Raw genomic sequence first — 286712 nt, forward strand, 5'->3', positions numbered from 1 at the left:
CCTTCTCCTCCTCCTCCTTCTTTTCTAAAGACAGGATCTTAATCTGTAGCTTGAGCTGGTGTGGCAGCCTGAAATTTATAATCCTCCCACCTCTTCTTTTGGTGCAGTTGGATTACAGACTTGAGTCATCATGCTCTATAACCCTACTGGCTGTAACTTTCTTGTGGTGTCCCTGGTTTGATACCAAAGACTCATAGTAAGTTGTGAAGTTATCTATCTGTTTATCTATTTATCTATCTATCTATCTATCTATCTATCTATCTATCTATCTATCTATCTATCTACTGGTATTTGTTTTTTTTTGTTTTTTGAGAGAGTTGGTAAAGAGACAGCATTTAATTCTTTTAAAAAAGTATTATGTATGTATTTATTTATTTATTTATTGGTTTTTTTCGAGACAGAGTTTCTCTGTGTATCTTTGGCTGTCCTGGAACTCACTCAGTAGCCCAGGAGGATGGCCTCAGACTCACAGAGATCTGCTTGCTTCTGCCTCCAGAGTGCTGGAATTAAAAGTGTGTACCACCACGGCCCAGCAATTCTTAATTCATTAATTAAATTTTAATGTATGAATACTCTGTCTGCTTGTACATATGCCACAAGAGGGCATCAGATTCCTTTAAAGATGGTAATGAGCCACCAGGTGGTTGCTGAGAATCGAACTCAGGACCTCCGGAAGAACAGCCAGTGCTCTTAACTGCTGAGCCATCTCTCCAGTCCAGGCATTTGATTCTTTGTGTAGAATGTTTCAATCCAACAATATGGGGCTGGGCTTTTCTTTTGGGGTAGGGCTTTGTTTTCTAAATCAACCTATTGTAAGTCTTCAGAATATTTATTTATTTATTTATTTATTTATTTATTTATTTATTTTTGGGAGTTTTGCCTGCATATATGTATGTGTACCACGTGCATGCCTGGAACTGTTGGAGGTACTGGGATTGGAGTTCCAGATGGTTGTGAACTGCCAATAGAGGGCTGAAAATTGAACCCAGGTCATCCAAAAGAGCAGCTAGTGGTCTTAACTGCTGAGGCACATCTCCAGCCTCCTGAGTCTTCCTTAGTCTGTTTCTATCATTTCTAAATATTTTTCTGTTTCATTTGAATTGCCATTTCTTAGTTCTATATGCCATTTCTTACGATTCTTTTTATTTCTGTAAGGTTGGCAGTAATGCCTCTGTTCTTCCCACGTCTGCCTTTCTCCCTGTTAAGTTCTAGCCAGGCATTGATGGCATACACCACGAATCCCAGCACTCCAGAGGCAGAAGCAGGTTAGTGTGATCTACAGAGAGAGTTCCAGGTCAGCCATGGCTACACAGAAAAGTACTGTCTTGAAAAAACAAAACAAATAGAAAGTTCTCCATGGGGCTGGTGAGATGGCTCAGCAGGTAAGAGCACCCGACTGCTCTTCCGAAGGTCCGGAGTTCAAATCCCAGCAACCACATGGTGGCTCACAACCATCCCTAACGAGATCTGACTCCCTCTTCTGAAGTGTCTGAAGACAGCTACAGTGTACTTACATATAATAAGTAATAAATAAATCTTAAAAAAAAAAAGAGTGTATTTGTTTAAAAAAAAAAAAAAAGAAAGTTCTCCATGTGGGAACATGGCCTAGAACTCATATTCCTGTAGCAAAGGCTGATTTTGAACCTGTGATCCTGGTTAGATTCCTGGTAGCTGGGCTTACAGATAGTGTGCCACCTGATCTGGTGGGCTTTTTTAAAAATATAGGTACAGGAATATGAGCTTATCAGTACTATTTTAATAATAATTTATACTATACATATATCTTTTTTTAATAATATAAAGGTTATATTTCACAAGTTTTTTGAAGGCTACAGAGAATTTGTTGAGATTTTTTATTTATTTATTTTTATTAGGTATTTTCCTCATTTACATTTTCAATGCTATCCCAAAGGTCCCCCATATCCACCCCCCTAATCCCCTACCCACCCACTCCCCCCTTTTTGGCCCTGGCGTTTCCCTGTACTGGGGCATCTAAAGTTGGCAAGTCCAATGGGCCTCTCTTTGCAGTGATGGCCGACTAGGCCATCTTTTGATGCATATGCAGCTAGAGACAAGAGCTCCGGGGTACTGGTTAGTTCATATTGTTGTTCCACCTATAGGGTTGCAGTTCCCTTTAGCTCCTTGGGTAATATCTCTAGCTCCTGCATTGAGGGCCATGTGACCCATCCAATAGCTGACTGTGATCATCCACTTCTGTATTTGCTAGGCCCTGGCATAGCAAATATGAGCTTATCAGTACTATTTTAGTAATAATTTATACTATACATATATCTTATTTTTTATTCAGCGTAAGTATTTTGCTATATTTCTGATAATTTCTTTTATTTATCAGTTATTTAAGGGTACATGATATCTGATTTCTACATACTTGTGACTTTTCCATATTTTTATCTTCTCGTTTCTATATACATGCATTTGGGGATGTTTCTGAGCCCAAGCTTGGTGGTGGGACAGGGACAGTGGTCTACTTCTCTGTTAAGAGCTGAGTGGTAAGTAGATATGAATAGGGACACTAGTCACAGGTCTTGAGACTGCCTACTTATGTTGTCATGGAACCCCACTTCATAGCTATGACAAGGTCACCCATGACAAGGTCACAGTAATCTTAGTTGGTAACATACCCAGAGTAGAGCCCCCTTTCATGATATGGCCCGAGTAGAAGATGGGAGTCCACACTTACATAAAGTGTATTAATCTGCAATTTAGTCTTGGAAACAGGCAGCAGGAGTTAATAGCTGATCCCTCCTGGGAAATAGCCCCCTGCCTTGCAGTTGTGCATTTCTGGCTTCAGTAGACCAGAGTATAATTTTGTCTCTTGGGACCAGGCACACAGAAAGTGGATATTCTTGGTCACATACCATAAAACATGAGAATTCTAAGTTTTTGTAAATTTTCTTAAAGAAAGAAAGGAAGAAAGGAAGAAAGAAAGAAAGAGGGAGAGAGAGAAAGAAGAAAAGAAAGAAAGGAAGGAAGAAAGAGAAAGAAGAAAAGAAAGAAAGAAAGAAAGAAAGAAAGAAAGAAAGAAAGAAAGAAAGAAAGAAAGAAAGAGAGAGAGAGAAAGGAAGGAAGGAAGGAAGGAGGGCTGGAGAGATGGCTCAGAGATTAAGAACACTGACTGGACCTGAGTTCACATGGGCCTCACAACCACCTAGAATGGGACCTGATGCCATCTTCTGACATGTAGGCATACATGCAGACCAACCACTCATACATGCAAATAAGTAAATAAATAAATAGGTAAATAACAAATAAATGAACAACCAAATGAGCTGGAGAGATGGCTCAGTGGTTAAAAGTATTGCTGTTTTTTCCAAAGGACTTGGGTTCCAGTCCCAGCACCTACATGGTAGCCTACAACTGTCTGTAACTCCAGTTCCAGGGGGAACCAACATCCTCATACACATACATGCAGGCAAAACACCAATGCACATAAAATAAAAATGAACAATTTTTAAAAAAGGAAATACTTTTAAAAATACACCAGTGTGTGTGTGTGTGTGTGTGTGTGTGCACGTGTGTGCACGCACATGTGGCACTTGAGTATAGGTCAAAGGTTTGTGAGATTTGGTTCTCTCCTTCACCATGAGGGGCTCTGGGTTCAAACTTGAGTTGTCAGACTTGGCAGCAAGTGCCTATACCCACTGAACTATCTTGCCTGTCCACTTTTGTATATTTTCATGAAAAAAAATTTCTCCATCCTCTTTTTCTAAAATGTTTATTTAGTTTATTCCAAGTATATATACTGTTTTGCCTACACGGGTATCTATGTACCATGTGCATGCCTGGTGCCCACTGAGGTCAGAAGAGAGGATCAGATCCTGTGGAAATGGAGCTGTCATGTGGGTGCCAAAACCTGTTTTGTTTTAAAGATTTATTTCATTTATCGTATATGCATGCATATTCTATCTGCATGTACACCTGTGACTTGCATGCCAGAAGAGGGCATTAGATACCATTATAGATGATCATAAGCTACCATGTGGTGCCTGGGAATTGAACTCAGGACCTCTGGAAGAGTATCCAGCGCTCTCAATGACTGAGCCATCTCTCCAGCCATCCCCCACCCCCTTTATAAGAGCAATAGTGCACGTAACTGTTGATCCATTTAGCCTGTGGTGTAAGTGTCTCTTTGCTGTATGCCTCTATGATATTCTCAAAGACTCACTGGAGAACGGTGGAGCCCCTTAGATCCTGTGTCACAGAGGAACTCTGGGCCAAGTCTTAGATCTTTGAAGAGAAACTTACCCTCATCAATTATTTCCTTAACCTAAGTACAGTTTGATTAGAAGAATGCATCAAACATGGTCTCAAAACAGACCGAGGGAGAAAGCCAAATTTACCACCTCCCATTCTTTCCTTCAACACTGCATGATGTCACCATGTTACTAGCTTGTGCTATATTTAGCTGAACTTTCACAGCAGAAGAAATCAAAGAGCTCTTATGTGGGCTGTTTTCCTGAAAATAGCTAGTTCTTGAGTGAATGCTGTAGAATGTTTTCTTTGTGGGCTGAATTTTATTACTGTTTCCACTTTTTAGCCTACCTCAAGACTTGTCGCCAGGCACAACCCAATTTCCCAGGGTGGGGAGTCGGGGTGGGGTAGAGTGGTGCCCATTTTTACTTAATTTTACTTAATTTCATACTCAGAATAGAAGGCCTAATATTTGTGGGGTCTTGTTTGGTTTTTGTTTTGTTCTTCAAGACCCAAATACTTGGTGAAACAACTCTCAGAAACTACAGTAGTCTTTATAGTCTAAAAAATTGTGTGTGCACACTTTGTGTGTGTGTGTGTGTGCGGACACTGTGGAAATCTGGAGGTCAGAGGACAATCTGTGCGAGTTGATTCTTGCCTTAAACCTTGTCGAGTTGAGGTTTCTCTTCTTTCTGCCACTCCGGAGAACTTCTGCCGAGCTCGCCCTTGAGATTCAGACTCTCCTCTCTCCCCCTCCCTCACAGTGAGAATGCCCATACGACAGATGCATACACCTCGTGTGCCTTTTATATGAGTTCTGGGGAATGGACTCAGATCATTAAGCTTGTGTGACAAGCACTTTTTATCTGCTGAGCCACCTCCTGGCCCCTCAGTCCTCCCGATGAGTGCAAAGTTTCCTTTTGCATCACGACATCTTGAGTAGGAAGATGCTTGTCATCAGCACTGTTTTCAAAGGTGTAAAACCTGTTTCCAGTCTGGAGCCCATTCCATTCCTTTCATATCCAGTCCTCAAATGAGGAGAACCACAGAGAGAATCTGGGATTACGTGAGGAGGATTACGTGAGGTATGCAAGCCATGTAGCATGCTTGCCTTAATGATGGGTGAACAACCCACATACTATTTCGGGTGGTTCCTTGGCCAATCCTATGGATAGATGTGTGTTGTCTTCATTTTACAGAGAAGGCTCAGAATACAGGGCTGACGTGAAGTAGATGAAGGGAGTTACTCAAGATCGAAGGCCGAGAAGAACAGAAGAACCAGGTTCAGCGCCGAACGATGCTTGCTTGTCCTCTGTATCTGGGTCCTTCTCTGACTCCCTCTTTACATTTTTTTTTTGGTAAAAGAGTTATTTTAATATTATGTATGGATGTTTGCCTGCATGTACATATGTATATTATAGACATCCCTGGTACCCATGGAAGCCAGAGAGGGCATCAGATTTCCTGGAACTGTGAATCACCACGTGGGTGCTGTGAACTGAGCAGCAAGTGTTCTTAACCATTGAGACACCTCTCCAGCTCTGGACTCCCCTCACCTTGTTTTTTTTTTTTTTTTTTTTTTTTTCCAAAAACTGACATCATATTTGTATATAACACACTGTGACAAACTGGTCTCCTTCCCACTTCCTCTCTGATCCTGGGTAGTGGAACTTCGGACTGTGCCTGAGATATCTTTGAAGAAATACTTTTCCTCTTCAATTATTTTGTTATCCTACATATACTTTAATTGGAAGGGCAGATTAAACATGGTCTCAAAACAGACCAAAGGAGAAAGCCAAATCTGCCGTCTCCCATTCTTTTCTTCAACACTGCATGACATCACTTGTGCCCCATGCAGGCATCACAGCTGCCCTGTGCTCATGATCGAAACGGCCACATCTTGTCAGGAGGGCAGTGGCCCCTCTTCTCTATCCTTTGGTCTTCACAGTCCATCTACTCCCTTTTGGATGACGTCCCTGGGACTTGGAGCAAGTGTCATAGATGTCCCATCTGGGACCAAGCACTCAGCGTCTGTTCCCAGTACGGTGACTAGTTATGAGCCCACACTTTGACCATCACCCATAGCGGAGAAAGGCTTCTTTGACCAAGGTTGAGAACTTCACTCGTCTAAGAGTATACAAGCGCATATGCAGAAGGCAACGAACTCTACTCCATTCTGCAAAAAAATGTCAGCAGTTGATTGCCCCACAGTGCCTGTGAGTGCTCTCTGGCTCTTTAAAGTAAACTGAGATGGGGCACCCTAAAGCAGAAAGGAAGGAGAAAGCAATATAAACAAGAAATGACAAAGGGGGTAGCATCCTGTTAGAGCCCCTGCCTCAGCCTCGCAGTGTTCTGACCAAGGAGGGTCCAGGTAACTGCTGCTAACTGACACTTCCTGTCACCCGGGGCTTTGGGAAGCTGAAGTAAGACTCTGAGCTTGGAGATTAGCTTTGATAATTTGACAGGGGAACTTGAAGTCGAGTCTCCTGAAACATGGTCGTGAGAGGCTAATATTTCCAAGAAAGTAGTCACCAGTCCTCTACCTCTGCCATGTGCCACTCTCTGGCCCCTGCTTGAAGGAGGCCACTTGGTTTAGTTCGCTTTGGTTTTGGATGGTGCTTCCTGGTGACACATAGCCTGGTGACACATAGCCCAGGCTTATCTGTGTGTGCGGTCATTGTATACACCTGTAGCCTAGGTCCACACTGTCTCTTGGAGCCAGAGTCCAGCTTGGGTGTTGTCCTAGCCACAGGGGCCACAGAGTCTGTTTTTCATTTTTGAATTATAGAAGATGCACTGAGTTTGGTGGGGAGGGGTCAGGGTTTCACCAGTGACCCTTAAAAAAATCAGTTTAATTCAAATATGCCTAAAAGAATTTCTTGCTAGATTAGGGACAGAAATATCCCCGGCCTTTAGATGGAAATGATTAGAGGCCCTTTGGAGCCAAAGGGAATCTGAAAGAATTTTTTTCTTTTTGTTGCCATGAAGTACCAGATTATGAAACTACTGTGTTCTTCTGTTATGCATTAACAAATGTTTATTTAATACCAGAGTACTGTTATGCGTTACAGCATCGGTGGTTCTCAACCTGTGGTCACGACCCCTTTGGAGGTTGAATGACCCTGGAACAAGGGTCGTATATTAGATATCCTATCGACCAGATATTTACATTATGATTTCTAATAATAACAAAGTGATAATTATGACGTAGCAGTGAAATAATGTTATGGTTGGGGTCACCACAACATGAGGAGCTGTATTAAAGAGTCTCGGCATTAGGAAGGTTGAGAACCCATGTTAGAGAGGAAACTAACTCTTCATTTACCTTTTGTTGTTGGTTTGAAGCAGGGGCTCTCTCTGCAGCCCTGCATTGCTTCAAAATCATGGCGTCCCTCCTGCCTCAGTCTCTTAAGGGCTGGGATTACAGACACTTGCAGGTAACTGTCCATCACTGACTAGACAGGAATCTGGAGGCAGGAATTGAGGCAGAGGCTGTGGGGAAGGGCTGTTTTCTGGCTTGTTCCTCCTGGCTTGCTCAGCCAGCTTTCTTATACAACTCCTCTGAACCTGTGAGCCGGCCCCAATCAAATGCTGTCCTTTATAAGAGTTGCCAAAGTCATGGTGTATCTTAACAACACTGAAACCCTAACTAAGACACAAGGACCACCTGTCCAAGGCTGTCAAGACCCACAGAGGGCTGGGCTGAACCCTCCAACATCAATCAGTAATTAAGAGAATGCCCTATGGGCTAGCCTACCAGCAATCTGGTGGAAGTGTTTTCTCAATTGAGACTCCTCTTTCCAAATAACTCTAGTTTATGTCAAGTTGATGAAAATTAACCAACACAACTGACCCAGTTTTCTTATTACCTTGAAAAAGAAGAAGGGTTCAAGTGGTAGAAAGTTACTTCCTGGAAATAGAGCTCTGCAGAGGAAATCTCCTGAGCACTCTGTCTTGACAGTTGCAACCACTAGGTGGTGGTATTACGTCATGAAAACAACACCTTTTGCGGCCAGTGTCTGTACAACAAAGACATTTTCAGTTACTAAATGGAGAAGATACGTTTTCTAATTTGTATACAGAGTCCAATTTAAATGCTTGAGGGGACTGGTAGCTCCTTGATGCTGAGCCTGTTGTCATGGTTACAACACCAGGTTACAAATGACAAATAGGAGGCTGACGAATGAATGGACTATCTCAATAGTTTAGATTATTACTGAAAGCACCCTTTCAAGAATATGTGGAATTCTGTAGTCCAGAGGCTTTGAATTGGGGAAGTTGAAAGCTATTGATGACCTGACATCATTAGGACAGACTCAGGGAGGTGAAAATACCAAAGGCAGCCTAAGGCACTAATACTGTTTTTCATTCTCTCTCTCTCTCTCTCTCTCTCTCTCTCTCTCTGTCTCTCTCTCTCCCACCCTCCCTCCCTCCGAATCTCTCCTCTCTCTGTTTGAATCTGTCTGTCTCTCCCTCCCTTCCTCCCTCTGACTCTCTCTGTCTCTCTGTGTCTCTCTGTCTGTCTCTGTCTGTCTCTCTCCGTGTGAGTAATGTTGCTTGGCCGGGGTTTAAGTCCTAGCACCAAAAGGAAGAAAGGAAAACAAAGAACCAAGTCTATGTGTACTTGCAAAACATTTGAAACAGTCTTACATATAGCCTAGCCCAGCCTCTAGTTTGAGATTGTCTTTGCCTCTGCTTCTCAAGGGCTTGAATCGTAGGTGTGTGATACTATCAGGGAGCCTGTGTGTATCTTGACTAAGTCACACATGCTTTTAAAAAACAGGAAATGGGCTGGTGGGACGGCTCAGTGGGTAAAGGCATTTATTACCAAGCTTGATAACTTAGGTTCAGTCTCCAGGACCCACATGATGGAAGCAGAGAATTGATCTTTGTGGATTACCGTAGTCTGACCTACACACACACACACACACACACACACACACACACACACACACACACACACACAGTGGCAAATGTGTACCTACACAGAGACAGAAAACGAACTACATAGAAAGGGGGCTGGAGAGATGGCACAGCAGTGAAGAGCTTTTTGCTCTTCCAGAGGACTGGCACCTACATGCTCCTCATGACTGTCTGTCAGTCCATTTGTAGGGGATCTGACGGCCTCTTCTGGATGCCATGCGCTGCATGCACAGACACGTGCAGGCAAAGCACTTACAGATATAAAATATATCTAAAATAGCAGTAGAGTGTAGTTTGGTGGAGTACACCTATAATTCCAGCACTCAGAAGTTGGAGACAGAATTTCTAGTTTGAAGCCAGGCTGGGCTACATAGCAAGATCCTGTCTCAAACCATTCTTGACTTCTTTCTTGAGTCTGTACAGTGTATAAAGGTATTTCTGCCTTGGAAGGGATTACGAAAAGTTATCTGTTAATTTTCTCTGCCTCTCATTCACTGGTTCGTTGTAAAGTCATTTATGGTATAAATATCGTTGTAAAGATTGTGTGTGTGTGTGTGTGTGTGTGTGTGTGTGTGTGTGCATGTGTCTGGTTGGATGAGTATGTGCGCATGTGAGTGCACTGGAGCACTTGCGGATGCCAGAAGAGGGCATTAAATCCTTCGGAGCTGGAGTTACAGGCATCTGCGAGAAGTCTGGCTTGTCCTGTGGGTGGTGAGATCCTCACAAGTGCACAGCACACACGTTCAGCCACGGAGCCTTCTTACCCACCAGCCTCCACTGCACAGTGATCAGCTGAGCGACTGCTGTGGGAAAAGCACTGGTCCAGGTTATGTGAGCATCTCTGGTCTCATCATCTCGCCTTGTCTTAGCACCTCCGAGATCAGTACCAAATCACATTAGCCATATCGTCCACACCCTCCCTCCCACTCTACTCTGATGCCTCGGCTATTTCCCTGATCTGAGTCTAGCCTTGTTCTCCACACAGACTGCCTCCTCCCCTTCACTCACCTTCCAACATGAAAGTATTACATCTTTCCCTAAAGCCGTCCCTTGCCCGGAGATCAGCACAGCCTCTTTCATTGGGTTTATGAGCGTCGCAGGGCACAGCCACCTGGACTGGCTTTATCCCATTTGCCTGCTCCCTCTTTACTCCGTATGCTCCCACCATGGCTGCTTTTATTTTGACTTCTTCTAATGAGCCGTGTCCTGTGCTATTTTCAGACTTAAAATTTTTTCGGGACTTTCCATTCAACCTGGAACATTCTTTTTTTCCTTCCTGTTTGGCTATTTTCTGTTCATTCTTAGGTCTCGGCTTACATGTTCCCCAACTTGGAAATAAGCCTTTCCCCAGCTGGACCTGTAAGAGTGAGTCCCCCCTTTCATTCTCTTCTCGTGGCCTCTATGGGGCAGGTGGGCCACAGCTTGCTCTTGCTACCCTCTACTGCCAGACTGTGAGCTCTGAGTGTGTCACAGCGTGTCTCCACACTTGGGGGGAGTGCCTGGCATTGTGAGGGCCCAGGAATGCAGGGTGAAGAGTGAATTAGTGAAATGCACATCTAACATGTCTTCTTTCTTTTGTTCACTTGTTCTTCCTTCCTTTATTTCTATATTCCTATTATTATTTTAAAGATTTATTTGTATTTATTTCATGTATGTGTGTATATTGTAGCTGTCTTCAGACACTCCAGAAGAGGGCATCAATCAGATCCCATTACAGATGGTTGTGAGCCACCATGTGGCTTCTGGGAATTGAACTCAGGACTTTTGGAAGAGCAGTCATTGCTTTTAACCACTGAGCCATCTCTCTAGCCCTGTGATTTTTTTTTTTTTTTTAATTTTGATCCAGTGGCCATGTGAAGCTGTGGAGGGACCAGGGAGCCTGAGCATGAGGCTTTCCTCGAAGTTAGGAAACTATGTAGCTCTGGTTGTTCTGGGACTCCTTGTGTTGACCAGGCTGGTTTCAAACTCACAGATATCTGCCCACCTTTGTTTTCCTAGTGCTGGATTAAAGGCATACGTCACCATGTTCAGCAATTCTCTTCCTTTTTTTTTTTAATTAAAAAATTAATGTATTTGAGTATTTTCGTGCATGTATATCTGTGCCACATGTGCATTCCTGGTGCCCAAAAAGGGCAGAATTGGCGCTGGAACTGGAGTGACAGACAGTTGTGAGCCACCATGTGGGTGCTGGGACTCTGGAAGAGCAGCCAGTGCTCCTAACTGCTGAGCCATCTCGCCAGCCCCCAGTTCTTTTCGGGAGCTAGCAGGGTAAGATACAACACACAAAAGTGGAGCTGTGCTGGTGAGAAAGGTCAGCCAGGATGTCATCGTTTGAAACTGTGTTTCCATTTTCACTGTGGGTGGCATTTGAGGTGGAAAGGGATGACCGGATAGATTTGGACAATAGGCAAGGAGTAGAATTCTTCTGGGAAAGAGTACGAGGTAGGGTGGAAGAATGCTTGGGTCTAGCTTGTACAGGCCCTAGATGCTAGTGGATAGCCAATGGATAACCAGTGACTGCTCTTGATAAGACTGAATTACTGTTTCAGAAAATCTTGATCCAGTGGCCATGTGAAGCTGTGGAGGGACCAGGGAGACTGAGCAGGAGGCTTTCCTGGAAGTTAGGGTGGGAGGTGCTTGGGGCCTGGACTAGTGGGTGTCACTTGACTTGTAGGGAGTCTGAGAAGACACGGACTGAACAGTGAAGATGGGAAGGAATGGAGGAGAGGGAAGAGCCAGTGCTTTCAGCCAGATTCCACCAGGTGCTGTCTCTGGCAGAGTCAAAGTCAAGTGGAGGAGGAGCCAGTCGGAGGAAGGAAGAATTCATCCATCAAGCCTTTATGTGGTCCAGTGAAGGCTGCATTTCCCTGTGGAAACTCAGTGTGTGGGGCTAAAAACAAAAAACGAAAAACAAACAAAAAAAGCACAAACGTAAAGAGAAGACACGCAGAGCTGACAGGACAATTGCAGCTAATAGAAGCTGTCCCAGTTCCCCTGCTCCAAGTGCCTCCAAAGGGAGGCCAAGATGGGGGGAGGGAAATTCACCAGTCCCCTTTCCATTTGTAATGCCATGTGATTTTATGAGTGACATAGGGATTATTTTAGGGCAATTGTGGCTATTCACAATCTATGTCTTGAATGCTGGTTGTAGAATTGAAATTCCTGGCAAGATTTAGCCACCCACCCGCTCGCCCTGCCCTCACCCCAGTTTGTGGCAGGTGCTAATCGGGCAGTCGGCAGCTATGAAGACTTCTGCTGCTACTGTGCTGGAGTAGTTCACTCTCTGAGTGGAAAGATGGAGTGCTGGCTACATTTATGTCAACTTGACACACTGTAGTCTTCTGAGAAGAGAAACCTTGATTGAGAAAACACCTTCATAAGATCCGGCTGTGGGCCAGCATATAGAGCATTTCTTAATTAGTGATTGATGGGGAGGTCCCAGCCCCTTGTGGGCAATGGTAGCCCTGGACTGGTGGTCCTGGGTTCTATAAGAAAGAAGGCTGAGGAAGCCATATGGATTAAGCCAGTAAGCAACGCCCCTCCATGGCCTCTGCCTCCAGGTTTCTCCCTGTTTGCGTTCCTGTCCTTGGCTTCCCTTCAGTGATGAACTACAATGTAGAAGTGTAAGCCCAATAAACCCTTTCCTCCCTAACTTCGTGTTTGGTCATGGTGTTTTGTCACAGCTAAGTCAGAAGAGGAAGCAGACAGTTAGGGCTCCAGAGTAGGTGAACAGTCAGAAAGGTGGGCACACGGAGGAAGGCAGGTGTGTCATGGTCATGGTGGCCTGGGTGCTTGGATTGGAGAGTGACCTTGGAGTCATCAGAACAGTCAAGGACAGCAGTAGGCATGTGTGACACATCAAAGGGCGGGAAACAGGGGAAAGGACAGGACTCGGGCAGAGCCAACAGCACATTTTTCCCTGGAAAGGTAGGAAGAGTCAGTCATACCAGAAAGCAATGGTTAGAGGAGTGGGAGGACCCAGGCAAGGTGGAGGACAGCCAAGAACAGAAATGCAGCTTCCATAAGGGGATCCATGGTGACCGCCAAGCCAATGAACATCTTTGCTTGAGAGGTGGTGGCAGGAAGCGTGAGTGATGATAATCCACACCACTTCTCTGTCACAGCTCCAGTAAAACCAGCTTCCCCGAAGAATGGACTCCATGCGGACCATGGCCTTTTCCCTTTGTAATCTGCTGCCAGCCGTGGAACTGCACTTTGACATCTTACACTGATGCAGAAGAAGACTCAGCTCTACCTCAGCCTTAAGGTCCAGCTTGCCGGGTCCAGCTGAGCCGCAGATGTAAGCAGTAGTGGTTGTGTTTCCTACAAATCAAATCAACCCTGCAGCATTCCTGCCCATACCAGGAGAGCCAGACTCCCACATGGCTGTAAACACTCACTTGTGAAGGGTTTCCCTGGAGTTTGCCTCTTGTGGTGACCTCATAAGAATCTAGATAAGGCAGCCTTCAGCAGTTTGTTCCTGGATGCAGGGGGCCCTGGGTATTTTCAGCTAATGGTTCCTTATCCTGGTTACATTGTTCTTTTAAAAACCATTTAAATAACATGAAAACCCTATTTTACACAGACTTGCTTAGCACTTCCAGTTTTTTTTTTTTTTTCTTTCCCCCTAGTCTTTTGAGCAGATGCAGATTGCAGTACATCATTTTCTCTTGGCCTGAAAGACCCTTAATATTCTCCTAGTGTGTATGTAGAAGTTGCATTCATTCGGCTTTGCAAATCTGAGAAAATACTTACTATTCATTTCTTTGAAAGGTATTTTTGTTGAGTGGAGAACTCTTGTTGACATTTTGTTTCTTTTCCTAGCATTTGGGAGGCACAGGTAGGTAGGTAGGTAGTTAGGTAGGTGTCTGTGAGTTCAAGGTCAGCTTAGTCTATATAGTGAGTTCCAGCTGAGCCAGGGGCTATATACTGATACCCTGTATCAAAACAGAAAGCAAAACAAAACACACACCCCCTACACTCCCCCTCCCAAGAACAATAACAACAAAACCCGAGGTTCCCTCTTGTCTTCTGCACTTATTTCTGATGAGGAGTCTGAGGACTTGTGATGAGGAGTCTGACATCACTCTCATTGCTGCTCATCTACACATGGACTTTGTTTACTGAGGGGTCTGCTTCTGAGACTCCCCCACCAGCCTCAGGCATCTTATGCAGCTCTGGCAGAGGCCTCTTCACAGTTCTTTGTTTAGGACCCATTGAGATTTTTGGATTTGAGAGTGTATAGTTTCTTCAAATTTGGAAAAATACAGCCCACTGCCTCCTGCTTCCTTTAGGGTGCAGTGCGCATGTACACACAGGGCGGCACATTTGTGTGCCTTCCTGGGGGTCAACCTCCAGGGCAGTTTCTCCAGTGCTGACATGTTGATTTTGAGGCAGGGTCTCTTGGTTGGCCTGGGATGACCCAGTAGGCTATACTGGCTGGCCCAGGAGCTCCGGCATTCACCATTCTCCATGACCCACAGCATGATTACACGCACACGGTACCATGCCCAGTTCCATATGGACTTCTGGGATGGAGCCCAGTTCTCATGCAAACTTGGCAAGCACAGTACTGATGGCCACTTGAGTGGATTTTTTGGTCTCCAAGTTCACTAATCTGCAGTGCACTACTAATCTCATCCTGTGCAATTTTCTCTCGTCTCAGACCTTGTGTTTCCCCTTCAGATAGCCAATATTTCACTCGACTGTTTCTTGATGAAACAAAATGACTTCTAAGGAACAAAGGTTTACTTGACTCATAAGTTCAGAGTTTCTGTCTGTGGTTACCTGGTCTGTGTTTCTGGGCCTGGGTGGTAAGGGGATGTGCATCGTGGAGGAAGCCGGTGAGAGAGAAAAGATGGTCACTTCACAGCAGTCAGAGAGAGAGAGAGAGAGAGAGAGAGAGACAGATAGACAGAGACAGACAGAGACAGACAGAGATAGAGACAGAGACAGACAGAGAGACAGAGAGGGACAGAGACAGTGACAGAGACAGATAGAGACAAAGATAGAGACAGAGACAAGGATAGAGACAGAGACTAATAGAGAGAGACAGAGAGACAGAGACAGAGAGATAGAGACTGATAGAGAATGAGGGAGAGAGAGAGAGAGAAAGAGAGAGAGAGAGAGAGAGAGAGAGAGAGGAGGTAGCTAAAATCAAGACATGACCTTCAAAGGAACGCACTGGTAGCCTACTTCCTCCAACTAGGCCCCACCTCCCAATAGCTCATTCAGAAAGCATGTATCAATGGGTCAACCCTCTAAGGGAGTTAGAGCCTTCCTGACTGAGCCTCCTCACTATTAGCTGGGCATCATGCCTTCAGCATATAAGCCCTTGGGGCCATTTTATATCCCAACAATAACACTGTTAAAGTGCTTCTCGGGCATATAAAATATAGTTATGCTGACTATTTTAATGTCTTTGTCTATAAAGTCTACCAGTTATGTTCTTCCTTGAGTTCATTTCTATTGATTGATGTTCTTTCTTGCCATGGGTCATATTTCCTGCTTCTTTGCATGCCTGGTGGCTTTTCATTGGACTTCAGACATGACTAGTACCTGGCTGGATGCTAGATATTTTTGTATTCCTATAAATAATCTTGAGCTTGTTCTGGGATGCTGTTACATTACAAAGAAACAGTTTGATCTTTTTTGGGTCTCGCTGTTAAGGTTTTTTTAGATGGGGCCAGAATTGCACTGAATCTAGAGCACAAATGCAGCAAGACCCTCTGGGTAAGCTTCAAAAACTGTTCTCTCTAACTCATCTAGGCATTTCTTTGTCATCCTTGGGTACTTTCCTCATATCCAGGAGTCATTGGTATTAGCAGAAAGTTGGGGTAGGACCCTTGACAGGTCTCTGGAGTGCTTTCTCTCTTTGTGTGGCCACCTCCTTTCTCTTACCCATGAACTCTAGCTATCTTGGCCTCCCAAATGCTAATTCAGGAGTTGGAGTTGCCTTTAGCTATCTGTCCCTTTTGGAAAACCTCCTCTAGCAGTAGGCTGATCTGGTCTCATAGCTCATACTTTTTCTTTATTTCTTTGTTTTTCTCTTTGCTTCTTTCCTTCTCTCTCTCTTTCTCATCATTCTCTTCCTTTCTCTCTTTTTTTCTTTCTTTCTTTTCTTTTCTTTCTTTTTTTTTTTTTTTCTGAGACAGGGTTTCTCTGTATAGCCCTGGCTGTCCTGGAACTCACTTTGTAGACCAGGCTGGCCTTGAACTCAGAAATCTGCCTGCCTCTGCCTCCCAAGTGCTGGGATTAAAGGCGTGCGCCACCACCGCCTGGCGCCCTCCTTCCTTTCTTTTTCCTGCTCACTTCAGATAAAAGGGAAAATCTAGTCCCTAGTATTTCACTTTGGCTAGAAGCAGAAATCTACAGAGCTCTTTCGGTTTGGAACTCTCTGGAATGCAAGCCTATGGCAAGTCAAGGGCTCTTTATCAGACCAGGAAAAGGGGTGCTTCTCCAAGGGCTGAAAGGGCTTCCAACTCAAGTACAAGGATAGAGCAGTTTGAGGGCAGTATCTTTTTTTCCTGGATCTTATCAAAACTTTGGCCTCAAGTTAGCTGTTTCACTGCCCCTTGGTGGTGCAGCCTTGGTGCTTTTTATGGCAAAGCTGTACCTCTCAGCTCACATGTGATGTCATCATTTTTTTGGTGGGTGGGTGGGTGGGTGGGGTGGCTCGATTTCTCCTTAGATGCTGTTTTGTGTATTCAGGTCACCAAAAACTTCTCCACTGGAGGCAAATGGAAGTTCCTCCCGTGCATTTACAGCCCCCAGCACTTGCAGCTGTAGACAGCACTACTCCTAAGACACTGTGTTCCGCTTTGAAGATGAAGTGCAGACACACTCTTAAAAAGCAGGTCCTCCATTTCAAGGGTGAGCAAAACACCACTTAGCCAAGCATTCCGTCTGGTTAAATTTAGAACAAGAGAGGGAGAAAAGAAAGAGTTCAGAATATTCTCTGACACTGAGCCCAGGGTATTTTTCCTTTTAGAGTGACTTGGGCACATTTTCATTCATGTGGACCCGGTTGCTGCTCAGTATTATACTCTGGGATGGAAGGTCAACAACGACTGCCTTGTTGCCGAATCCAGCGAGCCCTTCTCAGTTATTAACCTACTTGACCTCTCAACAGCATTTGATGTGGACCGTTCTCTTCAGCACGTTCCCTGGTTTTTCTTCTCCCTCCCCTCGTCTTTCTGTTCCTGTCCCTCAGCCGGTGCCTTGCATGGTTAGACCCTGAACCTTCTTCTCACCTGGAACATTATCTTCAGAATTTTTAAAATCCACGCCTATGGCTTTCCTGGGAATTCCTAAACTGGTGTTTCTAGCCTAAGCATTTCTTCTGGGCGCCAGCCCAGAAAGCTCAGTTGCTCACCTGCTACCTTCATGTCGACCCTACAGAGCTAACCCACCCTTAGCTGTCTCCTCCTGGCTAGTTTTATGTCACCTTGGCATAAACTAGACTCATGTGAAAGGAGGGAACCTCCAAACTGAGCGAATGCTTCCATAAGCTCCTGTAAGGCAGTTTCTTAATTACTGATTCATGAGCCATGACTGAGCCCACTCTGGGTGGAGCCACCCCTAGATTGATTTGATGGTCCTGGGTTCTGTGAGAAAGCAGGCTGAGCAAGCCACGAGGAGCAGGCAGGTAAGCAGCACCCCTCCGTGGCCTCCATATCAGCTCCTGGCTCTATCCTGCCCTGACTTCCGTCAACGATGGACTATGATGTGGAAGCATAAGCCAAATTAACCCTTTCCTCCCCAAATTGCTTTGGTCATGGCATGAATCACACAGCAAGATTAACCCTGACTAGGACAATCTCATAGAAGGCCGTTCTCCTTGGTTCAGGTCTCCTTGGCAGGCACTACATTTCTGTAAAGGATACCCCTGCACATTTTGTTTCTGAAGCCAGAATTCCTTGCATTCAATCTTCCTTTCGGTCAGCAAGTTCTGCCAATGATACCCCTGCCCTTCTTTTGGGAGCACTGTTGTCTGTGTTAGCCTGGTGAAGACCTCCTTAGAGCACGCTCTGTTTCCATCCCCCATGCCATCTCCTCTCATGGCTCCCTTCTGCCACCTCTAGCCACAAAGGCCTGTGTAAAGGGGGATGAAAGCCGCGTTCTGCTCAAGTCTTTCTGTGACCACCCTGTCACGGGGCTAAAACTCATACCTGCTCCCCTTTGTTCTGTTTCATGGATCTGGAGATCAAACTAGGGCTGTATGTATGCTAGGCAAGTACTCTGCCACTGTGCTATACCCCAGGTCTCTGTGTTCCTTACAGTCAAGTGTGAGGTTCCCTAAGCTCTGTTTAACCTGCGGTATGTCGCCCCTTCCTCCCACTCTAAACTCCTTCCCTTTCTCAGTTTGTGATACATCTGCTACCTTATGGCCTTTATACACTTTGTTCCTTTTGCCTGTAACTCCTCCCCCCACCCCAACTCCAATCACCGCCATCGCTCTACTCCATCACCCTCCATGTCACTTCCTTTGGGAATTCTTTTCTCATTGTTTTTATCAACTCGGCCTGCCAAGAATAAATGAGGTATTATTCTCTGTTCCCAAATGTCACTCTTGTTTCCTCTGTGGTAACACTCATCTGATATCCTATAATCTCTATATTCCCAGTGTCCAGTCTAAGGTTCAATCCTATAGATGAGCTGCAAACACTGGTTGTTTTAAATAATTGTTTGCTTGTTTTGTTGTTGTTTAGGGGTTTTGTTTGTTTTGTTTGTTTTGTTTTGTTTTTTGAGACAAGGTTTCTCTGTGTGGCTCTGACTGCTCTGGAACTCGATCTGTAGACCATGCAGGTCTTGAACTCAAAGATCTACCCGCCTCTCCCTCCCTCCCAATGCTGGGATTAGAGGCATGTGCCACCATGCCTTGCTTATTTTCATTATGTAGGCCAGGCTGCCCTCAAACTTGCAATCTTCCTGCTTTAGCCTCCATAGTGCTTGGATTACAGGTATGTGGTACCACACCAAGCTGCTGCATTGAAAACTGTTTGTTTGTTGAGACAGCCTTCTATACCCCAGGCTGGCCTTGAACTCACTATGTAGCTGAGGATAACGTTGAATTCCTAATTTTTCTGCTTCTATCTCCTTGAATCGAATTTTACTGTGTTAGCAGTCATGGAGGTCACAGACCTACCAGTCTATTCTGGTTGAGCAACAGAAGTTGATGTGAAAGATGACTTTTTTAAAAAAAAGATTTATTTATTTATTTTATGTGTATGAGCACACTGTAGCTTTCTTCAGACACACCAGAAGAGGGCAATGGATCCCATTACAGATGGTTGTGAGCCACCATGTGGTTGCTGGGAATTGAACTCAGGACCTCAGGAAGAACAGCTGGTGCTCTTAACGGCTGACCCTCTCTCCAGCCTGAAAGATAGCTTTTTAAAGTGGAACTTTTGCTGGAAGCTGGCTCCTTATTTTTCTACTGTTCATTTAGTGGCTTAGCAACCTGATTCAGGTGACAACTCTGCACCTTAGTTGCTTCAAATATCAATATAGGTTTCCTGAAAGCAAATAGGGTTTTTTTGAATCTAATATTTTATGTATTAGTTATATTTCTTTGATGCTTTTGTCTCATTTCTCTTTATTGGTTTGTAAGTTTTTTTGTTGTTAATATTTGCCGTATATTTCACAAATATTTTTTTCTCTTTTCCTTTTTCCTTTTTATTCAGGATTGAACCTGGGGCTACATATGTTAGGCAAGTGCTCTGCCGCTGAGCTGTATCGCTAGACCTTAACTTGTTTTTCAGTTAGACATATTTGTAACTTTTTCAGTGGCAATAGAAAAATATTTACTTGCTTGAGAGAGCCTGTTGTACTATGTAGTCCCAGGCTGGCCTCGAACTTGTAGTTCTCCTTCCTCAGTCGCTTGAGTGCTGGTGATGCCAGGCGTGTTCCATGCCCAGAAAAGCTACTCATTTGCCTTTATTCTTATCAAACCATTTGCAAATATACAATCCATTCTTAGTTCACCTGTTGCATGCAAACTGGCCAACAGCCAGGTCTGGCTTCTTAGGAAGTAGTTTGCTAAGCCCTGAGTAATACACTCATTAAATTCAAACTACCTTTGCTTTCCTGGAAGAAATACCACTTGACCATGAACAAATCGTTGGCTTTGGCTTGTGTATATTTAGGATTTTTGCATTTACATATTTGTAAGACAGGGTGGTTTTTGCAGAGACTGCAAACTAGTAGTGTGGCACAGATGTATTATTTTACTTAGCCTATTGTTGGGAGCCGCGCCCACATTCGCCGTTACAAGATGGCGCTGACAGCTGTGTTCTAAGTGGTAAACAAATAATCTGCGCATGTGCCAAGGGTATCTTATGACTACTTGTGCTCTGCCTTCCCCGTGACGTCAACTCGGCCGATGGGCTGCAGCCAATCAGGGAGTGACACGTCCGAGGCGAAGGAGAATGCTCCTTAAGAGGGACGGGGTTTCGTTCTCTCTCTCTCTTGCTTTTTCGCTCTCTTGCTTCCCGCTCTCTCTTGCTTTTCTCTCTCTCTTGCTTTTCTCTCTCTCTTGCTTCTTGCTCTTGCTTCTTGCACTCTGTTCCTGAAGATGTAAGAATAAAGCTTTGCCGCAGAAGATTCTGGTCTGTGGTGTTCTTCCTGGCCGGTCGTGAGAACGCGTCTAATAACAATTGGTGCCGAATTCCGGGACGAGAAAAAAACTCGGGACTGGCGCAAGGAGGATCCCTCATTCCGGAACCAGAACTGCGGATCACGTTTATAAAGGTTCCCGTAACACAGACTGTTGAGAAGGATTCAACTGCCGAATTCAGAACTCATCAGCTGGGGAACGACGGTGATAAAGGTTCCCGTAAAGCAGACTGTTGAGAAGGATTCAACTGCCGAATTCAGAACTCATCAGCTGGGGAACGACGGTGATAAAGGTTCCCGTAAAGCAGACTGTTAAGAAGGATTCAACTGTATGAATTCAGAACTTTTCAGCTGGGGAACGAGGTAAGTCTGATCTTGAACTTTCTAACGAAATTCAAGACAGTCTATCAGAAGTAAAGTGGAATATGTTTGGCCTTGAATTTTTTCTGGTGTTAGGAGCCCTTTTGTTCCTTTTCACATGTTATCAAGTGGTTAAGATAGGGCTGAAAATTCTAGAGGAAATTCAGGACAAGCTATCAGAAGTAAAGCGGGGAGAGAGAGTAGGAACAAAAAGGAAATATGGTACACAAAATAAGTATACAGGCCTTTCCAAGGGTCTTGAACCCGAGGAAAAGTTTAGGTCAGGTAAGAATACCTGGAGAGAGATTAGAAGAAAAAGAGGAAAAAGGGAAAAGAAGAAAGATCAATTAGCGGAGGTCTCTAGGAAAAGGAGCCTGTGCTCATCGCTGGATGGGCTCGGGGAGCCAGCTCTTAGTAGCTCTGAAGCAGGTGAAGAATCCTCCTCTGAGGAAACAGACTGGGAGGAAGAAGCAGCCCATTACCAGCCAGCTAATTGGTCAAGAAAAAAGCCAAAAGCGGCTGGCGAAGGCCAGTTTGCTAATTGGCCTCAGGGCAATCGGCTACCAGGTGCACTCCCGCCCTATGCGGAGTCCCCGCCCTGCGTAGTGCGTCAGCCCGTAGTGCGTCAGCAATGCGCAGAGAGGCAGTGCGCAGAGAGGCAGTGCGCAGACTCATTCATTCCCCGAGAGGAACAAAGGAAAATACAACAGGCATTTCCAGTCTTTGAAGGAGCCGAGGGTGGGCGTGTCCACGCTCCGGTAGAATACTTACAAATTAAAGAAATTGCTGAGTCGGTTCGTAAATACGGAACCAATGCTAATTTTACCTTGGTGCAGTTAGACAGGCTCGCTGGCATGGCACTAACTCCTGCCGACTGGCAAATGATTGCAAAAGCCGCTCTCCCTAATATGGGCAAATATTTGGAATGGAGATCTCTGTGGCGAGAGGCTGCACAGGCGCAGGACCGAGCAAACGCTGCTGCTTTAACTCCAGAGCAGAGAGATTGGACTTTTGACTTGTTAACGGGTCAGAGAGCTTATTCTGCTAAACCTGATAAGAGGTATCAATGGAAGGTCTTACCACAGGGAATGTCCAATAGTCCTACTATGTGTCAACTTTATGTACAAGAAGCTCTTTTGCCAGTGAGGGAACAATTCCCCTCTTTAATTTTGCTCCTTTACATGGATGACATCCTCCTGTGCCATAAAGACCTTACCATGCTACAAAAGGCATATCCTTTTCTACTTAAAACTTTAAGTCAGTGGGGTTTACAGATAGCCACAGAAAAGGTCCAAATTTCTGATACAGGACAATTCTTGGGCTCTGTGGTGTCCCCAGATAAGATTGTGCCCCAAAAGGTAGAGATAAGAAGAGATCACCTCCATACCTTAAATGATTTTCAAAAGCTGTTGGGAGATATTAATTGGCTCAGACCTTTTTTAAAGATTCCTTCCGCTGAGTTAAGGCCTTTGTTTAGTATTTTAGAAGGAGATCCTCATATCTCCTCCCCTAGGACTCTTACTCTAGCTGCTAACCAGGCCTTACAAAAAGTGGAAAAGGCCTTACAGAATGCACAATTACAACGTATTGAGGATTCGCAGCCTTTCAGTTTGTGTGTCTTTAAGACAGCACAATTGCCAACTGCAGTTTTGTGGCAGAATGGGCCATTGTTGTGGATCCATCCAAACGTATCCCCAGCTAAAATAATAGATTGGTATCCTGATGCAATTGCACAGCTTGCCCTTAAAGGTCTAAAAGCAGCAATCACCCACTTTGGGCAAAGTCCATATCTTTTAATTGTACCTTATACCGCTGCACAGGTTCAAACCTTGGCAGCCACATCTAATGATTGGGCAGTTTTAGTTACCTCCTTTTCAGGAAAAATAGATAACCATTATCCAAAACATCCAATCTTACAGTTTGCCCAAAATCAATCTGTTGTGTTTCCACAAATAACAGTAAGAAACCCACTTAAAAATGGGATTGTGGTATATACTGATGGATCAAAAACTGGCATAGGTGCCTATGTGGCTAATGGTAAAGTGGTATCCAAACAGTATAATGAAAATTCACCTCAAGTGGTAGAATGTTTAGTGGTCTTAGAAGTTTTAAAAACCTTTTTAAAACCCCTTAATATTGTGTCAGATTCCTGTTATGTGGTTAATGCAGTAAATCTTTTAGAAGTGGCTGGAGTGATTAAGCCTTCCAGTAGAGTTGCCAATATTTTTCAGCAGATACAATTAGTTTTGTTATCTAGAAGATCTCCTGTTTATATTACTCATGTTAGAGCCCACTCAGGCCTACCTGGCCCCATGGCTCTGGGAAATGATTTGGCAGATAAGGCCACTAAAGTGGTGGCTGCTGCCCTATCATCCCCGGTAGAGGCTGCAAGAAATTTTCATAACAATTTTCATGTGACGGCTGAAACATTACGCAGTCGTTTCTCCTTGACAAGAAAAGAAGCCCGTGACATTGTTACTCAATGTCAAAGCTGCTGTGAGTTCTTGCCAGTTCCTCATGTGGGAATTAACCCACGCGGTATTCGACCTCTACAGGTCTGGCAAATGGATGTTACACATGTTTCTTCCTTTGGAAAACTTCAATATCTCCATGTGTCCATTGACACATGTTCTGGCATCATGTTTGCTTCTCCGTTAACCGGAGAAAAAGCCTCACATGTGATTCAACATTGCCTTGAGGCATGGAGTGCTTGGGGGAAACCCAGACTCCTTAAGACTGATAATGGACCAGCTTATACGTCTCAAAAATTCCAACAGTTCTGCCGTCAGATGGACGTGACCCACCTGACTGGACTTCCATACAACCCTCAAGGACAGGGTATTGTTGAGCGTGCGCATCGCACCCTCAAAGCCTATCTTATAAAACAGAAGAGGGGAACTTTTGAGGAGACTGTACCCCGAGCACCAAGAGTGTCTGTGTCTTTGGCACTCTTTACACTCAATTTTTTAAATATTGATGTTCATGGCCATACTGCGGCTGAACGTCATTGTACAGAGCCAGATAGGCCCAATGAGATGGTTAAATGGAAAAATGTCCTTGATAATAAATGGTATGGCCCGGATCCTATTTTGATAAGATCCAGGGGAGCTATCTGTGTTTTCCCACAGAATGAAGATAACCCATTTTGGGTACCAGAAAGACTCACCCGAAAAATCCAGACTGACCAAGGGAATACTAATGTCCCTCGTCTTGGTGATGTCCAGGGCGTCAATAATAAAGAGAGAGCAGCGTTGGGGGATAATGTCGACATTTCCACTCCCAATGACGGTGATGTATAATGCTCAAGTATTCTCCTGCTTTTTTACCACTAACTAGGAACTGGGTTTGGCCTTAATTCAGACAGCCTTGGCTCTGTCTGGACAGGTCCAGACGACTGACACCATTAACACTTTGTCAGCCTCAGTGACTACAGTCATAGATGAACAGGCCTCAGCTAATGTCAAGATACAGAGAGGTCTCATGCTGGTTAATCAACTCATAGATCTTGTCCAGATACAACTAGATGTATTATGACAAATAACTCAGCTGGGATGTGAACAAAAGTTTCCGGGATTGTGTGTTATTTCCATTCAGTATGTTAAATTTACTAGGGCAGCTAATTTGTCAAAAAGTCTTTTTCAGTATATGTTACAGAATTGGATGGCTGAATTTGAACAGATCCTTCGGGAATTGAGACTTCAGGTCAACTCCACGCGCTTGGACCTGTCGCTGACCAAAGGATTACCCAATTGGATCTCCTCAGCATTTTCTTTCTTTAAAAAATGGGTGGGATTAATATTATTTGGAGATACACTTTGCTGTGGATTAGTGTTGCTTCTTTGATTGGTCTGTAAGCTTAAGGCCTAAACTAGGAGAGACAAGGTGGTTATTGCCCAGGCGCTTGCAGGACTAGAACATGGAGCTCCCCCTGATATATGGTTATCTATGCTTAGGCAATAGGTCGCTGGCCACTCAGCTCTTATATCCCACGAGGCTAGTCTCATTGCACGGGATAGAGTGAGTGTGCTTCAGCAGCCCGAGAGAGTTGCAAGGCTAAGCACTGCAATGGAAAGGCTCTGCGGCATATATGAGCCTATTCTAGGGAGACATGTCATCTTTCATGAAGGTTCAGTGTCCTAGTTCCCTTCCCCCAGGCAAAACGACACGGGAACAGGTCAGGGTTGCTCTGGGTAAAAGCCTGTAAGCCTAAGAGCTAATCCTGTACATGGCTCCTTTACCTACACACTGGGGATTTGACCTCTATCTCCACTCTCATTAATATGGGTGGCCTATTTGCTCTTATTAAAAGGATAGGGGGAGATGTTGGGAGCCGCGCCCACATTCGCCGTTACAAGATGGCGCTGACAGCTGTGTTCTAAGTGGTAAACAAATAATCTGCGCATGTGCCAAGGGTATCTTATGACTACTTGTGCTCTGCCTTCCCCGTGACGTCAACTCGGCCGATGGGCTGCAGCCAATCAGGGAGTGACACGTCCGAGGCGAAGGAGAATGCTCCTTAAGAGGGACGGGGTTTCGTTCTCTCTCTCTCTTGCTTTTTCGCTCTCTTGCTTCCCGCTCTCTCTTGCTTTTCTCTCTCTCTTGCTTTTCTCTCTCTCTTGCTTCTTGCTCTTGCTTCTTGCACTCTGTTCCTGAAGATGTAAGAATAAAGCTTTGCCGCAGAAGATTCTGGTCTGTGGTGTTCTTCCTGGCCGGTCGTGAGAACGCGTCTAATAACAGCCTATAGCCTATTTTAACAAGCTGTAAATATTTAAAAAAATGGGAAATAGTACCATAAAAATGGACTTACTTTCTAAGGAATGTATTAAAACTGGGAGCATTTGGCCCAGTTTTATCGCCTTATATAGATTTTCTGTATGGTGTGCTTTCTATTTCATTAATTTCTGTCCTTATTTTATTGTTTAGATTTATTTTATGTGTATAGGTGCTTTTACTGCATGTATGTTAAGTGTACCGTGAATTTGTCTTGTGCATATAGAAGTCAGAAGAGAACATCAGATCCCTTGAGACTGGAGTTACAGCCAGTTAGGAGTCACTATGTGGGTCCCCGGTGCCTTTGGACCAGCTCTTAACCACTGAGCCAGCTCTCTGAGGCGCCTGCCCTTATTTTAACTTTACCTTTGGTTGGTTGGCAGTTTTCTCCTGCTAAGATTATTTGGCTTTTGCTTATCTCTTAGCACTGACAATGTTCTAGTTCTCTCATTCTCTCTCTCTCTCCCTCCCCCCATGTGAGCTCTTGAGCTCCTCCTCCTCCTCCTCCTCCCCTCCTTCTTCTTCCCTCCTCTTCCTCCTCCTCCTCCTCCTCCTCCTCCTTTTTTTGGTTCTGAAACAGTTTAAAATACATTGGAATCTTCTGTTTCTTGAAGGTTTCTTTAGAATGGGCCTTTAAAACTATTTATGCTTTCTAGAATTTTGCAAGTAGAAGTTTGCTTTTGTTTCTTCTAGTCTTTCTGGCTGATGACCTAGTAAATATTACTGACCTGTATGTGAGCAGGAACTTCTGTCAGATCTGTAGGTAGACACCTGGACGTTTCCCAGTTTTCTGTCCTAAATGTCGCCTACTTCCCCCAGATGTTTGAACTTATAAATTGATACAAAAAGGCTGGGCTTATGCTGGGGGCTAGAGAGATGGCTCTCTAGTTTGCTGCTGTTACAGAGGACCTGGGTTCCATGAACCACAACCATTAGTAACTCTAGGTCTAGGGCAACAGTTCTCAACCTGTGGATTGAGATCCCTTTGGGAGGGAGGTCAATGGACCCTTTAACAGGGGTCACCTAAGACACCCACTATTGGAAAACACAGATATTTACATTATGATTCATAGCAGTAGCAAAAGTACACTTATGAAGTAGCAATGTAATGATTTTGTGGTCGGGGTCACCATAACATGGGGAACTGTATAAAAGGGTTGCAGCATTAGGAAGGTTGGGAACCACTGCTCTGTGGGCTCCAATGCCTTCTTCTAGCTTCCGTGGGCATGAGGCATACAAATGGTACACACACACACACACACACACACACACACAGAGGCAGAAACTCATCCACATAAAGTAAATGAATCTTTTAAAAACGGTTTCACTGGTTTTTTTGTTTTTAAAGAGGGTAGTGTCTCATGCCCAGGCTGGCTTTGAAATGGCTGTGCAGCTAGGGATAACCTCAAACTTCTTGTCTTGCTTTCATCTTCTAGATGATCAATACAGTACCCAGTTTCTATGGTGCTGAGGACTGAGTCCAGCGGTCTGTGCATGCCAAGACAACAGTCCACTAACTGAGCCACAGCACCCCTAGGCCATGTTTATACTAGGCAAACAGGCCACTAACTAACCTACATCCCTAGACCATATATATATGTTAATAATTAAGAAGTTACCCTCATATCGTAGCTGTCTTTTTCTTTCTTTCCTTGTTTATTTGTAGTTTTGCAGGGGTTTCTGTGTATTGGTCTTCTCAAAAACCAGACAATGATTTTATTGTTTGAGTCTGTTTTTTTTCCTTTGAACTTTATCTGTTATCTCCTTTGCATGTGATTCAGACTTACCAGGGTACTTCTACATTTTTTTTTTTGAATGAATCTACTTTGTTGTTTTATAAATAAAGTATTTTTCTTAGGATGTTGGTTATAATCCGTTGTCCTGTTCCTGGCATGGCATTATTGAAATATTATTTAACATTTGGTAGTCTGTCCTAGCTTCCTTTTTATCACTGTGATTAAAGTATCCTGACAAAGTCATGTTAGGGGAGAAAGGGTTTCTCTCTCACACAGTTCTGGTCACAGTCCATCACTGCGGGGAGCAGGGGAGGGGGACATCACAGTGGCTGGAGATCGTGGATCACATGGCTTTCACAGTCTAGAAGCAGAGAACAAGGGTCATTGGTGCTTGGTCTTTCTCCTTTTCACTCACTCCAGGCCTGGCCAACAAAACAGTGTGGCCCACTTTCAGGGTGGGTGTCCTCACCTTTGTTATCCCAACCAAGAAAACCCCTCTACAGAGTTTTTCACCGAGACTCCTGACCCAGGAGGTTCCAAAACTGGCCAAGTTTACAACTAAAACGAGCCATTATGGTAGTCCAAGCATTATATTATTATTTATTTTAAATATTTTGGTTACTGGGCAAGAAGATAAGTTACTCTGTCAGTGAGAGAATGTTCCCAAATTAATATTTTTAGCTTCTCTTTTCTAAACTGAAACCTTTCTGATACCTACAAAGCCAGGCAATAATCAATCTGTTCTTATTAATATGCCATAGTGGTATATTGAAGTGAGTTTTGTATACACATGTATGGTATATATATGTGTGCGCTTGTGCATCAGGAGCATGTGTAGTATGTGTGTATGTGTGTGTGCACACACGTGTGTCACACATATGGAGTGTGCATATTTATATGAGGTATATGGTGAATTTTGTATAGCTCTCACTGGGACTGAACCCTCCTTGCAGGGGACATAGCTAATGTTTGCTCTGCTCCTGCAGGTCTGCAGCCCTTTGGAACTCAGTCCCTTCTTTATATCCTTTGTTTGACGCTAGAGCTGTCCATTTTCTCTGGCTGGATGGAGAGGCCACATCAGGATGCTTCCTTGTCCAAAAAAGATGCCTGCACCCAGACTTACCCACCTAGGAGGAGGATCAGGCATGCCCAAGTGCAGGATGCAGGTAAATCCATCTGCCAGTGGGTTAGGGCTAGGAGGGTGGACTGCTCCTGCTAAGGGTAGTGTTCGTGACTCGGGGGGACATGGTGGAAGTGAAGGGCAAGACAGGGTTTCACAAAATACCAGGATTCAAATAATCCAATGGACTTTATGGTATGTGGCTCATTTGCACTTGACCATGTATAGCTAACCTCAGGAATAGAGTTCTTCAGTTTCTGCTCCACTCTCCCCACCCCACGCCCCTCTCCTGGCTAGTTGAATTTCTGGTACTCAATTTCTTGTCCTCATAAAGGCAGGCCTGCTGCCCATCCCTGCTTTTGGCCATGGGGCATGTGTGGAGGCCGTGGAAGAGCAAAGGGTAATGGGATTTGGGGTCAGATAGGCTTGAGTTTAAATTTCAGCTCTGCCTGTTTCAAGCTCTGCAGATCTTGGGCAAGCTGCCTCCCCTTTCTGCCTGCCGGTCTGATTTCTTCCTGGCAAATAGGAGCTAATAGTTTTTAGGCTTACTGTGAAGTCTAAATGACATGTGTGAATTGCTCAGCCAGGCTCCTGGCACTTTATATGTATTTTTGCACCCCCCTCAACCCCATCTTGTGTGGCTCACAGAACCACAAATATTCATTGGCAACGAAGTCAGGGGACCAGCAATAAACTCTAACACTTCCCATTTTTAGGTTTACATGAGACCAACAGATTTCTTTCCCACGGTGGCAGTAAGATTTGCAGAGCAGATGTCTTGGTGTGAAGCTGCTCCCTCGGAGGTGTCTCATGAATGTTTGCCGACAAATCCATGCAAGGATTGACCTTCCTTCTCTCTGCCTTCCCGTGCCAGGCTGGGAAGATTGAAAGGCCCTACACTGCTCTATGTCTGCAGATGGCGAGGCTTGCTCTTCTGTCTGATGGTGCCAGGCTGCAGATGGGGAGCCCCGAGGCTGCACGGAGCAAGCTGCTCCTCTCTGGATCTGTGCCAGGCTGCTCTCATGCAAAAGAGGGCTCGAGAGAGCAATCCAGGCTGCAGCCTGGTGCTGAGTGGTCTGTCTATGCGCAGTTTCATGTTCCCGGATCTCATACCCTCATGGGCCCACTCCGGAGGGCGGACACTCTTTTGCTCTAGGTTGGTTTGGCGATTACAGGTCTGAGCTTCAAAGCCGGTTACAAACCTTACTAATTGCAGCCTGGGGGAGCTGGTCGAGCAGGCCAAGCTTCCTCAAGTGGGCAAGTCAGGCTGCAGGGCCATAGTGGGGTTGACATTTGCAGTTTTGAGGTGAGGCTGCTGAAGCTAGGGTTCCTGCGGGATCACCAGAGGAAGGAGCCACCTCTGGTGGCTGGTGGCAGTCCTTCCTCCCAGCTCCTGGAGCCCACGCCTCCCCGGATCTGGCCCGCGTCAGCCAAGTCAGGTGGAAATCTCCCCATTCAAACCAGCGCGGGCCAATCAGGGACTGGCGCGCCCGGCTGTTCCAACGCGCGGAGCGGCCGGGCCCCGGATCCCGCCCGCCCGGGAGACGCAGGCGAGGTGCAGAAAGGCTGAGCCTGCTGCCTGGGTTACCTGCACCCACATAACCACCGCCTGGGGACAGGCCCTCCTGTCCTGGCCGCAACAGGGACGCCATGGAGCGCTCTCTGCACCGCGTCTCCCTCGGGAGCCGGCGCGCCCACCCGAACTTGTCCTTCTATCTCACCACCTTTGGTAAGTGCCTCTGGGCCAGGCTGCAGATGGACTGTTTCCTTGGAATCGGAGCCAGAAAGGCAAGCCCCCACTGTAGCAGGGAGGCTGCGAGCAGGTGCTCTTTCCGTTCGGACACCCTCTCTGGCCCCTTCCTCCAGGCTCAGCAAGTCAATGGACACCACCTGCTGCCCGGCCGCTGCTGCCAGCTGCAGTTGGTTCTGCCTCACTTGGCCGGAATAATCATGCCCCAGTTCATCTTTCAAAGAGGCCTGCCTTGTAACCACAGAGCTCCCCATTAGCCAGCGCTCAGGTTAAATCAGGGTCTAGTTTACTCTGTCGAGACAGCTCAGTCACCTGCTTCCTTTGGCTCAGGAAGGGTTAGCTCAGGTCCCCGTTGGAGGCTGTATCTAACTTCTCTGTTGGATATCTAACTCACACTCAGTGTGGATGGGGATAGTCTTCTCCAAGATAGATCTTAGGAGAGTATAAAGGCTGAGGGGAACAGAATGGGTCAGTAGGCCCTATAAGCTCCGAAGTTGCTCTGTTCCTCCAAATCCCAGTCTGCCAGCAGCGTTCCCAAAGGACTGTGCAAACTTGGCCTTCTAAGGAATTATAGTAAGAATCGTACCCCTTCCCCAGAACACAGCTCTGCACAGCTCTTCATTTTCTCCCTGTTAGGAGGGGCTTGTTCCTCTTCTGCCAAGTGAGACTAGGTGAGAGGAGTCTCTCTCTGGCCCGTGGTGAGGGCTTGATACCTGACTGTGAGTCTTCCCACCAATGCTGTTCTAACCCGTATACAATTCCTTTATGAAGTTGGAGTGGTTACCCAGCTTTCAAAGGCAGAGCACACACGAAATGAGACCCTCAAGAAGGGTTCTTGTCTTCCCTGCTCTCCAGGTTATCTCAGCACGGGACATTTGGCTCTTCACAGCTTGAGCCCCAGGAGCAGAGGGAGTAATGGAAACGCAGTGGGTTGATTCCTAGAGACAGGCTGCATCTTGGCAGCCTGGACCTCACCTATCCTGGTGCTGGAAGATCTAAAAGAGAAATTCACTAGCCACCTGTTGGTTGAGGGCTCACTGGTGCATGACCTGTGCCCAGTGTGTCACCTGCATAGTTTCATTTAATGTTCCCAAATCCTGCAAGCCAATCCTTTTAATTCCAGAGGGATACAAGGCTCTCCAAGACAAGGGAGATTTCCAGATGAGAGGGGGTCAGGGGGCATCACCTTTTCCAGGTCCCTGTTCAAGAGTTTAAAAGCCATTTACTTTATGTTCTCAGTGTCCTTGACCACTCCTTCCTAGTCTTAACAAAGTCCACATGGTTCGGCGAGTACAGCTTTGTAAGACAGCCCTCTCACTGCTGGTGCGACGTGAATATTTCTTTGCAGTTACTCCGTGATCTTTTGTTCAACTAAAGTCTTTTTCCAGACTGGAGCAGGGGAGCATTCAGTCCCAGCAGGGCGTGGCTCCTTCAACCTGGTGATGGCTTCCAGTTGGGCATGATGGCTATCAAGTGAATCAGCTATTTGAACCTGTGACTGTCACCTGAGTGTGCAGGAGTCACGCAGGAACTGGGGAGAGGGGGGAGCCACCTGCTCCTTCTGTGCAGCTTGCTCTTGGATATTTTTTTGACACTAATTTGAATGCTTGAAAAATGTTTCCTGCAATAGTTTTGTCTCCTGGGGCGCCATTTGCCAGGGCGACCTTACTGCTGGCTGCTAATTGTCACTGGGCACTGAATGCTCTATGCTCGTGGGTTTATGATGATTCCTGTTAGTGGTTAGCAAGCCAGACACCAAGCATTTTTGGACTTTTAGTTGTGATGGTGGTAATGGAGATTGAACCCAGGGCCCCAATAGTAGGCAAATGTTCTACTCCACTGGGCCCTTGAAAACACACAGGTTCCAGAGAGTGTGATTTAATAACTATGAGTGGATCCTGAGACTCTGACCTTAAAGATGTCCTAGAGATCTTTTGAATATGATCCAGACTTGGAAGCTATGGATTCCAGGTCGGTTTTTGTAGCCAATGTAGGTACCATTTGATGCAGATCTCTTTGCTAACTTTCTCAGTTCCTTGGCCTTTCCCCAACACTCCTTGGCCCCTTCAACAGCGGGCCTTACCTGGTAGTCATGCTGCAGACATTTAAAGGAGGTGGAAACACAAAGAGAAAAAATATTTCCATCAGAATATTCCCTACAGAAAGAGTCTCTGCCTCTCTCTCTCTCTCTCTCTCTCTCTCTCTCTCTCTCTTTCACACACACACACACAGAGTGGGGGTCGTGAGCACACCTACTATTTCCCAAGGAAGGCAGGTCCAAGTAACATTTGCTGGCTGCCTCATTGCCTCTGAGGCCCTTAGCTTCAAGGGAAGGCACAAGCTGCAGCCAGGAACCAGCTAGTCCTTCTTTAGAGTGATTTGATGCCATTTGAAGAAGTGTTACCATGTGTTCGTGGCTGTATCTTCCAGGGTCACACCTCTTATTTTGATTAGGGAATTTGTTAATTCTCTGGTAAATGCTCTACGGAGCTATAATGCATAATGTATACAGTTCACTCACTGGAAATGTACAACTTTGTGGTTTTGAGTAAATTTACAGAGTTATGCAATTATTACTATGACCAGTTTAGAGTATTTTCATCATTCTAGAAAGAAACACTGTACCTTTTAGCTTCTTGTTTTCCATCCCTGACCCTCCGTCCTTCCCAACCCCCACCAATCATTACTGTGTTTTCTGATTCAATGCATATACCTTGTTGAGGGGATTTTATGTAAATGGAAGTGTGTATGTGTATTTCTATGAATGTCTCTTTTTACCGTGTTTTCAAGGAATGCTCATGTTACAGCACATAGCAGTACTTCATTTAAAAATAGGTTTTACGTTTATTTGTGTGTGTGTGTGTGTGTGTGTGTGTGTGTGTGTGTGTATACACATGTGTCATAGCACAAGTGTGGTGGTCTGAGGACAACGTGTAAAGCTGGTTACCTAGTCCCATCATGTGCTTCTTGGGCATGGCACATAAGCCTATAACACTGGGATGGGGGTATGATACAGAGGTAAGAAGATCATTGCTGGCTTTGCTGGCCACCAACTTAGCCAAAAAAGAACCTCAATAAGACTTAACAACACTTGGAGGCAGGGGCAGGGGCAGGGGCAGTGTATATATGAGACACATAGTCACGTTAACAAACAATAAGAGTTGTTGTTGTGTGTATGTGTGTGTGTTTTAAGGACGCAACCATAGAAATGTTTTATTTCCGGACCTTCTGGTTTGCTTTATAGTCTCCTACTTTGTCATCATCACAGACTCGATTACTGACTGTAGCTTTGTAATAGCATTTTGGAATCCCGAAGTACAAATCCTTTGATTTTATTCTTCACTGTTATTTTGGTTGTTCTATGTTCATGGTACTTCTAGATGCATTTTAGGTACAATTATTTTATATTGAAAACTCCCAATTCACAAAAATGTCGGCTCTGTACAGAAAATCTTGAAAGGAAACCAAGGTTTTAGCTTGCCCCATAAGCCATATCAGCGACCTGCCTGGGTTGTCTCTGAACACGTCACTGTTCTCCTTGTGGTCTCTAGCATCCTGGAAACGGCAAACGGTTAGGGGAGAGCACAGGTTGCCTTTTCTACGGGTTATCTGGGCTGGGAGATGATGGACAGCCAGTGCGTGTGCTCTGAAGGCTGAAGGTAGCTGTGGGCATGGCTGAGACCACCCATCTCTCTTTAGAGATGTCACTGCCACTGAACCTGAACCCGGCAGTTGTGGGGAGCAAAGTTTGGATCACTGGCACACATGTGAAAGCCAGGTGAAAAAGAGTTCTTCCCTGTATGTCCTTTCCCAGCCTTTCTTACTATGGTGTGTGGCACACATGCATAAAAACATTCCTAGATGTATATAAAATACCTATATGGATACACACACACACACACACACACACACACACACACACTCTGGAGCTCAGGCAAGCACCTGGCTTTCACATGTGTGCCAGTGATCCAAACTTTGCTCCTCACATATGGCCAGCACATATTTTTAATTAAGATAAGCTATTGCTACATTATATATCTTAGGCAGGCCTCAAATGGACAATCTTCCTGCCTCTGCCTCCTGAATACTGGGATTACAGACAGGGGCCACCGAGCCCAGTTTTGGCAATGTTTTCATTGTTTATTTCATGGTTTGGTCGGAGACCGTATTCTGTGTCCTTCAATTCTTTGCGATTCATTGGATTTGCTTGCTCACCCAAAGGAGCATTGCGTATCAAGAGAACCCTGTGTGTCCTTGATGAGACTCTTGCAGTTGGCGGGTGCAGTACTCTCCCCATGTGTCAGCTCTGGTCAGCCTTGCTCACCATGTTGCCCTGGTGCTCTGAGTCTGTTATTTTCTCTATCTGTTTATTCTACCAGTTACCAAGAGAAGGATGTCAAGTCCTACTGTAGATTAAACTTGCCATCCTCTTGCCATCAACACTGTCAGCCTTTCCTTTATGTATTTTGAAGTTAAGAATATATGGTTGTATAATTCTTCTTTTTCTGCAGAGTAAAAACTTCTATTATAAGGTCTTCAGCTGTTACAAGCCTTCTCTTTATTTCTAGTAGAGGTACAGTCTGCATTTCTTGGCACTGACATAGTTCCCCAGGTCCAGCCTGTGTCTGGCCTGCCTTTTTCTATCCTTTGTCTTTCCAGACTGGGTCTTTGTTCTTCAAGTGCTCAGAGTCCACCACAAAAAGTCAGGCATGGAGTTATTATCTTTTCTTCTCGTTCAGAGCTTACAAAAATGTCTTTTCTTTGGCTGGTCAGGTGCTAGCAGCCCAGGCTAGCCTTTCATCTTATCGACAGTGTCTCACTATGTTGCCCCAGTTGAGCTACACATCCCAGGCTGTGCTTGAACTTATGACAGGTGCGTGCTGCGTGCCTGGCTCTTGGGATCACCTTGAGTCACCGTGAGGGACTGAGGCTATTTGAAACTGAGCCGCCGTTCTGTGAGGATCTGTGTCTGGCTATGGCTCACCTTGTTCCAAAGGAGTAGTAGCCCTTTAGGTTCTCTTTGATCCCCTGAATTTTGGTCTCCTCATCACCAGAGTTCAGAGACATCCCAGGAGAAAATCAGTCTGGGAAAAACATCAGGCTCCCACAGCCTTGCATTTGCCACCGCACACCCCACATTCTGTGTATCTCATTTCAGCTCCATGAGGATGCTTTTAGATATTTTTACCTGGCTTTTCTAGATTCCCTTATTGTGTCCCTTGGTGAGTCTGTCATCCCCCAAACTAAAGTCTCTGGTGGATTTTTTCTCATTTTTCTGACATAATAAAAATCTTCACATTTATTTGTTTGAATGTGTGTGTATGTGCGTCTCTCTGTGTGTGTACATACTATAGCATATATCTGGAGATCAGGGGGTAACTTGTGAGAGTCAGTTCTCTCCTACCATGTGTGTTTCCCATGTCAGACTCAGGCTTCAGTCTTGGCAGCAAATGCTTTATCCACTGAACCATCACTCTAGCCCCAGAGATTTTATTTTATTTTATTTTTTAATTTGTTGTTTATTTTATGTACATGTGTGTGTGCTTGCATGAGTTGATGTGTACCATGTGTATGTATGTGGTTGTGGAGGTCAGAAGAGGGCGTGGGATCCCTTGGAACTGGAGTTACAGGAAGATGTAAGCCCCCTGATGTGGGTGCTGGGACTGAACCTGGGTCCTCTGAAAGAGCAGTAAGCAGTCTGAGTTACTGAGTCACGTCTCCCAGCCTCTCCCTCAGGATGCGTTCTCAGTGTCTCTTGTCTTCTCCCTCCCTCCATTGTCATGTCAGTGGGAGTGCGGGTGTGCACTGGATACTTCACATGAGGATAGGAAGTGTGCTACTCTGACAGTTCCCACTGTCAACTGGAGGAGCCCAGACACTCCAGAGTCCACGCTTTGTTCATGGCTCCATGCTTCTGTCTTGTGTTTTCTGCACTACATTTGTTCTTCTGGAAAGTGTTATCTGATCACTTTTAAAAAATACCTCAGATGTAAAACTTAATGAAAATAAATTATGAATTTCATTGTGTGGTGTGGTGTAAAGCTGTAAGAATGTATGTAAGAGATAACCATCACTATAGAATAACTACAGACAAAGAGTGGTAATGTAGGGGCTGGAGAGATGGCTCAGTGGTTAAGAACACAGGCTGAGCGGGGCGTGGTGGCACACGCCTTTAATCCCAGCACTTGGGAGGCAGAGACAGGTGGATTTCTGAGTTCAAGGCCAGCCTGGTCTACAAAGTGAGTTCCAGGACAACCAGGGCTATACAGAGAAACCCTGTCTTGAAAACCAAACCAAACCAAACCAAACCAAACCAAAACAAAACAAAACACCCACAGGCTGTTCTTCCAGAGGACCCAAGTTCAATTCTCAGCAGCCACATAGCAACTCACAACTGTCTGTAACTCCAGATCCAGAGGATCTGGCACCCTGACCAGACACGCAGGCAGAAAACCAATGCACTTAAAAATAAAATTTCAAAAAAAAAAAAAAAAGATTGTGTGAAACAGTTAAGGATACTGAGTAGTTTATAAAGCGTTGTAGACATTTTTAAACTAAAACTATATGACTTTTATATATGACTTAAATATAATTATAATCTGAATGTAGTAGTGCACACTTTTAATCCCAGCACCTGGGAGGAGAGGCAGGTGGATCTTTGAGTTAGAGACCAGTTTAATCTACAAAAGTGAGTTCCAGGAGAGCCAGAACTACACAGAGAAACCCTGTCTTAAAAGAAAGAAGGAAGGAAGGAAGGAAGGAAGGAAGGAAGGAAGGAAGGAAGAAAGGAAGAAAGGAAGAAAGAAAGAAAGAAAGAAAGAAAGAAAGAAAGAAAGAAAGAAAGAAAGAGAGAAAGAGAGAGAGAAAGAAAGAAAACAAAAGATATTATAGTATGATGAAAGGGAAAAAAAGCCACAAAAGGCAGAATAACATGAATTTTCTACATATAATAGCAGTGTGTACACATGGGCATGGTAGAAAACCATTTGCTGTGAGGAGAAAAAGTTGTCCTGGGGTTAATGTGGACAGTTCTATACTTTGTAGTTTAGTTACAAACAATCAACTTTCTTTTTTTTTGCATGTTCATGTGTATGTGTGTGTGCATATGTGCTTGTGTGTTTGTGTGCATGTGCATGTGTGTAGGCTCAAATTTGACATTGGTTGCCTTCCTCGGTTGCTCTCTACTTAGTTGAGGCAAGGTCTTTAGCTGAACTGAATGCTCACAGAATTTGGCTCCTCTAGCTAGCCAGCCAGGGGAAAGTCTGTCTCTGCCTCCCAAGTGCTGAGATTTCAGGCAGCAGCCATGCCTGCCTGGCTTCTTATGTGGACTCTCATACTTGCTACTCTATCTGCAGAGCCATCTCCTCAGCTCCTCTATGGGCTCTTGAAAAAGGGAAGGGAGAGAAGGGAGGGGCTGAGGGAGGGAGGGGGACTGGGCTGTGATCAGGATGTAAAGTGAATAAAAAAAAAAAAAAGAAAAAGAAAGAAAAACAAAAAGAAACTCAAAGACCTCAAAATACAAAAAGTCTCCCATTCTTAGATATAATAGTATTTCTTAACACTGTGAGTTTTTTTTCTTCTTTCTTTCAGTCTTAAAACTGAAAAATGGCCTCAGAATTGAGATCAGATTTAATTGCCCTAATTGTGGGGACAATTTATCCCAGTGTTTATTAGCTAAACTGAACAACTTCTATCTGGCCACGTCTGGGAGCCGGGAGTTTGGAATGTCTGAGAGGAATGGTTTTTCTCAGGGTTTCTCACAGGGCCGGAAGCCAAGATGTTAGCCAGGGACTCTGTTATCCGAAGGTGCTGGGAGGGCATGTCACGTGACTCTTGGCAGGAGGCCTCTCATTGTCGGGAGGCTTCTGTCTTTCCTCACTTTCCTCTTCATGGGGTCGCTTGAGTTTGCCCAGGCCACAGGCAGGCAGCCGGCCACTTCCTGAGCGAGCCTCGCAGTTGTGACTGTGAGCAAGAACCCCAGAAAAGGACCGAGAGACAATCTAAGACGGACACAGGGTTTTCTGAGAGTTTGAAAAAAAAAATGAACTTTTAATGTTATTATTGTGTGCATGTATGGAGAGAGACAGACAGACAGAGACAAAGAGAGAAAGAGACATAAAGACAGAAAGAGAGACAGAGACAGACAGAGATGGAGAGAGAGGCAGAGAGGGAGAGAGAATCTGTGTATGCCGCAGCACATGTATAGAGGTCAGAGGACGATTTTCAGGAGCTGCTCTCTCCTTTCACTGTGGGTTCTGGGGATCAAACTCAGGTTGTCATTTGCACTTGTCGAGCAGTTTTACCCACGGAGCCACGTTGATGGCCGTCTGGTAGGCATATTGATAATTTATTTACTTATGCGTATGTTTTTTTTTTCTAAGATGTTTTTATTTTTAAAATCATGTGTAAAGTGTTAGGTTCCATTATGACGTTTTAAACATAAATTCTATTTTGTCAATTCTCCAGCCTTCCCTTGCCTTCTTCCGACTGTGTCCCTCCATCCCTAGCCACGTGGATTCTATGACCTGCCTCACCCCTCCTCTTTTGTCCTTTCTTATGGTGCTTGTTCTAGTTTCATGGCCTATAGCCACACACATGCTCACATATATATTCACACATGCACACATGTGCACACACACACACACACACACACACACAGACACGCACATGTACTTGCACACGAGTGCTGAAAGCCAGCTGTGAAGGAGCGCGTCTTTCTGGTTCTTATTTGCAGCACCCCATGGAACGGTTTCCTGATCCACCCATTCCCTTGCAATTTTCATAATTTTATTTTTTTTCTGGCTGAACACAGTTGTACAGTGCACACGTGCCATGTGTTCACTATCTGTGCCTCTCCTGGTGGACAGCTAGGCTGATTTCATCTCCTTGCTATTGTGACTACGATAACACAAGCAGTTCTGCAAGTGTGTCTGCCATAGGAAGTAGGCAGAAGCCTCCGTGCTGGTTTCTATAACTGATGTCCTACCCCACACCCCACTGCAGTGAATAAAAGCCCCTCTTTCCTCACATCTCTGCCTGCGTTTGGCTTCTTTTTTCTTTTTCCTTTTTTTTTTTTTTTGGTTTTTTTGAGACAGGGTTTCTCTGTATAGCCCCAGCTGTCCTGGAACTTACTCTGTAGACCAGGCTGGCCTCGAACTCAGAAATCCACCTGCCTCTGCCTCCCAAGTGCTGGGATTAAAGGCATGCACCACCACTGCCCAGTGGCTTCTTTTTCTTTCTTTTTTTTTTTTAATTTTTTATTAGATATTTTCTTCATTTACATTTCAAATGCTATCCCAAAAGTCCCCTATACCCTCCCCTGGCCCTGCTCCTCTACCTACTCACTCCCACTTCTTGGCCCTGGCGTTCCCCTGTATTGGGGCATATAAAGTTTGCTAGACCAAGGGACCTCTCTTCCCAATGATGGCCAAGTAGTCCATCTTCTGCTACATATGCAGGTAGAGACACGAGCTCTGGGGGTACTGGTTAGTTCATATTGTTATTCCACCTATAGGATTGCAGACCCCTTCAGCTCTTGAGTATTTTCTCTAGCTCCTCCATTGGGGGCCCTGTGTTCCATCCTATAGATGATTGTGAGCATCCACTTCTGTATTTGCCAGGCACTGGCAAAGCCTCACACGAGACAGCTATATCAGGGTCCTTTCAGCAAAATCTTGCTGGCATATACAATAGTGTCTGCGTTTGATGGCTGATTATGGGATGGACCCCGGGTGCTGTAGTCTTTCTCTTTTAGATTGATTCATTTTCTCACGGGCTAGCTTCACGCATACCTGTGTATAATGCATTCTGATTACGTTCTCTTCCTCCCACCCTGTCAGTCTGTCTCTTCCATCCCTGCCTTTCTCCCAGGCTCAGAACTTTCGGTTTGGGGGCTCATCTCACTTAACCAGGATCATCTGTGTGACCTTTGAATTGGAACTGTCCACTGCAGCCTGGGGTGGGGGTGGGGGTCACCAATGGGCACAGTCTAAGGCGACGACTTCCTATATTCCCAAATCTATCAATAACAAGCGGTTCTTCAATGAAGGAGTCCCCTGAACCCCTCTTCCATTCGCGCTTGCCTGCTGTGGGCCCAGGCTGTGTAGCTCTGGTGCCGGCATCCGCTGTGGGCCCAGGCTGTGTAGCTCTGGTGCCCGCATCCGCTGTGGGCCCAGGCTGTGTAGCTCTGGTGCCGGCATCCGCTGTGGGCCCAGGCTGTGTAGCTCTGGTGCCGGCATCCGCTGTGGGCCCAGGCTGTGTAGCTCTGGTGCCCGCATCCGCTGTGGGCCCAGGCTGTGTAGCTCTGGTGCCGGCATCCGCAGCTACTGTGAGGTCAGAATCATAGTGATCGCGTATTGCCCAGAAGGTGGCACCTCACGGACTTCCTCCCTGGCTTCCTGCTCCTGTTTCCTTTCCACCCTCTCTTCTGCAATATTCTGTGAGCCTTAGAAATGACTGCTCAAGGCTGGTTCTTTGTCTTCTTGACGGCGATTGTGTCTGAGGTGAAGTGCAATCTCAAAGTAGTTTTAATTTTCATTTCTCCAATAGCTAGGGTCATTGGACACTTTGAAAAAAATATTTATGGACTATTTGTGTTTCTTCTTTTGAGAACTCTTAGTTTATTCCATTAATCCACTAATTGATTAGCAGGGGTTTTTTTTTTCTATTTAATTTTTGCAGTTCTTCATATATTCTAGATGAATAAACAATTTGAGCAAGCACTTTCGCAAAGACAATATACAAACAGTGAATAGCACTGGAAAAAGAGCCCAACCAGAACTCAGTGAGAGCTGTGCCTGGTGCTACAGTCCGGCTACCTAGGAGGACAGCGAGCTCAAGATCCATCTGAGCTACCCGATGAATCCAGACCTAGCAAGGGTGATTCATTGAGACTTTGTTCCCAAAAGAGGGCTTGGATGTAGCTTAGCAATAAGCACAGCACATGTGAGCCCCAGCCTTTGATCTCTTGTACCAGTTAATACATACATTATTCATTATTTGGGAATAAATTCCTCACACCCTAAGGCCAAGCAAGGCAGAACGAGCAAACAAAAAGCACTAGAACAAAATAAAACAGGGGACAAACAATTGAACAAATCCCTACAACGAGGTGTATTGATTGGGACGTGACTAAAGAGATAAATAATAAATACTGAGATAATGAGGAGAAATTTGAACACTTGTACGTGGTTAGCAGGGATGTAAAAGGCACTGCTGCTTGGGAAGAGAGTTCAGCACTTTTTGTTTTTGGTTTTTATAAGACTGAGTTATCATTTGACCTAATGATTCCTCTCCTAGTTATATATTCGAGAGGAATGAAAACGTGCTTACAAATAAGTGTGGGGCTTATATGTTGGGCACAAAAAACCTAATACATAAATGTTCACAGTAGCAATACTTACAGTAACTTCAAAATGGCAACAGCCCAAATACTTACCACAAAGTGAAAAGATAAAGAAAACCTAGTCTAGCCACATAGTGGAATATTACTGGGCCATAAAAGGACTGGTGTATTGATACGTATATAAATCTTACAACATACATAAATCTTGGAAACATATGGCAAGTACAAAGAAACCAATCATAAAAGCACATATGGTGTCAGAGTTTATGTGTATGAACTACATCACAACAGGCAAATCCACTGAACTAGAGAGAGTAATTGACGATGGACAGGGCCTGGGGAAGAAGGCAATTGAGAGTGATTCCTGATGAGTTTGGGATTTCTTCCAGGAGAGGGAAGAATGATTTAAATAGGTAGTAGTGCTTGGCTGCCCAATTCCATGAAACGTGTTGTAGAATGATGTGTTACATGTAGAGCTTGGCCATACAATTCCATGAAGAAGCAACTTAGCTATTTAAAAAAAAAGGGGGGGGGGGAAAGAAAAAGAAAACAATGGCCTATTATACCCTAGTCACTTCTACTCCATTCAATTAGAAGTAACTAAGTCCGCTCTACAGTGGCAAGATGAACTGGTCTCTACTTTTATAAACGTAGGTGTGTATGTGCGTGGCCGTGTGCATCTAAGAGCAGGTGGCTGTAGATGCCAGAAGAAGGTGGCCAGTGCCCTTGGAGTTGCTTGCAATTGTGAGCTGATTTACGTGGATCCTCTGTAAGAGCCGGACGGGCTTTTCACCACCCAGACATCTCTCCGATTCTAGCTTCCACTTCTCGATGGGAGGGAACATCAAAGACCCTGTAGACAAATGTTGAGCCATCCACCGTGGATGCCCTGGGTCTGATGGCCCCCATGTCAACCACTTACTGATCCTGTAGACTGGATGTTCAACTTTTAGCCTTCATTTAACTTGCCTATTAGTGAGGATTCAACATAGTAACTATTCTATGGCGTTACCATGAGGAATAAAAGCAATTAGAAGCATTTAGTGAAGTTCTGAGTATCCTGTGAATATCCAGCCAGCATTGGCTGCCTTCCTTCCCTCCCCGTGGCTCTGACACTGAGGTGTCTTGTTGTGGTCTCTGGGATGTTGGATCTGAGCCCTGCAGGATGGATGGCTTTGCCAGCAATGTGGCCTAGCCAAGGTTGGATGTTGAGGGTGTTAGTCAGAGATTGTAATTCATCGGCTTTTCAGGAAGAGCCCAGAATCCCTCCCGAATGACCCACAGTCCCTGAACTCATCGAGGAGACCTGACAGTGAGTTTATGAGTTTGTGCTGAGCAGGCTGACAGGACTTCTCTGGCTGGAGCTGTGTTTCTGGAAGGAAAAGCAGCTTGGGGCATCATCACATCAGCACTAGATTTCACAGGAAGCAGAGAGTCACGAAAAGGGAGTGGACCAACCGAGCTTTTATCTCCACTCAGGAACCCTGCAGTTTGTGTCTCAGCTCTCCTGCTGGGCACTATCGACCCCCACTTCTCTCCCTTCCCCCCAGACAGAGGGAGTTGGATGAACCTGAAGGGAATTCAAGATTTTTCCTCTTTTCAATCCCACACTGGAGTTTCCCAAGGTTAAGGACCAAGAACTGTGTAGCTTCCAGGCTTTGATACCTGCCTGTCATTTATCAGAGGACAGAAAGCAGAGCTGGCCAACATCCCTCATCCTCTGAGTCTGGACCGGTGCTCCTGAATGGATCAGGTGGCTGACACAGGCAGGGAGCTAGGAGCTGGCGAGGCTCCTTCCTATCATCCTTTTTTGTACAGACAATCCTCACACCTGGAGGGTGAATCTGTAAATGCCAATAGTTGGCTGATGTGTACAGACATTGTTTTTCCTGTGGCTTTTAACATGCAGTAGTTCCCCCCTCCCTCCATGTATATGTGTGTGTGTGTGTGTGTGTGTGTGTGTGTGTGTGTGTGTGTGTGTCTGTAATATATATGTGTATCTATCTACCTGTGCCTGTACACTTATACAGCATACACATGTAGAGACCAGAAATCCATACCCGGCACCTTTCTCCACTGCTTTTCACGTTATTGCTATTATTATTGCTGTTGTTATTTTGACTCAGGTCTTCCACCAAACCTGAAGCTCAGTGTCTGTCTAGACTGGCCAGCAAGCACCAGGGATTCACCTGTCTGCCTTCCCAGTACTACAGCATGCAGCCATGCCCGCCTGTTAAGTACCCTCAAAATCCTCCCCTCCCAACCCTAGAAGCTGAGGGCCCTCTTGGGTAGACTCTACCATTGAGTTAAATCCCCAGCCGCCTTTTTTTCCTCTTCTCTTCTCTTCTCTTCTCTTCTCTTCTCTTCTCTTCTCTTCTCTTCTCTTCTCTTCTCTTCTCTTCTCTTCTCTTCTCTTCTCTTCTCTTCTTTCTTTCTTCCTTCCTTCCTTCCTTCCTTCCTTCCTTCCTTCCTTCCTTCCTTCCTCTCTCTCTCTTTCCTCCTCCTCCTCCTTCTTCCTTTACTCTCTCCTCCTCCTCTCCTTCCTTCTCCCCTGCTCCTCCTCCCTCTCCTCCCCCTCCTCCTCCATTTCTTCCTCCCCCTCCTCCTCCCTTTCTTCCTCCTCCCTGCTCCCCCTCGTCCCCCCTCCTTCTTTTCTTCTTCTTCTTCAGCATGAGTGCTGGGCATCTGAACTCTGGTCCTCATGCTTGTGTGAGAAGCACTTTACTCCCTGACCCACCTCACCAGCTCTGCAGGACAGTTCTGAGGTGAGCAGTGGTTTCAGAGGAATTGTTGAGGATGCATGACCGCTGCTTCCCAGGAACCTCAGGGATGTGTTCCCGATGTACCAGAGTGCTCAGCATGGGCTCTCTTGAGGACCTGTGTCTGCTGACTGGAATCTAGCAGTGGGGTGCAGCCCGCATCTTGCTATTTTCTGAGTCAGTCTCTGAACTAAATCCTGAGAGAATTTGGCTTCCTGTGGTCCTCTGCCCAGTAATGCCTGCCGGACAGAATTTCCTTGGCTGCTTAGTTTGTGCTGTGTACAGTAAGCTAAGCCTGTAGTCCCCAGTCCCGGGCTTAGCAGAATTGGAGTTTGCTGCCCTCTCTAAACTTTTTAATCTTATGCCTTCAGCACTATCCCTGGCCTATCGTGTCCTGTCTGTTCTTGCTTTGGCTCTGGGCCCTGGGTCCCCGGTACATCCTTACAGACTCTTTGAGCACCCATTGCCAGGACCCTTTGCAGATAGAAGAGATGTCCATGGTAACTGTCCCTTCCAGGTGCCCCCTCCCCCCTCCCTTCATAACTCTGAGGGGATGACTTCAGGCCCTTAGCCTCGACACTCCAAGGTGCTTGGCACTCTCTCAGGCCATGCTCTGAGTGTGAGGGAGAAAGAGGGCTATTGCCAAGGTCAAGAGTGAGGTGGGTGATATCTTGCTTGTTTTCTTTCATATCAGCTGAAGACTCAGGGTTCGTTGCTTTAGACTACATGCCTTTGGAACCCTGCCATCTCAATTCTTAGTTTTAAATCCATTTTGTGTATTATTGTTCTTTTTGTATGGTGTGAATCTGGGTACTTGGGTGCCATGACATGGGCGTGGCCAACTGAGGACAACTGGTGGGAGCTGGTTCTCTCCTGCCACAGGATTTGTGTTTCATACTCCGAGTTGTCAGGTTTATGCAGCAAGTGCCTTTGCCTGCTAATCCATCTAGCCAGACTTCTCTTGTCTGTTTTGTTTTGTTTTGTTTTGTTTTGTTTTGTTTTGTTTTGTTTTTGAGACAGGGTTTCTCTTTGTAGCCCTGGCTGTCCTGGAACTCACTCTGTAGACCAGGCTGGCCTTGAACTCAGATCTATCTGCCTCTGCCTGCCAAAGCACTGGGATTAAAGGCATGTGCTATGAGGCTCGCTTCCCTTCTCTTGGCTTCTGGAGTAAAGGCGTGGCACATCGTTTTGTAATGGTGGATGGGTGCCTGCTGGGGGACTATGGGTTCTAGCAGACTGTTGCATTGGAAACTGTGCTGAGTTGGGCAGGGTTTTGGTCTCCAGTCCTGGCTCTGGGTGTGTGTATGTGTGTGTGTGTGTGTGTGTGTGTGTGTACCCTGAGTCCAAGTCACTGTTTATGCCAGGTGTGACCAGCCACCAATGAGGAGCTTGGGCAACATGGCTTCAGGGTCCCTGAGTATTGGACATTTGATGGAGAAGACTGATAGGGAAGATATCGGGGACGGGTATGGCCCATTCTTGATCTGATCATCATCTATGAGCTGAGGGGTCTTGACTAGGAGCCTGGAGCCTGGCTACTTGGCTTTATCTTGGGTACCACATAGGAAAGGGCCCTTTCAGGCTCTCTTTGAGTAAACCTCCTTGGCAGATCTTGTAGATGTATCATAACTCTGGGTCAGTCTTTGACGTAGACAGTGGTTCTTAACCTGTGGGTCATAACTCTTTTGAAAAGACTCTATCTCCAAAAATATTTACATTATGACTCAGTAGTAAAATTAGTTATGAAGTAGCAATGAAAGTTCTATGGGATTCTATGGTCAGGGGTCACCACTCCACGAGGAACTGTATTAAAGGGCCATAGCATTAAGAAGGTTGAGAACCACTGACCTAGGACATTCTCTCTTCTTAACTCCAGCTTTGACCTGGCCCATACCCCTGTCCAATCTCCCAGGCCGGGAGCCTGTTACAGACAGAAAACTGTGTGTTCAGATCTGCCCTGTCTTGCACATGTTTGCCCAATGTATGGGGATATGTCTCCATTTCTAGGAAGGGCTATTGTTAGTTGCTGCACAGTGTAGCAGTTCTAAGGGCTTTGAAAATTGGAACAAGTTTGGGCCAGACCTGACTTTGCACCTGTACTCGTTTCAGAAACAAATAAGTAACTTTTCATGATAAACCTAAATGTCACTGGGTTAGTAAGATCTGACCCCTGACTGCAGGCCACGCCTGTTTCAAAGCTTCCTTTGCCAGCTCACCATGGAACAGGCATGGGATCTGCATCAGATTTCTAGGCACGATGGAGCCTGGAGATAATTAATCATCCTGTGGGTTCCCATGCAGCCTTTTATCCCAGGACCTCATCACCGTCCAGTATCATCAGATCACAGCCTGGAGTGCAGCAACCCCATCATTAGCCCTGCCTCCCAGTCACAGACATGGAGGTCCTGGGAGAAAAGTGGGCAGTCGGGTCTGGAACTAGAATAAGCCTGAGTCTCCTGGATTTTGAGGCCTTCAACCTGGTCAGGAGAGCAGTAAGATTTCTGATGGGCAGGAGGCTGGAGTCTGAGTGGCTTATGGAGTCCATCAGTGAGAGGTTCCAGGCATTCCAGATTTCTATGGTTGGAGGCCTCATGAAGAATTTCAAGATACAGGCCTCCCTTCTTTTTATTCTCTGAAGGCTGCCTGCTTGTCTTCTAGCCAGTCCCGAAGCCCAAGCCTTAAGAACCAGCCCAGTTTTAGAGGGCACACACAGAGACAAACAGTTGGGACAGTGACAGGATGTCTCACTGTGCCTGAGGAATGGCTGAAGGACTCTGGGCATCAGGTCTAGAGGAGACAGCCCACAGCTGGCAGAACCAAATCAGGTCAGTGAAAGTGACCAACAACCCATTTAGATGGAGCATCAAATAGTTACTCAAAAGAGGAAGTACTCTCATTATGAGAGGTGAATTTCCCTAACTGGAAGTGACAGACCAGGGGTGGAGGGTTCGTAGGCAGGGATCAGATGTGGCTGGCCATGTTCTTCTGGCCTCTCAGTTTATGTTCCTGGGTGGAGGGAGTCCTGTGGTTTCAAGGAGATTGCTGAACTCAAAGACTTTTTGATAAGACTGGAAAGTGATAGGTGTGGCTGTCTGTAAGGATGACTTGAGGGTTTTTGTTTGTTTGTTTTGTTTTTAATCTGTCTATCTCTCTGTCTCTGTCTCTCTGTATGTGTGTATGTGTCACAAGTGTTAGAGCAAATGTGCCAGTATACATGTATAGAGGTTAGAAGACAACCTTGGCTTGAAGCATGATTACTTATTGTGCTGGCTAGTTTTATGTCAACTTGACACAAGCTGTAGTCATCTGCTTTGGGTCATGGCGTTTCACCTCAGCAATGGTAGCCCTAACTGAGACACTTGTCTTCCAATGTGTACACTGAGTTAGTTGTCCTTCAGGCTTCTGGGGATTCTGTCTCTACCTCTTGTCTCCCACAGGAGCACGGGAATTACTGATGCACTACTGTGTCAGGCTTGGTGTGGGTTCTCAGGGTTTGAACTCAAGTTCTCACACTTATACATAAGTGCTCTACCCAGAGAGCCATTTCTCCATCTTAACATGAAGCCTCTTTTTATTTTTCTTTTATTTAAATCAAAATAAAAGAACTCAAAAACAAAGAGCCACTCCACTCAGGTCCCCATTCTTCACCTGTTCCTTAGCCCAGGTCAATCATTGTCTTTCCCTTCTTTGGTTTCCTCCTTCCTTCCATTCATTTTATCTATCCTGTCAGTCTGTCTATCTATCTATCTATCTATCTATCTATCTATCTACCTACCTACCTATCATCTATCTGTTTATCATGTATCTAGGATCTATCTGTCTGTCTATCTATCTATCTATCTATCTATCTATCTATCTATCTATCATCTATCTGCTTATCATGTATCTAGGATCTATCTGTTTATCTATCTATCAATCTATCATCTCTATCTATCTATCCATCTATCTATCTATCATCTATCTATCTTTGTGGTGCTGGGAGTTGAACCCAGGACTGTGTATGTATGCTAGCCCAGCACTGAAGCACTGAGCTACATCCTGGCTCTTTTCTTGTTGACAGAATCTTGCTCTGAAGCCATGGCTAGCCTTGAACTGGAGAGCCTCCTGGCTCTACCTCCTGAGTGTTGTAGTTTTAGTTGTGAAAGTGTTGTTGCTCATGGATGCATTCATATTGTTAAAACAACAAGAGTTGGAAAACAATATAAATTGTAATTCTCAACTATTTCCATCCGTTTACCATTCTCTTCCCCTCAGGCAATTCTGGTTTTAATTTGGGGTGTGTATGTGTGTGTGTGTATTTAACATGTATGCATGTTAAAACCTTTTAAAACCTTGTTGGTGCTGGAGACATGATGATTCATTGGTTAAGAGCACTTGTTGTTCTTTCAGAGGACCTGGGCTCAGTTCCCAGCACCCACATGGTGTCTCACAACCATCCAAACTCCAGTTCTGGGGGATCAGATGCCTTTTTCTGACCTTTAGTGCCACCAGGCATGCACAAGAAGCATAGCCATATATTCAGACAAAATGGGTACACACATAAAATAATCTAAAAATCAAACAAACAACTCATCAATAATAGCCCCACACCAGGCCATATAAAACCAACCCCCCTCCCCCCATCACAGCTGTAGTTGGTTTTATAGGCAGTGCCTCAGGAATTTCCACATTTCCTGTTTATCAGCCGCTCCTGTGCATGTGTGGCTAGTTTGTCTCTGATAGGGATCTGGTAGAAGGCTACTCACATATGAATTCCAGTGGCTATCACCAGGAATGGCCATTAGCCTTCCTTGTGGCATAGTATGACAACGTCTTGTATCTTACTCCTTTGCCAGTGTGGACACTGTCCACTCTTTGTCTGGGCTGCCCCGCACAGGAGTGAGCTCCCCATCACCAGAATGGCATCAGTCCGGCTGGAGCCACTGCAGATGGTGCTCCTGATGGGGAGAAGAGGCAGAACCAGGTGGCTTTGGAAGTCCCCTCCAATCAGAGATTATGCCCATCTTTGGATGGCCTCATGTGAACAGAAGAGCTGCCTATCACTGATCATTGTTCAAAGGGATTTCTTCCATTGTTCCCATAGGTCAACTGAAGCTGTCCATTGATGCCCAGGATCGGGTTCTGCTGCTGCACAGTGAGTCTGGCAATATGCGGGTCCACCAAGAGAGGAAAGGAAGGTCCCCTATGGGCCCGGAGCTGGACAGGCGTGGTGTCGCTATGGCATCTTGTCTTTTCCTATAGCATTCTGCCATTTGTCTACTAACAAACTGGCTGCTTACTTGAGCTGCTTTCTGTAGACCCAGTCTCTGTCATCCTCACGCTGAAACATCTGGAGTTTTGCCTACCAGACCTGTAGTCTCAGCAGGCTGAAGCTATTGCAAGACATCTCAAAGTTACACTTGGGCCAGGCACAGCAGGGGCCGAGGAAAAACCTTCCTGGCTTCCCTGCTGGGTTTTTTCCTCATTATTTTGTTTATTCACACAGTGATGGGCAGCGTAGCGATAGGGTTAAGGTCATAGCTTTTGGAGCCGGGCCACTAGAATCCGAGTCCTGGTTCTGATGCTTTGCTTACTAAGTAAACTTGAGCAAGCTCAGTTTTCTCCTCACACGGTGCTGGTAATAGCAACCATCGCATGGGTTGTTCCAAGGATTAACTGAGCTGTATTGCTAGAGCACCCAGCACATGGTCGAGGTGTAGAGGTGTCTAGTAAGCTGTGATGAGAAGCTGTAAACTGCAGTTAGTGGTTGAGCATTGCCGTTGTGTTAGGGGCTGTGGACACCAAGGAGAAGTCCTTCCCGTGTCTAAGTGGGGTTGCCAGGGAGGACTTGACTTTCCACCTAATCTCTTTGTCCTTCCTTCCACCGAGCATGAGTATTGTCAAGCTTTTGTTGTGGCCCTCCATATCTGGACTCTACAGCTTGGCTTGGAAGGCCCCACATTTCCCTATAGGCTTCCCATTGGCTCTTGCTATGCAAGATAATAATGTCCATCTCCATTCCGTCTACAATACACTGTATTCCTCGGGAATGTGACTAACTAGGACATCACTGAGCCTCAGGAAGGAAGGCTGGTTTTGCTCCTTGACCCCCACCCCCAACCCCAGAGTCATCCCTTGTCTTTAACCCTCCTCCAGGGTTTTTGGGTCCTCATCACAGCCTGACCATACTGTGTCACCCCGAGGTTTGGTCTCTCTACCATGATAGGAGAGGTGTTAGGGTGTGGTCAGGGCTACCTTACTGCCATTGATAATCAGGAAGACACAAGAGGTCACCAGGCCAGACTTCTGCCCAGGAAAGCCACACCCTAGAGGGGAGGGATACATTCTCAGAGAACAGTAGCTAGGATACAGTACAGAGAACAACAGGAGCCCGGGTCCTTTGCTCCTGGCCTTAAGGGGCCCAATGTGAAGTTCCCAAGAACCCAAAGAGGGGTGTTCCGTTCCAGCCAGGGTCTCTCTCCAGCTGTGCAAACAGTTTTTGCAAAATGCATCTTGGCCCCTGCCACACCATTTGTCCTCTGTGGTTTGCTTTGGCTTCCCCCCAGCCTCAGCTCTTCATCCCTTCCAGCCTGGCTTCCCAGGCTTCATGCCTCAGACGGACGGGGCTCTGTGTGAGCCAAGCCCCAGGGTCCAACCAAACAAAACACAAAAGAAAACAAGAGATCGGGGGTTCTGTAAGACCTGCCGGCTGTGGACATCAGGCAAGAGAGCCATTCTTACCTTTATAGCAAGCACTTACCCCATTCCTGTCTGTCTGTCTGTCTGTTGATCTTTATTATTGTTGTTGTTGTTTTCTGTTTTGTTGGTAGGGCTGGGTATCAAATCTTGGGCCTCATGTATGCTAGCCACTTTACTAACTAAGCCACACCCCAGCCCTCATTCTCTTATATAGCAAATATTTTGCAGAACAGTTACTTATTGGCCCAGCAGTCTACTGGGCACTTTAGAGAGGTTCTTTTATTTTAAAAGTACAAGTGTCATGTGAGTGAATACCAATACGAGCTCTTAGGGAAATGAGGCACTCAGTCTGAGCAAACTGGAGTTCCTTGCTCTAGCATACATGGTAAGTGAATGGTGCAGCTGGCTTCACATGCAATCTGCCTGCCTCTGGACTCTGAGCTCGTGACCATTCTGTGGCACTACCCACTGCACAGCACAGTGCCCACACAGCCTGGGTTCCCATCCCTGGAGGCTGTCTTGGAAGGTAGAGAGCTCACCGGACTGGTCAAGAGACACAGGTTCTAAAGGAACTGCCATTTCCCTTGTTCTGTGACTCTACACATGTTTCTTAGAGTTTTGAGCCCTCCTGGCAGCCATGTTTGCTTCAGCTAGTAATGCTTAGATCGAATATGTTGAATATATTGCAAGTTCCCCCTCCAGCTATATAAGACTTGGGGAATGGATTGCGCTCTACTCTATACCTTGGTGAGGGTGCTGCTAGAACACGTTGGTGAAGGAGACGAGGCAGAGATGGGGTCAAAACCATCAGGTCAACTCAAAGACCTGGGGAAGGGTCAGAATCCTACTGCCCACAGCTATGTCTTCTATTTGAGTACAAAATAGAAAATGTCTTTCCATTAGCGAGTGCGTGCTTGTGCTGAAGTGTGTGTACTTCCATTCCCCCACCCTAACCCTTCTGTTCTTTTTCAGTCATAGAAGGCAAAGGCCTGATGAGCAGGGAGCCTGGCATCTGCGATCCCTATGTGAAGGTATCTGATGGGGTGAGAGGCAGGTGTGGGGTACTGAGTTGGACTCTCAAGGTCCAAGGACACCTATGGGTTAGTGACCATTCACCACCTCATTCACTGGGTCTCTGGGCATTCATGAGGCCCCACGCTGGTCTAGACTCTTGTTCTTTTGATTGACTTGTTCCCTAAGGCTTTGGTCAAGAGCTAGAGTCCTTAGGGTGATCTTGGTGATCCACGTGGTGACTGTGCTGGTGACTGAAACACAGGCTTTCTAGTGGACACGGCATCCTCACCCCCTTCCCTACCCAACCAGAGGCAGAGAGAGCAGTCAGACTTGGGCAGGAGAGCAGGAGGGGTTTCCCTGAGGGCTGGGAGATCTTTCTGAGTTAGACCCTGGCAATGAGTCCAGAGGACCACAGGGGTAAAGATACAGGAAGCCAAAGGCCAGGGGCATACCAGACTGTAGCAGCCAAGATGCCAGGTGCAGGCCTGACGCTCTCTTCCCTTTAAGTCCAGAAACCCTTCCTGCCAAGAGCTGGAGAATGGCTTTGTAGGAACAGGCTGGCTGCCTGAGGCCTGGGAGGAAGAGGACTGTAGTGAAAACATGGTCTTGGGGCCGCTTGGGGTGGGACAAGGGCAGAATGCCCAAGAGCACCTGGGGACCTAAGAGGGAGGAGGCCTTTGGCTTAGGGGAAACCTCCCTGGTCTAGGGAAGAATAGAGATGATAAGCTTATACCTTCTCTCTATCTTACTACCACCACCATGACTCCCTGTCCTGGTGTGCGTTCTACTGGCCGCAGGCAGGTTCCTTGTTTGCGATGGGGACTCTACTCTGTGGTCTTCTCAGGCTGGCTTGAGGAACACGGGGAAAGCTTTTACTTTGGAGCCTCGCAGAACTAGCTGTTCCGAGCTAGCTGTGGGGCTTGGGTGACTGTGTCTCTATGATCACCTAATGCTATTACTTTCTCTACTCAACGAAGGTTTCTTTGATCCCAGAAGACAGCCAGCTCCCCTGCCAGACCACACAGATCATTCCAGACTGCCGAGACCCAGCTTTCCACGAGCACTTCTTCTTGTAAGAGTCAGGACCGGCTTGGCCCTTGAGAGGAGAGGCAGGGAGGGGTTTGCCTGGAAAGATCTCAGTTCGCCAGATCTAGACACAGATCTGAGCAGAACAACAGTGACTTCTGAAGGATGCCTTTGTTGTCTCCTCCCCGGTGTCCTTGCATCCCTGGCCGAGGGCCCAGCAGCGGGGCCTACAGGAATAATGTGTCACTTGGCTGTCTCTCCTAACTACAGTAACTAGCTTAGGGCTGGCAGCACTCCCCCTACTCCCCCCCCCCCCAAAAAAAAGAGAAGCCGGTTGGTTTCCCACTGCCTCTGGCCAAGTTCTCACCTTCAATAGAAGGAATTTTCCAAGCTGAAGGGCGGGTATTACCTGTGCATCCCTTTTCATTTAAACTCATTAACCTCCCTGAGCCCCAGCTTCCTCATTTGTAGAATGGAGTTAATAATAGTTTCTTCCTGGGGAGCTTGGGACTCTTTAAGTGGGACGTGGGGCAGCGCCCATTGGCGGGAGAGCTGCTGCTGTTGTTGTTATATTATTTCTGTCCCTCCTCTCTGGATGCTCCAGGGCCAGTGGGAAGGGCATGGGCATTGACCCTTTTCCTGTTAGTGAGAGCGAATCATAATATTTTGGTTTGCTTCTCATTTCACAAGGTAATTCTGGACAATACGGGCGAACAGAAGGAAGAGAATAGAAAACCCTCAGCATCCTCCTCCTACTCACATAAGATAGGAGTTGCTCTGTTTCTTGTCAGATCTCTCTTTCTGTGGACGTGCACCTCTCTGTGTGTTTACAACACAGGACTGTTTTATGACCGTGTGTTCTGGCCTCTCTTTTGTCCCTAACAATGTAGTATGAATGCTATTATGCACGTGAGGACGCAGCTCCCACACGGTGGCACTATATTTAGCAAGTTGTATAGATGCCGGCTCAGCTGTTGTAGTCATGGCCAGCTCCGGGAGCCTGGCCTAGAGCTGGGCCCTCCTAATGCTCTGGTGGTCTGCTTTGCTTCCTAGTCCTGTCCCAGAGGAGGGTGATCAGAAGCGTCTTCTGGTGACAGTGTGGAACCGGGCCAGTGAGACCAGGTGAGGAGAACTGCTGTGCAGGGCTGAGAACCTTCTCTGGGTTAGGGGGTGGCAGCATACTTGAGGTACTTACCTTGTGCCTTCAGGCTAAATAAGTTGCAGAGGCTGGTACCCTGAGTCCCAGTCATATGGAGGTAGTGATGAAGAGGAGGCCAAGACGTTGCCAGTGAACATTTGCAAGCTCTTGGTATCAACAAGGAGGGCTTAACCCACAGATGGCAACTAGCATACACCAAGACTCAGCTCTTAAGGTGCCCACTCTCCAGGAAGGGATACGAGGCACTGTCTGGAGATAAAGGACAGTAACAGCACACACGTAACCCAGTTCCATAGGATACTGTGCACTGTCCCCCTCTGGGCCTACTTTGCACTGAGTCACCACTGTCCCCAGCATATGCATGCCTCATGAATACTAACGAACCTCTCAAACAGAACGGGATGACTGGAGAAGAGTAAGGATGGGAAAGTGACTCGGAGAGCTTCATGGGAAGTGTGGACTTCTGAACCTGGGTAGAGAGTAGAGGTGGAAGGGTTGTTTTAGACCAGGTGTGGCATAAGCAAGCAGGAAGTAATGAGGAAGTCAGGGATAGTTGTGGTGGCCTCAGGCTGCCATGATGAGACCTGGTTCAGGTGTGCAGAGATTGTGTGTGTGTGTGTGTGTGTGTGCGCGCAGAGATTGTGTGTGTGTGTGTGTGTGTGTGTGTGTGTGTGTGTGTGTGTGTGTGTGTGTTTAAAACACACTGATCTTGCAGGCAGTGGGGGACAAAGGAGGCAGTTGTGCTTGTAAAGAATGAGAGGCAGATGTTATAGCATGGGGGAGGGGTGTAGTGGGCAAGCAGCAGGAATGATTGGCTGCTAAGGAAAGCAGGTGAGAGCATCTGCCAGCCAAGCCCAGGGGCAGGAGCATCTCGGGACTCATTTCACAGAGGTAATCTGAGAATCTGGGAGACCCGGTGGCCAGTAGCCCTTGTCCAGCACCTGGAATAGAACTGAATGCATTTCAACGGGTTCCATGTGAACGAACATCAGCTCTGATCTCCAGCCCAGATCTGGAAATGCTTGGGGGATTGAATGTTTTTTGTGTATGCACCATGTTGGAGATTGAATCCAGAGCCTCGAATATGTCAGGCAGATGTTCCAGCACTGACCTACATCCCAACTCCTGAGTTCTTTCTGGAAACCCAAGTCCCACTAGCTATCATGCGTTTTTAGGGGTCCCATTTAACCTTGATAATGAAGAGTTTTTGTTTTGATGGAATCTTCTTTTCATCAGGGAACAATGTTCATGGTATTCCTTGCCCCATCCATCCATCCACCCAGCTGCTACTGCCTGGCAACCAACATTCTAGGTGCTGAGCACTCACACAGGTTTCTGGAACAGCAGTGAAAGAGACTTGAGCCATGGATGGAGCAGAGAGCATCACGCTGATACCAGGCACCTCACTTGCTGGGTGCTGAGCTGAGTCCAGCCAAGAATACATTTGAGTAGTTTACGCTAAGTTTCCAGAAGAGGTGACCAAGGCTCAGGAAGATGGGACCTTGCTCGGGGTCACTCAGTAAAGCTAATAGGAAAAGCCAGGCAGTTGGATCTAAGTTCTGTCCTTATCATTGTGTTGCCTCCTGGCCCAAAAGGACAGAGCAGAGAGGGTGGGTTTGTGAAATGAGGCAGTGTCTGAGGACTCACCAGTCTTTAGGGGGAGTTCAGGTGCAATGTGGTCCTTCAACAGAGTTGAGATGGAGTCGGCATAGGCCCAGCCAGGTAGATCCATAAGTCCTCTGGAGAAAGGTTTTCCTCCAGTGCCAGTGGCCCCGAGTTCTGGCTGGACATTAGAATCTCCCAGGACACCTGATGGATCACAGGTGCCCAGGCAACCCAGGCACCAGATGGCTAAACCCACATTTGCATGAGCAGGCTCTCAAGGTCTACAATTAAACAGGGCCCCGTGGTGAGCTGATGAAGCCAGTTTGGTGTCTGGGATGCTGTTTGGCCACTGGGACTTACGGAGACAATACTGTCAAGAGAGTGACTGACACATTCAAGAAAGTCTTTGGTAGGGCAAGGTGAAAGAGAATGAACAGGAAGGGCATTTGAAAGTAGTACTCAGCTGTGAGAACAGGGGGAGGCATCAGATATACCTGTTGCTGGTGACATCACCAGCTGTCTGCGAAGGGAAGGTGAGATGCTGGTATCCGGAGTATCTGGGTGAGAGTGGTGTGTGCTGCTGATATCCGGATTGAATGGATGAGACAGACCACCTGGGGTGCACTGAGAGGCAGGCCCTGTATTGGAAGGGTCAGTAAACCACTTCATAAGCCCTAAAGGATGTCCAGAGGGGTGTCAGAGAAGCAGAGGGGCAGGGCAAGCTCTCGGTGGAGGTGAGGGCTGGAGATGAACCTTCCATGTGATGCAGGTAGGTAGAGCTACTGGAGGAGCTAGTGATGCAGATCACATATTTGGAAGAGAAAGGGAGGCCGGGGAAAGTGAGTCAGCCTCCAGCGAGGCCGCCTGGTCAGGGCGCTGTCTCCATCAGTTGCCTATTTTGGGAAAGTGAGATTCTTGATTAAATAAAACACAGCCAGACTCATGTTCAGAGTCCCCGCTCTGAGCTCAAGAGGCTTGGGTCGGGGCGGGCTCAGGCAGGCCTGCCTGTGGAGCAGATGGCTCCCCCAAGGCTGTCAGCACCATGCTGGCTGTTTTCAGCCGCCTGGTATTCTCAGCAGACTCCCCTCTATCAATGTCCTGAAAGAGGAGGCCTCCGGCCCCAGGGCTGCTGAGCATTCCCAAATCAAATTGTGTTTCTCTGAAGGACAGCTGTTTGACTTCTCGACGGGAAAGGCCGTTACGGGAGACAAACATTAACTGACCTGTTTTTTTCCCCCGAGTCAAGCATTTTCTATACATTATCTCATTTAATGCGGGTCATGAGGGGTGAGAATTATGATTCCTTCCCTTCAAACGTCATAATGCTTGAGGTTATATAACAGCTGGCACTTAACAAGCATCTATTCTATGTGGACATTAAGCCCATGGCATGCCTTATCTAATTTAATCCCCACTCAGCTCTTTTATGGCCGAGGAAACAGGCACAGAATGGTTATGTAACTCATCCAAAGTAACACAGCTGGAATGTAGGGAAAGGAAAAAAAAAGTTAGCTGCAAATCCAGGCAGTTGGATGTGCTTGTGGTCACATCCCAGTGCACTGGCCTACTTCTTGTACATGACAAATGACTCCAAAACCTTCCTCTTCCCAGTCAGTGACTTGCTCCTCCAACCTTGAGATGTTTCCTCAATACACGTAGTGGAGCTTTATAGGCCACCTAGTCGAATGTGCAGTGGGCACGTTCTGAGACCTGCAGGCACCAAGAAGGAGAGGAGAGGTCCTCCCCGTGGTGGCTGCAGATCCGAGTTTGAATCCCCAGCACACAGGGAAAAAGCCAGCCATTGCAGCACACAAGCCTATAACCCCTAGCACTGTGGGGTTTAGAGACTGATGATGGGGCTTCCCAGCTGCCTGCCTAATTCCAGCTTCAGTGAGAGGCCTTGTCCTGACAGAACATGGTGGAGAGTGGGGGTGAGGGGGCCTGAAGTTATCATCTGTGCCCACACCACCCAACATGGGCACATAGAATCCTGGAAGGGGAGCTGCAGAGCTCAGCTGCGGGTGTCAGCATCTCGGCAGGAGCTAAGGAGAGCCACTTTCACTGGCTGTATGACTGTGGACCTGCCCTTCCCCAGCTCCATGCCTCAGTTTCCTTATCTGTAAAATCCAGCCATCTCCAGGGCTTTCTATTTCAATTTCAGACTTCTGTGAATATTAAGCAGTTACAAACAAACAAACAAACAAACAAACAAAAGTATAGACCTTTTCAAAGATAAGTAAAGATAGAAGGCAGGGGGCTGGTGAGATGGCTCAGTGGGTAAGAGCACCCGACTGCTCTTCCGAAGGTCCGAAGTTCAAATCCCAGCAACCACATGGTGGCTCACAACCATCTGTAACGAGATCTGACTCCCTCTTCTGGAGTGTCTGAAGACAGCTACAGTGTACTTACATATAATAAATAAATAAATCTTAAAAAAAAAAAAAAGATAGAAGGCAGGTATGAACCCCCAGAGATGCATAGCGCCAATCCATCCTTTATCACTATGTAGTTTTCTTCCTCTGGGCCCCACCCATTTCTCCCTCCTCCAGTGTATCACTTTCCTATGTTATCAGTATCTCTCGGTCTGTCTGTCTATCTGTCTGTCTGTCTATATGACAACTCCTAAAGACACAGAACCATGAAGACACAATCACACTCAGAATGATAGTAATCTGTCTAATTCCTCAGTGCTTTGAACATGGAGCTAAGCCATTTGGAAGTCCTCTTGGATGATAAGCGGAAGCTGAACTGGAGCTTCTAATATTGTTTATAGCACTTTCTGAACTTGTACCCAGAGAACAACTTTGGAGAGAGATGTAACTGTTCCCCTGAAAGACAGACATTTGACTCATCAATGTGAAAGACCATTATGGAAGGAAATGAATAAATTTAAGAAAAGCACACACACACACACACACACATATATACATACAATATATACATATGTAATTAAAGAATACAATCTTATTTGATAACCTGTGGCTGCATATATGCAAGGTCTTTTTTGTCCTGTGTCAGATAGCACCCTCAATACTCTGGGGCAGCCTCTCCTTTAACCCTTCTATGGACAGGATCTTTGTCAAGGATAGAGTGACCTGATATCAGAAAGCTTATGACCAGTGATGGATGGGTCATGCACGTAACACAAAGAAAAAAAGTGAATAGAAAACATATGTCCTCAGTTTAAGGCATCAAACTAGAAATAAAAATCATAAAACCCTATGAAACAAAATCGTTTAAGGCTCTTGAATGAGTAGATTAATGTGCTTTCCCCCAGGATGTAATAAGTCTCGTCTTGCGGCAAGCTGAGCAGTTCTGCTGCGCACTCCATAAAGTTGCCTCTGAGCCTCGTATTGGCTCTCTGAGATGCACCTCCTCCTCTTTCTGGCTCTGCTCAGGAGGCGTCCTGTGAGCTCCCATGCCCCAACTACCTCTTGTGCCTCCATAGCTTGTTGCCCTCGCTGTTCATCTGTCAATCTCTCTCTGTCTAGTGCCAGGCCCTGTATTGCTGTCTTGAACTGCTATTTAAATTCCTGCCTATTTGTCATGTTTCCTTAACACTGGGGCTCCATGCCCAGCGCCTGCCAACCATGGGCGTGATGGATTCCCCCATTTGTCAAGCCTTTGCCGAGTGCAGAAGCCTGGAGCTGGAGCCTTGGCAGTAGGCAGGGACCGAGGCATGGTTCCAGAGCCTCTTCACGGAGGGAAATTGCCATCCTCTCCTGTGAGGGCCCAAGTTGGTAAGCCGGCTGGTCGGTGCCTTGCCGTATGCTCAGGCTACTTATATAAGCAGTTCTTCCTCCAAAGGGTTTTCAAAGCAGCCTTTAGAAGTAGCTAATTGAAGAACACTCCGAGAGAGGTCCCTGCTTGTGGACGTTAATTGTGACAGTTTACTCTGCCTGAACGATCATGAAATCACTGGAGGCCCCTTAGCAGGGCTGCAAAGCTCAAGGGAGGCTATTAACCATTTAGCATTCTCTAAGCACCAGGGAATAAAAATTCCACTTACAGCAGAGCAGGGGGAGGCAATGTTTATTACGACGAAAGCCCAAGCCTGGAGACAGGGAAGTCTACAGCGGCAGCCAGCATTGAGTGCAGAGCGTACTTTACCTCACTGGCAGCCAGGACTCTCCCAAATGTGCTGACGAGAAAAACAAACTTGCTAGGAGCACATTGGTAGAGTCTCTAAAGGCTATCCCTGAATGGCAGCTATCTGGATGTCTGCTGCCGTGGCAGTCTAGCCTGCTTCCAAGAGGGAAGAGTGTTCAGAACGGCAGGGTAGGAAGGTGAAGGGGTACTTAGTTAGGGTGACTGCATTACCCTCCTTGAGCAAATCATTAATGGGGCCTTGTATGACGGGGACAAGGAGAAGGAGGTAGCCACGAGTCACTGCTAGAGAAGCAGCCAATGATGCCATGGAGTGAGATAGCCGTGGCTATGGTTCAGAACATGGATTGACAGGCAGGTGGCAGTGCTCCATGCCCCTGCCCCTCACTTGGCTTGGGTGCCTGGGAGAAGCTAGTTTTGTTGTGCTTACAACTATCAGGTGGCAAGCTGCCACCCTTTCCGGAGAATCCAAACAATATGTATTTATGGAAGCTTCTCGACCTCGCCTTGACCATGGGTGGGTACGTGTAGAATCCCTGGAGAGCTTTCCCTGTGCTCCCATGCCCAGACGCTACCTTGAACTAACTGCGTTTGGATCTAGGCACGAACTCTGCAGCTCAAAGTCTCAAGGCAGGTTTTGTAGGCAGCCCTTTGAGGCTGCTGAGAACTGCCTCCTGGGCCTGACCCCTGAAGACTGGCTTCCTGGGAGGTACATCTGCAGGGAGTTTTACCAACTCCCCCTGCCAATCGGGGCAGGCCAGATGCTCTCCGTGGGTCTCTCAGATAGTGAGAACTAGGCTGCCAGGGCTATGCTCCAGTCTAAATACGTATGCTGTTTCTAGATAGTAATTAAACCAGTCTACAAAGAAATCTGAGTTGAGAGCTAGAGAAAGAAAGGAAGGGAAGAAAAACAAAGCAGAATCAAAACTCACAAAAGGCTCAAGTATCAAGCTCAAGTAGAGTGTGGTACAACAGAGGTCCTTAAAAATACCATTGCAAAAGCAGTGGCTGTTCCCCTATGATGATTTGAAAGCAAAAATCGCTAACAATCCCACCTACCAGACACAGCCATTGTTTCTCTTTTGTGGCTCTGTTTTCCATGAAATTTCAGGTTGGCATACGCCAACAAGTGTTGGCATTTCATTGGCATTCATCGATGGCATCGCTATTAAAAGCTGCCAATCAGTTCGTGATGGTTGGACATTCTCTAGGCACTTTGAATTCCTGCTACCCAAGAGGCCCCAGTTCGAACTCTACCCCTCACCAGAGTCTGGCAATGTATGAGGCCTGACCTTGGTTTGTGCCTGCCTGCCCTGTTGACAGTCCGGTCAGATGGTCATTGTGACTTTTGTATGTCAGGTATGTTTGGAACTCGGACTCCAGCCATCTGAGAACTGCTAAGGTCCTGCTTGGCTGTGAGGCAAGGCTGTGTGAGTGGAGGCCCCATAACTTTCTGCTTACTGCATGTCCCCAGCTGAGGTGGTGGCTAAGAATCTCTGATGGGGACAACCCTCTCCACCTAGCCAGCACTAGGACAGCTAACCTCCTCAAGGTAGCCTGAGCTCCCATGGCATCAGAGAGTGCAGCATCTGCTCAGGTTTTCTCGGACCTGACTAATAAATACTAAGTATTCTGTGACCTTGGGAAGGGGACCGAAGTCAATACTAAGTATTCTGTGACCTTGGGAAGGGGACCGAGCAAGCTTGGTGCTTTCCTCTAGAGACTGAGTAGAACTTCTCTGCCCACCTCACAAAGTGGGAAGAAGGAAGGAACTGAAGCAGGCGGAGGTGCTCTTAGGAAGCCACGCGTAGACTGTGGAACCTTTGACTTCCTTGAACAGACCGTGGGAGACTCACTCTCTGCTCTCCTTCCAGGCAGCATACGCTTATTGGCTGCATGAGCTTTGGGGTGAGGTCTCTCTTGACTCCGGACAAGGTGAGTTGCTGGGAAGCTCCTGAAGCAATAGCCCACCAAGGCCCTGGCTGGTATAGTCACGTTGACCCTGGAAATGCTTGGCTTGAGCTGCTCTCTGTGATGTTGTGTCCCACTGAGGTAGATGTTGGTAGTCTAAATTACAGGCTGCTGTTGTCACTGGCCTGGCTGAGGGTTTGGGTTCCCTTACAGAGGGGAGTTTGGCAGCCCCTAGGCTCCCTAGGAAGTGCTGAGTCTGGCAGATGCCAGGATGCCATAAAGGGTCCTCTTGATCTGTCTTCTGGGCTCAGGAGACGCTTGGATGGGGCTAGAAAGCACTGACACTGATTGCAGTCCTCTTAGGCTGGCTGAGGACACAGGCTCAGGATTCTCTTCTTTGCATCACTGTCACTTAGCTGGCCTTACTTGGCTCTGCAGCCCCAAACTAAAAGCTTAGGAGTCGGGAGGGGTACATGGCTTTTGCACATCTTGAAAATGTCCTTGTGGCCCATTTTGAGACCCTACCACGCAGCTTTGTGTCCTGGAATGATGTCAAGAGATGGCTCCTGTGCGGGTTCTCTTGATCTCCCGGCCATAGCTGTGGCTTTGGTCTCCTCAGAAAGGTGCTGCTCATGGAGACTGCACAGGGGTCTTGAGTATCTGCTTTTGTGGCCTCTCCACTGTTCTTCACTCTTTCCCTTTTGTTCTGTAAACAGATATTTAATGAGCACCTACTGTTTACCAGGCTCAATATTAGGTAGGTCAAAGAGTCTGGCTGCAGGCAGGAGGCAGGAGGCAGGAGGCAGGAGGCAGGAGGCAGGAGGCAGGAGGCAGGAGGCAGGAGGCAGGAGGCAGGAGGCAGGAGGCAGGAGGCAGGAGGGAGGCAGGAGGCAAAGCCCGTAACTGTCCAGGCATAAGAGGCTAAGGGAGGATCACTTCCGTCCAGAAAATCAGGGAAGGCTTCCTGAAGGTGTAAATGGCAACCTTGGGGCACGGAGGCTGAACCATCTGCTTTGGGGGAATAATGGCCAGCTGCAGGTGTTTGTTTGTTTGTCTGTTTTTGAAGGGTTAGTGGTAGCTTGACCTGTGCCTTCTGCTTCTCTGGACTGATCATATCTTTCCTTCTCTCACGACAGGAGATCAGTGGCTGGTACTATCTGCTAGGGGAGGACCTGGGTCGGACCAAGCACCTCAAGGTGGCTAGGCGGCGGCTCCAGCCCCTGAGAGGTGTGTACAAGCCCTTCGAAGCTCCCTGACCCTGACTGAGTGAGGCATTAACCTCTGCCTCTCTGGCATTTCTTGCCAGTGCCTATAAGATTGCAGGCTACTCCTGACCATATGATAGACTTTGAGTTTGTGCCACCTCGCTTCACACAGATCAGTCCCCTGCTCCACTCACAGAAGCTTCAGGACTTCCCAAAATTCTCCTTCCCAGACTCTATGTCTCAGAAGCCCCCCATCCCCGTGGCACCTTGCTGACCATTAGAACCCCACCACCATAGGCACGCATGTTTCTAGGGCCTGCCATGGCCCTGAGACTCCGGGCTTGGATTACATGTTCCTTCGGTACTGTTCTTTCCCTCACAGCCCTGGCTCTCAAGCCTCTGTTTGCTCTGAGCCTTGGCATCCTCCTATCCTGGAAGGCAGGAATTGTCCCGACAGTCTCACCCATGGTCGGTTTGTGCTTGGGCCCTCATGCCAGTAGGAGCTTTCTGACTCAGCTCTATTATCTTCTAGACATGCTGTTGAGAATGCCAGGAGAGGGGGACCCTGAGAACGGGGAGAAACTCCAGGTAGGTGGGCACACTCCTGGCTGGGGCTGGTAGAACCTGAGCATGGCTCCAGGGTCTCTGGTGGTTCTCCTCTTTGTCAGCCTCTTGGTTCTGGAAGTGACCGTGAAAGAGGGCAGCTTGGGATTTGGAACACAGCAAGTCATGCCTTGTGAAAGAGAGTTCTTAACTTTCCTAAGGTGTGGCATTGGAAATTGCCCTGTACATAGGTCTTGGTCATTCGTGACCTTTGCAGGGATGGGAGAGAGCCAGGAAATGTAGGTGACTGGATCTTTCTGAGTTTTCTTTTCTTTTCTCTCCTTTTCTCTCCTTCCCTTCCCTTCCCTTCCCCTCCCCTCTCCTCTTCCCTTCACTTTCCTTTCCTTTCCTTTTCTCTTTTTCTTTTTTCTCTTCTCTTCTCTTCTCTTCTCTTCTCTTCTCTTCTCTTCTCTTCTCTTCTCTTCTCTTCTTTTCTTTTCTTTTCTTTCTCTCTCCCTCCCCCCTTTCTTCTTTTTTGCCTCTAGAAATAGAATCCTCCCTTCCCTCAGGTCCCCAGAACTTCTCTGTCTCTGAGAACCATGGCACCTTCACAGGTTAAGCCTGCTGGGGCTAAGAAGCAGCCGTAACTCTGAATCAGAAAGTGACGGGTTTCTGGCTTCCTACCAGCTGTGAATCTGGAGAGGAACGTCATACAGGGATTTGGGTGAATTGTCCAAAGTTAACTCCATCTCTTTGGAGAACCTGTCATGGTGACTCACGGTTTTCTTTAGTAGGAGAAGGAAAATCAAACTCTCTACGATCAATCAGCCCCTGGGGTGAGATTGTGATCTAACTCTCATCACCTCCTGTGAGGTGGCTGTCACCACCCCACCTTACAGATAAGAGGACATATAGATCTTAGGTGTTATGTCACTGTGGCCACTCAGCCAGCAAGAGATTGGCAGAGCCTCTTTATCTCTTCTGGGCACCATGCCACACGGTCTCTGGAGTGTGTCCTCACCAAGGAGACCTGAGATGTCAGTGCTCCTTGACCTCTTGTATTGCAGTTAACCCCTTGGGTGCTATTGTGCACCCGTTCATCCAATCCCTTGGACACTATGGGGTGGTTTACACCTGTGCCGACCCCAGCCTGCTGCTGGGTTCTGGACAGAGCCTTGGCTCACTCCCTTGTGGAACATACAGTTCAACATATCACTGGCCATCACAGTAGCTGCCTGCCGCCTGCAGCTTCTGAGCACCTGGCTGGAGCAAGCAGAGCTGAGGAACAGAGCCACAGCTTCTAGTTCGTGTTAGGTAACGTCAGCGTGTCCTGTGCAAACATCCAGCCTCTCTTATAGTGCTTGGATAATCTGCCAGATGTGTTTTTTATGGCTTCACTAGGAGTCTAGAGGCTTCCTCTAGCTCCAGGGATAGCTCCAAAGATCTCCCCACTCTCTGTGTGGAGAGAGTAACTATGGGCCCACCCTAGGAATATGTGGGAATGACTTGGATACCTGCGTTGCAGGTCTCTAGGTGGCCCATGAAAGACCTGCTTTGTGTTAGATTCCTGTCTACTGTCCCATGTCCCCGAGGACACTGTTCTGAGTTGGATTTGGGGGTTTGTGCACCTGATGATGTCCACAGTGCTCAGCAGAGACAGTGACTGGCAGAGGTGTGGGGAAGTGAGAGGTCACTTATTCAAATCCTCCATTTGAAAGACCTTGAGGTGTAGGTCACCTGCCCAGGGTCACTCAGCAATCAAACCAAGGCACAGCCTCTGTTCTAACTACATGAGTGAGCAGGTGGGCTTTTCTGGGGGTCTCCTAGGAGGGCAGAGGGGCTTGGGTTCATGCTGTGCTACCCACGAGAACTGATCCTGGGATGTCAAGGTACTGACTGCAGGCCTGGGTCCTAACCTGGCATTTGACTGTAACCTCTCTAGGCCTCCCCTTCTTTGTTGTTACGATGTGGAGTCAGGTGCCCCGTGGCTGGGAGCCCATTTGCACATTTGACCATTTGGTCTGCGTGCCATCATTTCCTTCGCATAGCCTGTCTATTGTGAATTCAGAAGCTGACTCTTAAGTAGCTCCTGAGTGTCCATCAGCCTCCAGATGTTTCGAATGCCCTGACTTAAGATGGGTTGTTTATGGGTATAGTGTTCACAGCATCCTGGATTGTCCCCATTGGGCTGGTCTACTGGATTTTGGACCCTGGGACTCACAAGGAGGTGTGCTGTTACAGAACAGGGTGTGTTTTCTGCTTGAGTTTCCCTCCAGCAGGCAGTCAGGGCTGTTTGTGAGAACACTGCTCTCACAGAGCGTCCCAGGGCAGAGAATGCAGCCAGAACAAAGGCGCCCTCTCCCCGCCAGCCAGGCCCGAGGAATACTAACTAGTTGACAGGAATTTTAATATAAAACTCTCCCTCTTCCTTGTCATTCTGAGGTTTCAGGAAGCCTTCGGGCTTATCTGCAGAGGCACACAGCACAGACAGGGCCCGGGGAGGTGAGAGGTGATTTCCTGCCATTCTTCTGAGAGGCGGGCTTCCCAGGGCGGTCATGCCAGGCTGACAGGGTGCAGTGTGGGCTCCCGCTACTGGGGGGGGAGAGCTGGGTTTTCATGGGGAGGCAGCCGAGGCAGGATCCGCAGCCATGAACCGCTTCAATGGGCTCTGCAAAGTGTGTTCAGAACGCCGCTACCGGCAGGTGGGTGCTTGATCCCCTGGGTACTGTGATAGTGGGAATCAGGGATGGGGCTCATCCATATAGAATCTCTCTCTCCACAAGCCCATCTATGCCTCCCCCTGTTCCCTGCAGGCACATTAGAGACAGGGGTTGGTCCCATGGCCCAGCCTGCTACCTACTGCCCCGGGTTATAGGCAGCTGAGGCCAGTTCTGAGTGTTTTCCTATCCACTGCCTGGGATCCTTGATGAGATGAGTTAGCTGTTGCTGCTTGGTTTTTGCTTTTGCTTTTATTATCTAGGAGGAGGTGATTGGAATAAAAAAAGCGCCATGTCAGGTCTGAGATTAGTGGTGCTGGGTTTGGGCTGGGGGGCTAAGGGACTCCCGAAAGCTGCAGTTTTGCTGACTTTCCTGTTTCTGGTGGGCAGCGGTACCCATGATGTCCCTTGTGTGTACTGGTGTGTGCATCTAGGTGAGGTGTGTTGTAAGCGTATGTGTATCTTTTCCTCCCGGCTGCCACCATTGCCTTGAAGTGACTCCGGGATTGCTGTGGCTCTGGAGGCCAACTTCACTGCATCTGTCTCTTAGCTCCTGGGCTGGGAGGCAGGGAAGAGTCAGGAGTGATGGTCACGTTCACCCCAAAGACTCTTCTAGAACTAGCTTTTCTTTCTTTCTTTCTTTCTTTCTTTCTTTCTTTCTTTCTTTCTTTCTTTCTTTCTTTCTTTTTAAGATTTATTTATTTATGTATGTATGTGAGTACACTGTAGCTGTACAGATGGTTGTGAGCCTTCATGTGGTTATTGGAAATTGAATTTTTTAGGATCTCTGCTTGCTCCAGCCAACCCCACTTGCTACGGTCAGCCCCGTTTGCTCCAGCCCAAAGCTTCATTTTTTATTATTATACATAAGTGCACTGTAGCTGACTTCAGACTCATCAGAAGGGGGTGTCAGATCTCATTACGGGTGATTGTGAGCCACCATGTGGTTGCTGGGATTTGAACTCAGGACCTTCTGAAGAGCACTCAGTGCTCTTACCTGCTGAGTCATCTCACCAGCCCACTTTTATTTCTTATACATAGGAATGGGGATCAGGAGTAGGGATGAAGGTAAAATATATCCAGATTTGTGTAGTGTCCAAGATGGAGGGACCACACGAATTGCCCTGACTGTAAAAAATACAGAGAAGACCCTCTTTAGAATCTGGAGCTTAACTCTATAGTGTATAGGTCACAGGCAGAGGCCCATTTCCCCCCCACCCCCACCCCCCCCCCGGCACCTGCCTCCATCACTGGGGACCCAGATGTTCTTTCTAACATTTTCCTGCACCGTTGACCTCAATCTATGCTCCCTACTTTCCTGAAGTTAGTCCCTGTGGCAAGAACATTTAGATGTTTATAAACATAAGACAGGGTGAGCGCCGGATAGGAGGTAATGAAATCCCAGGTGTTCTTGGGACCAGGGGCCAGGGCACAGGAATGTGCTGGTGACCAGAGTGGGACCTGGTACACGCATGGGCTGGACTCAGGGTAAGATGGCTCCCACATCGACGCCGGGGCAGCATTGAACATACTAGACCTTCTGTGGGACCAGAGCTCTAGCCCACTGTGGTCCCCTTTAACTGATCTATTGAGCAGCTTACAGTCGCTTGTCCCTAAAACAGGAGTGGTGACATATGGTCAAGCCCGTGGGAGGAAAAGGTGACCCCTATAAAGTCTTGTGTCTGCTGCTCACCTCCAGGGAGTAGGTAATAAATGCTGGCAGTTAGGGACAGGAGCCCACGTGTGACAGAACGTCAGATACTCTTCAGGTGCTGGCATAGCTGAGACTCGGGAGGGGCGGCAGTGCTTGCCCCTGACAGGCAAGAGAAAGAGCCACCCTGGGAAGGGCACCTGACAGGACCTGCTGAGGTTCCAGAGTCAGGAGAGGGCTGTCCCCTTTCTTGAGCCCAAGGTCAGAGAGGATCGCTGGGGGGAGTATGCCCTCACTTTGGGCCTTGCTTACCTTCTCTGTAAAATGGGCTTGCTGAAGCCGTATTCTTTGGGGTCTAGGACAGACTCTTGTCTTGGAGGACTGACTCTTTGGACACTACTCTGTGTGCTCAGAGGCCTCCATTGCAGCCTGCTCCTCCCACAGACCTGGGCAATGCTCTCATTCCTTTCTAGCCCCTTTCCCGTCACTCCTTTGCTAGCCAATGGGGTAGGATTGTTCTCCGAGGTGGCACTCAGGAGGCGGTGAAGAGCCTCCTGGCCCTGGCCGGACCAGAGTGCCAGAGCGCCACATTTATCTTCAGACCAAGGATCTGGGGCTTACCCTCCAGACAGGAGGGGCCATCCTCAGCGCCCTGTGACATAAGATTGGGGCAGGGCTAGAAGTAGTCCTGTGTGGTGTGGAAGGTAGGTCCCAAGTTCCCTGTGAGCCCCACAGAGTGGCTCCTGCTGTCTTCTCTGGGCCTCTGCTGGATTGGCAACTCGAGATCCCTCCAGCTCTCCACGTTCACTCCCGGCTTTGTTTTGCTTTCTTTCCATATTTTTTTCCTTCTCTTCCTGTCTTAGCTATGTGTTTTCCCAGAATTCTTATGGGAATAGGGTATTTTCCTGCCTCCCTCCCCCTCCCCCGCTTGTCTGTCAGATTTCCTGTTTTACAAACTTGCTTTGAATCCAGGCCCAGGACTGGTGGGAAGCAGAGCCTGGGGACCTTTGGTCACCCTGGGCTCCCGCCTGCTCCCCTTCCTCATGCCTGGCCTTGGGTTACCAGCAGGTGAATACAGTGCCCAGCCCTGAGAGACAGCTCAAGGCTCTGCATGCGGCTGTGCCCTGCCTGACCTGTGCTAGGCTTTCGGAGATGCCTTCCTCCTCTCCCCGTCTCTGTCCAGGACACCTTCTCTTTGTGCCTCATTGGGACTCACCCTGGTCTTTCCCTGCCCTAGGGGTATCTTGGGACTCCCCCTTGAAGCCATTTTTCTGACCTAAGTAATCTGAATGAGCCAGTGGGCCATGCTGCACACAGAATCGCTCTTTTTGTTTTTTGGAAGATTTTGTCTTAAAAAAATTTTTTTTAATTTTATTTTAAACTATGCTTATATGTGTGCCTGGCCATGTGTAGGTCAGAGGTGTTGGATTCCCCCCGAAGCTGGAGTTATAGGCAAATGTGAGCTGACTTGGAGACTGGGAATAGAACCCAAGAGCTAGTATTAGCAAGAGTCAGTGTCTATGCACCTAACTGCTGAGCCAGCGGTTCTTGACCTGTGGGTCTCGACCCTAACCCTTTCTCAGGGGTCAGATCTCAGATATCCTGCATATCAAATATTTACATTACAGTTCCTGACAGTACAAAATTGCAGTTACGAAGCAGCAACAAAAATAATTTTATGGTTGGAGTCACAACCCGAGACTTGTATTAAAGGGTAGTAGCATTAATAGCATTAGGAAGATTGAGAACCACTGCACTAAATCATTTTCAAAGATGGGCGGGCGTGGAGGGGGTCCTTTGATCGGACCTCTGAAAACAGACTGTGGCCTCCCACACCCATACTCCTTTGTAGGCAGAATGAAGCCCGTGGCTAGTACAGGTTTATCCAGGAGGCTGCGGCTCTGCCCGTGCCTGTGAACCCCATCACTCTTCAGCTGACACTTGGCCATGGGCTAAGAGAGAACATGCTACATCTTCCTGCCTGGCCCTCAGGGAGGGCGGCCACCCGCTTGGCTTGATTTCTAAATAAAATAAAGTGTGTGTCCTTAGCCCAAGGCAAACCATGGGCTTAGATCCCAAGACCTCCGTGGGAAAGGAAGCTGGTCTTCAGTGGGGAGAGGAGGTAGAATTCCAGACGGCTCTTGGGTAAAGGGTTGGGGCTGTTAGGACCAAGAGGAAAACGGGTTTCCCTTTTCCTTGATCTCATCCATTCTGCTCTCTGCTTGACTTTGCATAAGTCAGGGTTAAGATGGTGGGTCAGAGATAGGTAGAGGAGGCTGGCTGACTCCTTCTCAGCTCTGACTCCCTGTGGAGAGGAAGGTGGCTCTGGGTGGAGCTTAGAGGCTTCCCAGTTTTGAAACTCTGGAGTAACTGGACAAGGTTATGTCCTAGATCACCATCCGGAGGGGCAAAGACGGCTTTGGCTTCACCATCTGCTGTGACTCTCCGGTCCGAGTCCAGGCTGTGGATTCTGGTAAGTGAATGGCCTAGGATGGCAGCCTCACCCTCCTGCCAGGCAGCTGGACTTTGCTGTTTGGAGCTGGACAGGGCCTCACACTGGATCAGACTCTGGGTTTTCAAAGGAAAAAGAATAATATTTTTAAATGACCTACAGATGAATCTGAGGTTTATGAAAATAGAGCCTTTTTTGGGGGGGGGAGGGTTGTTTTATCAAAATGAAAATAGATTCTGTATTTTGATTCTGCTCGTTTCTGAAGAGGAGCTAAAATCGAATTCCGATGGCTGCAGGGGAGATGTATGAGCTTGCATCCCATCCGCAAGCCCACTTAACACTTAGAAGTGGACATCCCGAGCTGGCTGTGGTGGCTCGTACTTATAACCCTTGAACCTAGGAGGTAGAGGCAAGAGGATTGCTGGATATTCAAAGCTAGCCTGGCCTACACTGTGAGTCTCTCTCTCTCTCTCTCTCTCTCTCTCACACACACACACACACACACATACATAAACAAAAAGCAAGAACATAATAGGCAGAGGCTGGGAATGTGACACAGTAAAGCACTAATACAGTAAGAGGGGGATTCATTTGGTCTCCAGAAACTGTGCAAAAAGGAAAAAGAAAAAAAGAAGCCAACCACTGTGGCTCATGTTTTAATTATATCCTCCTGCGGGTGGGGTCGGAGAAAGGGGAATAGTTGAGACTCATTCATTAGGCAGAGTAGCCTACTTGATGAGAGTCCCAGGCCAGTGAGAAACCCTGAGAGAGAGAGGGAGAGAGGGAGAGAGAAAGAGAGAGAGAGAGAGAGAGAGAGAGAGAGAGAGAGAGAGAGAGAGATGAGTGCCTGGCTTCTATATGCGTGTACACATCTATATGCATTTCCCCTCCCTCTTCCCAACTTCCACCCACAGCACACGCGCACACACACATACACACACACACACCTCCACTGCCAAAAAAGATATCAGTTTCTTACTCTTCTAAGGGACCCTTGGAGAGGGTGGGGGTGTGAGCACGTGGAGAGGCGAAGGCCTTTGATCAACGCCCAGTTCAGCACCTCTGTGTGGAACAATAAAGAGGAAAAGGACAACTCTTGCTCAGTGTCACCAGAGAAGCAAAGGATTCCAGGTTCTCTGAGGAAGTCTTAGGCCTCAGTGGTCTCTGAGTGGCTTTTCTTTGTCTTTGCAGGGGGCCCGGCAGAGAGGGCGGGACTGCAGCAGCTGGACACAGTGCTACAACTGAATGAGAGACCCGTGGAGCACTGGAAATGTGTGGAGCTGGCACATGAGATCCGGTGACAGGGGGCAGTGGGCGGCGGAAACCTCAGCTGATGGCAAATCTTCCCCACCCAGCCCTGGGCTCACTGCCTTGCTCTCCTCCTCTCAGTCTGCTCTCGGCCCAGCTGTGAGCAATTTACATCGCTCCTCAGGGAATCCATTTCTTGGCCTGGAAATGGAAGGTTCAGGCCCAGATGAATTTTGATCCCACAGCAAACAGCAGGAAAGATGCTCTGAACCTACCCCGTGGTCCCTGCTGTGGTTCCAAGGGGCCAGTTCCACTTTAGCCAATTGTCCCTGCTACTGAATGGCTAAACCCTTTGTTTAAGGGACTGCAGACAGTGCAGATGTTTTAATATCACAAGTTAACGTGTATTCGGTAAAATATCTGACTTTGTGGGCTAGCACCCCAACGGTCCGTTTTGGATCCGCTTCATGGAGATCACATTTCGCTTGCTCCTGCCTGGCCTCTTTCTGCTTGCTCTCTGCCCTGCGAGCTTCCTACCCTGACTGGTTCTGATCTCCCCAAGTCTGAACTCCTCTGTGGAATTTCTAGGAGCTGTCCTAGCGAGATCATCCTGCTCGTGTGGCGTGTGGTCCCCCAGATCAAGCCGGGGCCAGATGGCGGAGTCTTGCGGCGGGCCTCCTGCAAGTCCACACATGACCTCCTGTCACCCCCTAACAAGAGGGAGAAGAACTGTACTCATGGGGCCCCAGTTCGTCCTGAGCAGCGCCACAGCTGCCACCTGGTGTGTGACAGCTCTGATGGTCTACTGCTTGGTGGCTGGGAGCGCTACACTGAGGTGGGCAAGCGCAGTGGCCAGCACACCCTGCCTGCACTGTCCCGGACCACCACCCCTACTGACCCCAACTACATCATCCTGGCCCCACTGAATCCTGGAAGCCAGGTATGGACAGCTGAGTGTGGAAGGGTATTGGGTTCCTGTGGTAGGTTAGGATGTCAAAAAACAAAAAACAAAAAACAAAAAACAAAAAACAAAACCAAAAAAAACGGGAAGATTGGATTGTGAGACATCTGTGGTATGGCTGTTAGGGTCCTATCATTCTCAAAGTCCATGGAGCACACTTTGGAACAAGCGGCCATGAAGGAAGCTGTGGTCTCTCGGGGTGCCACCACTTCATGGAGCATGAAGAGCTTCTCTTCCACCCCTTCCCCTTAAGAGAACTGCTATGCTTCTCTCATACCCTGAAACATTATACTTCCTGTCGTCAGACCTGTGTGCAGCCCCCTGCTGGGCTGCTCTGTTCCATTCTTGGGACTGAGCTAGGTTTCTTGTCTTTGCAGTTGCTGCGGCCTGTGTACCAGGAGGATACAATCCCTGAAGGTGAGCTGTCCGAGATGCTAAGCCCTCTCAGCCTGGAGAGATAGTTGAGGTCAGCTGAGGTCTGGCCCAACTTCCCGTTCTGAGTTTAGAGGCCCTTCTGATGGAGCTGGGGTTACCCAGCATCTCGAAACAGATCCCACCCCCTGATCCTCCTGGTATCGCCTCCCCCCATGAGTGTTTTTTTCCTTAAATTTCCTTAAAGTCAGAATTAAGTTGGTGGAGAGGGGAATCTGCAAGAACCACCTAAGAGACAGGTGCTTGGCATTTATCTTGGCTGTTAGCCAGTGTTGCTGAGCAACCGTATCTGTTAGGGGCCCGTGGACACCAATGCTTGAAGCCGCAGGGAGAGCACTCCTGGAACGTTGGGCTTTGGGGTCTTGGGTCCAAATCTTCACTGTGGGACTCGAGCAGATCACTGCCTCCTCCTTTCAAAACAGGATCAGTTGTTCCTGATCAGTGCTCGGGAGCTCATCTGGAGGGTTCTAGGGGAATACGGTTGTATGCTGTTGCCTGCATGCAGAAAGATGGTGCAGGAGAGCTGCCTCTAAGCTTTTTGTAGCTGTCCCTGCTGATTAAACCATTCTTCTCCTTTGGCCTGCACATTCTGGGGCCAGAAGTGGGAGCTGGCAGAAAGCAATCACTCCTCCAGGAACCCTGGGATATGAGACTCTGTGCAAGAGTTGGTGGGACAGACCCTTAGGCCCTCACACACCTGCCACAGAGCTCTGACCCCAAAGTCCAGCTGGTCTAGAAGGTTGAAGCCAGCCTTGCCATGTGGCCTGTGAGGCCTACCTGGAGTGTGACTGAACCTTTCTGTGCCTGTAGACAACACCCTTGGCCTTCTTCCTTGAGAGTGGCCCTTCCCATCTCATCTCAGATTTATTTCTGTGCTCTTCCCCCCTCCATTAGTGATACGATGATGATTCTTAAAGTGGGCACTTGGGCCTTAGGGAAGAGAGGGCTCCTATCAGGCTCAGAATTTCTGATGGAAGGCACCTCCTTCCTCTCCCTGCTGGGGCCTGTGAGCACTTGGGCCCAGCCTGCCGGAAATGAAGCTGTGTTCCTCCCAGGGAGGAGTCTGATAGTGATTCAACAGTAAGTGTCTAAAAGCTTTTAGTGGGCACATTAGGGCAAAGTAAATATGTCACTGCTAAATGGTGATTTTATTAGGGGGCCGGGCCGAGCTCAGCATATTTCTGTAGGCTCAACCTCAGACCCAGGGCCTGTGAGGCAACAGAAACTTGGTGGAACTTGGGCAGAACGGCTGAGGAGAAGGACTCTGGTTGTTGGTATAGTTTTGAAGCCAAGCCACTGAGGAAGGGACCCTGGAAGATGTGTCACCTACTTGGGCATATGCATTCGGTCTGGGAGCTCTTCAATCCTTTCCCACGAAGCTCCAGAGTTGCCTGTATGGTTGGTCCCAAGCCATGTCTGTGTTTTGACTCCTCTCTGAAAATACAGTGCCAAGAAGGGCATGGTCACCCAAGCCTCGGAGGAAAGAACAAGTCAGGAAGAGATGGCGGTGTTAATAACAGTGGGAGTGTTCTGAGTTCCCTCTGTCCAGATCTAACATGGTGTGTATCCACACACATGCACATGTTTGTATGTGTGTGAGTGTGTATGCACATGGAGGCAAAAGGTCAAACCCAGGAGCCATCCACCCTATTTTACTGAGTCTCACTGGGGCCTGAGACTTGCTGATTCAGCTACCCTGGCCAGCCAGTGAGCCCTAGGGATCCACAGGTCTCGGCCTCTGCAGTGTTGGGGTCACAAGCACATGCCACCATGCCTAGCTTTTTCCCTGGGTGTTGGGGAGTAGACTCAGGGCCACATGGCTAGTGCAGCAAGCACTTTACCAACTGAGCCACCCTGTGTCACGATCTCGACTTCACTCATATTTCAGCACAGTGATCCTCTTAGTATCAGAGGATATCTTTCTCATGGATTAATTCTTTGCAGCCCCAAGTCGTGAGTTCAGAGGAAGGAGTGAAGAATTCCGGGCATGTGGTTTCCCCTCACACACCTGGGGTTACCCAGAGGTTAGGGCAGTCACCAGGGTGATGGCCTCTGATTCCTCTGGCCTGCAAGGATGGTGGCCTTTCAGGATGGAGAGCTCAGCCACCCTGCTTTGAATATCAGGAACAGGGACAGCTTAGCCATCTTGCGTTGAACAGGGTCTGAGGCCTTTCCAGAGCCTAGAGTGCCTGTCCGGCTGTAGTTGGCGTATGCCCCAAGGCCGCTGTTCTTTGAAAGTTTACCACCGCCAGAGCCAGAGCCAGAGGGCTGCCAGGGCTCGCCTCAGAAGCTCAGAGCAAAGCCATATAATTACTATGTTTGGTCAGTGAAACAGGCGCTAGAAGAAATGGAGCTGATACAGGTTTAGGCCAGACATCCTCACAAGAGGTGACAGGTGGAAGTTTGCCTTCGTGGGGCTCAGCAGCCGGCCTGCAATCTGGATTGTTCTAAAAAAAAAAAAAAAAAAAAAAAAAAAAGAATAACTTGGAAAAAGAAAATTCAGCTCCGGAGAACCACACCCCTTGCCCCATATCCTCAGAGTGGCTTGTCAGTGCTCCTTTAGGGAGTGGCTACCACCTAGATTGGGCAGGTCCTGGCTTGTGTCCTCTACTAGCTGAATGACCTTGGTCCATTCATACAAGAACGCTATACCTCTGTTTGCTGGAAAATGGGGCTAAGCAGTTCTCTCCTCTCTGGAAGCAGAGAGACGGGTCAGGTGGCTGCTTTGTGACTCTTGAGATCTAGGGTGAAGATTCTTTGACAGTGCTGGGCAGCCGGGCCTAGGGAAGAAATCTCTTGTAAGTCTGAGACTTAGAGCCCCCACACCTGGATTTTTCCACTGTGGATTGCATCCTTCCCTCATTTTGGTCTGGATGACCTCAGCCCCTGCTTGTCAGCCCTGCATGGTTTTACCTTCCCTGATCCAGGCTGTGCTTTGTCCGGCTAGCCTGTCTGTTTCCAGACTGTTCTGTGACCTAACTTACGGCGTGCTTCCAGGCCTTCTCTGCCATGCTACCGCCAATGGCTGGCTTCGTGTTGGAGGTAATCAATCCATCCTGCAATCACACACCAGCCTGGCCTCCAACCCCCGTTTCTCATGGGGCCTTTTTGTTAGTTCCGCACTGACTCAGCTGGACAGAGAGAACTGTCTCAAATAGGGAAGGAGCCTGCTCCGTGCACAGTTGCTCAGCATTCCGGGCTGCACAGTCAGCTTTTGAGTGAGGAGGACATGGCTCACATTCAAGGTGTCTTGTCCAACTCAAGTCTAGGGTAGGTCTTGAAACATAGGTTGTATTTTTACCAGTGGAAGAACAGGCTACTGCACAGACAACCAACCTGTCAACCCCCAGGGCCAGGCCAGAAAGAAAGCTATGGGACACTTCTCCTGCATCTGTGCCTCCTGTCCCCATCTGGGTCCCTGTTCTTTGTATTGTCTCAGCCACCCTTGAAGAGTCAGGAAGTGGTTTGAGTGCTGTGGCCAGGCTGCGATCTGGTCACTTGTGGGGGTGGGGGAGAGTTGATTTGTTTTTCTCACCTCTCAGTGAGAAGGAGCATGGAGGGGGAGGGAGAGGGAGCAAGTGTGAAAACCTTCTGGGCTGTTTCCTCTTCTCAGTGGCCTTTGCGTTGGTGGGGAGCTTCCCCAAGACGGAGTTGGTTCAGGTCACCTGCTCACTGTCTGCAGAAAGCTAGAGGACGCCTGGGCTCTGAGACACAGGCTGGGCTCCTTAGTCAGGGAGAGTCTGGCTGGTTTCCCCTGGCAGCGGGAACCCTAGGAAGGAGATCAGGAGTGTGTGAACCTCATCGCTCAGGCTCGCTCCTACCTTTTCATTCAGAACACACACAGCAAGTGCCGTGTGTTAGTCTATACAAATTGATGGTGGTGGCCAGGTAGCTCCTGCTAACCTTGGCTAGTGGAAGTGTGGACCCTGGAGCACACGGGCAAAGCATGTTGTCTCCATTATCGCAGGGAACAGACTTTTGTGCCTGGCTGGTGATGAGCAGGCGTTCCGAGGTGGGGTGGTAACAGGATGAGCGTGTGTGCCCTGTCCTGTCTCTTGCAAAGCTACCTCTGCTCCAATTCACGTTCCATGTGGGACGGCAGATGCTGTGAGGTCAGCCCTGAGTGTTTAGACGGGAGTTTCTGTTGCATTGTGATTTTGTTGCTGCTGTTGTTTTGAGATGGGATCTTGTTGTGCAGCCCGGGCTGCTCAGGCTTCAAGTTCTTCGATTTCGGGTTTCTGAATTCTGAGATTCTTGGCGTGTGCCAACATGCCTAGACAATTTCTTGATTTTCAAACGCCCAAGGCTGATAAGTGGATAGCTTTGTTTTGGTGTCTGGGTCACTGGGAGGGGTGGGGTGGCAGGGCAACACTCCCTGTCACAGTTGTGGGCTGATGGCTCTATCCTGGCCCTGGAGTTGCTCTTTTTCTTCCCACTCAGGAATCCTCAAGGCCGAGGCTGAGCCTGGTTGGAGTGGGATTCACTAAATGGACATTGTTCCTTGTTCTTACGGGGCGGGGCTGGATCCCTCAAGAGACGATGAAAGTACCTCATTGTCCCCAACCTCTGTTCCACAGAACCGGGGACTACTACTAAAGGGAAATCGTACACCGGCCTGGGCAAGAAGTCTCGGCTCATGAAGACAGTGCAGACCATGAAGGGCCACAGTAACTACCAAGACTGCTCAGCCCTGAGACCGCACATCCCGCATTCCAGTTACGGCACCTATGTCACCCTGGCCCCTAAAGTCCTGGTGTTCCCTGTCTTTGTGCAGGTGAGCCTGTGGCACACCCCAGGGGTCCCCTCAGGAGGAAGTGAGAACAGTAAGGGACCTTGGTTCCAGGAACAAGGGTGTAAACTCATCCAGGATTCAGGGCCCTCTCTGGGGACAGAAAAATAGTTTCCTAGTCTGGAGGTTATAAGGGAAGCAGACGTTTCCAGAAGGCTATGTGGAAAAGTGTGGAGCCATGAGAGGGTCCTTGCCCTCCCTTCCCAGCTCCCTCATCCTCTGGGGCCGGGACAGGTGCACTACAGAGTCTGGCAGTGATGTCGGCTGCCTCACCCAGAGGCACTTATGTGTGAAACTGACTGAGGGAGAGAGACTGTGTGGCTGGTCCCTCTGCTCAGGCAAATGCATCAGGATAGCAGTAGTGGTGCAGGAGCACAGAGCAGAAAGTCACGGGAGTCACACACTTCACCCCCTCCCCCTCCCCCCCCCCCGTAATCTCCCACTTCTTCATGTCTCCCCTTCCTCCTTCCCCTCTTCCTGCCAATGAGTTAATAAGCATCCAGAGTCTTGGGTTCCGGTAGAGCATTTCCAACCATGATTTGCCGTCTTCCCCCTCTTCTCCCACACCCCTGCCCCTGGTACGTCTCTGCTGTCATAACGTCTTTTCCACCCTTGTGTCTTCTGTGTTCTATACCCCTCTTTCCTCAACAACGCTCCTCTCCTCTTGTGGTTCTTTTTCTGGCTCTATGGCTCATACCTACACACACACACACACACACACACACACACACACACACACACAGACATACATACACACACATAAAATAAAAGTATCGAAAGCTAGATTCTGTATATGAGAAAGCATATACTATATGTTTTAGATCTGCCCATTTTATGCAAATGCTATAATTAAATTTTTATGGCTGGATATAAGACCATTGAATGTATATACCTCATTTTCAAGATGAGCTTGTTTTTTTTTAAAAAATAAGTAGATAGTTACCATACGACCCAGTCATGCTACTACTGAGCAAAGGACTTTATATCCTAGACAAAGATCCTCGAATGTCTGTGTTTATTGCTGCTGTGGCCAAAATACTAAGGGACTAACAGCTTAGACAGCCTATTCACATGGTGAATAGGTAGTAAACATGTTCTGTATTTCTTTCCTCTCAGATCTTTATTTATTCTGCCCCTTGGATATCACTTTATGGCCCTTTAGGTCGTTCACACATTTTTTTAAATGTAAGAAGCTCTTATTTCCCCACCATGTTGTTCTCCACCCCCTCCCCACACACACTTTCCCTTTTCTTGCAGTGCTGGGGACCATACCCAAGGCTTTGCTCGTGCTGTCCCCAGACAAGCACTGAGCTATGCCCACAGTCCTTGGCTTTGTAGACAGCCTTTCACTATGTAGCTCAGGATGGCCCAACTCGATCCTCCGTCCTCAGTGACCCAAGGACTAGGGTCATAGGTGCGTGCTACCTGCCTGGTTATTTTTGGTTTTGTCTTTTAATTTTTATTACAAATTAAGTCTGGTGAGCCACCCCAGTAGGGAAAGGTGCATGCCGCTGAACCTGACAACCTGAATTTGATCCCTGGGGCCTGTATGGCAGAAGGACAGAAATGACTTCTGCAAGTTGTCCTCCTACTTTCACACCCATTGCATCCACATGCCTGTTCCACATATACGTCTCTGTGTGTGTGTGTGTGTGTGTGTGTGTGTGTGTATGTGCGCGCACACGCATGCATACATGCCTACTCCCACGTGTATATATGTGTATGTGTACATGCCTGCTCCACATATTATGTATTTTTGCACATACACACCTATAAGAGTAGTACAGTTTTTAAATTTGTAAATTATGTTTTGAGGGTTTGTTGTTTTGTTTTGATTTTTAGTATTTTGGAGAAAGGGTATCTATATAACCCTGGCTTTCCTCAACCTCTCTGTAGACCAGTCTGGCCTCGAATTCACAAAGATCAGTCTGTCTCTGCCTTCTGAGTGTTGGGGTTAAAGGTATGTGTCACCACCATTCCCAGTTTTAATTGGTTTTTAAAATTTTAAAAACTGAAAAAATTTAAACTGTGAAACACTCAAGCCAGAAAGTGGTTGGTGCATGCCTTAGGAGGCAGAGGCCAGCTGCTCTACAGAATGAGTACCAGGACAGCTGGGAAGCTGAGACTACACAGAGAAACCCTGCCAAAAAAGAAAGAGTGGGGAGCAGGGTGGGGTGGGGGAGAAAGACTTAAGATAAGAATGGCTTAAGACTTACATATGCCAAACAGAGAATCAGAGTGAATACCTACCGAATAGCCGGTAGCTGTCCACATAGATGCTGTCCACATCGATGCTGTCCACACAGACGCTGTCCCACCTCTTCCATATTACGGCGCGCTCCCTTCCCACCAGAGACCTCCCCACCTTGCTTGATGACTGACCTCCCTCTGCTTTCTGTCAGATTTCCCCATCTGTTTATGCATAGCCTATGTTTGAAGTTTCATCCGAGCTGTAGTACACAGTTGATGCCTATCTTGTCATCTTTCTACATCCCTTGCTTAAGGTCAGGGACTTGGTGGTGGGGGGGGGGGATGTGTGATAAATGTACACTCCCAAGGACAGGTGTCCCTTTGAGGAGGGTCAGGCAGAGTTTGGGCACGTTCTTTGAATCGGACAGGACAGGGTGGTGGGACTAGAAGTCTGAGTAGGAATCAGTTGCTGAGATGAAGGAGTCAGTTGGCTCAGCCTGGGACCTGAGCAGGGCGGGGATCCGCCTGGCCTTGAAGAGACTTGAGTGGCCATATCTCTTGGCATAGGGCCCTCAAGATGCCTCGTGGGCCTGACAGCAGAGACCTCCCTCTGAGGCACACACAGAATGGAGGCGAGCTGAGTGCTGGAGCCCCAGGGTGGGGGCGGACATCAGGGGAGAACTGCAAGGCCCTGAGCCTGTGGCTGAACTTCCTGTAGAGAGAGCAGCTCTTTTGATCAGGCCTGGCTGGGCCGAGCTAGAGCAGAGTCTTTCTCTTTCCATTGCGGGCGGGCGGGCGGGGGCGTGAGGGTGCGTGGGGTCAGGGGTAGGGAGGAGGAGGGCAGGCAGTCTTGTCTTCTCCTCTGCTCTGGCTTTGGCAAGCTGCCCTTTGCATCCCACTCAGCGTGACTAGTTTTTCAGCCCCTAGATCTCTGTAACCCTGCCCGGACTCTCCTGCTGTCGGAGGAGCTGCTGCTGTATGAGGGGAGGAACAAGACTTCCCAGGTAAGACCTGCACAGCCCTGCTGGAAACCAGCTGTGTTTCCTTCCCTCACTTTCTCTCTTCCTTTGGAGCACTAGACAGCCTCAGGGTGGAGACCTGAAACTCTTCCAAAAGCCTTATGGAGAGGTCACCCAGCTCTTGTTTACCGGCTAGTTACAATCTCTCTCTCTCTCTCTCTCTCTCTCTCTCTCTCTCTCTCTCTCTCTCTCTCTCTCTCTCTCTCTCTCTCAAGGTTGATCATTAGTATGGTCAAAGCATACCTCTAGTCTCTAAAAAGACATCTCATTGTTTATCCCAGGAGGAGAAAAGATAACAGTTTATCCCAGCTGAGATAAGCAACCCTGAAGATTAAAGTCTAGCCAAAGAGAATCCTTAGAGGAATGTTGGAGTCTTTCTATAAAGAACCCAAGCCCAGACCCCCTTCTGAGAGCTCAGTCTATGGCCACCCTCCATTACCCTCCCCCAGCTCTAGCCTTGTCCACAGGGGTCAAGGGATAGGTCATTCTTCCTGGGAACCAGCTTATCTCTAGCTGGGAGGACATCCCTCACCCACACAGTGGAAAGGTCAGAGAGCTTGGACATCGGAAGTCTGTATCCAGCCCCAGCTCTGTCACTGGCTTCTGGTGACTTCTGCCATCCTCATCACCCTTACCATCTGAGCAGTGGGTCTGTGCGTGCTTGGGGCAGAGGGCAGGGTCTGAGGTTAGCTCCTTGTAGCTTTATCCTCCTGGACACTCTGGGCAACTGGAGCTAACACCGGAAGTTGGCTTTGCTTGTGTTTTGTTGTAAGCAAGCAGATCAGGACACCTATGTTCCACACGAGTATTGTCTCTTTAAGGAGGGCTCCCCAGGGAGGCTGTGTGCTTGTCCCTCCCCTGACTGGTGACTTGTCTTGTTGTATAGGACTCAAGGGCATGAGATGGTGGAGGAGTCAGTCATTAAGGATTGGCCTGGGACAGTAGCTCTGCATTTGTTGTCTTAGGCCAAAGAAGGTTAATAATGGATATGGCCGCTTGAAAGTATGGAAAAGCAGGATATAAGCATTATTCAGAAAGATTGGAAAGTAAGCAAAACTGGAAAGAGGAGTGGGGGTCCCCAGGGAAGAAAAATCCCCTGGCTTTCCTTCCTTTAGGTTTTATGAAGCAATGACAGAAACTAGACAGACAGACAGAAGCCAGTGGTCGTCTCTGTTGAGGTCGGTTAATTCTCTGGGCTGTCATGGAACAAGCCCACATGCTCTATGTCTGCCCTCCTAGACTGACCAGGGAGATGGATCACTCGCTGCTCATATGCTGCCCACACAGTGATGGGTGGCTGAAGCCTCGCTCCACTCCTCTCTGACTTTAACTTTGACCTTGACTCTCTGCTAGTTCTTAGTCCCTTGACTCGGCCAGCTACTCACCAGCCTAGTAGGTTTCTCCAGGACCACTCATTGTGCTAAGCCGGCTCTCTCATTTACAGGCTCAGCTTGTGGCTTTACCATGGCAGAGGTAATAGTCCACTCTGTTCCAGCCACCGAGGCATAGTCCTTTCGGTTACCTCGTCTGTGGCGTGGCTTAGAGTGCCTCCTGGGTGAATCTTCTTGTTAGAAGCCACCCTGGCTTACAGTTTAGCCTGTCGCAATCAGCTACATTGGAGTCAAGGATAGATGAAGGAATGAAGGCATCTTAAATTATGCTCTAAGGGGCGGGCCTCTGGAGTCAGTGGCCTGCTGTCATTGGCCCAGAGCCCTGCCCCTCCTTTTATCTGACCAGCTTGGATATCTCATAGCCAACTAAATGTAACTTTTAACTTTCCTTGCATCCCCAGCCTCTGTCCTCACACAGCCTCTGTGAGCACCTCACACACAGCCCTCACCATGGCCCTTTCCTCTCCCTACCCTCGTAGAGCTCAGCTCCCACACCCCTGGGATTGCTGACATCACTCTGGGCCTCTCTGTGGAGAGCTTTCTTAAGGGCCTCAGCCTATCAACCTTCCCACTTGCTTCAGTGGGAGAGAAATTTCACTGGGAGATAGGATGTAGGCTGTAAGAGTGAGAAGTCCCTTGGTGCTGGGTTTGGTGCCTAAGTGCGTGTTTGCAGGGTCAGAGCTGGAGAGGTGTGGCTGCATACTTAATGTGCCCAGAAGAAGCCAGTTAAGGACAAGAGCCACCTGAACTATACTCTTATGTCCGATTTTCTCTCTCTTGTCTTGTTCACCACTACATCTACAAAAATTAGGTATTTACTGCATATCCTCTCTGCTCATGCATGATACGTACATGATCCCTTGCTACACACGTCATCCCAATTAGGCCTGAAACATCCTCACGACAGGAGAGAAGCACAAGGAGACTGGGGCTCAACCAGGACCCAAGAATCTCAAGGCTGGTAGGGAATGGAGCCAGGATAAGTTCTTGGCTCTCTGGCTGGGTAATGCTCTCCATGATCCCTGGCGCTTTTGGTATGTTTGTTAAAACCAAGGGAACACAAGCCAAGCTATAGCCGTAGTAACAGTTCACTCCTCCCTACCCCACCACTCTCCCAGCCCCTACCCCTCATCCTCCCCCCTCCCCCACCTCCAACAAACACACACAACTTCTTGCCCACTGGATCTTTGGAAGTTGAGAACCAAAAGAAACTCTCCCTTTAAGACTGAAGGTAGTCTGTTTTAATTTGAAGACAAGAAAAGTAACTTCATCCCTTCTCCTCAAAGTAGGAGAGCAGCAGCCTCCTAGGAGAGCTTCGACATGTCTCCCGATCCTCAAACTGAAAATGGAAAGCAGCTATCACCAGGCATTGGGTAGCTTCTGAGAACATGTCGGGGTGGGAGGGTAAGGTTCCTAGATTCTAGTTACTCTGTGTCATTCTCCAGGCAATAACTTTTCCCAAAGGGGTTTCTAAATGAATATGGTGGCCTCTCTAGGCAGCAGAGTTGTAAACTGGAAGGTGCTAAGCAGTTGGAAGCTCTGCATGTCTTGAACGTTTTCTCTCTCTGTTTCTTTATCCTGACTCTTCTCTGAGCATGGTGATGTTAGGGAGCTGCTCCCATCCCCACAGCACAGAAGTCACATGGTTTGATCTGGACGCACACCCAGATCAAATCATCATTTAGTGGCGGCCTGTTTGGTTTTTTGTTTCATTTTGTTTTGGTTTTGGTTTTTCAAGACAGGGTTTCTCTGTGTAGTCCTGGCTGTCCTGGAACTCACTTTGTAGACTAGGCTGGCCTCAAACTCAGAAATCCGCCTGCCTCAGCCTCTGGTTTTGTTTTTGAGAGAAGCTTTATCTGTGTAGCCTCAGCTGTCCTAGAACTTGATTTGTAGAGCAGGCTATCCTCGAACCTATAGACCTGCCTGCTTCTGCTGGGATTAAAGGCATGCATCACAAAGTCAGCCTCTTGACAGCCTCTTACACACACATCCTGACCTCAGTTCTGGTCACTGGGGACTCAGCCAGAGCTTTTACTAGGTTCCAGGAATACTATGAAGTCCAAGATGCCACACCCTCAGTTCACACAGACTCATTGGGTTTACCATTAACTGAAGTATCAAGGTGTTGTCTGTAGGTAGGCTCAGCCCCATGGCCGGGTGCCCAGGAGAAGGCTTTGGTCAGGGCCACTTGAGAGAAGTCACCCTCCGAGTTGTAAGGATTCTGTGACTAATCTTGGGATTCTGGAAAATACATGTGTCCTAGGAGCAAGTGTGGGGAAGACTGGCCCAGACCCCAGGGCCAGTGTTGGAAGGCAGCAGGTAACCAGACTGTGGAGAAGGGGGACAGTGTTCCCTGGATTGTGAGGCTTCTGCTTGTAGGCTGTTGGGGAGCAGCAGGGCCCACATGCTTTGCTCTGGCATGCCTGCCATCTGCCTTGCCTCCAGCCCTGTGCCAGCCCTGGCCTTTGCCTGACCGACCTTTGGGGAAAATTTTCTCTCATGCCTTAATCACTTCCTGTCTAGACCATATTCTCAGCTCTGGGAGTAGGCGGGAGACTGGGGGCAGTGGCCTAGTGCTTTTCTCACCTTGTGGCTCCTCCCACAAGTCTTCCATTCAGCCCTAGGCTTTTTTTTTTTTTTTAATTTTAATTTTCTAGTCTCACAGATTATCTCTTCTGACCTTTCTTCTGCCAGCTTCCCTATGGTCTAGAGGTAACAGCCAGACCTCCCCTGAGTGGGGGACATGTTTTGTGGGAAGATGAGGGTTTGCCTACAGAGCAGCCCCTTGACTCTGCAAACCCTCCTCAGACCATCTGTAACCACACGTCTTCTGAGCACTCCATTGTTTTCCTTCCTACACTTACTGAATTTATTGTCTCTTCTGCTATAGGCACATCACCACCTCTCTGTCATTAGATCCCTAGCTGTGTGGTCATGGGAAAGTCACTTAACCTGTCTGAGCTGGAGAGGGCAGTGATACTGTTTAAGTGAGGGCGGAACAGGGCAGGAGCAGGTACTCAGCTGCAGGGATGTTTCTGTCGCACTGTTTTGGGCTGGGCTGGGGCATGCTTCACTGTTAAGACTCCCTTCTGGAGGTCCTGAGTTCAATTCCCAGCAACCACAAGGTGGCTCACCACTATCCATAATGGGCTCCGATGCCCTCTTCTGGTCTGTCTGAAGACAGTGATGGTATACTCACATACATAAAATAAATAAACCTTAAAAACAAACAAACAAACAAAAAACCCTTCTGGCAAAGAGTTCTAGATTTTTTAAAAATGAGTACTCTGTAGCTGTCTTCAGACACACCAGAAGAGGGCATTAGATCCCATTACAGATGGTTGTGAGCCACCATATGGTTGTTGGGACTTGAACTCAGGACCTCTGAAAGAACAGTCAATGTTCTTAACCACAGAGACATCTCTACAGCACCCAAACTCTAGAGCTTTTGTGTTTGGGACCTGTTGGAAGATGGCATGGCCCTGAGATGGCCTGCCTAAGTACATTCCTGAGCTACTTCCAGGTTCCATTTTTGTGTAATGCCCAGAATGTCAGGTAGGGCTTTGGATACGTCTTATATACATATATATGTGTACATATACATATATATGCACATATGTATGTATAACATATATAAATTTAGACACGCTCTCATCACATAGCCCAGATTAGCTTAGAGTGCATTGTATACCCTGGGATAGCCTGTAACTCATAACTCTCTTGCTTGGCCACAGAATGCTGGGATTGTAACTGTATATAACCATGCTCTGCTTTTATTTTTTTCTAATTGCAGAAGTGCCACCGAGAACATCCTTATATGTTCGTATTTATACATTCTTGTATTTCTCTCGGAGAGCCTCAGAGGTGGGACTGCGGGATCATCTTGAGCAGCTCGCTAGCTAAATGTCAGCGTGCCGGCTTTTCAAACATGGTTAACAAATCACAAACTGTGCCCTTCAGGCTGTGCCAAGCTCTTCTGGTGGGGTCTCCCTGCTTCAGAAGACATGGAGGGTCAGCTATGGCCCCTTGAAGAAGAGTCCCATAATTAATAATTTATATTATTATCATCATCATCTGAGATAGGACTTTAAAGCTTTAAGGAAAGAACCGTGTAAACCATAGTGGACATAGAAAACCAAGTGAATTCTTTTCAACATAAAAACATGCTGAGCAGATCTGTCAGGTTACTTATAATGGCTAAAAATGGCCCTTCCTTTGTTTTGGGAGCATAAAGAGGAGTAGCGGTTGTGTGCAAACCTAGATCAGAATGTAAGTAACCACCATTTTTCCTGAACCAAATTTCTCATTGGTACACTACAAAAATAACTGCAAGAAATTTGGTAATACTACCTCATGAATCTTCCCCTCACATTACAGATAGCTTGTAGAAGAAGCTTGAGGGAGCCAGGTATGGGGTATGGTCTGGGGACACCCCAGGGCCTAAGTAAGGCTCCTCCAAGAACAGTGAGCCTGGAGGACTATGGCCATAGAGAGACCGACCGAGCTACCCACCTTGAGGGCAGGAGCCATTGTTAAGTCTGGTTTATTTGTATTTGTTTCTACTTTGAGCAAGGGAAGTACAGAACGCGCAGGGATGAACTGGCTGCTCCCGCTGCAGGGCAAGCCTTCATCATTAGCGTGGTCCCTCAAGGAGCTCCTTCTGGCTCTGCCAACACTGGAGGTCCAGGATGTGTTTCCTGGACCTCTAGTGGACCTCGTGGCTCTCTGCATCCCGGAGGGACAGCAAAGCAGACAGTTGTGTTTGTTCTCTCCCCGAACAGGTGACACTGTTTGCCTACTCGGACCTGCTGCTGTTCACTAAGGAGGAGGAGCCAGGCCGCTGCGACGTCCTGAGAAATCCCCTCTACCTCCAGAGCGTGAAGCTACAGGAGGGTAAGAAGGACATGGGCACCCTAACGTGCTGTTGGGTCTGCCTGGTGTTGCATACAAGGCTGGCAAGCCACCTTCTGCTATACCTGATCTCTGCAGGAGGTTTCTATCCTAGGGAGCTTCCAAGGAGAAGGGCAGGGAGAGCTTTGGACTCCCGGACCTTGTGTTCAATTCCCTCAGTTCTGGTGTGGCCTTGGGAAGTTACTTCACTTCTCTGAGCCCATTTCCTCTCTGTAAAGTAGGATAATTATAGCCCTGTCAGAAGGTGGGGTTAAGTTAGGTCGTTTACAGAAAGTGCCTGGCTCCAAACAGGTTCCCAGTAGAGGCTTCTTGACAATTGTCTATGGACAACTTCTCTTTTTAGCCAGCTGTGTAGGTTAGCTCAGCACCTTGGGAAACTGGAGCAAGCCTGATTGGGGTCGGTGCGCAGAGCAGCAGCAGCAAGCTGGGAATCTCTAACCCACAAACTTTCCATGGAGGTCTGGCCCATGGGGGCGACCAGGGAACGGAAAACCAGCTGGGACTATCTGTCCAACTGCAGGCTTTGGCGCCTGAGGTCTCAGCCGAAAGGGGCTCGGTTTCCTCTCCCAGATTATGCAAACAACAACAGACCTGTGTGAGCTCGGGGCGGCAGGGGAACGGGGAGGAAAATATTAGCCCTGAAAGAATTCTGTTTTGGTGGGGTTTTGCTTCAGGAGAACTTCCTGACTGCTTGCAAAGCCATGCTGTCTGTGTGCTTGGTTCTCCCTCCCACCCCCACCCGCTGCCGCTCTGCCTCCTTGGGAACTGGCCTTCCCGTGGGAAGTTCTTCCCAGTGCTCACTCTCTAGCTCTGTCCTGCCTGCTCAAGGACTAGGGTGTCTCCTGACAGGAGAGCAAGGGAGACAACCAAGGAGAGAACAAGACAAGGCAGTTAGAAGAGCAGGCCTCTCAGCTTCTTGGTTCCTGGCTCTGGTATTCCAGATGGCTCCTCTGTCCTCCAGTGACTCTGCCCTTGGCTTCCCACTACTTTCCCACCTTGCCCTGTGGTCTCACGGATGCTTAGTATAGTCAGCCTGGCTTCCTTGCCACGCCCCCAGCTCAGCTGATCTGGGACCCGGTTAAGATGAATGTGTACCTAGTAGTGTGGTGCTCAGTACCATGTACTAGGTGCACCAGGACCTGAGCCCTGACTGTTATACACACTGAAGGTCCTGGGCCACAAGACCCTCACTGGCTCAGCTCCCTGCTAAATGGAAGGAGGGAAAAGGAGTGGGAAGAGGGTTGTCCCAGCTGGCTGACTTTTGGGTGGATCTGGAGTTGGAGGGTAGAGAGAGCAGTGGCTGCAGGATTGGGGGCCCAGACTTGACTTCATTACTGTAACAATATGCTTGTAAGCACTGTGGGTCCTTTTCTTTTCCCCTCCCCATCATAGTTTCTCTGTGAAGTAAGGATTCAGCTAGCTCGTTGAGTTCCCTCTTCTCTGATACCCCGCCAGAGGGAACCGTCAGGGCTCCTAGGAGAAGTGTTCATAGCCAGTCTTCATATTACCCTGCTTCCAGGTTGGGATATAGAGGCTGAGGGCTGGCTAGGCTGTCCCAGAGCCTGGATTTAACACTCTACTCTCTCTTCTACCAGTTAGTGATATTCAGGTTGGGTGCAGAGGAGCTCCCAAGAGACTAAGCTGTGTGCAGATCTGGCTTCCTGGGGCCGAGACCATGTCTGCCTGTTGATAATGGGACAGTCACATAAGAGCTAAGGGTAGGTGACCCAGGCAGCGCTGCACAGGCAAGGTCGTCATGGACATGAGAGCCTATGAGGTTGGTTGGCATGGAGGATGTGTCCCTGTACTGGATTCCCTTGGTAGACCACAGCCGTAAGTGGGTTTCACAGTGGCCACTGGGAATCCTGGAGCTGCTGAGATGGAAGGAAATGGCTAATTGACAGGAGCCCTCAAGGCACATGGCTCAGGGCTTAGACTTCTTTCCAGGCACCATGGAGTCTTTGTACTGTCCCCCATCCCCACCCCCACCCCGACACCCCTGCTTTCCTGAGATAGGTTCCATATTCTACCAAACTCCAGTGCCCCTTCTGTAGCAGCCAAAGGAGTCAGCTGTGGGACCCAGTGTTTTGAAGCTGGGGCCATTGTTTCCTGGCCTCTCCTATATGCGCACTACTGCAGCAAGTGAGGCTATTAAGAGATGCATTAGGGAGTTAGCTGGAGTGTCTGGTGGCAGAAGGGTCTCTAATTAACCCTGGCATGAGACTCATAGGTTTCTTCTCACTTTCAAGTCAATATGAATGCAGAGATCGATTTAGGGGACCATAAAGGTATTAAACAAAGAAAGCATCCAGACTTCTGGACAGGCTGTGGCTGGCAAGTTATACTCCCTGGCAGGGCACAATCCACCTTCTCCCTGGGACCAAGGACTCCCTTGTGACTTGTTTGCTAGGGTCAACCTCTGTTAGTCACCCATATTCCCAGAACTCTGTAGGGAGCGTGGCATGTATCAGGTGACTGTTAGGTGCTTGTTTTTGCAGACAATGAAGAACTAAAAGGAGACCAGGGTGTTGCCTTAGCCTGGGAGCTGGGGTGTCTCCTCCTCCAGAGCTCAGGCTGGTGGTCACTCCTGTGGTGCCCCCTCCTGCCAGCTTCTCCCAGTGTTCATCGGGACTGAGTGGTGATGTGATGAGAACAGGCAGAGAACTGGTGCTAACAATTGGGACATCTCCGGTCAGCGGGGACCCATTGTGGTCTCTTCCTGTCACGGCTGTCTGCCGCTTCTACTACTCTTTGTGTTTCTGCCTCCCAGGCGGCCAAGCATCACGCCCACAGTGTGTCTTTCTGGCCTTGCCTGTTCTTAGGCATGACCTGGAAATGTCTATCTGACTCATGGGCTCTCCAGGCACATTGGGGGAGCCAGGATCCCAGCTTGGAAACTCAGCTGCTTTGGCCCCAGCTGCTGAAATGCTCGCTTGACATTTCTGAGCTGTCCTCCATGTCTGCCCCAGTGCTGGCCACTGCAGTGAGAACTGTGGAAGAGGCCTGTCCACTCTGGAGCTCCTAGCCAGGTGGAATCACAGAAAGCCCGTGTCAGGGCAGAAGTATCATAATAGAGGATCTGGAAGCCTGACTTCCAGATATGGGGGTAGCGTCCTTCCTGAGTTCAAATCTCAGCCCTGCCTCTTCGTGCTCATGCACTTTGTTGTCCGTCTGCCTTTGTATGTGGAGAACAGAGACAAGAGCTCTTTTGGCCTGCCCCCACTAGTAAAGAAGGCTTGCTGAATCTCAAAGCAGCAGTAAGATGTGCTCTGGGTAAATGATCGGCCGGCAGGCACAGGCCAGGAAGTCTTCTCTGGGCTCCACCTAGCCCATGGTCAGGAAGCCTTCTGCATGGTCTGTGCACTGCATGGTGGGATGCAAAGGCCACCTCTGGATGCGTTCCAAAATGGCAGAGGCAGTTAGCATGGTTCAAGGCAAACCCATAAATGTTCCGCCTCAGTGTCCGTCTCTTCCAGCAGGGCAGAGCTTCTCTCTGCAGTCTTCTCCAGAGCTCCAGGCAGTCCTCCTTGGCTCCCTCAGCTCCAGGCAGTCCTCCCTAGTACCCTCAGCTCCAGGCAGTCCTCCCTAGTACCCTCAGCTCCAGGCAGTCCACCCTGGCTCCCTCAGCTGCCCCAGTTTGTCGTTCTTCTATGAGGCTCCGAATCATGCTGAGCACGACGGCTCCCCTTCCATGATGCTGTCACACTGCTGCCAACACAAGGCTGTGATGGGGAACAGATGCCAGGGAGAGTTTGCAGCAATCCAGCAAGGTTGGAGAGGGGAGGTGTCAAAGCACAGAGAGCTTGTCATTCGTCAATGGCTTCCTGACACAAGGACTGTCTGACAGTGTGTTTCCCCAACCTCAGCTCCTATTTCCCCAAGTCTCCCATCTCAGTCCTGCTCCATACTTTTAGAGCCTCCGCTCTCCTTACTACCTGCTCCCCAAACCCGGGTTTTTTTCTATTACTTTCTTAGGTAGATTGCAGTGACTCTCCCTTAGATGAGGGTCTGCTAGGAAACATTTCAGTATGCTTTCTTTTTCTTTTCTTTAAAAATAATTTATTTTTGTTTTATGTGCCTTGGTATTCTACGTGCATTGGTATGTCTGTGTGAGGGTGTTGGATCCTCTGGAACTGGAGTTACAGACAGTTGCGAGCTGCCATGTGGGTGTTGGGAATTGAACCCAGGTCCTCTGGAAGAGCAGCCAGTGCTATGAAAACTGCTGAGCCATCTCTCCAACCCCTCCATATGTTTTCTTAAGCAAAATAAACTCTTCCCCTCATCTCCATCTCAGCAATACAAGGGATCCTCAGAGATGTTGGCCTCCATTTTCTTAAACCCCACAGACATCTGAGGCAGGGTGCTCTCCCCCATCAGCCCGGTGCCAGGTGGGGAGAAGACTTAGTCCTAGTCCAGAGTGGACTCCCATTTATTATGGAACATATTGTTCTGACTCTGCCTGGTGGCTCCTGCACTTTGGGAAGTGTCCACTCCCTTGCTTGAGGAGACCTGGCTTCCCCTGGTCTCTACTCCCTATGTGTTTAGAGCTCAGCTTGATGTATATAGTCTGTGTTTTTACCTTATAGCTAAAACCTTCTCTTTGGGACAGACCCTGTTTGATTTGATAGCTCCTTTGCCTTAAGTGTGCTTTGAAGGGAGTCCTACTGGAGTGTGGCGTTTAAGAGGCATGCTGTGCAGAGGTGGAGTGTGGGCCGTAGAGCTGGGTTACAGTTCCCTGTTACTGCCTGGCTGAATGGTTTCATCCCTGGGTCCTGCGTTCTCACGTGAGCCAGGAGCCATGGATGCTGGGAGCCCCGCCTCTCTGCCTGTTGTCAAGAGTGAATACAGAAGGAAGTATCTCCCACGGGGCTGCCCTCAAGCCCTTGAGCTGACTGGCTCAAATCACTGTGGTACTCCAGGGTCCCTGACACTTCAAGTGCTTGCTGTCACATGTGTTGAATAGTTGCTTTCCTCAAAAGTGACACCTTGCATGGTAAGGCCTACAACTGGAAGTGCAGGGAATTTCCAACCCTCCCAGGCCTGTGTCCAGATGAGTGCTTCATGGAGAGTGTGGCCAAGTCCTGAGGGGGGGCTGAAGTGAGCAGGGCAGGTGTCCTGGTGCTCCTTAGCGCATCTCCATCTCCATGCCTTTGGCCATGCTGGACCTGCCTCCCAGAGTTGTCTTCCTTCCCATCTGGAGTTCTCTGTCAATAAGACTCTTCCCTCGAAGGCCAGGGAACAGCCCACTGTCCCTCCCTGTCTGTTCCAGTTGTAACTGGTTGAGTATGCAAACCTGGATCAGGGGTGAAACCCTTGTAGAGTGTCACCACGTTGGAAGGATGTCTCTCCCAGGATGCACGGAGATGGGATTGAAGGGCCTCTCTCCTTGACCCGCACTTCCCTTAGTGAGGAACGAGGCCCCCTCAAGAATCAAATGGCTTCCCGTTGAATTTCAAAATGGCAAAGGCAGTAGATTGTTTAAGAGAAAACCCAGAGTGTGCTGCCTCTGTGCCTTCTAATGCAAGGATTCTGGGGGAAGAGGAGGCCTTCTGGGATGCAGACAGCTTCCTGCATTTCATCATTAGCCATCAGAGGGTCTCCTTTCCGGGGATGCCGTTCCAGCATTTCCTGGGTCAGGCTGACCTGTAGGCAAAAGCCTCTCAACTGTATATCACCTGGAGTTAGTGAGCCGCTCCGACGCCTACCCTCTCCTCCCTCTTGTTCCGGGAGGCACCACACACAACCTCCTGGGCAAGAGAGCTAGCTAGCTGTGCCCAGCGATGCTTTGACTCTGTTGCTGATCCTAATGTGAATCTCCTTTTCTGTTCTTATCAAAGGCTCTTCAGAAGACTTGAAATTCTGTGTGCTGTACCTGGCAGAGGTGAGTCACTCTCTCTGGATTGGAGCAGAGTAAAGTGTGACCTGGTACTCAGGATACCAGGCTTAAGGGTTGGCCTCCATATACTCTTACAGTGACCTAAGACAAACGTCAGGGCAGTTTCTTGCTCTGTAGAACACAGCTGACCCTGCTCTTACATCTGTGTGAGAGGACAGCTGAACAGATGGTTTTCGGGATGGCCCCTGAGATACCCTGCCTGGTACCTCCGGTGTCCCTGCACCTGTAAGTGTCCTGAGGGCGTGGCCTGGCAGCTGCACACTACCCTGTTTATTTATTTAGTAGCCTTCCTCCTGGAGATTGTCCAGCTCCCACGCCTGCCTCTTTCATCCTCTTTTTCCAGGAAGTACCACCCACCACCCCCTCCTACTAAGGCTTGTCTGTGTTTCAAAGGCCCAAGGTAATTGTTCCTTCACCTGAGCCAGACAATGCAGGCTAAAGCAAGCACCGTGCATCCGTGTTTGGCTCAGAGTGATGCCCAGGAGAGTGACTGATACACTTGGTGATCTCTGACAAGGCTTAGGCAGGCTGTACCTTTCAGGACCAAAGCCAAGCAAACGGCTTTTTGCTAGATGTGGTTTGGTAGGTAGACCAGGGCTTTTAACGAGAAAGGTCCTCGGTGATGAAGAATTTGAGAGCCTCAGAGTCATCTGAACTCTTTTCAGATTCCAGTGTAGTTTTTTTTTTTTTATCCCCAGCCTTGCTCTGCTGACACATGGCATCTCTCCAAGCAAGGCCCACCCCGCCCTTTGATGTCTTCTGTCTTGCCAGCCGACCTGGGAGCCTGTCTATATGGATGGGGAAATGACCTAAAGGGCTGGCTGAGAGGGATATACCTTTCTGAGAAGGAGTCTGTGTCCTTTGGGATTTAAAAACATTCCTTCAGTTCCTGGCTAAGATAAGAGGTCTATACCTTTGGACACCAAGGACAAGAGGGTGTGCTGAGAACTTCACTGTAGCGGGGGGTACGCTGAGGGTTTGCCAAGAGGCAGTAGAAGATGTCATAACAGAACTGGGGACTCAGGTGCTTGAAAGGAGACCTATGTTAGGAGCAGTGGATGCCCCCCCCACCCCCACCCCAGCCCCGTGTCACCCATAACCCAGCCTGGGCACAGGGAGGCTGGTAAACTCCCTTCAGTATTAGAGTGTGTTTGACTCCACAGAGCCAATGAGTGAAGTATAAAAGGGAGTTGTGGGGACAGGGCTGGGCCCCCGAGCCCCTCTAGCTTCCCATATGCTCCATCAACTTCTAAAATGGGGCTCCAGGCTCTCCAACAGCAAGAGAGCTTTCTGCCAGACTGGTGTTTTGCTTTCCTGGAGAAAAGCCCTTCTGCCCATTGAGCCTGAGACCTTCTTTCTAGTCTTCTAAAGACTGGCAAAGGGCTATTGATCCAAGGCCTTGAATTGCCGGAAAGCACCAGGTGATCCGACCCCGAGAGAGCAGGAGAGTGCAGCTGGGAGCCTCTCATCTTAATGAGCTGCTACTAAGGAAGGGCAAGCCCATGGTTCAGGGAAGACCACACAGCTCACTTGTTCCTAGACCTGAGCCTTCCAGACACCTTGACACAAGTGGTGTTGGGCCCCAAGGAGATTCCAACCAAATCTTTGAATCTCCACTGAGTAGTTTATTCTTCATTGCCTGGTTTGCAAGTGGCAAGAAGAAAGAAGAAATCTGGGGAGGATTTAAGGTTTAGAGAGGGTCCCCCCACCCCCTGCATTCAGAAAGCCACAACTGACCTGGGTTGGTCCTGGGTAGGATCACCCTAAGCAGTCTTTTCTGTTTGTTTTTCAAGAAAGGATTTCTCTGTGTAGCCCTGGCTGTCTTAGAACTTGCTCTGTAGACCAGGATGGTTTCCGCTTAGAGTACTGGGATTAAAGGTGGGAACCACCACAATTTCTGGCCTGCTCTAAAGCAGTCTTAATCCCAAGGACAGGTGTCCCTCAGTCCTTGCAAATCTGGGACCGATGCAGCCCACAGCTGGCTTCAGAGCACGTAGCACATTGTTTGGGAGCCATTCTTTCTCTCTTGTAATGTGGGGCTGACAGCATTCACTGAAGAGGCTGGTTTGGGTAATGAGGAGGACGTAGATTTGCATCTTGGCTCTGCCATTCCTTGAGGGATCAGGGGCCGGTGATATACTCCTGACATAGGCAGTAAGGTCTTACTTGAAGGGTTTGGAGTGAGCTTCAATAAGACAATGCATCTAAAACACTTAGCTCTGAGCCCAGCTCTGAGCATGCTCAGTGAGTGGCAGCTCACTGAGCATGCTCAGTCATTAGATTAGAGCAGGAAGAAGGGCTTTTTCACATTCACTTACCCTCCATTAGAGGTTTCAGCATGATTCACTTGTCTTTTAAAAGGACAGCCAGAGAACACTCTCACTTCCCAAGTGACATAGCTACGTGGTTATACAGACCTGACAAGATCATAGGTTCTGGCCTCAGTCAGGATCTCCTTTAGATCTGACCTCTCAGAGTCTTAGTGATCTCGTAGGAAAAATGGTGGCAGCAAGGTCTTTCCACCTCCCTGTCTCCTCAGTTCATAGGGAGAGAACGAGATGGAATATGCTTGTCACGGCAAATGAACAGGCTCCCGCTATTGCTGAAGCTGTTTGGGTTTTTACAAAGATAAACTTAATCCAGGAGCAAGGAGGTTAGGTTTTAAAGAGGCTAAGAGGAGCTTTGAGTCTGGTTGGATTTGAGGTCACGGTCAAGTATCGGCTCCCTCACCTAGTGCTGTGGGCTCAGGTTTATGCAACCAAGAAGTCTGAGCATGGTTGAGCACTCCACAGTCAGAAGCCAGTGCCTTTGAAGGGACAGCATAAAGGTCCTTTTAGGATGGCTTATAGCCTTGACCCTGGAGTCTGCTATTGATGCCATGTTAGATGCCACGTTAGAACTGGAACTGACTAACTGGGTCATTTGGAGCACACACGGAATTATGACAGATGGTTCACATGTGGGGCCAGCTGGGCAGGCAATGAGGACTCACAGTTTGGACAGATTTGGACAGGTAAGGATTTAGCCTCTCTTCAGGGAGCTGGCGCTCTCTCCCTTGGCTAAGCCAGTCTTGGAAACTCAGGCTCCTTCCAAAAATGTTTGTCCATCTAAGACAGAGCCCCACCCGGGGTTAGGTCCTGGGTGCCGAGGGAGGCTTCTAGGTTCTCAACCATTGTGTGGCCGGTGGTTTTAGTTTCAAGCTGTCAGGTGCAGTCTTGCCCTTTGCCACTGAAACTGACAGTGAGGTCACCCAGCCCTGATCCTGGAACACCACTCTCCAAAGGAGATTCCAAGGTGGGGGGAGGGGCTCTGGGCTCAGTTGCTGGCTGCCGTATGAATTCTATGTAATCATTACAAATGGCCTGGTGGCTCAGGGGAAAGCTTCAGGCCCTTTCTGGGAAGTGGTTTTTGAGAGTATCAGAAAAAATAGAATGACCACGGGAGCTCCCTTATAAGGCTATTGGAAGGAATACCAAGGTATGGCTGGTAACAAGCTTGGTGCTATGGAGGTCAGCTCAGGACTAGGCAGGCATAGGGAGGCTGGCTCTTCCAAGAGGCTTTCTTGCGCCTTTGTAGGGAGAGTATTGCCATGTTGAAGCAGTAAACAGTTATACGAAAAGGTGTTAGTGACCGTCACCACTAGAGAGCCCTCTGACCTACAAACAGTTCCTTCCGATGGCATGGCACTCCTTTGGCCTCCAGGCTGTGAGACAGAGCAAAGGGGTGTAGAAGCCTCACCAGGAGATGACATCTCCCAGAGCTCGGAGATGAAATCGCAGCGGGTAGCTCCTTCTGGCTCAGTGTTTCTTTCTGCGTCATTGGCTGCAGACTCAGAGAAGTACTTGGCCACTCTGAACCTTGCTTTTCCCCTTCCATAAAGGGGAATAACAGTCCACACCCCAACTAGGCATGGAAGTGCATGTCTATAGTCCAGAGGTAGGAGGAAGATCACATGTTCCTGGGCAACCTGGACTGCACAGTGAGTTCCAGGCCAGCCTGAGCTAAAGGATCAAGAGATCCTCCTCCCCCCCCCCCAAAAAAAAGGCTGGGGGAGGGGGGCTGGAGAGATGGCTTAGCGGTTAAGAGCACTGGGTGTTCTTCCAGAGGTCATGAGTTCAATTCCCAGCAACCACTCGGTGGCTCGCAACCATCTGTAATGGGATCTGATGTTCTCTTCTGATGTAGCAGTGATAGCATACTCATACATAAAATCAATCAATCAATCAATCAATCAATCAATCAATCTTCTTTTAACAAATGAAGAGCCGGGAGTAGAGTGCTTGCTTATCACGCACACGAACTTGAGTTTGATTCTCAGCTCCACAGTACTAAGAATGAAGAATCCATGCTCTCATTGCTTCTTTGTGAAGTCTCCTAGATCAAAACGAGCTCACAGATGACAGGATAGATTAAAAGTTGATCAGTTCGGTGGAGGATGTTCAGAAGCCCACACAGTGAGGCAAGAGCAGGGCCAGGAGGCTCGGGCTGGGCTGTGTTTATAAAGCAATGACATTTCCAAGCTGGAAAGGACCTTCTCAGTCTACTCCACCCCCAGGGGAAAACAGAATACAGGAAGCAGAGGGCCCACTGCTCGCTGGGATTACCCCTGGGGAATCTCGAGGCTCTGTTTGCCCAGTAGCAGGTAGGAGTGGAGGGACCTGCCTTTTAAGTGGACATGTGGGCTTGCCACTGCTCATCCTCCCAGCCCCCTCTCCCTCGTGCTTATAGGAAGAAAGCTTCTGTTATTTTGCAGCACGAGAGGAGGGCAAGCACTCTGGGGACATAGCAAGGGAAGTGACTTGCTCTGAAGGGCGGCGGCTCTGAGAGTTAGATGCTGAGAAATAACAGTACTACTGTGTGCTGAGGCTTGTAACAGTACTACTATGTGCTGAGGCCTGTGGCAGTCCTTATTGCTTTATAGCTCCAGGGTGGACACAGTGCCACTCTTTTATAGAAAGCTTCTGGCTTTCTAGGGGTTGGCAGCTAGGAAGTGGCAAAGCTGGCATTCAAACCAGGTCTGCAAAATGGAGAGACGGGGCCGATACACACCCAGCCTATGCTCTTAGCTGAGTATTCTCACCAGCGGGGTGAAGAAGAACTTGCCGTCTTCTGAGTCCAATCCCTGGTGGGGATTGGGGAGGGGGACAACAGGTCTCTGAAGACCTGTGCTCTTGGACCTGCCCCATCCTGCCCCATGAATGTCCTGACTGTTTCAGGGCTGACTGCCTGGTGCAGTATCAAAGCTTCCTTGAGCCTATTGTCATCACAGAGGCCTTCCCAGGCTGCCAGAGCTCACTAAGTCTCCCCACTGTGCTAGGCCCAGATGAAGAGGGCCCTCTACGTGTTTGTCATCAGCAAGATTCAAATGACAACCAGACTAATATTGCACAGCAGCTAATGAGAGACCCAGCTCAGGTGCTGGGTAGTGTTAGGGCTGTAGGGAAGTCGGTGACTGCCCGTACTACACTTTGGCAAGGGACTCTAGGTCCATCTCTATGTCCATCCAACTCAGCTAACCTTGGCCTGTGATCTGAAGAGGAGACTGTGAGAGAGATGGGGGCTTCATGGTCTGGAGGGAGAGTCCTGTATCCACAGGGAGTGCCAGCCCAAGGGCTTGGTCCTTTGGCTTCTTCACATGATCCCCAGCAGCTGCCTGGTGCTGCCTGCTCCAAGGGTGACCTCACCCTCTGTCCTATAGCTCTCCACAGGCTTCTACTGTGTAGAGAGCCACTGCCTCCCTTCCCTACCCAAACGGTGGCCTCGTGGCTCCCAGATGGCCTTACTTCCCTGCTCCTCTGACTACCTTGATGTCACCAGGGACTGGTATGCATTTGTTGTTCTTAGCCGATGCTCTCGTCCCTACTGCAGCCTCGCCCTCTGGAGCCTAGGGGATGGGCTTGGGCCCTGGAGCCCCTTGAGTCAGGGAGCAGCCCTGACCATCCATTCCTTTCTCTATTCTCCCTGACGTCAGAAGGCAGAGTGCTTATTCACTTTGGAGGCACACTCGCAGGAGCAGAAGAAGAGAGTGTGCTGGTGCCTGTCGGAGAACATCGCCAAGCAGCAACAGCTGGCCGCACCACCTACAGAGAGGAAGGTAAGGACTCTGCCAGCGGTTGCTGCCCTGGTTTTCTTTCACCTTTCCCCCTCTGCTAGCCTAGCGTTTAAGCCTTGGATCTGAGCTGGGAGCCATCCCGAGCTTAGCCCCTGGACCTGGGCAGTGGGGCTTGGCCAGAGGTCTGTGTCTGGATGTCTCTTCTCAGGTTTTTCTATGGGTCTGTGGAATGAGTTTGGCATTGCTCGCAGGGGAAGCCGCAGCCAAATTGAGCATGGCTCATCAATTTTCAGCTCCCCTCTTTGGTTTGCCAATGGCAAGGTTTAACTGCCGCCTCTGCTGTTGGATAGTCTGTATCCAGAGGCAGCACGCCCGCTGTTAACACTAGCCCAAAGTAGACATAATCAAGGGGATGTTTGTGGTAGAACACAGTAGTTTGATGCTTGCCAGAGCCAGGTGGAACTGCTTTGGATTGCAGAGGCCTGGGGCTGGCCATCTGGAATATCAGGGAGATTGAATATGGCAAGTAAAGTTGAACTGGGACCAGTACACAACTGGACCAGGGGAGTAGATGAGGTGGGAGCCTGACAAAGGCCTTCTCCTTTGATATTCAGATGCCCGTCACAAGGCACACTTATTTGCCTGTCGTGAATCATTCAGGTGTCCTTTCTTACTGTAAATGTTGGCCATTTGGTATTTAGAGTGGAGGCTGCAAAAGCTGCCAGGTTGGTAGCTCTGCCAGCTCTCGGGGAAGAGGAAACAAGAGGGGCCTTGTAGCTTGCCAACCTGTGGGCCTTGTTGCTGTTTGATATGTTCGAGCTACTGAGACATGTGCCCCTGGCTTGCAGAGGGGGCAGTAACCACGTGGAAGTGGTACTGACGGCCTCTTTCAGAAGAGGACAGCCATTTTCCAGCAAACTGGCAAGGGAGTGAGGGTGGGTGAGAGAACTGCAACAGCCTAGACTTTGCAAGGTGCCTTGTTTTAAGGGGAGAGTCTGAGTCACACACTGCTGCTTATGGCCAGTGTAACTGTGGGTGTGCCCCCTTATTGCCCCGTGCTTTGATGACTCCATCAGTAGTTCCTCCCTTAAGGGTTGCTGTGAGCATTAAATGGGGGAACATATACAGTCATGGTATAGCACCAAGTATGTACCAGGTGCTCATTCAACAAACACTAAGTGGAATACACTGTTCCCCCAACCTTATCCCAGGTGGCACTAGAGCTGGTCCCCATCGTCACAAACCTCCATCACCGTGACTATAGATAGGCTGCTGTAACCCTATTGGTCTTTGCTGGCTGCAGTTAAAATGTAGGCCACTTCCCCTTCATTGGGACAGGTCCCCAGGACACCCACAGCCAGCACCCATGTTACTGTTCCATAGGCTTTGTTCCTCTTCTCTGGGGGGAAGAGTTCTTTGTGATTTGACTCCAGGATGTTCTGGCTCTGAAGAGTGTTAGCCACTCAACACCTGCCTTGGAGACTCTCTGGCTCAGGCTCTTAAAGACATGCTGTATTTCAGAGAGGCTCTGAGCCCTGCACAGCTTAGTTGACTGACCCTGAGTGGTTCCAGTCCCTGACTCACCCCAATGCATGGACATCCTGGGCAGGCAACAGTCTAGACACCTTGTCACACCAGCACTGAGTGTGCTATTAGAGGAGTGGCTGTCGGGGGTGCACGGGCAGGTGGAGGAGGCTCTGGTTGCTAAGGTAGCTTTGGAGGTGTGTTCTGTGGCTGAGACATGGGATCTGCCCAGACTTACATATCTCCACTCTCCTGGGGAGCGGTTACTGAGCCCCTCCAGGTGTGTGTGTGTGTGTGTGTGTGTGTGTGTGTGTGTGTGTGTGTGTCTTGCTTCTCAACCCTACTCAGCCACACCTCCACCATACCCACTTAAGGAATTTTAACAACGAATCTCATGAGTCACTTACAGAATGCTTCTTGAAAGGAGTACTGGTAAATCTGATGCTGTCCAGCTGTCTGGACTGTCTATCAGTCCAGACAGGCTTTGAAAACTTTAATGACTGGGCCCACCTTCTCATCCACCTGTACTCAGCCTCAGGGTGACTACAAATGTCCTTTCTGAGGGATGGCCTTTGGAAAGCCTGGCCACGAAAGGTACTGTCCTCCAGAGGAGGGGCAGGAAAGCCAAGCGGGCCTGGGAAGCTGACTCTTACTTCTTCTAGGCATGAAAGCTATGCTGGGCCCTTGCTGGGATGCCATGCCTTCCTCCTCTCTCTGTGAACACTGCCTCCTGTGGAGCTGAGGACACAGTACTTAGTTAGGCAACTGCCCCATTCCAAGACCTCTCCAGGGACAGAAAGGCACACAGAGCAACAGTCAGATACAGTCTCTCGCTCCTCTCCATCATGAACGCAGACCCTTTACAGTTTGTCCTCAGAAGGGCTGATGATGCCTCCTGGAGGACACAGGGGATGGAGAAGGCGCCCCGTAGAGAACAGCAGTCAGGTGTGTGGCACTGCCTGCAGCACAGCCTATGGCAACCACTCCCAGCCATCACCTGCTTGGTCTCTTCTGCTCTGTGATCCTAAGAGCCCAGGGACTGGGACTAACCACCTCTCTTAGAAAAATACACTCTGGAGAGTTCTGCCCAACTTTCTGTGACATAGGTGGGAAGGGAGGAGCAGGTCTGTGGCTCTTGGCAACATAGAGATCCTATGTTGGTGTGTGTGTTGTTTCATTCAACTGTGGGTGTCTTTGTGTGCAGGTCAGACGTCTATGTTAGGGTGTCTTCTTCGGTTGCTTTTCATCTTAGTTTTAGAGCTAGGGTTTCCCACTGATTACACTAGGCCAGCTAGCCAGTGGGTTCCCAGGATCTGCTTGTCTTGGCCTGTCTAGCACTGGGATTACAGGAATGTGACACTATACTTGGCTTTTTACATGGCTGTTGGGTTCCCAAACTCAGATATCCCTATGTTTGTGCAGCAAGCACATTGCCTACCAAGCCATCTTCTCCAGCCTGCGCCTTCACCCTTCTGAGACAGGGTTGCACGTAGCCTAGGCTGGCTTCAAGCTCCATATGTTGCTGAGGATGACCTTGACCTTTGGGTCACATCTGCCCCAGCCTTCCAAGTGCTAGGATTACAGATGCCAACCACTATACTCAGTTTATACAGTTCTGGGAATTGAACCCAGGGCTTTGTGTGTGCCAAGGAAGTACTCTATCTACCAAGTCCATCCTCAGCTCTCAGTAGGTTCTCTTCTGTGGGAACAAATGATCTGCCTCCTGTTCTATTGCAGCTTCTTTTTCCTGCTCAGCACCCAGGCTTCTTCTTTAGAGCTCTGCCCTTCTCTTGCTTCATTATATGCCCCCGGGGAGCATCGTCCTTTCTTCTGCCTTTGATAATGTGGACTAGGCTCCCTGTGCTACACACCCAGCTTAACTGTGATGCTTCTCATTAGATTTGCTCAGAGCTGGCCCCTGCGGTGGCCAGTGAGGCTCAAAGCTGCCAGGGACTGGCTGATCTATATCGTTTTGATTATTTGATCAAGTACACATGATGGATGTGTCCTCGGTGTCTGACGCTGCTTTAGATTCTTTGGGGTTACAGAGATGAATGACACCCCATCCTGGTCCTTATAGACTTCTAATTGGATGATGGGGGCGCTGAGATGGTGATCCGAGCAATGGGAGCCACACTTGTGGCAGTTGTCCATGGGGGTCCTGACTGTCCATTCAGAGTCAGCACTGACGGATCACTCATGCAGGTGCTTCTGGGCCAGGCTCCAGAACCTTCTGAACAAGAGTAGTTTTGTTTCAGCCCTCAGGGGCCTGAGGACCAACTCCATTCTCAAGTGGATCCTGGGCTCCATGGGCTTTATGGAGAAAGCCATCACAGCCTCTCCTTTGTGAACCAGGGATGGCAACAGATAGTTCAGAATGACCGCACAGACTTGATATTGGGAGAACTTGGGGCTGTGCAGGATGCAGCAGCACACAGGAGGTCCCCAGTGAACTACCTGCTATAACTTTCATCGTTGTCTTTTAGCATGACTGTGTAGGACAATTTACTGGTATCCCTGTTTACTGAGGTCAACACTGGTACCCAAGCGCATCTAACAACTATTTCCAGATATCCTAGTAGCCACATGCCAGATTTCAGGGCCCTGGAAGGGAAACTGAGGCCTCTTCCAGACGTGACACTGCCTTGCGACAGCTAGAGATAAATCTCAGAGATGCCAGGAACTATTTGAGTGTCTTAGAAAGGAGCCCAGTCAGGTTGTGGACTCAGGCAGTCCTGATCAGAGTGGACAGCGAGCTAATTCCAGTTCTGTCTGGTTCCACAGAAACTTCACCCTTACGGCTCTCTCCAGCAGGAGATGGGGCCAGTCACCTCCATCAGTGCCACCCAGGATAGAAGCTTTACCTCATCAGGACAGACCCTGATTGGCTGAGCAAGTCCAAGGGCAGGACTATGCTTCTGGCAACTCTGGGGCTTCCCCTATCACACAGTAACCTCATCTCAACTGGACCCAAAACAGAAGACCAAGATGGTGGGCCTAGGGTCACCTGGAGGGAGTGGTCCCAAGGGTGTGTGTGGACCTGGCAACAGGAGGAACAGTGGTATGAGGGACCCTGTGGGTTTGTGCAGACTGGTACCAGGAAGTCCTGGATGGAGAAGACGCCAAAACAGGAGGCTAAGTGGCACCTGGGCACCTTCCTGGGCACAGCAGGAAAGAGGGAGAGGGCACTCGAACGGAAGATGGTGCCTGTGACCCATTCCTGCTGGAAGACATCTCTCCTTCCCACTCCTATTTCAAATGGACACATTTACTTCCTCAGTCAGTGGGTACTGGGGGACATCTCCTTTGTGCTAGGGTGTGTGCTAGAAGATGCTGTGCTCCCATCAAGATCCCAGCCCTCCCCGTCCCAACAGGGAGAGAACACCAAATAAATCAACACTGATACACACATACACTGCAAGGGTCTGTACAGAAACATCACAGATGTCTTCAGACAGGGCATTATGTCTCCTTGCTACGTGTGGGCTATGAAGGGGAACCATACAGCTTGAGCTGGAGAGGAGCTAGCCAGCCAAGGACTTTGAAGAGAGCGTTCCAGGCAGTGGAAGAAGCTTGAGGAAAGGTGTCACAGACTCCTCCCGGTGCATATCTACAAGATCAGATTGCAGTTAGGAGGGGCCCAAGTGGCTGTGAGACTGGTTAGGGCTCCCCTTCAGGCCTCCAGGGTGAGGGGTGATGGTGGTTTGTTCTAGAGGGCGCTGCGATGGTAGGTATTGGAAGGGTAGGCTCTGGGATAAGGAGTGATGCTAGCTCACCCTTGCCTGCCCTCGTGCTCCGTTGGGTCTTGCTATCTTGGTGGCGTGAGGTTTGAGGCCTCCCTCCTAGGGATTCCTCTACTCAGACCAGAGTTGAGCTTTTGGGAATGCCCATGAGCACCGAAACAGTAAAGCTTAATTTTCCCAAGATGGGAAAGTTCATGTCTCCCCTGCTTCCAGGCTCCGTAGAGATCACCTGTATCTGCTCTACCTGTCATGCTAAGAGAAGGAAGCTAGGGCCTTGCACTCTGAGAACTCCCGTTTTTTGCTTTCTGTAGGGCTTCTAAGGAGCAGCAGCCGGTGGCCAGGACCAAGTGTAGCTCAGCAACCTTTACAGAGACAACATGAAAGGAATCTTGCCCAGGTCCAGTAATGAGAGCTGGGTCCACTCCCATGCTCTGGGCTAGGTAGCTCACCCTTTTCTAACTGTAGAGACCCAGCAGGACAGAATCTCAAGGCTGTGGATTGGAAGGACGAGGGCCATATGCTAGAGAGTATTTGTCGGGTTAGGTACTGAGCACGCAGAGGCAGAAAGCTGCAGTGATGGCTAAGGCCAGAGAAGCCCCAGACCTGAGTCTTAAGTACCTTAAGGACGATTCTTGTGCTCTTTTGAGTTTGCTAAACTACCAGAGCCACCTGAGCCCCTAAATGGTGGCCCAGGAGAGTGCATGTCCCTTATTTTCCTTCCAACTTTGGAAAAATGAGCCATGCTGAGTTATCAGTCTAACAGGGAATGGGGTGACTCTGCAGGAATCAGGCTAACACCCAGCCCAGCAAGGAAAGATTGGCTTGGTTCAAGGGTTGTGTAGCACCACACTGCCAGCCAGTGATCAGCCCACGGGGTAAATCCGAACAGCCGGGTCTGTGCAGACAGCAAACCACACTTTGATTTCACTTGATTCTCTCACCTAATGATTGATCGTGAGGTCATGAAGCCCAGGAGGACCACCTGCGTGGGAAATCAGCTATCTTGTTTCGCTTGCATCTGGGCACAGACCTCTGTCCAACAGATGGGCACAGAAGACAAGAAGAGGATCTGAACATAACACCCACCCCGGGGACGAGCCGTTCTCCCTGATCAGCAACTTCTGAGTGGAACAGATTCTCCCATCAAGCTCCCAGGCCTACTGGCTGATGGGGAAGAGGAAGGTACTCCTGGCAAGTCCTGGGCTAGCTTGCTCCATGACTGTGGTGAGCCACGGCACCATGGCCATCTTGCTTCATAAATCAATGTGACAATTAATTTGGTGTCGTGGGCCCGAGAGGATGAAATATGACCCGGTGGCCTCCGCTCTTCAGTCCATCCCAGCTGTTCAAGAGGAGGAGGAGCTCTCAGCGTGGCCTCTGAGAGTCATAATCACGGGAACCACGCCGGCCCCCTCCCTGCCACATAAATCACGCTAAGAAGCACACAACGACTTCTTTCCTGATGGGCTAATTGTCTTGGGTGGTGTCTCCGGCCCCAGGAGCGGGGAGGTCGGGAGCACAGCCACTTTATTGTTGAAAGGCCATCTGTGAGATTTGAATACAAAGTGCCTCTTTGAGTCTCCTACCCGTTCTGGGATCCCATTTCTGTGTCTCCCACTCTGAGTCCTTTGAAGCTCATCTCTCATAGAAGCCCTCATTGCCTGAGTCCTTTGGCCCTTTGGGAGCTGGAATTATACAGACCTTCTGAGAATGGTGATTCTTATTTGTACATGTCTTATTATTATTACTATTATAATAATAATTATTATTATTAATTTCCCCTCCGACTCCTGTCATCAAGACCCTTACTAATCACAGTCAACTCCAAGGCACCAAGAAGGTTCTCCACAGTACAGGCACGGGCAGCTTTGCCACGTGGATGCATTCCTTCAGTGAGAACCCTGCAGGGAGCATGCGCTTTGGAGAGGGCAGGGGGGTCCCGCCGAGCTTAGACTCCCCTAAACAGACACATCTTACGAACAAAACAGTAAAGGCTTCTGAAGCATTAGGTGACTGAACCTGTGGTGGCTCAGCTGGTGAGAGACCCAGTCCTTTGTCCTGTGTGGATGCAAAGGTGTTTTGAGGGACAGAAGGAAGAAAAGTCACCCATGAGCCTCCAGGAGAGGCAGGAGACAATGATGGCTGTCTCAGACATCTTGGTCTCTTCCACGGAGGAAGCATGCTTTGGAGACAGATTAAGTGAGGAGCGATAGTTTTCCTAAGTGGTGGCCCAGGTTGAAAACAAACAAGCAAACAAACAAAACCAGAAAAACCTATTTCCACAGGATTTGACAAAAGTCTGCCGTGAAAGGCAGAGATGCTCTCCGGCGGCGGCAAGCTCCCTGGAGGACCTTCCCCTTCTCAGTCTGGCTTTCAGCAGGATCATTGGTCACCGTCATGGGGGCACCCTGGCAGTAAAGGAATGATGACAGAGGCAGGGAAGAGTAGCTTAGGCTCGGGCCTGCTAGTCTGAGCATAGGTACAGAATATAGAGACTTAACCCAAATGCAGTGAAGAGGGCTCCCCTCTGCCAGGATCTGAGCCTGGGTTTTGCTAATCCACTGGGTTTAGACCAACAGATCTAAGTAACTGGGAACCGAAGGGATCAGATTTCAGCCCCCCTCCTCCCACTCCCTCTCCGCAGAGCATTCTTTTCCCCAGCTCCACTGCTTTTCTGGCTGCCTCCAGACCTCCTGCCCTCCCTCCCTCCACTGCTGGCCAGGCTGAGGGCAGACTGCTTTATGTTAGGACTCGGCCATCTTTCTTCTCTTTTTTTTAACTCTTAAGGAACAGAGAACAACCTGCCTCTGTGCTCTGTCTTACTTTCCTTTTGCTCCAAGCTAGTCTCTAGAAAGGCTGCCACTCCCCAGCCATTGAGTGTTGGATGATCTGCCAGACACTCCTGTGTGAGCCAGGCATGGCTTCTAACTCCTGCCCTTCGCTTTCTCTTTGACCTTCACTAGAGCCTGATGTGGTATGGTATCCCCTTAAGAATAGACTCCTGCTCTACCTAGTTTGTAGGTACTGGATCTTCAAAAGGTTAAACTTGCTGAGATCACACAGCTAATGTCTGCACACATTAGTGGGTCAACTGTTTCCTTGCAACCACAGACCATTCATTCCAGCTGAGAAGGCCTGACAGGGCTGGGTCATCAGTGCCTTGTTGAAGGGCTCTCCCGAGGTCACAGCTTGACTCTCCATGCTCTTCTGGCTCCATGGGTGGGAGTGTCCCTCCCAAAAGTTCTTGTGACTTCCCATGGGCAGGCTGTTCCTTGACACCATTGTTCACTTTCAATGTCCCTGGCGGCTGCAGTCCCTAGGGAGACCAGGGCTTAGCACCTCTTTGACACACCCTTTCTGAGGTGTGCCTCAGAGATGGCTGTCCCCGCCCACACTGTGCTTGCCAGAGGAGTGTGTTCCATGCCTATTAGCATGGTGAACCAGGCAGTAAGGTCTGCCACACCGGAAAGCCTGCAAGCTCCTTAGGGGCAAGCGGAGGCCATACCTTATTTCATGTTGCATGGCTCATAGGAGATGCTCTGTAGCGGTCAGAGGCCTGAATTCAACTGATGGGCGGGTCCCTCCTTCTATTCTATAATAGAGAAGAAGAAACAGGATCACAAAGAGGAAGTGGCTTTTTTTTGCCCAGGGCCATGAGCCCTGGGACCAGAGCTGAGGTTTGGTTCAGAGGTTTTACTCTTGCTTCAGAGGCTATGCAGATACCAGCAGGCCCACACCCGGCTTAATCTATGATGCAATCTGGCCAGGGTTAAACCCTATCTCCACGCTCATGCAGGCATCCTCAGAGGGAAGAAAACCTGATCATAACACCCTGGTTCTCTAAGTCTGAGGGTACCCCTCTCCACACACACACACACACACACACACACACACACACACACACACACACACACCTGCCTCTGAGAAAACCAGGGTAGGGATTCAGAAGCCCTGGTCTTGAGTAGTGACTTATCTAGTACTTGCTGTGTGACCTTGAACAAATCACTTCACTTTTCTGATCATCTGTTTCCTTACACACACACACACACACACGCACACACACACAAAGTGGGGGGTGGGGGGAGCTGAATACAGGTAGTCTCCAGGGTCAGGGTCACCAGAGTGCAGAATACTAGGAAATGACCATAAAGACTGGCATACAGTAGTTATACCCTTCAAAAAGCAGGAACCAACTCAGGTTCCTTATCACAGTCATTGTGCCTGGAATACCCACACCCAGACTCTTGACACTGGAATTACCGAAGATTGGGCTGGGGTCAGCAGCACCTCGTGACTCAGGGAATTGGTTAAAGGAAGAAAGAAGGCAGATGTCTTAGATTTCACAGACCAGTCCTATTGGCTCATAGCAGAAGGAATCCCAATTACAGACACCTATGTGAGAAACCCTTTCTTACCTTCCTCCCCACTCCAAGGTTCCTCATTCCGGCTGCCCTGGGAAGCAGCTCTGTTGTTTCCCCTTCCCTCTCCAGCCCTCTGCCCTCCACTGCACTGGGCTCAGCGTGCCCTGGTCTGTTGCTTGGCTTCATGCATGTTTGCGCGCAGGTGTATTCTTCAACCAGCCCTCTTGCCCGCCGAGCCTCAGGCTGGCTTTCAAGGAGAGCTGGGTCAGTCGATCTGACTGACCTCTTTCAGTTTCCAGTGTGCTCTGCAGACCCTGTCAGAGGCTGCCGGGTGGTGGCTCTCCATTACTGTTGCTATCTGTCACTCATTGCTCAGACATAGCAACTAAAGATAGATTTTTCTATTGAGGGTTCTTTCACACACTAGCACTTCCCTACTTGGGATCAGTGCCATTATTGCAAGAAAACAGTATTCTAGTGGTCTTTCTGGCTGGAGCATTAAGGGTTGTGTGGGCTAGCCTTGGAGGTGGACCACCACATATGGCAGTCTTAAATGGTAAATGTATTCTGAGACTCACCTTCAACTCCCAGAAGCCTTTAGGAACATAATCCAACATATGTATATCTTAAAGTGGAGAATATAGTGTATAGTATGCTGAGTAAGTGGGGTTTTGGTCAAACCATAGGATCCTTGAATGTAAAACCAAAAGCCCCCTTTGTCCTCCAGGGAGAGCAACAGTTGAACAAGCCGATTTGTAGAGAACAAGACCAGGATAGGTGCTAGAACTTAGGCACATAGTTGGTGGCTTGAAGGTCTGCAGAGGGGATTCAATGGTCTTAGAGCACAGAGCTCTTTTCACTCAGCAATTGCAGGACCATTAGAAAGCCCCCTAACCTGGGCCATAATGGAGAGGGAGCAGCTTGCCCCGTTGGTACTTGGGCTGATGGTGCGGGGGTGGGGGAGGGGGATTATCTAGTCAGCAGGCATGTCTACACATTCCGGGCACGTTCTGGCTGGAAGGGAATGAATGAGCTGCAGTGTTTTACCTGGAGCCTGGCCGCATGCAGTGTGGTGGGGGCTGGTAGAGCCACTCTGCTTCCTGTGGACTGTTCTAAAAATAGCAGCGGGAACATGGCTGAGGGGAAGAGGAGGGGGCTCCTTGGGAGCTGGGTGGGGATGACTCCCCTCTTCCTCTTCCTGTCAGGCCCTCTGTGAGGAAGTCCCACAGAGTCACAGAATTGAGATGTGGGCAGGTCTGGGAGCCCTCTGTCTTCACCTCTCTTCCTTGCCTACACTACCAGGCCTAGAGACCTGGAGTTAAGAAAGGACTGTCCTGTAGCCACCAAGTCTGGGGAGGAGGTTCCAGAAGGTAGGCTCTTTTCCTTCCTGCTCTTTCAGAAGCTTTGCTTCCTTGGGTGCACAGGGCCTGGGAACTCCTGGGACCAGATGTAGTCTGCCTTTGTGAGAGTTGAATGTCAGGTGAGGAGCCCCTAGCTAGTGTATGTGTGTCTAGTGTGTCGCCTGCTCCCTGACATCAGCCAGTTGGTCTTCAGCACCAAACCTTCCCTTTTCTGATGTTCCTTCCTCACTGACTTGCCCTCTGTTCACTTCCTGTACTGTCTGCAGAAAGCCAGCCTGAAGAAGAGAGGGTCTTAATGCTCTGGCACTTTCTCTGCCCTTCCTAGGGACAGGCAGGGGCAGCCGAGGGACTGGCAGGGCTGTAAAATGAGACAAGATGTAGCCTGCATCCTCTCTGCCCTATGAAGATGGAAGCGTGTAGGACCTTTCTCACAGAGCTTAAGGAGAAGTAGGCTGCCTGACAGTCAGGCAGTGGTTTTGGTTGCCTTCATCCCAGCACTTGGGAGGCAGAGGCAGGCAGATCTTGTTAGAGGCCAGCCTGGTCTGCCAAGTGAGTTCCAAGACAGCCAATTCTATACAGAAACCCTGTCTCGGGAAAACAAACAAACTAACAAACAAACAAAAGACCTAAAACCAAAACCAAAACCAAAACCAAAGCAAAAATAGCCAGCGGAGAATTAGGTTCCCAGCAAGGAAAGCAACTGTGGAGAAAATTAGTGACCCAGGACAGACTCTCCATATCGACCACAGAGGCAGAGCGAGGCTACTATTATCTTAGCGCAGTTGATTTTGCTGTTGTTGTGAAGAATTATAATTCTTGTCATTGACATCTGTTATGGAGAAAACATTAAATACAGATGAACCAGGAAAAGACAAGGCTCACCATCTGCAGTGCCCAAGGTTAACTGCTACTAACATTTTGGGGTGTGTACGGTCAGAGATGTGTTTCCCATGAATATTTCTTGTTTGAAAGTTAGGGTTATTTCCAGGTGCAGTTTTTTGGTTTTTGGTTTTGTTTTTTTTATTCTTCTCTCATATATTTCATTCACTGCTGTAGTTTCCTCTCCCTCCCCTAGTCTCCCCACCTCCCCCAACCCTAGACCCAACCCCTTCACCTCCCCTCAGAAAAGAGCAGGGCTTCCAAGGACACCAATCAAATATGGCATCACAAGCTACAATAATAAGACCAGACACGTATTCCCACACCAAGGCTGAACAAGACAACCCAGCAGGAGGAATAGGGTTCCAAAGGCAGGCAGAAGAATCAGAGACAGCCCTGCTCCTACTGTTAGGCTGGGTGAAGTTTTAACATATGCCCTTTCCCATTTAACAGCGGAGTATACCCATACTTCCCACTAACAAATGATATTCTACAGCACCACAGTTAGGGTATTTCATTTAGAGGTGAAACCTGAATAGCCGAGTCCTCTCTGAGCACTAGATGCTCGTCACCTCAAGTCTAGAAACCCCTGAGATACAGAGCCTTCGGGGCGCACTGTGGAAGCCCCCAGAATCTAGTTCATGCCTAGTACGTTGTCTGACTCTCAATAAATATTTATTGACAAAGATTTTGTTGGAATTCATTTGGGGCAGCGGGATGTCTGGGTCAAAGTGTGTGGCCTGTGAAGTGGGTTCTGGCTCTGGTAGCTGCGTCACTCTTCCGAATGGCTGTACCTACTCTAATGCCACCTCATCTTCTTTGCCCCCAGTCTCTCTCTCTCTCTCTGCCACCTAAATGGAACCCTCATCTTCTTTGCCTTCTCTCTCCCTCTCCCCCTTTTCCTCCCTCCCCTCCCCCCTCCCCTCCCCCTCCTGCTAGGGAGCCTGCCTTGTGCATACTAGGAACCCCCAGTGTGAGATTTCCCACTTTTAATTGTTTAAGTCCTACTTCCTAAGAAACAGACATCTTAGAAGAGAACTACTATTTCCCTGCAGCCTCAGTGACCCTGTATATTGTTACATTAAAAAGATTTTTTTTAGATTTATTTATTTTATTTTACATGCGCGCATGCATGTTGCTTGCGTGTATGGACATGTACCTACATGCATGCCTCATGCTTGCAGAGGGCAGAAGAGGGTGTTGGATCTTCTAGAAGTGGGGTTACAGATGGTTATGAACTGCCGTGTGGGTGCTGGGAAACAGAGCCAAGTCTGCTGTGATAGCAACAAGTGTTCTTAACTTCTGAGTCATTCCTCCAGCCCCCATTATATTCCATTAAAAAAAAAAGGCTCTCTTTGATTACTGGAGTTCCTGGACATGTATTTACATGCCCTTTGGTTACTTAATCACCTCTTAGGGCAGTAGTCTCCTCAAGTCCTTTGTCCACTTTCTTTTCCGATGTGTTGTTTATAGTTGAATTGTTTATTCACAAAGAGCCCTTTATATAATATGGATATTTGCACACTGCCCTTTTCTTGGAAGTTCTACACCTTGACTTTAGTTCACTAGCATTTTGCCTCACTGATTTCATTTACATATCTCCGTGTCAGGCACCATATCAATGGTTTGAAATAGTTTGCTCTCCCTTCCTCCAACCCATCCTAAGCCTGTCAGCTGGCCCAGGATTCCCTTTGATTTCCTCTGCAGCCCCGAGACGCTGTTGACATTATTTGCAGCCATTACTCCCTATTGTCACTACCTTGAAAGCACCAGTTCTATTGAGTTTTAAGTCGCCCTTAGCCCTTGGTTATGTCATCAATCAGGAAATCTCTAAACACTTGTGACTTCCTTGCTGGCCCATTTCTGATGGTACTCCATCTTATCCTTGACTTCTGGGCTTTCAGTCACTGTGCAGAGAACTTTCTTGAAGCATTTTCCCAAGTCAGTGGATATTCTACTTTCTTGGTTCTCATAAGGCTGGAAATGTTTGGCCTTATGCTTCAGTCAGAGCAAGCTTGACTAGAGGACGCTAGGTCAACAGTCTTTTCCTCTAAGAACCTCCAGCATACTCTTTGGTCTTGTGGTCTTTACTGTTGTACAAAGGGCACTGTTGACTTGACTCTCTCAAATCCCCTCGTGAAAACAACCAGCATTTCTCTTCCCAATCTTTGGAATTCACAGTGTCCCCAGAATTCAGGCACTTGTTCTCCTTGGCAACAATCCCCCATACTGACTCCCCGAAGCCATTTCAGCCTAGACACCCAACATTTTCATTAAATATCTTTGGAATGGTGTTCTGTGTTCAATTTCTACTTCCTGAAATCTCTACTGCAAGTAATTAATAATAATGATGCTAAGTACACAGCATACCTTCCATCTGCTATAATGTGTAATCTGTCTTGCACTGTTGTTTTTATTCCAACTTTATTACTTTTTTTTTTGAAATTCAAAGAAGTTTTTTTTGGTAGTAAGCCAAACTTGGGACCAGCTCATTTGTGTTTCTCTGGGTGAAAGGTTAGAGTAACTCTGTTGTACCCGTTCCCATCCCACAGAGAGCACTGGGCTAGGATTGCTATTGATGTAAGGAAGGAGAGATTCGTTTTGCTCACAGTTTCAGAGGGTTCAGTCCATCGTGGTGGGGAGGGGAGGGTAGAGAGAAAGTGGGGTGGGGGTGCGGACAAAGAGAGGAAGTGGGCCAGAAGAGAGGGAAGAGGCTGTTTTCTTATTCCTGTTTACAGTTAAGAAATGAAGGGGCAGGGAAGTTACTGTACTCTCCTCCCTGCCTGTTGAATCCCAACCCTCAGAACCGAGACTGACCCAGTGCTGCCTAGTGCTGACTCTGCATCCTATAGGGAAACATTTGGGAGTCTAGATTGACAGGCTGAATTGCTGAGGGATACTGAGGCCTAAAGAAGAGGGATACATCTGTCAAAAGTTCTCCGGTGAATTTAGAGTTGGGAATCATCCATTCTTTCTGTCTCAGGCTCCTTTCTCAGGCATCGTCTCCATTCCTGGGACTCCTACGTGGCCTTCTGTCAAACCTCCCTCATTTCACTCCTGTCCCTGTGGACATCTCTCTAAATGGCAGCCAAGATGACTCTTTCTGATGAAGCAATCTAGTCACTTTCTTGTTCCTGAATGTTTGTTGGGTGACTGAATGAATGAGCAAACACTTTTAGAGTGCCTCGTGTGCTAACTACCAGTGATGTATCAGTCAGGAAAGTGACCCAAACCCACTCCATAAGCTACAGCTTGCAGATGGGATCCCCTGGATGATGGAAGGAAGTTTTGTGTATGGTGGGTTAGACTAAGGACCTTGACCAAACTTCAGTTTTACCCTTTCCCCTGCTTGGTTCTACCTACTTACCTGTTGGCTCACTCCCTCAGTGGTGGCAGTAAAGATTCCAGGAGAGTCAGTTTTTTTGTTTTTTGTTTTGGTTTGGTTTTTTTCGAGACAGGGTTTCTCTGTGTAACTCTGGCTGTCCTGGAACTCACTCTGTAGACCAGGCTGGCCTCGAACTCAGAAATCTGCCTGCCTCTGACTCCCGAGTGCTGGGATTAAAGGCGTGCGCCACCAACGCCCGGCTGAGAGTCAGATTATGACCGTCTGGTTTGACTCCTTGATTTCAACAACAGTGCTAGGCCCAAGTCCCGTTGGCCCATGTGGGATCATGTGCTCATCCCAGTCACTGAAGAATGTAGGTTGGGTGAACAGATTGTCTGAGGCCTGGCTCACAGGCCCATCTCTGGAGTCATGTGGATCACCAGAGTTGAGTATGGATGTGGCAAGTGGAGGCTCTCTGATGCCAAAGAAGGGTGAATGGAAGCTGGTCAGGCAGACCCTCAGCCGGCAGCCAGCACAGTCCTCATCACCATAGAGAACAGTCAGTCTAGTATGGTGGAAGGAAAGTTGGAGGAGAGACAGACACCATCCAAATCTGAATAGTATGCAAGGAATCAGCATTGGTTGGGACAGAGGGCTCCTCAGGAGTATCTGGCTAGCCTGGTCCAGGATGTTAGGAGAGGAGGCAGGCACTTGGGGTGTAAGAGGGTGTTCTGTATAAGGACCTTAAAGCAGGCTATTGTAGATGCAGGAATGAGGAAGATGAAGGGAGCACGAGATAAGGCTGGAGCAGGGTTTGGGGTGAGGCTGTGGTGCCACCCACTCCAGCCCCGTGACAAGGACTTTGAACTTGGTTCCAAGGGCAGTGGAGCTGCTGGGGCTGGGTCCGTGTGGTAGAGAGCTCACAGTGGCCACCTGCGGAAGGACCGGGAGCCTTTTGGAGCTCTTGTCCTTCCACACTGTCAAGGAGAGGCGATGGCAGCTTAGTGCAGAGAGGAGGCACTGTCTCGGATAGGAGGTGAGAGAGACCTACGTGCTTTGGTGACTGATGGATGGATGGAGGGGCTAGGGAGAGGGCTAACGCTGGGGACTGGCGTAGGCCCATGCTGTACACTGAGCCCTGGGCACAGCAGAGAGTGAGGAGTTCTAATGACCGACAAGCTTTCAAGGCCAACTGGAGTGGTAGTGTGGAGCTCAGTTCATGAGTTCTCCCAGAATAAGGCTTGTTTAAACCAGAGCCTCTTAGACCCTATGAGGCAGGGCCTTTCCCTTCTGTAGGATGCTCACTGGATGTGATGTGTCACACCTGGCCTGGCCTGGCCTCCATTCAGTGGGATGTACCCTCGGAGTTCATGCTCAGATATGGCAATGACAGATTGTCGTGGGAGTTTTTCCAAACCCTCCTCAGTTTTACTACTTACCCCATTGCAGGCCAGTGAGAAGTCAGGCCACCATGCCTTTCTGCAGATTAGGTTTTGTGTGGGCTGGCCTAGATCAAGTCCAGGACTCCTCTTGGAGACAGAGCCATTGATGCTCAGAGGAGGGTGTCGCCTTCAATTGGGAAGGCAGCAGTAAAGTTGTCCTGTTATTGTAGCCTCTCCTCTGCTGACCTTGTGTTTGGACAGCCTGAGCACAAACCTGATTGTCCAAGCAGTGGGTAGGCCCCCGGGGGAGTGTGGAAATGAACTACTCCTGGCAGCTAGCTTCAGACGCTCCGGTCTCCTGTTTGCTGAGTCTGCAGCTGAACACTTCCCAGGAACCCAGGCTGTCAGGATACAACCTGCCCCTTAGCTGGCAGAAGCAGAGTGGGTTAAGGATTGCTCCTAAAACTCTGAACTCTCGGGCCCGCCTGTGGACGATTCGGGTGGAGCCAGGGAGGGAGATGGCACAGTGCCTGGCCATGCCGTGCCATGACAGCCACCCAAGGTCAGGCCAGCACTATGCATGTGACAGCAGAGCATGTTCTAGGCAGGATGCAGAAGCTTGCTGGGGCTGGTGGCAGTGCTCCAGGGATGATCCTTGGCCTCCTACTGAAAGCCTATGGGCTGCTTGCTTCTGTGGCTGGGAACACTGTCGTCCTGAGCAGGGCAGAGTCTGGTATGGTGCTCGGGTGCTTGAGGAAGAAGGGATGACAAAGCAGACGTGTAGAAAGCATGAGCTAGAGACAGAACAGGTAATAAGGAGCCTGGGTCTCAGAGCAACTCCCTGGAATGAACACCAAACTGGCTTCTGTGTCAGAGAGGGCTCCAGGGAGTTGATTCTGGAACCAAAAATGAATGACCAGGGTCTGAGAAAACAGATTTAGGTTGCCCCAAATACAGTTTAATGAAGTGGGTTGTTGTTGGGTTTGTTTGTTTGTTTGTTTGTTTGTTTGTTTTGGTCAGTTTTTTTCCTCCAGTAAAAGAACAAAGTCATAAATCAAAGTTCTTTTCAAATTCGTGGTTTAGAACATCAGATAGGTAGGTTACTGCAAAACCTTTAAGATGGTAGGAGCCAGCAATCTGTTATAGGACATTCTGAAAGGCCTCACCTGAAACAAACTTTTAACTGTAGACATGTGGACAATGGATGGCTGTCAAGGGGAGGAACAATAGCCCAAGATAATTCAGCTTCAGGGCTACAGCAGTCTTCACACTTGTGGGAATTCTAGTCAGTCGTCAGCCTTGTAGAGTCTTTAACATGAATAAGGGTGCTCTCTTTCTCTCTCTCTCTCTCTCTCTCTCTCTCTCCCCCCCCCCTTCCTTGGAACTTCAGGTCACACCATGTCACTTTCCTTGGCCCCTCAGAAGTGTAAGATATTCACAGCCTGCTGTCCATGTTGGACAGCTAGCTGTCAGTCCGCTCCGACAACTCTTAGGCCCGTCCATTATCCCTCAACAGATATGATCACCTTGAACTTCTTTTGACACCAGCCCTCCCAAGGAGTAGGCACAGAAACAACCTGTTCCATGTAGGCCGGAGCAGTGGGTGTGACAAATGTAGGCACTGTTGCTACAGGCAGGGGCTGGCCTGTCGTGTGCTTGCCTCTAGGGCCCGAACAGCAGGGCAGGTCACATCCTCTCCTACTGCTTACAAAGCCTTGTACCTGCTCTTCCTGGTAACAGATGCCTTGTTTGGAGGACGCACGCCACAGGCAAAGGGGTGGAAGAAGAGAGAACATGGTGAAGGCTCTGAAACAGAGACTCAGCAGGATTGAAACAACACATTAAAGTTTCTCTGCTGACCCCCATGATAGGGAAGGCCTTTCTGCACAGAGTCAGTAGACACCCGGACTGTGAGCCCCCAGTGAGTTACAGCCCAGAACTCCCTAAGTGGGCCAGCATGCACTGAGCTTGACTCAGTGTGAGCATGTTCAAATGACATTGTCAAGATCTTGCCTCCTCCAGACAGAATCTGTAGGGACAAGGGCTTCTAATGCACATGGCTCTTGAGAGGGTTTTGGGAACACAGACTGTGATAAGCAGAGTGTAACATAGTGACTGGGAGGGAAGATACACAGAGCTTTACTGCAGTGAGTGTTACAGGAGGCAGCCTGGGTCTGTCAGTATGCTAAATATCCTCTGGGCCCTGCTGCACATCCCTAAGGGTTTCCCTGGAGCTTGGGGACCCTGCCTTTCCTAAATGGGAGGTGGGTTCTTGTTGAGTCTCCCTGGTTCTGGCCCTGGGATCTGCTGCTATTGGCTTTTCTCTATGCTCGGGAGTGGGCCTGTTCTTGGGCTCTCAGAGAATTTGCCTGTGGGACACGGTGGAAAAGGGTGTAGGGCTGGGTTGTTGCTCTGCCTCTGCTATTGAACCCCCTTGGCAGACTTCTTAATCTCTGCTCACTCATCTGTGAAATGGGGATATTAGAACTCATATCTGATACGGTCCCGAGGGTTTAGTGAATCATTCAGAAGGGCTCACACCAGTGACGGTGCTGACACTGGACATCAAATGAATATTTAGCACACAAAATATGTAGATCAGCAAATGGAACTGGGCTGGGCCCTGAGTGCCCATGGGCCACCTAGATGTCACTGTTCCCCCCTTCCATGTTAGGCTGATAAGCCCTGGGCTACAGTGGATGGATCACTAGACAGAAACCCCCTCTCCTAGCCTAGCCACAAAGTTGCTCTGTTTCCCTGGGAAAGTCAGCCCTCCCCTCTCTACCTCCCTTTCACTGGCTATACATGGGGAAGAGATGGCAAAGGATCCCCAAGGGCTGGCTCTCCAGCAAAAGTAGCTTGGCCACATTGACTTTCTAGTCCTGTGCTAGGCTGTACTGTGAGGAGGGCATTGGTTCTGCTGTTGGTATCCGGGTAATGGAGAGGCAAGAGGCAGTAGAGGCAGTGGCTTCCCCAGGATCCCTAGGTACTAGATGCTCTCCAGCCTGGTTTGGCTGGCTCCCCGAGGGCTCCACTTCTTCCCCTGTATGCCACAGTTTAGCACATTATTCAATGTGTTCTGGCCCTAGTGTCCTCGGTTGGCAGAGCCGTGTTGCCCCTCATAACACAATGTCTAATTCTGGCCTCCTTCACTTGATGGCTGCCATCCATCTCCCACACTGGATGTCAGCTTTTTTTGAGTGCAGAGCCTCTCACCTGTGTCATCTGCAAGAATGGCCTTGGCTCCTTCTACTCCCCATAAGATGAGCACTGAGTACAGCTTTTAAGTAACCAGTCCCCACAAAGGGTGTTCTGCACCATTGACCTGGCTAAGAGTATCCACATAACCACAAGCTTTCGTGTGCTTGTGGGTGGGAGAGACACAGACAGGCAGGCAGAGGCAGAGAGGGGCTGGGGACAGGCCAGGCCACAGTAAGAGACACCTTTAGGGAGAGGGAGAGGTCAGGACAGCATACTATGCTCTGTACTAGTCAAAGAGAAGACAAGAGGGCAGGGCTCCTTCTGTCCCGTTCTCTCTGAGCTATAGCCCTAGGAGCTTCCTGCTAAGGTGAGAGAAGCATCCCGGGAGTACTGCTCACACAAGACAGCACAGCCAAGCCAAACTCTAGCGTTAGGGCAGAGCCTGCAGTCGTGGGCAAGCACCCTAGGGAAAATTGGGCACCTCAGAGTCTCCAATCCTAGTCCCTATACTCACTGAGCTGATCATCTGTGAGCAACTCCACATCCAGGATTCTTCCTGTGTGAGGGTAGGAGACCCGCCACCATTCAAGATCCAGGCAAAGATGAGATGAACCAAAGCAGGCAAAGCTGCAAGTCCAGGGCCTGGGGGCAGAGTCTGGCTTCAAAAGAGGGGAGCCTAGAGCCAGCTCTTGAAACGGTCTTCGGGAGATGGGCAGCTTTCACCCCCATTCTGCAGATGAGGAAATCGAGGCTCAGAGGGAGGCAAGGACTTACTCAGGGAGACCTGACCCACCTGGGTTGGAGCTAGAATTGGCCAGCTTTGTTACTTTGAGTCCACACACCCCCACACACCTCCCCGCCCACCTTTGGTTGCTGTAATGGGCACTTTTTGGTCCTTTGGGGAGGAAGTTCAAGTCCTCTGTCTAGCTCAGATTCCTGAGAGTTTGGTACACCGGGTGCCAAATAAAGACATGCATTTCCAGCTGTGCTGGACAAAGGCAGAAAGGCCAAAGGTACCACTCCCTGACCTGTTCTCAGTCAGCTGCCCTGCGCGCAAGCCCTGAGTTCAACAGCAGCTACCCACTGAGAGGAGAGCAGCATAGGGTGGGGGTGTGACAGAGGAGCCTTGATGATTGGCTGGGTCTTGCTAGGGAGTGGCAGCCTCAGCTGGGAGCATGTGTATGGGGCTCAGGGTTAGGGGGTCTGCCCAGAAGGATAGACACGCCTTCCTCTAGCTTCCTGTTTTAGGGATCAGCTGGGGACCTGGGAATGGGCAGCAAGGGACCCAGGGATGGCGATTTTAGTTGAGAGTTCAAGCCACGCTCCAACTAGCGCGCACTTTCTGCTAAAGGATTGGCCAGCGGAGGACTCTCTTCCTTGCCACATCCTTGGGGCGGGGGTGGGGAGTGGGGTGGGGTGGGGTGGGGGGAAGTGGTTTGGGAAAATCACAGACTTTTCTATTTGATGGAAGCAAGAGAGCCAAGCCTCTCTTCTGAGTGGCAGCGGCCGGCTGAACGGGGTGTGTGTTGTGTTTGGGAAGGGCGCTCGCAGAAGGAGGAGGAAGAGGAGGAGAAGTAGGAGGAGGAAGAAGAGGAGGGGCGGGTGATGCAAGGATTTTGAAAAAAAAAAAAGAAGAAGAAGAAGAAGAAGAAGAAGAAAACGCTACCTCCATGTGGGAGGTGGAACCTGGTCATTTGGTTCTGCTTTTCCCAGCAGGTACCGCTCCTCTGGGGAACTTGGGTAAGTCCATAAATAGCTCTACTGACACAAAGGAGCTCTCTGTCTGGGGAAGGCAGCCGCTTGACACGGCCGGCCGGCTGCCCGCCCGCCCGCTTGCCCGCCGCCCGCCCTCGGGAGGAGCCGGGTGGAGCCCCGCGGCGGGTGGCCGGCAGGAGCTGCAGCAGCTAGGAGTTGCCTGGGTCCTTGCTGGAGTGTACTGGGTAGGTGCCTTGATGACAAAGGTGTGAGTGTGGTGGTGGTGTTGGGCAGTAGGAAGGTGGTCTTGTTCAAGACATCCCATGTCCCTATTTCTATTGTTCCTTCCCTAGGGCAGCCATTGAGAGACATCTTGCAACCAAACCGGTTCTGTTCCGTGTGTGTGTGTGTGTGTGTGTGTGTGTGTGTGTGTGTGTAAAACTGTCTGTCCGTCTGTCTAAGGGGGATTGGTAGGGGGCAGGGGTAGGGGGCAAGCTTCCACTGTGAGCTGTTCCTCTTGTTTCAGAGCGGCCAGCTAGCTTTTCTTTCTAGGAGAGACTAGGAATGTTTGGTGAATAGTTGGGACACTATGTGGGAACGGAGTGCTTAGCCAGCAGGATTGGCTATTGTGTCAGGGATGCTGGTTACATACCAAGCTCCGGGGATGGCAGTTCTTATGTAGACCCCCTGGCTGGGGAAGAGCTGGGCTCCTAAGCTGGTCTTGGGGTGTTAATGCTAGTCTCCAAGATCTGGAAACGAAAGCAGGCTTGCTGTGTGCCCCATGAGCTCAAAGCCTCCCCCTGCGCCCCCCCCCCCCCCATGCTTGCCAAGGAAAAAGCCTGCACCTGCTGCTTTGGCTTCAGCTGAGACCACTCACTCTCTTATAGCTAACCCCTATAAGGGCAGGTAGAGATCAGTTCTCAACTTGGCAGGGTCCATGTCTTTACTCTGTCCCAAAAGAACTCTAAATCTTGGACTAGAAGGGTACCCTGAGTCCAGAGAGGGGGAAAGCCTTGGCTAAGTTCAAGCAGCAGGTCTATGTCTGAGACAAACCAGGATTGTGGACCTCTGCCTCCCAGAACAGGGAGGAGAAGACAGAGCACATGGGAATTATCTAGCCCCGAGCTACAGGATCCCACTGGGAGTCTGGCATTATTTGTTCAAGCCTCCTGACTTAGTGTGTGGCCACCAGGCCCCTCAGCCACTCTGGAGAACTGTTTCCCATCCTGATGGCCTCTGGCTCTGTGCTATGAGCACTTTCCTCCCTGTTATGGTGGCTGGAATGGTTGCACACCACCAAAGCAAGAACTGCAGTGGCTTGCTCCTCTGACGCTGGCAGGATCTCAGCCAGAGTCAAAGTTTCCACCCAGGCCCTCTGAGTCTTCTGTACCCAGCCAAGGGCCACCTCTCTTCCTCAGCTCTAGCATGTGGCATGGTTTAGCCCAGGGTGGGGAGCCTCCAGGGAGCCAAGTTGCAGGATGGGGCACACTCGGGCCCAACTTGGCCTCTGAGAAACAGGAACACAGTGAAGATGGAGGCCATCGAGACAGCGAGTCGTTGTCAGGAGCTCTCGGCTTTGAGCCAGGATGGTCCATTAGGCTCCTGATCGTAGGTACTAGTTACCAATGAAAGAACCATCCTTTCCAGCTTGCCTGCCTTTCTTCCCAGTTTCCATGCATTGCTGTCTCCTCGGCCCAGAGAGCCAGCCCCTCTTTTCTGTTCTCTCTAGGTCTTAATTGCACCTAACTTTTATACCTGGAGTGAATACATCTGTCTGCTGCTGGTGGCATCTCTGGTGGCTGCTTGTGTCCTATTTATGCAGGATATGGGGATTATTCATCCCTTAGTCACCCACAAGCCCAGCTTTTTCCTAGGGCGTGGTTGGAGAGAGGTGTTGAGATGCCCTCATGAGTTAGGGTAGGTCTTTCCCTGCCCTCCCCCACCCACGGCCATGTTTTGCTGTCCAGGTCAACTCAGGCTGTCCATCCTAGCTCTGTGTCTGGCAAGAGAGTAGGCACTGCCAGGAGAGGACCTGGCCAGCAGTTCCTTAGGTGGATCCCTAGCCTCTACACATCAGTGTGATATTAGGGGGACCAAAGGAGTTGAAGGCTGGGTTTGCTGGGAAGTGAGGCAGGGAGAGTTTTGACTTTAGCCTACCTGAAGCCATAGAAAGAGCCTATTCAGGGGGTCATACTGTGCTGGGTGGTGACCATACCATAGTCTGGCCATCAATGGTAGGAGGTGGAGCCCTGGATGGATCTATTGTAACACTCATGGTCATTTGCACAGACTACCGGGGCTTGCAGCTCAGCTTCTTGGACCCCTTTGGAGCGGTCATTACTTGGGCTAGATCTTGAACACTAAGTCTTCCACCAGAGGGTCTGCCTGGCTCTCTCAGAAGACACAAACGCTGCTTCCTATTAGTTCTCTGAGCATCTGGAGCTGATGGATTCTGATTACCTTCTGGATAGAGAAGGGATTGAGGGAGAAAGGAGACTTTTCACCCGAAGTTACACGGAACCGAGGATTCCGGTTGCTCAGCCCAAGCCTCTCCCTATTGCGTATCTCAGGGTATATGAGCTTCATCTTGGAGCGCCCTCTCTTTCTCTTGCACTCCCAGCGGCACCCCTTTTGGGCCCGCTGACCTCTAGAAAGGCAATGTGCCTGGCAGAGAAAGCCCAAGAGACCCAGTTGCTTCTCATTCCTGATCTGCGAAGCTTGGGCATAGATTCACCTGTGTTTCTAGCTCAGTTTCCCTTTTTGGAGCAAAGGAACTGGATCAGATATTGCTAGGCATGCTCCAGCCACTGGGTTCTCTGGTTCTCTGCAGACTTAGGTCCGAGAGCCGTGGTCAAGGCAAAGCTCAGCTGAGAAGCAGCCTGTAGCCTTTCTGCCTCTTACTCAGGCGCCTCTGGGTTAGAAGCCTTCTCGTGCAAGCACAAGCGGCAGCCCAGGGAGGTTTGTTGTTGTTTGTGGAGTCTGTCCGTTTCCAAGATGTCATTGCTCAGGGAGAACCATCATTCCTCCCAGGGATAAACAAGGCTGCGTAAGGCTCAGCCCCCTAAGCCCAGGGAGGCCGGAGCCACTCACAGCAGGCCAGCTGGGCGCAGTCCCAGGGAGCTGATGCCCTAAACCCTCTCCACCATCCCATCCCCCTCCATAAAACCACTGGTCAGCAAAGTGGGGTGGAGGGGGAATGTACCACTGAGACCTGGGGAGAAAGTCTCCCTGGTGCTCTCTTCTCTCTGATGGTAGCCTGGATCATAACATCAGATGTGTGGAGATCTGCCAACTGTACCCTCTACCCCAGATGGCCCAAGGTTTCTCTCTCCCTTCTGGGCACAATGGCCCAAGCTGAAGTCTTAGAACTTACCCAGGCTCCTAGTTTAGGAAAATGGGCAGAGTGGTGAGTTACAGGGGACTGGGTAGAACATCCGACCATCTGCCCTGTTTTACTTGTCTTGGTCTGAAAGCAGCACCTGGAAAACAGGTGGCAGAGGGGGAGGGGGCATGAAGAAGGACAGAGGAAAAGCTGTGCAGAGCCTCCAGGGGCAAATGGCTGGCAGGAGCCTTGAGACAAGGCTGGAGGAGGTTAGAGAAGGGGCCCTAGAATGGAAGATACCTCACCTCAGATTGAAACTAGTGTCTAGTCAGTTCATGAATGTTTCACTCAAGAGAGTATAGTTTATAGTTGATCCAAATAGCAACTTAGTTCTGTTCTTTTTGCCTGTCTCCTTCCATCCTTCCCTTCTCTCCCTCCCTCCCTCCCTGTCTCTTTCAGTTCTCACTTCCCCTTCTGTCCCTGTCATGCCCACTAAGTACCTTTGTGCAGCATCCCCTTTCTGGGGCCTGGAGGTATCATGGTAAAAGACTCAATCTGTGATCTCAGGCTGGGTAAGTGAGCCGGCTGTGGGGGTAGCCCACTGTTGGTGCCCCTGAGAAGCATCTGGTACAGCCTGGGCCTCTCAGTGACGCTTCCTACAGGAGTGAGGCTGTCTGTCCGTGCACATGTGTACCCGGCCACAGAGCAGGAGTTCATCCTCATGTCTCGACTTCTTTTCTATGTAGATGTGATTTTCACCTGGGCGTGCACATTACCCCCAACCCCAGCCACCTGCTCCACCTTACCTCCAGAGGCTGTAGGGGTGCGGACTTAAGGGCAGAGACCTCACTTCACAGTGTGCGTCTCTCCTGCCTGGGGTTTTCTCTGGCAGTGGTCAACCTCACAGGCCAAATGAGATGCAAACGTGAGACTCTTGGATGAGGAGGATTCAAGCCTGTGGATTCCAGGTCATCTCACAGAGGACCAGATGTCTCATCTCATAGGTGGCTGTTGCTAAATACAGTCCTGTAGGCGAGGTACTTCAGACAGGGGGACTGACACAGAAGGTGACGGGCGCATAGGCAGCAGCTTTTTGAAGGAGCGCAAGTGGGAATGTGTTAGAGAGGTTTATAAAAGGTGGCCAGCTCACAGGGCACAGAGCTGCTGTCTCTGGCAGAGAGGTCACCGTTGAGGACCTTCCTTAGTCTTTAAAGCGAACTTTTAAGTGGAAGCCTGGTGTAGTAGAGAAAGATGACAAGAATGCAGCTCGTGGCTTTTCACCAGATGAACACCCATTCGGGTCCATAAGGAAAGCGTCCCCAACTGTACACTGGGAGTGTTTCAGTGTGCCCTTTAGTCACAGTGGCCCTGACTTTCCTCGCGGATCACTCGCCTACCTTGGACTCTGTATAAATAGGACCCTTGAGTAGCTTTCACGCTGAGTTCTTTCCTTCAGTCTTTCCCTGGTGATTCATCAGCACGTCGTCTCAGGGTTTTTAGTTTGTTCGTCCTGTTACTATTTAGTGTGTGTCTCTATATGTCTGCCTCAGTTTACCCACTATTCCACCTCTGACAAGTGTTTGGGTATTTCTACTTCCAGCCCTCGGTGAATAGTTTTGCGGGGACCTCCTTGAACGCGTCTTTGGAAGTGCATCCGTCTTTCTTAGATATACCTCCAGTTTGCAATAACTGACTCATAGTGCTGTGTATAATTAGCCTGAGTAGACGCCATCACAATTTCCCAAAGTGACATCAGCACATCCGCTTTCAGGCCACGTGTGGCAGTATGTTGCCCCCCTGTGCTCAGCAACACTGTATCAGGTCTCAGATGTGGTGATATCTAATTGTTTTTAATTTACATTTCCTTGATGACTCATTAGGTGGTGAGCCTTTACATATGCTAATTCATCATGTGGATAACCATTTGGAAAACCCGCCAGCAAAGTGCCCACCCTTTCAAGCCTTTTCCTCTCTTTCCTATTGGCTCTTTCTCCCTTCCCTACAGGTTTGTGGGAGCTTAAAAAAATTATTCTGGATGTGTGTTCCTTATTAGCTAAACACACTGAGAACATATTCCCGGGTCTGGGGTATTATTATTGTTGTTGTTGTTGTTGTTATGATGATTGTGATTATTGTAAGGGAATATTTGAAGAAAAGGGGTTCTCAATTTAAATGCAATCCAATCTGTTAACTTTTCCTTCTTTTAAAATAAGCCCCAAGTTCAGAGAGAGAGAGAGACCATGCCTTGATAGATCAAGTAGAGAGCAGCTGAGAAGTTGCTCCCCAACAGTGTCAGCTTTGGTCCTCCACACAGCCACATGTGACTGTTCACTCAAACTCATGTGTCCCCACCCCCCCCCCCACGCACAGACTCACACCACACATAGGTACACATTCAAAAAATTAAATATAAATAAACCCCAAAACAGTGTGAATCCTTGGGCGCTGTAAGGGTCAGATGCCATCAGTTACCCAATCTGTGTAGACATCAGCCAGGTTTTATTTATTAGGAATTGTTGTTATACAATATTATCTTGGGGATAATGACACAGAAGAAAAGTCTATAAGTTTTCCCTACAGATGAAAAAAAAAATTTTTTTTTGAATTTTTGACCTATGTGGTTGGCTGACTCTGCAGACCCGAACCCCGCAGCTATGGCGGATCTTCTGAAGTTTTACTCATTGTATGTTTCATTTTTTTTTAAGCCTGAAACCCATCTGCAATAGATTTTTCCGCACAGCATGATGCAGAAGTCCAGATTCATCTTCCCGGAGGAGATGCTCAACGTATCAAAGAGACTGTCCTTTCTCACTGTGGGACATTGTCACCCTGTCAGAAGTCAGGACCAAATGCAGACCTGTGACAGGGTGGGTTGAGCTTTGGAAGGATGGAGGCAGCCGCTCAGGTTGACAGGGAGGTGCGGGTGTTCCTGTCGCTGGAGCACAGGAGCGGCATTGTGAGCTCAGGTGTAGAACGCCAGAGAGAGCGTGCGCATCTGCAGTACTGTAAATAGATTGGGCTGGCTGTGGCGCTGGGGAAGAGGAGATGCGTTATTGGTGCTGTCTGTGGGAAAGTGCACACACCATTTCGTGTGGAGCACTTGAGCATCAGCCGATTTAGCTGCCTCAAGGGGCTTGGAGGCTTTGAAACAGAAGAATGGTTTCCTCGGATTTCTGTGAGACTCAGGGAGCAAGAGTCTCACAACAGGCATAGCTAGGAGATGAGTTTGCAGCAGACCCAACCCAACGCAGCCCAGCATCACCCCTCCCAGAGATGGGGCGCATGTCAGGACTTACCCGTGTGAGCAGGCGTGCCTGAGGACCTGTCAGGGTGACCTTCAGCTGGAGGGCTGCAGCTGAGGCTAATGTCCAGTTGTGCACTCCAGGCCTTCTATTGCCTCAGGTATTGCTCACCAGAGGCCCTGGTGCTGCAGGCCCTACAGGTGGCAGAGCAATGCAGACAGAGAAGGCAGGTGTCCTGGAAAGTGGGCAGACCTGCTCTTCCTTCCTTCAGCCTTCACAAAAGCCTCAGGCCAAGATCTGATTGCTCGGAGCAGACAGACATCCTGGGAGAATGGTACCTAGCAGAGGAGTGACTTGGCCTAGGTCTCACAGGGAACTCAAATGGCAAAACCAAGGAGAAATCTAGGGTGTATAGACTGGCCCCCTCCTGAGATTCTGGGCCTTTGGTACAAGCCTCAGTTTCCTGCTTTGAGCTAAGTAGCTGCAAATATTCCTTTTCTAGGCTGTTAGAAGGGTTAGGATATGTTAAGGGCTCTGTCTCAGAACTAGTTGCAGGGGCACGAGCTGACAGTGTCAGTGATGCTGATACTGATGATACTGATAGGACTAAGAACAGGACTCTGCAGGATTTGTGGGTGCATACTGAGCTAAGTCAGGCCCATGCCCTGCCGTACTTCACACGGATTGTCTCCAGGCACTGCCAGGATGTGGGGACTCGGCCTTTGAGTCACGATGCTTCACACCCGAGGCAGCCCCAGCCTTTAAAGAGGTCCCACACAGGCACTGATCGTAGAGGAAGTGCAAGGGGTATTTGTACTTCCTCCTTACCACAGTGACCTGCTGCCCTGTCATTCCTGGCTCTCAGAGTGCTCCCCGTTCACTAGTGAGATGTGGCTTAGCGTTGGCCCGTGATGCCCTCCTGTGAGCAGAGGGCACCACTGCATGCCGCACACTGCTGTGCCCCAGGCCCTGCCTCCATGTACCCTACAGCATGTGACTTAAGCATATGACTAGGAGACGGGCATCAACCCCAACCTCCCTGCCCCGTCTCAGTTGCCAGCCACATGGCCACGGTGTTGTTGGTGTTCTTCCCCAGGGTCTTCTCAACATGGCAGAGCATTTTTATCCTGGTTGACAGACTTAGAATAGGCTATGCAGGCTAGCCTTATTTGGAGTGGGCACTGGGAAGTCCGTGGTTTAGAAGAGTCTCTAGGTATGTGGCTCGGATTCTTGCCCTTCTTGGACCAGTCACTTGGAGCCAGGACAGACCCCTGCCTGTGACACTACTCACTATTGCCCCGTATAATACCTGCTCCAGGGGCACTCAGGAAGCATCCTTGGAAGTAAGAGAGAAAGAAAGGAAGCAAAAGAGGGCAGGAAAGACCATGATGGGGCAACAGAAAGAGAAGGTGTTGAAGGGTGTGTATGTGTGTGTGTCTGTATGTCATGGTATACATGTGAGTGCCTCAGATTCTTTTCCTGTGTGTCCTTGTGAGCCCCTTGATCCCTCAGATGCCCTGGCTGCAGGGCCCTAGGCAGCTCTAGGCCTCCTCGTCAGGGTCTCCCCTGTGTTGTCTTTGTGGCTCTGCTTTGGCTCATGAGTTTGGAGCCCTATCTCACTTCCTACCCTCACCCCTCAGAGTTGCTCAGCAAGGGCCTCCAGAGCCTAGCCACATGCCAAGACCTGTGCCAGGCACTAGTGCCAAAGACCAGCAGGATCCACCCCTGCCCTGGAGGTGCCAGGTCTCTGGGGGGAGAAACGCGGGTGAAGGATCAGGTCAGTCTCTCCCTATCTGGCTCGACCTCAGGGGCCGTGGACGCTTAGAGGTAGCCAGAGAGGCAGGCAGGGCACTTAGAGGAGAGGATGGGCTAGGACAGGAGACTGCTGCAGTTGGAGACCGCTTAGGGCACTGGTGATGGCCCCGCAGGGCAATGGGGCCTGGGTGTGTGCAGGAACTAGAGGCTTCCCCCTGAAAACAGTGTCCACTTAGCTCTGGAGGGGTCAGGAAGACGGCTGTAGAGATAGCGGGAATGGGTCAGGCTGACCACGGTGGGATTGGGGATTATTAATGGAGCTCCGCTGCTCACCAGACACATGACCCACCTTTGCTTATATTCCAGTCACTTCCAGCAACCCTAGGAGGTCAGGACCACTGGCCCCATTCTGAAAATAAACAGACTCAGAGGCCGAGTAACTTGCAAAAGGTCAAAAAGCAAACGAGTAGAAGTGGGGAAAGCAGCTAGCGACGCTAGAACGTGGTCCCCTGAGCCAAATGTTGCTTCCAGAGCTAGGCTTGGATTCCTCAGCACACACAAGCCCCTGCCCCATCCAGGTGCAGCACCGTCTCCAACTGCATCTCGGAGTCCCCAATTCTTTGCCTGCCCCATCTTCTCCTCCATAAGCCTCTCCTATCTTTCTTGCTGCCTCAGCTCCCACAGCCCCTAGGGCAGGGCTGGGGTGGAAAGAGTTGGCCGGGTTCTTCATCCCAGTCTCTCCTCCACAGAGCTGGCACCTCCAAGGCAGGGGTGGATCTTGCTGCTGTTTGGCTCTGGTGCCTGGCACAGGGTTGAGTTCTGTAAGCATTTTCTGAGTTACTCTAGGAGATGGGGAATTGGGAATAAGCCAGGGCCCGGTGAAGGAAGGGACAATGCCTGACCACTAGGGAAGTGGAGGCCAGGCCCTGGCGTAGATGCCCTGAGCCCTATATCGAGGACCTTCCAGTGGAGAGCTAATGGAAGCCCATAGGGTCTTCTGGGGTGACTTTGGATTTGGAGAGGCACTGTGGGGTCATGGGAGAGATACCACAGTGAAGTGGTAAGTCAGACTTCCATAAGACAGTTTTTCCAGCATGGCACAGAGAATAGCCAGAAGGGTCTGCCACTGGGAACCCCACACCATTTGGATGAGGGTGGTACAGATGCAGAGAGAGTAGGAAGATTCTTAAAATAAGGAAAATCAATAGGTTTTGTTTTCTAGCCCAGTTTTGGAAACTGAGCAGAAGGCACAGTGTTCCGCTCTGCCCTCTGTCCCCTGCATCCAGCCTGTCGGTTGCCAGAGAGTCACCTGAGGTTTGATGAGGGATCCGGAGTGATAGTGATAGATTCAGACGAGAGAATGATGTTCAAGATTTGGTTTGAGCAACTGGTAGTGACAGCATACAGGGGCTCAGGAGAGTAAGGAACTCAGAATGCATTGAGTCTGGGGCACATGAAGCTGGGAGCTTAATGGATATCCAGAAAGTGGTCTCCAACTCTCCTTGAGCTGCATGCCACGTGCCCTCCCTCAAGCTTTTTACGTATGTTGCTTGGTCCTCCTCCTCCTCTGAGTGAACCTTCCCTGCCCTCCGTGGCTTCAACAAGGACCTCCCAATACCCCACTTTTCCTCGAGCAGGATACAGCCCTCCTTTATACAGCAGGCGGTGGCTGGTGCTGATCTTGTCCTTTTTCGAGTGACATCTTGGTTAATGTCTTTTCTTCTCTTCCACCCTGAAAGCACAGTTGTGTCCAGTGAGCCCGGGACAGTGTTTGGCTGCAGAGTTCTGTAAGGCTTGGGTAAAAGTAACCAATAGAATCTATCCTCGGGAAAAGGGTGGCCTGAAAATGCAGAGGGTGCTCTGGACCGGCAGTGGATGGCACATGAGGGAGGTGCAGGGCTAAGAGGAAGGGCCTGGAGCAGATCCTGATGGACAGGCAGAGTGGCCTATGATGGAGAAGAGCAGGGTTCAGTCAGAGGAAATCTTTGGGCAAGTTCCAAGCCCAGCAATGTTAGGAATGGTCATAGTTACTATGTACTGGCTGCTTACATTGCCACACACTATTGAGTTCCAGACACATGATAGCTCATTTGTTTTTCTAGCAACACCATGAGTTGTTCTTAATCCCATAATATACCTGAAGAAACAGAGGCGCAGTGAGGCTAAGCTCAGGGTACCCCAGCCAGAAAGACTGAAGCTGGTTCAGTGTCCAAAGCTGTCACAACTATGAGGGCATGTCACTCTTCTCCCAGACTTTGGCCAGGCTGATGTATTGGGGTCTGGAAGACAATGGTGTGAAGGACTGAGCTGGTGGCAGAGGCAGAGTTTGGGGCTCTAGGCTCAGTGTGTAAAAGCCAGTCCTAGAGGAGCCAGCTGAGGCTGGATAGAGAAACCGGGTTTGGGTCGAGTGTCTGAGGTCGTTGGAAGTCAGTGTCGAGCCAGAGATCTGGAAGCTGGAGACCCAGTGGACCCAAAGCCCAGTACAAAAGTGAAGCCTGGGGGTTGGGGGGGACTGTTCACAGCCTGGCAAGAGTTCTGAGGGCCTCTCCCAGGCTTGGACAAGTTCTCAGCTCCACAATCAGTTTCCTGGCCTCTCTGTACCATGGTGGAAAAAAGCAGGTAGCCAGAGATCTCATGTGTGAAACTAACGACTACAGTTTCAGTCTTCTGGCTTTCCCACCAGTCCTCTTTCTGAAATAGTCTGACCTATGTGAGGGCCAGCCCGAGACACAGGCAAACACCAGCACCCTCACTTGCAGAGCAGGAAGTGGTTTTTGAGGGCATATGCTGTACCTGACATCTGGTAGCCTCTGTGAATCAGCAGCATGAGAACCCCGGGTTGCCTATGGGGTTAGCAGGGGATGGCTCTGTAGTTGGCGCCTGTACGGTACCAGGTAGGTCTCTCCCAGCGGCCCTTGACTACCCCTTCTCCCAGTAGCTGGTGGGCGTCTGAGGTCAGCAGCCACAGCTGGTGCGAGCAGGTGCTTCTGGGCATCGTCGATACCATCCTTCCCCAGCCTGATCCAAGCTCTGGATTGCATTTGGGAGAGGATTTGATTAGGCCCCGGGCAATGGCTCCATTTAGAGGGCCTGGCTCATTTCCTGTGGCTGCTAGCAGGCGAGACAAGGACAGAATTAACCCTGCTCCAGCCTGGCTAAAGAAGTGATAGATGGGGGGATATGGACCTGGAGGAATACAGACATAGAAGGATATGGACTTGCGGGGGATACGGACCTGGAGGGATATGAGCACTCTCAGGGAGCAACCGCTTGTTATGATTGGGATCTAATGCCCTGTCAGAGCAGGCTAGCATCCCTGGGGGCACCCCGGGTGGGTTTTTATCAGCCCAGCCTGTAGCAGCACCCTCCAAATTGTGTGTTCCCCACTACTCGAACTTCTTTACTAGAGCACTCAACACGTGGCTTGTCTAGCCTCTAGTTTATTTCTTCCTTGAGGTCTAGCTCCTTGTTCCCTGCTGCCCTGCAGTGTGTATGAAGAGATGAATGGAGCTGTTCTGCCCTCATGGCCTCTCAGCATTGCCAGAGCTGGTTCCACAAAGACACTATCTATGCCCATGCCATTCTCAGGACAATCCACCCTGCCATATATCCCCTCTCCCTTTTCCCCTCTTTGTATCCCCCTCCTGCCATTCCACACTTCTGGGGGTTCTCGGGTCTCCTAGAATATGCCCTCAAGCCGCTACCATCCCAGCTAGCTCTCCCAGGAACACTGGCCTGACCGAACCTGCCCACAGTGGTCACAGTACACAGAGATCCTGCCTGGGTGGGTGGCATAGAATGAGGAGTTCTAGGCCCCATCTACAAAGCATTGACTTTGTGTAAGCTTACTCACAAACTGTTCCCTTTCTTTCTAGATATGTTTCCTCCCTGCCTCCCCCACCCCATTCCCAGTATGTGCGACACCTGGGACAGAAAACAGGGGGGTTAATCCTGCATGAGCCTCAGCTTTCTTAGATAATTGTCTCATGGCCTCAGGCCTCTGCTTCCCATCTCTGGAATGAGACCCCTAATAAGTGGCCATTGCATCAGTACATCTCCTGGGCTAGGCACGGGGAAGACCCTAACCAGAGCCTGTGAGTCCCATGTGGCCTCCCCAGGCACAGCTGGAGAAAAGGAGAGGTTGAGTAGCACAGCTGGAGAAAAGGATAGGCACAGCCAAAAAGTGGGCCCCATTGTATCAAAGCCAGAGTCTGAAAGGGCACTGGAGCCCATAACCACCAGGCTGTCTGAAAGCCTGTCAGCTCCGGTGACTTCCTAGATGATCCCTCAGGGTAGGGCCTCTGGGGACAGGCACCCTTCTGTGCAGCAGCACTTCCCTTCTGGTTTTGTTTGGTTTGGCCCCAGACTAGGGCTGAGGCAGGCTGACTTGCATTTCTGGTTTGGGGTTTGTTGCCTAAGGGGATAGGATAGGCTCTGCCAATAGGCACCTGTGGGACAGGTTCAGGCCCTTCCCCCAGGCCCCCAGGAAAGTGACATTCACTTGAATCCTCTGTGAGTGTCACTCTGTGCTAGGCCCCAAGGGCACCCAGCACTGTTTCCTTCCATCTTTTCCCAGGACAATAAGAGGCAGATGGAGGTTTGGTTATGGCAAAAGGGCATGTGTGTGTGTGTGTGTGTGTGTGTGTGTGTGTGTGTGTGTGTGTTTGTGTATGTATGTAAATGTGGGGTGCCATGAACTTGCTGCAGGAAAATTTGCTTTCTGATGCAGATACTGCCTGGCAGACAGGTGATGAAAGGTTTGGTTCTCAGGCTGAGATTTGATAATGGGTTTTGAGCTCAGGATTAGAATTTGGTGATGGGTGTGGTACTCAGGCTGGGATTTGGTGATGGGTTTGGTACTCAGGCTAAGATTTGGTGATGGGTGTGGTACTCAGGCTGGGATTTGGTGATGGGTTTGGAACTAAGGGTAAGATTAGAAGCAGATTTACAAAGAATGGAGGCAGATTTGGGTCCTGGCCCCAGCCTAGCCTCTGAATCGTACATGGTGGCTTTGCCCCGTCATTGAGGCTCACTGCTCAGACTCCTCAGCCTCCTGTCTGTTCCTGGATGATCTCCCTTTCTACCCGGGAACAGCCTGGAGAGGCTGAAGCTCAGGCCCCGAGTTTCTTCTTCTTGCTTCGTCTGGAGCAGGAGGCTTGGCATCACAGAGGCAAACTTTAATCCTGGGTGTTTGCGTCTACAGCTCTGTAGGGATGCTCTTGAGTTCAGACTTTCCCTTTAGATCCATCATTAACCCTACACAAGCCATCACCACACTCCTAGGCTATAATACAGTTCCAGGTGTGGGCATCCTGCCCAGAGACAGATACAGGACAGATGTCTCAGTTCCTTAAAGCACTGGAAATATGTATGTTTTGTAATGCTCTTAGGCGAGACCCCGTGAAAGGGTCTTTTGACCCTAAGGGGGTCAGGGCTCACAGGGTGAGAACCACAGGCTGAGGTCTAAGTTGTGGGGATTTGGGATGACTGATGCTTTAGGTTCTGAGGGGTCCCTGAGGATCCATCTCCTGGTTGGCTCCAGGATTCTTCAGGAATAGAAGCTATGTGGAGTCACTGGTGCCCATCTTTGGCCTGGGACCCACATCTTCAGAGTGTCTCCCCTGACTGGGGCCAGGTCATCTCATAGTCCTCGGCTGGCTCCTGCTTCCTCTGCCTGGTAGGATGTTTCCGTCTTCATGCACCTAGATGGGGGCTCTTCCCACAGAGTACTTTCACATCCACTCCGTAGCTCCCAGGTGTCAGTGTGACCTCTGTCCTGTGTGTGCAGCACCCTGAAGCTGTCAGGAACCACAGATGGCTCACTCCACTCCCAGGGGAGAGGCCTAGCTGGAGCTCCACTGTGCTTGCCACCTTCAGGCACGGCCTTTTCATCTCTGGGAAACTGGACAATAAAATAAATAGTTAGGTCATTGCTCTGGGGGCGTAGTTTCCTTGTCCATCAAAACGGCCATTATGCTCTCTATAGTAAAAGTCAGAGCTCCGCTGCTGGGTACCTTGTGTTTGGGCTCTGCACCAGTGTGCACGGGGCATTCTTTCCCACGTGCTAAAGCTTCCCAGGGTATATAAGTGCATATGGTTTCCCGTTTCATTGGTTTTGTGTAGATATGGCTGTTTGAAGAATGAAAACTGGGCTCTAAGTAGAACTAGCTGGGCATTCCAAGCCCTTGCGTACAGCCAAGCCTCACCCAGGCCTGAGGCCTGCTTCCTCCTGCGTATGCCTGCAGCACTGGGGACAGTCAGATCTGACATTCTCTATGTGCTCCGGACACTATTTCCTCTGAGACCGCAACATCTTACACTCCTGTTAGAGGGCAGTGTCTTTCTTTGCAAATGAATTCTACTGTCAGAACCCAGTAAGAATCCCCAGGTCTCCTTCCATTGTGTACGAGCAGGAAATAATGCTGTTCTTGCTTTTTCCATCATTCATTCATTTTTTTATTTTATTTTTTTAAATTTCTGAGCTCTCACACTAGGTGGATAACCCCTCAGTGAGGTTCCATGTGTCTGTGACACCTGATCGTTCCAGATGTTGAGCAACATTTGAAAGCTCAGGTTGTCATTCAGTTGACTGCTTTCAAATATATGCTCAACATTTAGAGCCAATTCTTGTTTGACTGATCCACTTGGATTCCTGTTTTAATCACTGGTTCTGGTGAGGTGACCCTCTGGCAAGATTGAGGACTGTTCCAAGTGCTGACAGTTCCGGTGTGGTGGCTTGGGTTTAGTTCAGGTTCATGAAGGCAGAGACTTACTTCCTAATGTCCTTTACACACACAGGGAAATGAGGACTTCCCATGCAGAGAGAGGGAGTCTGGGCTGGTGTGGTCCCCACAAACCAGCAGATTATCTCCAACACTGTTTCTCTGAGCCTTTTCTTCCTCTTTGTGCTGCAGATGTTTGAGACAGAGGCAGATGAGAAGGAGATGCCCCTGGTCGAGGGGAAGGGGCCAGGTGCTGAGGAACCCGCACCCAGCAAAAATCCCTCTCCTGGCCAGGAGCTTCCTCCAGGACAAGACCTCCCTCCCAGCAAAGACCCCTCTCCCAGCCAGGAGCTTCCTGCAGGACAAGATCTCCCTCCCAGCAAAGACCCCTCTCCCAGCCAGGAGCTTCCTGCAGGACAAGATCTCCCTCCCAGCAAAGACCCCTCTCCCAGCCAGGAGCTTCCTGTAGGACAAGACCTCCCACCCAGGAAGGACTCCTCAGGCCAAGAAGCTGCTCCTGGCCCAGAATCACCATCCAGTGAAGACATAGCAACCTGCCCTAAGCCCCCTCAAAGCCCAGAAACCTCAACAAGCAAGGACTCCCCACCAGGCCAGGGATCCTCCCCGACCACAGAACTCCCATCTTGCCAGGGCCTTCCTGCTGGTCAAGAATCTACTAGCCAGGACCCTCTGCTCAGTCAAGAGCCCCCTGTTATCCCAGAATCCTCTGCCTCCGTCCAGAAACGCCTACCCTCTCAGGAGTCACCCTCCAGCCTGGGCTCCCTGCCAGAGAAGGACCTTGCTGAGCAGACCATCAGCTCCGGGGAGCCACCAGTCGCCACTGGTGCTGTACTGCCAGCCTCTAGACCTAACTTTGTGATCCCCGAGGTGCGTCTGGATAATGCCTACAGCCAACTGGATGGGGCCCACGGAGGCAGCTCTGGCGAGGACGAGGATGCAGAAGAGGGAGAGGAGGGGGGAGAAGGGGAGGAAGATGAGGAGGACGACACCAGCGACGACAACTACGGGGATCGTAGTGAGGCCAAGCGCAGCAGCCTGATTGAGACTGGCCAAGGCGCCGAGGGCGGCTTCTCGTTGCGTGTGCAGAACTCGCTGCGGCGCCGGACGCACAGCGAGGGCAGCCTGCTGCAGGAGTCCCGGGGGCCCTGCTTTGCCTCTGACACCACCTTACACTGCTCTGATGGCGAGGGCGCCACATCCACCTGGGCTATCCCTTCACCCCGCACCCTCAAAAAAGAACTGGGTCGTAATGGAGGCTCCATGCACCACCTTTCCCTGTTCTTCACGGGACACAGGAAGGTAAGAAGAGAAACAGGGTCGGGGTCGGGGGACGGTTGGAGGGCAGGTCCGTGAGATTCAGAGGGCAGTTATAGTGGCTGCAGGAAGGAACCACACTTCCCTGTTCTACCCTTGCTCTTTGAGAGACTTCCCAATGAACCTTCTGCCCATTTGATAGAAGACAAAACTGAGGCCTCAAGGTGCCATGAAGAAGAACCCACACGATCAGATGTATTCTCCCGGCTCCATTGTCTTATGCTGAAGGCAGAAAAGGTGTGGCTTAGCTCAGAACATCAGGCGTTTGGATTGAAAAGGTCTGAGATAGTAACTGGGAAAGCACGGGCTTTCAGGGCTGAGGAGGTGGCTCGGTGGGCAGAGCACTTGCCAGGCAAGTGTGAAGTCCTGAGCTTGATTCCCCAGAGCCCACATAAAGCCAGATAAGGTTCCACACCTCCGTAACCTGAGTATTCTTTTTAAATATTTTAATCTGAGTATTCTTAAGGCAAGGTGTGGGGACAGGGATGTGAGAAGCCCCAGAAACGCAGAGGAACCAGAAGCAGCAAACAAGGAAAGAGACCTTATCTCAACAAGGGAGAAGACAGGGCCTGGCACCCAGCCCAGGCTTGCTCTCTAATCTCTACACTACCCCTTCCCCCCCCCCCCCCCCGCATATTATAATTTACATCTGGCCCAGGCCTGGCCAGACTAGAAATCTATTAGCTAACAACAAAACCAGCATATGTATGTTTTGTCTAAGCAGTTCCCATCAACACATTAATCTGTCCCGTAGCTCTGTGCCCTAGAGAGTATTTTGTGCCCATTTCACAGATGAGAAATCTGAGTCCCAGAGAAGTTCTATAACTTGATCCAAATCGACCACACAGTTTACAAGTGTCTGGATCAGAATTAGAGTCTGACCCCAAGACCAGACCCCATAAGGACTCTGCCTTGCACAAATGTTTACAAACATGCAAATCAGTGTTTATGGGTTTTCTGCCTTGTGCCAAGGCCCTGTGTTCAACAGCAGAGGCTGCAGGAGCAGTGGGGCCGAGCTTAGCTAGGGAGGAGCAAGAAAGGGCTTTCTGTGTGGGCTGGGGATTTAGCCTAGCAGAACAAACCACACCATGGCCTTTAAGCCAGTTTGGGCTTAAGTTCTATCCCTTACCTATTGTGTGGCCTTGAGTGAGTCACCAGCTCCTCTGGGACTTGCTTTCCTTCCCTGAGTGGGTGGGGATGAACTAGAAGAGCCTGGGGCCTGAGGACATGATTGACAGCACACTTTGGAAGAAGCCCTCAGGGAGCCCTGCTGCTGTTCCTTTACCCTGAAGTGTATCCTTAAGGCTAGAGGGGTTGTTATGACAACTGTGGGAGGCAAGATGAGGCTCAGAGACACAAAAGTTTAGGACAGACCCTGAGACCTTCCAGGAAACAGATGCCAATGGTGAGAAAAAATGCCCATGGTGAGACCTGGAAGGTCAAATACCTTTAGGATAAATGGAGAATAAGCTTAGAGCAAAGTATAGAACAGGACTATTTACTGCTGCTCCCTAGCCAAACCCATGGCAGACATTACTAATAGATCCCAGCTTACTTAGCTGCCATGCTGGGGCATGGTCTCCAAGCCTTTGCAACTTTGTAACCACCGACAATACTACAGACCTGGCATTTTGGAAGACACTCTGCAGGAAGTTGGTTAGGCCTTCCAAACTGGGAACTGCTTTGGGTCTGGACACAAGAACTAAATCCCCAGGGCTTGCTCGTAGCTGTCCTTCCTTATCTGTAAACTCCCAGGGTATGGTCTCACCCTGTGACTTCTCATCCCCAGCCTGGCTCTCTAGAGCCAGAATTTCTAGGGCTGGTACCCAGACCCTGTAGTTTAAACAAATGCTCTGAGGATTAGGATACCTACCTGAACTTGACTGCCACCATTACCACTTAGGCCAGCCCTTGAGGCAGCTGCTACAGCCACAACGGTTAGACCTGGCTCCCCTTCTCTCGAAGGCGGCTGAGGACCAAGGGCCCAGCCACCTGCTTTAGGTCTCCACAACCTGCCTCCCGCTAAACCCCACCCTTCTAGTTCTGTTTCTTCCACCATCCTTGCTCCAACACAAATATTTACATTCACGGAAGTTAACACACATTCACACATGCATTCCAACTCGTCCCTCTGTCCATTCGGGTGACCCGAGTTCCTAAGGACAGATGCCCCACCCGGGAGCCTAGCAGGTCTGTACCAGGTCCCTCCTGCCTCAGCTTTGTGTTTGTCCACCGTCCGGTCCCCACTGTCACTTCTTCCTTGACACTTCATTTCTCAGGCTTGAGTAACTGAGCTACCAGGGCCCCCAAAGGCTGTTCCTAGTATGTGTGGGCCACTCTAGATCACATGGCTTCCACTCTCCAGCCTCTGAGTAGGTCATCATCCTTCCCACTTCCAGCCTCCAGCTTCAGTCAGAAACCCATCCAGGGCAAGGCCAGACTCAACAAGCCCCTGATTTACTATCACCCCTCACTAGCGGAGGGCCTCGGGTTAGCCCTTCCCTTCTCCAAGCCTGTGTCCTCTCTGGTGTGGTTATGGTAACTACTCTAGTTTCAGAGCATGCTGGAAGGCTCAAGTAGGTTGATGCAGGGGCTTAAGACAAGATCTGCCACTCAGTTCCCACTGGGTTCTCCACGAATGGTTATCATGCTGCTGAGATGGTAGAAGTGGAGGCGGACACTGTTCTGACCTTCCTCACCCCACAGCATTGCCAATTCATTTTCTGAGGTAGGATGTCAGAACCCATTGTGTAACTGACCTTGAACTCCTGACCATTCCCCTGCCTCAGCCTTTCAAGTGCAACAGGCTGAAGCTACCACTCTGGACGCCCGCCCTTCACCCCTAATCCCATGCTAAAAGGAGGCTGACAGAGGGAGAGGCCCCTGTGTTCTCCTCACTACTCTCGTACCCTCTCGGTTTGGGCCTGGCTCCTGAGGTGACGAAGAGAGGGTGAAGACATCAGCTATAGAGACAGGTAGACCCATTCCAGGCCCAGCTCTGCCTCCTCCCCGACCTTGGTCAAGTCGCTTCTTGGAGCGCCAGTTTCCCCTTTGTCAAATAGGACTGGGAAGTCATTCCATATAGAGAGCTCTAGATCAGAGAGCTTAAAAGCCCGGAGCATAGCACAGTGATCTTGTAATGATGTGAGAGCCAGGAAGGCCAGACAGAGCTGCTGTGCTGCTGTGTGGCCAAGCCGTGTGGCTCTCTGAGCACAGGCTACCTGCGACAGGGTGGTAGTCACATTGTGCTCTCTGCCCCATGCTGACACCCTGCCCTTGTGCCCTGTGCAGAGTCCACTGTGAGTCATGTCTTAGAACCATGCACACCGTATAAACTGCCTGCTTGGACTTGGTGCCTTCACAGGTGTTCAAGGAGGTCCAGGGAGTTGGGGAACCATGAGGCTCTCCGGTGGATCATTCCCTGGGCCCGGCCCCTGTGTGGAGCTAACTCGGCTCATGGCGCCCCCTGCTGCCAGATCCCTGGAGACCCCGCTCAGTGGACGCTCTCTAGAGGAGCCTCACTGTGTGGGAGCCTAAGACTTACACACTTCAGCCTTGTCTGGCCGTTCCTTGACATCGAGGAAACACAAGTGATGGCTCTCTCCTGGCTGTGTTTCCTTCCTGACCCACTGTAGGGTTGTCATGGTTGTCCTGACCAAGGGTCACAAAAGGTCAGATAAAAGGACTCTAAAATACCCCTGGCCTCCAGGGTAGGATAACACTTTCTAGGCTTCTATTTTATTCTAAAGAGAATCCTAAAGATATTTCCTACATTCAAATTCCCTATGCCTAAATAAATTTAGTGCACAGACCACTGTTGCCACATGGTCACACAGGACCCAGTTTGACAGCCACACATGGCCAGATGACCCAGGAGTCAGACCAGGACCAAGAAGGGAAGCAAGCTGGGGTTCTGCTTGTAGGGGAGCCCTCAAACCCCATTGGCCTTTGATGCCAGACACCAAATTCACTGCATCTTACCAGTTCAAAGAGTCCGGGCAAGTTACACTGCTCCGGGCCTCAGTTTCCCCAGCTGCAAGCCGGGAAAAAAATAGTAGCAAATGGTGCTTGGGAATGTGAGGTTTAGGTAGGATCATCCATGACTACAGACTGTAGCGCAGGGCCTGGGTGCGTGGTCCTCGCAGTGGCTGATGGACAGCAGGGCCTGGTGTGTGGTCCTCGCAATGGCTGATGGATGTTGATAACCACCCCTTATCCCCATCCCTATGCGTCTGTTGGCTCACAGCAGCCCTGTGAGGTAGGGGTCCAGTTTGAGCCCTCGTTTTGCCAATGAAGGGAGCAGACGTGGCAAGCAGATGGAACACAGCTAAGGTCAATTAGCTAATATGGGATTGAGCTAGGATTCAAATCCAGGCTGTTTAGAAGCCACACTCTTAATCACGACTGTAATTATAGGGGTAATGACAATAAGAATTATAGTTATTATTCCGGGAGACTGAGAGCTCTCAGTCCCAGAGGTGGCAGGGTGAGGCCAGGCAGGCCCCAGGGATCCCTGCCAGAGTTCAGGGAGGGCCAGTGACTCCGGGCTCACTTCAGCTTGCAGCAGGGCAGGGTCATGGAGGAGGGGTAGGGACAGGTAGAAGAAGCTGCCCCTTTGCCAGCTGGGCCCTGGGCAGCCTTGTCGCAGCTGAAGGAGGATGATCTTGGGGGTCATGCTAACACCTCCAAAGACCCAAGGCTGCAGCCAATGTGGATACTGAGGAGGCACTAGGGTCCAGGAAGCCCTGTCTGGCTTAGTTTTTGGTCTTTCTTCCTGGTTGTAGGCCCCTGTCCCCTTTTAGTGCCAAGGTTTCTTAGGTGCCTGAAAGCCAAAACCCGGGGTCAGAGCTTCCCACTAGGACTACTGAAGATGACCCCACCCCACCCCACCCCCAGTAGTGGAAGGAAGAGCCCATTTCCCAGCTGGGTAGAGACTGGGGGTGGTGGCTGGCGGGAGTGGTCCCCAGGCCCATTGTGTGGGGCTGATAAAGTGCGGAAGCCGAGGTTAGAATGGGAGGAAACCCAGCTCTGTGGGTCCTTTCCCACGGGTGGGGGCTCCGAGCACTGCTGAGGTAGGCTAGCACAACTGCAGAGCCTGTGTCTCTGTGAGTCAGGTACAGCAGGGTCGGCCAAGTGTTGAGGGCATTTTGGGTGCCAAGATGTCCATGACTGGGACCCACATTTCATCCTGGTCAATCTTCTGCCCGTTTGGGCTGCTAACCCACCCTAGGCATCTGCTGAAACAAACAAACAAAAAATAACGTCTTCCAAGTTGGTAGAAGCAGCACATATGCTGGGACTGGCTCCAGACATGGTGTGTGTTCCTGGGTGCATGTATGCGCGCGCGCGCACGCGCGCGCACACACACACACACACACACACACACACACACACACACACACACACACACACACACACACATGTTTCCACGCTCTGGTGTGGCAACTGATTCAGGAAGGAGGCAGTTTTTTTTGCTGAGTCTTTCCTTGGAAACAGTCACCTTGTGCCATTTTGGCACTTGAGTGCTCCGCCCTCTGGTGGACAGTTTTTAATTTACATAGGCGGATTCTGTCTTAAGTGGTTCAGGTCCTTTGGGCAAGTGGCAATGAGCCTCTATTTACTACTTATGGACTTTCTAGGAGGATTAATGAGACAGAAGCTAGATGAAGGGTGTGAGGCTGCGAGGAGATGGAGGCTACAAGAGATAGGGTCTCTCATGCAGGAGGAACAATTTGGCAAAGTCAGGGAGCTGGGGCTATAGACTCTGCAGGCTGGGGTGGGTCACAGGAATGAAACTGGAGGTTCTGGATCCAGCAGCGAGGACTCCTAAATGCAGTGTCTCAGGCTGCATCTTCTTGGATGCATTTATCTGGCAAATGTGTGCTCCTACCACACTGACCATATGAAGGTGACCAGTCCGAGGCTTCCAATGGAAACTCAGAGCCAAGCAGAAGAGGGTTCAGACAAACCATTTTGGGTGTGGTGGGGACCTTAAAAGAGATAAAGAGGGCATGAAAGGATTCCTGGGGACAGAGGCATCGGTGCTGCTTGGCTACGGTGCCTTAAGCTATGCCTTAAGAAGGAGAGTCACTAAGGACAGCAGCAAACACTCTGCTGGGCTGGGGCAGAGGAGGGAGCTTCTAGAATAGGTGCTGGCCTGGCAATTTACTGATGATGTGGCAACTGGTCGTACCAAGCCCCATGATAGATTCTCTGCCATGTGGTGTTTTGGATGTTATCCCAAGAGTACTAGGGAGCCCTGGAGTGCTTTAAGGCAATGGGGATGCTCTCAGTCTCCTTACACCCTGAGTCCTGAGATAGCCATCAGGATCTTGGTTGTGGAAACTGAGATGTGAAGAATCATAAAGAGGCAGTGACCAGCCAAATCACAGAGCAGAAGTCTGTCTAGACCCCTGCTCACTTGCCAGCCATGGCGCCTGACGGGATCCTCTGTTCCCAGTGTCAAATGTCCCTCTGATTCTCCCCACAAACCAGGAAGAAGCCGACTGCTTGATCTGGGAGCTCTGCCAGAGATGGCGCACTGGGGATCACTGGGCTGCTTGCAGGCTGCTGCTGGAGCCTTGTGTCCTGGGTACCCAGACAACATTGTATCTCTGTTTTCTCTGCAGATGAGTGGGACTGACCTCACAGAATGTGATGAAGCTTCCCGGAAGAGAAAGAGCAAAAACATGTAGGTTGGGACGATCCTGATTGTCTCCTGACATTCCTTCTCTTCTACCCCAGACTTGGGAGAAGTAGGGTTGCACTCCAGCCCCACCCACACCCCCAGACAGATACTAAGGAGCAGTGAGCTATTGAAGACTCAGGATAAATCATTAGGATCTTGAAAGTTTATTTTCTCAGAGCTAGGCAGGAACTAAGTATCCCTGGCCCAGCCTAGCCTCTGAGCCAAGCAGTGATTTATAAAAGTCCTTGGCATACAAAGAGCTGAACTGACAAGTCTCTGGACTTCCTGAAAGTGAACAGTCTCAGGCATGGCCAGAAGGGGGCACTGCTGGCCTAGCTACACTATGCCATGCTCTCTGCAAGTTTTTCTGGCCAGCCCAGCCCAGCCCAGGCTCCCTACCCTTGTGAAGGTTTATTTCTGGTGCCAGTTAATGAGGTCTCTGGCTTGTGAGGGACAGGCGATGCTCTCGTTAGGTTTCCTCAAACTTTCAGTCTTGAGGCTCCTGAGGAGCAGATTCACAGAGAGAAGTCTGTGGGGGCATGGCTCATAGTAGGAACACAATCCCCCAGAGGGAAGGAACCTCTGCCTCCAGGTTCAGTAACAGATAAGAAAGAATTAGAGCTGGGGGAAGCGGAGAGGCGTCTTCCCTGGGCGTGATGCCTTTAGTGACCCTCTTTCCTAGCTCAGACCTGGGCGGGAGCCCACTGGTCTAGGAAACCATTTTCTCCAGCTTTTCTGCCCTCTTCTGTTTTATCCCCAACAGCGGGCTTCTCTCAGACTGTAGCCCGAGGCAGTGAAATGTACAAGCAGCCATCCTCTGCTGGGACACTCCCCCATTTAGCTGCAGTTTGGGTGGATGGGGACTGGAAGGAGGTATCCATACAATGTCAGAGCTGCTGCCGGTGGCACCTGGGAGAGCAGTAGGTGGTGGTGAAGGGTGGGTGTCCGGAGTTCTGGAACTGCCTCAGATCCACACTCTGTAGTTGCCTTTAAAAGTGGGCATCATCTTTTGAACGTCTGGAGTTCACATTCTTCAAAGCTTAGACAGTTCTCTTAGCATCTGATTGGGACACAACAGCCAGTGTTCATTGTGCTGGGTTCTATAGGTGTTGCATAGGTGATCATACTTTGCATGCCCTTTTTGTGTGCCACATCCTCGTTTTACAAAAGGAAACAGACTTAGGAAGAAGTGAGTTAACTTGTCCAGACTCTGTTTCAAAGGAATGGGAGCCAGGATGGGAGGCTAGTCTGCTTTGGGGCTGCTATCCTGACCCAGAGAGCCACTGGTCTCTGGACTCCTTGACTTAGAACCTACTGCAGCCGTGGTGGAGTGGGGGTGTCTCTGGGCAGCTGTTCCTGAACCCCAGAACAGGTGTGACAGCAGCTTCTTAGGTCCCAACACCTTTGTGCCTGGCACTGTATGCCTGCCACACCCTAGTATCCTGAACACCCCAGCAGGTAACAGGAGTATCATCCTTGTTAGACAAGCAAGAAACTTGACTTCCAGATTGGTTAAGGGGCTGAACTCAGCAGACGAGGGGAGCTTGGGTTTGACTCGGTCTCCAGAGCTGAGCTGCCAGCTGCTACCAGGTATAGTGCCACCCGTGATCTCAGAGGCGCATTTAGGCTTGGATAGCTTCAGAAGGAGAAATGCCACAAACTATCTAGAAAGTTTAAGTTTCCTTGGCTTTGTGAGAATTGCAGAGACCAAAAATGAAAAAAAAAAAGAATATTCAATCACAAAACTAAATATGTAGAAATTAAGTAAACCATCCAATGACCCCCCCCCCCACACACACACACAAGTTTATAGCATTTACACGTTAGGTTATTCAAGCTTAGAACTACTAAAACTTTTGGGGCCTCTTGTATAATAATGGGCTGCCCAGTCTGATAGCAGTGAGCTTACAGGAGCTGGCAGGGGATCACAGACTAGGGGTGTGAAATAGAACAAGGGGTCTTTAACCCTTTTTTCACCAGTAGCTTCCTGAAGGCTAAAATCTGCCTCTGGGAGGAGCAGCCTGGCTAAAAATGGTTTTTGGCTAAAAATAGCTAGTCCTGCCACCCTGGTGGGCAGAGCCTCCTTCTCTCCCTCCTTCCTGCCCAGCAATTTGCTGACTTGCCTCCCTTGTTGCCATGGTAACAAGGGAGGTGGGTCACAAATAACTGGGTCTGGCTTTCTGCCGGGGGCTGGCCCCAGGGGCTGTCCTTTGCAAACACATGCCCCTTTCACGCTGCCTCTCAGGGTTGGCCAGCAGGGCTGTTTTTCTCTGCTGCCCCCCTCTGGTCCCTCCCATTTCCTGGCTCCGCCTGTCTGAGTCCCAGCCGGGCTTGAGCCTGAAGTCCAGTCATCCGGCCAGGATTCCAGAGACAGAGTGCACGCAGCTCCAGCTCTCTGCGGTGCACATTTACCTCGAAAGCCTAGGAACTCGGTGGGAGGCAGGAGCCTGAGGCCGCTCAGTTCACACCATCCTGAGTCTCAAGGTGGGGGGACTCTTCAGAGATGCTCCGAGGCATGTACCTCACACGCAATGGGAACCTACAGAGGCGGCACACCATGAAGGAGTAGGTGCCCCTCGTTCCAGCCCATTGGCTCCTCCTGCATCCCAAGTCTGCAGGGGTTGTGTGGACCAAGCTGATCAACCCTGTTCTCTGCTTCTGCCCCCAGAGCCAAGGACATGAAGAATAAGCTGGCCATCTTCAGGCGGCGGAACGAATCTCCCGGGGCTCAGCCAGCCAGCAAGACAGACAAGACAACCAAGTCCTTCAAGTAGGTACCCTGTGCATCCTGGGACTTTGGTGAATGCTGACTTTTGAAGAGTAGGACCGGGCAGTGGGGTTGGGGAAGGGGCTTTGTCTCCTGGATCCCGCAAGAAGGGACAGAAAGTGTTTGGGGGAACCTGGTGTCCAGCAAGCAGCTCCTTCCAGAAGCTGTCGTTCTGGGGAGAAGGCCAGGCAGCAGTGGTGGGAGCTGAAGGGAGAGTTAGCCGCCCTGTCCTTATGCGTTCCTGCCCTCACCTTCAGGCCTACCTCGGAGGAAGCCCTCAAGTGGAGCGAGTCCCTGGAAAAGTTGCTGCTTCATAAATGTGAGTAGGGTCAGCCACGCTGTCTCTGCCTTCTCACCACCCCACCCCTCTTCCCAGAACTCAGCCTAAAGAATTTCCACCAGAAGTACCTTGACTGTCTCCTCGTCCTAGAGAGTTGTGGGACGAGGGCACACGGCAGGGCACATGAAGGCCCTTAGTTTAGCCTCTGGGTTGGCTCCTGCCAGCCCCTCCCTGCCTGTGGGAGCTGGCCCTGCCTACCAAAGGCCGTTGGGACCTGTGTGCTCAGACCATATTCTCAGAACAAGGGCAAACATTTCTGTGTACTGAGGGCTCACCCTGGGCCAAGTAAGTGTGCTTGCCTCCTCTGGGGTAAGGTCCCCTTGGATCCTCACAGGGCTCCAGGGGATGGGATTGATAATCTTTATTTTACAGAGGAGAACCCTGGGGTGTAAATAGGGGGAAAACCAGGCTAAGGCCCCAACAAGACATTCACAGGGCTAGGACTGCATCCAGGGTCTCTATTGCTCTCTGGGCAGGAGGGATTTGTGCTAAGTTCCCAACACATTCCCTCAAGGCTCTTGGAGGGGGTGCATTGTGGGGTGCTAAGGATAGGCAAAACAGACCGCCTCTCACTCTAGCCTGGTCTTCCCCTCACAGATGGCTTAGAAGTGTTCCAGGCCTTCCTTCGCACCGAGTTCAGTGAGGAGAACCTGGAGTTTTGGCTCGCTTGCGAGGACTTCAAGAAGGTCAAATCACAGTCCAAGATGGCAGCCAAAGCCAAGAAGATCTTTGCTGAATTCATCGCAATCCAGGCTTGCAAAGAGGTGAGACCCCTGGCCCAGGAACCTTTCTGCTGCTAGGAGGCGGCCAACATCTCAGGAAGGGGAGAGGCCACCCGAGTTACTCTTAGAGTATCTAGTCTGCCAGGAGGCCCAGTGAACAGAATGTTGGTCCATAACAAAAAACTGGCCTCATTAGGACATTACTGTGTGCCTGGCACATGCTGAGTTCTTTATGTCTGGGCTCCTGTGTTTAATGTCAAATGACATTCTCAAACAACTTCAAATAGTATCCTTATTTTAGAAAGAGAGTCTGGGCTGGGCCAATAGCTCACTTGGGGTCAACGGTTTGCTTTGCAAGCATAAAGGCCCGAGTGGGATCCCCAGAACCTGTGTAACAAACAGGCCAAGTGTTTTGAGGTGCATGCTTATAATCCCCTTTGGGGAGAGAGACAGGAGGATTCCCTTGGGCTCACTGCCAGCCAGTCTAGCTTCCTTGGCGAGGTCCAGGTCAGTGAGAGATCCTGTCTTCAAAAAGTAAGGTGTATGTCATAGAAGGAAATGACAGCCAAGGCTGTCTTCTGGCCTGTGCCCACTGTGTGGGCCCGCAGCCGCAGTGCTCTGAAGCTCTCAGCAAAAAGCACCTAGGACATAGAAAGTCAGAGGGGCAGTGTCCCTGGGGGGATTGCCTCAAGGCTGCTAGCTTGTGAACCTCAGAAGCCTGTCCCTAGGAGTCGCACTCTCAGGCCTCATAAATTCTGCTACTCAGCAGCACTTGACTAATGCAGGTCTTGTGGGCCCTTGGAATGTCACCTGGGACAGAAGAGGCTGGAGTGCCCCCCCCTCCCATGGTACTTGGCCTCCAGACAGCCAGTCCTGACCATGTCCCTCTGCGACTCCACAGGTAAACCTGGACTCCTACACACGAGAACACACCAAGGAGAATCTGCAGAGCATCACCCGAGGCTGCTTTGACTTGGCACAGAAACGTATCTTTGGGCTCATGGAGAAGGACTCTTACCCTCGCTTCCTCCGCTCTGACCTCTACCTGGACCTCATTAACCAGAAGAAGATGAGTCCCCCGCTCTAGGGACCACCAGTATCCAGCTCAGCGTTCGCACCAAGCGGAGCGGGCTCCCTGCCCACCCGCCTCCCTTCCCTGTGACGGAGGGGGCAAGTAAGCCCCCAGAGGCTGTGTCTCCAGACCAACAGATGGACATTTGAAATGGAGGCCTGGACTGAGAGAGACCCAGGCCACTACAGGAAGTAGGAGGACCAGCCGCATCAGGTCCTTAACGCCCTGGTACGAGGGGACCAAGGGCCCTAGCAGGTCAGGGCCCTGGAGGAGTCAGATCAGGAGCTGTGGCTCCCTGCTTTGGCGATATGGAGACTTCCCGCTGACCAAGTTCCTTTGAGAACTGGCTGAGGTGGGGACAGGAGACCCAGATCTGGGCTCTGGGTCCATCAGGGGGCTGGGGGGGTGCTGTTGGGCCTCACAGCTCAGACCTTGCCCCATTGAGTTTTATTTATTTAAATAGTAGTTGGATGCTTGGCACATGAACTGAAATAGGAGAGCCCTCACCCTGTCAGTTTTCTTAACTTACAAGTGCAATATCTTACCCAAGGCCTTGTAAAGGCCACCTGTAGGGGTGGTCACCATCCTATAGTTTCAGGGCATTTTTCCGGTCCCAGGAACCAGTGGTGGCAGTTGGGCCTTCTAGACTGACAAGGCCTTGGGGGGATGCTGCAGAAATCTGGCACTCCCCCTTCCCTGGGTGCCCAAGAGATCTGGGAAAGCATAGCGCCCTCTGGCCACACAGAAATGAGTGCTGAGGCAAATAAAAGGCCTGTGATATTCTCAGCAGTCTCTGTGTATTCCTGGTCTCTAGCCTTTGTGGGTGCCTGGGCCGGGAGGCCTGGGAAGTGCAAGGTCACCCCAATGGATACATCTTTCCTGCCACCACCTGCCGGCCACTCCAGGGGCCGTAGACACTGCTGCCCTGGGGAGGGCTGCTTCCTCTGCTGGCCCACGTGCTTCTGGGGGGTGGAGGGACTTGGCATCTTCCCTCCTTTCCCAAAAGAGGACAGTGAAGCAAGTCGGGTGACTTGGGTAAGGTCCTGAGGCAGCACCTAGCAGAGACAGTCTAACTAAAGCCTGATTGGCTGTAAAGGTTGTGTTCTTCTTGGCCCTATGGTGGCATCTCAGTGGGGTGGCTAGCTTTGTGACCTTCTGTCAGCTCCTCCGTTCCGCCCTGCCACCTCCTGCACTTTGAACGGCACATTCAGGTGTACCGAGATGGATGCTAGAGAGATGAATGGGGTCAGAGTCTCGGGTAGGATGGTAGCAGGCTTACAAGGCTTCTCTAACAGAACAAAGACCCGAAGAAGCGACAGGAAATAGGACTCCAGAGTTCCTCTGAGAACATGGGCCGTCCCTCTCCTTTGTGTCTTGGTTTCTTCTCCTGTGTAGCAAACCATACGTCTGTATAAAAAGCCTGGTACAAAGGAATACTCCAGAGTAGGACCTGGGCCTCTTGCCTAGAGTGGGCAGAGGAGGCCCCAGAGCCCAGAGCCAAGCTGATACCCAGGCAGGCCCTGATGCCCACACATACAGCCTCACAAGGCATGGTCCAGGATTGAGATTGCCTCTTGTGGGAGACTTAGACGAGTCTCAATAGAGCTGGTGCATAAGAATCTACACAATTCACTAGGACCAGCATTTCTCAACGTGTGCGTCGAGACCCCTTTGGTATCAAAGGACCCTTTTACAGGAGTTGTCTAAGTCCATCAAAAAACACAGGTATTTACAATTCACAACAGTAGCAAAATTACAGCTATGAAGCAGCAATGGAAACAATTTTATGGTTGGCGGTCACCACAACATGAGGAACTGTTGAACGGTCACTGCGTTAAGAAGGTTGAGAACCACTGCCCTAGATGTTTTTTCCTTGCCTGGAGTCATGGGCACGGGTCTGTCCACCAGGCAGCTGGGGTTGCAGAGGACATGGCCTGGCAGTCACTCTCTTCTCAGCCATGCTATGTCTGCACCCCGCTGCACAGGGAGAGGGTCAGAGCAAGTCATCTCCACCAGGAAGTTTGGGGGCTGAGCCATGCAGGACCCTTGGGGAGGGCCTGAGTTGGAGAGGGTCTGTAGTCCTACTCCTGTTGCAGACTTGGGGCTTCACTTGGCAGGAGTGGGTGAGCTGGGCACCTGACTTCTGCCCCTCTGCGGATGCTACACACGGGCCTGGCTGCGACGCTAGTTTCCTGCTTTGTCAGGGAAGCTCTGGCTAGCACCGTCAGGTGTGGCTGTTCTGTCTCCAAAGGTTCACGGGAAGTGGAATGATGCAGTTCCAGGTTTGAACCGTTGACGCTACTGACTTGCTCTAATGCTGGCCTGTCGCTATGGGGCCCCGAGCCTTATGATAGGGAAGACGTCGTGTACTTAGCTCTGGGGATGAAGGCCCAGTGAGCCAATGCATACAAAGGACTTGCCCTGGACCAGGCATGGAGCAGGGACTCCATATAGGTTGGAAGTCATTTTGCTGCCCCCAGGAGAGTGCTGAGTCTTGCTTCCCCAGGCCCCGGAAACCTAGCAGTAGGCCTAGCAAGTGAGCCCATTTGGCTTTGTAAACAGTAAAGGCCTTTCCCACCGTGGACCCTCATTAGGGCTGAACATTTGGGAAGCAGAGCTGTGTTTCTAGTTGAGAGCAAGGACATTTCTCAGGCTTCTTCCAGGCCTGAGCTGGAGGACCTGACACCTGAGGTCTAGGGAGGATTGCCAAGCCACTTCTTGTTTCTTCAAGTGGTTCAAAGCAGAGCTAGATCAGAGCTTAGGATGTCCACCCTGGCCTGACTCTCCCGTGACGACGTCTTGTGCTTGGAAAAGTGACTGGCCACACCCAGAGAATCACTGTCTTCTTTTTTGGGGGGTTTCGGGGATATAGCCATGAGCCAGACCCCTCTACCTTCCAAACCCCAAGTTGCCATGGAAACCAAAGTCCTGGAGAACAGAGTCAGGCAGATGGAATTCCCATTTCGGAAGGCCCCAGCGTTTCCGTGACTCATGCATGCCCTGGTTCCTTTGGCTGCAGAGTGTCTTCGGCTGTGTGGAGCAGCTGGAGGCTAGACTGGAGAGGCGCTGGGTTCTCCTGTCCTGGCCCCTCCTGGACTCTCAAAGGGGTGTTTGTATGTGTTTGGGCACACCCTCCTACCCCGTTAGGCTTTCATCCCCTCACCTATATAGGGTTGTTTAGGACTGCTCCTTGTCCAAGCAGTCTGGGCCGGGCAATGCAGGTCTCAGGCTGGGAAGGGCTTTTCTGAGCATCCTCTCACACAGTGAGGAAGACTGAGGCAAGCCAAGGCTCAGAGATACTTGGGAGTCAGCCTCCCAGGATTAGTCTTGGCTCTGCTCCCCCTAGTCCTGAACCTGTAAATGAGTCTCTTAGCCTCTCTGCCTCTGGGTGTATTGCATGCAGCTGTGCCAGTCATGAGCTGTGACGCCAAGCCAGCCTGTACGTATAGTCACCGTGGGGTGGTCCTGGCATGGGTACATGTTTCTTACATATAAGCTGTTTTATTGGCAATGGTATTTGGGCTCACAAGTGAATGACCCCGGGCCTGGGCTCTAACTTGGCCTGAGAGAATGGGCAGCTTTTCTTCTCAGGCCCCTGATTCTTGTGTAGCTAGCTGGAAGACATGATCAACATGTTCCCAGGAGTAAGCCAGAGGCATCCTGTCCCTGCATGGCTGCCCAGCCTTGGTCAGGCTGGGAGCAGCTGGGATCAGCTACAAGGGTGAGTAGGGAGGGCACAGCAGTTGCCACTCTACTGGGTCTCAGTTGGACTGCATGTGGGTGAGTCAAAGCCCTCTTGCTCAGACCACTATGTAAGCAACTTATTTTTCTGTGCTATCCTGGCCGGGGACATTCAGGGTCCCTAGCCTCCTCAGCCTGCAAGAAACCAGCTGGTGTAAGCTGCCATCCGTGGTCCTGAGCCCTTCCCTAGTTTTCTGCTTGCATTCTTTTCCTGACAAGGACTTAATTATTTCCTGAGGGGATGCTGGGAGGGCCTGGGAGCTTTTCAAAGGCTCCCAACTTCTGTCTGACCTGAGGATCCAGAAGCAGGCCTTTGGGTAGCCTGGGAGGGACTTTGGGCTCAGTGACTACCTGTAGGCTCTAAGATGCTAAGTCTCTGATAGACCTGTCTCCCAGCTCCATCCAGATATCAGGGTCAGACACAGCCAGGCCTGTTTCTTTCTTTTAGCTCTGGACCCTTACTTAAGCCACAGACCCTGGGACATACCTTGTTTGCTGTTGTCCTGCTTACAGTTGGCAACATCTGGCTTTGCCTGTCTCCTCCCTGGTTGGGTGAGTCAGGAGAAAGAAGTACCCAAACCTCCTGCCATGCGAGTGCCCCGGGGTGGGGAATCGCTAAAGAAAAGATGAGGGGCTATTTCAGGCCAGTTTAAAGAGAGGATGTTGTTGGTGGCAGACCAGCTCATAGATGAGAAGAATACTTCCCTCTGCACAGGCACACACTGAACACGGAGCGTGGCCCATGCCCCGTCTCTGCCCATCCGTCCTCCCAGCAGCCCAAGGCTGGAGCTAAGGACAACTTTTATTGCACAAAAGGGAAGAGAAGGGATGTGGGTGAGCGTGTTGCTGCTGGCAGGCACGAGACCCCAGTCCTCAATTCCCCAAACCTACCTTACACAGAGCTGGGGTGGGGCTGGAGCAGAGAAGACCCTAGAGGAGGCAGCTCAGTCTTTAGCCCTCTGGAAGACACGGGGAAGATGGAGAGATGAACAGGACCAAAGTGTCACCAAGCCTTTAGGTCTGTGTCTAGGGCTTGCTTTTTCTCCCAAGTCCTCCTGCGCCAGTGGCTGGTTCCATCCGAGGAGTTCAGTCCACTCCAGGCCAGGACCAGAGTGGCTAGGAACTGGCCCTCTGGATGCTGGTGGACCTGGGTTGAGTCATGTTCATGTACTTCTGTACTGTGTGGCCTTAGGCAAGTGCCATCACCTCTCTGAACCCCTGATCCCTCGTTTATGAAGAGAAAGTGATCCTAGGTCTCTACGCATGAGAACGGGTGTGAGACTTGTGCAGACCAGCTGATGCTCTGTGTCAGTCGCCGCTAAGGGACTTTGCGTACGTGGTGTCCCTGCCTGGATGCATGTCACCCTGTGCCTTAGTGTAGCAATGATGATGGCACAGTTAATATGGGTGGAGGTTTAACTTGCCCGGCTTTTCTGCTCAGTGAAGAGTCGCCATTCTAGCTGCTATCAAAAGGTATCATGGAGCCAGACTCAGGATCCAAAACACCCACTTAGTTGTCTAGACTTGAACAAGTTGCTACCTTTTCCTGGCCTCAGTTTACCCTTTTGTATATGGGGATGGTGCTGAACCTGCATCCAAAGGCAGCAGTGACCCTAAGTTAAGAGCGCACACTGGGGAAGTTCTGGCAATTAAAAACTCATGAGTTCTCTAATTTCTCAGTAGGAAAAGGGGGCACAGAAGCTGAGCATGGTGTGCACATGCCACCCTGGAAGTGGAGGCAGGGACTGTCAGGAGATCAAGGTCAGCCTCAGCTACAGAGTGGTTTCAGGGCTAGACTGGACTACATGAAGCCTTTTCAAAAAATGAACAAGCAAGCAAGCAAGCAAGCAAGCAAGCAAGCAAGCAAGCAAGCAAGCAAGCAAGCAAGCAAGCAAGCACAGCTCCAAACCCTCAAACCGTACAAAACTTGAGGCACAGAGTCTGCCCTGCCCACGGGTAAGAGGAGTCAGGTGTGATGGCTCTGGGTGTGTGTCCCATGCTCTTGGCAAGGGTCTTCAAGGCTGTACTCCACCCTTCAAGCCCTACTTCTGAAGCTCACTTTAGTTGTCACCTCCCCAGGATGCCTTCCTGGGTTATAACACTGACTACAAAAGGCCCTGCTGTCCGCTCACAGAGTGCCTGGTATCTTTCCATCCTCACCTGCCATAGGTTGTAACTGCCTGTCCCTATGGGTTCACTTTGTCACTATCTCTCCCTCTCAACAGTAAAGTCCCCATCTGTCCCCATCCGTCCCCATCTGTCCCACTCCTCCCTACATCCTCAGGCTTATCCTAGTGTCTGACATGTGACCAGTGCTTTAGTCAGCGTCTAATGGCTGGGCACATGGCTCCGCATGTGGGCTGAGGACAAGCTTAAGCTAAAAAGCCACCGTGGGAGACAGCTTGTCTTGAAAGCATAGGAACCTGGGTTTAGCACTCATGTCAAAAATTGAGTGTAGCGGTGCATGCTGGTCATCCCAGAACTGGGGAGGCAGAGGCGGAGGCAGGCAGATCCTAGGGCTTGCTGGCCAGTTCCAGGTCAGTGAGAGATGATCTCAAGGACTAAGATGACCAACACGTAGGGAATGGCACCTGAGGTTGACCATGGCCTCCCCTAGCTCACATTCACAGGAACCTCCACCCCTCTGCAGATAAAGCTTGAGTTCTGCTGTGAGTTACAGAAGCACAAGACAAAAAGGAAGATCTCTCAAGCAGAAAGCAAACAGGCATGCCCGCAGCCCAGGGCTGCCATGCAGCTTCCACGAGCATCAGTGTGCCCAAGTGCCTTTTCTTTGTTGCTTTGCATCATAAAGATGCAGCTCCCACCACCCAGCTAAAATGTCTGCTAGAGCTCTAGACATCAGGGAGAGGTGAGGGGGCTGTGGAAAACAGGCAAAAGGCAAGAGCCAGTCATCTCTCAGAAGGTGCCCCAGATTGTCCCAGGCCATCCCTGACCTTAGTCACGTGGTCCCACTGAGTTATAAGGGAGGCTGGAAGTATGGGATTTGTCTAGATAGCAATATGGCCAGTTAAAAAAACAAAACAAAACAAAACAAAACAAAACAAAACAACAAAACAAAACAAAACAAAAGAGGTTTTATTACTTTGGGACTCTGAAGTAACCTATGGGTAGAACAGATTTTGAGGGACAAGCAGCTGTCTGCCACTCACCAATGGCAGCCACCTATTCTCTTTAGGGAAGTGGATATTTATCAGTCAGCTACCAATGACATGTTGCAAAACAAACTGCCCCAAGATAGGGGTTTTTAGCCACTGTTTCTTCTCCCCTGTGCTCTGCATGTAGCTGTAGTCAGATGACCCCAAAGGAGCTGGGTGGGCTGGCTTCCTACCATGGCTGGACACAGATCTACTTCTGTGACCTGGCCCTCCAACATACGAGCCAGTGTTTGTCTTCCTGGGAAAGTTCCCACTGTCATGAAAGCAAGGTTTTATTTTAAATTTTGAGGTTCTGAAATAATTATATATTTACAGGAACTGGCAAAAATAGCACAGAGAAGTCACGTGTACCCTTCACCTAGTACCTCCCGGAAAGGACATCTTACATGATTATAGACCAGCATCCAAAATGGAAACTGGCATTGTATAGCATGTGTGCAGTTTGATGTCAGTTTGTCACAAGTGTAGATTTGTGGAACCACTACCACAATGAAACTGCAATGACACAATGACAGAACAATTCTGTCACCACAAAGAGCTCCCTCCAATGCCTTTTATAGCCACACACCCCCACCACCACCTCACCAGCAACCACCAATTTGTGTTCCATCTGTATAATTTTGTCATTTCGAGAAGGTTACACGAATGGAATCAGGCTGTGTGTGACATTTGAGGTCCTGGTTTTCATTCACTACAACGTCTTTGAGATGGGTACAGGCTGTTGCTGGATCAGCTAATTAGGTCTTCTTATCCCTGGGTAGTAGCTCATGGTGTGGATGTACCACAGCCTGTTATTCGCCTGTTGAGGGACATTTGACTGTTCTTAGTGTCTGGCTAGTCCATCCAAAGCCACTACAAGAAGTCCTGTGGAGTTATATGAGGCTGACATTCCCCATTTCTCTGGGAAGATGGCCAGAAATGAAATTTCTGGGGCCTATGGTCAGTGTAGGTTTATAAAAGACTGACAAACTATTGTATACAGTGGCAGCCCCATACCGTGTAAGATTAATTCTCTGCCCTTGGCAGCAGGTGATGTTGCTCTGCACCTTAACTTTGTCTTTGCTGCTCTGGCACACATGCAGTCGTATGGTGTTAGTGTCAGTTCCCATTTTTCTAAGGACAAACTGGTGATACTGCCCATTGCTTTGTACACTCACCCACCACTTGTATGCCCTCTCTGCTGAGATGCCAATTGCTTCGTACACTCCCTGCCACTTGCATGCCCTCTCTGGTGAAATGCCCATTTCCTGATTAGATTGTTTACTTCAGGGCTTATTAGTTTAATCTTATTTTTTAAAGGCAGAGTACACAATAATGGCTTTCATTATGACATATTCATAAACGTGGACCTTTATATTTTGTTCATATCTCATTCTCTCTTGTATCCCTTCCCTGGAGAGTATATTGCATATTCTACGTGTGTTCTTTGTTGAATATATCACCAGCAAACAATTGCTGGTTCATTCTCTTAACTCTGTCTTTTGCAAAAGCTGTTAGTTTTCATGGAGCCCAATTTATTATTATTTTTTAAATGGATTGTGATCCTGGTGTTAGACCTAACAACTTTTCTCTGGGATGCACAGCTCTAAATTTTTCTCTAATGCTTTTTTCCCCCCTAAAAGTCTTATTGTTTAAAAATTATCTTTATGTACGTATATTCATGTGTGCGACTCTCTATGGGTGTTTGTGCAAATTCATGCAGGTGTCTGCAGAGGGCATTGGGGCGGGGGTTATAGGTGGTGTAGCCAATGTGTAGATGCTGGGAACCAAACTCTGGTCCTCTGGAAGAACACCAAGGCTCTCAACCACTGATTCATCCTTCTAGCTCCCTAAAAGTCTCATAGGTCTGTGTTGGATTCTATGATCCATTCTGAGCTGGCCCTTGAACGCTCTATATTTAGTTAAGCTTAATCTTTTATGCACTTTCTCCAGCACTGTTAGTTGAAAAGACTCCGTCCTATTGGGTTGCTTAAGGAAAGGAACCCAGCTTTAGAAGGCTATCCACCTACAACAAACAATTCAGTAATTGGGGGCGTGTGTGCTTGCTTTCGTTTTAGTGTTTTCAGAGTTGTACAGGTACTGTTACAATCAGCTTCAGAACAGTCTCATCATTTCCAAAAAACGCCTTCCTACCCACTAGGAGCTCGTTCCCTCCCTTGGTCTACCCTCTAATCTGTTCTGTCTCTGCAATTTGCCTACGCTGGACATTTCATGTGGATGTAATCACCCACTCTGTGGCCTCCTCCACATGCCCTGATGGTTTCTGGCTCAGAGTGTCGTGGCATGTCAGCTCTGAGTTTCTTTTCATTATCTAATAACCTCCATTGTCTACAACCACACTTCACACACCACACTGGGCTTCTCTACTCCTTCATGGATGCCTGCGGGTATTTCTGTTGTTGTTGTTGTTTGTGTTTTGTTTTTGGAGAGCAATGCCATGATAAACATCGTTTGTGTAGTCACGTTTTTCAGCTCCCTTGAGGATGTGCTTAGCTGTGGAGTGGCTGAGTGAACTCTGTGTTTAGCCTCGGGAGGCACCTTCATGCCTCAGCAGCTACTACTCCCACCTCAGTGTGTGGGATTTCAGTTTCTCTCCATCTTCATCTACACTTGTCCCCATGGCTTTCTGCAGATGACAGCCTCCTGAGTGTGTGTCAGGCCACCGGGTTGCTTGTGTACCCTGCAGGAATCTGAGGCTCTGTTCTACTGGCCTACTTTTGAGCTCTCTGCTCTGTGGCTCAGGTTTCTACCCTTCAGTCAACACCACACAGCCTTGACTGACAGACCACACTCAGTCTGGGGACTGGGCACAGTGATTCTTCTTTCTTGCTTTCTTCTTTATTTTGTGTGTGGTATTTGTGTAGATGTGTTCCTGTGTGTCTACGTGAACACGTACATATGGAGGTCACAGGACAGTGTTGGCCTCAACCTTATTTTTTGAGACAGAATTTTTCACTAAAACTAGAGATCACTAATTCATCTGAGTGCCCAGCAAGTCTCAGGGATCCACTTGTTTCTACCACCCCAACAGTGAGCCAACAGTGAGATTACAGGTACATGGCACTGTGTTTCGTTATTTATGTGGGTGCTGGCAATCAAATTCCAGTTCTCAGGCTTGTGTAGTAAGCATTTTTTTTTCCATTTTTTATTAGGTATTTAACTCATTTACATTTCCAATGCTATACCAAAAGTCCCCCATATCCACCCACCCCCACTCCCCTGCCCACCCACTCCCCCTTTTTGGCCCTGGTATTCCCCTGTACTGGGGCATATAAAGTTTGCAAGTCCAATGGGCCTCTCTTTCCAGTGATGGCCGACTAGGCCATCTTTTGATATATATGCAGCTAGAGTCAAGAGCTCCGGGGTACTGATTAGCTCATAATGTTGTTCCACCTATAGGGTTGCAGATCCCTTTAGCTCCTTGGCTACTTTCTCTGGCTCCTCCATTGGGAGCCCTATGATCCATCCATTAGCTGACTGTGAGCATCCACTTCTGTGTTTGCTGGGCCCCGGCATAGTCTCACAAGAGACAGCTACATCTGCGTCCTTTCAATAAAATCTTGCTAGTGTATGCAATGGTGTCAGCGTTTGGATGCTGATTATGGGGTGGATCCCTGGCTATGGCAGTCTCTACATGGTCCATCCTTTCATCTCAGCTCCAAACTCCGTCTCTGTAACTCCTTCCATGGGTGTTTTGTTCCCAAATCTAAGGAGGGGCATAGTGTCCACACTTCAGTCTTCATTCTCCTTGAGTTTCATGTGTTTAGCAAATTATATCTTATATCTTGGGTATCCTAGGTTTGGGGCTAATATCCACTTATCAGTGAATACATATTGTGTGAGTTTCTTTGTGAATGTGTTACCTCACTCAGGATGATGCCCTCCAGGTCCATCCATTTGGCTAGGAATTTCATAAATTCATTCTTTTTAATAGCTGAGTAGTACTCCATTGTGTAGATGTACCACATTTTCTGTATCCATTCCTCTGTTGAGGGGCATCTGGGTTCCTTCCAGCTTCTGGCTATTATAAATAAGGCTGCTATGAACATAGTGGAGCATGTGTCCTTCTTACCAGTTGGGGCATCTTCTGGATATATGCCCAGGAGAGGTATTGCTGGATCCTCCGGTAGTACTATGTCCAGTTTTCTGAGGAACCGCCAGACTGATTTCCAGAGTGGTTGTACAAGCCTGCACTCCCACCAACAATGGAGGAGTGTTCCTCTTTCTCCACATCCTCGCCAGCATCTGCTGTCACCTGAATTTTTGATCTTAGCCATTCTGACTGGTGTGAGGTGGAATCTCAGGGTTGTTTTGATTTGCATTTCCCTGATGATTAAGGATGTTGAACATTTTTTCAAGTGCTTCTCTGTCATTCGGTATTCCTCAGGTGAGAATTCTTTGTTCAGTTCTGAGCCCCATTTTTTAATGGGGTTATTTGATTTTCTGAAGTCCACCTTCTTGAGTTCTTTATATATGTTGGATATTAGTCCCCTATCTGATTTAGGATAGGTAAAGATCCTTTCCCAATCTGTTGGTGGTCTTTTTGTCTTATTGACGGTGTCTTTTGCCTTGCAGAAACTTTGGAGTTTCATTAGGTCCCATTTGTCGATTCTCGATCTTACAGCACAAGCCATTGCTGTTCTGTTCAGGAATTTTTCCCCTGTGCCCATATCTTCAAGGCTTTTCCCCACTTTCTCCTCTATAAGTTTCAGTGTCTCTGGTTTTATGTGAAGTTCCTTGATCCACTTAGATTTGACCTTAGTACAAGGAGATAAGTATGGATCGATTCGCATTCTTCTACACGATAACAACCAGTTGTGCCAGCACCAATTGTTGAAAATGCTGTCTTTCTTCCACTGGATGGTTTTAGCTCCCTTGTCGAAGATCAAGTGACCATAGGTGTGTGGGTTCATTTCTGGATCTTCAATTCTATTCCATTGGTCTACTTGTCTGTCTCTATACCAGTACCATGCAGTTTTTATCACAATTGCTCTGTAGTAAAGCTTTAGGTCTGGCATGGTGATTCCGCCAGAAGTTCTTTTATCCTTGAGAAGACTTTTTGCTATCCTAGGTTTTTTGTTATTCCAGACAAATTTGCAAATTGCTCCTTCCAATTCGTTGAAGAATTGAGTTGGAATTTTGATGGGGATTGCATTGAATCTGTAGATTGCTTTTGGCAAGATAGCCATTTTTACAATGTTGATCCTGCCAATCCATGAGCATGGGAGATCTTTCCATCTTCTGAGATCTTCTTTAATTTCTTTCTTCAGAGATTTGAAGTTTTTATCATACAGATCTTTCACCTCCTTAGTTAGAGTCACGCCAAGATATTTTATATTATTTGTGACTATTGAGAAGGGTGTTGTTTCCCTAATTTCTTTCTCAGCCTGTTTATTCTTTGTATAGAGAAAGGCCATTGACTTGTTTGAGTTTATTTTATATCCAGCTACTTCACCGAAGCTGTTTATCAGGTTTAGGAGTTCTCTGGTAGAATTTTTAGGGTCACTTATATATACTATCATATCATCTGCAAAAAGTGATATTTTGACTTCCTCTTTTCCAATTTGTATCCCCTTGATCTCCTTTTGTTGTCGAATTGCTCTGGCTAATACTTCAAGTACTATGTTGAAAAGGTAGGGAGAAAGTGGGCAGCCTTGTCTAGTCCCTGATTTTAGTGGGATTGCTTCCAGCTTCTCTCCATTTACTTTGATGTTGGCTACTGGTTTGCTGTAGATTGCTTTTATCATGTTTAGGTATGGGCCTTGAATTTCTGATCTTTCCAAAACTTTTATCATGAATGGGTGTTGGATCTTGTCAAATGCTTTTTCTGCATCTAACGAGATGATCATGTGGTTTTTGTCTTTGAGTTTGTTTATATAATGGATTACATTGATGGATTTTCGTATATTAAACCATCCCTGCATCCCTGGAATAAAACCTACTTGGTCAGGATGGATGATTGCTTTAATGTGTTCTTGGATTCGGTTAGCGAGAATTTTATTGAGGATTTTTGCATCGATATTCATAAGAGAAATTGGTCTGAAGTTCTCAATCTTTGTTGGATCTTTCTGTGGTTTAGGTATCAGAGTAATAGTGGCTTCATAAAATGAGTTGGGTAGAGTACCTTCTACTTCTATTTTGTGAAATAGTTTGTGCAGAATTGGAATTAGATCTTCTTTGAAGGTCTGATAGAACTCTGCACTAAACCCATCTGGTCCTGGGCTTTTTTTTTGGTTGGGAGACTATTAATAACTGCTTCTATTTCTTTAGGTGATATGGGACTGTTTAGATGGTCAACTTGATCCTGATTCAACTTTGGTACCTGGTATCTGTCCAGAAATTTGTCCATTTCGTCCAGGTTTTCCAGTTTTGTTGAGTATAGCCTTTTGTAGAAGGATCTGATGGTGTTTTGGATTTCTTCAGGATCTGTTGTTATGTCTCCCTTTTCATTTCTGATTTTGTTAATTAGGATTTTGTCCCTGTGCCCTTTAGTGAGTCTAGCTAAGGGTTTATCTATCTTGTTGATTTTCTCAAAGAACCAACTCCTCGTTTGGTTAATTCTTTGAATAGTTCTTCTTGTTTCCACTTGGTTGATTTCACCCCTGAGTTTGATTATTTCCTGCCGTCTACTCCTCTTGGGTGAATTTGCTTCCTTTTTTTCTAGGGCTTTTAGATGTGTTGTCAAGCTGCTAGTATGTGCTGTCTCCCGTTTCTTCTTGGAGGCACTCAGCGCTATGAGTTTCCCTCTTAGAAATGCTTTCATTGTGTCCCATAGGTTTGGGTACGTTGTGGCTTCATTTTCATTAAACTCTAAAAAGTCTTTAATTTCTTTCTTTATTCCTTCCTTGACCAAGGTATCATTGAGAAGAGTGTTATTCAGTTTCCACGTGAATGTTGGCTTTCCATTATTTATGTTGTTATTGAAGATCAGTCTTAGGCCATGGTGGTCTGATAGGATACATGGGACAATTTCAATATTTTTGTATCTATTGAGGCCTGTTTTGTGACCAATTATATGGTCAATTTTGGAGAAGGTCCCGTGAGGTGCTGAGAAGAAGGTATATCCTTTTGTTTTAGGATAAAATGTTCTGTAGATATCTGTCAGGTCCATTTGTTTCATAACTTCTGTTAGTTTCACTGTGTCCCTGTTTAGTTTCTGTTTCCACGATCTGTCCTTTGAAGAAAGTGGTGTGTTGAAGTCTCCCACTATTATTGTGTGAGGTGCAATGTATGCTTTGAGCTTTACTAAAGTGTCTCTAATGAATGTGGCTGCCCTTGCATTTGGTGCGTAGATATTCAGAATTGAGAGTTCCTCTTGGAGGATTTTACCTTTGATGAGTATGAAGTGTCCCTCCTTGTCTTTTTTGATAACTTTGGGTTGGAAGTCGATTTTATCCGATATTAAAATGGCTACTCCAGCTTGTTTCTTCAGTCCATTTGCTTGGAAAATTGTTTTCCAGCCTTTCACTCTGAGGTAGTGTCTGTCTTTTTCCCTGAGATGGGTTTCCTGTAAGCAGCAGAATGTTGGGTCCTGTTTGTGTAGCCAGTCTGTTAGTCTATGTCTTTTTATTGGGGAATTGAGTCCATTGATATTAAGAGATATTAAGGAAAAGTAATTGTTGCTCCCTTTTATTTTTGTTGTTAGAGTTGGCATTCTGTTCTTGTGGCTGTCTTCTTTTTGGTTTGTTGAATGATTACTTTCTTGGTTGTTCTAGGGCGTGATTTCCGTCCTTGTATTGCTTCTTTTCTGTTATTATCCTTTGAAGGGCTGGATTCGTGGAAAGATATTGTGTGAACTTGGTTTTGTCGTGGAATACTTTGGTTTCTCCATCTATGGTAATTGAGAGTTTGGCCGGGTATAGTAGCCTGGGCTGGCATTTGTGTTCTCTTAGTGTCTGTATAACATCTGTCCAGGCTCTTCTGGCTTTCATAGTCTCTGGTGAAAAGTCTGGTGTAATTCTGATAGGCCTTCCTTTATATGTTACTTGACCTTTCTCCCTTACTGCTTTTAATATTCTATCTTTATTTAGTGCATTTGTTGTTCTGATTATTATGTGTCGGGAGGAATTTCTTTTCTGGTCCAGTCTATTTGGAGTTCTGTATGCTTCTTGTATGATCATGGGCATCTCTTTTTTTATGTTTGGGAAGTTTTCTTCTATTATTTTGTTGAAGATATTAGCTGGCCCTTTAAGTTGAAAATCTTCATTCTCATCAATTCCTATTATCCGTAGGTTTGGTCTTCTCATTGTGTCCTGGATTACCTGGATGTTTTGAGTTAGGATCCTTTTGCATTTTGTATTTTCTTTGACTGTTGTGTCGATGTTCTCTATGGAATCTTCTGCACCTGAGATTCTCTCTTCCATTTCTTGTATTCTGTTGCTGATGCTCGCATCTATGGTTCCAGATCTCTTTCCTAGGGTTTCTATCTCCAGCGTTGCCTCGCTTTGGGTTTTCTTTATTGTGTCTACTTCCCCTTTTAGCTCTAGTATGGTTTTGTTCATTTCCATCACCTGTTTGGCTGTGTTTTCCTGCTTTTCTTTAAGAGCCTGTAACTCTTTAGCAGTGCTCTCCTGTAAATCTTTAAGTGACTTATGAAAGTCCTTCTTGATGTCCTCTATCATCATCATGAGAAATGTTTTTAAATCTGGGTCTAGATTTTCGGTTGTGTTGGGGTGCCCAGGACTAGGTGGGGTGGGAGTGCTGCGTTCTGATGATGGTGAGTGGTCTTGATTTCTGTTAGTAGGATTCTTACGTTTGCCTTTCGCCATCTGGTAATCTCTGAAGCTAGCTGTTTTAGTTGTCACTGTTAAGAGCTTGTTCTTCAGGTGACTCTGTTAGCCTCTATGAGCAGACCTGGAGGGTAGCACTCTCCTTAGTTTCAGTGGGCAGAGTATTCTCTGCAGGCAAGCTCTCTTCTTGCAAGGCAGGTACCCAGATATCTGGTGTTCGAACCAGACTCCTGGCAGGAGTTGTGTTCCACTCACTAGAGGTCTTAGGATCACGTGTGGAATCCTGTGTGGGCCCTTGCGGGTGTCAGGCGACTCAGCTGGCAAGGTAGCCGGGGCTCGAGTGGAGTGGAAGGGGTTTGTTCCCCAGATCAAGCCCGGGTAGCCTGCTTCCCTATGTACCGCAGTCTCAAGTTCCGCGCGATTGGATTGGGGTAGGCGCTGTGTTCCACTCACCAGAGGTCTTAGGGTCCCGTGGGGAGTCCCGTGTGGGCCCTTGCGGGTGTTGGGCAAGACTCTGCTGTCAAGGTAGCCCGGGGCTCGAGTCTCGAGTCGAGCGGAAGGGACTTGTGCCCCAGATCAGGCCCGGGTAGCCTGCTTCCCTATGTACCGCAGTCTCGAGTTCCGCGCGATTGGATTGGGGCAGGCACTGTGGTCCACTCACCAGAGGTCTTAGGGTCCCGTGGGGAGTCCCGTGTGGACCCTTGCGGGTGTTGGGCAAGACTCTGCTGGCAAGGTAGCCCGGGGCTCGAGTCTCGAGTCGAGCGGAAGGGACTTGTGCCCCAGATCAGGCCCGGGTAGCCTGCTTCCCTATGTACCGCAGTCTCGAGTTCCGCGCGATTGGATTGGGGCAGGCACTGTGATCCACTCACCAGAGGTCTTAGGGTCCCGTGGGGAGTCCTGTGTGGACCCTTGCGGGTGTTGGGCAAGACTCTGCTGGCAAGGTAGCCCGGGGCTCGAGTCACGAGTCGAGCGGAAGGGACTTGTGCCCCAGCGTGTAGTAAGCATTTAAGAGATTATCTTGTGCTTTACTGACTGGGCCATTTTATAACTATTCATCCATTCATTCATTCATTCATTCATTATTTTGAGACAAAGTTTCATATAGCCCAGGCTGATCTAGGACTCACTATACAGCTGAGGATAACCTCAAAGTTCCAGCCTTTGTGCCTCCATCTGAGATTGCAGGAATGCACCCATGCTTAGTATGTGCAGTCTTGGGGACCAAACTCAGGGCTTCATGCATGCTAGGTAATTATTTTCTTTTGTAAAACTAGTTTAGCCATTCTGGTTGCCTTACTAACTGGGGGATGCTCTTGTCTAATACATAGAACCCTTGTGAGATCTTGGTAGTAATCGCTTGGGAACTACAATTTGGTCTGTGTGCTGTGGAGGATGCCTCACTCCATGAGCATGGTATGTCTCTCCATTATGTCAGACTCCTTCTATGCCTGTCAGCATCTGGGGCTTTTCCACATGCAAATCCCATAGGCATTCTATTACTTTTTTTACTCAGCCCAGCTTTCTTTGTTTCTGTGAATAAACACCATGACTTAGGGAGGAAAGAGTTTATTTCATTTTATAGCTTATAATCCAACATCCAAGGAACTCAGGCAGGAACTCAGGGCAGGAACTTGGAAGCAAGAACTGGCAAAGTCCATGGAGGAATACTGTCTACTGGCTTGCTTTTTAGCTCAGGTTTAGTGACCTTTCTTGTACCACCAAGGCCCACCTGTCTAGGGATGGCACCAGCCACAGTGGGCTGAACCCCCTCATTTAGCAATCTGAAATCAAGAAAATGCTCCAAGACATGTCCTCAGGCCAATCTGATCAAGGCAATCCCCCAGTCTAGGCTCCCATAGATAATTCTGGGCCATGGGAAGTCCACAGCTAAAGCTAAGTGGGACACACCCCACCCATTTCCTCCCCCCCAAAAAAACCCACAAAAATATTTTAGAAGCCCCCCAACCTCCAGATGCTTTGGGTTTTCCTAAACAGTCATGCAAACAGAGACAATTTAACTTGTTTCTTTCAGATCTGGCTGCCTTTGTTAACACAAGCTCTTATCTAATCTTTCACCACTAAATAGAGCAACTGTAGCTCTTGTAGATGATCATTGTTTACACGGAGATTATTTTGTGCTAGGAAAGTCACGCACAAAGTATGTACATGTGCATGCCTCTGTTTGCGTGTGTATACAAATGCACAAACACATCATGCATGTATACGTACATGAGTATGTGTGTGAGAGCAAGCCTGTGTGTATTTGATATAAGTGTATGTGTGTGAGGAAGCCTGTGTGTATTTGATGCAAGTGTGTGTAAGCAAGCCTGTGTGTATTTGATGTAAGTGTATGTGTGTGAGCAAGCCTGTGTGTATTTGATGCAAGTGTGTGTGAGCAAGCCTGTGTGTATTTGATGCAAGTGTGTGTGAGCAAGCCTGTGTGTATTTGATGTAAGTGTATGTGTGTGAGCAAGCCTGTGTGCATTTGATGTACGTGCACGTGTGTGAAGGTGAGTGCAGGGTCATTTGGAAGTCAGACGACAGTCCTCACATTCCACTTGTTTGAGGCAAGGTCTCTTGTTTGGCACTGTAAGTTTCAGGCTAGCTGATCCTTGAGTTTTGATGGATTCCTCTGTCTCTACCTCCTGTCTCAACATAGAAGCACCAAGGTGTTAGGTGTATAATACTAGGGTGTTAAGTACATAACACTGTACTGGGATGTTTGGTGCACAAAACACTGTGTTGGTGTGTTAGATGCAGAACATTGTATCTGGCCTTTGTTTGTGTTCTAGGGTTTCAAACTGTGTGGCAGGCACTCTAGTCTCTGAGCAATCTCCTTCAATGCTTTAATTTTTTCCATAACTTGATTTTATATGTGTCTTTCTTACCTTTCTATTGCTGTGATGAGACACCACGACCAAGATAACTTATAAAAGAAGACACTTACTGATTGGTGCTCATGGTTTCAAAGAACCAGAGTCTGTGATCATCACAGTGTGGTGGCAGGCAGGCCATGGGAGCATGGTATGGGAGCAATAGCTGAGAGCTTAAATATCCTGGTTCACAGGCACAAAGCAGAGAAAGAGAGCCAGCTGGGAATGAAACCTCTAATCCCTTCCCACAATGACACACCTCTTCCAACCAGATTACACTTCCTGATCCTTCTCAAACAGTCCCATCACCTGGGCAAGTATTCAAATAGACAAGCCTGTGGGAACCATTCTCATTCAAATCTAGGCTCAACAAAGGCCAGAAGAGGGTGTTCAATGCCCTAGAACTGGAGGTTCAAAGATGGTTGTGAGCCACCATGTGGGTGCTGGGAGTCAAACCCAGGCCTTCTGGAAGAGCAGCAAGTGCTCCTAACCACTGAGCCATCTCTCTGGCCCCTCTGAATGTTTGTGTTTGCTTGTTTGTTTGTTTGGCTGGTTGGTTTTTTACACCAATTGACACATTCATGTGACTTTTCTTCTTCAGCCTGTGTGATCATTTCCACTGATGGAGTCTCCTATCAAAACACCCTGACATCCCTGGGATAAACTGTTAATTGTATATGTGCTGAAGGGTATACACACACACACACACACACACACACACACACACACACACACACACACACACATATATATTTATATGTGTGTTAATGGTGTATGTGCTGAAGGATATACATATATATGTGTGTGTGTGAAGGATATACATATATATGTGTGTGTGTGCGTATATATATATTTTATTTATTTATTTTTTTATTTTTGCTGTCTTTGACATTCCCATCCGACAAGTGGACTTTAGCCCCTCCTGAGGCCTGAAAAGACATGCTAAAGACCTTCACTCTCCCCAGCTTTCAGTATCCACATCAAGGTTTTGGAGTACCCCCTGGGAAGATGTGTGAGGCAAGGGCCCTCTAAAAAAGAGCCTGAGCTGTTCCCCAACTCTCCCCTGCCGTAGGTGGATCCTGAGGCAGCGAGGCCCACTCTTCACTCCATGGCCTCTGCTATCCTGCCCCTTGAGAGAGATGCCTTCCTCCCCTAGCTGTACCATCCTGGTTTTGCAGGCCCTTCCTCCCAACCCTTGCCAAGTTGAGCCAGCTTACCTCTGAACTCTGAACTCCACCAGGCTGTGGACATGCCACCAGGTTCTAATCGTCAGGAACTGGAGCCAACTTTGGATTTTCCATTGGGCACTTTGTGATGTGCGTTTGGGCTCCCAGGTCAGGCTGACCTGAAAGCTGACCAAGCCAGGCTTCACCAGAGTGGCGGACAGGAAGAGCTCAGGCACCTTTTGACCTCAGAAGCCAGATAAGTTGCTGGACCCAAGCACTCCTGGGCTATTTTTAGCTCACTGGTTCCCAGCAGGGAAGACCTAGCTTGTTTAGGGTCTGGGCGTGGAGAACAATGAGCCTTTGAGCTTCAGCTGGGCTTGTGAGGCCTGAGGGGAAAGCAGCAACTATGAGAGCAGGAGCAGGTCTGGCTATGCTGGGCAGAGGCCCCCCAGTTCCCACCCACAGGAAGGACCACTACCCCAGTTCCTCCAGGCCTCCTGTAGAGCCAGGTGCTGGCCGCTGAGTGACACGGAAGGCCAGGCTGCTGCAGAGGCCCTGCCACCATTCCCAGGGCCCTTTCTGGGGTCTGTGCTCAGCCCACAAGTCTCCACATGTCTATTACTGTGGCACAGATGTGGACAGTGAGGCCCTAGGGCCTCAAGATCTACAACACACTATAACCAAAAAGAAGAGTCAAGATTTTGCCCCAGGCCTTTCCTAGTCCTCTGGACACCGTAGAGACTTCCCTCTTAGGCTTTCCTGGGATGACACAGATCATAGTATCTCCTCCATAATGGTTCTGACTCCATTAAGTGCCTCAGACAGTTGCTTGCTTTTCCATTAGCAGCAGTAATGTAAGTGGTGGAGCTTTCTGGTAAGGCTATGGGTGAGTTGTGCTCACCAGCAGGAGTACCACAGTGATGGAGGAACACCATGTCTGTTACCACCTTTGTCTGCATCTAGCCTTAAATTTACTGAACAGGATAGCAACAGGAGCGCTCCTCACCTGCTACAAGGTACACAGAGGAGGCTGCCAGGCTCCTTCACTCTCTAGCCAAAATTCTGAACAGCACTGGGGATTTTAACATAAGTAGCATGATAGGACACTGAGACAGGAGACAGAGAGCATCCAGAACTTTCCTTGAGGCCAGGTTCTCCTCTTCAACCGTGTAGAGATGGTCTGGGCTTAGCGATAGCTGACAAATTCCTCTGGGTGTCCTGGTCTGACCTTGGGATGTCAGCTGTCTTGTGCTCAGGGTTGGTGTGTACTTTTTCTAGCTTTATAAACTACAGGAAACTTTGCCACCCAAATGAAGCCTGGGCTAAGGCCTTTAGGGTGGTGTAGGATGTGGGGTGAACCCAGAGCATGCCTGGGGCAGGGAGCAGTGGCTGGCACTGTTAGCAAGACAGACTGAAGCATGGACACCAAGGAACTACTGGGGTGGAGGGCAGACCATGCCAGGCCAGTGGGATGGGACTCTAGCCATCATACCTCTACAGGTTAGCAGTGACAGAAAGAACTGGGGACACTAGGCAGTTCCCATGGAAGATGACCACGATGTTCTGGAGAGGCAAGCATCAGGAAAAGCTTCTTGGGAGAGGTGCCAACTAGAGAAGTCTTGAAGGACAAGTCACAGATTGCCAGCAGAGGGGGATGTCATTCAGGGACCCTGTGAGGAAGAAGGCAGGTGCTACTGAAGACTTCAGGTGACATTATGCTAAGTGTCCCCAGACACTAACGAAGCTCTTCCTGCAGGCTGCAGCAGGCATGTGGAGCAGGGGTGGATGGGGAAGATGTATGCATCTATTGGAAGCCGGTGCTGGTCACACAGAGGGGCACCGGAATATCCAGCTGAAGACCAAGGACTTTACTCCTGTGAGAGGAGCCTGAGGGCTCTGAGAGGAAAGGGCCAGGTGACACTGCTCCAGGGAGAGAGACCAAGGAGCTGGTATTTGGTGAGTTCTTAGTGTTGAGAGCAGTGTGGGCTGGACCACAGTGCCAAGGATACCAGTGGGAGGGTAGGGGAGGTTGCCATAGTCCTAGTGAGGTCTGATGCCACGTGGCACTGGCCTCGTGGCCTCCTATTCGTAGAAGCATTGGATAGTGACTTTCCAAGAACTGCTCTTTGTTTCTAAGCTTCTGCTGGGACCTAGAGAAGCCTGACCTTTGAATCAGTCAAGCCTAGCTTATAACTCGTGGCTACCCAGGGCAGCTGGGGACAGGAACAGGACACATATCGATCAAGTGCCTCTCTTGTGCCAGGCCCATGTGCCAGCTACTCTACATACTCACCCAAAATCCTCTAACCAGCCCTAGAGGGGGCAAGTTGAAACCTCCACTTTACAGAAGAGGGACTGAGGCTCTGGGTGCGAGGAGGGCTGGGGAAGTGTTAAATCTGGATCCCTTTTTCACCCTCAATGCCCAGCTCCCGTGAAGGTCTGGTGGTCTCCAGCTGAGCTGCATCAGTTTCCAAGAGGTTGGAGGTGGATCTCTGGAAGAACAAGGGGAGAGCGGGGAACAGGTGTCAGGTCTGCTAGCTGTCTGGGAAAGATGGAGAAAGGGCAAGGAGAGATGCCCCATAGTCTGGTGTGCTCAGCGACATCACTTCCCACCTCCTCTTCAGTCTGTTCACAGCTGCACCACAGAGTCCATGCCCCTCCATGGAGCTACACCACTACACACCTGCTGACTGCCCCCAACTTCTTTGACTCAATCTCAAAATGTAGAAAAGCCTTCTCTTGGCTCCAGGCTGTCCTCTTGGGTCCTGGTGGCTGCCAGGGGTCTGCCTTCCCTTCTCTTTCCTCTCTGAGCCTCTTTTCTCCTCCAACAAAGCAGGTCGATGATACCTCCTGATGGACGGGTGGGAGAGGGAACTAGGTCATGTTCACAGAGGCCTCCAGAGGCAGCTCTGGGAGCCTTTGCTGGGCTGCAGTGGTGGTTGCTGGGATTGCCATGGTGTCTTTGTTGTCACAGATTTTCTTGCTGTCCCCTCCCCTTTCAGCACTGAGGTACTTTGGAGGCCAGTCCAACCATAGCTGTATTGCCTGCTGCTGTCTGAGCTGTGGGATTTTGGGGTGTCACCAGAGGCCAGAATCTTATGACTTGGGGCAAGGTAAGTGAGGAGCAGAGTTTTGAAACACGACTTACTTTTCATCAGTCTCTACTTGTCATGCTATCCATCTAAGAAAGATACGGAAAAGATGGGGTCGGGAGAGGTGAGGACTGTAGCCTCAATTTCAGTCGAGCTCTGGCTGGTACCCAGAATGGACCCAGTTACATTATTTGGAGCCTGAGCATCAGATCCTATAAAAGTAACTTTTATTTGCCAGATGTAACCTGTCATCTCTTAGGCTTACTGCTGAATAAACTCACCCTTTCTGGTTCTTTCTGAACTCTGGCTGGCTGGCTCAACTCAGCTGTTCTAGCTTAAAACACCTCTCCAAGTTGACGGATTCAAACTGTCTTCTTTCAGCTTCTCACTGAATTGCTCTGCTTAGAAAGCACTGAAGTGGAAATCTCTGGTTTCTTTAACAGCTCAGTTGTGTCATGTGATGCTTTTCTGGAAGCTGTCTTGTGAGAGGGTACATGACTTTTTTCTGAAAACCGATACTTAAGAGGGCACATGATGCTTAGAAAGAATATAAATGGAACCCCGCAAACAGTGAGAGGGTGCTACAACATACATTGCTTCTCTGGTTTTCACTGGTCTTTGCTGGTCTTTGTTGGTCTTCACTTTGTAGAGAGAAACACACCATCAAACTTCTAGTGGTATTCTGGCTGATTTTGGTTGCTTCCACTGACTCATGCCAATTTGGCGGGAGCCTTGCTGTTTCTGTTGGATCCTGCGCCCGCTACTGATTCATGTTTGGTGTTTGCTATTGAACTGGACTCTTCCTGACAACGAAGAGTGGAATCGTCCCAAGGAACTACTTCTAAGAGGCTCCACAAACCCCTTTTCCTATTAACCTTTTTTTTCCCTACCTCTGGTTAGTGGGTTAGAAAGGAGGTTGAATCATTAAAGAACCCTAAATAAAGTAGGTTTTAAAATAGTTCTAAACCTACAAAAAAACTGCCTCTGAATTCCATGAACTGAGCAGCACTGACCACACTGACTGCCCAAAGTCAAGTGAACTCAACTGCGTTCAGCTAAACTGCACCAAACTGCACCAAACTGCACCAAACTGAACTCAACTGAATGACACTCACTGAACTGTCCTCCCCTCCTGACATTGTGTATTCCTCTTAGGTAGCCTCTCTTTGCTGCCTGTCTTGTGAGAGTTGGGCATATCCTATTTGGCTCATTCTGTCAAAATCTTTCTCTGATTTGTCACTTTAGGATTAAAGGTGTGTACTAAAGTTGTGTCTGTATTCCAGCCAGAGGGATTAAAGGTGTGTGGTTTGTCTGCATTCCAGCTGGATCACACAGACCTAGAAGGTCTTTGGATGTGAACCCTTGCCAGAGCAGCCATGTTACTGGATTAAAATTCCTCTACAAGAGCCACATGACACACACTGAAGACATAATACTGTGCCCAAACACCAGACATCTGTAACAGTACCCATGCTACATGTATACACAGGACCCACAGAAACAAGCCACTGCGCGCGCGAGCACACACACACACACACACACACACACACACACACACACACACACAGAGAGGCATGAACAAACACACTTGCAGACCACCAATGCAATTAGCTCCTTTTGATTGAGCAATTACATTTCAACAAAAACTCTAGAGAGTTCAGTGAAGCTTGTAAGGAGCTGGGATTTCATTCACCCCAGTAGCATCTTCGGATGACTAAGAACCAGCTGTGCACTCCTGGGAAGATGGATAAGCAGCTGTGTATCTTTTATTACCATCCCAACTTGTGTGATCAGATAGATCCAGGCACCCAGAGGGAGTATGGAATAACCAGAATCCTAGCTGTAGACACAGAGTGTCTATGCTTGATGGCTGAAGTGAACTGTCACTTGACAGAATCTGGAATCAACTGATTGTGGGGATTATCTTAATTGTGTTAAATGATGTGGGAAGTCTATTTGGAGGCTCAGTGTTTAAGAGTACATACGGTTCTTGCCTAGGACTCAAGCTGAGTTCCCAGCACATATCCATGTCTGCTGGTTCACAACTGTCTCTAACTCCAGTTCTATGGGATCTGATGCCCTCTGGCTTCTACAGAGACCTGTGCTCACACATACACACACAGACCATACATATAATTTAAAATAATAAAAAGGAAAGTCTTCAAAAAGAAAGACCCACCTTTAATGTGGATGGGACCATTCCCTAGTCAGGGATCCTGGACTGTATAAAGTACATACAGTGTGCTAAATACTAATATGCATCCAGCTCTCTTTGCTTGCTAATTTTGATGGGATATGGCCAGCATCTTAGGCTTCTGCTGCCTTGACTCTCCTGCGGTGGGTTTTGAGCTAAAATAAACAAGTAAACAAATCTTTCCTCCCTTGAGTTGCTTTTGTCAGAGTGTGTTTATCGCAGCAACAAGAAAATAAACTCACATACCCCTTTTCAGTCACGTTTTTTTTCCGGTGACACTGGGGGCTTGAGACCCTAGTGCCCCACGTCCTTCCAGCTCCTCCACCATCTTTAATCCAGCACATGGGTTCCTTGCCTCCACTGCGCATGTGTGTGCATCTGCGCGTTGGGGGCTGTAGGCATGATGTCTGTAGCTCAGCCAGCCCATGAGCTCATCCACTCGGCCCTCTCCTGGAGTCCCCTTTGGAGACTTCCCTGCCAGCTCCACCCAGCAGGGCAAGCAGATGCAAAATTGGAGCAAGCCCTCCTCTTGGGCCAGGAAAGAAAATATTCCTTTTCCCCCCTTCTCTCTAAAAATATGCTCAGGGCTTTTTTGAGCCTCAATGCAATAAAAAACAGCTGTGGCTCCAAACACCCCCGCAGCCTTCGCCTGGGGAGATGGAAAACAAAAACAGGCTCTGAAGGCAGATCGGCGCGTGTCCCAGCGCTGGCTCGGCTGAGGTGCCTCTGGCCTGGAGTGGCTCCCCAGGGACACCAAACTGTCCCTGTTTTCTAGTCCTGGGCACTGAAGCCACTCGTTTTCTTTTCTCAATTCTATCATAGATGATGAAGTAAGAAGTATGGCTTGAACTCTGCTTCCTGGCTATACCCAGAGCCAGCCTGACCGACAGCAGCAGCGTCCTCTAGTGGCCAGGAGGAGGCTGTTTGTGATGTGGGGAGCTGGAGGGCTTCCCGGAGCCGGTGACCTTGGGATCGCCTTTAAGATGGGGACAGGAAGTATTTTGGGGTGACCAGAACAGACAGCAAATCGGGGTGGGGGTTACAGAGATCGTCTGGGGAGATAGAACGAGACCTTGCAGTTGGGTGAGATGTATTTTAGACAGGTGAGTGGGACCCATGGAAGGGGCTTGAACACTAGGGTCATTTGTATGAGGAAGGGGCTCGCTGTGTTAGAGGCCCTAGCTTGGTAGATGAGTACCTTAAAGGATCTATACCTTCTGGCAAGGCTTCGGTATGCTGTCAATGGGTCTTCCTATCTGGCCCTGACTTTATTAGGAGCCCAGCCCCCACTCACGGGAGCAAGCATTAGGGCAGATATCCGGAGGATGGAGGTAAATGCATGTAACAGACTGCAATGGCTTCAGACCAGAGAGCCCAGAGGGGCTTTCAGTGGGTGATTGAGGAGCCCTGGAAAACTGAAAGTTCCCCCCTACCCAGTAGCAAGCCAGCCCTAATGTGTGCTTGCTGGCTTCCATGTTACTTCATAGTTCTTCCACCCGTCTGAGTGGGTCCCGGCTTGTTAGAACCTCTAAGTGTGCCAGCTGCGTGGGGCAGGCCTTGAGGCAAGGGCTCCTGGTCATTGTAGTGGTGTGTTACCCTCGAACTGTATCTTCCCTTGCTTCAGCCCTGGTCCTCCCCTGCCTCCCCTGCCTTTGTCAGAATGCCCCCCCCCCCCCTTCCTCCCTCTGCTCCCTGTCTAGGCCCCAGGTCAGCCTGGGGTCCTCAAGAAATAATAATAACAACAATAATGCTGGTAGCATCCTTGCACATTTTATTGTTCACCACCTACACTGACTCTTGACAAGAAACAGCAGACCCAGCTGAGGCCATCATTTCTTGGGGCCAGATTCACACATGTGCACCTGGTTCACCTCCCCTGGCCTCTTTTCTGCCTCCAGTTAGTGGTTTAATGGGTGTGGCTTGGGTTTGGGGATTTAAAAAAAAAAAGATTCCCAGAAAAATTCAAGTTTGGGAACCACCGGTTTTCTGAAGAATTTTAAAAAAGGACTCACAAAACCCAAACAAAAGATTTTATTGAGATTTAATTGGCATACCATAAATTGCACACACTCAAAAGATGAAATTTGAGAAATTTCTAAAAGCTGTCCTAACCATTTTAACACTGAGTTCAGTGGTTCTAAGTATAGCCCTGCTGTTGTGCAACTAGTTGATAGAACTTTCTCATCTTGCAACACCGAGCAAGCCTCTAGGCCCATTAGTAATGTCCAGGCTCTTGGGAGCATTTCTTTTCTCCATGACGGTTTCTGTGTTTGTGGTCTTAGAGATTAAGTTCACTGAGCTACACCCCAACCTCATGTTTAGTTCGTGAGGCAGGACATCACTATGTAGATATAGGTTAACCTCAACTGGACTTACACTGTACACCGGGCTGACTTTGAGCTTGCAATCCTCCTGCCTTAGCCTCTTTTGAGTAGCTGAGATGATAAGCATGTGTTAGGAGAGCTTGCCCCTCCTCTGTCCTACCCTCTTCTCTTTCCCTCTTCCCTCCTCCCTCCTTCCCTTCCTCCCTCCCTTCCTTCCTTTCTTTTTCGAGACAAGGTCTCACTGGCTTAGAGTTCCTTAGGTAGATTACGCTGGCCTTGAAATCACAGAGATCTGCGCCTCTGCCTCCTGAGTGTTCTTCTCCGTGATTGAATATACCAGGTACTCTTCAAGTGGCATAGGCCATCATGTTTGTCATAGGATCTCCTTCCCTTTTAAGGCTGAGTAAGCCTCTGTGTGAGTGATCACTCTTTCTTTACGCACTCCCGTGTCCCTCTGTGGACATCACCTGCTTCCATCTGGGTTGTTGCATGCTTAGACAGACACCAGATCACTGCCTTTCTTCCAACTCAGCTTTCAGTTCTTTTGGGTCTAGATTTGGAAGTGGAAGGCTGGGTCATTGGAAATGATATTTTTAGTTTTCTGAGGAAGTGACTTCTTCTTTCCCTAGTGGTAGCATGTGCACAGTCCCACCCCGAGTGCATATGCAGTGCACTTTCTCTAGTCCCTTGCCAACACTTACTGCTTTCTGTTTTGGGGGTAGTCGCCCTCCCTTAAAGGGTGAAGAGCTGTCTCTGATTCTGATTTGCATCTCTCTAATGATTGGCATTGTTTAGCGTCTTTCCTTGTGCTTTCCATTTCTTCAGAGGAGTGAAGGGACCTTTTTTTCCTCTCTTGGTGTAGCCTTGGGGTTCAAGGCATCTACATGGCGAAGCACGGACTCCCAATGGCAGAAAGCCATGGGCCCCTTGGATCTGAAGGAATAAGGGGCAAGTGCAAGACACAGGGCCCTGGTCTTCTGCTGGGTGAGATCAGCAGGCAGAGGGCAAGGATGAATATAGGGGACAGAAAGGAACAGCTAGAATAACTCACAAGAGCGGGCTATACCGCTCACTTCATTTGTGTGTATGATGCATGTATGCATGCATGTATGTATAGCGTGTGTTTGTGTGTGTGTGCATGTATGTGCAGAAGGTGCCTGCAGCAAGTGTGTGTATTAACTAGATGTTAACACTGGTTGTCTTCCTCAATCACTCTGCATTGCTTTTTGAGACAGGACTCTTCATTGAACCTGAAGCTTGCCAACTTGGGCCAGATCCTCCTGTCTCTGTCTCCCTAGCACTAGGACTGCAGGCATCTGCCACCCCCCCCCCCCACCCCCCAGCTTTTCATAAGTGTTCTGGATATTTAAACTCAGGCCCTCAGACTTATACAATAAGCACTTTATCCACCAGGCCATCTCCCTGATCCCCCCCCAGGCCCCCATCAGAAAATGAGGAGTGAGGCTTGGCTCTGCTTGTGTTTGTTCGGTAGGAAATAAAATTCTGACTTCTGACCCTCAGCGGTGGACACCCCAAGCATGTGCTACAACTAACCAGATGGACTGACAAGAGAGGGCTGTGCTGCCCACTTCATGTGTATGTGTGGTGCATGTGACCGTGGAGGGTGACAGGAGAGACTAGACTAGTTGGCAAGCTCCAGCTTCCATGAGAGACCCTGTCTCAGAAAATAAAATAGTTAGAGATGGCCAGTGAACCATGCCTTCTGCTCCACTATCTTTGTGACTAAGTCAGAATACACTGATGAGTGCTCCGGTTCTTCCAGCATCCTCTTCTCCAGAGGCAAGCCTGCACAACTTACCTCTAAAGTCAAAGACCGAGTCGATACAAAGTATACCAGGCCCATCCTTCGCCTGATACCTAAACTTAGTTGCAGGTTAAGCCACCGCTACAGAAATGCTGGCTTTGTTCTACTCCTGACAGCCCCACCCCACCTTGATTCTTCAAATGTGTCTGGTCTCTCGGTTTCATTGATACACTCATAACTTTGCTTTGCCCTGACTTGTTCTGAAATTCTTTCTTTCTTTGATGTTAAGTTGTGAACCTAGCTGTATCTGAGCCGAGCACCCTGAGACTTTGGTGGGACTCACTGGGTTGCCCAGCCAGCAGCATGAAAATCTATTTCCTTCTTACAAGTGCCATTTGGGCCAAGATGGGGCTCTGTTTCAGAGAGACTGCCAGTCCAGGGCTCCCACCATGAGGCCACCTGGGACAAGCAGCTAGAGTGTCATCGGTGGAAGAGTAAAGTGTTTCTGCAGTGACTTCAATTGGAGAGAGGAACTCTAGGACCCAGCCAAGAGCTTGAAACCAGATCATTCTTAGGAGCAGTGCCCAGACCCGAATCCAACAGCATCCCACTCTCCTGCCTTGGCAGAGACTCCCTCATGGGGAGCTCTGAAGGGAAAGGCGTGCTCTGTAGGTCTGTGGGATGCTCTGACCGGACACTTCGGGGAATGAATGAATCCAAGATCCTCAGAAACTCAGGTCCCCAAAGTCAGACTCATGTAAATTACTCAGAAACTTTAAGAGATCTGGGGCAGCACCCAAGAACATGGCTCTGAGACATACTTCGAGCCCACAAAGGCCTACCCCCACCCTATTCCTACTTCCACCCCTACCCACCCACTTCACAGATGGGGAAACCAAGGCCCTGAGAGAAGCAGAGTAATGGCTCAAGGTCACCAGGCAAGTCAGAGGCTGAGCTGGCTTCTGGCTGGCGGGCTTCCTTCCCACTGCGTTCCGGCTGCCCTCCATGAGCATTCCAAGGCACCGTGTAACAGGAAAGGAAGTGTCAGCAGGCCGGCTCACCACACACAGCCCTCCTGCTTGCAGTCAAATGCCATGAGCCTGCTTTTTCCAGACCAGGAGGGGGACCAGATTACCAAACCCAGCATTTACTTCTATTTTCCAAGAACGAAGTCAGCAGTTTTACTCTGAACAGAGTGCTCAGAGGCCCTGAGCCCCTCATGTGTTGCAAAGTCCCCTCCTGGGCTGTCTTGCATCTTGAAGGTGTGTGTTATGGAGTCTCAGATACAGTACCTCCTTCTGTTGCTTCCCTCTCTAACTTCTAAAGTTGAGGGTGTACCAGTAAGTGGTTCGACCCACAATTCACAACACAAACCCTCTCTGCCCCAATGTCCCCAAATGTCCTAGGTATTGAGCTGTGGTCATGTTGTCCAGGATGTTATAAGTCCAGATGTGAATCAAAGTTTTGCCTCTAAATGCTGTGGGTGCCTCAGTAAGGTCCCCCTTTTTCTGGACTTCTCCCAACAACTCTCTGTACTAAGAGGAAAGAGGAGGGGCTGAATCTTTGAGGCCTTTGTAATGTGGGCCATTCTGGACTCTGCAGTCCAAGAGGCCTGAGACAGGTTTATGCTCTAAAGTGTCATGGGAGAGAAATCCACTCACTCCTGTGCCTAAAGGGTGGACAATCAGCTCTCTTGGGTCCCTCCCCCAGAGCAGTATCCTAACTCCTGCTCTACCAGGAATGGAAAAACCTATATCTGCCAATGACCTCACTCTACAAAACTGCAGGAGGCTGGGCCAAGCATCGCTCCAGGGAAGTGGATGAGGAAAAGGCTCCCAGCTGCCAGCAGGGCTCCAGTGTGCGGAGTCTCACCAAGCTCAGAGACCCCCAGGCCTTGGGCTAGTTCACAACTCCTCTGACTTGGGTCCTCCTTACTCCACAAGAGGCATGCCTGAGAACAAATACTAGGACCTTCTCACTAGACAAACCTAATACCCCTGCGGCTCTGCATATAGAATTTCAGAGGCCTCTGGGCCCCAGGGCTGCCAGGAGAGGCTCCTGAGAGCCAGAGGTGGGGACTGAGAAAAGAGAAAGGGAGCCATCCTGACTGATACAGAGCACACTGGACACATGACTGCTCCTGGACGCTTGTCATGTGGGTCACCCTCTGGCCTGACATCTTCTTGTTCTATAGTTGGGAGAGCACCTTGACCCTGTGTGGTGATGGCAGATAGCATCATAGTATCATGGTTCCTATTGCAGTGGTGTGTGTGTGCATGGGGGGGGGGAGGGAGAGAGGAAGGGAGGGAGGGAGAGAGAGAGAAAGAGAGAGAGAGAGAGAGAGAGAGAGAGAGAGAGAGGGAGCGCGCCATGTTAATGCTCATATCTCAGCTTTTCAACCTACAGAATGAGAGGATCAAAAAGCTCAGCTCCAGGCTGCTGAGCTGGCAAAGCAAGAAAAAGCACTTGTCACCACATCTGTCGGTCCCCAGGAGCTACAGAGCAGAAGGAGAGAACTGATCCCTGCAAGTTGTCCTCTGATACATGCCTATGCATGTGTGTGTATACACACATGTATATGCCCATGTACCAAATAAGTAAATGTAAAAAATAATTAAGACCAGATCCAATGAGCAGAGGGAGCCTGGAAGTGCAGTTTCTAGTATTCTGAGAGGCCTGCGGGAGGTGCACCTTTCCACTGTAGCTATGGAAAGCCCCCCCCCCCCCCCCCCCCGCAAGCAGAAACTAGGGAGAGGCAGTTATCATCCCAGGGCAGAGCACAGGAAGGGCAGCAGAGTGACCTTCCCCTGGGACTGTGATAGTGGAATCCCCATGTGTCCTTGTCCTGCTCTCAGTGAAGGAGGAGCGGGCAGACCAACCACAGCCACAGCTGAGGAGGAGGCCACCATCGTGGTCAGAGAAGCACCCTCTGCTGCCAGAGCTGTGGCCCTTTTCTTCTTGTTGGATGCACATGTGGTTTCCTACACTGTCCTGTATGGTGTAGAGAGAGTTATTTACAAGCATGCCTTTCCTGGTGAACTCCAGTTCACTGCTGCAATACCTAAAGCCTTTACTTGCATAAATGTGGGGTCTATCATGACAGATCACTTGTTATTCTCTCTCTCTCTCTCTCTCTCTCTCTCTCTCTCTCTTTCTCACTCTGTTGCTATGGATGGAACCCAAGACCTTTGCACATGCCAGACAAAGGTTCCACTCTATCTTCCCCTGCCCTACTTATTCCTAGTAGACTTTAGGGTGCATAACTCTATCTTGAGTCTGTCACTGTGGGTTTTAAGTATTGTGCGTACTAATGACTTGAGCAGTTCTTTACCTTTGCAGGTCATTGTGTTTGGACCCCGAGTGTCCCTTCATGTGACTAGACCTTTGTGCCTGTTTATTTAAGTTTGCTCTGCTATTATTTTTCCTCCGTTTAAGCATTTCTCCCTCAATGTATCCACAGTTGCAAATGTGCATGCATGACAAACACATGTGCCTGTTCATGTGTGTGTGTATGTATGTGTATGTAAAGCTGCAGCTGTGTGCTTGTGCATGTGGGAGCCAAAGGTCTCCTGGTCAATTGGTGAGGCTGGAAGGCCAGCAAACTCAGAGATTCTCATATCTCCACCTGCATGCTAACATAGAAGAAGGCACATCTGACAAAGTGGCTGAGCCATTTCTGAGGTCCCTACCTTTAATTCTCATGGTGTCATCAAGACTCCTGGAAGAATCCAATAAGCAACCCCTTTATAACTGTGTGCTACAAACAGTTCTCTAGGAGTCAAAGGCACACACTTGGGTGCCTGTGCGCTCGGGCATTAGATTTTCCCTTTTAATTTCATCCCACCCCAGATGCCTCCTGGTAGCATCCCAAGCAAAGGACAAAGAATGCAGACACATTTTCCTCCTGTGTAATTAACTTATGTTCTGGGAGGACTGTTTTATTTCTGCAGTAGTGAGGCCTTCATAGCCTCTTCATGCACATCCTGGTTTGGAGAAACCGCTTTATCCCTAGCCCATGACATGTGACTTGTGACCTATAACCTAGCCACTGGCCTCCTTAGGCCACCTGGGGCAATCTGGTTAGGAAACTGGGATTTGGAACTGGGGAGAACCACCTGTGGGGAGCTGAGTTGCAGGCCCGGGGAGTCTGGGACTGCCCACATCGCCCACATAGGAGCTGCTATCCAGGGCCATGGCTAGGTAGCCAGGAGTCAGGCCGTGTGACCTCTGAGGCAGAGTGCGTAAAGTCCATAGGTGGGGCTGTGTCAGTGAATTCACGGAGAGAGGGAGGTCCCCATAGGGTGTGGCTGAGACTGATCCACGGTCATGCTAGGGACAGGGCTCCGCTTGCCTCAACTCGGCATGACTGTTCTGTTTTCTTGGCAGCTGTGCCAAGGATGAGGATGGCAGGCCTGTCCCCTCCCTCAGCCATTCCATCTCAGCTCTCCTGTTTATTGACAGCTCTGGGGGTGGGGGAGGTGTACACACCAAGGCTAGTGTTCTCTTCAGGGGTTCACTAATGGATGCAGGAACCTGAGACAGGGAAACCACATTTATGGCGTCTCTGGGCAACTGATATCTACTATCCTGCTTTTGGATGCTAGCTTAATTGCGCCCGTTTTAGAGGGGAGAAAATGGGCTCAGAGAAAGGCAGGTGACACACCAATACGGAAGCAGGGCTGGAAACGCCTTACCAGAGCCTGGCATCTCTTCTTTAAAGGAGCTCAGCAGGAAGGCAAACCCAGGCCAGGAGACAGGATATGCGGCAAGATATGCTTGTTCCTGCAGCAAGATATGCTTGTTCCTGGGAGCCATGTGGTAAGAAGGTCTTGGCAGTCAGTGCGGAAAGCACTGTGTTCTCAAGCCCTTTCTGGGTCTCCTCTCTTTCACCTCCTAATATGGGATTGGCCTGGTGCCCTCTGTAGCCCCTAAGCTCTGTGTGAGCTGAAGGGTCCCCGGCGGGCTCGGAGGTCTGAGGCAGGAGAGCCTTGCCAGCAGAGGATTGCTACCTACTGCTCCAGAGCCCCCAGCTCTGCTCATGCCACACGAACTGCCCGGCATCTGTAAAGTGGAGATAGTTCTGCTGTCTCTTCACATAAATGTTAAACAGATCCCGTGAAGACAGTGGACACAAGTCCCCCTGTGCATTGATGGATTAAGTACTGCCAACCACTGCTCCTGCACCCTGCAGCTCCCCGGGGCCAGTGAGTGGCCGGAGCCTCCTGGTCCTACTCTCTCCAGCTGCAGCGCAGCCCTGGGATCTAGAAGCTGGCCCCCGTGGGCTTGTTTCCTGGGCAGAGTGAGTTCATGAGCTCTGAGACATGGCACACTGCCTGGCCACCCCCGCTGACCGCAGGCTGTCAGGCCCGCACTAAAAATACCCAGTTCATGAATGGAGTCAGGGAGACTGTCCTGACCCCACAATTAGCTTCAGTCATAAACCTACTCTCCACTCCCTGTAGGGTGCTCAGACCTCCTGGGGCCACTCTGCTCAGCTGCACTGGCTTCAGAGGCTAGAGGATCACCAGGGATAAGCAGGGGATACAAGCCCCTTGATAGGTCCAGAGCCAGCACTCCCTCTCATGGAGAGAGAGGGAGGCATGGACGAGAATGAATATAAATGGGTTAAATTCCCCTTTAGGGAGGAAACAGACCTGTGTTTGTAGACAGAACTTGAGGCTCTGAGTTTGCTGTCATGTCCATTCCATCGCTTGCTGCCCTAGAGAGGCCTTCGGGTTGGTAAAGTGCTGAGTGATGAGCCTCGGACATCTGTCTTCTCTCTTTGGGAACAAGCCATGACAGGAAATGGGGGGCCAAGCTTGCAGAACAGCAGAGCAGGGCTGAAACCCAGCTGTGGACATCCAAGGGTCACTAGCTGATAGACCAAGTCTGGAGAGGGAGAGTATTGGAGAAACTTGGGGACCCCCTTGTGGACTCACTGGAGGCCACAGACTCCTGGGTTCTTTCTAAGTACTGGGGGGCAAATGGCTTGTATCCTTGAGATGTGACAGCAGACAGATAGGAAGACCACTATCTCAAAGGGTCCAATGCAACTAGGCCACTGGTTGTTGCTAAGATCTGGCCCGGGGCCCCTCTCCTAGAAGACTCGTTCATTAGACCTTAAGGTCTCCGAGGACAGAGTTCCGAGGAACAGCAGTGGATGAATGGGCTCAGGAATGGAAATAGAAAAAGACTGGGGGTCTCTCCTCAGTGATATAGAGAGTAGTGGGGACTCAGGGGGCCACAGAAACAGTTATGATACAACTGACTCCCTCAGGGACCTTGTCTTAGAGACCACTGAACTTGGGAACTACTGCTTGTGAAGGCTCTTAGGGACAGCCATTCCCTAAGAAGTCAGCCAGTGACTGGCCTCACGTGGCGCTGCTGGGATCTGGGAGGTGGAAGCCTATGGTGGCAGAAAAATCTGGGCATATCAGGGCTACAGAAACAGATATCCTGGAAACTTTGGAGCCCTGGCATCTTATAACCTGGCAAATGCATAGGAACTTGGACTCCAACATTTTGGAGGGTTGGGGATTTTTTTTTTTTTTTTTTTTTAAGCTTGGCTCTCCTTGAGTTTGAGAGTGATAGGTGTCTCCTTGGTGGGCATTTTTGTCAGCACCTCTGATTACAGGCTTTCAAGAAGTTTTTATCTTGGATTTAAGGAATAAAATCCTATTGCTTAGTGTCGAGCGTTGTATCTTTCAGCTGACAATATTTGTTGGCCTGTGGGACTTCTCTTTCAAATTAAAAAAAAAAAAAGAAAAAAAAGAAAAAGAAAAGCTTTTTAGTGCAGGTTCCATGTTTATGTGGAGGTCAGAGGTCAGCTTGAAGGAGTTGGTTTTCCCCTTCACTCTATGGGCTGTGGGGATGGAATGCAGCTGTCCGGCTTTGACAGGAAGTGGTTTTCTTCTGGTTTTGTTTTGTTTTCAAACCCAGTGAACCAACTAGATGGCTCTCAACTTTCACCAAATATTAGTGTCCACTTGAGCACAGGGCGTGGTCATTGCTTGCTTTTGCAGGTGGGGAAACCGAGGCCCAGGGAGGGTCCAGCACTGGTTTAGAGTGAAACAGATTAGAGTTGGATCATGCCCCTCCACCTGAGTGCTGAGCTCAGCACTGCATTCGCTGCATTCGTAGAACCTCCTTGCTCTCCCAGGCTCCAGCCCTCTGCTGTGGGACCCTGAGTCAGGCCTGGCCACATGCCAGAAGTGCCACATGACTGAGGAGCAGGGGAGCTGTAGAGTCCCTTCCAGCCAGTGGGGAATAACGGACTGAAGTCTCCTCTTGCCTCACCAGGTCTCCTATCCAGAGGGAGGTATCCTCCACAGCCCATCTTGGTGCTCCTTGCAGGTGCTCCCAGTCCTCAGTTGCTGTGTCCCTCCATCTGTCGTCTGTCTCCCGCTTCCGGTGGCCCCTCCCGTGTTTGCTATGAGCTCATAGCCTCTACAGCCCATCTCTCTGCTTCCCTTCCAGAATCCCAGCTTCACAGTTACAAACTGGTTAACACACACCATGTGCCTCAAAGATAGAACTTGGTGGTTGGGGTCCTCACCAAAATAGAACCTGAGTTAAATTTGCTCTCACCCTGAATCCTAATTCTCCAACACAAATCACATCCCCCAGTTCGACCTAAGGTTGGTACCATCTCCTGAAGTTAGCTCAGATCCCACAGGTTGACGACTCAGTCCTACAGAGCTGTCTGCACTGCAGCCAACACAGAGCAGGGTCCACCTGTACATGTGAGGGAATGACCATGAGTGACCCCTTGTCTACAGCTTGCGTTCTTTCTCACACTTGCCTTTCTCAGGACTCACTTAATCTGCAAAGTTATTTAACTCAAGGGCTGGCCCCATGCTCCTGAGGTGGGCTTCCTGTTTGCTTGCACTGTGTAGAGAGCACCGTGGGTAGGCCTGGCCGGGCTGACTAGATGTTAAGCCAGGTGTGGTGGCTCACATCTGTAGCCCAGTTAGTCATGTGACTGAGGCTAGAGGGATGCTTGAACCTAGGAGTTTGGGCTAGCCTGGACAACAAAGCAAGACTATGTTGAGAAAGAGGGAGACAGAGAGAGAGGGGGGGGGGCAGGAAAGTGAGAGAAAGAGGGGGAAAGAGAAGAGGCAGGGAAGATTAGGAAAACAGCAATCATTTAAATATTTAGCAGTAGTCAATCAGAAATACGTGGTTGTAATTTACAATGGAGTTTCCTGGTCCTTAAGTCAATCTGGAAGACCACAGGAGCTCAGCTGCTGAATTAGTCATCAGAGAAGGGAAAATCAGAGCTGCAGCGAGTTACCTCTTCACACCCTCTGGGATGGCTATACTTTTTTATTTTTTTTTTAGAGAGAAGAGAAAATAAGCAGGCTTGGTGAGGATGTGGAGAAGCTGAAGCCCTTCCAACAAGGCTGGTGGGAATGTGAAACTGCAGCCACTGTGACAAAGAACCTGGCCAGCTCTCAGGAAGCTAAACATAGAATTACCATAATCCCAGCAATTCCACCCCTAGGTATGTATTAAGGAAAAGAAAACCACCACACAAAACCTTCCCCATGACAGAGAGGATCAGTTGCCGTTTGGAGAGTGTGCAGATGACTCAGATGTTGATCGCGTGATGAGTGAGCAAACTGGCACATCTACGCAATGGAATATTATTCAGCCCTGAAGAGGAGTGGGGAGGTGACTCATTGGACTGTGCTCTGACTATGACATGATGCTCTGTGAAAGCAGCAAGTCTCCTGTGGTGATGGTTCCATTTGTGTGGCTGATCCCGAAAGGCAAACCCTGAGAGACAGGAAATGGATTTTGGTTGCTAGGACAATGGAGACAGGGCTCCAATATGGGGACTGGTTGATAATAAATGAAGCTTCTTTGGAGAATGGTAGTGCTCTGGGGCCAGGCTGCAGTGACATCTCTCACACAGTGAATGCATGAGATGCTGCTGGGCTGGGCTTTTCAGACTGCGACTTTCAAGTCTCGGGGTTGCATCCCCATCCTGCATGGAGGAAGGGCTCAAGGCAACTCTTACAAAAGAAAGCATTTAATTGAGAGCTTGCTTACAGTTTTAGAGTTGATCCATGGTCACCACGGCTGGAAACAGACAGGTATGGTGCTGGAGAGCACCATGAGAGCTTTATATCCAGATTCACAACCTCAAAGCCCACCCCCAGAGACACACCTCCTCCAACAAGGCCACACCTACTCCACCTAGACCACACCTTCTCCAACTAGGCCACACCTTCTCCAACAAGGCCACACCCCCTAATTCTTCCCAACAGTACTACTTCCTGGTGACCTAACATTCAAATATATGATATGAGTCTATGAGGGCCATTTTCCTTTACATAGCCACAGAAGGTGAGAATAGAAGTATACTTGTAATCCCGGCACTCTGGAAGCTGAGGCAGGAGGATTGTTATGAGTTTGAGGCCAGCTTGGGCTACATAGTGAGAGCTAATCTAATGAGGGCAACATAGCAAAATTCTGCTTCAAAAACATAGTCAAATCACCAATAAGTAGGACAAAGTAGAACATAGGGTCGGTCAGGGGTGTGTCTCAGTGGCTCAGTGTGCTTATCATGATCAAAGCCCTTGGGAATTCCCCAGCCTTCTGAATAAACTGAATGAGTAAAAATACATTTAAACCTGCTACTATTATTCTGCTAAAGGAACATGGCAATAAGACGACTGCTCGAGACACACTGCTGTATTCATAGTCAGCGCCTCCCTCAGGACTCTGTATGGAAGAGGAGGCAGAGAGATTGTGAGGACCAGGGGACATGGAGGGCACCAAAAACCAGGGTCTTCCAGACTCAAGGGGTCTGATCGACACACGTATCAAAGAGACTGTGACAGTACAAGACCCCCACAGGTTCAAACCAGACAAAACTCCCCAGCACTGACGAGGGACGTAGGCACAACCCCTACCCATCACAAAGGAGCTACCTGCAACTGATGCCAGCTGGCAAAGGGGAAAACCAGCTTTTCCAATGGAGTCTCATGGGAACATTTACCACACTCCAGGTCAGGTCCCGTGCTCAGGAGCAGTTGGCTGACATGAAGGATTCCATGGGGTTTGTTCTTGTTTATTGTTTTGGAATTTTGGGGCTTATCTTTTGTTTGTTTTGATTTTATTCTATTTTTATTTTTGTTAGACACACACACATAGAAAGACAGAAAGAGAGAGAGAGAGACAGAGACAGACAGAGACAGAGACAGAGGGGAGAGAGAAAAAACATGAAGTGGTGTGGGCAGGGGGGAGGGGAGGGCCTGGGGGGTGGGGGAGGAGGAAAACATGATTACAGTATATTGTATTACACATTTTTAATTGAAAAATAGCATGTAAATCCTTATCTCTTGCCCTCTGTGTTTCACTTTCCTCCCAAATGCCAACTGCCCAGTCCTCTTCAGACCCCAGCGGGCCCCTCTAGCCACAGTGGAGGGAAGGAGTGTGAGGTATTCAGTCGCCTGTCTGGACAATGGAGACTGTGGACAATGGGCCTGAGTGCCCTCGTGGAATGTTGTGTCAGAGGTGCAGGCTTAGTGGAGGAAATGGCAGAGAATGCCTTGAGCCTAGCACCAGGAAACAGAGCAGGGAGGGAGAAGGTTAGTCAGAAATCCCTGAAGAGAGAGGGGCTCAGGGGGCCAGGGGCCCCTTTCCCTGAAGGAGAGGCAGCCTCTGTTTGTTCCCTGAGGTTGGGTCTGGGTCAGCTCAAGTGTTCTGGGGAATGGAGGAAAAGGGGATGCTGGCTGAGGTCTGGGAGGGTCACCATCTTCAGCATACTGCCTGATCCTGTAGTCCTGCCGAAACAAGCCTAAGAGAATCTTCCGGGAAGGGGCTAGATCTACGTGAGCTGCAATACTCATGGGGTATGGGATTCATGAGGCAGAGGGAGGACCCAAGAGTGGGTCCATGTGGAACCCATCAAGGGGCCTAATCAGATAATAAAATACTCTGTACTACAAAGTCCCTTCACGCTGCACCTGGAGTCGGACGGTCCCCACGTCTTCCAGGGGACAGTCTCTCCTGGTAGCCCAGGAACAAGCTAACAGGCTTGTCTCAATAGACGCACCAAGGGATGCCACGGTGATCTTTGGCTGCAGTGATCAACCAGAAAGTTCCGGAGAGGGAGGAGGGGAGGCCTAACAGAGCACTACCCCATGCGGGATTTGCTGGGCTGTGTCTCCCCGAGCCTGGTCTCATCAGGTGACAAGGGGTGGTACTCAGGCCAGTTCCCTAAGGCAGACTTCTCTCCCCATTTTAGTCTACACAGAGACACATGGGCGCCGAAGGGATAGATATCATTGGATCTCTGACCATCTATCTCTCTGTGCCCTGCTGTGGTCTGGTTCCTTCTAACAGCACAGGAGATGAGGGACAGGTAGTGAGGCCCCATCATCACGCAAATAGAACTTCTGTCCTAAGGAAGAAGGGTCCCTCTAGGTCAGCTCTGGAACCCAGTGTGGGCCTTGGTAGGGGGGGGGGCTGCTTTGCTTCCAGGCCTGGTCACAGAGTCAAAGGTCAAGCCGTGCTAAGGAAAGCACCAGATCTGTGTGCTTTTGCCGCGCTTATCAGTTGTGGAGAGAGGTATGCGTACTTGTGCACCCAGCTCATAGCGCTTTCATTCAAGTCAAGGCTCTCCTGGTGAGGCTACCCACAGGGACACTCTGCCCTGGAGGTCACAGACTATGTGACAAAGAACAGGGACACAAGATTCCTGGAGAAAGCTGCTGGGGAGGGGTCCTGGTCCGGACATTCTTTCTGCAGAACCGAGTCCTTTTGTCCCCTAGGGGCGTGGGGGTACCTGCCTCGGGAGACCTGGGAACTCCCAGAGGGCAGGGACCATGGAACCACAGACAGGGAATTGAGAGGATCCTGGCCAACAGCTCTCTAGATGACCTTCCCTCTGTCTCCACCTGCCCTTGCATCACTATGAGGAGGTCAGAAAGAGTCTGACCACCAGGGTTCCTCGGAATTCCCCAGTCACGAAGGCACTGTGCATTTCCCTAAAAGGCCTGGCAGAGACATCTGGGCTCAAAGACTCCAGATTACATCAAAGAGCACGGAAGCAATCTGGTCAGCATTTCCTGGTGGAAGGTACCAGCGACATTCCTGGCCTTGAGGTGGCCCGGGGAAGGAGCAGCCAGCCCCACTGAGCCCCAGCGTGGGAAAACAGCTGGAGACAGCAGGGATTAGGAATCCACCCATGCCTGGCTCACCCACCTCGGGTTTCTCACCCAGGAGACTCTAGTCTGGTGTTGTAAACAGGTTTAAGGCTTCCAGAAGTCTGTGAGCGAGGGCAAGGGTAAGGTTTCAGATCAACACTGGAGTTTGGGGTTGCCAGCTTTCCTGGTGCTGTCTTGCATGTTGGCAGTGGGTGTGGGGCTTCTGTTGTTTGGAAACATGTCTCATATGACGGAAGAAAGGATCTGAAAACTACAAACAGAAAAAAATATCAAAGTTCAAATCCAACAATCACTACTGAATGTGTGTGTGTGTGCATGTGCGTGTGTGCGTGCGTGTATGTGTGTGTGTGCGTGTGCGTGTGTGTGTGTGTGTGTGTGTGTGTGTGTGTGATAGAGAGAGAGAGAGAGAGAGAGAGAGAGAGAGAGAGAGGGAGAGACATCATGGATTGTGTGGAGTGGACTGAGGGATCAGAGAGGTTATGTCACTTGCTTGGAGCCACACAGCTAGCAGTGGGCAACTTGGCTTTGTCCCTGTGGGAAAGTGGCTGAGACAAGGTGTTCAAGTTGAAGGTCCTTCTCATTCTTCCTCTGTTCAGCGTGTTGACTGGGTGGTAGACCTGGGCCCAGAGGTGAAACCCTGTTTCCATGGTTACACACTCCTCATAGCTGGTCTGATGGAGCCGCCTCCAGGAGCTCAACATCCAGAGCTGGTGCTGCTGAGGCTGGAGGAAAGGCTGACAGGCAATGTCCACCCCCAGCTCTGTTCACAGAAGGGTCCACAGTGACTGGAGGGCCCCCAGAGTCAAGGCGACAAAATGGTTGGGGACACTGGTTTTGCAAGCAGCTGGATCCGAATTCCAACTCAGCACTGTCTCTGTGACTTTGAACAAATTCCTTACCATCTCTGAGCCTCAGTTTCCCCAACTTGTTCAAGAAGAGGGAAACCACTTTCCTTGCAGGGAAGCTACACAGAAAGCATTTGGCCCATGGTCAGAGCAGCAGGCATGCTCCCAGAGGGAGCTGCTCTGGTTCACCCCAGGCCTGGGCACACCCTTCATATGCTCCTGGTTCTGTTCTCTCCAGATATCTCTGGGGTGCTCTGGGAGGCCAGGGCTTCCTTGGGTAGGGCAACCCAGGCCAGCTTCCCCACGGAGATCAAGTTCCCAGCTACTCCATGGAGCCAGATAAACACAGGGGAGACAGCTCGGCTCCTCAGGCCGCCCACTAACTACCAGATTCCGAAGCCACGCAGCTGCGGCTGCCCACTGTGATTGTGCCTGGCTCCAGTGTCCCTGGCCCGCTGCTGCCACCCTCCTGGGACCCTGAAGCCTGAACTCGGGGTGTGGTGAAGGCGGGGCTAACCTTGGCAGCTGTTTCCCAGGCAGAACCCTGGCCTTCTGGCTTTGCCCAACCAGCCACCTCTCTCCTCTGGTAATGACATCATTGACCTGTGGGGTGGACCCAGGGCTCTAAGGACACCCCCGTACCTGTGCATCTCAGCTCTCTACTGTCATACTTTATAATGTCTACACTTTTCTGTTCTTGGTTTTTACTTTCTGGACGACTAGGTTTTCAGCATCAATGAGCAAGATGTGAAATTCTAGATCCTTAATGAGTTGATAATTTGTGTCTGGTGAACTCTTACCAGTCCTCCAAAACCCAGCTCAAAACACCCTTTCTCACCTTCCTGTGACTTGCCTCAGGCCACTCTGCACAGTTCCCTGCACACAGTCAAGTGACCTTTTAGCAGTAGGGGACAGAAGGAGACTGTAAAGTCCTTCTCTCCAGGGAGCCTTCAGCTGCTGTCCTCTAGTCTCCATTTCATCCCCCCCCCCCACCCCCCTGCCCACCTTTGAGAGCCAGGTTCAGGTGGGCTCCTCCCACAGGCAGAGAGGAAAGGCCTAGACCACCCCCAGAGCCTGAGCTGCAGATTTTAATTGGTGTTTATTTGATGCCTGCTGGTCTCCTTTCCTGGAATGTAAATTCTCTGGGGAACTTGGGAGTCTGGTGGGCCCAGAACACTAGACTAATGTGCAAATGTTAAAGCAAGGGCCTGTCCTGTGCTCTGCCTAGGTTTCCCCTGCCTTCTCTCTCTCTCTCTCTCTCTCTCTCTCTCTCTCTCTCTCTCTCCCTCTCTCCCTCTCTCCCTCTCTCCCCTCTCCCTCTCCCTCTCCCCCTCTCTCTTCCCCACTCTCTCTCTCTCTCTCTCCCCCTGTCTGTCTGTCTGTCTGTCTCTCTCTCTCTTGTCTGTGTGCCTCTCAGCAGGACCTTTCTTCTCTGCCTTGACTGTAACATGTTGGTTTTTTAGATGTTTATGTAGAGAGAAAAGCATCCAGTATGCCCATTGTTTAACAGATGTAAATCAAGCTCCAGTAACTACTAGAGTGTCAGTAGCTGTGGCGGAAACCCAGGGTGTCTCTCTCTCTCTGTAAGGAAGAAGGACCTCAACTTCTGCCCCTTTACCAAGTGGTGTTGCCGACTGTGGCATTCTGAAAACAGAGGAATGAGTTCTTCATTGTTCATTGTTGGGATGCTCTGTGGGGTGTCACAGTTCACAGATTCCATGTGTTTGACTTCTGCAATGTGATGTCCTCACGTAGCTCCCCCATCCTCCATCTTTGCCTGTCACCCTGGCACACAATGTCACATGCTCATCTAACCTATTACCCCCCCCCCCCCCCCACTACACACACACACACACACACACACACACACACACACACACACACACAGAGAGAGAGAGACACTGGCCTCTGCTCTCCTGGGGCCCTTGTGCATGCTGGTTTTACAGAATGTCCTCAGTTGTGGGATACACATTTCATCACTTTGAATAACTAAGGCCAAACTATTTTGTGAAATGTTTGTACTGATTTTTCACTCCCTCCCCTTCCAGGGAGAGTCCTCACTGCTCTGTGGTCATCTACGCTGAACAGAGGACATTGGCTTTGGGGCAAATGTCATTCCAGCGGACACGACAATGGTTTCTAAGAATGACCCTCTTTCCCTGCACCGCAGAACAAAACAACAAAACAAGATAGAACCTCTCACACAGTGCACGCTGTCCGCACTGCCTGGAGTCTTCGTCTCTGCTGGTCCTGCAGGTGTATTATTTCTTTCGTTGCGATTTTACTTTGAGTTGGTGTGGCTAGTACCTTCGAGCATCTTTTCAGCTTGCAGTAGCTATCTGAATTTCCTTTGGTGGGGAGCTGTTTGTCTCCTTTCCTTTTACGAATTCTTTGGATGGATTCTGGGTCTGAGTTCTTTGTGTGATGCATTGTGGGAACATCTCCTCTCCCCTTGAGGCGTGTTTCCTCATCGCCTAAGTGATGATCAGAAATGTAACACGTTTTTAAAAAGTATCATGATTTTCCTAGAAGGTTAGTGCTTTCTCCTCTGTGTGTGTGTGTGTGGGTGTTGTGGGTTTGTATGTGGCTGTGTACATAAGTGTGAAGGTGAGAACTCCTGCCCCCCACCCCATGCTTCCCCCCACCTCGCCCCACCACCATGCCTATGGTGGCCAGAGAAGGATGTCTGAATCCTGATCCATCATGTTCTACTGCCATATTCCCAGCAGCCTTCCTCTGCTGGTATCCCACGACTCTGGCATCTTCAACATCTTTGGATCTCCAAAGCAACTTCAACTTCACAGCGTCTTGTTCCAATGTCTGAGTTCTACACATGATCTTCTGAGCTCCTCCAAAGGGCTTGGGTCACATCTCCAGCTCTGCCCTCTGTAGCACTCTAAGCTCACGTTGATTCACTCCACTGCTGCTGCTGTTCTTGGTGGTCATCCCATCTCCAACACACTGGGGTCTTCTGCTGCAACTTGACTTTGCCAATAGCCTCTCATAGGCTCTCTTCATGGTGCCAAGCCTCAAATTCTTGACACGACCCCTTCAGTCTTGGCTGTCAATTGCAACTGAGGCTGCACCTTCACCAATGGCCTTTCATTGCCTCTCACAGTGCCAAGCCTCAGCTGCTCTTCATGACCCCTTCATGCCTTCAAAACCAGTACCACCTGGGTGACTCTTACACATTACCAAGTCCAGCTGCAGCACAAGGTACAGCCTTGGCTATCTGTGGAACACAGCTTCTTTGTACTCTCAGAAAACACTTCCCAGAAGGTTTCACCTCAGTGATGCTGGTCTCTTCTTAATTACCACTAATTTCTTAGCTCCAGCTAACCAGCATCATTTGTCCTAGTAGTCCCTTCTATTCTGGACTCTAAGCCAGGGCCATGTGGCCAAAGTTGCTGAGTTCTTCTGCTTGCTGGGGCAGGAACATGGCCTCCTTGTTCTATTATATCATCACCAGCTTTCTGTTTCCCAGTTCCTTCACTGTCTAAGCTTGGCTGTCCTGGAACTTGCTCTGTAGACTGACTTTGAACTCAGAGATCTGCATACCTGTCTCCTAAGCACTGGGATCAAAGGTGTGGTCCATCAAGCCTGGATTTAAGGTTTTTTTTTTTTTCACTTAGAACTCGCTCTGTTCTAGGCTGGCCTTGAACTCAGAGATCTGCTTGTCTTTGATTCCTGGGATTAAAGGCCTGTACTACCATGCCTGAACCTAAGTTTAGCTGGATGGGATCTTGCCCCAGAATCCCTTAATTTGTTTTCTCCTAGAACACAGGATTCAGCTCCATTTCACTTCCTGGTGCCCCTTTAATACCTGGTTATATTTTTCCTTTCTAAGCTTGCTACGCTTGTTCAAAATGCTCTTCATGAGACTTAACCAGTGAACAAAGTCTATGGTGGGTGTTTCTGAGACTTCCTTTGTCAATGCAATTAATTTGAGTCTCTTCACCTTAGCCTCATGTAGACTTTTCAGATAGGGGCAAAAAGCAGCCACATTCTTCACCAAAATACCACAAAACAGTCTCTAAGTCACATATTGAAATTGTCCACTAAAACCTCTTGGGCCAGGTCTGCACAATTCAAATCATTCTCAGTAACAAAGTCTTCCATATTCCAACTAGGGTAGCCCATAAACCCCATTTAAAGCATTCCATGGCTTTCCAAATCCAAAGTCCCCAAATCTATATTCGTCCAATCAAAAGCATGGTCAGGCCTATCACAGCAATACCCCAGTCCCTGGTACCAACTTCTGTCTTAGTTAGGGTTTTACTGCTGTGAACAGACACCACGACAACAGCAACTCTTATAAGGACATTTAATTGGGGCTGGCTTGCAGGTTCAGAGGTTCAGTCCATTATCATCAAGGTGGGAGCATGGCAGCATCTAGGCAGGCTTGGTGCAGGAAGAGCTAAGAGTTCTACATCTTCATCTGAAGGCTGCTAGCAGAATACTGGCTTCTAGGCAGCCAGGATGAGGGTCTTAAAGTCCACTTCCACTGTGCCACATCTCCTCCAACAAGGCCACACCTCCAAATAGTGCCACTCCTTGGGCCAAGCATTTACAAACCACCACACCTTTGTAAGTTATTATCCTCAACATTTGTTGTGGTTAGGGACAACATACAGGGGTTCCTCTAGCCATCTCAGTCAGCGCTGACCAGCCTTCTGCCACACTAGCTGGATTTACCACTCCTTCAGGGTGCACGAACGGCGCCGTGTGTGTGTGTGTGTGTGTGTGTGTGTGTGTGTGTGTGTGTGATTTGTTACTCAGCTTGGTTTCTGAGTCATCCATTGAGCATCAGTAGTTTTCTCACTATGATCGAAGAGTGGTAACCCTCTTGGGCAGATCTACCACAGTCTCTGCAGTCCCCTTGATTGGCATCCCAGCTAGGAAGTTTTATGAATAAAGCAACTAGAAATACTTATGTCCAAATCTTCCCACCGATGTGTGTTTCAGCGGCTCTAGGGAGATGCTGAGGAGTGGTCAGATGTCAAGCCTGTGTTAGCTTTATTGACAGCTGCCAATCAGTCTGCAGAGCATCATTTCACCGCTTCTGCTGCTGGTGCATATTCCTGTCTGCACTCTGTTCTTGCTTTCATTAAACGCTAGCCACTCTTATATGTACACTTGAATCTCACTCTCAATTTTATTCGACTTTTTAAATTTTTATTTAATCATTTATGTATGAGTACTCTGTCTGCATGGACACCTGCGTGCCAGAAGAGGGCATCAGATCCTTTTTGTAGATGGTCACAAGCCACCAGGTGGTTGCTGGGGATTGAACTCCGGACCTCTGGAAGAGTGGCCAATGCTCTTAACTGCTGAGCCATCTCTCCAGCCCCTATTTGCTTTTCTTTAGCAAGGAGATGTCTAGCATTTTATGTGTTTATTGGCTGACAACCCACATATATTTTAAGGTATATGCTGTGCATTTTGAAATTTGGATAGTCTTATTATGGAGTTAACTATGTTCTGTGTATACTCTGATATAAACTTTGTAGGATATAGCATTTTGAATATGTCTTAGCAATGCCTTCAGAAGACAGAAATGTCACTTGTGATGAAGCTCATCTGATTTTTCCCCCTCTCATGGTTAGTAAATTTTGTGCCCCATATAAGAAATTTTTAGGCTGAGAAGATGAATTGGTGGTTGAAGCATTTGCTGTGTAAGCCCAGGGGCTGGAGTTTGGATCCTGGAGCCCACATAAATGCTAATTGGGCGTGGTGGCCCACCTGTAACTCTAGCCCCGTGAGCAGAGGCAAGGGGATGCTCAAGGCAAGATAGCATAGAGACCAGGCATATAGGTGAGCTATGGGCTTGACTGAGAGACCCTGTTTCAGTGAGTCAGGATGATGGAGGTCCTGAGGTCAGCCTGAGATCTCCACGTGCACCCCTGTGCACATGTGTATACACACACACACACACACACACACACACACACACACACGCTCATGTGCATGCATGCAGTTGCAAACACATACACACATACACACACACACACACACACTCACACACATTCATATGGGAGAAAAAATGTTGCCTAATCCTTTCCTGTATTTTTTTCTAAAAGCTTTATAATTTTAGCATCTTTTTCTTTCTTTGAGATAGTATCGTGTAGCTCAGGCTGGCTTCAGACTCACTGTTTAGCTCAGGTTACCCTTGAACTCCTGATCTTTCTGCCTCCACTTCCCGATTGCAGGAATGAAAGGAAAGTGCCTTCTGTAAGCTCAGTTTTGTGTCTGGTCTATGATCTAGTTGGCTTCAAATTTTGCATGTAAACAAAGGTCAGGCTCTTTCTTTGTCACACAGACATCAAGTGTTCTGGCTCCATTTGCTGGAAGTTTGTCCTTCCCCCACTTGAGTTCCATGGTACTTTCAGGGGGATATGTGGTCCAACATCAGTTTCGCACCACTGCTGGGGTAGATCTCAGGATTCTAGCTTGTCCTATTGATTTTGCTGCTCAACCTTTTGCTGGAAACCTGTCTGAATTACTATATCTTTATTGTCTAGAAATCAGTTCATTTACATCTTTAAAAACTGTTATTACTTTTGAAGTAATTTTAATTAGTATACGCTTTCTTTTCCAAGTGTGTTTTTATAATCTCCTGGTCATTTTTTTTTAAATTATGCTTAAATTTGAGAAGGACAACATTGGGCAGGCAGACAAATTCTAGTGATGTCGAGACTTCTGACCACAGAACATGGCATTTCTTTGACATGTCTTTGATGCTTCTTAGTCCTGTCTCACAGCCTTTTCTCATAGCTGTATTCTATGTTAGATACAACCCTCAGTGTTCAATGTTCTATTTTTGTTGTTGTTACACAGAAACACAATTTTTTAATGAAATATTTATCTTGGATCATGTGACCTGACGACCTTAGTTGGATAGCTCTTTATTGATACCCTGTATTTTCTGTTTATGATTAGTTTGGGAGCCCCTTTTTTTATTAGATATTTTCTTTATTTACATCTCAAATGTTGTCCCCTTTCCTCATTCCCCCTACGAAAGCCCCCTATCCCATCCCCCCTCACCCTGCTTACTAACCCACCCACTCCTACCTCCTAGCCCTGGCACTCCCCTACACTGGTGCATGGAGCCTTCACCGGGCCAAGGGCCTCTCCTCTCATTGATGTGTTTGGAAGTCTTTTTAACAGACGAAAATCATTTTACTTTTTATCATCCATTACCTATGTATTTATTTTATTTTCCTGCCTTATTGCTGTGCCCTGTGTCTCCCGTACACTCCTGCATTGCAGAAGGTGTGGCAAACAATCTGATCCCACGCCTAGTGAAAAAGCAGCCAGTGTTCACCATCAAATATGAAGAATAGGTTTTTCACAGATCTCTTTCAAATCAATTAATCTCTATTTTTGTTTGTCTGATGAGAGTTTTCGACATGCCCAGATGTCAAATTTTATCTATTCTTCTCTAAATTAGTTACAGTAATCTCTTTTCTCCATTATTTCAGTATTGTGAATGAAAATAATTTTGAGTACTGGATCTATTTTGCATCCCTGGGGTCAGTGTGAGTGATTAACATCTTAGCAGGTTCTCTTTGTTAAAACAGAATTTTTGCCTGCATATGAGGGACCTTGTTCTGCATCTCCTCCCTCCCTCCCTCCCTCCCTCCCTCCCTCCCTCCCTCCCTCCCTCCCTCCCTTTAAAAAAATGCATTGTGTGGTATTTTATGTAATTTCTAAATATTTAGGGAGTTTTCAAAATGTCCTTTTTTGGTGACTGGTTTCTGATTTTATTCTATTGTCACCGGAGATCTTGCTTGGCACGGTGGCCATCTTTTTGTGCTCCAGCACATGGGTTGTCTTAATGGATGTGGCGTGTGGGAGTGGGACACGTGTGTCCTGCCATTTTGGGGCTCCCTCTGACTGTCACTTTAGCTCAGTTGGCTGCAGCACTGCCTGAGTCTGATAGATCTGAATGGTTTCCCCATCACCTTCACTGTTATTGTGCAGTCAGCTCGTGATGAGGCCAGTCAGAAGAGCTGGATAGCACGAGATGTTTGAGAAGGGAGGGCTTTGTTAACTATTGGGATTTGGGCCAGGTGTGGTGGTTCATACCTTTAATCCCAGCACTCGGGAGGCAGAGGCAAGCAGATCTCTGTGAGTTTGAGACCAGCCTGGTCCACAAATCGAGTTCCAGGAGAGCAAACAAACAAAAACAAAAACCTACTGGAATTTGGGTTGTTTTGTTATTGGTTTTTGTTTTTGTTTTTGTTTTTGTTTCTGTTCTCTCTCTCTCTCTCTCTCTCTCTCTCTCTCTCTCTCTCTCTCTCTCTCTGACTCTGTGTATGTGTGTGTGTGTTTATGAAGGACTTATGTTGGCAATAGGCATCTTCCTCAATTGCTCTCCGCCCAATGAAACATGGTTTCTCACTAAACCCAGAACTCACTTGTTGTCTAGACTGGATCCTCCTGTCTCTGCCTCCCGGCATTGGAAGTCCGCAGGCCTCCTTTCTCCAGCCCCTTGCTCATTGAGATAGGGTCTTTCTATGCAGTCCAGGCTGGTCTTGAACTGTTGATCTTCCTGCCTTAGCCTCCCGAATGCTTCCATTACAGGCTGTCCCCTCCTCCACATCCTGGCCATCCTCCTCCTCCTCCCCCTACCCCTCCTCCTCCTCCTCCCCCTCCCCCTCCTCTTCCTCCTCCTCTTCCTCCTCTTCTCCTTTAAATCAAGAGACAAGACAGCTGCTGTTCTGAAGGGCAAGCAGCAAGGTATGGTGTCATCAGGTAGCAGACACTGAGTTAGCTGAGAAGCTCCAAAGCCCTCGCTTTATCAGCCTGCTAGCTCATTGAAAAGTGTTCTCTCAGGGCTCTTAGAGGCTTAGCTGTCTGTAATCAGAGGTCTCTTTCTTGGTCCCCGGGCCCAAGCTATTAAGCCTGCAGAGGAGACTGTTGTAGGAACTTGCCATCAGCCATAGCACTTGCCTTCACTGCACAGGGCAGAAGAAAGTTCCAGTCACTAAGGACCATGAGCCCCAGGGTGTAAAATGACACTCTCCCCAACGGAACGGCACTTGGGCAGGTTCACTTGAAGGCCTTGAGACAGAATGGGTGAACAGGTCACATCCTCAGTAGATGTGGGTCAGGCCACTAGTAGGTCAGTATATGTGTACCTGAAAAATAGTAACTGCATGACTCATGGACCTGGGAAATCTGAGCTTCCTGTCTTCTAGGGAGGAGTTCCTGTCCTTCACTGTCTCCATGGTGATCATAACTGCATCAGGAGGCATGATACTACAAGGACACAGCATCTCCTTAGGACAATGGTGAGGATCCTAGGCATGGAACAGAAGACTGCTGTCACGTAGGGTAGAGAGTTCTCATTACTCCCTCCCCTGCACGGCCCAAGAGGACGTGGGGGAACATCCATGGATAGAAAACCACACACTGCCATTGTCACCTGTGAGCTGAGGTTGTGTTCTCTTAATGCACTTATGTTTGTAAGTATCAAGCGGAGGTTCAGAGAGAGTAACGGAGTTGCCCCGTATCCCCCAGCCGTGCTGGACCTGGGACCTGAATCCCAGATCATCCCCACTGTCAAGTTCATTTCCCCTCTTCTGCTTTCTCTGTGTGCTTTGCTCTCTTTCTCAGTGAGGCAAGACCCCATGTCCCATGTTCCATCTGGGTCAAGACTCCCATACCCCAAGGGAAATTTTGAGGTGAGAAAAAGATGCTGCAAGGTCATGGGGCAAAAGATTACAGGGTGAGGGTGCCTTCCTCTCTCATTCTCTTTGGACATCCTTCATCCTCCAGCGGAGGACAATTCCCTTGCATTCTGAGACAACTGCTCATCCCTGGGTTTTCTCTGTCACAGCTTTATTTGCTTCCTTGGACTAGATCTGTTTGCATTTGGAATCCCAGTGTCCAGCTCAGGGACTGGTACACAGTAGGCAAATGCGTGTGTCACCTATGGCTGCGTCATGGCTGTGGAGGAGGATGGACTGGGCTGAGATCTGTGGCCATTGTCTTCCTTTTGAGTTGCTACGGCATCGAGAACAGCTCCTACACTGAACTTCACCCTAGTTTGCTTTCTATTGCAGTGATAGACTGTGGCCGACAGCATCCTGGGGAGGAGTGGGCTCATGGGTTTATAGATCCCAGTCCGCATTTAATCATTAAGGGATGTCAGGACAGGAACTCAAGCAAGAGCAGAGGCAGGAGCCACAGAGGAAAGCTACCCACTGGCTGGCTCAGCTTGCTTTCTTAGACCACCTGCCCAGGGGTGGCACCACCTACAGGGACCTAGGCTCTCCCACATCAATCACAGACCAAGAAAATGCCTCCACAGACTTGCCCGCAGGCCAATCTAATGGAGACAGTGCCTCATCTTCCCTTCTCCCCAGATGACACTAATTTGTGTCAAGTTGACAACAAAACCAAACAACCCCTCCCCAAACCACCCGCCACACACAAATAAAACACTCCAAATTAACAAGCACAGCACAGCACCCCCAGGGTACCCTCACTATTAGAATGAAGTTCACAGGGCTGGTTGAGAACCGGCTAACCTAGTGGCCACAGCTGGGTAGTCACGCTGTCCTGCTAGTGAGGCTAGGCCACCCTGACCTCCCTTCACTGCCCTTCTGTACTGAAATAGACTTCCAGATGGCCCCCTAGAGAAATGGCTGCTAGAGTCTCAGAACACACAGCCCAGCCTATGGGGTTTGAGCCCTTGGAATCGAGGAACTGAGGCTGGTAGGTGGGGCTGGCAGAGCAGGCCACATTCCTACTTCTCTTCCAGTTTTCCTCTACTTGCTCAGTGCCCATGGGACTTCCAATTCACCCTGTGTAGGAATCCCCCCAAACCTTCCACTGGCTACAGTGGGAACTGTTGAGTAAGAGTAATAGGGACTGCCTTTATTTTTGCCCACGAGAGGAATAATAGCAGCACCTACTGTGTTCTGGAATGCAACAGTGCATAAGGCATTTGGCGTAGGTTGGCTTTGTCATTCTCATGATGTGATTTGACAAATCCCCACTGCAGTCAGGAGCCAGGATTCAGGAGGGCTGTGCCTAGGTTATACTAGTAGGAAGCAGTCAAGTAAATTTGAGTGGCTTTCTTGCCTCCGGACTCGCACTTGCAGCCAAGGGTTGGCCACACCTCTGGGTTCCTGTCTTCTGTGTCTATTCCTGGGTCTTTTTTTCACACCTCCTCACCCCCTATGAGGGCCCTGGTTCATAGGGTCAAGGAAGCAGGTGGCCTGTGGGGGTCTAGGCTGAGAGGAAACATGGTTTCAGGAGAACTAGGCAAAAACCATATGGGAGGACCCAGTGCCCCCCACCCCAGGCCTCTGTCTCCTTGGTAACTGGCACCATGCAGCCCTCTCCAGGCCCCTGCGAGCCTTCAAGGCTGTGGGCCAAGGCCTTGGCAGATGGCTGACAGGATGCTGATTGGAAGCAGATGTGTGGGCGTGTCTGGCTGTGGGCCCAGAGGAGCTCCACATCTGGAGCCCTGGGGCTTGGAGTGGGGGGGATGCTCAGATGGTGAGAGGGACTTAGGGTGGGTGGGACTCAGACTCACTCCCTCACTCAGACCCCAGTGTTTTAGTGCACTTGGCCCCAGAAAGAAGAAATAGCTTCAATTTTCTCTGTGTACTCTGAAACTGGTTCTAAGCCAACCGTGGTTAGAAATCAACATCCGGTCTCTTCTACATTTTTTCACATGGGGAAACTGAGGCCCAGGGAGGAGCTAGGATGAGGACATGCTACGGCAAGTGGGGTGACTCAACCTGACATGGCTGTAGCCATCTTGGTGATACTCACCATTTTCCCTGCCTGCTGACCCTGGACCTCATCTCAGGCTCCAGGGTTCAGGACAGGTTGCTGTGACAGGCAGGTGAGCCGGGGGATGCCTGGGCTGTTTCTCAGCTGAGCTTCACTTGTTCATGGCTTTAGTTTTAGAGAGTGCTGAGGGACATCCTGCTTGGCTGCTGTTCATTTCTGCTCAGCCTTTTCTGGAAACTTCTTTGTCCCACTAGTGTGTCCCCAGGATCCTTTAGTTTTGCTATTGCCTATGACACTTTTCTGTTCTGAGTGCTGGACAGACTGCACATCATGTATTCATGGGTCTGCTCTCTCTCTCTCTCTCTCTCTCTCTCTCTCTGTGTGTGTGTGTGTGTGTGTGTGTGTGTGTCCGGGCACACATGTGTGTGCACACACATGTATATGCTTATGCTTGCCTGTAGAGGCCAGAGGTCAACAATGAGTGTCTTCTTTAATTTCTCTTCACATTATTTTCTGAGACAAAGTCCCTCGAAGGATCTAAAGTTTGCTGATTGGCTAGACTGGCTGGCCCGCTAGCCCAGGATCCTCCTGTCTTTCCCCTCCTCCCTTACTGGGACCCCAAGTATGCACCTATGTGCTTGGCTTTTATGTGGCTGAGTGGGGAGCTCAACTCCGCCTGTCTGCATTGATGTATTTTACTGAGCCGTCTCCTCTGCATGTCTTCTCCACCCGTCTGTTTCACGACAACATGTGAAGCCAGCCCTCCAGACAGGAAGAGTGATACTCTCTTGAATGGCTGAGAGAGAAGTGCACAGAATCTGTGCAGCCCTGCTATTAACACTGCAGAGTTTCCCGAGTCTTACTTCAGTGCTTATCTCCTCCTTGGGAGACCCTCTGCTCCCTGCCAAGCCACAGGGGGATTGTGGGCATGGCCTCCAACCCTGGGCCCTCAACCACATTCTTGGGATTGCTGGAGGGAGAGGCCGGGGCTGAAGCTTTGCGGTTTGCCTCTGTTTCCTGTTAGAAGAGCTACTGAGGCTTAATGTCACCGTTCATACCTCATCGGAGATCCAGAGATGACAGTCTGTCAGCCTCTGTCTGGATGCCTCCCGGAGGGGACACTCATCACCTCATCCACATGACCTGCCTGCCCCAGTCAGTGCTTATGCTGAGAGCACACTTGAATCCAGGTAGGGCCCTGACTCCTTGTCAAGGTCCCTCCACATCTCAAGCTATACCAGGCTGTTCTTCAGCTTCAGGAGTGGAGTGAACCCCCGAACTGCTCCTTCCACCAACCTGGTCCCTGAGGCCAAAGCTCAAGAGTTCTGCCTCCAGAGACTGTGAAGTACTGCCAGCAGGCAGCCCCTCCTCTTTGACTCTGGCCAAGCCACACGGGCTCCTGGTGCCTGTGAACTACACAGTTCTGGGCCATTCTGCTGAAGGCTATCTCTCTTCTCACTGGGAAAGGGAAGGCACCTCTGGCTCAGACTGGAAGTCAGCAACCAAAAATAAGGAAAGCTTCTTTCCAAAACTCGGTGTGTATCTCAGATGACACTTTTGTGTCTCTGGGGCTCAGTTTTGTCATCTTCAGAATGGGTGACGATTCCTGCTCAGCACCTGCGGGCTGGTATAAAATTCAATGGCAGCTCTGAAAGTGAACGCCTTGCGGGTAAGTGCAGGAGACAAAGGTAAAGATAGCTTAGCGACAGCATCTCAGGCAGAAGAGGCCCCAGGAGAACCCAGGCCCCCAGAATCCTATTCACAGGAACTCCTCTCCACACATCAAGCCTCAGGTCAGGTCTCTAGAAGACTCCAGGCAGATGTGCCTATAATCTTAAGGTGCCTGTGTCAAAAACATCACAGACCACAGCGTCCTAAGACAATTTCAGGGAAAGATGAGGTTTTTAGAACAATAGGGCAGTGTGGTGGTGAGTTTTAGAATCACCTGGGAAGGGAGTCTCAGTGAGGGATTGTCTAGATCATGGAATGGCCTGTAAACATGTCTGTGGGGGATTGTCTTTATTGCTGAGGTGGGAAGACCCAGCCCACTGTGGGTGAAACCATCCCCTAGGTGGGGGTGGGGGAATCTTGTACTATCTAAGTGTAGAGCGTGTAGAGAGTGAGCACAGGCATGCGCACACTTATTCCCAGTCTGTTCTTGGATGTGATGTCACTGGCTTCCTTACGTCTTTGCTGACTTTCCCACTGTGATGAACTATAACCTGGAACAGTGAGCCAAGGCAAACCCTTTGCCCCCACATGCTGCTTCTGACAGGATGTCTTACCACAGCAACGAAAATGAGACACAGCCACTCAAAAATCACTTTTAAAACCTACTGCAAGACAGAAGGAAAAACTGTCGTAGGTTTTGAATAAAAACAAACAAACAAACAAAACAAAACAAAACAAAACATGGCTCGGAGACTTCCAGCCAGTGACCAGCTGTATTTTCCTCCATCTCTGTCCCTGGTTCCTTCTTGCTCCAGCACAGGCCGACTTCCTGTTGTCTGTGTTCTCCTGTGTTGTTCAGGGACTGAGGGAAGCAGCGGTGTGGCCCTGTGGTGGACAACCCAACCCAACCAACCAAACTCCCTGTGAAGCCCAGGTCTTCTGCATCAAACCACGCCCTTCTCATTGATCCCACATTACCTATTCACAAAACCGGGTCCAAGCTCACTGTGCTGCCCAGGCATGGCCACTGTCGGTGTCAGTCTCACGGTCCTCACCTTCTCACACAGGCTAGTATTAGAATGTACTTTTCTGAAGAACTTGGAGCCTGTTTGGCCCACACTCTCAGGCAGCAAAGCTTACACTGAATAGAGTTAGGGAGTTTTCAAGTTAGCTCTGAGCAGGCAGCTGCAGATACGGCCCCTGGGAGGCCCCTGGGAGGCCTAGCTGCTTAGTTGCTTGAGTTTTCATCAGTCTCCCAGATAGATTCTGAGACCAGACTTGGGTCTCACAGGCAGTGAGTGATGGATCAGGGATGACAACGCCCTCTTCTACTTGTGGTGACCATCATGATTTGGAAGTCAGTGGGCCACCTAAGATAATCTTCTGGGGACATACCCAACAAAGCCGATCTCTCCCTGTTCTGCCTGGTGAGTTCTAACATTAAGCTTTGTAGCTTGCTATATCCAGGAAGAATCCTGACTGCAAGAACTACAGGGAGGCCAGTGTTGGTGAATAGGCTTTTCACTGTCTTGAAAATAACACCAGGGACTTCTCACTCACTACAAGGGCAATGCACTCTGGGTCTGGGGAGTCTGGACAGTCAGCGTCTTCCCATGCTTCAGCCTGGGCCTTGCTGCTGGAAGGCCAGGCTGACCACCTATGCTGCCTGGCTTCCTTAGGGTTTTATTACTGGGATCAGAAACCAATGACCAAGGCATTGCTGTCCTTATAAGGACAGCATTTAATTGGGGCTGGCTTACAGGTTCAGAGGTTCAGTCCATTATCATCAAGGTGGGAGCATGGCAGCATCCAGGCAGGCATGGTGCAGAAGGAGCTGAGAGTTTTATATCTTCATCTGAAGACTGCTAGCAGAAGACTGTCTTACAGATAGCTAGGAGGAGGAGGGTCTTAAAGCCCATGCCCACAGTGACACCTACTCCAACAAGGCTATACCTTCTAATAGTGCCACTCCCTGGGCTGAGCATATACACACCATCACAATGCTCTTGCTGGAAATGTGGGCTTGATAATGACTTCTATAGGTTGCCTGCCTGGATTCTTCAAGGAATTTGATTCCCTGAGGAACGGAGCTAAGGAGGTACAACAGGAAGGATGCCTGATCAGACCCTACATTGGGAGAAAGTGGGCTGGCACAAGGTCCATGAGGTGGCAGGTGGGGGACATGAACGTGGATCTTCTGTGGAACAACACTGCCAGAAGGATGCTGGTTTTCTTTGCTGCTCAGTCGTGAGGAGTTGAGCAGAATATCCCTGCTCCTGGGATACGTGAGCTTGAGGGTCTGGGCTGAGGATTCAGTCCATCGCGATTGAGAAGACCAGTCATACTGCATCCACATGGGGAGAGAGTGGTGGCTGCAGGAGCTCGGCTTGCTTGCTTCTCTTTATCCAGTCCAGCACCCAAGCCCAAGGAATGCTGCTGCCTACCTGTCACTTAACCTGAGATGATCTGGCACAGTTCTGCTCACAGGCTAACCTAATTTACATACTTCCTCGTGGAGGGTTCTGGGTTCTGGAGGCTTGCCTCCTGGGTGTCTAGATTCTGTCAAGTTGGCAATCAACATTTACTCTATGGTAGAAAAAAAAGTTTTCATCAATCTCCTCCCCACCCCCATCTCCAAGTCTTGGTTATTGTGACACCCTCTCCCTACCCCATGCCTGCCACAGAACTGTGGCCCTCATACCCTGCCCATGCCTTGGCTTACTGCCTCTGCCTGGACTCTTCTCTGTATTGGACAGTGACTAATATCTTTCATCGAATTTTGTTATCCAGAAAACAGATTTGTAGGCTAGGTAACAGCATTTAGGAAGTGTGTTGACTCAGCCAAGTTGGCTTAAACCGTTTTATGCCTCGGCTTCCTTGTCTGTAAAGTAGGAAGAACTGTCCTGGGGATTAAATGTAATGGAGGAAATCTGGGCGGAAAGTAAGTGTTCAATAAACGATGACTGGGCGACTTGTTCCAGGCTTAGTCATTTTGGGACACTCAATGGTACAAGAGCCAAGCCCAACTGAAGCTTCCGAGGTACCCCTGAGGGGGCATGCCATGGCGGCCATCTCCTTCTCCCAGGTCTCCTCTGGTGCATGAATGATCATGCCAAGCAACTACCAAGAACTTGGGCGTGGCATGGCAGCTCACCTTGCTGTGCTGCCAGGTGTGGATCTATAACTTCAGAGGCTCAGTGCTTTATGTCCCCCTCCCCCACAAGGTAGCATGTCGGTTCTACCCAAGCTGTTAACAACCGTGTAGACATCGGGAGCTAGCGTGTTTCCTGTATTCGCATAGGTAAAGCAGAGTTGCCCTGTTCCAGAGAGACAGCCTCCCTGGAGTGTTTGTTTATAAGAGGGTTAGTGCTTTCTAAGTGTCTCTGGCCTGCAGCCAATGGATGCCCTTCCCCGTTCATGAGCCTCAAAGGCTCCTGAAGCGCCATCTCTTTTCCCTAAAGAGAGATTCTTGCCAGCCTCATCTGTTCCAGGAGGCTCTGCCATTGTCTTAGTCCAGACATTAAAATAAAAACATCTTATTGGACCCTATGCTGGGGAAGTTTGGTCCAGCTTTATCATAGCCAACATTCCTCTGCCTCCAGCCCCAGCTGCTGGGACATCTGAAAAGCAGCTTGTTGAAGAAGAAGCCAGGAATGAAGGACAGGGCCTGGCAGGAGCCAGAGAGCTGAGGCTGCAGCCCCTGCATTGCTTCTTGGGTGCTCTTGGGATGAGAAATTAACAGCTCCCCATTCCTCTGCCTCGGGGCTCTTGTATAAGCTGGGCTCTGCTCATGTCCCTCTCTCCACCTGGTGACTCTTGTTCAGCTATGACACCTCAGTCTAAACACAGAATCATCATGTTCAATGCACTTACTGTCGGATGGTTAGGAGCACTGTGAGAAAATTTGACTGGCTTGGTGAAAAAACAACCAAACCAAACCAAACCAAACCAAACCAAACCAAACCAAACCAAACCAAACCACAACAAAACAGTGGATGGCCTGGGTAAATCTGCCCTGTACAGACTCCAACTCCCTGGTTCTGGCAGAGACTGGCTTTAAAGGTGTCCAGCCTGCTGCTTCCAGGAGCTCCAGTTGCCCCCTGTCTTCTGAGTCCTTGGCAGAGTTAAACAGTCCTGACTTGGCCCTGTGCTGCCCTCTAGTGTCCAGTTCTGAAATAACATGTGGTGGAGTTGCCTTCCAATCTGGAAGGATGGTCCCAGTTTTGACAAATAAAGGAGGTTTAAATTTGCTAATTTACCTTGGAGAATAATTAGCAAGTACTATGATTTGGTCGCATTCTGCAAGGTTCTAGAAAGTTCTTAGTAAAGAGAACCCACAGGGCTAGCATTCAGGGTGTTCTGAGGGGAAAAAAGGTTGGCCAGTGAGTGAACAGGTAGATTGTGCACACACACAATTATAGGATGCCAGGGCCACACCAGCCAGTGCTTTGGTGGGTCAGTTATTAACTTGCCTTTCTGTGGTCCTAGATATGTGGCCTGTCTTGGACCCAATGGTAACAATCATGGCTAACAACTCTGTAAGACCTAACTCAGAGGCAGGCACTGTTTCTTATCCTCAAGACAAGGTCAAGACAAACTCGGGGGTGGGGGGTGGGGGATGGGGGGTGGGGGGTGGGGGGTGGGTAGGGGCTCATGCCTCTGACCTCACTCAGCAGCAAGGCCTGTCTTCGGAGGATGGTAAATTTGGACTCCTACAGTTTGTAGGCATGACACCCACAAACCCTCTCTTCTCCCACCCCGGCAGGACGGCTCAAAAGAGCCGTTTGTGCTGGTTTCTTTTCCCGTTGTGGTGAGGGAACCCTGATGAAAGCAACCCCAAGGGGAAAGGGTTATTTCTGGATCACAGCTCGAGGGCAGAGTCAAGGGTGCGGGAGTTTGAAGCCGCTGGGCAAATCCCATCCAGGGTCAGGGACAGAGCAGGAACACCCCCCCCCCCACTCAGCTCCCCTTCTGGGTGTCCTCCATGGCCCCACTCAGGGAATGGCACCCTACACAGCAGGTGGGTTGTCCCAGGTCAGCAGAACACAGAGAGGCCTTCTCCAGGCGATTCTAGATTCTACCAAGTTGAAAGCCACAACTCACCCGACCTATCATTCCGGCCGGTGTCCTCTTTCTAAACTATCCAAGAGGCTTGGGTTAGGGAGAACGAGGGGGAAGACATTGTGGAAGGCCCTGCCCTCAGAAACCCTGAAGGGCTCCCTGTGGCAACATCAACCTTGAAGAGACTGTGAGGCAGTGGGCCGTGTGGGGAGGGAAGTTTTCAGAGGAGGTAAGGATGGAGTGGGCACAGAAGGTTGAGCAGGACTCAGGTGCCTTGGTGGCTCTCTGACTCTGAATCTCCCAGCCGTGCCCCTCCCCCCACTCTCTTCACTCCTTGATTCTCGACTTGACAGTCATAGCACAGCCGGCAAGGGTGCCTCTGCCTCCACTCACCTTCCTCCTACTCCTGCTCAAGGGTCACCAGAAGTCCCCTATCACTGTACAAAACAGACAGCAAACTCAGTCCTCTGCGCACCCAGCTTCTCCCTTGCCCATGCCCTTGTGTGTGTGGCTCGGTACATGTTGGTCGGGACTCAGCACTCAAGATCAAGGTCTTAAGAGCATGGCAGGGGCTGGCTGAGCAGCTACTAGACCGGATCCTACCCATTCTTGAGTGGCAGCTCCTGAGACAGATCTCAAGAAGGCAGAGAGGCAGGGCAGAGTTGACACATACCTGTATATTTAATTATAGGAACCCATGTGCACATACACCTATAAACACGTGCACGGACACACAGACACTCATATGCATAATACCCTTGTGAGTACACACCTAAAGACATGCATGAAGTGCACCCAAGCAAATGATACACAGCCATCCATCTGTGACTCCCCACCACGTGCATATACGTATGCTTACTTTTGAGGCATGCGTATTTCATACAGTATAACCTGACATCAAGCTTGCTATAGACTCAAGGATAACCATGAGCTTCTGGTTCTCCTGCTTTCACCTCCTGGGGGCTCAGATTAAGGTATACACCACTACACTTGGTTTGTGGAGCTCTGAGGGTGGAACCCAGGGCCTCGCGTATGCTAGGCAAGCACACTACAAACTGAACTATAGTTTAAGCCTGCGTATATGTGTACCTCTTAATTTTTAAATTTTTTGGTTTTTTGAGACAGGGTCTCTCTGTGTAGCCCTGGCTGTCCTGGAACTTACTTTGTAGACCAGGCTGGCCTCAAACTCAGAAATCTGCCTGCCTCTGCTGGGATTAAAGGCATGCACCACTATGCCCTGCATATGTGTACTTCTAATGCCTGACTCCCAAACCCTCCACTTGCTGGGTGATGACCTAATTGCTCAGGGCCTGGTGCAGAGCTTGTCTGGGCTGTGGCTGTGGATAGCCAGGCCTTCCCAGAATGCCTATGAAGGTAGGTCTGTATAGGGGACGCCACTGGGCCTCTGCTGACACCTTGTGGAGATGCTCCAGAAGGCACTCGTCTGCAACAGAGTAGATGGCAGGCTCTCAGTTTCTGTCATGGGGCTACTGGGAACATTTAGCGTTCCTGAAGCTACACAGTCCCGGGACAGGTCGCATTGGGGTTTTGTCAAATGCCATGGGTGTTCACTGGGCCTGGAGCAAGGTCCATATTTCTACCACCTACAAACCCTTACCTTCCTTATCAACCACACCAGGCCCCTGCTTTATTCTCTGTTGCCCAGTGAGCTGACTACTCATCTGGGTGTCTGGAAATTCCCGGCCTCTGGTCTAGATGTGTGCTCTGAGAATGTAGAGATGGGTACAGGTGTGTGTGGGGGGCTAAAAAAGGGAGGCAGAGCAAAGGGGACTCCTTGTCCCAGGAAACCCTTCCAGCTGAGAACCTTGTATTCTGGGGAGGAAACATTTGGAGGATTAAGTGACACCAGGGAACATAGGGCTCAGTGCACAGGTGGAGATGGTGCCTTAGGTCTTGTGTGTGTGGTAACAACTGAGGATACTGCCAACTCAATGGTCTAGCCAGGCCTGAGGGGTACGGCCTTCTAGGAGGGAGGAAGAGAAAAATGTGAGGCACTACTCAGGCTTATTTTCCATAATGTGTAAGACTGTGAAAGGCAGCCTGATTCCTGGTTGAGCTAAAGTTAGAAACCCTGGTAACCCTGTGGGTAGGCAGGTGTTTTGCCTGCTTCCCGGACACTAGGCTGCAGCTCTCCATAGATTTGTGTCTTTCAGTTACCTAAGGGCAACGCTCCGAGCCCCACCACAGGTAGAGGATGTGACCTGTGGTCATGTAGCCTCAAGACAGATCTCCATTTTAATGATGTACCTAAAGGCCTGGAGGCTTAGCCAATAAGCTTTCCTTCCCAGACACTCCTCCCTGCAAAAGGTATTTAACCTCAGGCCCACTCTGAGAAGGGGGTATGGTTTTACACATCCACTTTCCACCATGACAATACATGTCTTAAAACCATGGACTGTCTTTTTTCATTGGGATCCGCCATGGAGAGCAATGGAACAACCCTTTGTCTAAAGAGCCGGCCACCTAATCTCCCACAGAAGTCTTCTCAGTGTTCCTAGTCATGACCTCCACCAAGCCAAGCCACCAACCGAACAAACCAGTACTCTCCTCCCGGCAGGGCCCAGCCAGAGCTCTCCCCTCTTTTCCCTTCGACCCCAGCTGGTGCCCAAGATCCTGAGAACCAGGCAGCCCTGGCCTCCCTGCAGGCCTGGGGACCCCTGACCCAGCTCCAGCTGTCCTCAGGACCTCAGACTGTGCTCCCCCACTCCCAGAGCAGTGTCCCCCAGCTTCCCATAGCCTGACACCCGCCAGGCGTTGGTGTGGAGTACATGCAATCAAAACTTCCCACATCCTACCTCCCTGAGTGGCCCGAGCACTGTGGCAGAGCAGACGCGGGTCACCACAAACCCTACCGTCCACCTGGTATGCCAAGATCCTATTAGCAGGGTGTGCTGGCTAATCTTGAGTGTCACCTTTATTGGTTAAGAGATGTTCAGGAGCATCTAGTAAAATATAACACTGGGGTATCTCGGAGCATTTCTAGAGAGGATTAGACCATGAAGACTCTGACTAGATCAATGGATCAGCCTGCTCATGGCTTCATTATAGGAGAGCATTATTGGGGGAAGGGAAGAGCAGGCTGAGGCCTTAGGCAGCAGTTGTCATGGGTGTCCTTGGGGCTGTCTCTTGCCTTGGTCCTTTCCTGGATTCTTCTCTGCTTCCTGGCAGCCATGATGTGAGTTGCCCTGTTCTCCATAGAGAGAGGTTCGGAACCCCCTGAAACCATGAGCACAAACAAGTCCTGCTTTAATTACTTTCTGTCAGTATTTGGTCACAGAGCCGAGAAAAGTAACTAAGACAGTGCAGCTCTTTGCATTAAATAGGAAACGTTACTTTTGTTACATAAAATGTAACATTGAAATCACGAGTCAGGAAAGGCTCTAAGTTTACCTACCAGATAGTATCTTCTCCCCTCCCCCCCACCTCCCCACACACTGTGCCCTGGTTTCCCTTCCTAGCTTCAACCTGTCACCTCCTGGTGGTTCCCTGTCCCCTGTGCTCTGCAGAGGGTGTCTGTGAGGGCCTGGGGTGGGTATCCTTGGGATCTTTGCCTACTTCTCTGCAGTCCCCCTTCCTAGGTGGTACCATTACTGCCTTCTTGACACTGAAGCCTTACTTTCCTGGCTTGTCCTTGGCCAAGGCCTAGTATGACTCAATCCAGGGCTGATGGCTACTTACTCCCCCAGCCCCGAGGCTGGAGGCCGAGCCCATGTCTATGGACGCTCGTCAAAGCCCACTGCTTATTGAGTTGTTTGTTCTCTGTTCTGTGATTCCTTCATGGCCAGATGCTCAGGGTTCTAAGCTTAGTAAAGTGTGACTTCGTGTAACTCTAGGCTGATGGACAATAACCAGGATGCTATGGTTGGCACAGGCCGTGGGTAGGGAGCAGAGGGTGGCAGCATCTTCCCACATTTTTCGGTCCAGGTGGACTATGTGAAAGGAACCCACAGAGTTCTGAATCTTGTGGCTCCCTTCCTGAAGCCCATGTGCCTTCTCCTTCCCTTCTCCTCTGCCTTCTCATGGCCTCCCTATGGAGCCACGCTCTTTCCTCCAGCCCTTGAACTTTATGTGGCTTCCTGAGCCCCAGCAGTCACCACTGACCTCTGTGCCTTTGCCCCAGTTGCTCTTTGGGTGACAGTGGCTTTTCATTCATCACCTGGAAGAGACTAATGATACAGGGCTTAGGTGCACAGCTTCTTCAAACCCTCTCTGATGTCCTCTAACCAGATGAAGGTCCCCATCTTCTACCACGTTAATTTACCTACTCATTGCTACATGTTTCACCAACCCCACTTTCTTTAAGGTCCGGGTGCCTTCTTGACACTCCTTTGTGTGGAGTGACTTCATGGCTCGGCAGGAGGCATGCAGTCTCTGCCATTGTCATCAACACTCAGTCTCATTCTGGTGATAAGGGGGAGGCATGTGGGTGATACGTGGGAAGCTCAGACTTGACCAAGTGAGGATGGGCTTAGTACAAGGCTGGGGGAGCCTCCTAGACCGTGCCTGCCTAGCACACATGAAACCCAGGGTTTGAGTCCCATTGAGGCATAAAACCTGCAGGATGAGACACTTGCCTGTAATCCCAGCACTTGAGGGGTGGAGGCAGGAAATTCAAGGTCACCCTTGACTACATAGTGAGTTTGAGTCCAGCCTGGAATACCTGTGGTTCTCTGTAGAACCCATCCTACTAAAGACAGACACCTAAACCCCTCTGCTCATGGGAACTAGCCGTAAAAGTAACCACTCTGGTCCCCAAAATGTACCTGGTCAGGGAGGAGGCAGCTGAGGGATGGAGGAGAAGAGGAGGGAAGGTGGGCAGGAATGAGAAGCGCCAGGTTAACAATAAAACAAAACTGTTCTCAGCCAGCCTCCTCTGGCGGCCCCCAAGTTGATGTGGAAGCCACCAAATGTGTGTATTTGTGGAGTCGTAAGTAGGTCAGATATTTCTGTCTCTAATTATTACTTGTGGAGAAGATGTGTCAGGAGCTTGCCGCAGGGGGAGAGTATTGGAGCAGCATCGATCTTCAGAACCCCAGGCCCCCTTTGTCCTCGAAGGCCTTGTGCAGAGTAATAAAAGAACCAGGGGATGTCCCAAATCTACGTCCAAAGGGTGTGGGGAGGCAGTTTGGGAAAAGTCTAGAAGGAAATAAGAAAATGTCCCAGCCCTACAGAGTCCTATACCTTGTCTGCCTCGGCTTCTCACTGGTTTCTGTCTTTAGTTTGTGTGCAAAATTTTGCCTCATGAGCTTCTCCATGGGGGATGACCTTTTGGGGAGGACAATCTTTTGGAGACCAGCGGTTTCCCTGGTGACGTAGGAATAGGGGCCATTTCCTATGCAAAGTAAACACCTACCAAGAACTGGCTGAAAGCGAGAGAGACATTGCTGGCATTAATATCAGGCAGCTGGTGAGATGGCTCAGAGGACACAGATGCTTGCTGCCCCCCAAGGCTGGCCACCTGAGATTGATTTCTTTGTCCCACATGGTGGAAGGAGAAGTCCCGTGCCCAAAACGTGTCCTCTGACCTCTACATATTCACTATGGCATGTGAACACCAGCTCCAGACTCACACTTGTACACATGTGCAAAACAAATTCATAGAATGTAAAGTAGATCAGGTGGGAAATTCGGCTGTTCGTGGGTCAGACTCACTCAATACCTACATGTTCACTGAGTACTAAAAGTGTCCTGGATTTTGTGCCAAGCATATTGGACAGCCGGACCCACAAGACTTGGCTCATCATCTCTCCACTCCTCCCTCCCTCCCTCCCTTGGTAGAGAGAGCTTAGCATGCATGATTCCCAGTACCTCGTAAACCTGGCTGGTGGTACTCATCTGTCATGCCAGAACTTAATGGCAGAGATAGGAGGATCAGAAGCCCAGGGTTATCCTTGGTTATATAGCAAGTTCAAGGCCAGCCTCCAAGCCAGCCAGTTTTATAACCACAAGCCAGCTCCTACAGCTGTACCGAGCAAGCAGCTGAGATACAAACATATCCCCTCTCCTCTTAGGACAAGGTGCCCCTCTAATTAGTTTTCTTGCACAGGCTCTGAGACTTGTCAATGCTTTATGCAAAGTTATGCAGAATATGTAAATCAGCAGAGGCTCTGCTTGTCTCCTCACCCGGGGCCACAGTGTGTCTCTGATGTGAGGAGGAAAGCTTCCAGGTGGGTCGGGTGGGTCGTCTGGGCATTGGGGTGTTCCTATCTACAGTGTCACTTGCTTGAAAGTCCCCTGTAAGAACTGTGCCCCCGAGCTGGAACTCGAAGGCTCCTGGGAAATGGAGAGGGCTGACTGGATCTATTTGGAAGCTCTTGGCTTTGATTTTCAGGAAAATGAACCTTAGTTTTCCTCACTCAAAGGGAAAGCAGGTGAGCATGGTTCCTGCAACAACCATGGTGTTTAGACTCCTGCATGGAGGCTTCTGCAAAGTTACTACTCTCTCAGTTTCTCCACTGCTTCTTCTGTGGTTTTCCCTGTTGCTGTTTGAGCTCACCAACGTTGCCAAGGCTGCCTTTGAGCTTATAAGCACAGGCAGCCGAGCCACTGTCCCTGTAGCTGGGACTTCGTCTGCATGCCACCAAACTGGACTGGCTCTTTCAGTGACCTGTGTTCTCACCCATCTCCTGCCTTCATGGTCACACCCCCTACATTCCATCTTACCTCCCACTCTTACCACCCACTCTAACCACCCCCTTCCACCCCACTCTACCCCCCACTCCTACTCTGGCCACCCACTCCAGGTCAGGTAAGGCTTCCTTCATCCTAGGCCTTGCTCACCTCAACTACCAGCTGGCTACTTACTTGCCTTGGGCAGGAATAGTGAGGATGTCCCCAGGGACTGAGGCCGGTTTCTCCAAAGCCTGTGGCTCTGGACCCTCGTGGCTCAGCTGTCCCTAATTAACAGTGAAGAATGAACTACTGAGAATGAGTGTCCAGCTTCCATTAGAACAGCCTCCCCCCCCCCCCCAGAGCAGCCGAGTTCCCCACCCCGTTTGTGACTTTAGACTATAAATAGGCACAAGGACACCACGCTCCTCACCCTCCCTAATATACATTTTAATTTTTAATAACTTGAGAAATCAGTGACTATACCTATGGGAAAATGATGAGGAGCCAGCCACATAAATTAATGGAAAGTGTGTGTTCACAGTATCTAACTGTATTAAGTGTGAATAATAATTAATTATAGATTCTGCATGCCGCTGTGGCCTAGAGAGTTCTCGAAGCCGATGGGAAAGAATTTAAAAAGTCATCCATCACCCCTGTGCTCTACCCCAGGCCATAACATAACAAGCAATAGCCAAAGAATTTTCCATAATTTATGAAAACCAGTATCGTGCAGGAAAAAGAGCCTGTATTAGGAGCGTAATTGCTTGGGAAAAGGAGCTATAGACAAAGTGTGGCTTAAACGATTTGAATTATCTGCTCACCTTCTTTTCTTCTCTCTCAACCATTCATCCACTCACCCACCCATCCGCCCACCCACCTGTCTGTCCATCCATCCATCTACCTGTCTGTCCGTTCCTCTGTCCATCCATTCAATCACTCCTCACATACCCCGGGAGGTAGGACAGTTAGCACGTGGGAACTTTAAGTGCAATTATTTGGATTCAAATAAAAGTTTAATCATGTTGTGGCTGCGTAATATTAGGTAGCATCGTTTAACCTTTCTGCTGGTAATAACCGCAGTCCCTGCCTGGTAGGTTTTATATGGAGGGTGAATACAGCTCCCCTGGAGTGCTTAGTATGGCTTTTCAACACTCAATAGATACCACCCTCAGCTGCGGCTGGGTGTTGTGTGGATGCTACTTAAGACAGACCAAGTTTCTGCCTTTGAAAGAGCTGCTGACTAGTACAGGGCAGACAGCAAGGAAGCAAGCATAGTTAATGTCACAAACCACCCGGGCCAGTCATGCCAGTGACTGCAGCACTGCCCTCAGGGAATAGGGCCAGCTTCAGGCTAGACCTGAAGGTCCACAGGAGCTAACTAGCTAGGTGACAAGTTTTCAGATCCTGGCTCAGAGCTATACGTCTATCGGGACAACTTTTACTTGTGTGTGTGTGCGTGCATGAATGTGGAGGCCAGAGGTCAACATTAGGGCTGTTCCTCGGAGGCTATCCACATTGTTTTTGGAGACAGGGCTTCTCAGAGAGACATGATTAGCCCAGGCTGGCTGTCCAGTGAGCTCCAGGGACACAGCACTAGGGGCCTGCACAACCACTCCAGCTAATTCGTTTACGTGAATTCTGAGAATCAGACCGTGCAAGCATGTCACCAATGTCTCCCTGAGCTCTGCTTTGACTTTTTTTCTTTCTTTCTTTTTTTTTTTTTTTTTTTTTTTGGGTTTTCAAGATAGAGTTTCTCTGTATAGCCCTGGCTGTCCTGGAACTCACTTTGTAGACCAGGCTGGCCTCGAACTCAGAAATCTGCCTGCCTCTGCCTCCCAAGTGCTGGGATTAAAGGCGTGCGCCACCACGCCTGGCTGCTTTGACTTTTTAAAGGAAGGATCCACCACATCACATGTTAAGATACCCCACAGAACCCTCATACTAAAATTGTGATGGAGATGCAGAAAGAAACTGGACAGGAACCTCTGAAGGAAGTCCATGGAGACTCTGGAACTGGGCAGGTGAACTACAAGCGAGAGTGGAGGTCATGGCCCAGCCATGGAAGACTGAGAGAAGAAAACCCAGTTCTTCCCCCCTCTCATCAGCCAGACTGATTTAGAACGTAGCACTAGGGTCCTATAGAAAATAGGAAAGCTGGGGAGACCTTCTGACTTAGAAGCAAAGGGTAGGGCTGCAAAGACAGAGGAGTGAGGGGATGTTCTTCAGCGGAAGAAAACAGAGAGAAAGCAGGTGAGTTGGGGGGGGGGTGAAGCCAGGAAGATGGAGCAGAGAAGGGTTAGTGTTCACACTGCAAAGAACTCCTATGCACCAACAGTGACTCTCCATGCAAACTTGTGGAAGAAGAAGTCCAAGAACCCAGAAACCCATGAGGAGTTGTGCGGGTACATTAACAATCCAAGGCCTGGTGCTGGAAGGGCTCAGTGGATAAAGTGTCTGCTACTTGAGCATGAAGTCATGAGTACAGACCCCCATCACCCATGTGAAAGCTGGGAGCAGGGGTGTGTGCCTGTAGCCCCATGCCAATGGGCCAGAGGCAGGGGGACCGCCAGACCTCACTGACTCTCATATTCTCAAATAAGAAGATGTCCAACATCGACCTCTGGATTCTCCATGGATGTGTGGATGCACGCCCCAAGCAATCCAAGGCATGCAATGTGAAAGAAACCCTGGAACCTCATTTCCAGCCTGGATGGCGCAGCTAAAAGACACGTGAACTGGAGGATGCTGGGAAGGGCAGGTTGCAGTCTAGCCACTCCCCGCATGTGGGAGCCATTCTCTACAATGCCGAGTGTGGTCACCTCAGCCTCAAGCTATGCTCCTGGCATAGGTGTAGGTATGCCAAAGGAAGGACGTCCCTTCAAACTCTTGCCAGCTACCTACTACCTATGGGACCAGCTGGAGTTGATGGGGACAGTATCCAGCTGAAGGGGTTGCTCTTACTAGACTGTAGGGTTCTGGCATTCCAACAGCTGTTTGGGAAGGGAATTAAGCATTTTCTTAGGACTGTCCTAATTCTATTGCTATGATAAACATCGTGGCCAAAAACAGCTTTGAGAGGAAAATGTTTATCTCACGGTTTATAGTCCATCGTTGACGGAAGTCAGGGCAGGAACTCAAGCAGGGCAGGAGATTGAAGCAGAAATCATGGAGGAACACTGCTTGCACCCTGGTTCACATTTAGCTACCTTTCTTGTATAGCCCAGGCTCACTTGCCCCGGAATCACAATGCCGATCGTAGGCTGGGTTCTCCTTCTCAATTAGCAGTCAAAAAAAAAAAAAAAAATTGTGCTGCAGACAACCCAAAAGACCAGGAGGCAATTCTTCAACTGAAGTTTCCTCTTCCCAAGCATCTCAAGCTGACAGTAAAAATTAGCCATCACAGTGACCCAACAAGCCCCACCCTCCAACATCCATCCCAGATCCCCCTCACACAGAATAAAGGATACTGATGCTCATGGTGCTATTACAGTGGTGCTTCTGGGTACCACAGGTGTGGAGGACACTTAGATGTCCTCCACTGCGGAAGTGCATGAGTAAGAGAAGTGCATTCTGGTGGATTCCATACAGTCAGAAGCAGCTAAGAGACAGCTCCGCAGATCTCTGGGTACTGAGCCACAGAAGAGGCGACAGACAGAGCTACAGTGTAGGATTAAGCCACAGTCATCGAAACACACAGAAGCAGGACCACGCAGCGTGTTTGGTAAGGATTCACACATATGTAAGGACCTGCAGAGGAAACATTGGTGGGGGTGATTATGGGGGAGGAGCATAGAGTGGGGGGAGGGGGAGGAGCATAGAGCAGGGAAAAGGTGTAAATGAGAAAACATCGGAAAAGGAGGAGGTAAGCTCGTGGAGAGGGTTTTGCACGGTGCGACAGTGGGAACGCCGTGAGGAGATGAGGACCCCGCTTTGCCTTCCTCTGACAGAAATAAAAAGACAACAATGTTAGAAGGAAAAGCTTGTCCAACCTTGGAGGCTGTTCTGGTTCGAATCTGGAATGTGCCCTCATCCTAGGGTTTTATTCTCAACATTTGGTCCCCACTTGTTGATGCTATTTTGGGAACTTCGGGAAACATTGTGAGGTGGGGCCAGGCTGGTGGAAGGAGATTCTTTAGGGTGGGCCTTTAAGGTTATAGCCATGTCTGCTTCTCTGCTTCTGGGTCTACCACGACGTGAAGGGTGTCTGTCACAGCCTCCTGCAGCTGGGGCTACTCTGTCTTACCTTCTTCCCTGTTATCAAGGCTCCAAGCCCTCTGAAACCATGGCCCAGTCAACTTGTGCCCCCTCAGGTGTTTCTGCCAGGTTGTTACGGTCCTGGTGATACAAAGCTAAGCAGAACATGATCTCAGCTCACAGCCTGCTCCTCAGGGGTGGAGGGCATCTTGCCTCCTCCAAGGGCCCTGGCATGGTCTCTGTCTGCATGTGTCTGCCACCTGTTTTTCTCCCACTTACAAACAGCTGGCTAGCTGACAGAGGAAGCTGGCTGGACTGATTTTCTATTTTCCTCTACAGGAGAGTGAACCAGACCAGGTAGTAGGGAAAATAATCTATGGAGACACACTGGTGCCTCTTCTTTTGACTACCAGACTTTTGAAACTGGTTCCAAAGGAGCTGAGCATCCTTAGGAGTCTCACACTGGGAGGAAGGAAAGGCAGAAAGCTCATACCAGCCAGGGAAGGAGCATGGCTCCTGGAAACAGATGTTACACAGTTTTGACACATTGTCAGACCACCTTGCAAGAGAGACTGGAGACAATGATGGCTCCGTGATGGTTGGGAATACATCTTGACCAAGACTGTGTCACAACGCATACCTCTTGCCCTCTGTTTATGTCATCTCAGAACCTGGGAGTTACCTGGTTCATTTATTCCCTTCCCAGTATGGCCCCCATATTGAGTCAAATTCCTTCCTCTACTTCCAGACTGTTACTTGTCTGTTTAATCGACCTATTCACAACGGGCTGCCATGGTCCAGGCTCTGACCATACTAACTGGTTAATGTCAGCAGAGTGACTCCAACAGCAATGACAGAAAAGGAGACACTAATGAGACCCAAGAAACCCAGTTTTAAGAGTGTGGCCTCTTTTTGTCAAGTAGCTGACTGGTCCAGACCAAAGACTTTTCTTTACCAAGACCTCAATTTCTTGCTAAGAGCTCCTTAATGGAAGAGATTAGCTTCATTTGTCTTCAAGGTTTCTCCTGGTTCCTTCTAGAATCATAGTCAGCCTGCACTTGAGCCCTGGTGATGAGGAGTTTCAAAGCTGGAGTTTCAGGCAACAGAATGTGTCTAAGCGGCACTTGGTCCTTAGCCTGCTCCATGCAGATCTCCTGGAGGCCCTGTGCTCTTACCTGGCCTGTTGGTGGAGGGGGAACCCCCACAGCGATGCATGTAGGCAGGAACTACCTCCCTGAGGAGAGTCAGCAGGACAACTGTACAGCTAGCCGGTCTCTTCCATAGGATGGGCGAGTGAGCAAAACCAAACTGCCTTTGAGGCTCTTCCTTATGCCAGGTGCCCTCTTGACCGGTTCATTTCCTTTTGGGTCATCCCGGGGGGTCACCAGACCATTATTCCATGTTTGTTGTATGTCTCCCATCTTTACAGTTGATATCTTGTGAGCCAGCTCCTTTGTGTTACTCCAGCGCAGCTAAGCAGCCTGGAACAGCAACTCCGAAAGGAGCCAATCAATTGCTGGGGTGTCTCAATGAGGTCTGCTCTAGCTCATGATTCAGCAAGGAAGTGGTTATCTTCAGCGGCTCAGGGATTCACATGTGCCATTTGGTAGGCACAGAATGTACTTCTATTCCCTCTCCTCATCTCTGGAGCTGGGCTTACGAGTCACTTCCCTGAAGGGTGGAGTCACCCTGAGCACCCTGTCCAGTGTGGGTGGACATGCTTGCCTGCCATGACATCCATCTCAGCTGCACCTGCTCCTCGTGTCTTCTCATGGTCCCGGGAGTGCCTGGATAGAAGGGCCACACGTGACTCCCTTCTCCTTAAATAACAGACCTAGTTAGTGGTGCTCATAAGTGATTATTGAACAACATGTTGAAGAATGAGAGATGAGCAAGTGACTGAGTGAATTTGCACTCTGACACGTTTGAAACTCGGGCTTCGAAACCCCTCATCACCAGGGCTCAAGTGCAGGCTGACTGTGATTCTAGAAGGAACCAGGAGAAACCTTGAGGACAAACGAAGCTAATCTCTTCCATTAAGGGGCTCTCAGCAAGAAATTAAGGCCTTGGTAAAGAAAAGTCTTTGGTCTGGACCAGTCAGCTACTTGACAAAAAGGCCACACTCTTAAAACTGGGTTTCTTGGGTCTCATTAGTGTCTCCTTTTCTGTCATTGCTGTTGGAGTCACTCTGCTGACATTAACCAGTTAGTATGGTCAGAGCCTGGACCATGGCAACCCGTTGTGAATAGGTCAATTAAAGAGTGAGAAGCAGGGTGTCATGCATCCTGTGTCATTCTGGGGGTGACAAATGTATTTCTTGGAAGGGACAGTGCCTTTTCAAGGAATACACATTGTACCCTGCTTTAGTTGTCTTGGTTCCTTCGGCGACTTGGTGATGATGGCAAAGTGAGTTTGAAGCCAAGGCTCATGGCTCATAGACAGACTCCCTGATGGTGCTGGAGTTTAAGATCTGTGTCTCCATATCTCCTGTAAATGTATGGAAACAACAGAGCCATGATCCAGGATGACGGCCAAAGGCTGAGAGGGGGAGACACTTCTGGCCATGCCAGCCCGTTGCTGTGGCAATTGTTTCTTCTGAGAAAGTTCAGGGCAGCTGAATGTGGCTCTCAAGTTGTGCATGAGTGACCCCATTAGACAGGAGGACAGATGAAGGGTCCCATGAGAGGAGCCTGTGTCTCTTCCCCAGAATGTACTGGGAGGCACTGTGCTGGTTGGCTTTGCCAACTTGACACAAATCTAGACATATCTAGGAGACGAATTTCAATGAAGACAGATTGATCTGTAGGCAAGTCTGTGGGGGTATTTTCTTGCTTAAAGATGGATCTAGGAGGTCCCAGCCAATTGTGGGAGGTGCTGCCCATGGGCAGATGGCCCTGGATGGTATAAAAATTGGGCTGAGGGAGCCATGGGGAGCAAGCCAGTAAGTAGCATCCCTCCATGGCCTCTGCTTCAGCTCCTGACTCCAGGTTTCTGTCCTGACTTCCCTCAGAGATGGACTGTTGCCTGGAAATGTAAGAGAAACAAACCCTTCCCTCCTCAAGGTGCATTTGACCACAGCCGTAGAAACCCTAACTAGGACAGGCCCTTTCAGGTGGCTTCAAATGCCAGTTAATATACACAATAACTAATGTTGTTTTCTTCAGTGACGCCTCAGCGACAGGGTTAGGAGTGGGGGTGAGGGGTGTGTATCTAGTCTCTCGGGCTAGGCCCAGGCTCTCCAGGGCACCCCAATGTGTTCACGTCCTCTTCTCAGTGAGGGTTTAGGGTGATGTCTCAGTGACTCAGTGGGAGAATAGCTACCAGCACAAACTCTCTGCGACCTTTAAGGCCTGCCAGTTTATTTACCACATCCTTTTTCGTCCCTCATGGGGAATCTTGTGACCCTTGACTTACCGTTGCTATGTTAATGATTGGTATAACTGGAAATGCTGTATCCTTGCCAGGTCTCCTATCAGGAGATGTGGCCAGTCCCTCCGGGTGAACTTCATCCTGAGGACTGCTATGAGCACGGTAGTGACCGTATTCTCTGCTTGGACCTGGCAATCTAGTAGGAAGGTTGACGAGTTCTCCATTCTGCAGGATTTCTCGGAGCATTTGACATCCTAATGGACCTCAACCAAGGCTGATAAGTCTGACTATACTACCTATGCTTGCTGGATCCCAGGAATTCTTGCTGTGAGGGACTCTCATGAACTGCCATTATGTGGAAGTGGACTCTGACATGGACTAACTCACTGGAGCATCTCAGGCCATTTTTAAAGTCACCAGTCACTGCCCAGCACTGACGACGTCTCCCCCCCCCCCCATCCTCTCAAGCTGACATGAACCCAGATGCATCTGATAAACAACAGCAAACTCCCATGCTCTCTGCTGGCTGCTGAGACGTCACACCCTTGGCCATTTGGCTCATGTTCTATGACCTTTCCTCACCCCGCTGCTAGGAGCAGCACCTGCCCCTTGGGGAAAGAGGCAAATGGGGATATGGGAAGAGATGTGAAACTGGTAGGGGAAGGGTCACTTCTGGGCATGCACCTGGCAGCCTGCAAGGCGGTTCTGGGCATGAGCCTGGCGGCCTGCAGGGGCGGGGGAACCACCCATTAGTTTGGTTAGATGCTTTGTGGGGATTGTTCCCCTCTGGGTCTACCCTTTCTCAAGCGGGGGGTGGGGAGGAGGCTGTGCAAAGAACTCCAGCGTCCAGGGGTGAGGTGCTGGTGTGCAGAATAGAGACTGAAGCAGACAGATATAGCAGCATTGGATTGGGCCCTTCAGTTGCTTTTGGTCATAGCAACAGAAACCCCAAATAAGACAGGTGCAGGGAGTGGAATCCAGGACTTCCTCTGTTACCTCCTCAAGGAACATCACATTTCTCTGAAAAAGAGATCCATGCTCAGGGAGGGGTCAGAGGTCACTGGAAGTCACATTGGACCTGACTGTGTCTGAGCTGAGCCAAGAGCCAGGTTCTTACTTCTGTCCCCATGGCTATCACTCGATCCTGTCATCAGGTTATGAATAAACACTGTACTTTAAGACAGCCCATTAATCAATCGAAGAACACAGACTACTTTACCAGCCCCAAATGAACACTTTGGGCCTCTGTGAGGGCCTGTCATCCTTCACTTTCCAGAACTTTCCACTTCCCTTCCCACTTGAGCTTGCTTCCTAAAACCGAAACCTTATAGCTGCTGTCTGGCTCACCACACGCCCACCCCGTCAGCTAGCCGCTTGTCTTCAAAAAATTTCTTTGTATTGTCTCAGTATCGAGTCTTTGATTTTCTGACATTTCCACAACACCCTAAGTGTTCTTAGCATTTTCTCTAAACTGGAAAAATAAAAAAAGCAAAATGCTCTCCTGGGGAGAAAGGGCAAATTGTATGTTCTTTTGTTTACATGTGTGTACAGAAAATCATTATTCTCCTTGGTGATTTTCCATGTGATATCAACAGTGAGATGGAGAAACTGGGACTCTGTAATGGCTCCTGAGGGACTTTTTCCTCTTTGGTGACCCCAGAAAGCTCTAGGCATCCAGCTATTTTTGAAAGAAAGGAGGAAATGCGGACGGCAGCCTCTACCAGCTGCAGGTCACTGAGTGGCCAGCTTATTTTGATGATGGCCTATTTTTACTTTTATTTACTCTGATGTTTTGATGCAATCGTTGGCATTTTGTGTTTGGCCTTTGACCTTTGAAAAGTGCCATTCACCTTGGGAATGCCCGGGGTCATCGGACTACATTTGAGGGATGTGAAGTCACCCATTTCCTTAAACTGTGGCCACTCTGCTCCTGCAGCCAGTGAAGGTCAAGGTCCACCTGGGGAGAGAAGGCTAACCCTATTTTTATATAAATTCTTTTTTTTTCTTAGAAAAAAAAACCCAAACCACCTGGAGTAGGAGCTTGTTTCCTCTGGCCCAAGGTTTCTACCAAGATTTCTGTCCTTTCAGGGAAGACCTTGAGCCAAGACTACTATGGGAGTCAGGTATAACACAGCTTCATGCGATCCTAAGAGTCTGTGATTCATTCATTCCTGCTAAGGGAGATTCCCGCACTGGACTGGGAGTCATGGTCGGGAGGAGGGGCAACTGTGTCCACTTCACCAAACAAAGATCCAGAGCCATGAAGCGCGGAACTTACTGAAGCCTTGGCTGCAGGTACAGGAAGAATCTCTCCTGCAGGTGACCGTGGCTCACCTTGGAGGTGACTGACTGTGGCCCACTCCCTTTCCATCTTTGGCCCCTTTCCCTTCTCCTTTAACACAAAATGTGTTGGATGCATTTCTAAATCTTTTTCAGCACGGGCTTCTCATAAAATGGGACCTTCTCAAAGGCTAAGCAGGCATCTGGACCTTACAGAGTCAGGGTCAAGTTCCATGCATATCTGAAGAGAAATTAACGTGGCTTGAATGAAATAAGCCACCACCCCGGGCCTCACACATATACTGCACCTCCACTCAGTGCTTGCCATTATTTGGTGAAGAAGGCTCTATTATCACTCCAAATGGTGAGGGCATCAAGGCTTATGGGGGATGGCTTAAAGTCATATCTGAGGAGTGACACAGCCGTGATCAGCCTGCAGGGTCCATCCCCATCAAAGTGTGCTTGGAATTAACTGTGTAACCATATCTAGTGTAGGTCAGGAGCTAGAGCAGGGACACTAGGAGCCCAAACGCATGCACTCAGCATTGCAGCAAGGTGGGTTGAGCTCTCTAAAGCACACTGCATGCCCTGGGGCTAACCTTGCCTGGATTTTTGATGGAAAGAGAAGTCAGATATGGAGAGGTGGGATAGGAGTAGTACCTGTGGTTTCAGGATCAATAGCTGGAGCTGACCCAGTTGGTACTCAGTCCGTATCACGGCTGGTCCTGGATCCGCAGCTCAGAGCTGAGCTCCAATTGACCAAGTGTTTGCAGAAATACTGAGTTTCCTTCTAAACCAGCACCCTGTGGACAAGAAGACTGTAACCTTATTCTCTTCTTTCGTTGGCTGTGGGGTAAGGGTCACTGTTGGCTTGTAAATATTTTTTCTTTTAAAATATTTATTTTATACTCAGGGATGTGTAAATGTGTGTGGGTAGATACCTGAGGAGGCCAGAGGTAATGTATCCAATGGAACTGAGGTTCCAGGCGTGTGAGCCCCTGAGGTGGGTCCTGGAAGTTGAACTCAGGACTTTTGGAAGAATAATGCATACTCTTATACTGCATTGTTTGTGCTTTTTTTTTTTGTCATTTTCAAATTTTTGTATGTTGATTTTTTAAAAAGTGAAATAATGGGTCCACATTTAATGGTAGGACCCGATACAAGACTACATCCTCATCTCCGTATTTTGGAAAATAGGAGAGTAGTCGTTTGGCAGAAGAGATCCTTTAAAAAACCCGCTAAGAGAGGCAAGAAGCCCCATTACTACCGCCGATGCCCACAAGAGGGCGTCTCAGGTCATCGAGAAGCAAACGCAAGCCCAGGATCGCTGCAGCTCAGCAGCGAATGACCAATGAGTAGGCTCTGATATACCAGTTGTGACCCCGCCTCCCCTGCGCTTTAAGGACCCCCTTTCTCTTCTACATCGCTGGAGCCATTTCTGCTTTCTCCAACCCTGAGGGCATACCGATCACTTTGTGTGTGTGTGTGTGTGTTGGGGGGTGGGGAGGACTGATGGACACAGAAATGGAAACAGCATACGACAGCTGTACTGCACACCCCCCCCCCCCCCACGAAGGCGTGACATTTCTGCCCTTCCAATGAAAGCTCTTCTTGGAAACTGAGGTCTGGAGCAGCCGTATTAAAGACATCTGTCACTAACCTTGTCAAAATCAACCTGGAGCTTCTCCGGCAGAGTCCAGTAGGTGGAGGCGCAGGGCGGGGCTCATCTTTTTTCTAGGACACTGCAAAGGGAGTGAAAGGTGTCACCTTGGTGGATACCCATCCAGGACACCACACATGCCATCTGTTTTGTGGCTTGTACAGGCACAGCAGAGAAGTGCCGCTAGCCCATTTTAAGATGGAAAGAGCGAGGCGAGGGGAAGTATTGCAGAGCCTATACGCTCAATATCTTTCAGCTCTTATGGGACACAAAGAATCGAGGTGGCAACCCTAGAAGGGTCCAGGCTTTCCCAGGTCCCTACTCTTCTGTAAAGAGGAGATGGGATTCAGCGTGGGAGGGGACCCTTCCTGAGAAGCAGGGTGGGTGAGGTGAATGCTCCCCTTCTGAATTCTCTAGGCTACAGGGAGACCCAGCTTTGCCTCCTGTGAGCCCGCGCAGGAAATCGGTTTTCCCTCCCATTAATGCCTGCTTTACTTACACTTCTTACCACAATTACTCTGCGGTAATTAACAAGGGAAATAACACATCTGGGGCTAACTGCGGCTCCAAACAGATGTACAAGATGCAAAGGCGTTCGGAGGGCCCCATGCTGTGTCACATCTGTCCTGAGTACCTACTGTGAGGGAGCTTTGAGTTCAGGAACAAGGCCCCTGCTGGCCACCAGGGTGGTTTTCTAGGGAGGTCTTGAGGGGTGCAGGGGTGGATCAACACTGTCGGTAAATGGTAAGTTCCTGAGGACAGCAGACAGGAGTGATTGTGGCAGGGACAGTCCTTCCTCTCCCTTCCCAGAGGTGACATGGAGCTGAGGGCAGTGGAGAAACCAGGGGGAAGTATGGCAGGCAGCCTGGGGACAGGCAAGTGTCATAGCTTGAGGCAGAATGAGGGTCTTGCCCTTTGGGAAAATGGACAGACTGGTGTGCAGCTGAGGGATACATATGAGGGTGAGGTGGCTCCTGAGCCCACAGAAAAGCAGTTAAAAGCACAGAGGGAAGCCCTTGAGGGGACCGGCTCTGTCTGCTGCTCTTATTCTTACAGGGCCACGGGTCCAGGGACTTTGCACAAGCTGGAAGTGACAGGCCAACGTGAGCCAGCCACCATTCCCATCTATTCTTTCCCACCTTTGACAGTGTCCCCTCCCCACCTTGCTAAGATGTCCCAAGCCTCCCAGGGACAATGAGTCCTGTCCTTCCCCTTCTCCCTGAGACCCCATTCCTCCTTCAGAGCAGGTGGCTTTGTGGAAGGACTCTGGAACTTTCATTGCAGACTTTCTGACTCCCCTTCTCCCGCCTTCCTATTTGGGATACTTCTAGCTTACCAGAGGCCAAGGGGGGCTAGGGAGGAAACTAGTTATGGACCCAAGTGGGTCCCTAGGAGAATGACTCCCCTCAGGAGCCACCCACACAAGGCAGGGCCTTGTCATTTTATTTTTATCATAGTTCTGTGTTCCCCCTACAACCACACCTTGCTTTTCATGGTCCCCAGGGACTTTCTATAAGGATCTCTTGATCATTCCTGCTCCCCTCCCAATTATGAATGCACCCGTCCCTGCCCTGTCCTTGTTGGGCATCCCTGGAAATATCTGCAGGTGTGTGCATGTGTGTATATGTGGCGATTGCTAAGTGGCTTTTAGAGTGCAGAGATAGGAACTGCCCTTTGTGGAGGCCTCTGGAGGGCAGTGGAGAGGGGACCCTGAGGAAGGAGGGGTAGTTCCACCCTGAAATTCTTCCCTCCCATACCTGGCTTGATTTTGATCATTCCTCTTTAGTGTATTCCTTTTTTTAAGGAAAACGGAGGCTGTACCCAGAGGATGAATGGATGGTTAGTTACTAAATCCATTTCACTAGCAAGGAGTATGTGTTTATGTGTGAGAGGGGATTCGCTTGGGAGGTGAGAGGGGCGGGGCTGGCTTCGAAATCCACTCACCTGGGTTCTAATGCTAGTGCTGATTGCCCTGAACGACTCCGTCAAGAGTTTTGTACCCCATTTTTCTCCTATGTGGAGTAGTGCTTCCTGCGGTCAGTCTGCGAGTTCAATGTGGCCATACATGTGAAGTCATTAGCAGGGTGACTGGTATAAGAAGTGCCCATTAAATGTTGGCTGATGTCACTGTCACCCATACTGCAGGTGGGAACACTGAGGTCCTGGGTGCTTTCCTCTGCAAGGAAGTCCAGCTCTGAGGACTTCCCTGTGAGATCTCCCTTGTAGGATCTTAGCTTCTATGCCCCCTGCCCCGAGTACCATCTCAGGCTGGTCCTCTGAGTATAAGGTATAGCCCTTGGGCCAAGAGAGGTGCCCAGCAGGGGACTAGCTCTGAGCTCCCAGGTTAAAATGACTTACTGGGCTAAGGGCCCTAACCAAGAGGATTGTGACCATGCAGGGCTGTGGGTGGAACCCTGAGTTCTTAGCCTTCCCTGGAGATGCCTGCTAGACTGATGGATCCTCGAAAACACCCTAGGTTAAAGAGTCAGCCAAATGTGAGTTCTGTCCCTGTCACTTGTGCTTGGTGTCTTTGGGCTATACCTGGCCCCTCGGAGTTAAATTTTCCTAACCACACAAGGAACAGCAACATCTGCTCTGGAGGAACGGCAGGACTGGGAGATGGTATTTATGCAAACACCTCTTTATAACCAGCCGGCATTTGTGTTCTCATGCCGCTGGGAGCCGAGTGTGCATCACCTGCCATCTGCGCTAAGCCTCATTTCCCACATCCCGGTAATGAGATAACTCTGTAACCTTGCATTGGCAGAAACATCCCTGGTCTTACCCAGCACACCTCTGAACCCCCTGAATCTGTTCACGGGGCTTTCTCTGGCTGTACAATCTCCAGCGACCTGCCTAAGGATGGGCAGAAGATCCAGGGAGCTAGTGCTCCCAGAGCTGACCTCAGTCACTAAATAGATGGACCAGGCTAATAGATAATCCCCTCTGCTCCCTCACTCCAGGGTCAATGCCACAGAAGGACCCTGTCTGTCCACAGGAGTAGCCTGCCACTCATGACCGTCTTCCAGATGGCGTTCCCCACATCCTTGTCCCATCTGCCACCGATGCAGCACTTCCTGCATTCACCCACCACAGATATCCATTCAGCCTGGGGCCTGGCTTCTTCCTAGTGGTCCTCACAGAGGGTCACTGGCCAGCATGGGAGTTCGAAGGGTCAAGATTTGAGTGGAAAACCCAGTCTCCCTCCTGGAAAATCAGGGCCTAGGGCCAATTGTTCCAGGCACTCCGAGGGGCAGGGACCAGGACTATGTGGTGTCACTGCCTAGACCTCCAAAGATCCTTCAAGGATCAGACAAGGCAGGGGACCCAGAGCATGGGGTGAATGCACAGTTCTGAGGTTAGGGATAAGCAGCACGAGTCAGGAGGTCTCAGCTCACCCTGAGAGTCTCCAATCTAAGTCTTTGTGCTCACTAGTCCTTCATTCACACCTAGGACTTTAGACTCTGTTCCCAGCAACCAGACTGGGAGAGTTTAGCTGGACTTGACTGCTATTGCTTTCTATGCCATCATGACTGCTTGGTCCATTCTACGGTGGGATTCTGTTGCCCCATTGCTGGGCCCTGACCCAGCATCAGTGACCAGATCGGTGATCTTTTGTCAGGTTGGAGTCTCTCCATCTAGCATTCCAGGTCATCACTATCAACTGATTGACGTTCTTACGAGGGCTGGGGTCCATTCCCCATTTTGTTTCACACCTAGCAACTTTCCAAACAGCAGCAAACTGTTATGGACTTAGCATGAAAGGCTCAAGGGAAGCTGAGGGCAGCCCTGGACCAGGGTTTCCTGATATACCAATAGACACACACACACACACACACACACACACGGTCAGGGAGAGAAGGAGTATGCACAGTTATGCGGGCATATATCTCTCTCATAAAGTCTAATATATAAATGAGGCACAATAAGAAATTAAGAATAACTACTGATCAAATGCAATGATTAAAGCAAGATGACAGGTGTGTGCATCTGAGTTCGTTTTTTCCACTGTGATGAAGACAAGATTTATCATGGCTCATTTTACAGGGTTGAGCCCAAGGCTGCCAGCCTCCACATTGTTTTGGGTCTGAGGTGCAGGGAAGGGGGCAGTAAAGGCAGCTGCTCACCTCGAGGTGGCCAGGAAGCAAAGACAGGATATAATTCTTCTGGCCACGCCTTCAATGGCCTACTTCTTCTGGCCACACCCCACTTCCTAGTTTCTGTCATCGCCCAGCGATGTCACTGTTTTATGAATTTATCGCTGGGTGAATCAATATCAGGATCCAACTGTTTGCCCACGAGCCTTTAACACATGAGCATGGGGACGTCTCAAATTCAAAGTTGTAACAGAGTCGTCGTCTTCTTCTTCTTCTTCTTCTTCTTCTTCTTCTTCTTCTTCTTCTTCTTCTTCTTCTTCTTCTTCTTCTTCTTCTTTCCTCTTCTCCTTTCTCTCTCTCCCTCCTGCCTTACCCTCCCTCCCTCTTATCCCCCTCTTGAGTACCATGGGAAATGAAAGTGTAGAAATAAAAAATGCAGATAAGGTGGAGTAGGGGCCTCTGGATACTATCAGACACACACAGTGGGCTCCTCTTACCTTAAAACTGAGATTAAGTAGAAAAACATTGAGAAACAGTGTTGGCCACTGAGGCCCAGTTGTTAGAGTTAGGCCTGGTGTGTAAGAAGGTCAGAGACCAGGAGGATGCGTCACAGTAGCCGTACAGCCCTGAAGTACGAGGTTCGGCTCACTCTCCCTTCTCACCAGGACACACTTGTGACTGGTGACAACACATTTTCATTTCCATCATATCAAACACATTTCTCTTCATTTGCCACTTTCTAGATGGGAGTCTTCCTCCAGGAATTCAGGTCAACTTCTAGAAATCCAGGGACGAGGTAGAGCTGAGCCACTGTGAGGGTCCAGGTAGAAAGGGGCTGGTTCGATCTAAGTGACTTCTCTCCATCTGGACCTGTGGCACACGGCCAAGCCTCCCGGCAGCCTCTGTTCCTGCCACACAGTATAGGTGACCACTGGCTGAAAGGTATGGACACCTGCGCTGCTTCTGACCTGTGTTCTCTTTAGAAAACATGAAGAACAGCATCTTGGCAGATTATACTCGCTGTGTGAGCCTACGGTTGGTCCCAAGACAGCCCAGAGAGGGAGGGGTTGCTCTCCATCTCGTCATTAGCTTTCCTTCATCTCCATGAATCCTCGTAAAACTGAAGCAGCCGAGAGACTCGCCTCCGTACTGGTGCTACCGGTAGAACTTTCCGGAATGATGAAGATGTCTCATATAGTTCAGAAGCTGCTAACGACTGGCAGCCAGTGAGCCCTTGAAATTTGGCTCGTGTCCTGAAGTATTGTCTTTTCAATTTTGCTTCACTTAAATTAATTTAGAGTCAAAGAGCCCCATGTGGCTCCTGGTAACTTGGGTAGACTTAACAGATCTACACCTACAGCAAGAATCCCACTAGGCAGTAAATCGCTTCACTCCCTGCCAGAGCCAACACTTTGCCACTGAGCAGTTGGTGTGCCTGCTAAGCTCAGAAGCCAGCTGAGCTCTCTGGCAGCTTTGGAGACCCATCAAGCTAATGCTGCCATTAAAAAATAAAATAAAATAAATCCAGTGAAGCTGGAGAGGTGGTTCAAGTAGTGTGTGCTACCGTGAAAGTGTAAGGGCTGGCGTTTGGACCCCAGGACATATAAACACAAGGCATGACAGTATCTGTCTATAATACTAGCATGGGGAAGGTGGAGACAGGAAGATCCTCGAGGCTCGCTGGCCAGGCAATGTAGTGAACTCTTGGTTCACTGAGAGTCTCAGGAAACAAGGTGGAACTAGTGTTTTAGGGTTTCTTTTACTGTGGTCAGACACCACAACCAAAAGCAATTTGGGGAGGAAAAGCTTTAATGTGTTAACATTTCCAGTTAACAGTTCATTTCTGAGGTTGGTCTAGGCTGAAACTGAAGGCAGGAACTGAAGCAGAGGCCATGGAGAAGTGCTGCTTATTGGCTTGCTCCCTCTTGGCCTGCTTGGTCTGCTTTCTTATAGCACTCAGGACCACCTGGCCAGAGGTAATTGTTAAACAGGAGAATGCACCACGGGCTTGCTCGCAGACTGAAGTTCCCTCTTCTCACATGGCTCTGGCTTGCATCAAGCTGACTTAAATCCAGCCTGCACAGCAAGATCTCTCAGCAAGTAAAGGCATGCAGAGGTGGAGGGAGAGAGCTGAGTCCAAAAAGTTGTTCTGTGCATGCCCAAGCCCACACTTGCACACTACACTCAAGCACTATGCTTGGATGTTTACACACACACATACATAGACACACACTACATTTTTTTAAATGTAAGGCGGAGAGTAACTTTGACCTCTGCTCCTTCCCCACATTACTTTTTAAATATTAAAATCTAATACAAACTGAGAGGCAGAGACAGGGGCATGACCTGCTCCATGATGCTTGACCTAGTTTTCTTCTTTCCTGTGGAGGTATCCCACTTTTATCCCTAAACACGCAGTAGGCTAAGTGACCCTCTCCTAGGGGACAGAGTCAGAGGTAGCATGCAAGATGAGCCCTACCTGCCGTTCGAGATAAAGATTGTTCTAATGCAGTTAAGATTGAGAAATGCACGTTCCAGGCCCAAGAGCCTTTGTGATAGAATAATAGATAGAGTTAGATGTTGGTTTCCTCTCTGTGCCTGGGAGGAAGGCCACCTCCACACAATAGCTTCGATATCTCCCAAGGGGGTGGGATTTTCCTGGAAGCCTGTGAGGTGAATGGCAACCAAGGATGCTCACCTAGGCCAAGCTCTGAACTGTTTGGAGTCTTTAGAACCCTGGGGAGGCCCTAAGGGTGCAGTTCAGCAATATCCCAACAAAACCACCCTGTGGGAAATGGTGAAGATGAAGGGAGAAGTTTCGATAGAGTCCTGCAGGAAGCTGGCTTAGTTGAGATGGTATCATATCAACAGTGAAAAATAACCCTCTTGGGGCAGAGCCTTTCACAGGGACAGTGAGGGGCCGCTAGGAAAATGATCCTGTGGATTATCTCATTGAGCAGGGTTTAGGGTCTGCTCAGGGACAATCAGAGCGCATTCTGCTGCCTTTTACCTGGTTAGCATAGAAGCAAACCTTCCTGTGGTGGGTGGGTGGGTGCGGGGAACGAGCCGAGTTCCTCTGTCACAGCTGCCTTGGAGCAGAGCAGGAAGTCAGGCTGAGAACCAGAAGTTCTTTTTTGTCTCTTTTCCTCCTCCATTTTTTCAAGTTATCTCAACAGGAATGTATTATTCGGAAAGCAGGGGGCCAGGGAAGCAAAATGAGCCTCAGCTCTCATGAGATCCTAAATCGACTGATGGTGTCTATGTGAAGAAGGATTCTGATGATACAGAGAACACTGATTGATTGTTCATGTCTGCCAAGGCCGGGGAGTGGATGTGATATCATCCCACACTGAGGAGAAATTGTAGAAGCGGTGCCATAAACAACAACAGTATCAGTTACAGCAGATCATGATAATCGTGTAGAAGGTCAACAGTGCAGTCAGTAACACAGTAAATAAACTAGGTGACTTAGAAAGTCCCTGTGCCCAGCCTATGTGACTTTGGGCTCCAGCATCACGGGTAACACTTGCTCCATGTGTTAAGAGTTTCTATTGCTATGATGAACACCATGACCATAAGTAATCTGGGGAGGAAACAGTGTATTTCATCTTACAGCTTGTAGCCCACCATCCAAGGAAGTCAGGGCTCAGGGTAGGAACCCAAAGGCAGGAACTGAGGCAGAGGCTGTGGGGGAGAGTGTTGTTCACTGGCTTGCTCCACTTTACCCTGTGGGATAGGCCTTCTCGCATCAATAATTTATCAAGACAATATCCCACAGACATGCCTACTGGCCAGTTTTAGGGCGGCACTTTCTCAATTGTGGCTCCCTCTTCTCAGATAACTTTAGCCTGTGCTAACATGATGTAAAACTTGACAGCACACTCCCTAACTCCAGCACACACAGACACACAGCTTTGTAAAGGAAAAAAAAAATCTATGGAGCTTTTAGGACAAAGCACAGAAGTCAATGTTTATGACTTTGAATTAGGAATAATTTTTTTCTTTTTTTAAAGATTTATTTATTTATGATGTGTATGAGTGCTCTCTGTTTTCATGCACACTAGAAGAGGGAATCCAATTCCATTACAGATGGCTGTGAACCACCATGTGGTTGCTGGGAATTTGAACTCAGGTCCCCTGGAAGAGCAGCCAGTGCTCTTAACTGCTGAGCCATCTCTCCAGCCCGGGAATGGTTTCTTAGATGTGACACCAAACTACAGATGAGTAAGGAAGCAACAGATAACTTTAACGTCATCATAGTTAAGAGCCAGGGGATGGAGAGAAGGTTTAGCAGTCCAGAGTTCTTGCCACTCTTTCAGAGGACACAATTTTAGTACCCAGCATGCATTTGGGCATCTCACAACTCCCAGTAATTACAAGAAATCAGACACCCTCCTCCGATCTCCGTGGGCACCTGCATTCATGTTGTTTAGCCAAACCGATTCTCTGTCACCCTTCGTTTTTCTGTCTTTCTCTATCTCTGTGTCTCTGTCTGTCTGTTGGTCTGTGTGTCTGCCTCACCAGCGGTGCTCAGAGAAGGTGAAACACAGTCTAAGATAGGAGCGCCCAGCCGTGTCCCCCCCTCCCCCGAGAGAAACAGCGGGGGGGGGGTGCTGCGGATCTCACTCTCCTGTGTACCCAGATGCTGCTGGGGACCGCGAGGAGATGAGAACCATGATGTGGGAGTCGGAGCTTTCCCTACTCACCAGGCAGGAAAAGGATGTCTGAACCCAGGACTGGGTGGAATCTAGTTTGGTTCCAAGTGAGTGCTGAGAGTGCAGAGGGGCTGGGAGAGAGAAGGCCTTCTCTGGGAGATTTAGGTGCAGCTCACTACAAAGGCCGCCAGCTGCGATCCTTCATGAGGGAGATTGTCCTTGCTCATCCAAACTGTTTTATTGTTCTGCTGGATGTGAATGCTTAAGTCTTTCTCAGGGTGAATCAGAGATTAAATAGCTTTTGCAGAAAGGGACACTCATTGGCTAAGCAGTTGGGGCCTATCTAGATCACTCATTAGCCTGGATAACTCTAGGTTTTTGTGCTACGTAACCAGTTGTCATGGTCTTCTCAATGAGGTGTTGTGGTTACGTGTTCCAGAACAGGCTCTGCCTGCAGGGCCAGGAGCTGGCTCCAAAGCTTGCTCTTTTCAATTATGAGGTTTCCTGGGGTTTCTGATCCAGCTTCAACCTTCTCAGTTCTTCTGTCTGGTGGCATGGTTCACTTGCTCCACATCTGTCCGTCTCTGTTTCTGTTTCTCATACACATGCACATGCAGACAGTGAGCAGTCAGGTTTGGGGCCTTGATACAGTTCAACATCAGTTCTTTCTACAGGCTAAAGTGAGTATATGGTAAAGATGCTGACTGTGGATGCTGCGTGTGGTTTGCAATTCCCAACAGCTGGCAAAACTAGTGTGACCCCAAACCTCCCAAACACAATGCTGACCTGCAAACACAGGCCCAGGTAGAAACACACACAGGCATGCGTGTAAGCACATTGTACTGGCTAATTTTGTGTCAACTTGACACAGGTTGGAGTTATCACAGAGAAAGGAGCTTCAGTTGAGGAAATGCCTCCAGGAGATCCAGCTGTAAGGCATTTTTACAATTAGTGATCAAGGGGGAAAGGCCCCTTGTGGGTGGGACCATCTCTGGGCTGGTAGTCTTGGGTTCTATAAGAGAGCAGGCTGAGCAAGCCAGGGGAAGCAAGCCAGTAAAGAACATCCCTCCATGGCTTCTGCATCAGCTCCTGCTTTCTGACCTGCTTGAGTTCCAGTCCTGACTTTCTTTGGTGATAACAGCAGTGTGGAAATGTAAGTTGAATAAACCCTTTCCTCCCCAACTGCTTCTTGGTCATGATGTTTGTGCAAGAATAGAAACCCTGACTAAGACACACATGCTCACAAATGTGTGTTCCAGTGCACACATAGACACAGAAGAAAGCAGATGAGTAAATATTTGTGACTTTGAATTAGGTAATGGTGTCTCAGATGTGACACCAATACCCCAAATGACTAAGGAAGCAAGGGGACATTCACTCTCATATGTGTGCAGTCACATTGACTAAACGTACACCTCCACACATCTGTGCACTTGCAGAGATGCACACGCATATAAGCACATACCCACACGTGCCTGTGCATAGGCCTCCACTATCCAGCGAGCATCCTTTTGGCTGTAGCTGGTAGATCTGGAGGGTGGGGTTGGGGGACCTACAGCCTTCAGCAACTACCCACACTCTTTGTCTGCCTGGCCTCCGGCTCTGTCACCCTCCACAGCTCAAACTTTTCACGTCAAAAAATTGCAGCTGCTGATCAGCGCTGGTCACTCGTGCTGTCTCTGTGTGTCTGTGTGGACTGTCAGGCGGGTCTGTGCCTGAGCCCAGAGTGTTAGAGTCCTTCCTGATGCTTACTTCTTGCTTCCGTTCTTCCTTTTTGGTGTCTTGTGGTGGCACAAACTCTGAGGAATGGCCAAACTCCTGGGCTTGTTTTCCCTACTTGTCTCACTGTTGAGAAAAGATAGAGGACAAAAGCCATGTAAGGGAAGAGGGGTTTGCTCACAGTTTCAGGGACGAAAGAACGGTATAGACAGGAATGGTGGCAGGGGTTTGAAGTGTCTGGTCACATTGCACCCACAGTTAGGAAGCAGAGAATGTGTGCTCAGCTTGCTTGCTCCTTTTTACTCAGCCCAGGATCCAAGCCAATGGGCCTGATGGTGCCAACCATGATTAGGGTGGTCCTTCCCACCTCTATTAACCTTATTTACATAATCCCTCACAGACAGCTTTGGAGGTTTATTTCCGTGGTGCTCCTGATTCCCGCCAAGTTGACCATGAAGATGAACCATCACATCTTCCTTCTTAAAACCCATCTGATGGCCAGGTCCTCTTACACCGGGATTCCCAGATTGGAAGAAACTAGCTTGATGCTTGGCTCTGGTAAATCTGGATTTTAATCTGTAGTATCCAAAGCCCTCTAGTCTTGATCCCATCTTTACCACTGAATGCATTTCTTGCCTCTTCCCACCTACTTTCTTTCAGCTGAATAATGGAGATGCGAGTGACAGAGAGAAAGGACCAGATCTGGTGTACTGACCGTAGCTCCTTAGTTAACGACTGAAGGACCAGGTGAGCAGTTAAAAGGAACAGGCTGAACATGTGCATCTACGTATAAACATATATGCATATGCACATGAACTTTTATGCTAATGAGCAAACGATTGAGTAGCTCGAGGGAAACGATCTTCTAGGTTATAAGGGCTGAGCTGGGTCATCTTGTCCATGATCTGCTTCCTCCTCCCAGAAGATGCTTAGAGGAAGTTGACAGCTTGCCCAAGTCGTGTGAAGATGAGTGTCAGGGGACCATTTCAGAGTGGGGACTTTTTGTCAAGAATCTACTTTTTGGATGGTGCCCTTAGATCTCAACTTCACCAGTCTAGTGGCCAGACTCTCAGATTCTCTGTTGGAAAACAAAACAAAACAAAAGAAAAACCAAAAAACAATCGTATATGCTTAAAACAAAAACAAAAACAAAACAAAAAAAAACCCCAAAAACCTATACACATTGAGGGTCTTCTAAGGGCGGGGTGAGTATAAATTTTACTAACACTGGCAGTGCATTCATCAGACCCACCTATCACTGATCCTGCACCACTAAGACATAGCTCAGTGTTAGATACACTCCCCGTCCAATGCCTGTTCTCTGGAATCCAGTTGCATGACCAATGGTCCATGGCTATCTACTGTGGACAGTCCCCTCTCCTCCCAGGCCTGTCTCCCTTTCTTCAGCATGGAGAGGGATCACGAGTGAGTAGTCTTGCTTTGGTGACCACACTTCAGATTTCGGAGCACTGACACTGTATATGATGAGGTATCTTTGCTGTCTGCCTTCCTGGAGCTACATGACTGTCCATTTGTGGAATGATACATCTCTCTCCTAAATTGCCTTTAAGGCTGTATTTTTTTTTTCCTGGAGTATGGAGCCTGTGTTTCCTGCAGGGCTTGGAGACCCTGACAGGTCTTGGTGCTGGGTTCTTGCTCACTTTGGGGACTGTTGGGGTTGTGAGGTCCCACTGTGACTCTGCTCATGTGTCCTGCCTCTGCCACCTGTCCTGACCTTGTTTCTGTCGCCTGCCTGGACTTGCCATTTCTCCCACCCAGTTTGCAATGAGTTCCTGGCTTCATGCTAATGACTTAGCCTGGACTCTAACTTAGGTAACTTGTCTTCCATCTTGGGGGACTGAGGAAGGCTTCAGAGACAGAGTGCCATTGAAGTTGTTTCTTGCTGGCAAACACAGACTCTGGGCTGAAAGATAGGACTGGAGAGATCACAGTGCTTATGGGGAAGCCTCAGATAGAGGCAAGATTCTACCCAGGTCTCTGTGAGCCTAACACTTTCCCAGGCTGGGTCCTTCAACCATGCCTGAGCTGTTGGAGAGCTGAGGGATGGGCCTTTGATACTGTCAAGACCTGGTGGGGCTCAGGGCTCAGGGGTGGGGAGAGGAAACTTCCTGTCTCCTCTTTATACCTTTTAACATGTTGATTGCACCTATTTCAAAATGAACAAAGGTTTTGTTGTCCTTTTAGTTCTCAAGAAAATAATTGTGATATCTGTGTATCAGATGAAATTAAAGGTCATTTACTAGAATAGTAATATTGAGGCTTGGCTTAGGATTTCCCTGGTTCCCACGCCCAGAATCCCCTCTTTCACAACTGCCTACTGAGCTTTCAGAAATCCTGAAGCCTGGCCCCGCCCACACAGGCGGTTGTAATTGGCCGGGGATGTGGCTTCAATTTCAGAAATTTTTACAAAACTCTGCATGTGGTTCCAATGTGCTGCTAACTTTAACAGCACCCTGCGGTGGGGTAGAGTAGGATTCTGTTAGGTGCAGGCTGGGGAAGGGACAACATGGGCTCTGCTCAGGCTACAGCATGAGTTGAGGCCAGGCTAAAGTGGATGGTTTGTGTGGAAAGCATGCGAAAGAGTGACTTTGGGGGTGTTGATGAGCAATCTACACAGAGTGAAGCAGAACAAAAAGGAACGGAAGGGTTCGGCTTTCGGCGCCCCAGGAGTAGCCATGTTCGAGGGGTTGATTCACACAAATGACTGGCTTTCCTGGCTGAATTGATCATTCTCAGGAGGAACAGATTTGAAGGCTGGTAGTAACTAGGTTGGGTAGCTGAGAGAAATAATCTTCAGTACACAAGTCCCCACACCAGGGGGAGAGAGGTTGTGTGGGTAGAGAGTGATAGGGTAGGACCCTCAGCATCCTCCACACAGCCAATCACAGGCACAGACATATATGCACACATCACATATCACACACACACACACACACACACACACATCCCAAAACCAATCAGGTGACATCAACGTGAAGCAAAGCCCAAGAGCCACTGGATTCTTTGGCATAGGTGAGAAGTCACTACTGACAGAAGCAAAACTTTAAGACAGGCAGGGATCTATGAATGTGCAGTCACAGGCTAGGTCCACAGCAGTCCATACAGTCAGCAATTTCCTGGGGTCACAAACAGCAATCCATTCCAGATGGATGGAATACATAGGCATAAAGGACAAAATAACAAAACTGACACATAGAAAAATATTTTCATAATTATGGAGTGGAAGCATGACTTTGTCAAGCATGACATAAATCTCAGAATCCACAAAGGAAATGATAGGCAGATTGACTGCCTCTCAAATCTAAGATACTGTTCAGTAAATCAACAACAAAAGCAAAAGGCACATGAAATGTAAGAAGAAAACACCTACAGCCTTCATAGACCATAGACCAGGGGTTCAAAACCAGGTATTAACTTACAAATAAGTAAGGGAAGGACAAAAACCTCAGTGAAAATAGGCTAGTGAGGGCTGGTGAGATGGCTCAGTGGGGAAAGGTGCTTGCTGCCAAGTCTGATGACTTTAGTTCAAGCCCTGAGACCTACGTGGTAGAAAGAGAGAAAATTCTCCAGAAAATTATCCTCTGACCTCCACACATATGCTGCGACACATGTGTCTACATCCAGGCACACACACACACACACACACACACACACACACACACACACACACACACACACACACACACACACGTAATAAAAACAGACTCGTGATGTGGAGCAATAATTCCCAGAAGGAGAAATAAAGAAAAATATTGATGGATATGCTAATAAACATTTCAGAGGATGCTTGACCTCGTGAGCAATTAAATAAGCATAAGGGAAACAATGGGAATTTGTACCTACTCGGTAACAATGAAACTTTTAATGTATCAGTGTTAGGGCAGATGAAGAGAAATGATAGGTCCCCACTGTTGCTGGTGGAGCATAAATGGGTCCTTATGGGGGTCAATTTGAAGAAACCATGAAAATGTAAAATGCTCCAGTTGGTCTGATAATCCCCCAGTAGGATCTATCCCACTGTGGTTATTTGAATGAACTGTCTCACATATTCTAGGGCATTTGAATACAGTTGGTAATATTGTTTTGGGAGATTTAGGACCTGTGGCCTTACTGGATGGAGTATTTACTGGAGGATCTGAGGTTTCAAAAGCCTTGTGCCATTTCCTACTGTTCTCTCTGCTTACTTTTTGCCATCTGAATGTGACCTCTCAGCTGCCACTCCAGATGACACCCTGCTACCAGCCATCCTGGCCACTCACCCGTCTGGAACCATAAGCTAAACACATGCTTTCTTCTATAAATTGCGTTGGTCCCGGGGTTTACCACAGCAACAGGAAACTAACTAACTGAAAAACAACTAACTAACGGAAATGCCAACACCAGTAGAAGGATTCTGTGTCAGGTTTACGTTAATTAATTCAGCGATAATTAATTAATTGTGTGGCTGAGCACATGTTCCGTGGCTCACGTGCAAAGATCAGAGGACAGCGTGTGGGCGGCATTGGTTCTTTCCTGCCTCCGTGTGGGACCTTGGGGATTAAACCTAGAGCTGGGCTTGCAAGGCAAACACTTATTCACAAAGTCATCTCAGCTCCCACAGCCTTTTGTTTCGCAATCATGGAAAACTGGAGGGACCCAGAGCATCTAACACAGTGGCCCTCAACCTTCCTACCGCTGTGATGCTTTAACACAGTTCTTCATGTTGTGCTGATTCCCACCCCAACCATAAAATTATTCCATTGCTACTTTGTAGTTATGATTTTGCTACTTTTATGATTCGTAATATAAATATCTGATATGCAGGAAGTCTGACGTGTGACCCCTGTGAAAGGGTCTTTTGACCCCCAAAGGGAACTCAGCTCACTGGTTGAGAACCTCTGATCTAACAATAGACCCATAGTGGCTCCCTAGTGAGCAAGATGAGTCATGGGAAGAGCCCTGTGCCTTGAGGTCCAGAGATGTTCCTGACTTAAAGCGCTCAGGGCTCTGGGACAGTGGCAGCTTAGAGGGAAGGACAAGGCAGTGCTGGCTCACGGTGTCTGCCATAACCCACTTTTGGCAGCATATCAATTTGAGTTTCCAGAACAACCAAGGGCCCTTGCTGGAGGCTTGGATGAGATCATGATGTAGACCATGGTAAAGAAGTCTGTTTGGGGCTTAGAAGCCCAACGATAACATGAGTAAGAAGAGTTCACACCATGAAAAGAGCTTCATGACTTTGTGCTCCTGTGTCTGGCTTTCTCCCAACTTGGTTTCAGGGCACAAAGGGCAGAGGTGCATATTTTATATACCAAAGCAGACTTGGCCTCCAGGTTCTCCCACATGCATGCACCCTTCAGTCCCTACTGGGCATACCCTACACCAAACTTTCCAGCCCAGGGACTGGGCTTCCTCTCCCCCCAAAGGCTCGTCCCTATGTGATCCAGGCAGATTGGACCCTCTTCTTCTCCTTTTTTTCTTTCTCGGTTAGAGATCTTTCTTTCTTTTCCTACCTTCTCGCTCTCTCCCTCCCCATGGCGACTTCCCTGGCCTCCTTTCTTGGGGTTAGTGAACTCACTTGCCTGAGATCAACTTCCCAATAAACCTGCGTATAGATATATATTTTAACCTGGCTTGAATTGGCTCATTTCTCTGGTGGAGAAATAGTTTATCACTTTCATGCATGCTTCAGGCAGAGTTAAGTTCAAATCCTACGTTCCCACTCCCTGCTCTCTGTCTCCAGAGAGATTCCTGCTTTTACACAGTTGGTAGGTAAGGCAGCAGAGAAGGATGGGGATTTAAATGATTTAAATGATGTGACTCCTCTGTGCTCCCCCCATGCACACAATTCACTGGCTGCTCAAAGTTCACTCCTTCTGACAGACCTTCAGAGTAGGACACTGCTTAACTCAGCCTATTACCGGCTTCCTTCCTGTAAGGCTCGGCTATCAACTTTCTGGAGATTTATTCATGGTTTCATTTCAAATTTTCTATTCGTGAACTCTCAGGGCAAGTCTCCAGTCTTGAAGCCATTCAGTGTCAATTTTATTACTTCCTAGGATGGGTTGCCCAGACCTTTGTGACCTACCGAGGCCTCTGGCTGCACGTGACATTTTAAATACTAACTACGGGGTGCTTGTCTTAAAGAGAGGGAGAATTAAGTTCAAATTGTGGCTCTTTAGAAATCCATAAAAAACGTGAGTGAGCTTCTTAACGGAAAGCACCTCCCAAGCTCTGCTAGGCAAGGCCAGGCAGGGAGAACTCCATCCCCTCCCCTTTTCAAAATTGAGGGGGAATATTTGTTTCCTCTTAACTGAGATGACCTCAGGCCCAGTTTTTTTTTTTTTTAAACGTAAAATGGCAGCAGTCACTCAAAGGCAAAATGGAGCCACAGGTAAGCCTGAAAACTGGGGGAGGGGTAGGGTGGGGGTGGGCTTCTTCTGCAAGCCAGTTATTTAAAAATGAACAGTCCACTTAAAGTCGCCCACTCAGAGCCTGGGGAGACATCTCAGAAGGTAAAATGACGGCCCTGTAGCCGGGCGTGGTGGTGCACGCCTTTAATCCCAGCACTCGGGAGGCAGAGGCAGGTGGATTTCTGAGTTCGAGGACAGCCTGGTCTACAAGGTGAGTTCCAGGACAGCCAGAGCTATACAGAGAAACCCTGTCTTGAAAAACAACAACAACAACAACAACAACAACAACAACAAGACGACCCTGCAACCTGCAAGCGGGAGGAGCTGAGTTCGAGCTCCGGAACCGATGTGAAGAAGCACAGGCTTGCAATCCCAGCACTGGAGTGGCTGAGACAAGCAGATCCCAGGGCCAGCTCTCCTAACCAACCTACTTGCTAAGCTCAGGCCATGAGAAAGCACGCTTGAAACAGAAAAGGAATGAAGGTCATGGCTGTCCTCTGACCTCCACGAGCGCCTCCACATGTTACATAAACACACATGCATGGAATAAAAATAAACACACAAATTGACCTTTCTGCAGGAAGATCCTTCACCTATGGAGGAAGGCCCGGGAGCTGGGGACTGCAGTTACCCTGAGGCTCTGGAAGGCATGTGTTTAGTTCTGGGTGGATCACACAGGCACACGAAGGACAGCATGCCTTCAGATGGACTTACGGTGAACACACAGGTTACTGAGCAGCTCTTGAGAAACCAGCGTTAGACATCTGCTTGATAAAACCAAGTGGTACGGTAGCTAGCTTGGTCATAGACCACAGACCCTGAGACTAGGCTGCCTGGCCTTTAAGCTGGCCTCTGCTAATAACTAATGGTATAAACTTGACCCATCTTTAGAAAACAAACCAACCAAACCTCCTGTGTATCTTAAGCTGAAATAAAAGGAAAGAAAAAACCCGAGTTTGCTTGAAAGATAGTTGACATCTTTATGTTTTGACTTAATTTTTAAAAATAAAGGGTCAGTAAAACCGATGTTAGGGACCTTTCCCTGAGGTGACTTAGTCTTGCTTTCAGTGACCTTTAACAGACAGGGTCACACCACACTTGACCTTAGCCAAAAGGCCAAGAAGCTATGACAGGGTCACACCAAGTCAAATTCTTCTGCTGGTGTTGAACGTTAATTTCACAAGGAATCAGGATACTTCTCTGACATGCATGGGCTGGGCCTGGGAGACTGATAACCGTGAATGTCACCCCATCATCTGAGGGCTGAGGGAATGTTCACCAGCCTCACTGGCTGCCCTTTCACCTCCCACAGCTCTGGAAAAGGCCCTTAGAGTCTCCTTCCTTCCTCTATGAGAGTAGTGACAATATTTCTGTCCCATAGAAGAGATTCTTTGGGGGCTCATTCTCACAGAGCCTCATTTTGCTCCTCCTCTGAACTTCATCACTGGTACCTACTTCAGCCCCAGCCTTCCCTGCAGGGCTCATGGTCTGTGCTAACTTGATTAGGTTATGAGGTACCCGAGTATCAAGCCAGTTCTTACTGAGGCCTGGGGCTGCGGCTTTCAGATGGGAGCTCTCCACCATCGACTCTGTGCCTCAGGCCTTTGGACTTGCTCTGTAGGTCCGCTTGCTGGCAGCTCTTTGGGTCTGAGTGCAGATCCTGGGTTGTCATGTCAGCCAGTTCCTTATTACAAATCTGTCTGTTTAGTCACTCATCCATCTATGTATCTATCTGTCTGTGTGTCACCTTGCTATCATGTGCCTATGGTATATCTATGTCATCTATATCTATATCTGTATCTGTGTCTATATCATCTATCTATCTAATTGTATGTGTGTGTGTGTGTGTGTGTGTGCAGGTCAGAGGACAACTGTGAGAGTTAGCACTATCCTGATGCTTTGTGGAGTCTGGAAACGGATACGACTTAGGCTGTCAAGTCTGTGCTCAAGAACACCTCCATCTAACAAGTCATCTCAACACACACACACACACACACACACACACACACACACACACACACACACACAGCCATACATAAGGCCTAAAAATCTACATATTTTTATATACCACATGACACATACATGTCAGCTCTTGGTTCGTCTTCTCTGTAAAATCCTGCCTAACGCAGGCTATTGTAAGTTCAGTAGCGGCAGGGAGCCTCTCTGCACAGCTTCCCAATGCTCAGAGCCTAGGACAGCCAGGCAATCTGTCAGATATGATGTGTGTGGAGGAGGACTTAGATGCATGGCCAAGATCTGAATGAGCTCCTTGGGCCTCTGATCTACCATTAAAATACTCAGTCTTGGGCTGAACTTGATCCAACCCACACCCTGTAGCCAATCCAGACTAACTTATACTCAGAACACAGCCAAGGCAGATAATAGACTCCTGAGGCAGGAAAAAAAATGAAAGCTGACTATCATAAAGTACCGAGTTTTAGAGTGGTTACTGACTAACACAGTTCCCTAGACGAATGGCTTTTAAATGTCATAAGTGGAAGAGCATGAAATGAGCCGGTGTTGAGGTCACTGGCAAGAGTGCAGGAGACATTACTATCACCCAGGTCTCCTCTTTCTTTAGGCATAGGAGGAAATTTCCTACCTTCTTATGATAGTCGGGGACAGATAACAATTTCTACCACAGCCCCACCCTTCCAGACGGTAGCAATAATATTCAGGGCACTAACACCTGCCTTTCCCCACACTGCTACAGAAGTCACAGAAGGGACTCATGCTGAAGCAGGAGCCACAGGAAGACTTAGCTGCACATGTCAGAGACTCACTTCACTGGGACCACAGTGGAGACCCATGAACAAGAAATCAGGTTTTTAAAGTATCATAACGTCTAGAGAGTATTTGCTTCTGCAGAAACAGGGCCACCCTGGCCAACACTCAGGGCAAGTAAAGGACATGGGGTGGTATTGCTAAGCCCCAACACTTCAGATTGCACAGGGAGGAGAGAAATTCTGCCACAAAGTTATCCAAGACTTGAGGACTTCTGTCCCTCTCTCCCTCATCCTCCTCCAAGATCACATGAGCACCCATGAACCTTTAGAGTGAGTGCCGTGTGGATGTATTCCGTGGGGTCACAGTCAGGCAGGGACACAGGGCCAGCAGGCAAAGGGCTCTGGGCTGGGGGAAGAGGTGGGACTTACTGGCTTTCATGAGGCTTCTGTATGCAGGAACTGGGGGTCTGGGGGCTTCTTTCAACACTTGACAAACCTGTAAATATGTACTGCTCGGTGTGATCGCCATCTTCATGGCCAAGTCACAACCTGCGAATAAAGCTGATCAGGCCAGAGGGCAGCACTGCCACTTCTGAGATGAAGCAGTCCTCTCTGCTGTGTGGCAGTCAGTGCTGAGGGAGGAAGAGTGAATGAGAAAGAGAATAAAAGCTCACAAGCAGGAGTGCACTTGAGCGCCACTATGTCCATCGAGGAACTCAGACGCTTAGATCACTCAAATGTAAACAGATAACAATAAATGTGAAACAGTCTTCACCACACAAGATCTTTCTAAACACATGTGAGGAGGAAAACCATGAAAGGAAACAAACAAACAAGATTGCTGAATTAGATGCAACACATTTTTGCAAATCTTATAAGGAAAAGAGTAAAGAAATTAGAAATTTAATAACACAATGGTTAAAATAGTGGTAATGTATATGGAAAAGAGAAAAGACTCTCATAGGTTAGTAAGAATAAAGATGAAAAGGCAAAGGCAACCCCCCCAAAAACAACAACAACAACAACAACAACAACAAAAACAGTCCAAGCCGGGTGGTGGTGGTGCACGCCTTTAATCCCAGCACTTGGGAGGCAGAGGCAGGCAGATTTCTGAGTTCGAGGCCAGCCTGGTCTACAAAGTGAGTTCCAGGACAGCCAGGGCTACACAGAGAAACCCTGTCTCGAAAAACAAACAAACAAACAAAAAACAAACAACCCCCCCAAAAAACCAACAACCAAACAAACAAAAAAAACCACCCAAAACAACAACCCCCCCCCAAAAAAAAACCAGTTCAAAAATGCATGGCTACTAAGTACACAAGGCATTCAGCTTAGCTAATGATGCTAACGATGTAACACATTCGTAAATGCTTCATCGCTCACTGGTTGCCCATTGATGAAAACAGTCAAGTTAGATCAGCATAGGTCAGGATGTTGTAATAATCCCCAAGTACTTGTTAAGATGCAGACTTTTAATGATAGAATCATAATACAATTAATGATAGAATTAAAAAAATTTATTCCCTTCCTTCTAAAACATCTCCTTGTCTTTTAAAATATATTTATTTTCTTATATATTTACATAACAATAATAACTAAAGGAAAAGAGGGCATGAATTTGGAGGTGAACGATAGGAGAGAGTGGAGGGAGGAGGAAATGATGTAAATATATTTTAATTAAATAGAAAACTAAGTGGTGTGAATTTTGGGACACAGACATAATCGTATTCACAGCGATGGTCACAACTTTAGATGATGTTATTTATCATGGAAAAGAGAGAAGTAGGCAACTTTAGCAAGTATAGAAAAGGAGCAAAAGCAACCCAAGGGGAAAGGGAAGAAGGTTGTTACACTACAGACAAAGCCGACACGAATACATTAGAGATGACGACCACCACCACCACCTCAGCAAAACCAAAGAAGCCAACATCACCCAATGGAACTGACAGATAAGACCAAGGTCCTGCTCTTCAGAGGGATAATGTGGTGGTTTGAATATGCTTGGCCCATGGGAAGAGGCACTATTGGGAGGTGTGGCCTTGCTGGAGAAAATGTGTCACTGTGGGGGTGGGCTTTGAAGTCCTATGCTTAAGCTCCACCCAGGGCAGAAGAGAACCTCCTCCTGGCTGTCTGCAGAAGAGAGTCTCCTCCTGTCTTTTTTGGATCAAGATGTAGAGCTTTTGGCTCTTCCAGCACTAAGTCTGCCTGCATGCTGCCATGCTTCCCACCATGACGATAATGAACTGAACCTCTGAACCTGTAAGCCAGCCCCAATTAAATGTTTTTCTTTGTCAGAGTTGCCTTGGTCATGGTGTCTCGTCACAGCATTTGAAATCCTAACTAAGAGAGAGTAGTGAATATACCAACCTCTGGCAAATTCAGTCCAGGGAAAAAAGAATATGGAATCAAAATGAGGAAGGAGGGATTTGTATGTGCGGGATTTGTACAGCAAAGAATCCGTTTAGCTCATAAGAAACGTCTTCATTAAAATGGGCAATTTTATCAAAATCTCTAATTATCACAGAGCCCTAAAATATGTCTCTTGTTCTTGTGACAAAAATCAGCCTCAATGATACCCAGGCAGCCTCAACTCCTTCCTGTCATTGTGTTCCCTCCTGGCAAATTACAAATGAGCTAAATAGCCACACAGTGACAATGTCTGCCGGGAGCGCCACTTGTCAAACCCGGCTTCAAACTCTCACCAAGTTGTACCAGGGCCTCTAGCAGAGATGACGTCATCTGACCAAGGCTCTGATTTTCTCTGGTTCTGCGTGCCATCTTGGCCATTGCTGGCCTCCCAAGTCACCTGTGGCCTCTTCTGCTTGGCTAGGCCTGAGATCTCAGCGTGTGTTTCTCTGAGATGTCTGTCTGTCAGACACTCCTAAGTTCCTGTGCAGTTCCAGTCTCTCAAACTGAGCTTTCTTCCTGGAGTTCTAGTTGTGAGACTCTCCATACAGTGGGCTCCTCAGCTACACCCTGGAAGAAGCACCAGATAGTGCCCCGAGTGCCGCTTCTGCTGAGATGCCAGAACATAGGGGTGAGGGCCTCCCTTGTACACTCTTTGCGTTGACAGTGACAGTTCCTTCCTCAGTTTGAGTTCTCTGTAAACACAAACAGACATTCTGGATGGTAACCGTGGCTTACGTCTCCAACTGTCTTTTTCTACATCTGCGTCAGGAAACTATGCAGACACCCAAACCCAACACTCAGATGCCAGCTAGGTGTGTGACCATTGTCTGCCATACTTATCAGGAGAGAAGTAGTAGTTTGTCATATACCACTTTTATTTAGCAATAATTCATCTCAAAATACTGCACTTGAAAGGAAACCAAAGAGGGAAGAGATTTTGGGGTTCCATCTTACTTCAAAGCTTTTCTAAGAGAAGGGGTGTCTGAGTTAAGAGTCTTGGTTCTTTTTCTGTTCCCACATTTCAGTCTTCCTGAAAGAGGAGATTGTGAAGATAGAATCTGTGAGTGGACATCTCTGCCACATGGAAGAGATAATGGAAGTCCCTGCACCCACTCTCTGGGGAGATCTTGCCATGGAGAGTTTCAGATTTTGGTTTGGCATATTAGTCTAGGTTCTGGCATTATAACAAAACACCAAAGGCTGGATACTTTATAATGAAAACAGGCCTAATTTGCAGGATGAAGTTCCAAGATCTAGTAACCTCATCTGTTCCGTTCTCTGGTGAGGTCCTAAGTTGACAGCAGTAGCAGGTGTAGATGCTCAGATGCAACAACACAGTGAGACGAAGCAGACAAAACTGAGCAGTTGGTGTCTTTCTATGACACAGGCTCTCTTGGGGACTGTATTGGTTACTTGTGGCAGTGACAGAATTCCCAACAAAAATGACTTAGTGAAGAAAGTGTTTATCTCAGCTCACTTGGAGGGCACAGCCCATCATAGCAGGGAAGCCATAGTGGTAGGAATATGGGGGGACTGGGGAAGCCGAGAGCCAGGAATCCTGGCGCTTAGCTCACTTTTTCCTTTGTATTCAATCTGGGACCCCAACCCAAAGAACGGTGCGGCCATGCTCAGGGAAGGCCTTCCTTCTTCAGTTAACCTAATCTAGAGAATCCTGCAAAGCCTCGATCCTGCCAAGATGACAGTCATGTTAATCCTCATGGAATGAGCCAGGGTCTTGTTGTAACATTAATTCCCCCCCCCCCCCAAGACAATGTTCCCACTGAATATCCCCACTTTCCCTTACATCCCATCACTTCTCAACATGCCCACGATGAGGACCAAGCTTCGGGCTCCTCAAGTGTTGGGGACTCACTCAAACCATAGTAGTTGGGGTTCTGGGAGGATGGGTTGCAGTCCTCCAGAGAAACAGAATAACAGTGTGTGTGTGTGTGTGTGTGTGTGTGTGTGTGTGTCTGTATTGACTCTGCAAAGATACCACATACTCTATCAACTGTTTGTCAAGTGACCTTCATCAGAAACAATACAAAAGATAACAGGGAAGTAGCCACTAGAAGGGCCAGTCCCATTCCATTAGCTTTCCTCACTGGGGTCCTCATATATCTGAGTGCACACATATTTGCAGAACACAGGCATTTGCAGTGCACACACATTTAAAAAAAGATTTTATTTATTTATTTATTTGTTTGTTTGTTTATTTATATATTTATTTAGTATATATGACGAGTTGCTATCTTCAGACACACAGAAGGGGGCATTGGATCCCGTTACAGATGGTTGTGAGCCACCATGTGGTTGCTGGGAATTGAACTCAGGACCTTTGGAAGAGCAGTCAGTGCTCCTAAGTGCTGAGGCATCTCTCCAGCCCCATGCACACACATCATCTGCAGTGCACACACATCTGCAGTGCACACACATCTGCAGTGCACACACATCTGCAGTGCACAGAATTGCCTCTGAAGAATCAAGAAGACATTCCAGAAGGAGGTCCAGGAAATGTGGACTCAGGTTCTTGCAGCTGTCAGTCTCTGATACAACACTTCACAGGGATTGATTCACTGTAATAAACACTAGCTAACAAACATGTAAGGAAACTGAGGCACAGAGGCTCAGCAACTTGTCCGGGTTTAAGATCAGACATAGAACCTAATCTAGCAGACTCTGGAGTCTAGGTGTGGAGGCTCTGCTGTCTGCCTGTGACAGGGATGGCAGGTTCTCAGTGGGGCGAGCTTGGGAGGGGCCAGAAGATGCAGGAATGTCTTCCAGCTGGAGGTGGCACTTAGGAAAAGTGCCAGTAAGGAGGAAGGAGCAGCTCCTTAATTCAGAGGTGGGGCACTGGGGAGAATGTTGCTGGCAGATGAGAGAGGACATAACAGACAGCTCCAGGGGCCTGAGGACACAGCACCATGACACCACAGGGACAGCAAGCCAGCAGCTGCAGACTTCCCCGGCAGGCAGCTACGCATAGCACTGCCTGCTGCTGGCTCCTCAGCTCTGGGAACCGGCAGAATGCTTCTTCCTGCCTGGTTCCTTCCCGGGCTTTGGCTTCTGACACACTGACCCACTTCACAAGCAGCTGCAAGCTCTGCCTACCTCCCTGGAAGACGCTGTCCTCAAAGGCTTACTCCTGAGCAATCAGACAGGAAACCAAAAGGTCGGGGAGCTCTGTGTACTCCCACTGACAGAGTGACTGACTGGCCCTGTCATCTGAGGTTACCTGCAAGGTCCACTCCCCTCTGGAAGGCAGTAGTGAAGTGTCTGTTTGCTCACGTCTCAGTGAGCCAGGAAACAGAATGTGAACCTGGCATTTCACTTTCTCTCTTCTCTCTCTTTTATTCTGTTTGGAACACCAGCCATGGGGTGGATCTGCCCCATAAACAGAAGGAATCTTCTCTCTTAGGTGAACTGTCTCTGGAAATGCCCTCACAGATACACCCTTGGTATACACCCATCCTCACTGATGCCCTAGGCTTTCATTTTTCAATTAAGTTAACAAAGTCAAAATAGACCACGAAATCCATCCGTCCCATCGACTCTTGTGTCCATTTGTTCAGCAGCCTCTTGGATACACACACCAATCACGCTTTGCCATTTTTCTAGCCCAAATCCAGGCAAGGGGACACCAAACATTAGTCACCACGGCAAGATATCTGTGTGGGCCAACAGTCACTCATCAACAAGCACTGTTTGAGGACCTTCTGTGGTGTTCAGGGAAGGCATACTTGATCAACACTGGTGGAGCCATGTTGGGAACTTCTCTTCCGTAGGACATTCCTCCTCCTCCACATGACCAGACTGACCTCATCAAAGTCATCTTCTCCTTTTGGATTCTCTGCCCCCATTAGTGATACCACAAAGAACCCAAGAGTTCAGTCAGAAAGTGTCCCTGGCCTCTCGATTCATTTGTGGCTTACACTGAGTCCATGGTGCTGCCTTCAAAGCCTCTTCCTGCCCTGGTTTCCTGTCTCCCTGTGATAAGAACCCACTGTGTGGGCCTGAACTGTACTTCCTCCCAGCAGAGTCTGTGCTTTGGCCCTAACCACCCTCTTGTCTGTTATTGTTGCTACTTTCAGACTTAAGATCCTTTTCTGGTTTCCTTCTGTCCCCAGGGCAGCAGGACCAACTGGGCAGCAGGACCAAAGCCCGGCAGTATTCCTGATTGTGTGCCTCTCTGAAGCTCTACTCAATCTCTCACCTGTGACAGGACCATGGGAAAATAAGCCTTCCAGAGCTCATGGAGATGACACCTTGGAGGGTGGAACACTAACCCAGTGGGACCAGTGTCGCCATAACACAGCAAGAATGCTTGTTGTGTGGCTTTTCCTAAGGTGACATTGAGGGTATGGGCCCTGAGATAGCAGAAGGGGACATAATATCCTCAGTTTGAGTTTTTTTTTTTTTTTTTTTTTTTTTTAAGATGGCTTTTTACCCCCAACAATAGACAGTTTCAATTTCACTGGGGCTTTTTTTCTTTAGTAGTAAGTTTTTATTTCTCTGAAATGCAGCTCTTTTTCCCTCCCATGCAACAAGTCTCTCTGTCATACCCCAGAGAGCCGGAGAAGTTGGGGAGTCTGCTCTCATGGCAGTCAATCAACAATTACAGAGCCAGAGACTCAGCCCCTGCTATAGAAGGGACACAGAGACACCATTAAACCAGTACACAAAAGGAGGGAGAGGGACCACGTGGTAAGGCACCTAAACCCCTTCGAGTGATTGCTCCCCCAAATCTGAGGCCCTTCTCCACCCGAGAAACCGGTAACACTTGCCAATGAGCACATTCATTTTATATCTCACCATTTCTGTTTTTAAAAATCTAATGGGCAATTGGACACGCAGACTTTGTGTGCCCCGGTACAGGGGAACGCCAGGGCCAAAGGGGGGGAGTGGGTGGGTAGGGGAGTGGGGGTGGGTGGGTAAGGGGGACTTTTGGTATAGCATTGGAAATGTAAATGAGCTAAATACCTAATAAAAAATGGAAAAAAAAAATCTAATGGGCAAAGAAAAAGAACCCACCCACTAGCCACTATCAATGTGAGCAATTCACCCTAGATGAGGCACTGACAACGGGCCAAAGGAACAAGCCTACCTAAGTTCGACTTGGCAAGCCAGCGAGTTCAGTAGGTTCCTTACAGGGCTACTCAAAGGCAGATGCATCACCAGAGTGGAGTATGTGGGCCGCAACTTGCAATAGCTGCTCCCCAGGAGTACCCTGCATGCCAGTTTGGAGAATCCCCTCTCCTCAGTAGTAATTACTGTTTTGGTAACTGTGAGGAAGGGATTTGTGACGTTTATTTCTGGAGTCCCATGTGTCTTCTGTATTCCCTCCAGGAGGGGTTGTTTCAATTCAGAAGCTGCGGTGCAACAACGCTCAGCACCCACCCCTGATGCCCAGCAGGAGGCGCTCTCAGAGTCCGCCTGAGCACAGACTGACTCCAAATAGATTTCCTGCTCTGAGCCCTTGCCTCCTGCTCTCAGGACACCCGAACCAAGATATCTCCCCCCCCCCCCCCCACGGAAGAAGAGGTTCTTTTATTCTTTCTCACTAAGCCATTCACCATTTGATGTCGTGAAGGTCTGCATAGGTGCCTGTCCTAGTTAGCTTTAATTGTTAGCGACACAGCCTAGAATTATATGAGAGAATAAATTCAATTGAGGAATTGCCTAGAGTAGATTGATCTGGGGCGTGACTATGGGGAATTATCTTAATTAATCATTGATGTAGGAGAGCCCAGCCAGCCCACTGTGGGTAGCAGCATTCCCTAGAAAGGTGGTTCTGGGCAGTATAAGAAAGCTGACTAAAGCCGGGCGTGGTAGCGCGCGTCTTTAATCCCAGCAACTCGGGAGGTGGAGGCAGGCGGATTTCTGAGTTCGAGGCCAGCCTGGTCTACAAAATGAGTTCCAGACCAGCCGGAGCTACACAGAGAAACCCTGTCTCAAAAAAAACCCCTAAAACCAAAACAACGAACAAAAAAACAAAAACAAAAACAAAAACAAGAAAGGGAGAAAGAAAAAAAGAAAGAAAGAAAGAAAGAAAGAAAGAAAGATTAAGAAATAAAGAAAGCTGACTAAGTAAGCATGAGTCTGTGAGCAAGGCAGAGAGTACAGCAGCAAGCAGCACTCCTCCATGGCTTCTCTTTCAAGTACCTGCCTCGACTTCCTTCAAGGATAAACTGTGATCTGGAGATGTAAACCCTTATGTTTCCTAAGCTGCGTGTGGTACATGTTTTATGATAGAAATAGAAAGGAATCTGGGACAGTGCCCAGGTCCTCCACGTCACTCTGATCTAGAAGAAAATAGAGAGCTGTCCTTTGTCTAAGAGCATGCCTCACTTGGCATTTGCAGCAGGTCCTCCATCAGCGCTGCAGACTAAATGAGCAGAAGCAAGGTGCTTGCCATAAATACAGCCAGCCAATGGGTAGAGGGAATGTTCTCAACCTTATAAAGGGCACTTATAAAAGCAACAACAGAAAAACCATAATCCCATAGAACAGCAAGGGGCTTCCCTGTGGTCAGGAACATGCTCAGAATGCTTCCTCTTGCTGTTTCTTTTCAACACGAAACCAAGAGTTATAGTTAGAGAATCAGAACAATTTCCATTCTCATGTGAAAAGGATCAATTATTTATTTTTGAATTGACAAAAATTATATATACTTGTGGTATACAACATGCTATTTTGAAATATGCATACATGCTGGAATGCCCGAATCAAATCTGTGAATATCTTACCCCACCTCTTTAGCATTTATTTGTGGAAGGAATGCTTAAAATCTATTCTTAGCACAATTCAAGTATACAATGCTCTGCATCTTTAGATATTAAGTGAAGCCCTCACCTCTCACCCCTTTTGCTGCAGATGAAGATTGTGCAGGAAACCACAACAGGACAAAATGCAAACAATAGACCATGATGTTCATGGGGTGATCAGCACCAATAGACACATCTACAACCTAACTCCCGCACCCAAGGCTTAGGGAACATCATGGATTAGGGACAGGAAGATCAGAGGAGTTAGGGGACAAGGACTTCTGCTGTGACAAAGTGTTTTCTATATGTGACAGGGATGTTGCGAATTCCAACAATATGATTTCATAAACAAGACATGGGCAATGGCATCACTGAGTGTCAGGTCAATGTGTGTGGGGAAGAATCTCACAAAGCCCTGCCCTTAGATGAAGAGCTACCGGAAACCAGTGTGTGCAGAGAGAGGGAGAATCGGTCTTCTGGTGAGCTCCCGAGAGGTCATCCCCAAACAAATGTGCACATGAGAAACACCAGGCAGACTCAGCAGGTTGTATCTATTTGTATAATAGTGATTGAAGGAGAAGTCCTTGATAATTTGAGAGGGAGAAGAGGCAATGGGAAGGATTGGAGGCAGGAGAATGAGGAGTAGAAATGATGGAAATACAGAGTCTGTCTTAGTTCGTGACGCTGTTGCTATAATGAGAAATCATGACCAAGCAACTTGGAGGAGGAACGGGTTTATTTGGCATAGTCTTCCACATCATAGCCCATCACTAAAGGAAGGCAGGATAGGAATTCAAGCAGGGCAGGAACCTGGAGCTGGAAGCTGATGCAGAGGCCAAGGAAAGGTGCTGCTTATCAGTTTTCTGGTCATGGCTTGCTCAGTCTGTTTCCTTATAGACCCCAGAACCACCATCCTAGGGATGGATACCACCCACAATGGGCTGGCTCTCCCCCATCAATAACTAACCAAGAAAATGTTCTACAGGCTTGCCTGCAGCCCAAGCTTATGGAGTCGTCTTCTCAGTTGAGGCTCCATCCTCCTCAAATGACTTTAGCTTGTGTCAAGTTGACATAAAACTATCCAGTGCAGTACTCATGTGTAAAATTATTTAAAAACTTAAATGAAAACTACTCTTAGCAATTTTCAAGTACACAATACCTTGTTATTACCCACAGTTACTATGCTGTATGATAGATTCCTTAGAAAAGTAAATTCTTAAAAATTAAATTATAAACACTCAGATTAGGAAGAAGACATTTTTTTATATTCAACTGATATGATGGCATATCTTGGTTTTTAAAGAGTTGACAAAAGCTACAAAAACTAACAAATGAATTGGGCAAAGTTACAGGGCAAAAAGTAAGTTCCAAAAATCAGTTGACTTTCCGCATACTAGCAACAAACAGTCCCAACAGCAAGCAAGAAAGCAATGCCAAGGGGAATGTGAAGAGGGAATAAGATACTCAGAAACAAGTGTAACCAAGGAGGCAAGGTACTGAAAGCTACAAAATATCACCCCAGGAGAAGAGTTTGAAACCGAAGGAAAGACAATGTTCATGAGTTGGAAACTGGAATATGGGCAAGATGCCAGCTCTCTGAAGCAGACTACAGGTTCAGTGCAATCCCCATGGAAACCCTGGTGGACTTCTTTTTAGGTTTCTTCAGAAATAGAAAAAAAAAAACACAAACAAACCAGATTCTCAGATTTATTTGAAATTGCAAAGGATTTTGAATATTCAAAATACAATTTTGAAAAAAATAGAGTAATTTCAAGACTTGCCACAAATGTATAGTAATAAAAATGATGCTATCAAAAACATGTATAGGTAAGATCATATGCAATGGTTATATTTAGGGATATATCTGTATATACAAAACCTACATTCATGCATTAACAATTTTACATGAATTTGAAGGAGAGCAGGGAGGGATACATGGGAGAGTTTAGAGGAGGGAAGGAAAGGAAGAAATGAAATTATATCATAATCTCAACAATTAAAAAAGGACGGATACTCAGATCACGGAATAAAATTAAAGAGTAGAAATAAGCTCAAAAGTTTTGGCAGTTGATGGTGTGTGTGTGTGTGTGTGTGTGTGTGTGTGTGTGTGTGTGTGCTTGTATACATCAGGTCTTATTCATGACAGGCAAGCATTCTACCACTAAGCTGTATCCCCAGTCCTTATTCAATCAACTTTTAGTGAGGAGAGAAAGAGAAGTCTCTTCAACAATCCAGTGCTGCTGGGACATCTGTTCCAAGATGCAAAAAGAGGAAAAAACGATGAAATAGAGCCCTCTCTTACACTGTGTACATAATCTCCCAAGACAGCACCCCTAGCTGAGGATCATGGGTAACATTTCAGATCCAAACCAGACCAGCACATCTGGCCACGCCCACCTCCTCATCTCCCTTGGTTCAGCACCAGTCCTTTGTAGATGGATTCTTACTGTACTAGTCCTTCATGCTTCCCACAAGGCAGTCACTTGAGCCTGCCACACTCCACTTGTGAAGACCACCGAAGCTGTCTCACATTCTGAAGTTTCTTGGCTGGGAAACCATCAGAATCTGGCCAGAACAACAGCTCAGGGTCACACTGAGTGCCATCATAAGTGTAGGAGTAGTTATGATGGGTTTTGTGCTGCGTGCTGGTTTATCCAGTGGTTAGCGCCTCTGTTTGCATTCTTGCTGATAATTAAAACTCAGGCACTGCAGGCACTAGAGGCACTGCAGGTATGGCTTCTCTGTTGACATGTGCATCAATTGGTGGCAGAGAGGAGAGAGGCTATGTCTATGCTCAGTGTTCTGACCTATGACCACCTGAATTATCAGTAGCCCAACATTCTCTGAAAAGAGTAAGCCTGAGATGACCACCAGTCCAGTGCCAGGCAGACTTGGACGGGCTCTGAGGGTGGGGAGGAAGACAGAGAATAGAAGAACCCCAGCTGGGACCTCAAGTCCTGCGCAGGAGTAAGTCTGATACAGATAGCCTTCACATGGAGCCAATTGGTTGGACTGGGTGAGGAGTGAGCCAGAGATGAACCATCAAACCAGTGCTGCGGGGCCTGAACAGGAAGCAAGCGTTAGATGACCCCTGCCTGGTGTCATAATGCAGAGGCAGAACATAGCACTCCTGAGACCACTCCTGAGACAACCCCAGGCACCACTAAGAGGAGCAAGTAAATGGTTGAAAAGTGAAAGAGAAAGAGAATCAGAAGGTTGTGGGCACAACGAAGAGAGGCAGAACTGGCGACTTAAGGGTAGTGAGGAACAACTCGATGTGAGCAGCCAGTGATGCGCCTGGGACCACTGTGGGGTCCCAGCGTGTGCTACCAGGATATCCAAGAGGAGTCCCAGTGGGGTTCCAGTGGTGATACAGTAGCAGAAGCTGGAGGAGGCCTTGTACCAGAAAAGGAGTCATTGCAAAGAACGTTTGCATTGTGGACCAAAGGGTATATTGTGGGACACACTATGACACACTACAGTGTCTACAATGAGATTATTTCTCTGTTGGGGAGGAGATGCAAGGTTGGAGGGTAGGTATGGGGGAGGAGGAGATGGGATGGGGTACACAGTGTGAAATTCACACACACACAAACAGAAAAAGGTTTTGAAAACTCACCTTATGTCTCCATTGGGTCCCTCCATCTGAGCCTCCCTTCAGGGCTCAGGAAACCCTGTGGAAGAGGAGACAGAAAGACTGTAAGAACCAGAGGGGATGGAGGACACCAAGAAAACCAGGTCCCCTAGGTAAGCATGCTCCATCCACAAAAGAACCCACAGAAACCAAGGCAGCATGCACAGGGCCTGCACGAGTCTGCACAGGCAAGGGCCTAGAGCTGAAAGGAGAAGTGACTCATTGTAGCATTAGCCTTTGTTTATGAAGACTCTTCCTTACAAGTCAGTTGTGGACCAAGTAAGACATGGGCAACGTGCTAAAAACAAAGTAAAATGAAGCAACAACTGCTATCCAATCAATGAACAGTCTTTCAACCCTAACCCAGAAGTCATGGAAAACTGCTGACTATCTGCCAATGAAAATTTACATTTTTCCAATGGAGTCTTACTGGGAAAATTACTTTTTTTAAAAAATTGTTTTATTATTTGCACTCCAAATGTTGTCCCCTTCCTGTTCACCCTTCCAAGAATTCTTCACTCCCTCCCTCCTCCCCTTTGCCTCTGAGAGGGTGTTCCCCCACCCCCTGCTCCCTCACACCCCCAACTCCCTTCCCTTATCCCCCACCTTCTCTGGGGCATCAAGTATCTACAGGATTAGGCACAGTCTCTACTGAAAGAGTTAGGAGAAGGGTTGAAGGGAAATTACCCCGGATGGCACTGGAGATGTGTGTGTGTGTGTGTGTGTGTGTGTGTGTGTGTGTGTGTGTGTGTGTGTGTTTCTGTTTCTTTTTACCCAATAGGTCCTTTGGGCACATATTAAGGTTTCCAGCTTAGTGCTTTTCGGAGTTCTTGAGTGTGTGAATGAGCAGCCCCTGCATCTATATCTTATTTCACGTGCCTTCCTTCTTGAGGGGGCTCTTTTCCTTCTGTTTGTTGTTTGTCCTACTCAGACCTATTATTTTTTGTTTTATTATATTTTGTTATTAAAAACCCTTAACTCACAATAAAAGCAAACATTCCATTGCAGGTCCGGGCTTTTAGAAGCCCACAATGGGTTTGCAGAGATTTACTTTAGCTTAGTAAACATTCAGCTCAGCTTGAGGCTTCGGAACTTCCTAACAGTTCCTTTTGAAGGTCTGGTTATGGTCTGTCTTCTATAGGCTCTTAATTTAGTGGCAAAGAGTGACGAATAGAATAGGCTCAGAGAGCAGAGGATGCCTGGTGCCTGGGATGGCTCGACATCCTAAAGGATCTCACAGCTTGTAACCATGGGGATCCTGGAAGATGGGAGAGCCAGGTCTTAGCCTATGCAGAGACTGGATGCCTCGGGTAATTCCGTCCTCCTCACTAGGCCTCAATGTTCTCCTTTTAGAAAGGTCAGAATTAAGTTTGACATAATAAGAACTTGTGACTCCAGCATCCCATACCTGAGATTTCTTTTCTTCTTTCTGGAAAAAAAAATCACCAAGGCAGAAAGTTATATGTTCAAAACTTTTCAAGGACTAGTGAGATGGGTACAGCAGGTGAAGGGACTTGCCACTAAGTCTGACAACCCCAGTTCAATTCCCAGGACCCACACGGTAGAAGGCAAGAGCCAACTCCTCAGTCCTGTCATTTGACCCCGCCCCCCACTGGTGCACACAAGCACTTAAATGTAATGCAGTTTTAAAATATCTGTTTATTGCAATGTTATCCATTAAAACAAAAGGCAAATCAACAAAACATCCAGAGTATTAATCAGAATTATGGCATGATGTATAAACCACCAGTTGGCCTTTGATATAACTGTAGATATGCATACCACCTCTGCCTTCATGCTGCCCAGACGGGGTGAGTCTTGTTCAGATGAAGCCAGAGTGGCCTCCAAGTGATAGGATTACAGCCGAGCTCTGTTTCCTTCTCTCTGGTCTTACAGGTTTTTTTGATTTTTCTATAATGAACACATATTGCTTTAATAATCAGGGGAAAAAATCCAAATGTCACTGGAACAGCAATTAATTCTATAAGGAATGTGCAACAAATGAGAAAAAGCTCGAATCATATGTGAGATGAGAAGCAAGTCCAACAGGAAATGAATATTCAGATTGTGGCTGTGTTGAAATGCAGCCACTTTGCCTAATTGTCAATTCATCTAATAACCAACTCTCTATAAATCCACACACACATAGCCTTTAGGTTTTTTACGTTTTGTCTATTCAGTCAGTGACTTCTTTCTCACTTTGCCATCTTATGACATGTTAAACATCTTTGTCCCACTGTCTGAAGTTACTTCTTAATATTCTATTCCTAGGAGTTAAATTGGCTCTATTCCTCAGTCCCAAGAAAGCTTTTTTAATCCCTGAATATATAATTGTTTTTAATCTACTTTTGAATAACTTAAGGACTTATTGGGCTGTTTGTTAGAAATTCTTCAGAATTTAATATTTCAAACACACTTTTCTGTGGTGTCCAGACACCACGAAGACCATTCATTGTAGCATTAGCTTTGTTTATTAAGATCTTTCCTGACAAGTCAGTTGTGGACCAAGTAAGACAATGTGCTAAAAACAAAGTAAAACGAAGCAACAACCACCATCCAACCAGTAAACAACAACAACAACAACAACAAAAAACCCACGTTCATGAAATCCTAACGACTGATCAGTATACAATGCCAAAGTGATGTAAGAAAGAATGAGAAAGGGAGTAGACTCAGCCTAGGGTTGAAGTTTAGGTGGCTACACTTATTTGATGGTATGAGGACAAATATTTAAATCGTTGTGAGGGATTATGCTGGCTTCGTAGATGAACGGTTACAGATTCTCCTTCAATAACCATGACTTTACTAGCACTGAGCGGTTGGCTAGGTTTGCCATAACAGGCACGTCTTCCTTCTTGTCCTACAGATCTTAAGCACAATGAGATGTTAGTTACCACCAAGGTATGCATAGTACCATGGCACCCTTAGGGTTGTCGTTCCATGCTGGTCATGGTTGTGGTTCATAGGCATCATAGCTGGGTAGAACCATCGGTTGCTTCTCTCCTTTGGACAGCCCAGCCAACCATTCAACCATGCCTGGTGTTGGTTCATGGAAAGGCATTGTCATGTCTGATGAAAAGAGTTAATCAAAACTATATATGTGTATGTATATCCAGAATTATGTGTACTACGGTGGTTTTAGGTAGGAAGTTGACAGTGTGGTTCCTTAGGGCTTTCCCAGACACCCTATTTTCCCAATCCCCCTTCTGTATTTGTCTCCATCCCCACTCCCTAAAGAGGCTCCTTTTACCCAGCTCCTCTATCAGATCACGTGTACTCTCATATCCCCCCTTATTGCTTCCAGACATCCCATATCCTGGCAATGGTCCCTTTATACTGTCTTGGTTTCAGCCATTACTCCAGGCTAGGTACTCACATCTGAAGATTTGGAGCCAGGAACCTCCAGTGAGAGAAAACATGGGCCATTTGTCTTTCTTTCTGGATCTGAGTAATCTCGATACAAGCTTTCCTAGTTCCATCCATTTACCCACAGAGCTCATCATTTCGTCCTTCTTCACAGCTGAATAGTATTCCACTATGTGTATGGAGCACATTTTCTTTATCTACCCATCAGCTGAAAGATGTTTATGTTGTTTCCATTTCCTAGCTATTATGAATCAATTGGTAATTAATAGGGCTGACCAGGTATCTCTGAAGTAAGATGCTGAGTCATTTGGGCATACACCAAGGAGTTATATAGCTAGGTCATACAGTAGGGTTCTTCTTAGCCTTTTGAGAATTCTCCACACTGATTTCCATACTGGCTTCACCAACTTGACATCTTTCTGGAGTCAGTTGTCTCCTACTTTTAAGGGACTCCCAGGATCAGATTCAGGTTCAGGCTTGGCAGCAAGCACCATTTTGTACTGAGCCACCCTGCGGGTCCTGTGTAGACATGTGTTCTTTCTTCTGCCTTGAAAATTATATGGCTAAATTCCTTGACTAAAGTTTTCATTTCAGGATCAATGTTCTTAAGAGACAGGATATCTACCATGATATTTAAAAAAATAATTTCTATATTTTATTGAAAGTGATATGTGCTAATATAATTTTCCTAAGTGTAAATTGATACTTACTTCACTGTATAGGTAAGACGTCATTCCTATACATTGCTTTGGCTCTTTGGTAAGGTTTCCTTTAGCTCACTGGACATTCTTGCAGTAATTATGTAAATAATTATCCTGAAGGCCTTCTCAGGGAGGGTCTGGAGAATGCTTCTTAAGGTATATAGACCATACTTTTTTTTTTTTTTAAATTCAGGATCCTAATATTCTTTAAGTACTTGAAACTTAAAATAATATAATTCGGCAACTGTGGAGATCAGGTGCTTTTTCCCTTCCAGGCTCTGCCATTAGAGTCGGGTTTTGTTCTTTTCTTTTGTGACTTTCAGCTTGTTTTGTTTTTAACTTCTCCTTTAAGGTCTGTGCTCCCTTTGGTGTGTGGTCTTTAAAGTCGCGGCTCAGCTACCTTAGTAAGTTTAGTCTTTTCTGGGACGCAGATGTGCGTGCTGGCCCGTGCTTTCCCAACTCAGACAAGGCCCGCAACCCTCCCTTAGCCTTCACTTCTTACATGAGTGAAGTCTGAGCAATGTCCCAGTCTCAGGCATGTGAGCAGCCCTGCACGAGTGCTTGGGTCTCTACATTCCCAAGCTGACAGCAGACCTTTAAAAGCTTCTGTGGCCTTGGGTCCCTTGTATCTCTATCATTTCTTTCCAAGCTTTTGTTTAGCTTGTTGTTTATTCCAGTGACCAACCACCCCAGGATATACCACAGATTTATGTGGCTTCTAAATGTCTTCAACAAACATCTAGGGTAGAGGTTCTCAGCCTTGCTATCACAGTGGGCCCTTTAATACAGTTCTTTATATTGTAGTGACCCCTAACCAAAAAATTATTTTTGTTGCTGCTTTATAACTGTAACTTTGCTACTGTTACAAATCATAATGTAAATATATGATATGCAGGTTATCTGATTTGGGGCTCCATGAAAGGCTGGTTCAGTCCTCAAACTGATCTAAGGTATCCAGAGGGAAGGCTTTTGGCTTTTGGAGATAAGTCAGATATTGATGCCCTTTTGCAAGGTCTTCCGGGGAGGGATTAGACAACCCAGTGATGGCAGTTTGCTGGGGTTTGCTGTGAGTTTGTGCTGTTGATTTTCAAGACCACCATACGCTGGAGAACATGAGATGGGGATGGGACAGGTGACATAACACTTGCCCTTACCGGATGTAGCCCTTTCTCCTGAATTTAAGCTCCTAGATTGCAGCAAGGCTTCTTAGAACTGAAATCTATGACTTCCCAGCCATGGCGGACTGTACCCTCAAACTGCAAGACTAAATAACCTTTCCTGGCATAGACAGCAACAAGAAAACAAAGTGCATGGATTGATTAATTAATTAATATTATTTTATTTATTATTAATATATTTGGATAAAGAAGATGGAGATTTAAGAGTAAGCACACACGAAGAATCAGTGATTTGTTGACTGCACACTGGGTAAGATCTGATATCATTGAGATCAAAACTAGTTCTTAACTAGAGACAGCATCTATGGATTCTCCGTCCTGATAGATGGGGGGGCTACTTTGGATGATTAAAAATGACAGTCCATGTCTGTGGCTCCCAGGGCTGCACATCTGTGACTTGTGGGTGCCCTGGGGGGTTTTACTCCTGAGTGTATTTGTCTGATGAGACATTTCTGCTACTGTCAAACTTATAAAGACACACCAAGCATTTATCTTGATTTGGCTTCCTTGGAAAACACAGATATAAGGCACCAATCACTGTAACAAGGAACTTCCCTTTTCTTTTTGTCAAGCATGTTTTATGAGGGAGAAGTGGCTCTGTGGAGGATAGAAACAATTCCCAGAAAACCCACAATTCCATTGAATTATAATACTTGAATGCCTATTATGGACTGGGATGAAAAGCTGCAATCCCCAGCTGAGTGAGATTCTATGAACGGAGAAGTTTATGGAATACAGCAGCTTGATCTAGTTTGACTAGGATTCACTGAACCTTTAGAAGACACAACTTATGCTAGGCATCTAGGGGATAGCAAATCTCTGTCACTTCTGTCCTCCAAGACCTACAAGGGGATTAGCATAGCTGGGAGCATAGCGTGTAGTCTGCGTGGGCTCAATGTCTTCCAGTGAAGTTGTTCTGAGCACAGGTCTGAAGATCATGGCACCTGGATGATTAGGTACAAACTTCACCACACTGTTGAAGATCCAATGATCCTCAATAATTAGTGTCTGCATTTAAAAAGTTTTCTTTGTATATTTACAATTAGCTCAGTTGTCTAGAAGCAGAAATGCGATTGGCCAGTCTGCTGAGGGTAGGGCTCTGAACTTTTCAGAAAGTCCATTCTTTAAGTGTTGAGATATAAATTTGGGGATTGGGAGGTGGGGTGGCGACGACAAACCATAGCTTCATGCAAATCTTTACTTTTTAAACTGCATTGCCTGTCTCGTTTTGGATACAGGGTCTCACATAGCTCAATCCAGTACCAGGGACAGACAATGTCATGGGGGAGCCCATCAGAGATGAACACTCAGACACAGTTGGAAGGCTTTATTTCAAACAGCTGGGACTACACTCAGGTATCTGGAGACCCAAGTGCATTGAGTGTCCAGAGCAAAGGATTCTTGAAGGCAAAAACATCCTGGTATCTTGCTATGCAGCTACGGGGCAGTAGAGGGGACTTCATGCAAACAAGCAGTTTAACAGAAGCTAAGACAAGTGGTTAGCTACAGAGGGAGGTTGTACAAGCAGGTAACTTAACAGAGGCTAAGTTTGCTGGTGCATCTTGATCTGGGGTTCCTAGAGTAGAGTTGGCTAAGATAATTTCCCATGGGATTCTCCACCACGGAGATTAAATTCTAGTCAAACCAAAAATGGCCTCAGCAAGAATACAAGATAGAGGAAACTCTGTACTTTCTGGTTCTGTCACATCAGGTCAGACTCACCTGGTACCACCCACAAACAAGGTGGGACAGAAGCCTCTTTCCTAATGATGAGAGAGAGGGAGGAATGTGGAGAAGATGGATGTGGACACAGCTGAGAGCACAGAGAGAGCAGTCTAGACAAATGAAGGTCAAGACTTAAATACTTAACAGATAAGATGACATCAAAGATGGATACATGGCAAGGCATGCTTAGGAGGCATGGAACAGGAATCAGGGCACCAGGGACTAGGAACAACCTCACATCTCTTTCCTCATCTCAACTTTTCTTTTGAGACACTATCTAGCCCTGGCTTGGAACTCACCATTTGGATCAGGCTCACTTGGAACTCACAGAGACCCACCTGCCTCCGTCTCCTGAATGCTATAATAATATTTTGTTGGTACCTATTATGTGTTTGATTTTTGGAAACAGAGTGTCATAAAGCCCAGGCTGGACTGGAACTCACCATGTAGCCAAGGATGGTCTTGAACTCTCCTGCCTCCATTTCCCCAAGGCTGGGTTTATAGATGTGTACCACCAGTACCACATCCAGTTTTGACGCTTATTATAAAACTGCCAGTTAATAAGTATACAGGACGCCCTCCCTATCTGGGAGTTATGCATCTGAGGATTCAACCAATCAAGGATTGAAATTCTTCTAAAAAGAAAATTACCCCTGTGCTGAGTGTGAATAGACTTCCTGTCATTAATCCCTGAGCAATACAGTAGGAAAACGATTTGCATAGCATTTACATTGTATTAGGGATAATAAATAACCTAGAGATGATTTAAAGTTTACTGGAGGATGTGTGTAGGATATATGCAAATGACACATCGTTTTGTATAAGGGACTTGAGCATCTACAGATTTTGGTACCCCTGAAGGGACAACAAATTTCTTCCAAATAGGTTCTCGTTAAGAGTTCTAGGGATTTGACAAAAGCCTGTCTTTTACCCATCAAAAATGAGGACCAGATGAGAGATAAGAGCCAGGATATTAGTGAGCAGAGACAGTCATTTGCTTTTTATTCATAAAACAGTCAGACAGGTCTATATTTGTGGACAAACACCTAACCAACAACCATTTCCACTCTTCCTGAGTGAAGAGCCTGGACAGCCCACCAGGAGGAGTCTCTGCTTCTGAGCCACACATCTGCCTGGGCTCCTGCCAAGAACCTGAGCGGAGCAGAGGAGGCAGGGCAGGGCATCCCATGCCCCAGGACTTTAAAGTAATCATCAGTTAAAAAGTTCCTCTTACTGGGGACCAAGGTTAGTAACGCTAAGGTCAGGTAACTCTCCTCCTTCCAGGTTTAGGTGGAAGAGGAAGTGATAGGGCCAGGGTACAGGAGCCTTGGTTACTCTTTCAAGTTCCAGCTTTGTGGGAACAAAACACAAGACCTAAATTCTTGTCCAACAAGCCCTGATGAAGGGGAGTGTTTTGGCTACGTGGCAGCAGAGGGCGCCAACTCTGGAGAACTCCCTAGAGTGGTCCCCCCCCCCCCCCCCCCCCGATAAAGGGTGGCAGGGAATTCCAAGGCTAGATCTATCTAGCTCTCAGCACTTGCCTCTACTCACCAGCTCTAGAAGGAAGCATTGCAGGTGAACTGTACCTGTTCCCAGCTGTGGTTAGCAAGAGTCTACTCAGAAGATGGCAGTGCCGAGCCCTCAGGCGCTGGGATTCACCTTATTTCTCTGTCACTGTCTCCTGTTCAGTTTCCTGCCCTCCCTCCCTCCCTCCCCATCCCTGGGACTGCCTCCCCCCCCCCCCCATAGCTTTCATCTTCATCTTCATCCCCAATTCTATCACTTTTTTGTTTGTTTGAGACAGGGTCTCACTAGGTAAGCAAAATGACTTTCAACTTGTGATCCTCCTGCCTCAGCTTCCCAACTGCTTGGGCTCTAGGCATGCACCATCATACTCATCTTCTTACTAGGACAGTGTGTCCAAGAGCAGGAACTACAGATGCTGTTGGAGACTTCCACAATGCTGCAGGACAGGATTCCATTCTTGGGTTTACAGTGCGAGACCCTCTGTGGTCTTTCTTTCTTTCTTTCTTCCTTCCTTCCTTCCTTCCTTCCTTCCTTCCTTCCTTCCTTCCTTTCTTTCTTTCTTTTTTTCTTTCTTTCTTTCTCTCTTTCTTTTTCCCCTTCTTTCTTTCCTTCTGCTTTTCTTTCCCTTCTTTCTTTTTCCTTTATTTCTTACTTATTCTATTATTATTATTATTATTATTATTATTATTATTATTATTATTTCTGTAATTCTCCCATGTCCCACATGTGAGAAGAGAAGAATTAGGTGGTGAAGAGTCGCAGCTAGGGGTATTAAGAACCATAGATGGTCCCGGATGCTGGTTTAATTAGTGACCTTTCAAATGATTGTCCTTTAATCATGCATTTCAAGAGAGTAGAGAGTGACTGGGTCAATAGAAATTGTGCAGAAAAGGAATCCAAGTGTGTACTTTTCAGTCTCCACTGGGGGGCGCTGTGGACTTTGATGGAAGTACAACAACTCAGCTTCCCACATGAACTTGTGCCCTAGGCGGTTGCCTCCGGTCTCCTCCCCACCTGGCTCTCCACAAAGTCTCACGATTTTATTTGCACCAAGACCCTGGTCAGTCTAATTTCTACTGGGCTAAATCCACACTTTTAGAGCATTATTGTCGTCCTTCATTATTTATTTATTTTGATTTCTGGCACCAAGTCTACTTAGCCTTGCCTTGTGTGTGTGCCTCCTACACTCTTCATACTCTCTGTGATGACATTTCCACCACTGCATAATTTGCTGTTGATAAAAGATAAGCCAGGTATCTCTTCCATTGGCTGGGCTGGTTTCCTGAATCCTCGTTTTATGTTTGGATCCATTACTGCACCATCTCCCACACCATCAGCACGTGCCTTTAGCACAAAGGACCTTGGAAGCATCTTCTGACTATACCGATAGGTACATGTATAGGTGTGCACATGGCACACACATGGCACACACATGTGAGACTCGGGTGGAGGTCAGAGGACAATCTTAGAGAGTCCACCCTTAAGTACAGTCTGACCTCTTTTGTTTCAGACAGGGTCTCTCACGGGCAGGGAGCCTCTTCATGAAGTTCAGGCTAGCTGACCCGTGAGCTGGCAGAGATTCCCGTCTCCCCTCCCATCTCAGAGCACTGGAATTATGGGTGTGTAATGTCACCTGGCTTTTTGTACAGGTTTCTAGGATCTGAACTCAGACCCATACATTTTCCAGGCAAATGTTTTACCCACTGAACCATCTCTTCATCAACTTACCCCTATTTTAAAGGTGTAGAACCCAAGATCCCAGGAGAGGTCCCATTAGGATGCTGGCACTGCGGAGACCCTAGCTAGCTTCAGTGTTTGCACTACACATGGGGTTTTATTGCCCATGCCCCATCCCTGAGTGTGACTGCCTTCCAGCACCCCGCTGGTCTTTTGTTCTCTGTTCCCTCCTGTGGCAAGCTTCCAGCAGGGCTGATTCATGGATCTGGGACCGCATGGCTCCCATTAACTTCGAGAAAAGGCATAAGGCAAAACCCACATCAATCAAGACTCTAAATTACTCATCCATCTTTGCAGGTGACGCGTGGATTAAGATGAACTTGGAGAGAAGAATAACTATAGGAAAGCTATTTAGATTTATGAAAATTGCTTAAGAGTTTATATCAAGTCCCCAAATGGAGGCTGACTCTGTTCTCAGCCCAGATGACATTGAACAGCAGTGGTAAGAAGCAGGCTGTTACCATTCAACAGCCTTGAGTTTGAAGTCAAAGGGTCTGTGGACACCCCCACCCCCTTCATTTGCCTGCATAGCTTGTGTGGGCGGGCAGTCCTTTTACCTCTGGGATTAGTTTTTTTCATTTTAAAATTAAACACGTATTTTCAATTATGTATGGGGGGGGTCACATGTGTGAGTACAGTTGTCCACGGAATTCAGAAGAGGGCATCAGATCCTCTGCAGCTAGACTTATAGGTGACTGTAAACCCCCAACATGGTTTTGGAGAAATGAACTCAAGTCCTCTGAAAGAGCAATGCATGCTCTTAACTATGGATTCATCTCTTCACCTTCCTTCTGTTTCCTAATTTCATTTTCCATTCTCCCAATTAACTGAAGAGGCAAGTTTTTTCCCCATTTTACAGATATGGGAACTGAGGCACAGAAAGGATAAGGTACTTGCCCAGGGTGGTATTGCTACTAAAGGATGAGACAGAGCAACTATGCCTTTGTGTCATTTTACCTTCTAAATGCTACTTGAGTCTGACACATCAGGCACAGAGTAGGTCCTCTGCGAGGCTTTCTGAAGCCAAGTCTCTTTCAGAGACAGAGCCCAGTTTCAGCCCTGTGGGACCTAGTAGGCGCTCAATTAGTCAGAGTTGCATGGCACAGTTCTGTGGAAACGGCTCTGCTTTTATTTAATGACTTGCTTAGATGCATTTTAATATGCAGACCACAATGCCGGCGCACTGTCTTCTGGACGGCGAGGCGTAGGCATTCATTATTTTATGAGCTGCATATGTCATGCAGAGCACAAGCCCCTTTCTTAAACCAACACAACATGCAAATAGAAATTTCATGTAAAATCACATTCAGACAGATTCAAAGTAGAAACAGATGTCTGAAAAATATGAACGCCGGGCTTATTAAATATTTTATCATCAAATATTTCATACATTTCAAAAATGTCATCTGTGAAAACACAGAAATACCGCCTCAGGAGAACCAAAATATTTAATCACTTTCAAGAAATTCTTAAAAATAAGTCCTCACCCCAGAACTATTCCAGGCAGAGAACAAATTTCCAGGTGCAGCAAGCTATATTTATTATATTTTCATCAAAATCAGTAACCTAGTTGAAGGAGATACAGTAATCAGTAAGGTCATTATTAGGTAAGATAATGACTTCTGAATGAATTCTCTCATTAATCTCATTACAAAATGGTAATGGTACCTGACTAATCATGCCAGAGGGGAGAGCTGTGTTGAATCAGAGCAAAATTAAGGTTGTAATCATTGAGCTGCTCTCGTTGTTTCTCAGGAAAGCCTCGCTTGGGGCTTGGAGGCTGACTTTAGACTCTTCTGACCCAGTGGACTGCATGCAGATCTGAAGGCTGGAGCACTCACTGCACTGAGGGCAGGGTAGGAAGCCCTGGGTGGCAGTAGGCAGGAGTACTGGGCTCTTTCTGTCTCTGTCCCCTATTTCCTGGGTGCCTTTGGCTGGGTAATATCTATTTCTGGGCTCCATTTGTTAGACTTGGTTCCTGCTTCCATCTTTGATCTATTTATAAAGTCTGTTCTCTATCCGTCAGCCAACGTGATGAAGAACGGAGGTGGATCACCTCACTACTAGTAATGGCTGCCCATCTCACCCAGAGAAGTACCCAGGCCCTTTACAGGGCCACACACTCTGCCTCCTTTATCCTCAATACTGTTCTACCTCCACACCATGAAACTCTTCACGGCTGTTTCAACATATACATACATGCCTGCTGTCACCACTGTCTGAATTGTCCCTGAGCCCCACTCCGCATTCTCTCTTATTTCCCCCCTCACCTTCTCTTCGTCTTTGCTCAACTGTCACCACGTCAGTCCTGCCTTGTCCCAGACCATCGTGCTGAGCAATGCAACCTCTCTGGCATCACTCCTGGGAACTCTTTCTTTCTCCCCATTCTTATTATTCACTCCATGATTTATTGAATGTCTTGTCTGTCCTCCTCCTTCATTTCCCCCTCTGGAATGTAAGCTCCCCTGAGGGCTTAGCATGGTGAGGGTTCATCTACACGTCAGGCACGCAGCAGATGCCTAACATTTGAGGAACAGAGAATTGGCATGAAGGGGGTGGGGGATGGATGACCAGGGATGATCAAGGATGGCCAGGGATGACCAGGGATGACTAGGGATGATCATGGATGGCTAGGGATGATCAGGGCTGGCCAGAGATGATCAAGGATGACCAGGGATGGCCAGGGATGACCAGGAATGGAGTGTACTTAGTCAAGTGCATTTATAAGCAGGAGTGTGGGTGGGATAGTCCATGCTTTCCATTCTGGTACAGAATGAAGCTTCACCAAGGTCCTTTATTTCCATGAGAACGGACAGTGCCAGGGCCAAGGGAAACCTCCACAGCCAAGAGAGTAGCACCCACCCAGCTAAGTTGCCTTACTCCAAGTTCCAACATCAGTGTAAATAACAATCAGGAATGTTTTATTAGGCTCCTTTTGGCAAAAATAAGGCAGGTGACAAACTCATGCCATGCCTCAGAAATAGCCTCTCACTCCTGATTTATAATGGCGGCAATGGGATATCAGAACGCTGTGGATGTTCATTAAATACTCAGTGAATTCAGCCTTCAGTTAACACTTGAATTCATTTTCATAGAGCCCAGTAATAGATTGCCCACTGGTAACTCAGACTGTAGAAAGCACACCTCTCAAGGGACAATGGGAATATTTACTCCAAGTCACGGAGGGCAGGAATAAAGTCAGTGTAGTCTTTGGTATTGACTGGACCAGTATGCAACAGCTGGATGGCTTTTATGGTTCTGTGGCTTTAGAGCTGGGGTCACATCACACATCCTGACTCCAGGTCAGTACTATCATTAACTGGACATTATCCTATCATGTCAGACCCAACCTCAGATTCCTAGTCAACACGACCCAGCACACCAAGCTCTCCAGTTCAGCCAGCTAAGTGAAAGCTCACCTAAGAAACAGAAGTGCTTTCTCTAAAATACAGGGATAGATTATGGATTGAAAACCATGAGCACTAAGAAACAATACTTATGCCCAAGTGTGTGTGTGTGGGGGGGAGGCATAACTGTGATCCCAACACCCTGGTGGGTGACAAGATGGAGGCCAGCCTGGGCTACAGAGAGAGACCTTGTCTCAAAACTACACAACAAAATGATAATTGGAAGTAAGGATTTCTGTCTGGGGTGGCAGCTGTTCAAGAGGCTGCTGCTGTCTCCTCCTCCCTGGTGGTGTCCAGGAACATGGAAAGTGAGTCTGCACTGGTATATGGTATGTTTGACAGTTCAGACCCATAGCTGTATCCGACCATGCACTTTAACAGTTAGGGATGGTGAGTGAGGCTCAGGAAGAGGACGGAGAAGGCACACTGACTGCTTAACTCAATGCTCAACACCTGAATGGTCCTGCCTGGGGCCAGGAAGTTTGGTCATTTTCTTCTGCTAACCAGGTTCCTGGTTCATGAGGTGTCATTGGCATTACGTCCTTTGCTTTTTTGACTCAAACCCTGTTTAATATTTTTGTTCAGCATTCCATCTTGCAGCTTTTGAGTCAGAGGGACTCACTATGGGTCTTGGGGTGAATATATACTCAATACCTACCTGTGTTGGCTAGATTTTTTTGTCAACTTGACACAAGCTAGAGTCATCCAAGAAGATGCCTCCAAAAGATCAGGCTGTAGGCAAGTCTATAGGACATTTTCTTATTTAGGGATGTGGGAGGGCCTAGGTTTTTGTGAGTGGTACCACCCCTGAGCTGGTGGGCCTGGGTTCTATAAGAAAGCAGGCTGAGCAAGCCAAGGGAAGCAAGCCAGTAAGCAGCTCCTGTCTCCAGGTTCCTGTCCTGTTTGAGTTTCTGCCTTCACTCAGTGGACTGTGATTTAGGATATGTAAGTCTTTTCTCCCCAAGTTACTTTTTGGTTATAGTTTTTCATCACAGGAATAAAACACAGGAATAAGACAATAGCCTCACCCATGTTCCTGGTCCCTGTAGAGCATGTACTGACACACAGATGGTCTCTCTATCTCCCTCCTTGCATCTCAGTCTCCCATCTTGATGAAGGGCACTAGGCCGGCATCTGACCTTGGCTTGGAAGGAGTCAGGTACCCACAATCCCTTCTGTCTATGGTTCCTTCCCAGCACCCAGACCAGGACACTGGAGGATGCCTTCTGTATAATTTATCTCTCCCTTTCCTCTCTTCCTTTTCCTCTGATAGGAGCATACCTTATTGGTACCCATTATGTCTACAACAGGACATTATGAAAAAATTCCCAGCCAAGGAAAGAAGGGGTTAAGCATCTGAAGACCTTTGAGTCTTTTCCCAACACAGCCCCTCTGTCAAGCCTGTCATTTTGCTACTGTCTTTGTCTCACAATTCTTATCTGAGGAGAGCTGGGATGATGATTTTTTTTTAAGCCAGACTCTAAGTGGCTCTCAGGAGAAAAAAAAGACTATTGATTTTGTAGATGGGAAGCCACAAGACAGTATAGTTCTCAGGTAAGAAAAAAATAGTTTTATATATACATATATATACATGTACATACATATACACATATACCTATATTAACCAGAATATGCAAAACTGTTTACTATAGTTGTATTTATAATTGAAATAAACTCAAGAGCAAATGGAATATCTAGTGAAAGGAGGTAAAAGTTTGATCTTAAATGCACATTGTTCATTTATACAGGCAGAACTTTATTATATATGACTAGGTAAGGAAAGCCCAGTACAAACCAGAGTATGAAATATTGTATATAACTACCTCCATGTGGTAAAATGACAAGTGATTTTTTAAAAAGAGGCATTTCTTCCCTACTCTTTGTAATATTTTCTAAAATCTAGTGGACATGGTTCGATGTGGTGGCTTTTTTATTTTTATTTTTTGGTTAGAAATAAAGAAATAACAAATGCTCTCTCTCTCTCTCTCTCTCTCTCTCTCTCTCTCTCTCTCTCTCTCTCCCCCTCTCCCTCTCTCTCTCTCTGTAAGACATGTGACTCTTTGGTGAGCAGGACACAGGTACGAGGGTGCAGAGGACACAGTGGACCGCTCCTGCACGTTTGAGAGACTCTGTGTCCCTCTTGACTCTGGCATCTTGCCCAGCGATGTGATGGAAGACGGAGCCCACTTTGGTGATCCCCAGGCTGTTGGGCAGCAGCCAGTGCCCCCACCAGCACAGAAAGTGCCTGCTCCCCACGAGGCCTTCCCACCACAGACACACTCCAATGTATTGAATAGTCTTAGTGCCCAGAAAGCCTGCTGTCTGGTCTCCAAGCCTGAGAACCCCGGAGCTTCAATCTTTTATGAAATAGCTTTTCATTTTCCCTTCTCAACTAAGGGCTTTTACAAGCCACCGAGTGGTTCTTTGTACATCAATTTTTAATCTTGTTAAGGTTTTATTTTTCCACTTGACCAATGCTCAGTTCATAAATAACACATCAAAAATTTGCTCCAATTCTTTTTGTAGGTTTTTGTTTGTTTGCGTTTATTTTTAAATGGCCTCCTATTGGGAAGGAAGAACGTGGCGACCACCCCACTGTCTGCCCATGGCCTTCCCTTGTATACAAACTTTAATGGCTGCCTGCAGCCAGGCAGAGCACAGCCCCTGTTGTCAGCATAGTGCTTGAGGCTGCCATGCCTGTCCCCTCTTTCTCTCCTTAATCAGCTCTCTTCCTTCCAATGCCCCCAGGAAGGCAGAAGGAAGCCCTGCTTCAGCACAGACTTTAATCCCGGTCTTACCATCTTGGCTTACCTGTGATTTCTATTTTGGGAACTTAGGAAAGGTACAAGACTGTGAGCCAAAAATAAACCTTTTGTCTTTATAAGTTGATTATGTCCAGCATTTTGTTCTAATACCTGGAAGCTGACTATGAATTTAGCCATCTAATATCTATCCTTTATTAACCCCCTCAAGCAAGATCCAATCAAGGATGAGGTATTTTTCTCTCTGCTGCCTCTTTTTTTTTCCTTTTTAAATCTAGAACATCTCATCCACTTACTTTTACTGATTTTGAAATTCTAGGCTTATGAATTGGTTCCCATTTTGAAGTTTCTGATTATTTCTTTGTATTATCATTTATACTTTCCTTTATTCCTTGCATTTTATATCAAATGCATAGCATAGACTATGTCCTGCCTCAATAGTAAGTAAGGGCTTAATTCTTTGCCTTTCATTCCCAAGTTTTAGAGTAAGGAGTTGAAGTCATGACTCACTCAGTGTTGGCATGTGACTTGATTCTCTTTCTCCCTCCATCATGAATTATGTTTTTAAGGTCTGCAGAGATGGCTCTGAGGTAAAGGGCAGGTACTGCTCTTCCACAGAACCCAAGTTTAATTCCCAGCACCTGTGTCTAGTGGCTCCCAGCTACCTGTAAATCTAGCTTTAGGGGACCCAGCACCCTCTTTTGGCCTCCCAGCACCCTCTTTTGGCCTCCTCTGGCTACTGCACTCACGTGAACACACACACACACACACACACACACACACACACACACACACACACACACACTTAAAAATAAAGGGAAGCATGCTTTGATGTCATAAGTCATGAATTTATCAGAGGGTGATGTAATGACCCAACGATTTCACCCTTAATAGACTATCTGTCACATATTATTTATCTTAAAGTCCACATTTCTTCCAAGAATTTGCAATTCTCACTTTAATAAGCCCCATATTTCCATGTATAGCAAACCTGTTTCTGATCTCTTTACTCCATTCTGTTGATGTATCTGTCAAGTTATGTGATGTCACGGTCTCTTATATCCAAGAGAACTAGCTTTCTTGGCATTCATCTAAGTTTTTCTCTGTTTTTTTTTTTTTTTTTCCTGAATGTTCTCTATATGAGAATTGAGTTGTCTAGTTCCAGGTAAAAAGAAGCATTGGCATTTTTACTGCGACTGGGCTAAATTTATTATTATTATTATTATTAAAAAAGATAAAAACTTGTAAATTTCACACACAGAGAAATGTACAATTATAACCACTAAGTGATTTGAATCAGCGACTCATACTCTCTAAAACAGCACTGGGTTTAAATGATTTCGTTAATAGATCCTACAACTCTTTTAGGAATGGATGATACTAACTCTCTTTTACAAAATCAAAGTAGAGCGACTACTTCATAAGACCTGTGAGGTGAGCATCAGCTCAGCACCAAAACTAGACTGAGAAATTATCACAAAGTTAAACCAGCCTTTCTCGCACACAGAGGCACAGATATCTTCAACAAAACTAAGAAAATGAAACCAGCAATATATAAGCAGTATATAAGCAGGATGCAACATGGCTAAGTGAATTTATTGGAGGCTTAGAGGGATGTGTTCACATTTGAAAAAAAATATAATAAATCACCAGATAAGTAGGCAAAAGAAAGAAAACCATATAACCAGGACAATTAATGCATGACAAACCTTTCAAAATGCCCATTTATGACAAACCACTCAGAAGACTAGGAATAGAACAAGCATAACAAGCATCCTTCATATGATCAGAGGCAGCTACAAAGCATCTGCAACTGACATCTCGGTTACTAAAGTAAGGTGGTGCTCACCTCCTCAGAATGGAAACAAGGCAAGAATGTTCCATCACTACTCTTCAATTCCAATACAGAAGTTCCAAGCAGTGGATAAGACAAAGACAGAGAAAAATGGTAGTGGGGGTGGGGGTGGGGGTGGGGGTGATGGTCATGGTGATGATGATGATGGGGGGTGGCTGAAGAAAAGAAAAGATGAAAGTAAATCAAGGTATACAGACTGAGAAGGAAGAGACAAAATTATATTTGTTTAGAGATGATGCATTTGTCTATGAAGAAAACTCTAAAGAATACCTCTTCTAACAGATACTTTCCTGGAAATAATAAATGTTTACAGCAAGGCTGTAGGACAAGCAGGACATCAGTATGAAAAGTTAGTTGCTTTCTTATACACTGATGATAAATATTTGGCTATGTTTTTAACTTATACCTTATATTTATAGTTATATACACCAAGCTACACAATTTGTATAAAATAAATTTTTTACTAGATATCTTCTTTAGTTACATTTCAAATGTTATCCTCTTTCCTGGTTTCCCCTCTGAAAACCCTCTATCCTATCCTCCCTCCCCTCTGCTCACCAACCCACCCACTCCCTCTTCCCTGTCCCCTACACTGGGGCACCGAGCCTTCACAGGACCAAGGGTTTCTCCTCTCAGTGATGTCTGACAACGCTATCCTCTGCTACATATGTGTCTGGAGCCATGAGTCCCTTCATGTGTATTCTTTGGTTGTTTGTTTAGTCCCTGGGAGCTCTGAGGTGCTGGTTGGTTCATATTGTTGTTCCTCCTATGGGGCTGTAAACCCCTTCAGCTCTTTGGGTCCTTTCTCTAGCTCCTCCATTGGGGACCCTGCGCTCAGTCCAATGGTTGGCTGAAAGCAGCCACCTCTGTATTTGTCAGGCACTGGCAGAGCCTCTCAGGACACATCTATATCAGGCTCCTGTCAGCAAGCACTTGTTGGCATCCACAATAGTGTCTGGGCTTGGTGACTGTATATGGGATGGATCCCCAGGTGGGGCAGTCTCTGGATGGCCTTTCCTTCAGTCTCTGCTCATAATTTGTCTCTGTATCTCCTTCCATGGGTATTTTGCTCCCATTTCTAAGAAGGACGGACATATCCACACTTTGATTGTCCTTTTTCTTGAGTTTCATGTGGTCTGTGAATTGTATTTTGGGTATTCTGAGCTTCTGGGCTAATGTCCACGTATCAGTGAGTGTATACCATGTGTGTTCTTCTGTGACTGGGTTACCTCACTCAGGATGATATTTTCTAGTTCCATCCATTTGCCTAAGAATTTCAGGAAGTCATTGTTTTTAATAGCTGAGTAGTACTCCATTGTGTAAATGTACCACATTTTCTGTATCCATTCCTCTGTTGAGGGACATCAGGGTTCTTTCCAGCTTCTGACTATTATAAATAAGGCTGCTATAAACATAGTGGAGCATGTGTCCTTATTACATGTTGGAGCATCTTCTGGGTATATGCCCAGGAGTGGTATAGCTGGGTCCTCAGGTAGCACTATGTTCAATTTTCTGAGGAACTGCCAAACTGATTTCCAGAGTGGTTGTATCAACTTGCAATCCCACCAGCAATGGAGGAGTATTTCTCTTTCTCTACATCTATTTGAGAACTATTTTGAGAAAGGTCATATAAAACAGCATCTATGGAGAGGACCACACAATTTTTATTATTAATTAATTATAAATTTTTATTAATATTTAGAGGTGTATAAATTCTGTAATATTGGACTATCCTTGAATTTTTAAGTTATTTTAAATATGTCATTGGATTTCTTAATAAGATTTCATTACGATTTTTGTGTAATAACTGAGACATGAGGTTTGTCAAGAGCCTTAGTTTTTATACTGTGTTGGTCAGGTTTCCCTACCAATGTTATTTTGACTTTACCTCCAAAACTGTAAGTTTCGATTGCTTTCTGTTTCTTTGAAGACCTTAAGCAACACTGAAATCGCCTGATTTTTGCCCTTTTAGAGTCACTTGGTTCTGATGTTGTTTGGGTGGGCTGAGGGTTCTATAACTTTCTCTGTTTGTTATGGAACTGGATCTATCCAGGCTGCCTCCACTGTGCCCATTCTGATCAGCTATATTCTTTTCCTTGAACATCACCTACTCTGTCTAAGTTTCAGATTTTATGTGTTCACAACTAAGGAAGGAATTCTTCCACATTTCTTCAGTTTCACTGAGTGCTTTCTCCTATCACTTCTTATCTTATTATTTTCCTTATTATTTTTATGTTTTATTTTTAAAAAGTACATTAAAACTGTTACTTATTTTTTTTTTTGTGGGGTGTGAATGTGTAAGGAGCACATGCCACCCGGAATGTGTATTATTAACAAGGACTGCAATGCCTCAGACCCATGAAACAGGGAGGACATCTTCTCCAGGTCTGCATGCAACACCTAGCAGCTGCCGCTTCCTCCTGCAGGACTGCAGCCTTAGCCTCCTCCCACTGAGACTCATTAAGCTGTGCACAATAACACATGCACCGAGGTTCCGGGTTGCCGTGGAGTGTTAGCTGCATCTCCATCAGAACGAGCCTGGCTCACTGCCCAGCTTGTCTGCCTGTCTGTGTGCCTGTGTTTCCTCCTTCCCTTGTGGCCCTGGCATGTGTCCAGGACCAAGGCATGCAGGATGCAACTGTCGGGTGGGAGATGCTCATGCAGAGGTCAGAGGGCAACGTGCAGGAGTCAGGTCTTTTCTTCCACACTGGGGTTTCAAGCTTGATCAAGTTGTCAGGATTATCGGCTCCTGCCTTTGCCTCTAAGCCATCTTACTGGTATCTTTTTTTTTTTTTGAGATGTAATTTCGTGTAGTCTAGGCTAAACTTGAACTCCAAATGCTCCAAATGTAGCTAAGGCTGACTTTGAATCCCTGCAACTCCTTATTCTTATATTATGCTAATTATTTGCATGTTTTGTTTATACTTTTTCTGTAACCTATCAATGTTTCCGGTGTGACCTAATATGTTGCTGCCTTTTGTGAATGTTTCAATTCACAACTCACAATCGAGAAAGCCCTGTATTCTCAATTGTTAGGGCATATATTTAGATGGTTACCTAGATTTATCCAATTTATTATTGTTGTCCTTAGTTATTATTAATATTGTTGAGATAAATTCACTCCATAGCATGGCTCAGAACTTGAAACAATCCCTCTGCCTCAGCTTTCCAAGTCTCTCTTATTTTTCTTGGAGTGAGGGTATTATTTAAAGTATATCAGCTTTGATTGAAGGCTTGAATACATTTCCTTTTGCATATCTTACTGTTCCTGCTTCATGAAAATTGTAGTGTACATACACGTGTGTGCACACAGTTGAGTGCATGTGTGTGTGCATGGGACACATGTATGGTGTGCACATTGTGGAATGTACATGAGTACACTCGAATATGTGTGCCCTGGATCTTGTGTGGAAATCAGAGGACAGGTATCTATCTGTCTTTGACTTCCACCTTGTTTGAGACAGGCATGATCATCATGGCAGGAAGCATGGCAGCCTGCAGGCAGACACAGTGCTGGAGACAGAGCTGAGAGGTCTACATCTTGATCCACAGGCAGCAAAAGGAAACTGGGAGCCACACTGGGTGTAGCTTGAGCATCTGAGAGCTCAAAACTTGCCCCCACAGTCTCTGCTGTGTCTGCCAGGCTAGCTCACTTTCCAGAGCTTCTCTTGTCTCTGCCTCCCATATCTTTGTTGGAGCCCTGGAGTTGCACATGCATCCTACTGCACACAGCTTTTCTTGGGATGGGAGAATTCTAACCCAGGCCCTCACACCTGTGTGTGAGCACTTACCACTGAGCCATCTCTCCACCCCAAGTTGCATTCACCTGTGTTATAGTTTGGGTTTTATTGCTATGTAGAGACACTAGGACCATAGGAATGCTTATAAAGATCAACATTTAATTGGGAATGGCTCACAGTTTCAGAGGTTCAGTCCATTATCATCATGCCAGGAAGCATGGCAGTGTCCAGGCAAACATGGTGCTGGAGAAGGAGCTGAGAGTTCTATATGTTGATCCATAGGTAGCAAAAGGAAACTGAGACACACGGGGCATAGCTTGAGCATCTGAGAACTCAAAGCCCACCCACACTTCCTCCAACAAGGCCACACCCACTCAAGGCCACTCCTTCTAAGTGCTGCTCACTATGGGCCTATGGTGGGGGGCATTTTCTTTCAAACCACCACAACATCTGTTTCATTTCTAAGATGGATTGTAATCTGTGATAATCAAGTGATTCATTTTGTTTCAGGTCCTTTGGCCCAAATTTCACCTTGTTATAGGTTAAGCTGTTAGTTTTCTTCTGTGTCCATCTTTTATTTATAGATGCCCTGCATCACTTAGTTTTCAATATGTGCCTTTAAAACACAATGGAGTTGAATTTGATTGAATATGTTGATCAGGAAATCTTTTTCGAGAAGATAAGCCTATTTACATTTATTGGTCTAATTTAAGCTTGGCCTTGGCTCCGCTATTTGTCATTAACACTTGCTAACATTTGTTATCCAGCCAGCTTAACCTTTTTCTTGGGTTTCATTTTCTTGACTCTTTAATTTTTACATTCTTGATTGTTCAGTTGGCTTCTGAATCCACAGGGTTTACGTTGAGATTTAAACAGCTATGGACAGGATTTACGAAAGAATTAGAACTGTGTAAACATGTTCAGTGCCTTCTGTGCCATTGTTTCCCTTTTTGGATAGGATCTCACATAGCCCAGGCTGGTCTCAAACTTAAATACGTAGCCAAAGATCACCTTGAACTTCTGATCTTCCTGACTTCTACCTCCCAAGTATCCCAAGATTTTACAGGCCTGCGTCACCATACATGACTTGTGTGTTGCTGGGGGCCAAATCTAAAGCACGCTAGGCAAGTGTTCTAACTCACATATATGTGCTGCTCCATATAGCCCCTTACATGTCATTTACAATGTGTTGGATATTATAAGTAACCTAGAAATAAACTTTACAGGAGGATTTGTGTAAGCATTGCACCATTTTATGTAAGAAACTTGGGCATTGAAGTGTTTGTTATTTCATGGTCTTCTGAAATTGGTCCCCTGGAAAGAAGGACAGGAGTTGAATAAATGAAAGTCAAGAGGGGTCAGGCAAAGGGTCAAAGAAGTCCTCATGCAGAAGAAACTGAGCGTATTAATATGGTCACAGTGGAATCTGAAAGCAGACAGTATGTTGGAGTGGCACAAGAGATGGCAGAGATCAGGCCAAAGAGGCTGGGCCAGGAACGGGGTCATGATGCCTGAAGCCATGGGGAATCCCGAAGGAACACTTCATCGAAGAATGACATGGGCAAGCACTGAGTCAGAGCACCTGGATACAGATGGGGTCTCGTCAGTGGCCTGGTCCAGTTTTCCAAATCTGCACAAGAAGCCTACTGCAGGTGAGAGGAACTCACTCTCCCACACAGCCTTTGCAGCCAGGTCCCTCTGGTTAGCATGTGATCTCTTGGACTTACCACAGGAAACAGCTCTGCCCTTCTCACACCTCTGCCTCCGGAGCAGCACTCGAGATTTGATTACTACCTCCAAGCTGTTCTGGCCCTGGTCCTTGGTATGGTGACCCCAGCTTCCCCTCTGTGCATCTTGAGCCTCACCCTGACCCCATCTGAATCCCGTCCAGGTCCTCCCTTCATCTCACAGGTCTCTGTTCTTCAGAGCACTGCAGCACGCTGACTCATTAAACAAATCCCATCCAAAGGTTCTGGTGCTGAGCACATCTGACCAGGGAGTGGGGAATAGTCCTCCCTCAGAAATGCCTTTATTTCAAGGGGGCCTGTCACTCAATTGAGATTCACAGGAGAAAGAGAATCCCAAGAAAATCAAGGGCATTTGCATTACAATCCACCTCAGTGCCCAAAAATATCCTGCTGAACATGCAGAATTTCTAAGGATAGAGTGTGTTTTGCTTATTTGCAGGAAATAAATGAGTGTTTGTGTGTGTGTGTGTGTGTGTGTGTGTGTGTGTGTGTGTGTGTGTGACTTAAACTCTCAGACATGCAAAGTCAAACATCTGGTAAATGTCGACCAAAAAGTTACTTTTGACCCTGCAGATTTGGGATAGAGGAGAGGGAGAGGAAGCAGGGGACCGAGAAGGGGAGGGGGATGGGGAGGGGGATGGGGATGGGGATGGGGAGGGGGATGGGGATGGGGATGGGGAGGGGGATGGGGATGGGGATGGGGAGGGGGATGGGGATGGGGAGGGGGAGGGGGAGATATCATCCCTCTCCTCTGCCTGATCATTTTTCCTTCCTGTTGGGGACTGGGGATGCTTGGTGCTCTGTTGGCACATGGAGTCTGTAAGGAATGAGTCCTTTACCAACCTTGGAGAAGAAGAAGCCCAGTATCTCTCCAAAGTATTTATTTCCATTATTTTCTCTCCTGCCTTCCAAATCTGCTCAGCTGGGCTTAGGCAAGGATCTGACCAATTCCCTCTGATTTGTCCCTGGTCCTTAGAACCCAGTGTGTGTAACACCAACTTACCTGTTTCAGTCCCTGTCACACTCCACATCTGTTACATGTGCCCCTCAGGGATACTGTGTATTCAGGCCCAGACCACTGCACCAGAGTGAGTGTTACAGTAAAGAGAGTCACGAAGTCTTTGGCTTCTCAGTGCAGATAAAAGTTATATTTATGCTCAACTGGATTTTACTAAGTATGAAGCAATGTATATTAAAAACTGTATCCCTTAAACATACTCCATTGCTTAAAAATTCTAAGTCATCTAAGGTATTAGAAAACCACAAGGTTGATAGACTTACTTGACATTGGGATATCACAGGACTTTGAAAAATTGAGAATCAGCACTTGTGAGATGGCTCAGTGGTTAAGAGTACTGGCTGCTTTTCTGAGGTCCTGAGTTCAAATCCCAGCAACCACATGGTGGCTCACAACCATCTGTACAGCTACAGTGTACTCATGTGCCTAAAATAATTAAATAAATCCTTTAAAAAAAAAACCCTGAGAATCCCCTCAGTGCAGTAAAGCAAAGCATGATGAGGCAAGGCATGTGCCCCACTGTGTAACTGGAGAGGTTCATCTCTGGAGACACTGTTCATCTTTTAGAAGATGAGTGACAGACACTCACCCTCCAAACCTCCCTTGCAGCTATAGGGTGTAGGTAGTTTATTTGATATCTGGATACACCAACTCCCTTTGAAATAGAAACCAGTGATAAAAAGAACTGAGGACTTTGTGGATATCCAGCATGGCTTGCAGGTAGCAGCAGCCACAGTACAGGGCACAGAGATGGGGACCGGGGTCACAGGAGCCAGTTATGGGGCTGATGATTACGGCTACACTGGTAACGTTTCTGTGGGTTCCTTCTGGAGCACTGGGCACTGCTTTGGACAGAATACAGGTTTCCTGACACTCTGTGGACTTATCCAATGTCCTGTGAGCACACGCATCCTCTGCAATCAGTCCTCTTTCTCTACTGGAGCAAAACCAAATGTGTATTAGTGGAGTTAAAAGGATTTTTGAAGTTACTGCCTGTTTCATTGCATCTGTTTTCTTAAATGATGATGAATCAAAATGTGCCATTTTGGGCAAAATCTGCCTTTTTCTAATGCCTCAATGGCACACTGGGGAAAAAAAACCCTAAGTGAAAACCACTTCTAGGCAGAATGCCCTCATGAATGATGCAGTGATCCTGAGACCCTCATCTTCTGCAGTGGCTCGAGGAAGCGCTCCCTTGCTGATGTTTGACCATGGCACCACGGATCCCACAGTCACTCATAGTCTTGAGGTTTTCAAGCTGACAGTATGCTAAGTGAAAAAGTGACTCACACACTCCTGAAAATTCTTCAGTCTCATCTGGAAACTTTATTAGAGCCATTATGAAAAAATAAGTAACCAACAAGATATAAAATGCCCTAGATGTAACACCTACACCTTATATAGAATATAGAAAAAAAGTACTGAGCATTAAGGAGATGGCTTAGTTGGTAAAGTGCCTGGCATATAAGTACACACACACACACACACACACACATACACACACACACACACATACACACATGCACACACACATACACACACATGCACACACACACACACACACGCACACACGCACACCGGGCTTGGCAGTATATAACTATAAATCCCAGGACAGAAGAGGTAGAAGCAAGAGGATCTCTAGTGCTCACTGGATGGCTAGTCTTGCTGAATCTGTGAGCTCAAGGTTCAACAAGAGACTTTGTCTAAAAAACAAGGTGGAGAGCGATTGAGGAAGACACCGAATGTCTACTCTGGCCAGCATCTTCTGCGGCCTAGAGCGTCTTTAATGCTAAGAACTAAAACCAGGGCTGTTGACTGTAGCTCAGTGGTAGAGTGTTCGTT

The 286712-nt window shown here is 48.4% G+C and overlaps 1 protein-coding gene, 4 long non-coding RNA genes and 1 other non-coding gene across 22 annotated transcripts; 3 read left to right on the forward strand and 3 right to left on the reverse strand.

The window, feature by feature from the left end:
- The first annotated feature begins 6587 nt into the window (after positions 1-6587).
- Positions 6588-149772, forward strand: Rgs3 (regulator of G-protein signaling 3). Of its 16 annotated transcripts, none has more exons than XM_017320307.1 (25): positions 6588-6635; positions 13260-13435; positions 28604-28783; positions 49674-49724; positions 52241-52299; positions 53260-53354; positions 54362-54430; positions 62054-62114; positions 63227-63317; positions 63828-63883; positions 70598-70679; positions 71850-71955; positions 72495-72846; positions 73245-73284; positions 77877-78073; positions 81199-81282; positions 87470-87581; positions 93437-93480; positions 99467-99589; positions 136252-137379; positions 144024-144085; positions 146751-146852; positions 147107-147168; positions 147787-147953; positions 148813-149772. In XM_017320307.1, the coding sequence occupies exons 3-25, from the start codon at positions 28681-28683 to the stop codon at positions 148996-148998; spliced, it is 3432 nt and encodes a 1143-aa protein (XP_017175796.1). In that variant the 5' UTR covers positions 6588-6635; positions 13260-13435; positions 28604-28680; the 3' UTR covers positions 148999-149772. The 16 variants fall into 16 exon arrangements, with proteins under 16 accessions (XP_017175796.1, XP_006538120.1, NP_062365.2 ...); XM_006538057.3 differs by having other exon boundaries at positions 28658-28783; XM_006538058.4 differs by lacking the exons at positions 6588-6635; positions 13260-13435; positions 28604-28783 and adding an exon at positions 30186-30466.
- On the reverse strand, positions 106598-116702 carry Gm52741. The gene is made up of 3 exons (XR_003955422.1): positions 116180-116702; positions 108320-108406; positions 106598-108130 (listed from the first exon to the last, which is right to left on the reverse strand). It is a non-coding gene; the product is annotated as a predicted gene, 52741 (long non-coding RNA).
- Positions 149773-170043: 20271 nt separating the features above from the next.
- Gm11210 (predicted gene 11210) lies at positions 170044-173025 on the forward strand. The gene is made up of 3 exons (NR_168135.1): positions 170044-170624; positions 171671-171781; positions 172410-173025. It is a non-coding gene; the product is annotated as a predicted gene 11210 (long non-coding RNA).
- Gm11211 (predicted gene 11211) lies at positions 170066-174304 on the reverse strand. Its single transcript, NR_166522.1, has 3 exons — positions 174201-174304; positions 170962-171160; positions 170066-170338 (listed from the first exon to the last, which is right to left on the reverse strand). It is a non-coding gene; the product is annotated as a predicted gene 11211 (long non-coding RNA).
- A 37663-nt stretch (positions 174305-211967) lies between these two features.
- Gm30699 lies at positions 211968-221916 on the reverse strand. 2 transcript variants are annotated; one of them, XR_390639.3, is made up of 5 exons: positions 221556-221916; positions 219282-219933; positions 216379-216470; positions 213676-214937; positions 211968-212790 (listed from the first exon to the last, which is right to left on the reverse strand). It is a non-coding gene; the product is annotated as a predicted gene, 30699 (long non-coding RNA). The 2 variants fall into 2 exon arrangements; XR_881345.2 differs by having other exon boundaries at positions 213676-216470.
- A 37261-nt stretch (positions 221917-259177) lies between these two features.
- On the forward strand, positions 259178-259313 carry Gm24117. Its single transcript, XR_003955518.1, has one exon. It is a non-coding gene; the product is annotated as a small nucleolar RNA SNORA17 (small nucleolar RNA).
- Positions 259314-286712: the final 27399 nt, after the last annotated feature.

This window comes from Mus musculus, chromosome 4 (assembly GCF_000001635.26).
Source record: "Mus musculus strain C57BL/6J chromosome 4, GRCm38.p6 C57BL/6J".
NCBI classification, from domain to species: domain Eukaryota; kingdom Metazoa; phylum Chordata; class Mammalia; order Rodentia; family Muridae; genus Mus; species Mus musculus.

Coding starts and splice junctions, on each gene's coding strand:
- Rgs3 (XM_017320307.1), top strand. CDS start 28,681: ATGGAGAGGCCACATCAGGATGCTTCCTTGTCCAAAAAAGATGCCTGC. Junction 63,884..70,597: donor AGAACGGGGAGAAACTCCAG/GTAGGTGGGCAC, acceptor GTTATGTCCTAG/ATCACCATCCGGAGGGGCAA. Junction 147,954..148,812: donor CAATCCAGGCTTGCAAAGAG/GTGAGACCCCTG, acceptor GCGACTCCACAG/GTAAACCTGGACTCCTACAC.